This window comes from Daucus carota, chromosome 7 (assembly GCF_001625215.2).
Source record: "Daucus carota subsp. sativus chromosome 7, DH1 v3.0, whole genome shotgun sequence".
NCBI classification, from domain to species: Eukaryota; Viridiplantae; Streptophyta; class Magnoliopsida; order Apiales; family Apiaceae; genus Daucus; species Daucus carota.
Window position 1 is genome coordinate 5,973,463 of NC_030387.2, and position 275,891 is coordinate 6,249,353.

General features: G+C 34.4%; 29 protein-coding genes and 2 long non-coding RNA genes across 46 annotated transcripts; 17 read left to right on the plus strand and 14 right to left on the minus strand.

The window, feature by feature from the left end:
- The first annotated feature begins 4,024 nt into the window (after positions 1 to 4,024).
- Positions 4,025 to 14,747, plus strand: LOC108195904 (PH, RCC1 and FYVE domains-containing protein 1). Its single transcript, XM_017362919.2, has 9 exons — positions 4,025 to 4,554; positions 5,532 to 5,618; positions 7,111 to 7,200; positions 8,888 to 8,968; positions 9,132 to 9,326; positions 9,440 to 11,569; positions 12,514 to 12,660; positions 13,257 to 13,732; positions 14,252 to 14,747. The coding sequence occupies exons 1-9, from the start codon at positions 4,495 to 4,497 to the stop codon at positions 14,379 to 14,381; spliced, it is 3,396 nt and encodes a 1,131-aa protein (XP_017218408.1). The 5' UTR covers positions 4,025 to 4,494; the 3' UTR covers positions 14,382 to 14,747.
- Positions 14,748 to 17,840: 3,093 nt separating this feature from the next.
- On the minus strand, positions 17,841 to 22,204 carry LOC108195905 (phosphate transporter PHO1 homolog 3). Its single transcript, XM_017362920.2, has 12 exons — positions 21,390 to 22,204; positions 20,960 to 21,308; positions 20,801 to 20,849; positions 20,585 to 20,656; positions 20,039 to 20,171; positions 19,758 to 19,878; positions 19,403 to 19,661; positions 19,190 to 19,294; positions 18,901 to 19,095; positions 18,494 to 18,772; positions 18,233 to 18,369; positions 17,841 to 18,148 (listed from the first exon to the last, which is right to left on the minus strand). The coding sequence occupies exons 1-12, from the start codon at positions 22,000 to 22,002 to the stop codon at positions 18,052 to 18,054; spliced, it is 2,409 nt and encodes an 802-aa protein (XP_017218409.1). The 5' UTR covers positions 22,003 to 22,204; the 3' UTR covers positions 17,841 to 18,051.
- Positions 22,205 to 30,719: 8,515 nt separating this feature from the next.
- On the plus strand, positions 30,720 to 38,977 carry LOC108196582 (uncharacterized). 2 transcript variants are annotated; one of them, XM_017363922.2, is made up of 8 exons: positions 30,720 to 31,321; positions 33,131 to 33,222; positions 33,385 to 34,085; positions 35,308 to 35,378; positions 36,319 to 36,408; positions 36,521 to 36,715; positions 37,762 to 37,849; positions 38,410 to 38,977. In XM_017363922.2, the coding sequence occupies exons 1-8, from the start codon at positions 30,932 to 30,934 to the stop codon at positions 38,589 to 38,591; spliced, it is 1,809 nt and encodes a 602-aa protein (XP_017219411.1). In that variant the 5' UTR covers positions 30,720 to 30,931; the 3' UTR covers positions 38,592 to 38,977. The 2 variants fall into 2 exon arrangements, with proteins under 2 accessions (XP_017219411.1, XP_017219413.1); XM_017363924.2 differs by having other exon boundaries at positions 37,762 to 37,819.
- Positions 38,978 to 46,338: 7,361 nt separating this feature from the next.
- On the plus strand, positions 46,339 to 49,899 carry LOC108194487 (CBS domain-containing protein CBSX6). The gene is made up of 2 exons (XM_017361441.2): positions 46,339 to 46,903; positions 48,836 to 49,899. The coding sequence occupies exons 1-2, from the start codon at positions 46,566 to 46,568 to the stop codon at positions 49,734 to 49,736; spliced, it is 1,239 nt and encodes a 412-aa protein (XP_017216930.1). The 5' UTR covers positions 46,339 to 46,565; the 3' UTR covers positions 49,737 to 49,899.
- A 1,344-nt stretch (positions 49,900 to 51,243) lies between these two features.
- LOC108194543 (uncharacterized) lies at positions 51,244 to 62,480 on the plus strand. The gene is made up of 14 exons (XM_064081771.1): positions 51,244 to 51,436; positions 52,141 to 52,197; positions 52,397 to 52,492; positions 53,733 to 53,810; positions 53,887 to 54,005; positions 54,107 to 54,208; positions 55,491 to 55,607; positions 56,733 to 56,801; positions 57,124 to 57,190; positions 60,634 to 60,687; positions 60,825 to 60,911; positions 61,429 to 61,491; positions 61,566 to 61,604; positions 62,169 to 62,480. Exons 1-14 carry the CDS (start codon positions 51,380 to 51,382, stop codon positions 62,289 to 62,291), a joined length of 1,128 nt encoding a protein of 375 aa, XP_063937841.1. The 5' UTR covers positions 51,244 to 51,379; the 3' UTR covers positions 62,292 to 62,480.
- A 1,194-nt stretch (positions 62,481 to 63,674) lies between these two features.
- Positions 63,675 to 70,666, plus strand: LOC108194507 (uncharacterized). The gene is made up of 2 exons (XM_017361473.2): positions 63,675 to 63,924; positions 70,370 to 70,666. The coding sequence occupies exons 1-2, from the start codon at positions 63,766 to 63,768 to the stop codon at positions 70,436 to 70,438; spliced, it is 228 nt and encodes a 75-aa protein (XP_017216962.1). The 5' UTR covers positions 63,675 to 63,765; the 3' UTR covers positions 70,439 to 70,666.
- Positions 63,921 to 66,289, minus strand: LOC108194511 (uncharacterized). Its single transcript, XR_001801421.2, has 3 exons — positions 66,087 to 66,289; positions 65,708 to 65,812; positions 63,921 to 64,074 (listed from the first exon to the last, which is right to left on the minus strand). It is a non-coding gene; the product is annotated as an uncharacterized LOC108194511 (long non-coding RNA).
- A 758-nt stretch (positions 70,667 to 71,424) lies between the features above and the next one.
- Positions 71,425 to 77,627, minus strand: LOC108194494 (GDT1-like protein 4). 2 transcript variants are annotated; one of them, XM_017361454.2, is made up of 9 exons: positions 77,270 to 77,627; positions 77,082 to 77,159; positions 76,339 to 76,476; positions 75,406 to 75,504; positions 75,214 to 75,286; positions 74,046 to 74,134; positions 73,304 to 73,387; positions 73,031 to 73,090; positions 71,425 to 71,784 (listed from the first exon to the last, which is right to left on the minus strand). In XM_017361454.2, the coding sequence occupies exons 1-9, from the start codon at positions 77,351 to 77,353 to the stop codon at positions 71,596 to 71,598; spliced, it is 894 nt and encodes a 297-aa protein (XP_017216943.1). In that variant the 5' UTR covers positions 77,354 to 77,627; the 3' UTR covers positions 71,425 to 71,595. The 2 variants fall into 2 exon arrangements, with proteins under 2 accessions (XP_017216943.1, XP_063937556.1); XM_064081486.1 differs by lacking the exon at positions 73,031 to 73,090 and having other exon boundaries at positions 77,270 to 77,596.
- A 3,402-nt stretch (positions 77,628 to 81,029) lies between these two features.
- LOC108194505 (uncharacterized) lies at positions 81,030 to 81,877 on the minus strand. The gene has a single exon (XM_017361471.2). It carries the CDS (start codon positions 81,702 to 81,704, stop codon positions 81,396 to 81,398), a length of 309 nt encoding a protein of 102 aa, XP_017216960.1. The 5' UTR covers positions 81,705 to 81,877; the 3' UTR covers positions 81,030 to 81,395.
- A 2,114-nt stretch (positions 81,878 to 83,991) lies between these two features.
- On the minus strand, positions 83,992 to 88,780 carry LOC108194544 (WRKY transcription factor SUSIBA2). The gene is made up of 5 exons (XM_017361504.2): positions 88,298 to 88,780; positions 86,592 to 86,762; positions 85,511 to 86,331; positions 85,042 to 85,200; positions 83,992 to 84,884 (listed from the first exon to the last, which is right to left on the minus strand). The coding sequence occupies exons 1-5, from the start codon at positions 88,634 to 88,636 to the stop codon at positions 84,155 to 84,157; spliced, it is 2,220 nt and encodes a 739-aa protein (XP_017216993.1). The 5' UTR covers positions 88,637 to 88,780; the 3' UTR covers positions 83,992 to 84,154.
- Positions 88,781 to 92,836: 4,056 nt separating this feature from the next.
- On the minus strand, positions 92,837 to 97,566 carry LOC108194502 (phosphopantetheine adenylyltransferase). 2 transcript variants are annotated; one of them, XM_017361466.2, is made up of 7 exons: positions 97,385 to 97,566; positions 94,540 to 94,762; positions 94,364 to 94,435; positions 93,881 to 93,940; positions 93,701 to 93,795; positions 93,325 to 93,394; positions 92,837 to 93,203 (listed from the first exon to the last, which is right to left on the minus strand). In XM_017361466.2, exons 2-7 carry the CDS (start codon positions 94,687 to 94,689, stop codon positions 93,096 to 93,098), a joined length of 555 nt encoding a protein of 184 aa, XP_017216955.1. In that variant the 5' UTR covers positions 94,690 to 94,762; positions 97,385 to 97,566; the 3' UTR covers positions 92,837 to 93,095. The 2 variants fall into 2 exon arrangements, with proteins under 2 accessions (XP_017216955.1, XP_017216956.1); XM_017361467.2 differs by having other exon boundaries at positions 97,292 to 97,434.
- A 4,572-nt stretch (positions 97,567 to 102,138) lies between these two features.
- Positions 102,139 to 107,100, plus strand: LOC108194488 (tRNA (carboxymethyluridine(34)-5-O)-methyltransferase). Of its 2 annotated transcripts, none has more exons than XM_017361443.1 (3): positions 102,139 to 102,278; positions 105,394 to 106,443; positions 106,769 to 107,100. In XM_017361443.1, the coding sequence occupies exons 2-3, from the start codon at positions 105,431 to 105,433 to the stop codon at positions 106,851 to 106,853; spliced, it is 1,098 nt and encodes a 365-aa protein (XP_017216932.1). In that variant the 5' UTR covers positions 102,139 to 102,278; positions 105,394 to 105,430; the 3' UTR covers positions 106,854 to 107,100. The 2 variants fall into 2 exon arrangements, with proteins under 2 accessions (XP_017216932.1, XP_017216931.1); XM_017361442.2 differs by having other exon boundaries at positions 102,147 to 102,278; positions 105,363 to 106,443.
- A 3,478-nt stretch (positions 107,101 to 110,578) lies between these two features.
- On the plus strand, positions 110,579 to 112,797 carry LOC108194499 (non-specific lipid transfer protein GPI-anchored 2). Its single transcript, XM_017361464.2, has 3 exons — positions 110,579 to 111,179; positions 112,036 to 112,098; positions 112,459 to 112,797. Exons 1-3 carry the CDS (start codon positions 110,789 to 110,791, stop codon positions 112,584 to 112,586), a joined length of 582 nt encoding a protein of 193 aa, XP_017216953.1. The 5' UTR covers positions 110,579 to 110,788; the 3' UTR covers positions 112,587 to 112,797.
- Positions 112,798 to 117,318: 4,521 nt separating this feature from the next.
- LOC108194474 (protein DGS1, mitochondrial) lies at positions 117,319 to 131,095 on the minus strand. Its single transcript, XM_017361420.2, has 14 exons — positions 130,734 to 131,095; positions 128,922 to 129,036; positions 128,602 to 128,805; positions 127,777 to 127,914; positions 127,421 to 127,582; positions 125,065 to 125,259; positions 124,648 to 124,748; positions 122,652 to 122,741; positions 120,892 to 120,964; positions 120,789 to 120,817; positions 120,564 to 120,687; positions 118,165 to 118,275; positions 117,770 to 117,870; positions 117,319 to 117,687 (listed from the first exon to the last, which is right to left on the minus strand). The coding sequence occupies exons 1-14, from the start codon at positions 130,976 to 130,978 to the stop codon at positions 117,567 to 117,569; spliced, it is 1,809 nt and encodes a 602-aa protein (XP_017216909.1). The 5' UTR covers positions 130,979 to 131,095; the 3' UTR covers positions 117,319 to 117,566.
- A 1,669-nt stretch (positions 131,096 to 132,764) lies between these two features.
- LOC108194545 (probable leucine-rich repeat receptor-like protein kinase At5g49770) lies at positions 132,765 to 136,028 on the minus strand. The gene is made up of 8 exons (XM_017361505.2): positions 135,788 to 136,028; positions 134,965 to 135,537; positions 134,835 to 134,858; positions 134,218 to 134,661; positions 134,018 to 134,133; positions 133,674 to 133,934; positions 133,323 to 133,523; positions 132,765 to 133,036 (listed from the first exon to the last, which is right to left on the minus strand). The coding sequence occupies exons 1-8, from the start codon at positions 135,912 to 135,914 to the stop codon at positions 132,968 to 132,970; spliced, it is 1,815 nt and encodes a 604-aa protein (XP_017216994.1). The 5' UTR covers positions 135,915 to 136,028; the 3' UTR covers positions 132,765 to 132,967.
- A 587-nt stretch (positions 136,029 to 136,615) lies between these two features.
- On the minus strand, positions 136,616 to 137,806 carry LOC108194546 (F-box protein At2g21930-like). The gene has a single exon (XM_017361507.1). It carries the CDS (start codon positions 137,804 to 137,806, stop codon positions 136,616 to 136,618), a length of 1,191 nt encoding a protein of 396 aa, XP_017216996.1.
- Positions 137,807 to 138,423: 617 nt separating this feature from the next.
- LOC108194547 (pectinesterase 1) lies at positions 138,424 to 140,189 on the minus strand. The gene is made up of 3 exons (XM_017361508.2): positions 139,553 to 140,189; positions 138,828 to 139,276; positions 138,424 to 138,745 (listed from the first exon to the last, which is right to left on the minus strand). The coding sequence occupies exons 1-3, from the start codon at positions 140,057 to 140,059 to the stop codon at positions 138,559 to 138,561; spliced, it is 1,143 nt and encodes a 380-aa protein (XP_017216997.1). The 5' UTR covers positions 140,060 to 140,189; the 3' UTR covers positions 138,424 to 138,558.
- A 2,069-nt stretch (positions 140,190 to 142,258) lies between these two features.
- On the plus strand, positions 142,259 to 154,099 carry LOC108194492 (UDP-galactose/UDP-glucose transporter 5B). Of its 2 annotated transcripts, none has more exons than XM_017361449.2 (13): positions 142,259 to 142,485; positions 146,030 to 146,148; positions 147,595 to 147,742; positions 148,499 to 148,612; positions 148,824 to 148,916; positions 149,104 to 149,169; positions 150,590 to 150,688; positions 151,741 to 151,820; positions 152,513 to 152,625; positions 152,911 to 152,999; positions 153,161 to 153,247; positions 153,339 to 153,407; positions 153,531 to 154,099. In XM_017361449.2, the coding sequence occupies exons 3-13, from the start codon at positions 147,632 to 147,634 to the stop codon at positions 153,645 to 153,647; spliced, it is 1,038 nt and encodes a 345-aa protein (XP_017216938.1). In that variant the 5' UTR covers positions 142,259 to 142,485; positions 146,030 to 146,148; positions 147,595 to 147,631; the 3' UTR covers positions 153,648 to 154,099. The 2 variants fall into 2 exon arrangements, with proteins under 2 accessions (XP_017216938.1, XP_017216939.1); XM_017361450.2 differs by having other exon boundaries at positions 142,346 to 142,485; positions 146,030 to 146,144; positions 153,531 to 153,792.
- Positions 154,100 to 155,606: 1,507 nt separating this feature from the next.
- LOC108194500 (thioredoxin F1, chloroplastic) lies at positions 155,607 to 159,575 on the plus strand. Its single transcript, XM_017361465.2, has 3 exons — positions 155,607 to 156,025; positions 159,040 to 159,139; positions 159,268 to 159,575. Exons 1-3 carry the CDS (start codon positions 155,703 to 155,705, stop codon positions 159,400 to 159,402), a joined length of 558 nt encoding a protein of 185 aa, XP_017216954.1. The 5' UTR covers positions 155,607 to 155,702; the 3' UTR covers positions 159,403 to 159,575.
- A 1,633-nt stretch (positions 159,576 to 161,208) lies between these two features.
- On the plus strand, positions 161,209 to 163,413 carry LOC108194485 (alpha-amylase). The gene is made up of 4 exons (XM_017361437.2): positions 161,209 to 161,503; positions 161,715 to 161,853; positions 162,149 to 162,942; positions 163,034 to 163,413. The coding sequence occupies exons 1-4, from the start codon at positions 161,378 to 161,380 to the stop codon at positions 163,283 to 163,285; spliced, it is 1,311 nt and encodes a 436-aa protein (XP_017216926.1). The 5' UTR covers positions 161,209 to 161,377; the 3' UTR covers positions 163,286 to 163,413.
- A 3,224-nt stretch (positions 163,414 to 166,637) lies between these two features.
- On the plus strand, positions 166,638 to 169,029 carry LOC108194508 (uncharacterized). The gene is made up of 3 exons (XR_001801418.2): positions 166,638 to 166,846; positions 168,304 to 168,528; positions 168,622 to 169,029. It is a non-coding gene; the product is annotated as an uncharacterized LOC108194508 (long non-coding RNA).
- A 1,019-nt stretch (positions 169,030 to 170,048) lies between these two features.
- Positions 170,049 to 174,543, minus strand: LOC108194510 (uncharacterized). 4 transcript variants are annotated; one of them, XM_064080815.1, is made up of 6 exons: positions 174,355 to 174,543; positions 173,140 to 173,215; positions 171,530 to 171,746; positions 171,148 to 171,338; positions 170,873 to 170,925; positions 170,049 to 170,561 (listed from the first exon to the last, which is right to left on the minus strand). In XM_064080815.1, the coding sequence occupies exons 3-6, from the start codon at positions 171,560 to 171,562 to the stop codon at positions 170,539 to 170,541; spliced, it is 300 nt and encodes a 99-aa protein (XP_063936885.1). In that variant the 5' UTR covers positions 171,563 to 171,746; positions 173,140 to 173,215; positions 174,355 to 174,543; the 3' UTR covers positions 170,049 to 170,538. The 4 variants fall into 4 exon arrangements, 3 of the variants coding, with proteins under 3 accessions (XP_063936885.1, XP_063936884.1, XP_063936883.1); XM_064080814.1 differs by having other exon boundaries at positions 170,873 to 170,985; XM_064080813.1 differs by having other exon boundaries at positions 170,873 to 170,988.
- Positions 174,544 to 179,085: 4,542 nt separating this feature from the next.
- Positions 179,086 to 183,852, plus strand: LOC108212585 (uncharacterized). Its single transcript, XM_017384310.2, has one exon. The coding sequence runs from the start codon at positions 179,086 to 179,088 to the stop codon at positions 183,850 to 183,852; it is 4,767 nt and encodes a 1,588-aa protein (XP_017239799.2).
- Positions 183,853 to 184,867: 1,015 nt separating this feature from the next.
- On the minus strand, positions 184,868 to 186,563 carry LOC135147741 (uncharacterized). Its single transcript, XM_064081048.1, has 2 exons — positions 185,698 to 186,563; positions 184,868 to 185,614 (listed from the first exon to the last, which is right to left on the minus strand). Exons 1-2 carry the CDS (start codon positions 186,190 to 186,192, stop codon positions 185,006 to 185,008), a joined length of 1,104 nt encoding a protein of 367 aa, XP_063937118.1. The 5' UTR covers positions 186,193 to 186,563; the 3' UTR covers positions 184,868 to 185,005.
- A 5,749-nt stretch (positions 186,564 to 192,312) lies between these two features.
- Positions 192,313 to 194,571, minus strand: LOC108194479 (cytochrome P450 CYP749A22-like). The gene is made up of 5 exons (XM_064082245.1): positions 194,213 to 194,571; positions 193,881 to 194,104; positions 193,533 to 193,765; positions 193,025 to 193,403; positions 192,313 to 192,916 (listed from the first exon to the last, which is right to left on the minus strand). The coding sequence occupies exons 1-5, from the start codon at positions 194,496 to 194,498 to the stop codon at positions 192,488 to 192,490; spliced, it is 1,551 nt and encodes a 516-aa protein (XP_063938315.1). The 5' UTR covers positions 194,499 to 194,571; the 3' UTR covers positions 192,313 to 192,487.
- Positions 194,572 to 206,421: 11,850 nt separating this feature from the next.
- On the plus strand, positions 206,422 to 215,201 carry LOC108194471 (probable methionine--tRNA ligase). The gene is made up of 17 exons (XM_017361418.2): positions 206,422 to 206,730; positions 206,845 to 206,989; positions 208,077 to 208,230; positions 208,377 to 208,532; positions 209,540 to 209,770; positions 209,926 to 210,069; positions 211,020 to 211,110; positions 211,260 to 211,366; positions 211,475 to 211,589; positions 212,305 to 212,423; positions 212,528 to 212,593; positions 212,798 to 212,926; positions 213,014 to 213,157; positions 213,261 to 213,381; positions 213,702 to 213,934; positions 214,064 to 214,165; positions 214,601 to 215,201. The coding sequence occupies exons 1-17, from the start codon at positions 206,499 to 206,501 to the stop codon at positions 214,829 to 214,831; spliced, it is 2,520 nt and encodes an 839-aa protein (XP_017216907.1). The 5' UTR covers positions 206,422 to 206,498; the 3' UTR covers positions 214,832 to 215,201.
- A 1,708-nt stretch (positions 215,202 to 216,909) lies between these two features.
- On the minus strand, positions 216,910 to 221,011 carry LOC108194486 (probable protein phosphatase 2C 33). 3 transcript variants are annotated; one of them, XM_017361440.2, is made up of 6 exons: positions 220,416 to 221,011; positions 219,339 to 219,513; positions 219,124 to 219,248; positions 218,926 to 219,043; positions 217,785 to 218,008; positions 216,910 to 217,684 (listed from the first exon to the last, which is right to left on the minus strand). In XM_017361440.2, exons 1-6 carry the CDS (start codon positions 220,680 to 220,682, stop codon positions 217,418 to 217,420), a joined length of 1,176 nt encoding a protein of 391 aa, XP_017216929.1. In that variant the 5' UTR covers positions 220,683 to 221,011; the 3' UTR covers positions 216,910 to 217,417. The 3 variants fall into 3 exon arrangements, with proteins under 3 accessions (XP_017216929.1, XP_017216928.1, XP_017216927.1); XM_017361439.2 differs by having other exon boundaries at positions 217,274 to 217,684; positions 219,124 to 219,513; positions 220,416 to 220,723; positions 220,860 to 220,997; XM_017361438.2 differs by having other exon boundaries at positions 217,274 to 217,684; positions 219,124 to 219,513; positions 220,416 to 220,723; positions 220,850 to 220,988.
- Positions 221,012 to 222,231: 1,220 nt separating this feature from the next.
- LOC108194506 (protein transport protein Sec61 subunit beta) lies at positions 222,232 to 223,789 on the plus strand. Its single transcript, XM_017361472.2, has 2 exons — positions 222,232 to 222,369; positions 223,364 to 223,789. The coding sequence occupies exon 2, from the start codon at positions 223,366 to 223,368 to the stop codon at positions 223,621 to 223,623; it is 258 nt and encodes an 85-aa protein (XP_017216961.1). The 5' UTR covers positions 222,232 to 222,369; positions 223,364 to 223,365; the 3' UTR covers positions 223,624 to 223,789.
- Positions 223,790 to 227,489: 3,700 nt separating this feature from the next.
- LOC108194484 (RCC1 domain-containing protein RUG3, mitochondrial) lies at positions 227,490 to 232,746 on the plus strand. Its single transcript, XM_017361436.2, has 6 exons — positions 227,490 to 228,124; positions 228,560 to 228,699; positions 229,956 to 230,150; positions 230,431 to 230,559; positions 230,667 to 230,822; positions 231,897 to 232,746. Exons 1-6 carry the CDS (start codon positions 227,613 to 227,615, stop codon positions 232,085 to 232,087), a joined length of 1,323 nt encoding a protein of 440 aa, XP_017216925.1. The 5' UTR covers positions 227,490 to 227,612; the 3' UTR covers positions 232,088 to 232,746.
- Positions 232,747 to 233,098: 352 nt separating this feature from the next.
- Positions 233,099 to 246,470, plus strand: LOC108194481 (uncharacterized). Of its 6 annotated transcripts, none has more exons than XM_017361429.2 (15): positions 233,099 to 233,495; positions 235,052 to 235,092; positions 236,272 to 236,364; positions 237,170 to 237,244; positions 240,131 to 240,180; positions 240,564 to 240,653; positions 241,299 to 241,355; positions 242,121 to 242,190; positions 242,910 to 243,011; positions 243,111 to 243,163; positions 243,768 to 243,918; positions 244,032 to 244,116; positions 244,763 to 244,891; positions 245,022 to 245,248; positions 246,225 to 246,470. In XM_017361429.2, exons 1-14 carry the CDS (start codon positions 233,219 to 233,221, stop codon positions 245,201 to 245,203), a joined length of 1,455 nt encoding a protein of 484 aa, XP_017216918.1. In that variant the 5' UTR covers positions 233,099 to 233,218; the 3' UTR covers positions 245,204 to 245,248; positions 246,225 to 246,470. The 6 variants fall into 6 exon arrangements, with proteins under 6 accessions (XP_017216918.1, XP_017216919.1, XP_017216917.1 ...); XM_017361430.2 differs by having other exon boundaries at positions 246,235 to 246,470; XM_017361432.2 differs by lacking the exon at positions 246,225 to 246,470 and adding an exon at positions 235,925 to 236,018 and having other exon boundaries at positions 233,417 to 233,495; positions 236,282 to 236,364; positions 245,022 to 245,528.
- A 9,529-nt stretch (positions 246,471 to 255,999) lies between these two features.
- Positions 256,000 to 273,374, plus strand: LOC108194466 (myosin-9). Its single transcript, XM_064080857.1, has 36 exons — positions 256,000 to 256,143; positions 256,245 to 256,390; positions 256,479 to 256,635; positions 256,709 to 256,767; positions 256,989 to 257,148; positions 257,233 to 257,382; positions 257,478 to 257,614; positions 257,730 to 257,876; positions 258,471 to 258,572; positions 258,693 to 258,750; positions 258,828 to 258,929; positions 260,569 to 260,606; positions 260,819 to 260,945; positions 261,056 to 261,238; positions 261,429 to 261,560; positions 261,652 to 261,761; positions 261,883 to 261,943; positions 262,218 to 262,395; positions 262,582 to 262,787; positions 262,905 to 263,024; positions 263,599 to 263,697; positions 263,892 to 264,113; positions 268,595 to 268,734; positions 269,585 to 269,696; positions 269,789 to 269,836; positions 269,930 to 270,175; positions 270,284 to 270,439; positions 270,528 to 270,725; positions 270,863 to 271,006; positions 271,238 to 271,308; positions 271,413 to 271,512; positions 271,580 to 271,636; positions 271,706 to 271,762; positions 271,862 to 271,942; positions 272,079 to 272,161; positions 272,842 to 273,374. The coding sequence occupies exons 1-36, from the start codon at positions 256,036 to 256,038 to the stop codon at positions 272,963 to 272,965; spliced, it is 4,419 nt and encodes a 1,472-aa protein (XP_063936927.1). The 5' UTR covers positions 256,000 to 256,035; the 3' UTR covers positions 272,966 to 273,374.
- Positions 273,375 to 275,891: the final 2,517 nt, after the last annotated feature.

Sequence of the window (275,891 nt, forward strand, 5' to 3'; positions counted from 1 at the left end):
TTTTTAAGAATATGATACTTTGTGTTTGTACTATTTTATATTTCAATAAACGTGTGATAAAAACTAAATAATATGGTTGTTAATAATCTAATAAGAAAAGATGAAATATTCCATTTAAGTATTTTTATTTCAAATTTAATAATATAATAATATGGACTAGTATTGTTTCGTAACATATAAAGTGCATAATATTGATTAATAGATGAGATGAGCTCAATCATTTATTTAATGAAAAACATGGTACAAATATTAAATACGCAATATGATTGATGACTGATATTTGATCAGTCTATCCAAAAAGTTGATAAATAATTATATCATTGATGATATGAATTTCAATTGCATTATATATGTTAATCACAAAAATGACTAAAATCACAAATATGTTACATCATATATGTGATTTTGATATTAGTTATTAAACACGAAAAATAGAAAGAAAATAATATATGTTCAACTATATACCATAATATATGGTATATATTATTAATATTATATTATATATATGTAATATATATTTTATATATCAATCAAATTTTCAGTTATTCGGTTCGGTACAGTTCAATACAATTCGGTACAATTCTCGGTACAGTTCTCATGTATAAACCAGAACCATCCCATATTTTAGGATTCGGTACAGTCCAATACAGATATAGTCAAAAGTCAACGGGATTTCAATTTTTCGGAACTCCATATTTTAGCATTCGGTACAGTCCAATACAGATATAGTCAAAAGTCAACGGGATTTCAATTTTTCGGAACTTGCGGTTCGGTTATTTGGTACGGTACGGGAATCCCCGAGACCCGTGTTCAGCCTTACTCGACACTCGTAGGTATAATTTTATACAAGCACAATTATAGATAATCTCATTGGAGCATATACATGTCCCTTTAGCAAAAAAATTACATAATCAATTTGGTCAAGCAATATTGTCAGCCATTATACATATTCCGCTTGGAGATGCTCTTAATGTGAGCCAGGTCACAATCTTCCAAGATCAACGTCTTCAGTTCATGCAAGGGCTGAAGAGAAACTGCATATGCGAAAGCGTATAGATATTCATAAGATATAAAAACCACATATTCGTAGACATGCTGAAGAAGCCGCATGAGAATTGTTGTATATCATTGTTGTATTGTGTCCACAAGCTATGCAATTCAGGTGATACAAGATCGTTAGGATATGAATATTATGAACATCTAGATCTAAATGTAAAAAACTGGTACTATCATTTTCTTCGGAATCAAGCAATAAATAAGATAATTTGAGAGTATCAATCATTAATAGTACCCTGGATTCCCAAATATAAAATGTGACATTGTTGTCCACTGAATCAGCTTCCCGATCGGGATGTACTATTCTTCACTAAACAAGTAACATAAAAAAAGATACGAAATTACCATGTAATTTATTTATACTCAATTTTACACAAGCATATACTTTTGGATGTTTACAAATTCACCATTCTCGAGTTGATCAAGTGCATCCGCCCACCCCATTCCTCAACTTTCAAACATAACAACACATTTTGAAAATCGAAGTTGCTTTTTTAGTTGTAAAAGTTGGAGACCGTATTTTTGTAAATGAAACTTTAAATAATAATTTAGAAAATAAATATTAAAACAATCGTACTTTAAAAGAACTTTTAAAAAGATAGTATCTTGAGTAATTTTGCTATGTATTATTTATTTTAATTATTTTGTATTTGATGATGCATAATATAAAGGAAATTTGCCTGAAGTACTTTTTTCATTCTTTTTTCTATATTTACTATCATATAATTTTTACTTAAATACTGTACTTTTCCTATTTTCATATATACAGTTCAAATGGTATTAAAAATTTAAAAATGCTTCCTTCAAAAAAAAAATATTTAAAAATGCAAATCATAGGCATGGGTCAGCTCTCCTCTAATTATATCCATTTCTTTCTTTCAAATTCAAATCTCATTAGCAACATTCACACTTCTTCTTCTTCTTCTTCCATTAGTTTCGTGCTTCCAATCGGGTGATGTTAGGATTTATGGGTGATAGACAACAATCAATTTAATATTTTTATTTACTTAGATTTTTCTAAGTAGAACATACTGTCACAGTCATCGTATGTATTTGTAGCGTTTTTATTACTGTCATGTAATTAGAATGGTCTTGGAAGAAGTTTATTATATTGTTTATGCCCCAAGACGCACATTGAAATGACAGCAAGAATAAAGGAATGCTACAGTCAGATGGTTGACAACAGTACTAAAAATGACAGACAGTTGCAGGTCACGACAATTAATTTATATTTGATAGCAACATTGGTTGAAACTCCGTGGATAACAAGTTTCCGCACGCAAGACAGTAGGACTTGGATTTTTTGACAAGATCGTACACAGGAAGTCACTGTCATTCCAACCATTGTTTGACAGCAAATACTGGTGTCTCTATATCACTGTCATCGGAGATACGTGATTGGATTTGATTCTTCATCAAGTCAACCTCGTGGCAGATAAAGATGTTCAATTCAAGGATGCTGCAAATAGTTGTTTTTGTAGCACACCTGCAAATTTTACAATTGAAACTCAAGAATACACAAAGTCGTGGATAGTCGCCTGAAAGATGTCAAGTCACTATCCACTGGGATTTGCAAAGCTCAAAATAGAATGTTTCCTAGGTTGTTTTTCATACAATGTAATGTTTGATTAGCATTTTAGGAAAGTCACATGGGCTGCAATCTACAAGTAGCTGCAAAAACAAAATCTACTTGTAGACTTACAGAACCCGTGATGATTGTGATGTGCACACTCCGATAGTCATATAGGAAAACATCACAAAATTAAGAGTAATAATGATAATCTGAGTGCAAACACCTTTGTATTCATTGAGAGAACTAAAACTCGAGAAGCACCTTCATGAGATTGTAGCAAAACAACAAAATAAATAATACATTTATTTTGTGAAGTTAAACCATTGTGTTCATCAAGTTTACAACAAAATTTGCTGATAACTTTAAATCTTATATTTGTTGTTGAATTAAGATATGAAATTATCAGTATTGCATTCAACCCTTCTTCCGCAATACATCCTAGGACCAACAAGTGAGTTAAACCTTTGGAAATCTATGTATTAGAACTTGACATTCATATATATGTTTAGCCCAAAACACGTTGGGTGTGAAAATTTCTAAGATGAGGAAATTTTCCGAGCAGTAAAACCCATATATATGCGTACAACACGTTTTTTCAATCAATCAATATATGTTACTAATAGACTTATATCAAGATCCGGACTCATATAATATTCCTCCCATATATTGAGAACGCGGAATCTGTTTTAAGAATTCTAATCTCATAATCAAAATTAAGCTATTTTTTATATAAATAAAATTTTAATATATCTATTTATACTTACAACAATTTTAAAATGATACTCCATAGCTTAAATTTTGATACTCAATAACTACAATTTTGTATAAACATTCACGTAATACTTTTAAAAATTCTCATGATTTGGTCGTTCCTTTTCCTTGCTCATTATAAGCCCAAGTTAGGGTGCATATATTTACCGAAAAAACATTTTAGGCGTCAAAAATTATATAATGAGATAATTTTCCGTGCTCTAACACCCGAAGCGCATAATTTTTTTTAATTAATTTGACAACACTTCTTCTTCAATAAACATATGCTATTGACGGAACATACATATGTCAAGATCCGACTTATATAATATTCATCCTACATGAAAAACATGCTTTGTGTTTCAAGAATATAAATCTCATAATCAAAATTAAGTTATTTATATTCTTTCATATAAATAAATTTTAATATATCTCTTTACACTTACAACAATTTTGAAATGATAATCCATAATTTAAATTTCGTATAGACATTCATGGAATACTTTCAAAAATTCCGTCGTTCCCTTCCTTTCTCACTGTACGCCCAAGTGTACAGTATTCATGGAGTTAGGCTACACGCGCACACATAATTTAGTTGCAACAGAAAGAAAAATAAATAAAAATCCGATAATAAAAGAATTTGCAGCATTGTGTTATGGCCATAGACAACTACAAGGCAGCTTTTCCTTTTGTATTCCACTTTTTTAACAAGTCCACGATTGTTCTTCATCTCTCTCAATTCTATACATACATCTCTCTGTATCTCTCTCTCCACACACTCTCTCTCTCATACATACATTATTAGATCAGCATATTAGATTCTCACTCAACTTTTTTAGCTGATCTAACACTCTCTCTCTCTCTCTCTCTATCACTTGACTATTCTCTCTCTCTAGTTTTTATTTCAATTAGAGTGACGACGTACAGCACTTTATCGATTAGTTCGTCAATCTGTGATTGTTTTAATCCGTAACCTAGTTGTCAGGATCACACTGTTATATGTATATATGTGCGCTTGTATGTATAGGTTAGTTGTTTGTTTAGTGTGATTTGGGGGATTTGTAGAGTTTTTACTTTTGGTGAATTTATAGAAATTGATGGTTAAATAGGGAGAAATGACTTCAGATGTTAACAGAACTACTGCTGGTGGTCAAGTTGAAAGAGATGTCGAACAGGTATTGATATATACTTGTATATGCTCTCGTAATTAGTTAATTAGTTATATTCGTGTTCGATTGATTGTCAATTGAGTTTTTGAATTGCTACATATATTTGATTTTAGTTTTGTGTTGCAATATATCTAGAATCAGGCTCCTGTTCTTACTTGCTGATTTTATAATTATATCTATATCTATGGTCGACTGATGAGAATACATTGTTCGGTGACTACAGTCGTTAAACTAGAAACTAGACTCCCTTTCTGTTTGAATTTGGTCGTGAGGGAAGTTTTATTATTATCTGTGAGGATCTCTCCCATTTTGTATTTCTCGCTGTATTCATGAATATAAGGTTAGTGATGATTATTAATCTCCTAGAAATATTGTTGCTACAAAAGCAACTTGTAATAGCTATGCAGGTTTGCGAGTAGAGATTAAAGACGTAGCAGCTATTGCTAGAACTGAGAACTCAGATACGAATCTGCATTTATTAGAGAGAGTAACTTAAATCAGATGTGCATTTACCTGCAGATAATTATGCAAGTAGCTAGATATGTGTGTGCTTTGTTTGACCAATGTACAACAATAATGGACCTGAGACAACGAATGGGAGATTGAATTCCTAGAATCTAGAATTAGATTATAGACCTGCAGTGATAACAAAGAATGATTGGTAGTTTCTCTTGCTAGTTATAAAGTGTTGATCACAATTACCGTTTGATGTGTTACAGGATGATGATGTATGTTCTTAGAGGACTACTCAACCCGTGCTTAGTGAAATGTAGCTGTAGATATATAAGCGTGTGTCTGTATTTGTTGAATCTGGCGCTAGACTGCGTGATTTCAAATTCTGACAATTACAAAACACTACAATATGATTCTTTCCCTTCTATTTTTGTACCTGTACAATGTTTAAGAAGTTATGCATTTTTCTATTTAAATTTGTAACTCTGCTTTGGTAATATGTAATTTGGATTAACCGATCTTTACCACAGGCCATTACTGCCCTCAAGAAAGGTGCATATCTGCTTAAATATGGAAGAAGAGGGAAACCCAAGTTTTGCCCGTTTCGGCTGGCCAATGTAAGTTTGGTGCTTTTACATCAAGATCTTCTATGTTAATAAAATTAATCTCCATCCTCAATGTTTCTGTTTGGATAAGTTGAGCATAATTTCTAGTTATCTGAATAGTTTTGTTGTTTGAAATTAAACATCAGTGCCTTTATTCTATTGGAATTTGAATTTGCAAATTAGAATTCAGGGTAGTGTAAGTTTAATAAGTTTGTGCTCACTTGAAGATTGTTACAGGCATATGCAATAAATACACGTAAGTTACAGACATATGCTATAATACATGTAATCTGCATTTTTCTAAATCTTGGAACTGTCGTACTATATATGAATTTAGGGCCTACCTAATGAAATTCTGTATGGGGGTTCTTTTGTATTTATACACGTTTCCTTTCAATTTTTCTATTATTGACACAATTATCGTCTGACCAAGGGAAGATAGAGATATTGAGGGCAAGCATTTTGCTTCACAACATTTTTAGTGCACTATAGTTTGGATCATATAATTAAAATCAGACATTTCCTTTACATGTATAGCAATGCATTCCAATATCTGTAGCATGATGATAGGTTGTTACTTTTTTGGAGTGGGAAGAGTCACTAGCTGTCTTCATATTGATAACATGTAGAATATTGTTGTACTTCCAAAATTAGTAGATACTAGAGATGATTTAAACCTTGACATATCAGTACAGCACATGGAATTGAAATCAAATAGAGACAATCATGACAAATGGGAAGAAGAAAGTTGTACACGAGAGGAAAGCAAATTTTACCAAGTGAATTGATTTATTTTACTGATTTGAGGAAGAAGCAGTATATTTCCTGGGTGGAGGAGAAGATCTAACTAAAATTACTACTACACCCAAGAGAGTAAAACTGACAGGTGCTGACTAGGGTTTTCAAGCAGGTGAGAGAAGAAACTGATAGAACTGTAGGTCCTTTTTAGGTATCAGGAAGAATTTGTGACTTAGTTTGGAGACGAATGCTTAAATATGAGGACAGATCCTGTATTTTGTCGAGGCTGTCTGGTAAAGAGTAAATCGAAGGAATTTTATAGGATTGTTTCTCATTTGAATACTGTTGCAAATGAAGTCGACTGTCAGAATTGAATTCTATATTTTAGTGGTCTCCTTGTGCTGTCTGCCTTTTAATGTAAATAAACTATCTTTTTCTGTTGTTATATCTTACACCCCTTTATGGTCCTCCTGCTTCTGAAACTCATTTCAGACATATCTTCTACTTACAAGTTACTTCCAACCACGAGTGGTTGCTTTATCTCCTAAGATGCAATTAATTGAAGACCGTTTCATCAGCGTAGTTGTGTTTTAATATATGGATGTATGAGAAATTAAAATTTGTGATATCTCCTTCGTGTTTTGGTTCATTAGCTTAACCACAAACTATTTGTTTTTGCATTCTGTGCTTTAGATTCTTTTCTTGTTTATCCTAATGTTTCATTCTTTGTGTTGCTGAAGTAGTCAATAAATTACTTTGCTTTCAGGATGAGTCTGTCTTAATATGGTTCTCGGGTAAAGAGGAGAAACTCCTAAAACTAAGTCACGTGTCCAGAATTATTTCAGGCCAGCGCACTGTAAGTTAAATGCTTTCATCTACTTCTATAACTATGTGCTTGATTTATGATTTGTAATGGACTATGCAGAAGTATTAGAGTTTAGCGTATGTTTGATTCGATTCAGAAGGGACATCATTAGTATACAGTAGCAGTCTTTATATTACCCAGAACAAACATACCCAATATGTTGTTCTGGGAATTAAAGTTAAATGGAGGGTGGGATGTACACAAAGCTTACAAGTACTTGTAGAAGTCGAGACTCGAGAGACTGTTCCCGTGATGAGTTATATAATAATATCATAAATTGCTGTTATAAGGGTTTTGGTTGATTTTAGTAGTTCTTATACTTACAATTGCAAATCTGATGACTACATTAATAATGATATTATATCTTCAGATCCATCCGGGCCTATTAATGTCACACTACTACTATAGAATCTCACACGTAAAACAACAATCTGAAATCTACTAAATCTCTCACACTTGAATGTCAAATTGGGTAGCCTATTTTTTTCGCTAGGTCCCTTGCAACAAAGAATAGTAATAGTCAACATGTGCCTTATTGGGGACGTCAATTTAGCATCAACCTCCTTTGTTAACAAACTAGGTGTTTCCTCTTACTGATAATTATGATATTTCATTCAATACATTTAGTTTGGGATGCTATGGATGAAGACTTGGAAACACAGATTGTTTATACAGCCATCTATGTGGTGGTTTCTAATTATGATATGTCGGGGGGAAACAGACCCTGTTTTGTAAATATGAGTTAACAATTGATGGCTATTTGAGTTTTTTTTTACAAGCATCCTATATTTTCCAGTGCAACATCAGGTGTCAATGTATCGTATATTGCACATAACATGCTAAATTTTCTCAAGGTATATATTATTCTATCCATAGTCCTTTTTCAGTTCCTGTAGGGTAACCCTTGATTCTATTGTCAAAGTTGATTATAGTTTATGGTTCAACTTCAAGTTGCTTGATTGAAAACGAGTGTGCCAGTTCATCATTGTTGTAGTATTAGAATTTAGATATGCTTAACTGACCGAAATGTACGAAAGGAACAGAATACAAGCAAACTAATAAAATGAATTCAATTATGTATCATACTAATATCCAATTTGTAGCTCCTGAACTTGTGTATCTGACATAAACCTTCGTAGCAGTTAACGCATGATATTATTGACCAATGGCTAAATGTATTATTCATTATTTACATAGATCTCCATATATTTCAGTTTATATCCTAATCCTAATCCTATTAATTGATATATGCAGTTAATATATCTCGTTACCTGTTTGATCTCTGATGTAGTTTTGATCTCTATACATTTGAGTTGAGGTGTTCCAGGTTTAATACAAAAATATACCGTCAAATAATTGACTGTTTGAGCCATGATCTGTATACTATGTGCTACATGTAATTTGTGGTTCAAATACATGTATCTAGCTCAATGGATGTTAGCAACAGGGTTAATGTCATCCTACACTCTAGCTTGTGCCAACTGAATAAATCATAGTACATCTAATTTTTATGTTTAGATAACAATTTATGTTCACATAAGGATACTCATTTCTGCACATGGTGCTGGATTGGTATTTTTCTACTCATAAATTGCAGTATACAATTACAATCTTATAAATGTTTAATTTCCCAATACAGACTGATAAAAGGTTAATATATTGTTAATTATTTTTTCAGCCAATATTTCAAAGGTATCCGCGGCCTGAGAAAGAGTACCAGTCATTTTCTTTAATATATAATGATAGATCACTTGATTTGGTAAGTTTTTCTTGTTTTTCATTAGCTTGTACAAGTTTCACTATTTTAAGTTCCTGCTTCAGTGTCTTTAGAGTTATTATCTATCTATTTATGGTCTGTCATTGAGAATGATTGTGGTCCCTCATTATTGCATGAATCCTTTGAATTGTTTCCTTGTTTTTAGATATGCAAGGACAAAGATGAAGCAGAGGTATGGTTCAGTGGTTTAAAGGCATTAATATCTCGTGGTCATCAGCGGAAGTGGCGTTCAGAAGCTAGAAGTGATGGAATCCCGTCTGAGGCTAACAGTCCCAGAACATATACGCAAAGAAGCTCCCCTTTAAATTCTCCATTTGGCAGTGGTAATAGCTCACATAAGGTATTTACGCCTGCAATATTTTATTTATAGTATAAACTCCTCAGACCTAATCCATGTTTACTCCTGACATATACTTATTCATAATTTTCCTTTTAATATGTTGCATGATTTAGGATGGTGGTGATCAGCTTCGCATTCACACTCCATATGAAAGTCCTCCGAAAAATGGCGTGGATAAGACATTTTCAGACATGGTTTTATATACTATGCCTCCTAGAGACTTCTTCCCTACAGATTCGGCTAGTGCTTCTGTCCATTCTATGTCATCAGGAGCCTCAGATAGTTTGCACGGCCAGATGAAGGGGATTGGGATGGATACTTTTAGAATGAGCTTATCCAGTGCTGTTAGTTCATCAAGTCAAGGTTCTGGTCATGATAATGCTGATGCCCTGGGAGATGTTTTTATCTGGGGGGAATACACTGGTGATGGTGTCGTTGGAGGGGGACCTCACAAAGTGGGTAGTAATTGCGCAAAAGTGGATTCCTTGCTGCCAAAAGGTTTGGAATCTGCAGTGGTACTTGATGTTCAAAATATAGCTTGTGGTGGACGACACGCTGCATTGGTGACCAAACAAGGAGAAATGTTCTCCTGGGGCGAGGAATCAGGTGGCAGACTAGGGCATGGAGTAGATTCAGATGTCTTGCATCCAAAACTAATTGATGCCCTCAGCACTACTAACATTGAGCTTGTAGCATGTGGAGAATTTCATACATGTGCTGTAACACTTTCAGGTGATCTATACACATGGGGAGATGGACAATTTGGTCTTCTTGGCCATGGTAACGAAGTGAGTCACTGGGTCCCTAAAAGAGTAAATGGGCCACTAGAGGGTATCCATGTTTCATCCATCTCCTGTGGGACATGGCATACTGCTGTAGTGACCTCTGCTGGACAGTTGTTTACTTTTGGTGATGGAACTTTTGGTGTATTAGGGCATGGTGATAGGAGAAACATTTTGAAACCCAGGGAAGTGGAATCTCTTAAAGGGCTGAGAACTGTACGAGCAGCTTGTGGTGTGTGGCATACTGCTGCGGTTGTAGAAGTTATGGTTGGCAATTCAAGTTCCAGTAATTGTTCATCGGGTAAACTGTTTACATGGGGAGATGGGGATAAGGGGCGACTTGGCCATGGGGATAAGGAAGCTAAACTTGTTCCCACTTGTGTTGCTGCTCTTGTTGAACCCAATTTTTGCCAAGTTGCATGTGGATATAGCCTTACAGTTGCACTTACAACCTCTGGCCATGTCTACACTATGGGAAGTCCTGTTTATGGCCAGCTAGGGAATCCTCAAGCTGATGGCAAGCTCCCGTCTCGTGTTGAAGGAAAACTTTTAAAGAGTTTTGTAGAAGAGATAGCTTGTGGTGCCTATCATGTTGCAGTATTATCTTCAAGAACTGAAGTTTATACATGGGGAAAGGGTGCGAATGGCCGGCTGGGTCATGGAGATATAGATGACAGAAATTCTCCAACTCTGCTTGAAGCTTTAAAAGACAAGCAAGTCAAAAGTATTGCCTGTGGTACTAATTTTACTGCAGCTATCTGCCTTCATAAGTGGGTTTCTGGGGTTGATCAGTCTATGTGTTCAGGTTGTCGGCTACCATTTAATTTTAAAAGAAAGCGTCATAACTGTTATAATTGTGGGCTTGTTTTCTGCCACTCTTGCAGTATCAAGAAGTCTCTTAGGGCATCCATGGCACCGAATCCAAATAAAGCATATCGCGTGTGTGATAACTGTTTCAGTAAACTAAAGAAAGCTATTGAAACTGACACATCATCCCACTCTTCTATAAGTAGAAGAGGAAGTATGAATCAGGGGTTTAACGAACTGCCTGAGAGGGAGGAAAAGTTTGAATCCAGATCTCGTCCTCAGCTTGCAAGATTTGCCTCTATGGAATCATTCAAGCAAACAGATGTCCGCTCTTCCAAGCTAAACAAGAAACTAGACTTTAATAGCAGTCGTGTATCACCTATACCGAACGGAGGTTCTCAATGGGGAGGCCTTAATATCTCTAAATCCTTCAATCCAGTAATTGTCTCCTCCAAAAAGTTTTTCTCAGCATCTGTTCCTGGATCAAGAATTGTTTCTCGAGCAACATCACCTATATCTAGGCGTCCTAGCCCACCACGTTCTACCACGCCAACTCCGACTCTTGGTGGACTTGCTTCACCAAGAATGGTTATGGCTGATGCAAAAAGAACAAATGACGACCTGAACCAAGAAATCACTAAATTAAGAGCACAGGTATCTATTAATGCTCAGTGTTTTTCTTCAGTAGTGTAACTCATAAGTAGCAACATTTTCTTCATATTAATTGCAACAAAGCTTATAAAACCATATGAATGGGATGTTTGCTTAGTATGTATGCTAAAATGTAATCCAACTATTCATCAACAATCTCATGATGGTGTCCTTTCTATCCCTTCATCATTTTTGTAATTAATTGACCTCAAGCATTGCCTCATACAGTCAAATTATTTATTCTCTTTGAGCACCAGTAGTTATGCATTACAATATGGCAACTCTAAAGATTTGCATTCATCTGTTAAATTTTCAAAATTGAGGGATTTGATTGGGTGGGAAATGTGTTTAAAGCATTTCCGGGTGTAAGCGAAAGAAAAACTGAGTTTTCACAAATGTTTTGGTTTACACAGGGAAGTAATTTTTAAGCAATCAAGTATAGTCTTAATTTTGTATTTGATTTTTTTTAATACATTTGATACAAGTATAGACGCTGTGTTTTTCCATAAGAGGGTTGGCACAGGATTATTTGTACTACTTTTTCACTTCCTTAATATTTTATTATTTTAGGGGATTATATAATTTTAAGTTTCTAAAGGATTGCTAAAAACCTATCAAATTGCCATATTTGGGAAGATCATTTGTACAATTTTGGTGGTATAAATTAGTGGCGATTACTGTTAAATCAGTACAGATAACTCGAAGGGCATTCACAATACATTGTCCTTCAAATCATTACAAGGCAGTTTTTGGGTTACAAGCAAAGGTTACAAATGTGCATGCAAATCCACACGATATTATGCAATAGGTGTATAGATGGTAACTATTTCTTGTTACGTAAATTGTACGGCTTCACGTTGATTTCAGTTTTAATGACCAAAGTGCTTCAGTTATGATTTTTTGTGCAATGAGTGTCTACTGTATAAAATGTCATATCCTTGTTTTAGGTTGAAACTTTTACTCGAAAGGCCCAATTCCAAGAGTTGGAGCTTGAAAGAACTACGAAGCAGTTAAAGGAGGCAATAGCAATTGCAGGAGAAGAGACTGCAAAATGCCAAGCCGCGAAAGACGTCATCAAGTCACTCACTGCCCAAGTAAGACATCTTAAAGTCATTAATAACGTGTTAGTGGTATACACCAATATTTTTATGCCCTTAAGATGAAATTCAATGTTAATATGTACTTTGCTCCTATGTTACATTAATAATTAACTGCTTATCTTATATTTATTGCACCATAGATCATTTGAAAGAATCCTCACTTCTCAGTCAGCCACTCTTTAGTTGTGTCTAAAAAATTGTTTGATTTATTTAAAGTTGTAATTCCATCTTTGCTTATAAGTTAATAGGTGGGGCCTATACCATTTACTTACTGGGTTTGACTTTTGAGTATAAATAGGTAATATGGAGTCATTGAAATTTGCAGTCTACTCATTTGCTTCTTTATTTCTTATTTCCTTTCACTTAATTAAATCATTTAGCAGGCGGGCGCTCTTTACTTAGTTTGATAGCCATATCCTTCCATGCTAGTTTAATGAATATGTCTGACTTGATTCTCTGGTGATAAATATAGAGCGAAAGGATTTGATGTGCAACTTTCTCATCAAAAACAAATAACCTAAATACCTAATACTGAAAATTCTTTGAAAATCTGGCCTCTCTTGCTGAGTCTTGCATTTTTTAATTTATAGCTTAAAGACATGGCTGAAAGGCTGCCTGTTGGAGCATCCCGAAATGTAAAATCGACTTTTGCTTCTCTTGGGGTTAACATCGCTTCCAGTGATGTTTCAAATGCATCAAATGATTTAATGAATGGCCAAATTGCAAGCCAAGATCCAGATTCAAATGGATTGAGTGGCCAAATATCATCTAATGGATCAAATCATCAGTTTCTATTAAATGGGTCAAATAACAATCTATTCCCTACTGCATCGAATGCATTGAATAACAACCAGCTTTTACTCAACGGATCAAATGCTGTCAGTGGCCGCCTTTCTGGTCAAAACAAAATGGTGTATTCAGAAGCAACAATAAGAAATGGGAGTAAAACAAAAGAAAGTGATTCTCGTAATGATAGTGAATGGGTTGAGCAAGATGAGCCTGGAGTTTATATCACTCTTACCTCATTATCTGGAGGTGTAAAAGATCTCAAGCGAGTTCGTTTCAGGTATATTTTTATCTTTCATTAAGTTTTATTGCTTCTTTGTGGCCACAATAAATTTCCGGCATATGACATATTGGCCAATGTCCTGCTAAACTAAAATGAATTTCTTAATTATCGATTGTAAGATAAACCAAAGGCGCAAGTTCTATATGCAGTTAACCAAATCTAGCAAGATCTGGCTTCAATGCTTGGCCTACTGCCCAATTTAACTTAGCTACTCTACTTGCAATACTATATGAAAAAGGGTATTGTCTATAAATTTGCAGAAATGTTAAACTTATAGAAAGTATTCCTAATTTTTCAAGCTGACCAATATTATATAACATTATATACCGCCGGACAAAACTAGAACATCAGCTTTTACAAAGGCTGGTAATTTTTTAGGAATAAGTGGGTCCCTTTCTGTCCACCTTAATTTTGCTATAAAGAAATGATATTATTTTCTGTCCACCTTAATTTTCTGCATCTGATTTTCGAAAAGATTATAAACAAATGATTTCGGTGTGTATCTAATAAATGCAGTCGGAAGCGGTTCAGTGAGAAACAAGCTGAACAATGGTGGGCAGAGAACCGAGCACGAGTATATGAAAAGTACAACGTGCGCATGGTCGACAAGTCAACTGTTGGTATCGGGAGTGAGGACTTCACCTAGTGTTATTTGAATCATCATCTTATGTACATGATTGTTTTCCTCTTTTTTTTCCCCTTTCGTTCTTTATAGCAGTCGGAAGGAAAGTTGTTTTGATAGATTAGGATTCAGCTGACATCACTATGAGATTTGAAGCGTGGAACATGAGGAAGAGAGAAGTAGAGGTTTCTTTAATTTTTATCCTCATTATATCCACAATGATTTGCTTTTTCATTATTTTTCCTTGTGCTCTTTGTGTGAGGGAGCAAGATTGAGATTGTAAATTCAGATTAGGTTACTGGATCTTATCAGAAGCCAGTACTATGTAAATTCAGAAGAAAATATAGTCTAAGAAGTGCCATCTGATAATCGCTTCTTTTCTTCTGGCAACTGTAGCATTTTTTTTCCCCAGCCATTACTGGTACTTCTTACCGACACACTTGGGAGAACAGAATGGTTGATTAGAAACGGCATTTTTCTTGATAAACATATAAATTGGTGATATTTCTTTCCAATCTTCCATTCTACTTGTGTGCTTGAAGGTGGACTTGGTGTCATCGGTACTAAAGTATCATCTTTATTACTTTATATTAGTCGAGTGTAATATGATGGTTGTTGCCGCTGTTTCAGTGTGGAATTTGAGTTGTAACTCAGTAATTTTCTTTTCCTGTGAAGGATGACATATTGTAAATTAAAAGTGTGAAATAAAATTAAGAATTAATTAAAATGACATGCAGTAGAATTTCAAGTCTATTTATATATTCATTATTTAATATAATTATAGGTCAAAATAAATGAAAATGAATGAAAACCGTAGTTTGAAGTCTATTTTATAATTTATAATTTGATGGGTGAAATGATATTTTGATCAATAAACTAATAATTCATGAATTTTACTTTTAATTTTAATATAATATTTTAATTTTTTAGGAATATTTTGGTTATTTTGGCAGAAAGGTTGAACCTGATGGAAATATTATATGAAACTCGACGCTAGAAATTGAGACTCGGCAAAAAATGATAGATTTACGACTTATTTGACATGCACTACTAAAATGAATGATGTCGATACTACTAAACTGAGATAAATTTACAAGTGTATTTAAAAGATCGTGAAGCAAGTCATCGACGTTTGGTGAATGATTACTTTTCACTGAAACCTGTATATGATGAGTAAATATTTCGAAGAAGATTTCATATGAAAAACATGTTTTTTTCCGTATTATAAATGTTCTTTCAAATTTTGATCCATAATTTCATTAAAGGGTCGATACAGTGGGAAGAAAAGGTATATCACCTTTATAAAAATGCACTGCGACAATGCGTCTTTGGCTTACAAAGTATTTTCAAAATTGATTATTATGTTTGTATGGAGAGACAACTGCGGTTGAATGCTTAAAAATGTTTGTCTTTAATGTTATTATGATATTTGGAGGTGAATAATTGCGAAAGCCAAAATCAAATGATGTAGAACATTTTTTACAATTAGGTGAGGCTCGTGGCTTTTCTGATATGATGTGTAGTATTGATTGCATGCACCGACAATGAAAAAAATTGTCCTATAGCATGGAAGAGAATGTGCATGAATGGTCACAAAGGATTTGTAACAATTTTACTAGAAGCAGTTGTTTTATCTGATCTATGGATATGTCGTGCGTTTTTGGAGTTGCTAGATCAAATAATGACATAAATGTTTTAAAACGATCACCTGTGTTTGATGAATCGCCACAAGGTCATGCTCTAAAGGTAAATTGTACTATCAATGGAAATAATTATAATACGGGCTACTACTTAACCAATGGAATATACACATTTCTTAAAACAATACCGCGTCCGTAAGGTGAGAAAAGAACATTATTTTCAAAATATTAACAAAGCTAGTGAAAAGACATTGAGCGTTTGGTATGCTACAGTCCTGTTTCGTATCTATACGTGGTTCTTCGCTTTTGGGACAAAGCAGATCTTGAGAGAACTATAAAAGCATGTAACATAATACATAATATGATTGTTGAAGATGAGAGAGACACATACACCACTTAATATGGTCCCCTGCCAACTTATGATGATGATTTAAACAGCTTATCACAACCTAATTTAAGGTAAGAACTTTCGTTCTAGTATGAAACATATATTCAGAAGACTATATTGATGTGATAAACGGACACATCGCTAGCTACAAAATGACTTGATCGAACATATCTCTCGGTTTCATAATAATCGTTAATTTTTCATATCACATGATTTAGTTGCAATAGGACTCATTTGCCTCCCGCTTCTTCGCCAAGAGGACTAGCTCTCCTGCTTAGAGGACTGCTTCTCTTTCTCCTTTTCTTTGGACTTTGCAGCCATGTCTAGAGTTGATGTTCTTCAAGAGTCGGCAGGAGTCCTTCATCTATACCCTCTCCGAATTCTAACTGAAGGGGAGTAACTATGGCGGCCGTAGAGGTTGTGACCTTGGACGACTCATTAGGGTTGAATGGCAATCCGTTATTGGGTGTAGGCATGATTGTTTTGGTGTTTAATTTCTAACATAGTTTGTTTACAGTTCCCACGATGAGGCCAAGTGCTGGAACCAGTTTTCTGTCAAGATGTAAGGATCAGATCGACCGACAAAGAGAGAAATGTGAGGGATGAGTGGGTAGGAACTGCAAATGTTGTGTATGTGTATAATGAATTGTCCCAATCAAACCTGCATTGATAACTTTAATTCACATAATTTTCATTTTCTTCGATTGTGCTGAGAATATCAGAGTGGGGAAGTGGTTCCACAAAACCAGGGATGCGGACGTTCCACAAAACCATGGATGCAGACGTTGAAGTCCAACGTTCCTTTCTAAATACGAGGACGTGGCCTTCGTGTGTTCAAAGTACATATTTTGATCCGCCTGGACTTAGTCCGACTGGATTTCGGCCCATTGTTCCCGTAATTGGGCCTGTTTACACATGCCTCCAAGAAAGATAATAAAGTGATGTCTTTTTTTTTATAATTGAAATTTCTGCCAATTTCAGTTTAGGACTTTGTCCACCACTTCCTACATTTTGGTGTCAGCAAAAATTCAAATATAGTCTTCACACTCTAATTGTCACCATCCTTTCATTGACCTACCATTCTAATTATGAGATCTTAGAAACATAATCAATCTGTAATTGCATTTCAGTTCATTTTTATATAATTTGAAGTCATCAAGCAACAAGTTTCTAATTTCTACCAATTGTTGGAACCAGTATTCTGCCAAGATATAAGGATTGGATTGATCTGCAAAGAGAAAAATGTGAGGGATGATCTGCAAAGATATAAGTTTCTGCTCATTGTTTCCGGTAATTGGGCCTGTTTACATAGACGGGCCTCCAACAGAGAGATACTAAAGTGTTGTTATAATATCTTGTTTTATTTACGATTTTCGCCAATTTCACTTCATGACTCTTCATACTCTGATTGTCACCATCCTTTCATTGACCTACCAGTCTAAAACCTCAGAAACATAATCAATCTGTAATTGCATTTCATTTCATTTTCATACAATTCGAAGTCATCATCAACAAGTTTCTAATTTCTACATGAAATATATGCCGCAAATTTTCCTCAGCACCAACATTTTTAAACAAATGCCAGATACTGATGCATTATATTCACAAAATTGTTATATCTACTTGCTATCTACTCTGTGTTGTTTACACTGTTAGAAGCCTGATTCTAGTCGTCGTCTTCGTCGTCTTCATAGTTGAATGGTAGAGGTACTGACTTAAATGCGCGGTACTTGCCTGCATTGTTCAGCTGTTCATTCTCCAGCCTAACAATTTGTCAAAAACCATATCAGTAACAAAGCCCTACACACATGAGCAAAAATTGCAGTTCATGTCAGTTATTCTTTTACCTGAAGAAATTCCAGACACCACGTCGAATAATTTCCAGAACTGCTATAATTGCTATCATAGTTTGTCTATGTAAAAATGAAACTTTCAAGTCTAGAACCAATTGAATCCAAGAAAATCTCAGCAACACGTTCAAGGCCTGCGTTACAAGTCATAGGCCGAATTAATCTACTGAACTCCAAAAATTTGTAAATTTCAGGTTATTATGATAAGTTAAAAGTAAAAAAGAGGAAAGAATGTTGAATGTAATTTTGTGGACTCACAATGGCTGCGAAGTACACACTTCTGTAGGGGACGAGGAGTTTGTCTCTCAACCAAGGGTTGGTGGATTTTCGGTTGAGAAGCCCCCAGTCGAAAACAATGTCCCAGTATGTAGCAACTACGCCAGCAACTACAGAGGTTACCCAGGCTATTATATACCACTCGGTGCTGTTGTTTTTGCTGTACGCTGTCCTTGTAACGAATGACACAACTATAGAAAAATATTTCAGCGAGTTCCATCCTTGAATTGCATCTTTTTCTTCGAAGAATCGCCTCACACACTAGCCACAACAGACATGAAAGGAAAAATATTAGCTTTTTCCCCCTGTTTTACTAATAACAGCTTAGATATTTCATTTGTCGGTTAGTAAAAAATTCAGGATCACAATTGTGCGTGTTGAATTAGTACCTGAAGCATGCGCCACCAAAATGGAATCGCGGCCAAAATGTAACTGAATGTATTGTAGGCATCATTTTTGTTGCAATTATGCTCTCTATATTTGAAATCACCTGAACTGTAGTAACAGAAGTAGAACTCGATACTTCTGAAAGCTTGAACCTGGCTGGTAAGTTGATCACCTACGAAAAAATCTGAAAGCACAACCTGTGTACAAGTAATTGCATCGCACATTAGTCGTTATTGTATGTCTAAATAATTCAATTCAGATAAATTTGGAACATTCTTTGAGACGACGGACCTTATACAGGGGAGCAAGGAAAACGTGTACTGCACAGGTAAGAAAGAAGTAGCGGCTGGAGCGATATATGATGTTGAATGGGCAGATCAGTACCGCGAATGCTAACTGCAGATAAAAATAAAATAACTAAATAAATAATGATTCGAATAAAGATTAGTAGATTAAAAGCGATGGAATATTAGCATTGTGTCAATAATAATCTAATGAACTTACAATTAACAAAATTAAAGGAACGAGCTCAGTGAGTTGTTTGTAGTCCTTAGTCTTAGGGTCCATTTCCATATCAAGATTTCCATGAATGCTAGCTAATGCCAGCACAGAGAGAGCGAAACTCACTAGGAGCACTTCTCGATAGCCTAATTCGGTTCCAGCCTTGAACCCGAATATGAACTGATAATTTATTTTGTACTTCTTCCAGAAATATATATTCCCAGCATAGAACAGCATGTGCAGCACGATGAACCCGTAGAGGCTGAAATATCAATTTTGGAAATATTTTATTTACTAGGCCTAAATAAGCATTATTTATAAAATATAAGTACTCAGACAAACATACACATGCACGAACCTGTACAGCGGAAACATGGTCTCCATGTACCGGTCAGCACCTTCCTTCTCAAAAAGGTTTCGGGTTCTTATGGTCAGAATGACTGCGAAGACAAGAGCTACTGTACAACCAGCAAAGAAACCTGAATTGATTTACAAGTGAAATAAAATGCATTAGAAATTTTCGTCTATTGGAGTCACATTCAGTACGCGACAATGTTGTATAGGGATTTCATTATACGACGAATGAATTATAGTTTGTCCTTAAGTACAGAGGGAATCATCAGATTAGTACTAGTGTACCTAAAGAAGCAGACACTCTATGTTTTTCTCTCTTGGCTTTTGGTTTGAGTGTGCCAAGCCCTTTCTTGCGATTTGCATTAGCAAAATGCTTAATAAACGTAGCTTCAACTCGGTCCAGGAGCTTCGTAATTACCTGTCATCAGTCATTAGTATACTAATCAGCAAAACTGGATTAGTTTAAATTACTTCAACTAACAAATATTCTTTGCTCAACTTGGCTAAGATCAAAGTAAAGATACAATTAAAGAATGCTTTACAGCTAACAGTTACTTGGTTGATTAATCAGTAAAGAAAGAGTTTAATTAAAATAATGCAGTCTTAATAAATTGGAGTTGAACTGTTTGATCCGTTGAATGAGGATACACATGCTATCAATTGAGTCTCCTCACCGGAGCTTATATTATTGATATCTCCTCCGTAACATATATTACTAATAGAGTAAAGAAGCTGTTAGAATATAATATGATCCTGGTAAGCCCGACTCCTAACACCTTGAAATTTCAGGAGAACTGGTCACTTAACAGAAGGAGAAGGTGAAGCGTTTACCTCATCCGAGCTGCCTATATAGGAGTTATCAACCGTTTTTAGGTAGGACTTGGACGCATTCCTGGAAGTGATCTGTGTATGTTGATCAGATTTCCACATTAATAATAAAAACAAATAATCTTGGTCAAATTTTGGTGATTTGTTTGATTATCATTTTTATCTAACTTAATTTTCACCAGAGAATGACCCTATTAGTTGGGAAAATGAGGCGCGTACCTTGTCGTATTTTTTCATGATCTTGGAGAATGCTAAAATATTCAGGAAGCTGTTCACATTAATCATTAACAAAGAAAAGCTACTTTCAGAACATAAAGTAAAAAAGAAAACTAAAGGCTGAGATATCAAAATCAAATGAGTTGGATTGCACTTCATTACCTGTAGCTTTTGAGAAGTCTAAGCTTGTGGTAGAACTCTGTAAAAGCCCTTTTCAGTTGCTCCTCAATTTTACTCAGATTTTCTGAACTAAATTTCATATCCGTCTGTACAGGGACGTTTAGGACGCCTTTGATAGTTGGGAGAGGCGTATCAGCCGGTCTGTTAATTGTCACACGGTTTAGGATATCAAGTGAAGCTGGTCTCCCAGTTATAGTCACTTCCGGAACAACTTGGTTTATTAATTGTTTTGCTTCTTTGGAATAACGATCACTTGATGTAGATGATTTTGATCTAGTCATTTTAACTGATTTATCCTCGTCTATTTGATCCATGTGCTCTGCAACTCGTTCTGCAATTAGTCACTTTTCATTAGTATCAAATAGAAAGAAAAAATTTAGATTTTTTTTTTTTGATGAATTGTTGTACTTACTGCTGTGCCTCCTCCCAAACGAAGAAATTGAGGCTGATAATTCTTTGTTTGAAGATTCAACAGCCGAAACCAGATGATCCATATTCTCCGAGGTATCAAACCAGGCGTGCTTCGGATTCTCAACTTTAATCCGAAAGGCGATGAGAGCATTCATTTGTCTATTCAACTCATCAGCCTCCTTCATCACTTCATCAACTTTGGCCCTATAGAACATGTTCACTTTATTAAATTCATCGTCGAGTCTCTTGAAGTAAACAAGCTCATACTCTCCTCCATCCTCCGAGGCCCTAAGAAACGTGGTCTGATAGCCAACTTCTCCGTTTGTTTTCTTGACATTGTTCACTAAAATGGCCTGGCTCTCGAGGTCTTCGTGGTGGTGCTGCCTACCGCTGGCACTACGCATGGAAATGCTTCTTTTTAAGGACGTGAGGCCGCTGAAAGCTCTGTAGTGAGTGAGAGCCCGGGGCAGTCCCGGTGGATGAGCTGGCGGAGGCATGGTTTTGTGTCGAAAATGCTGAATATCTTTCAAAAGAGTCTTGAGAAATCCGTAGTCCATGTATGCATCTTGCCATTCCGGCACCATTTGTGACTTGAGTTCTTTTCCAAACTTCATTTCTTCTTACTCGTCGTCGTCCTCCTCTTCTTCTTCGTGTTACTATAATACAGGTTTAGGATGAGTTAGAATGTTGTGTTCAAGAGCACGTTTAGATAGCTCAAGTGGTTAAGAGTTTATTTTCAGTTGTCGAGGTTTTGGGAGAAGCAATAAAGGAAAGATAAGAGGTGTAACGAGGGGAATTTGATCTGCGTGTGAGAGTACTTGGAATGAAGTAATGATCAGAGCTATAAATAAAGGGAGATACGGATATTAAATTATCGAAAAAATAATGTTGATTTGTTGATAGGCAAATAGCAATACGTACGGCTGCCTGGCGAAGTCAAACCAAAGTTTTAATTTTCACTCTTTGTTTAAGAAGCAGTTGTGTCTATTTTTGTGACTGGGGATCTACATGCTGACATTATAACACCTCAATTTTCCCTTTTTAGGTAAGATATTCTCCGAGATTTTGAAATTCTGTTATTTTTAATATTATTTGTGTTTCAAATGACGTGAAATTGATGAAATGCTTATGCGCCTTCATCCTCATAAAAAGTGATTTTAATTTTTCTTGGTATTTTTTTGTAAAAAACAAAAATAATTTAAGAACTTATGGAACAATAAGTGAAAAGTTGAAAAATTAGCGCAAACCACTACACCAAAAGCAACTACCTGTTAGAGATGACTCTATATTACAGTGTGGCAGCCAGCGTGACAGTTCGAGTTAGGGAGATACTTGACACAGAACACCCTACAATAATAATATACTATATTCAAAATGGGTCGCGCTCAAGACAGAACCGATTCTTAAAATAAACCTTAAAACCACTAAAGTTCTGTTGTAATTTTTAAATAAATTTTTAGGATTTGAATTTAAATATATGTTTTTTGCATCGTTGTTTGTGTTAAAAAATAAATTTACATGTTTTTTACATTGTTTTATGTGTTCAAAAATAATTTCAAAATATAATATATAAACACGACATTTTTTTCATATGCAGTTCTGCTGCAGAACCCTAATAAATACTAACAATTAGAGTAAAAGTTCTAAGTGGAACATGACTCAATTTAAAATATCGGGTTTTCTAGTGTGCTCCCATAGGCACATATTAACGACCACTTTTTAGCTAGTTGGTGGATTTTGATTGGCTCTCATCTCATTATTATCTCATTAATAATGATGCCCCCTCCATGCATAAAAATCCCCAACAATCAAAATCTCCCACCAATGTAAAAAGTACTAGTTTTTAGAGCATCTCCAACGCTAAAGATAAAACTGTTAGCTAAAATATCATCAGCTAAAATTTTTTTTGAGCCTGTAAGGATTTTTGCTCCAGCGGGTATTAGCTAAAACCATTAGCTATATTCAAAATATTATTTTAAATGTTAATTATAAATATACAATAAAATAATTTATTTGATTTTATTATGTATTATTGAAAACAAAATAATATATTTAATAAATAATGATTAATTATAATATTTAACATTTTAATATTATTATATTATAATTTTTTAAAAATTAGATTGACAATAAAATAACATTTTCACATAATATTACATAACAATATTATTTATAAAAAACATAAATAGTACAGCTATACTTGCAATCATAATAATAGTACCTTAAATATTTCAATTTAGATATTGTAAAAATGATTTTAGGCAAGAATCAAAGTTAAAGTGAAAGATTTTAGGCTAATTATTTTTTGATAAAAAAGGTTTGAGAGAATCAAAAATAAAAAGTTAATTATTTTTTTATTTAATACAGGTGAAAATAAAAATATAATAATAAAAACATATATACTGATACTATTATAATAATAATAATTGAAAAAACTAATTAACAAAAATTACTTATATTATGTAAAACATTTTCTAATTTTCTTTATTAAGAATTCACAATTGACATTAAATAACTATATAAGTTATTATATTAGTTTTATTATATTATTTTTATTATATTATTTTTTTATTCCAAATATTTTTACACTTAACAATACATAAAATTAAGTTATAAAATTAAAATTTTATATAAATATATATAATAGAATTATAATATTATAACACATATATAATATTATATAAACACCTAGGTTGGAGCAGAGTGAAATCTTCTTTTGAGTTAAATTTTAAAAGAAAATGATGTGGATATTATATAGATGACAGACACTCATTCAACAAATGTAACTGGTTTCTCGGCATCTAAAAATATTGCTAAAAGGTCTCTGCGTTGGAGTGATGTTTTTTTTACATTTTAAGTATATGGGCTGACACGTAGATTTTAAAGCTAACAGATGCCCTGCGTTGGAGATGCTCTTACTGTGTGCCCAGAAAGACCCTTAAAATATAGTTAATCAATAGTGTCAATACTATCGAAACAAAATGTGTTACATGTTCAGCAAATTTACATAATGTCCTATAGCAAGTTCAATTTAGACAATCATTATAACCACCAACCACACCGAAGAAGCTCTTACATGTCCAAATTAACCAACTTCCCTGGAGATATTCTGAATTCTAAGAGTATCTTACACAAGGAATATATGCTTTCCAACTGTGAAATGAATCCTGTCAAAAAAAACTGTGAAATGCAAAAACGTCACTAGTGACGCGCTGTATCACATATGACACACGTACACAAATTGGATTGGAGAATAAAGGTACTCCCTCCGTCTCTTATTACTTTTCCTGTTTGCCTTGGACACGTTTGCCAACACACGTTTTTCATCGTTAATATCTTTAATTTTATATTAATATTAAATTAAAAAACTTTATTGTATTAAAATACTCGTAAATACGAATCCAACAAGATCACTCATGACTATATTTGGTCTTATAAATTTGACGTAAATTAAGCATTTGTCTCATGTTATGAACAGTCCCGACATTTCAAACAAGAAAAGCTTAAAGAAACAGAGGGAGTACTACTTGACTAACCTTTAGCTCTTCTTTTGTTGCTTCATGCACATATTCGATATATTTACATTAAAATATTTTGATAATCTGACACTATTAACGATTTGAATTAGCAAGAGGCAATTAGCGGGAGATGCTCTGGGAAGCTGAGTAGCAATTTCGGAGGTATTACAATAAGAGAATATCCTTTGGCTTAAAGAAGAAAGGTATGCATATGCTTCTTAACGACCAAACTCCACTAAACTACCATTCACTCGGCTCTCTTGATAGGGACAGGAGCTTTTTCTACCATCAACTTTATTCTTCTCCGACTAGTATTATGACCGTTTGGATGAACTTAAAATAAATGCTTCTTGCTTAAAATAAATAAGTAGAATAGAAGTTAGAAGCAAGATAAGACTTATAGGTGATTAAAGTGTTTGGGAAATAAGTAAAAACTCTTAAACAAAAGCTAGCATTCCTAGTTTTTTATAAGTGTTTCTTGATTTTTTACATAAACAGTACAAATAAGTGCTTCTAACTTATAAACCGAGAAACCCGGCTTAAAAGTGGTTGTCAAACACCCACTATACTACTCCTATTATATTCCTCATTAACACTGAGTTACCTTTAATTGACCTCTAAGTCTTTCTCGTTTTTCTTTATTTCTTTGAAAATTGGATTTTTACACCTAACTAACCGCTGTTTTTATTCCTGCTTTTGGTGTTGAATGGATCCCACCTCAATTTCCTTGAGTCATAAACTTGAAATCACTACTATGTCAAACATACACAATACTACTCTGTTTCTCTTTTTCATGCCCTGTGACGGATGGTCAATCCCGTTGGCCAAACCATCTGGAAACATATATTTTTATTCATATGCTGGAATAAAGGTGATGTCATTTTATTGTCACACTGCTCATGTAAGATGCCTTGAGCAAAGAAATCTACTCCCTCCGTCCCAGTCAATAGTATACATTGGGGGACGGGGGCGCGGCACGGACTTTAATGCTTCAATATAGTATAGTTCTGTAAATTATTTCTAAAATTTTCTTTTTCTGTATAAAAGTATAACATTTATACTTTTATACAAAAAAAGAAAATCTTAAAAATAAGTTGTAGAACTATGTTTTATAAGTGCCTTAAAAAGCGTGTCGAGCAGTGAAAAAGAAACGTATACAATTGACTGGGACGGAGGGAGTAACAAACTTAAACAGATGGTCCTTATGCTGGGAACAAAATGTTGCATGTTGCAGCATTATATATTTATTGTAATACAGTACACTAGATTTATGGCTAGAAAAACTCATCTCATTTATATGGAAGAATTTTCCATTTGACGTCAAAAAATAGATTGTGACCACGACGACTTGTCACAATTGCTTCAACAGCCAAGGCCAACACGGTAATAATGAATAGCAAGAAAACTATTCTCCGTGTCATTCGTAAGAGCAAGTCCAATGGTGATACTAAAATATGTGTTTGTGTTATTGCTATAATATAGGCTATATAGCATCCAAGCAAAAATTTTAACTTTACTGGAATGCTAAAATTGAATGTAAAATAGCAAAATGATATATTTGGTGCTAAATATAAAATCAAATATGGATTGTGCTATAATTGCCACATAAGCATGCAAGTGACAAAATGTATTAATAAAATAATAATGACAAATATAATTATGTACTTTAAGCTTATGTAATTAGAATATAATTTTATTTGGATATGTTCAGTGCTATTTTGCATTTAACGTTGGACCATAAATTCTATTTTAGTACCAAAAACGGGTTACAAATTATAAAAACAGCTACATGTATTGTAACATCACCATTGGACTTGCTCTGACAACTGAACAAAATCGCCTATCGAACCAAGGCTTTTGACGTTCATCTTAATATTGCATCACAAATAGCATAAAATACAGACAAAAATGTATCATCTAAATATATAAAGGTAAAATTTATGGAAGATAAAATCCTTATTGTCTAAAAACAGAGTTAATAGAAAAAGCTAACCCATTTCTAGTTAAATTCATTTTATATCGTCTAGTAAGGGAATTACATTTTATATGTGCGCTTGAGAAACATAGAGTTCTCTATTCCATTACAAAAGTGGCTTCATCATCTCATGGAATACTGAGCATTGCGCTCTCAACAATTATACCAAACTGCATATGTATTTCCACTACCAACCAGTACTATTTGAATTAACGAGAATTCCCCTGGCTTTTTTGCTTAATGAGAATGGTGGAATGGAAAGATAAAGAAAATCATTGAGGTTTCGCTCATGTTCAGACCATTCCTTCTTAGTCGCCATAAGCAACAGCAGAACACACCGAAGTTGGGGGAAACAAGAAAACAAAATAGATCAACATGTAGAAAGCAAGGGCAAACAGGCGGTTACACACTTACACTATATTCTTCTTAGACATGCAATTCCAAACTGAAATGATATATGACCGTCATTCGCTGAAGAAGTTAAACTTTTCAAATGTATACATTTTTAACTCAAAGATTATATATAATCAATATACAAGATGCTATAAATCCCATATATCTTAATAAATATAAGGGTCATACAATTTTAATCCTCAAAGTGTAGCAAAAAATACAAACTTCCCAGGTACATCCCAAACCTCTTCCTTTTTTTTCATTATTTTCTTCTAATTTTAGCACCATCTCTACCACTCCCTATCCTGCAATCTTTACAACATCCTCAAATAAAAGGGACGTGTATAAGTATTGTTGCTAACTTTTCACAATAAAACTCCGACAATTGCTAATTTTGAGTAATAAAAAGCTTTAAAAGGATAAACAAAAGAATACTTAACGTAGAACAAAAGCAGCAAACAGGTCCTCTCTAGAACAAGGCTTGTTTACGACTTGAGTAATGCTACGTCACATAATCGGATACAGAAAGATGCACAGAATGACGTGGATTGCACTAATTTCTGTACTCTGTCATTTTGGAGTAACTTAGGAGAGATGGCCCCTGCCATCTAACCTCTACACACCTGGAACGTTGAGCGTCAAAACACACAGTACCCTGAACACTGAACCCGGCACCTAAGATCAAGTGATATTTCAAGTCACAGGCACAGCAAAAAGGTTTTTGGACACGATAATTTCGCCCCCAAATCCAATCCATAAAGGGGCCTCCTCTAACACCTTGAGGTTTTAGAGGGAATGGTTCTCTGCATGGTATCAGAGCCAGGTTTGCAGGAGGTCTCGAGTTCGAGCCCCTGCCACCCCCCAATATTCTCACATTTAAAATGGACACGAAGGCAATTTATGCTCCAAAGATGGGCGCCCGTGATCCACTCTTCAACCCAAATAATGGGATTTCGAGTGAGGGGGAGTGTTGAAATATAAGTATAAGATCCATAAAGGGGCCTCCTCTAATACCTTAAGGTTTTAGAGGGAATGGTTCTCTGCAGTTTTAGCACATCGAACATATAGTTTTTGTAGTTTTCTTCGGCCACAAACATTGGGCCCTTCATCTTCACTTCAGCCTGATCTACAGGGATAAACCCCAAATGTAAAAGCTGCACACGGAATATCAACACTATGCCATGCACCAGATATCGGAGACAGAAAATAAAGGATAAAAAGTTGCTTCAACTCAAGACCTGATGCGTTGATTTACGTGAAGTTTGTTGACCGCGGGCAATAACATGATCAGTATCAATATTTTTAATTCCAGAGTCTACAAAACTAGATCAACATGATATAATACATTGAGGTTCTTGATGGTATGAGGACTGTTTATATTATATATTATAAAATTATTATTATTTTATTAAAACATAGAATTCCTGAATACTCGCGGAGATCCCTGTTCGGGACGGGGATCGGGGAGGAAATGAATCCCTGTTCGTGGCGGGGACCGGAAAGAAAATAAATATTTTTTTTTAATTTTAACTAATAAATATTATAATAATAATATAGATATTTGTATTTTATATAAATATGGATGATTTTGATATTTTATATTCATTTCCGGATAAGTTCGAGTCAAATTCAACAACATTAATTAGAGAAACGGGTCATTTTTGGGTTTGAGTCAAGGTATTATATCATGTCTCTCTCGACATACACTAAATATATTAGAATTATAATATTAAATTGGAATTATAATTTGAAGAAATTGTTATTGATTTGATTGATATTTAAACTCTTATATATATATATATATATATATATATATATATATATATATATATATATAGGGGAGGGTTCTGGTACAACCTTACAAACTTTTTTTGTTCAACACATATATAACTTGAGTTCAACATTTTTTTAACATATTTTGTTGAACATCGATTAAAATAGTGGTGGAGAAGTACGTAAACCAATTTTGAAATGTAAGAACTAAGGTAAACATGTTTTATAACTAATATTTATGTTTCTAGACCCTACCCAAACCCTAGAGGTATATTTTAAACATCTTTTTAGATATATTCAACACAATGATAATTAGTGTTCAACACCCGATGTTGAACCCCAGTTATAAATGTGTTGAAAAAACGATTTATTTATGCGTTATTTTTAAAAATGTGATGTTTTTTTGAAAAATTTTCAACATGGATACTTTATATAACTAAGGATTAACACGATGGGAGAATAAAAAAAAGTTTGTAAGTTTGTAACTTAAAAAAGTTTTTATTTGATCATATATATATATATATATATATATATATATATATATATATATATATAGAGGGGTGGTTTCTGGTACAAACTTACAAACTTACAAACTTTCTGCGTTCAACACATATATAATTTGAGTTCAACATTTTTTTAACATATTTTGTTGAACATCGATTAGAATCGTGTTGGAAAAGTACATAAACTACTTTTTCAATGTAAGAACTAAGTCAAACGTATTATATAACTAATATTTATGATTCTAGATCCTACCCAAACCCCAGAGGTATAGTTTAAGCATCTTTATAGACATATTCAACATAATGATAATTAGTGTTCAACACCCGATGTTGAACCCCAGTTACAAATGTGTTGAATGCGCGATTTATTTACGCGTTTTTTCTAAAAATTGTGATGATTTTTCAAGAATTTTCAACATAGATACATTCTATAACTAAGGATTAACACGATGGGAGAATAAAAAAAAAGTTTGTAAGTTTGTAACTTAAAATTTTTTTTATTTGATCCTATCCCTATATATATATATATATATATATATATATATATATATATATATATATATATAAAAGAAGTAATATATTCAATGTAAAATATAAATTTTTATTTCTCATATATAAATTTTATAATATTAGTCATTAATATAATTTTCAAGTGAAATTATGATTTTTTAAATAAAATGATGGAATTTCATTTTTTTCCCACTCATTATTAAATAACAAGAACATAATGTAATTTTAAATTAATGAAAAAGGTCTGAGATATTTTTACTAAAATAATAGTGTGTGATCCGTTTTTTGTGTGATCTGTTTTTTTTTAATTATAATTTGATATCTCCGTTTCAAATCATTGTCACCGTTTCAGATCATTATCACCCATCACCAACAAACGAGTATATTAATATTATATCACACGTTATATTATTTATTATGCACTAAGCCGGGGTAAAAAATTTGTGGTGGGAAAATCGCAGTTAACCGAAATAAAATATAACTCACGCGCTTCCGTGAGCATTATATTTATTGTATATATATATTCAGTTGTTTTTTCTGAACTCATATATATTAAGTTGTTGATTTTTAATTTAAAAATACGAATCGAGATTGTACGAGTCCACGAGTCAGGTATCCGCGTGAGACGTGACCGTCGTTCGAAGTTTAGTACAGATATACGCTGACAGCTTGTAGCTGCAGCTGCTGCTCCTCCTTTACAAATAGTGGTAGTCATTTTTTAGCATTGTTTATTATTAACACCATACATATACAACTCTGTTTCCTTTTATCATAAGTATACCAAATCCTCTAACGTCTCCTTCTTTCCTTCCCTCACCAAATCCCCAAAAAACACACAAAAAAACTGAGAGAGCGAGAGAGAGAGAGAGAGATGAGTCTTGTTGAATGTCCAGTGAAAAACTCTTTCACATACAACACCACGCTTTGTGCTTGCAATCCAGGTTATATCTACAACACAACCACTAAAGCATGTTCACTATTTCAATCGGATGTCACCGATTGGACGCGAATTGATTCCGGCTTCGACAAGCACGATTTCTACTCTTTCAACATTCCACAAGTGTTCCAGCTGAATGCGATTACTAAGTTTACTCAATCGCAGGCTATTTTGCTCGAAACGACCTTGCTTTTGCTCTTCAGCTGGCTGCTCTTTTGTTTTTTAGCTCGATTCGGGAGTCTCGGTGATGGCAGAACTCCCTGGTTTAAGATTAGGTGGTGGATTAGTCGCTTAGACTTCAGTTTCGCTACTCGCCATTGGCTGGTATAGCTTCTCTTTATTTCATTGACTTCAGTTCAATTTTTTTTTGCTATTTTAGCTACCAATGCTTGTGTAATTAGTTGTGAATTGTGATAAGTATATAGTTTTCCAAATTTTATTTAATTACAGTCTAGCTCGGTCGATGATGAGTATTGCTTAATTACTTCAATACATTCATTTTGCTATGAAAGGAGACAACAGGGTGTGTTTTTCAGGAGTTGTAAAATTTAATTTTTTTTTTACCAATTTAAATACAACTATCCGGAGATAAGGTTGATGTTATAATGTTAAATGAGTTGACACTTTTAAAAGGAAATTATTCAATTTTATTTGGGAATGTCTTCCAGAAGAAAATATTTTGCTTTCCCCAATACTTGCATGAATTTCAAATGATGAAACCTAATGAAACGACACTGTTGATGAACTATCCTGGCGTTCAGCTTTTTTGCTAACAAATCAAGCAGAGGTTTAAAGCTAAACGAAGATTTTTCATTGTGTGACTTTGAGCTGTAGCAAATCAACCTGAGCCTGGTTGAATGACCTTCAGCCAAACTTGTTCATGAATAAGTTCACTTAATAAATATATGAAGTTTTACAAGATTTTTGCTAGCCCGAGCTGAGTTTTGTTAAACAAACTAGTTAACAAATTTTTAAGAGCAACAACCTGAGCCTAAATAAACATATTTTGGTGGTCGAGTTTGAGCTTATTATCAATCAAACTAGTTAATTGAACTCCCGCTTTAGTTCAATTAATCTAAAAATAAAAACATTTTTAACACTTATGCATACACATCAGCGCTTAAGGAAGATAATAGAGATTTTTTATAAAGAAAAACCTGTGAGAATTTCAAACAGGGTTCCTGCTCCTATAGCATCCTGAGGTGATTCCCAATCTCAAAAAACTTTATCCTCAAATAATATAAAATACTGAAAAGTAGTACTTGCATATTATTTTCTGAAAATTGATACAATAAGGTGTAGAAATCCTACTGGAGGCCCTTGACAGACTATCAATATCCCTGGTGGATAGTATCCCTAGTGGATATCTCAGTTTTTTCAATTCTTATCGAAATGTTTATACTCCATGATTAGGTTCTTTTCTCTTATTTTATTTACAGGGGTACCGGTCCCTGGCAATCGATTGCCAGGGACCTTTTGTTACTTGTTAAGTAACAAAAGGTTTTGTGGATTATAATATTTTTTTAACACGTCTAGCTCTTGTCCAGCACTTTTAAGAAAGTGCTGGACAGGGTCATTTTCCCCGTCCAGCAGTTAAAAGCGCTGCACGTATTAAAAATTTGTTATAATCCCGACCGTTGGATATTCATCCAACGGCCACAAATCAATGTGTTATTTAACATGTCCATGACAGTCGGCTGCTAGGGACCGGTACCCTATTTACATTGGGGACAGTCATTGTTGAATAAAGTTGTCTGTTCTAAGGGAAGAGAGAGCGATAGCATCTTTTGTAGCAGCCATATAATGCTAGAAGGTGGTTTATCTAATGATTCTGCTGTCTAATTTAGCAAACTAGGTTAATAATGAACAGAGTTCTTTGGGTTAATTTGCAATGTCTAGATGGAGTAGGAATTGACGTGAATTAGCAGTGGGTTGCTTCGTGTGACAGAAATATAGTTAAGTGGATGGTTTTCTTCTACCTGTGTTTAGTGTCTCCTAAGGTCATTTCCTTGTTTTCGGATCTAGAACGTTGAACATAGTGTTTCCTTTTTCCTTGTTTTTCCATCAGAGTTCCTATCATCATTCAACAGCTTAAAGTAACCTATCTGTATATATGATTTTTCCTTTCTCTAGGATGACCAGAAGGTAGTTGTGAAGCGTAAAACAGAGCTTGGAGGAACCCTCTCAATTGCAAGTTGGATCCTTTTTATTGGTTTATTTGCTACGTAAGTAATTGTTATATACTTATATGCCAAGTTTAGCAATATATGGTGATAGTTTGGTAATATGTATTATTTTGGCATTTGTATCCAAGTTCATACCCATGTCCCTCTTTGTTTGTCCATAAAAATGATGCAGACGTGTGCCTCTGTTTTTATTTTTTGCAGATTGCTCTACCAGTTTCTTTCAAAGAGAAGTATTGAGGTGCATAACTTAAGAGCAACAAATGCCCCTGACTTGGCGTCCTTCAACAATGATATGGAATTTAATATAACAACAATTTCTGGTATGAGTTGTTCACATTTGCGTGGCATTGATAACTTAGTTACTGGGAGTCCAGGCTTTATTGCCCAAAGGGTTGCGCCCTTGTCAACTTTTGCAAACTATTCTTGTCATAACTCAACCATGGGACCAACTATAGTTTTCAAATGCTTCAAGTGTCAACTTATTCAAGATTACACATATATCTCGTGGCATTTCCTTGATCTTCCAAATGACCCCGCAAGTGCTGTTGGATTCCAGTTCAATCTCACCATGACAGATCATGCAAGTAAAAGACGTATGAGTTTAGTCAGTGGAACATTAAAGAATGGCAGCAATATGGATAATAAACCAATCACATACAGAGGAGTTGATCCAAATATATTGAAATTTAATTTGTTTCCGAGGATATACCGTAATTTGCATGATCTAAAACTCATCCAGCCTCTTTTCCATGATTTTATTCCTGGTTCATATATCAGTGAGATAAATCCGCTCAAGGACTCCCTTCAAAGCTCTAGCACTGGAGTAGTTAACGTCACTATTTCAATCAATTTTCTCTCTGCTTATGTAGTGGAGATTGACGATGAAAAAATTTTGGGGCCTGGTGAGCAACTTTGTTCTAGCTATTATCTTTTATTGGTTTGTTAAAATTTAGTTAAATAAAATTCTCTATTTGGTTTATTCTCCTTGTTAATCTGCTAGGCCCTTTTATGGATCATTTTTCTGGCATTAAATTGCCTGATGAAATTGAGGCTAGTGAATCTCCTATCTGATCATTTCATCTTTTGTTAAAATTGATGGCACTTAACTTATGATTGGGAATCAATTGTGAGGGAAGAAGTTTGTGTACTACACTGCACTGGTTAGAATGACTAATTTTAAAAAAAAAAAATTAAAGGTTATTAGGTAGTGAAAAGTTCTTGAAGAGGTAATAATAATCTAGGAGTTGCTTAAGTAGTTATTTTGTGGTTTGGTTGTTTCTAGTATTTTTAAGCTTTCGATGTGATTGTGGATTTGATTTGACATTAATTCTCAGAAAATTAAAATGGAAAGTAGTAGTTGAGTTCGTATTATACGATAATTTCCGGTGATTGAGTTGATATTCCCAGGCTACTTTAGCAACCAAGCTACTGTAAATTAAGTACTGGTGAAAAATCCTTGATTTCTGTGAAAAAACCTTACACAAACACTACAATTGTATTGGCAATTGAATATCCTTATTAGGACAATAATCCTTGTCATTACCTAGAAGACACTTCTCTTTAAAGGTTTGTGATGTCTCCTTCACTTCATAAGCTTGACTATCACTGCTCGTAAGCCGTGTTATTCCATATCATGAGTTATTAACATATATGAGACATATGTAGGTGGCTCTCCTGAGTGAGCAGCTATAATTGTGGTGTTCCAATAAATTATAATATTTGCCTGACATCTGGCGAAGGGTTATGGCGATATGTTAAATTAACGGGCAAGTGCAAAATTTGCCCCTGCGTATTTTATGGCATGGAATATATTTCCCTACTTTAATTGATGTATATATCAATCTGGAATATTCTGCTGACTGATGTACGTGGTCTTCCTGTGGGAAATTATCACATGTCAATTATATAAAGAAGTTATCATAGAGTTAATCGACAAAACATAATTTATCTCCTTAAATGGTCTGGTGGTTTTGAATTTATATTACTAGTCTTTTTGGATAATCCAGATTTTTACTTATTCGTACTTGGCATCGAAGTTCCATAATATTGCTCTAGTTTCGTCCTTTGCAATTACATTCTGACATGAAATGGCTCTAATGTTATCTTCTTTTCTCAAGAATGCAGTGAGCTTCCTTGCAGATCTTGGGGGCCTTTATTGCATTAGTGTCGGCATTTTTTTCTACTTATTGGTGCAAGTATGGTATATCATAATTCATTTTTATGTACAACCGTCCATTCTCCCTTTCGCTTTATTTAAATTGTCACCTCACTAATATCTATTCTTATATTTACGTCTTGAATATGATTGTAATAGTTTATGCACATCTAACATCTCTCTTCTCTATTGCATTCAAGTATTGCCAAAACTATTGTTTTCTCCACTAGCTATACAGTGTTTTTATCATCGATAAGCAGTGCATGTGAATTGTGAGTGATAAATATCTCTGTACTTGAGTTGAGGATCGACGGTTAATAAGAAATTTGTTGTTTTATATTAAATATAACTAGTGTTTAAGGTAAATTTCCTGTAATTATTAAAATTGATACTCAATATATGTATGTTAACTAATTTTTTTGAATCTTAGTACAGAATGATAGTAATGACAGAGAAATTGGAATTATTTGGTGAAAGTTAAAATGAAATTTCTGATCTAGGTTAAACTATTGCAGAAATTTAATACTGTAGGATCTTCACATAACCTTAGTAGTCAACCACAATTAATTAGAGAACTATCAACAGCCAAATCTTGACTTGGATACTGGAGATTAAACACCTAGACTCGTATGAAATTTACCATCATACGCGGCTTAAATTATTAGAATCTGGTTTCTATGTTATATTGTGTTTTGTTGATGATTAGTGTTTTGCTATAAAACAATGATGTAATTCAGTTATCCAAACTGTGTTGTATATTCAATGAGTAACATGGATCTAAGGTTGTTGCATTTTTGTTTTTGCCCCTAGTTAGTTCTTTTGTTTTCTCTGTTTTTTGCTCTATATTTGTGATGAGAATAGAGATATGCTTTTACTGTTTTCTGTGAGTTTTAGACTCTATCCTTGTTAGTTATTAGTGCCTGCTAAATATATTTCTTATGTCCCTGCATTCTCAGATTGGTCCAACTCTTTGTTTGTAGTGTGAATACAGAGTCAAGAAGCTCCGTAACGAGGATAGTGTAATGAGAAATATTAGAAGTCGACAGAAAGCTAAAAAAAATTGGAACAAAGTAAGCTCTCTTATTTAAGACTGCTGCTTACACTCTACTATGTTCAACATGTAACCGTTCTATATTAATTAAGGGTTGAGGAAATGGCTCTTCTTTCTTTTTTGTCATATAGTTGAGGAAATATGTGAAATACACATGGAACTGTAGCTCATTGGATGACAATTATAAAAGTCTTGACACAGACGTGTGTTGCACTGGGATGAAGAAGAACTCTTCACATAAAGAAATATCGTCTCGTAAGCAAAGGCCACCTATCAAAATGGACAAAATTAGCTTCAATAGAAAGGTCACCTTGCCCGATGAAAAGGTATTGATTTGCTATCCATACCGCATCAATTATATGTGCCCAAATGCCAACTAGAATTGAATGTTCTTTTAGAACTATTCGACTATTGTGGTGCTGAGAAACAATGCAAATAAACAATAAAAAGAAAAAAAAAGGGAAACTAATAAAATAAAGGTACATGAATCTTTTATTACAACTATTTACAAGGGCTATTGTAAAGCTATGTTACTCGGACTCGGGTACGGAGTGTTGGACAGTACACTGATCCGAGTGTCCGATTAGGTTATTCTAAAAAATTTGGACACGGGCTAGCCAATAGTTTGAATACGTAAATCATATAAGTGATACATTTATCATGGTCAAATGGTAAACCACATTGAATTCAGTTGAATCTAGATTCTCTATGTGTTGTTGGATTCTCTTCATTTTTGGAATTTGAGGCCTAGGTTTGACTAAATGAGTTTTGAACAGGCTTAGAGGAGGCACATAGTAAATTCAGCATGTGTAAAGTAGCTGTTATAATGTAAATGAAGTAGTCTTAAGTAAATCAGGCATATTAGTTTAATGTGAGTGTCTATTTTTCACATACCAGCACTATAATATTGGTCCCTAGGTGAGGGAACTTGGTTTCAATGCATTCCTATGTCGATATCATTTTTGCGTATTTCAGCACAAGCTTTACCGCATGTGTGTATATCTAACTGTTTACAGCTATCAAAAGTTTTCTTTTGGCATATATTCTGAAATCTTCCACGTGGAAAATCTCAGTATTATATGTTACCTGTATATTTTTCTTTGCAAGTACCTGCTACCTAGTCAAGTTTTCTATTGCAATAATTACCTACACTGAGGTTGGACTCTGAGACCTTACTGAACTATCTTGATGTACCAATTCACCATTTAAGGTAACAAGTGATGGTCTTTTATTAAGTGTTAATATGCTGGCCGTTCATTTTCTATATGTTAATACTTAATCTGTCACGTGCTTCTAGAAGTATTAACATAAAGATAATTTTTTTTTTATTTGAAGGTACATGATTTAATATTTTATTCTCTGTGACCTTCAGGTTCAGAGGAATCAGGTGCATCAGAATGTCAAAGCTGACAAAATTCGTACAGATGGTGGTAATACCCTTCCTCCGCCACCTCCATTAGGTATCTATTAGCTTTCTCAGTTTGAGGGTGCCTCTCTATCAAGTCCTACATGATTTACATTTTTTCTGCATGTCAATTGATACTCGTAGGAAAGCAGAAGAGCAGATATTATGATTGGGGGACTTAATGGCATATTTGCCCCTTGGTGTTTATGCACCCAAAATGCGTAAAACCCTATCATATAAACAAATATGATTAAACCCTAAACATATATTGTCAAAACTATTTTATCCTAAATCATGCCCTTGTTGAGTGACAGTGGGTTTCAATTGTATAATTAAAGTTTGAAGTTTAAATAGTAATTTTCATGTCAGTGTTTTATGTGTGTTCACTTGGGAATATATAGGTCCAAATTGTCATCTAACCTCGGTATAGTTGAATAACATCTTAATTGTGTGTATCGCTCTCCCAATTTCATATTTGAAGTTCTCATATTAAGGCAATTATTCCAAAAGAAAGCTGAATTTGGAATTTCTGCTGGTTGCAACAGTTATTTATTATATTTGGGAAGTTCTAACCTTTTTTCTAAATATCCTTGATGCTCTTTTTTTTTTTGGCAGAATATAAAGCTGTTTCTGACGGAAGCCTAACTGAACTCCAGAAGCATCTTCAAGTTTTGTATGAATACAATGTGAAACTAAGAGAGAATATGGACATTGCACAGTCTATGATCAATGATTTGACATCAAAAAGTTCATCTTCGGATCTGGATAAATCAAGTACGACATTGCATGATTCGTGAGGGTAAAGCTTCGTCAGCTGGAATATATGGTACATGTTGTGCATCGGATAAGTTTTAGAAATTGGTTGCAAGATATGGCTGGAATTTATGATCATCAATTTACCGTAAGGAAATCTAGGCTCGAGGATGGACTTCTGTGACAGCCTATGGTCTTCATTTTACTTGTATAGCTAGTTTTTCCTTTGTACAATGCTTGGAGGGTGTAGTGTGAAGTTTGGGAAATAGGAGGTTTTCACTATACATATTAGTGATAAGGGTTTAGTAGCACGGTGTGTAATATCTATGGACACAATATTTCCATGTGACATATATCTACACAAGCCTGGAGCCGGTAACTATTTGTTGTTTTATTTGAGACTTGAGAATGAAGTCGTCTTTTAATGCGACTTGCTCTAGACTCTAGAGAATGAAATGATTGTAAGGAGCTTGATAGGTAATAGGTATAGCTGGTGGTATTAGTTGCCAAAACCAACCTTGGTTGGCTCCAAGCGTAGTCAGCTTCTGATTGATATTCTTTATTGCCAGGTTTTATTGTCCTAAGCTTGCCAAGTTTAGCTCATGTGCACAGAACTAAACAGAACAAGTTCAGTGAGATTTTCTTAAAAGTCTCAACTCCTAATTAATGATCTAAGAATTGCATCATTGCGAAGAGGATGTCCAAGCACCAAATCAAAGCAACCAAAAAAAAAAAAAAAAAAAACCTACTACATGCTAGTAAGCTAAAGTCAGTCACAAACGAAGTTCAGGTCTATGTCTAAAAGAAGCCTGGAATCAAGGCTCGTGTGACCAAAATACCCAGGAGATACAGTGGATCGTTTCTTATATCTAATAAACCCTAAAGAGGGTAGGCAATTAGAACTTACAACAAAAACAATCATGTTTTAAAAGAAATCTACAATCTATAACTTCTAAACATTTTTCATCAATATCATGCATAACATGAATTATAGATATCATATAAAAATCCTTCTTATTTATCAAAATAAATCATACTATTTAAACAGATTGGCTCACCGGAGTCCCTGATCTCTGCTATGCCCTTTTATGACCTCCCGTCTAACAGGCTCTGCAACCAGGTTGCTCGACAGATATCCACCATCTCTGCTTTAAATGATATAACTTATGATGACAAATAAATAATATTTGTATATGATATCTTATTGATGAACATGTTTTTCTGTTGTAGATTGTAGGAGAAGAGGTTTAGTTTGCCATAAGAAGAATAAGTGTAGAGAAATTTAAGATATATTTCAAGAACTGATAATATTCAATGTTACAATAAGGTCTCTTATATAGAGATCCGGGTTTTGATTACAGCCATACAATACTTTCAATATTACAATAATGATACATGAATTATTTTCTGAGTGCAGTCTTTTCTATCTTTTTTAGATTCCTGATGTCTCACTTTCTTCAAAAGCTTACAGATTTCCTGTCAACTCATATCTTCTCATATCTGCTTTAAGCTTTTCCTGCCACGTTCTCTTATCCGCTACTGATTTTCTTATCTTCTACTGATTTTCTTGTTCCTTTGCCATATCTTCTGCTTCTGCACTAATATCCACCATAATGTCATGCAAGAGCTTCATGGGGAGAAAGCGTCCTTGTTGTGCCTCCTAGCATTCCTTTCCCTCCAAACAGAGTAAGAAAAAATCTGAGCTGCCAAGAGTTTAATACGGCGTCCGGTAGCATTTTGGGTGGCTAGATATCGTCTAGCAGTCGAACCAATGAACCAAGAAAAACAGTCGTCCGGGCCAAGATGGGCTCAAGCAGCATCATTAGAATGTAGCCATAGTATAGACAGTGTAAGAATTGGTGCCTGTGTGACTCCAGTCCCCCAACACAGAGTTAGCGATGGGCATAAAAAGTAACCCTCCATTTGCAGAGTCTGTCCGGGGTGCTTAAACACTCGTGACACAACAATCAATTATGAAATATGGACCTAGGGATTTCCCACTTGAACCAAACTGCATCAAATCATGAAACAAAGTATCCCTTCCATCTGATTGATTCCCGGCCAGCACGCAAAGGGAACTTTGAGCCATCTACAGACATCTCATAAAATCTGATCTTGCTTTGACAAATCAAACCCAGGATTAGTTAACTGGTTCAGTTAGACGTCTAAAAGAGGGATACGACACCTATAAGATGGATTAAACGTTGGCAGGTGCCAAGAGCCTCAGCATATAAGGTCGCCAACAAAGGCACTCGAGCTTGAAATATTATTGTTTCATTCCAAGGGCATTGTTCCATTCCAAGGGGTTAAACAACCCCAGCTCCCTTTCCTCCTTGGATAGACATAAGACATTCCAAGCCACCTTTGCTCCTCCAATAGAGGTTGAATTTTCCTTCCAAAGGAATCTAGCGAAGAGTGATTGAGTTAACCAATGACACTGCCTTGAGGAGAATGAAGTGCCTAGTCCAGAAAGTCATCATAGCATATATGACAGATTTGAGAAGTTCAGAGAAGGACAAGACAATACAAGTCCAGCATTTAATTTTCCTTGTGACTTTTTCAATCTAGAGAACACAATCATCAACACAGAGCTGCTTTGTTATTAGAAGAACACCCAAGAACTTGACTGAAAGAGAGCCATGAGGGACACCATAAGTCAAGTCACACCAGTTCACAATATCATTGCTACAATTATTCAAACAAGCCCTTGGCGCCTGGAATATTATAAGGGACCTTGTTAAGCATGACAGAAAGGACATTTATAGCAACAGAAAACACGTAGGGGGGCATAGAAGCCCGAGGACACGTCATTGATTTTAATTGAGTACGTTGGGGCGCAAATACAAACAGCAACCCGATGAATGAAAGGATGAGTGAAGTTCATGAGCTAAATAGTCAAGAAGAAATTAAAGTCCCCCAGATCAAAAGCCTTATGCAAGTCAATATTCAAAGCACACTTGGCGCCCATATTTCTCTACCATACCCTCGAAAGAGCTCTTGAGCCATGAGAATATTATCAAACATTTGGCGTACTTATTTTTCCTTGAATTCTGCCATGCAAGTGACATGTTGGGAAGAAACAGAAGCCATACATGAAAATTCATTTTTATAATGAGAAAAAGGTCTAGAAAGGAGAAAATGAATTATACTGGAGAAACTACAGATACTCGTGTCTCTTTAGCCTAAAATTACAGTGTACAAAATGCAATAAACTGTACTACTACTATTTATTTATGGTGGTGTGATTCACCGGAAAGTTAGATAAATATCACTATACACAAATACTACTACATGGTAGAGCCGGCCAAACGGGCGGTTTGGCTCGGCACGAACCGGCCCGAACCGTTACGTAACCCGTATTTTAACGTGCCGGGTACGAACCGGCACGAACCGTAAATACCTGCGTGCCGGTTACGGTTCTCGTTTGTTAGATTCGAAACCGCCAGGAACCGGCCCGTTAAAACCGTCAGAAACCGCCTGGACCGCTGAAACCGATGAACCGCCTTGAACCGCTGAACCCGCGACCCGTTAAACCGCTTGAACCGTTTAAGCCCGTTGGAACCGCTTGAACCGTTTAAACCCGTTGGAACCGCTTGAACCGAAACCGTAGGAACCGTTGGAGCCCGTGAAGCCCGTTTAACCGGGAAAAAAACGAGCCGTTGTGCCTGTGTATCCAACGTTCACCTGCAACTCTTTCACCTGCAACTCTGCAACAAGGCTGCTGTGGAGTCCTCTGCTGCCTCTGAGCTTACTGGCACGGGCAAACAAACGGCTACAATGCCGTTGGAGACACCGAAGGAGCCGTTGGAGGCTTCCTTATAAATACCGTCCCAGGCTCCCAGCTCAGTCACCTCACTGTCTTACTCGAGTTACTCCATCTCATTCTAAATTCCACTCTCTCAAGCTTATAAATACTCTTACTTCAAGTCTGAATTCAAGCAAGCTGCTCAAGTTTTTCCGGCCTCAATTCAAGCTTTTCCGGCGTGGTTTTAATATTTTCAGTTAATATTTTCTGTTGTTAATTATGGAAGGTCGAGGTACAATATCCTCTCAAGATTCCACTCAAAGTCCGATCATGGCGCCCCGACGACCTCCACTCGCACCCGGTCAGGCAACCGGCAATGACGGCGGCGAAGGTATGGATGTGATGATGTATGCTTGATTTTATTTTCAATAAAATTATACTTTAATTATGTTTTTTTCCAAATTAAAATTTTACTTTAATTCGTATTTATTTTATTTATATTACAGTTTTTAAATAAACTGTTAGTTTTTAATTTATAAACTGTTAATTCGTATTTATTTATATTACAGTTTTTAATTTATTTTACTTTAATTCGTATTCGTAATAAACTGTTCGTTTCTAATTAATGTTCATTTTTTGTCATTTAGGTGGCAGTGGGGGTGCTACCGGGAGCGGTGCTAGTGGCAGTGGCGCGGCTCGTAAAAAGAATTTAAAGTCACATGTATGGAATTATTTTTCGAGACACCCGACGGATGATCCAACACGAATTAATGTGCATTGTGAAATTTGTATACAACTTGGAAAAAGTCCCGAACCTTTTAGCATGCAAAAAGGAGGTGGCACGGGTACTCTTAATCGGCACTTAGTGGAAAAGCATAATATTACGAAAGCAAGCCACGAAAGTGGAGAAGCACGCGGGGGATCGTCTTCACAACAAACACAAATCGGTAGTTTCATGTCTTCAAATCCCGGTGGAGGTATGCCGTTCCATTATAATAGAGAAAAAATGATTAATGATTTTGCTACTTATGTTACATTAGATGAGTTACCTTTTTCACATGGTGAAAGCCCTAACTTAGAACACATGATGAGAAATTCAATAAATCCGGCTTTTAGGAAAATCCCAAGAAACACCCTTAAACGATACACCCAAAAACAATATTATCTTGCTAGGGGAGAATTAATTGAATTCTTTCGTACTTTTAATGGCATGGTCTCGCTTACTAGTGATTGTTGGACTTCTAGTCAAGGTGAGCCTTATATATGTGTTACCGTTCATTGGATAGATTCTAATTATGTGATAGAAAAAAGAATTATTACTTTCGATGTAATGGACGAGTCACACTCCGGATATAATATTAAACAAAGGATATTAGACACAATTAACGAATTCAATTTGTTTAACAAGGTATTCACAATTTCTTTAGATAATGCTTCTGCTAATAAAAAATGCATAGATTATATTAGGTCCGAGATTCCTTTAGTTTTAGATGGTCAATTCTTACACACCTACACGGTGGAATTCAACGCATAAGTTATTAAATAAAGCGATTAAATATAAGGTTGTCATCACTGAATTATATAATTCGGACCCTAACAACCAATACGAGGATGGTACAATTACCGAATTGGATTGGCGATTGGCTATTACTGTACGTGATATTCTTGATTGCTATGCACATGCTACTAAAGTTTTTTCATATGTTTATGAACCGAATGTGCATCAAGTTATTATTGAATGTGTTAGTATTGTTACCACTTTACGTGAATATGAAGAAGATCGACATTTTAGTAACATTATTTATGATATGAAAGTGAAATGGATTGAATATTTTACAGATTTCCCATATATTTATGGTATTGCATGCCTACTTGATCCCGGTGTTAGACAAGAAGGTTTAGAAAACATGTTAGAACATTATTATAAGGTGTTAGGAGTTTCATATGATCATGTTTTATATGTTACTAATTGTCTCAATTTATTGCATCGTCTTATAGACATGTACCTTCCAAGTACTGAAACCGCTATACCACCAAAGACAAGTTCTTCAAATAGATTTAATAGTAAAATGTTAGGAATAATAACTAAAAAACAAAAGGTTAGAATTTCTACTACGTCTGCTCCTGTAGCTTCGGCTTCTACTACTATGCTTAGAGAATTTTTTTCTTATAACTATGAATTAGACGAAGATTTTGAAATATTAACATGGTGGAGAAGTCATGAGATACAATTTTCAGTTTTAGCTAAAATTGCAAGGGACGTATTAGTAGTCCCTGCCTCTACAATTGCATCGGAGTCGGCTTTTAGTGCAGGTAGAAGAGTTTTGGATGAGAAAAGATCAAGTCTCGCGCCAGATGCGGTAAAGATTTGCGTTTGTAAAAAAGATTGGGACCAAGCTGCTAAAAGACAACAAGGATTTCAAGAAGATGACTCGGACGGTGAAGAAGATCCTTGGATGTTGATGGATACTTCGTCGTCCGAAGGCGCCAATTCGGCAAATGAACAAGAATAAATAAAAAATTTCTTTCGTTATGTATTTTTTTATTTAGTTTGTACAAGCGGTTTGTTCCGTTAATTTTTTTAGAGAGGAGTCCTCTCACATTATTTGTAAAACTTTTTTCTAATTTATAAAATTTACAAGAGGTACCGCCCTCTTTTTACCATTTTACTACAAATTTTTTTATAAGTTTATTATAATTTATTATTTAGTTACATAATAAATAAACTAAAAACAAAAAACAAAACTTAAACTAAATAAAGAAAAAACAAACAAATGACAAGACGTGCACTGCTTGTCTGCTTCTGCCACTCTGCCACTGCCAGTGCCATACTGCCGTCCACTGACCACTTGACAACAAGATAAGGCAACCCGCGAATTCGAACCGCGAACCGTGAACCGGCCCGAACCGCATAACCCGATAAACCCGTATAACCCGTGTAAACCGTGTTATACGGTTACGGTTTTGCTTTTCTTCAGCCCGGACCGGATCGGCCCGGACCGCCATTCTTGGCGTGCCGGTTACGGTTTCACCGGAGACGGTCCGGAAACCGCCTGAACCGGCCCGAACCGCCCCGGCCCGCCCGTTTGGCCGGCTCTACATGACAGTATAGAAACTGAGCAATGCATGATTAATGATGAGAAAGCTCTACGCAACTGTTTGTTAGTTCCTTCCGTATAAATCCATATCCCCTGACCCATATATACCAGGGTCGTAAAAATTGGAACTCGGTCCAACTCGGTTTGGTTCCGGAAAAATGAGTACTCGGAACTCGGGAGAGTACTCGGAATGAGTTATCGGATAACTAATCGGGTATTTTTTAATTAATTTTTTCTCTCATATATAGTTATATACTAATTAATAATAAAATTATCTAATAATATTAATATTTTAATAACACACCTGGAATAATGAAGTTCAAATAAAAATTACTTGTTTGATAGTTTTTGACATAATAATCATTCACAAGTTTTAATGATAAAACACATAAAGTGTCTAATTAATGTCAATACTTTGAAAAAAAAAAGGACAAAACATATATAAATTTACGTTTAGTCTCTTTTGAAATAATTTTCAAATAAAACAATAAAAAAAATGATAAGCCAAACTCGGATTTGACCTCGAGTACTCGGAGTCAAACCGAGTTTTGACCGATTTTTTAATAAATCGGTTTTGAACCCGATTACTCGGAACTCGGATCGGACGAGGGGTAAAAAACGAGTACTCGGAATGAGTACTCGGCCGACTCGGCGATTTTTAGAACACTGATATATACACAATAAAGGCCCAGATGTCACAAATCACGCTAAATTATTCTCAAATACGAGTTACTAGTACCGGATAATCTAACGCTACATGGTGTAGCATTTTGTTGTTTTAACCCCAACAAAGCACTACTGCGTGCTAACGATACATGAAATAGTGTTATGTTTTTTAACTCTATTTTTTCGGATCATGATATTCTGATTAATAATGGATAATGTGACCATGAACACACCCGGACAGGGCACAACTATCAATACACCAATGATTAACTCTATATTATTAACTACGTTTCAAATAATCAAGCCGACTCTTATAGTATTTGTCATTCTCTCCTCTCCTGTCCCTCTCATTTTATTATTTGCTCTCTGGACTACCTCTGCTTTTCCACTCCCAATTCCATCCATACACACATATATTCCTCAACCACAATCATCTCACTCTGCTACTTAATTTATAAATCCATAAATTAATAAAATCTATATTTGAGCATAATTCCGCGGTAGAATTGATGGCGGTGTTTCTGTACCACGTGGTGGGAGATCTCACGGTGGGGAAGCCTGAGCTTGTGGAATTCTCCGACACCGAGACGGTGGAGGCGGCGATTAAGGCCATCGGGGAATCGACCGAGGGAGGAATCGCGGTGTGGAAACAGAAGAAGAGATCGGTCATTGAGAATGCTGATTTGAGGCAGAATCGATTTGTAGGCATACTTAATTCACTTGATATTGTTGCCTTTTTGGCCAGGGAGGAATCTCTGGTTGATCAGGATAGAGCGTTGAAGACTCCTGTTTCTCAGGTTGTGGTTCCCAATAATTCCTTGCTCAAACAGCTCGATCCTGCTACTAGGTAGGTCATCTCACTAGTACAACTGCTTTCGTGTCGTGTCGTCGAGAATTGCGGATTTCTGTAGTTGAGAGTGCTGATTGTTGTGATTGTGATTGATGATTTGTGTTTGTTTTCAAATTTCTGAGTTACTTGTCATTACTGTTACTGCTGTACATATTACTACTTCTCATTTTGAGTGCTGCTTATTTGAGCTTTTGCGTGTAGATGTATGTTATGATCAATTGGATTGTGACTTTAATGTACAACTTGCGATGTGGAATAAGTGTGCAGGTTTTCAATCGATCTAGTGGTAGTCTTTAGGTTGAAAGTTGAATGTATCAGAGATCAAGTTTTCAATGTCAAATTCATGTTTTCTTGTTTGTTGTGGGATGTAATCTGGTGATGTCTCATGGTTGATTGTTGTTTTTGTTTATATATGTTGATACAATTAGTTTGTGTTTGTTCTAATCTGCAGAGGTGTAAGGTAGAATTTATCAGTTGTCAAGGTGAATAGGACATTTTACTCTGTAAATAAGATATATTAGTGATTTCAAGAGCTTTCTAGTGGTGGACTTTCAGTTGGTGTTATCACCAACACAATTACCTTAGTAGCAGTTTAAAAAGATCATCTCCTCTACATTGTGATGTGAATACATTCAAGTTATGTTCCCTACCGATATTATTAAAACACTGCTCAATGACACTAGGCCTGTATTTTGAAAAGAAGGCGAAGCTAATCTTATTCACTACCGGGGTGTTTGGATTGAGGTTGGACATGGGAATGGGGGTGTTTGGATTGAGGTTTGGAATGGGAATCGGGAATGAGAACAGTAGGGTATGGGAATGGGGCTAATGAGAATGGGAATGATATAGAAACTCGGGGGTGGGAAGGGTATGATTTAACCACCTAAAGGGAATGGGGTTCCCATCAACCAAATAACTAATCCAAACACTAATGCACGGGATTGAGGTCCCGATTCCCGTTAACCAGGCTCATTAACCATGAACCAAACACCCCCAACATGTATAACTAATTGATTCTATATTAATATCCTTTCTTCTCAACTTTCATCAATTAGGATTATTTACTCTACCATCAACATAGCTTTCCATAGATGTCCAATTATGACATTTTCCTGGTGTTCCACTTTTGGTTAAGCACTTGCATCGACTTCTTTAGACCAGAATGCTTAAGGGAAATGGTTAACAAAAGGTTAAATTTTTGCGTTAAAGTTGCCGCAAAACATGACTTAAAATTTCCTTGAGCTAAAAGGAGAAAAAAGTGGTTCAAGTAAATGAAACACCAGCATGAGAAGGGGAAGGTATATGTGGCTATCTAGGAATTTCATATCTGTAGGTTTTCTAGATAGCAAGACCCTTTGATTTTACGGTGGTAAATATGGTTAGTGTGACGTTGGACTTCATGCATGTGAGTGTAAAGCATGGCGACAATTTGGAGAATATTTGTGTGTCTAGTTGCTATGTGTTAGATGAATTTATAGATTGATGACAGGAGTAACTTTGAAGCCCTCCTAAACACTCCCCAAGTGAACATTCTCTTCATATCTGATCATTATCTTCTACTTTCTCCTAAATCTTCTATATTTGTATATAATATAGTTATACCAGGTATTGCTCCAGCCTCCAGTAAAGAGCTGAAAACAAGGCTGTTCTTTCTTAAAATTCTTACTTTAATTATTCGTGCTGCTGTATCATATCTGGCCTCATGAGTTGATCTAACCTTTTCTTAAGTGCCACACACATAACAAAACATTCTTCTCGGTTTTGCTTTTGTTGTTATTATTTTATGCTCTGTTCTAGTGTTCTTTATGATTGTTGGATAGTTATGCTTGAAATTATGATAAGAGTTAGACAATTATATACTTTTAATGTACTAACTGCTCTTCCTCATGTCTAGCTCAAATCTAAGCGTTTGTACTTATACTGTGCTAGATTGATAGATGCACTTGAGATGATGAAGCAAGGTGTTCGACGTATCCTTGTTCCTAAAAGTATAGGATGGAGAGGCATGAGCAAACGATTTTCCATTTTATATAATGGCAAGTGGCTGAAAAACACTGACAATTCTGGCAGCAACAGTATCAACTCTCTTGCAAATGCACGCCCATCTACTTCCACAACCATTATTAGAGACAAGTTTTGTTGCCTGTCAAGAGAGGATGTAATTTGTTTTCTTATTGGCTGCCTTGGTGCCCTAGCACCACTTCCTCTCTCCTCCATAGACTCTGTTGGAGCCATAAATCTAAATTATTGTTCCATTGAGGCATCTGTCCAAGCAATTGAAGCCATCAGGAAGGTTCCACATGATCCGAGTGCAGTGGCAGTTGTGGAGTCTACATCAGATGGTCAATATACGATTATCGGAGATATCTCAGCCACAAAACTTTGGAAATGTGATTACTTAGCTGCAGCATGGGCTCTTGCAAATCTCTCTGCCGGACAGTTTGTGATGGGGGTTGAGGATAACGCCTCAAGATTGCTCCCCGATTTTTCTCTTGATCAAATCGCTAAAGATACAAACATTGGTAATAACGGGGGTCCAAAAAAACAGAGGAAATTCAGCAGCAGGAGTATCGGCTTCTTCAGCAATTCAAGCCCCAGTTTTGGGGTTGGCAGGAATATGTATCGAGGAAGAAGTGCGCCATTAACATGTAAAGTTACGAGTTCACTGGCAGCAGTCATGGCGCAAATGTTATCTCACAGAACAACTCATGTGTGGGTGACCGAGGCAGAAAACGAAGATATTTTGGTGGGGGTGGTGAGCTATGGTGACATCTTAGCTGCTGTCACCAAACAACCACCTGCAGCTTTACCTGAAACTCAATTATCCTAATAGAAAACCATAATTTCAACCTCTCAGCGTGTGTTACTTTCATATGATTTTTTGTTCATGATGTTTATACATTTTTAGTATATTTCCCGTTGTAATAAAACAATCTTTGTCGGCTTATTGTATCATATTGGATAATTGGCCGGTAACTTGATGTTTTCTTCTACTTCTTCTAGATCAGTCTCTAAAGTTGGCATTTATAAAATATATAAACCAAATTCTTTTTGATAATATCAAGAGTTATTGCTAAAATTAGCCAATTTTAAACCCAACTAGATTTTGATATTTTAGTATCGAGCGATTTTTATGCTTGACTGATTTTTGGTATCAAAATTAATTAAATTAAAAATGACTTCTGATTAATTTATAGAAATAATAAGCTCTTTTTGAAAAAAATATTTTGTCGAGTATGAAAGAAGGGCATAGGTATCATGGTTTTCAAAATAGGATTTGAAGTACATTAACATTAATACAAAATACATATAATAAAAATATAAAATATAAGATAATTTGTTTGGAAAATAGAATTTAAAATAGTTTTTAAAGTACATTAACATTAATACAAATACATATGAAAAACATAAAAAAATAAGGTAATTTGTTTGAAAAATAGAATTCGAAGCACATTAACATTAATACAAAATACTTATAAAAAACATAAAAAAATGAAAAAAATAATTTGTTTGGATGGAGATATATTTCTATAAGTGGCGATAATAATAACTAAAAAAATAAGAGAGAATGAGCAGAGAAATAGAAAGATAAATGTTTGACTGTGTGCAGGGAAAAATGGTAAAAAGATGAAATATCTGCAGAATGACCGAAACCTTGGGAATCAGGAACAGAGATATGAACGGCGACCCTGGAACGTATAACAATACTGTTTCAGTGGTACGTATTTTTGTGTTTATGTATTATGCATAATAATATAATGCATGCATTGTTATAGAATCAGATTGATTCTTATTATTATACATAGTTACATTTATGTCATCAATATCTATATAATGCATGTTGGTGAATTTGCCATTTCTGTTAGATGTTATTTAATAATTTGGCAGAGATTATGGATTCATATATTCTACTAGGTTTTAGCATTGTAGGTTAGCATATACTCCTTTGATAACAGAGTTTAAAAGTTTGATCATAAGTGGATTAATGTGCATAAGTGAAATAATTTTTTTACTGGTGATTTTTTTGCCAGGAGCCGGTGCTGATTTGTCCGTAAGACCTGAATTAGGGCTTCATATGTAGGATATTAGGAAGTGGTTCGAAGTTTTGAAATTGAGATTAGCTCTTTATTTTTATGCCTCCAGATGATGATTAAAATACTTGAGTTCTGTTTAATGTAAAATAGTAGTTACTAAATAAGCTCATTGTCTTTAAACTAATGTGTAGTGCTTTCATGTCATCTATATATTTAAACGCATTTTCCAATTTTTATTTAATTCAATAACATTGTTCCGTATGCTGAAATGTATCCTCTATAAGTTATGACATACTTACCAAGTTGGTTCAGAATTTTGTGGGATGTGTCTAGAAGGAATCTTGTTATAGCCTTACAATGACTGTTCTTCTAGGTTTCTGTGTCGACAAATCAAATTTATAGGCGATCATGTTTCTGTGCAATCTTTCCTCTGGTGTCAATGCTCGGTCTAATGATTTTCTTGGGGGGTTCTTTTGTGAAGCAAGATGATAACCAGGTAGTCATACTCTGTAAACATCTTTCTATTTTGGCGATCAAAAGCCTTGATCTTGACATTCACAATGTATATTTCTTTTAAACATTACTATGAACAAAGTTAAAGGTAGATATATAGTATCTACTTAACCTCATCCCTTGAAAGAATATCGTTAAGTTTGCCTTAGTGCAGCTTGAGTAAGTATGATTCTGTAGTGTAACTTGTATTGCAGTCTATCTATGTCAGCGAATACTGCAGAATTCCTGTTTCTAAACTGTAGCTTCCTTAGAAATCAGAATTTCCAACAATGTGATTGATAAAGAGCATAGAAACATAAACTAATTTCTTAAAATTACAAATAGATAGGTGTACTGTATGCTGATAATCATATGTACACTTCAAAAGAAACTAGTTAAGATCCAGAAATTTCTTGCCTTGCAACCAAAAGTTAATATTACGTTGAAATTCAATTTTCAGTTTTAATTAGAGTAAAAAATCTGTGTTTGGGACAAGAAGACTAATAATTTTACTAGTAAAAGTGTAACTTACACAATTTGTTATTGTCATTTTCCCGTCAGAGGTTTTTCATAATTGCAATCATAACACTTGTGCAGATATCTATTTAGTATAACACACATCAATATAAGCTTAGAATATTCTCACGATTCTGTAAATCTGACTCACTTTTTGTTACTCTGATATCCATTTTGGGACTACATGTTCAGAACTGGTTAACATGGAGTGTGGCACAAAGTTTCCAAAGTTCAGATAGTATATGTAAGGTTGGTTTCCTACCTCACATAATTACTTCTTGTATGACCTCTTCTCCTCTTAGACTTGCATGACGTTTCCAGTGCTCTTGAAGTGATTTCAAATTAACTGATTCAGGGTATTTCTTTAATGAGTACAGATAAAATTATATCTTAAAATCAAAGTGAATCTAGAATGGCTTTTCACTATTATATACTTTATCTGTTTTAGAATCGATGCAGGCGTCCTGGAAGTGAGACCTTACCTAAAGGTATCGTTACAGAGACCTCCAATTTTGAAAGACGCCCATTATGGGGCTTACCAAAGGTATTGTTCTCTGTAATAATATTTATGTGTTCTTTTTGTACTATATTGCGAGGGAACCTTTAATCTTCTTTCTTCATTCCTTGTTTCATTATGTATAGATAGGCTTTCAGATAACTCGATTAATAAAAAGGATCACTTAAAGAAGAAACTTGAGAGAGTTCGGACTTATTTAGGGATAAATCTTTTGAGTTTGAATAGCTGAGCTATCATAGTTTAGAGGACTCAATTTCTTATAACAGAGCCACTGAGTGAGATAGCTAATTTGTTGTCTGCTGTCCCTGTCCAAAAAATCTCCATTTGTTTGGTTTTTGTTTGCAGATTGGGGCTTAAGGAAAATCTTAATAGTATAGCTGGATCTTGGTTTCAAATATTACCCATATAATAATGTAAATAATCTGTCCAGAAAAATAATACGAAGGAAGTCTTCGGGATATCTATTCCATCTCTTTTATGCCTTCGCTTTCAGAATTAGAGAGATTTAACAAGGTATTAGCTTCCAGCTTGAGCAAATGCTCTGAAATATTGTTTTGGCAAATATTGATAGGAGTCTGTACACCTATACTTGTCTCACGGTGGATTCTCAGTTCCAGAACTTCAGCAACTCTTTATCGGCCATCCACATGATTCCTAATAACATAATTTTCTAGTTCTTTGTTTAATCTATTAATTACTTTGTACGTAAGCACATCCTCCCTAGTTCCTCAAAGATTTTTCAAGGATTAGAGATAGCTCTATTCACTTAACTTAAAAAAATAAAAAAAAAGAAATCCACTCGTGATGGAAGTATTATATGAGCTGAACTCTGATAGATGCAACTCCAAGTTGAACTCAGGGGAGGATATAATGCAGTCATACGGAGAGGATTCTAAGAAGCATTCTCTTTGATGCACATGATAGACGGTGAATCTTTCAAGATAAATAAAAAAGATCAAAATAATGAGTCAGGATGTGGAGAGGTAAAGCAGCACCCATCTTTCTTTGGAGATCACTAATAGTATCAATAATTTACTTGTCCTGATAATACTAAATTGAGCCCGCATATCCAAACATTTATTTATTATATTGTGTATCCTATTTCTCCATGACTTAGCATATGTGAGTTGGTGACACATCTTAATCTGTCTTGGACAATAAATGATACTTCAAAGCACAAGTTTTCTTGATCTTAGTCTATGTTTGATCATATGCATAAAGTTTTCATTTATAACAGATATTAATCTTGCATTTTTTTTTTTGGCAGAACAAACCAGCTAGTAACTTATTTTCAGCAGCTGTTGGAATAAAGCAGAAGGAAATGGTAAATGAAATGGTCCAAAAGGTCAGTCTTACAACTTTCTAGAAATTATTTTCTGAAGGACATAAAGTAAATATAATATGATCCATTCACATTGCAGTTTCTGGCTAGTAATTTTGTAGTCATGCTTTTCCATTACGACGGAGTTGTTGATGAATGGAAGGAGTTTGATTGGAGTAATGATGTAATACATGTGTCAGCAATGAATCAAACCAAATGGTAGGGACAGGTCAGAGCTTATCAAAGGTATTGAAACTATGTGGGGGGATATAGCTCCCTTGTTAATAACTCTCCTTATCATCCCTAGTGATATATTTCAGGTGGTTTGCCAAAAGATTCTTGCATCCAGATGTTGTAGCAGATTACGATTACATATTTCTCTGGGATGAAGACCTTGGAGTCGAAGATTTTAATCCTGAGAGGTAAAAAAAACAAACTTCAGAAAGAATGCAAGTGTGACAATTTGCTTTTAAGAAAAAGATTAATTCATTAGTATCTCTTTATATCTGCTTGATAACTGGTAGCTGTGTTAAATGTAGTTTAGCCTTATGTGAAATTTATTCAAGTTAAAACTATAAGACTCGTGAGTGTGCTTACTCAAGTGATCCCGGAACCGTACTTATGCAAACTTTCCTTGGATATTATACATTATCAAAGGTTCAGAACTAAAAGAAATTACTATTTATGCATAAGATGCTTATAAGATGTATCTTGAATCGATTGATGTCCATGGGTGGCAACAAATATATTGTATAAGAAAGTATATATTCAGACCCTTAGTTTTAGGCAGCAATTGGATCCATTATCTTGTATAATTCTATGAAATAAATTTAATATGGTACTCTCGTGCATAACCTGTGACTGTAATTTTACAGGCTTCCGTTATTCTCTTCGGTATACATCTGTCATAATTCATTAGTGTTTTTCATCACATTTTTCAAGCTTGGTGACTTGGCCAACATAAAACGATTACACATCACTATTCACTTGCATCTCTATCAAAATCTAAATGTCTAATTGTTAGAGTATGAGATCCCACTTCCCATACCAATATTGGCAGCAACATTGTACATACACTATCTTATAGTTCTTAAGAGTCCAAGACTGTAGAAGGACTTGCAGCAGTGCTTTGTGTAAGACGGTTAAATTAAACTAAAGAAGATCTGGGACTACATGATTTCAAGAATATATGACATCTTGAATCCTTGATTAGTTGATCGGGTTGATTGGCATGATATTGTCACCAACCTTGACATTAGGAAACTGCACTGGTGTAGCATGCTCTGTTCTTCGGGGAGTCTAATGATTAATTAAGTGCAGATAATACAGTTTCTACTGTAATTTGATGTCTTGGCAGAGTCCTGTATACAAAACATTAAACTCAATGTTCCTTTCTGTTTAAACTGGGAACGCATGAGTCAAGTGTTATGCATGACTAGGATTTATTTCTTCTATATAAATGTTGAAACTCTTGTATAAACAAATAAGCAAGATAAAAAGGAACTATAGATGGACCCCCCAGCCTTCCGTTCCATGGATATTATGAACTATGAAGTGGTTGTAAATCTGAATCCTGCAATAAGTCTATGTTTCATCATCACAAGTTGATATGCATGGCCTGAACAAAGTACCGATATGGTGGTGTGCTTAATTACATATCTTAGTCTGTTAGATCCTGATATATATGTTCCATAATGTCTGCAGATATGTATCAATTATTACAAAGGAAGGTCTTGAGATTTCACAACCTGCACTCGATCCAAAGAAGTCTGAGGTGCACCATCAGATAACTGCACGTGGATGGAGAACAGATGTCCACAGGTTCTTCTACATCCCTTTATCTTTCTAGTTTTTATGGATGATTGTTTTACATTGCTGTAGCTGTCGTTTAATCAAAAATTGCATAACTTTGTTCACTAATTGTCACAACTCAAACGGAGTATCTCAATTTAGCTAGTCTATGTTGAGCACTTCTTATGATTCATTGTTATAGTGCAAGCACATAATAGGTTTGCCATTGATGTTATAAGTTAAGGCATAAATAAAACTAAAACAATATATTTTATTAGATATATAATATGAATATATTTTCAAAAAATATTTGTACATCATATTGATTATTAAATTGAACATACATTTTTAAAACTATCTGTGCATGGCATTGGTTTTAAGCCAGTATATAAAAGTGGCGCATGTAGCTAAAACTCACTGAACTACCAACAAGAAATTTTAATGTTTTAATTTTAATAATAACTAACTTATAACTCATGCAACACACCACTGATTTTTGATATCTGTTCTTTTATTGTTTATATTTTAATATTTTAGTTGATGTAATTTTGTTCTAAAGATATATTTCTGCTAGAATAGTATGTGTCTTTGAATTTTTTAATTAGCCAATTATTATAGGTCCAAATAAGTATATATATACAGTATATGTGTTTGAATTAATATTTTTTGAAGCATGTTAGAATAAATTATACCTATGTGGCTATGTTCGGCTATTATATTTGAGTATAGATAATATAGATAAGTATAGTATAGATTGATTGGAAGGATAGCCGTAGTAATTATTAGTATGTTCAATATCCTTTATGTCCTTGAACATATGTTTGGTTGTATGTTGACTGATATTTTATCTATTATTTCTCTCGAACCTAACTTAATTATTGTTCCCTAGTTAAACAACTAATTTAACTTTAGGGCAGGGGAAAATTAAGCGAATTTCCGATTAAGTTCTTAGGTTCTCAAATTAATAAGTGATTCATTCTTAAACATTAGACAATATAAGTTTTGCAATTTATGTACGTTCATCAATTTCCTTAGTTTCATCTTCGGTAAAGACATCATTATCAAATAACTTTTTATTCCTCATTTTGTTTTCACGTTTTATGGTGTTTGTTATACCCATGTAACTGATAACTGTATATTTTTTTATGCTTGTAGGAGGATATACAAGCCTGGTGACAATAACTCCAGATGTGATGAGAAAAGTACTAAGCCTCCATGCACCGGGTAAAAGTTTTCGCCAAACTACCCCTACTTGAAATAAAAATGTTATTTTTTATGCTTCTAACTGGATAATAGTTAAAAAGAATTTTTGCACTTATTAGCAATATTTTTTTTGACGTCAAGGATTATCTTAATTTGGCATAATAGGCACACACATGGCCATGTCTGAGTTTAAAGTTTTTTAAACAAACGACAATATAAGGAAGGGACATATATTACGGGCCAATATGTATTTTCTCATGGATAGTCCTGATGACTTTTGCAATTGTGCTCATACCTATGAAAATAATGTGACCTGATAAAGTAACATAGTTTTTGCATTCAGGTGGATTGAAGTGATGGCTCCAGTTTTCTCAACCACTGCTTGGAGATGTGTATGGCATATGATGCAGGTTTGTTACCTCATTTCGAGTTGGCATTATTAAGTAGATTTAACTATCTCGTGTTAGTAAAAATATTTGGAAGCGTAGTTTTTTCGTCTTTACCAAATTTTTATGTTCCTTTTCAACACCTTCAAATATTTTCCTAAGCAAATAATCTCAATAGTCGTTCTTTCTTTGTCTTGATACTCATGAGGGATATGAGTCGGATATTTTGGACACTTTAACTATCCTTTTTTAACAACCAAGCTATAAGCTTACCAATTAGTATATGTGCTAATAGTAATTATTAGGGTGCGTGAGGGCTGAACCTAGGACCTAGAATATTAGAATAACAGAGGACAAGGCTTACCATTTTAGTTTAAAATAAAATATAAGACATTGTGACAGCTTGTTCATGGAGGATAAGGTCGCATGAAAACACTACTTCAATTAATTAAAATCAATATAATAGGCCAAGTAGGGTCTGGGTGGGGCCTATTAAGGGCTCTTAGAGCAGGTCCAATGCGGAGGACCAAGTCACCTGACACATTCTTGCCACATAATTAATAATTGGACTTCACAGGCAGATGGGTGATCTCGTCCAACCCACAGCCCAACTCCTAACTTTTTTATGGACCACACGTGATTAATCTTATGTAACTTTTAATTTGCAATATATTTAACTAATATATATTTTTATACTTATTTTTATTTTTAATGAAAATATTTTAAAAAATCAAAGGATTATTTTTTTTTTAAGAGAGATATTTAAAATTAAAATATTAATTATCGATATTTGCATTTTGGGTAACCGGAAAATAAGGATTCGGAAATGGATACGAAAATTGGGTGTTTGAAGTTTGTGAATTCGGATTTGTATTTTGAGGATTGGAAGATGAATTTTGATGGGGATTCATTTTTTTTTGTATATATATATTTTTGTATAAGATGAGAGAAGTGTGAAAATTAGAAGTGAAATTTCTATATTTATAGTGTCCAAATTTTCGAACGTCAAAAAGTCTTGAACATTAAATTTCTGTAATTTTGCAACGTTCCTTTGCTTTGCTTTTTCAGAATTTGCAACGTTAATATTCACTTTCTTATGGCACATGCACTGCAAAGTTCACAGATATGCAATAGGATATAATAAAATAAGAAAAAGATAGGCAGTTGGTCAGGCCCGGGAAAGTGGACCTGTCTAGTTTTTATTATTCTCGTCCAGTGCATGTGGCCTGACCAGTTCCTTTTCTCTTTCTGCCACATAAGCAGTTGGGTCTCCCGTTGGACCTGCTCTTAGGCCTGTCCAAATCTTGTTGGAAGCCTTGATGAGTCTTCGGTCGACCGGGGTGGATTGAGTGGGCTGGGGGTGATGTCATATAAAGTGGTTCTGTTGGTTCCTATCTAGTTTCTATTTAAGTGATTTATATTTAATATTTTCCTCGATATATATCATTTTAAAACTTGTTTCGGAAACGCATGCTCGAACTTGAAATGACTTTCGATGGATATACTTATTTCAATTTCAAGAGATCAAGTGTGTTGTTCAAAATATAAATGCAGGGTATCGAACTTAAACGAAAACTCACAAAGGATCGTAATCTTTTGGAGATGTTGTCAAGAAGGTCATAATAAGCATACCCCGCAACATCCTCAATAAGATTGCTAGTAATTGTTGAATGTGATGATTGTAATAATTTTATTATGAATTACCAAGTCGTTTTAACGTTTGAGTTTATTTTTAAACCATTTTAAATTGCTTATATAATCAGTTGATATGTACCAGATTACTTACCTAATTATAGTATGCCTTATTTTACTCGTATTATATGAAGAAAAATAATTAATAGGTATTACTCAAATAAATCTAAATATAAAGATAATTAAATTTACCATGTATGGTACTAAATAATAATATATAACATATAACAATAATGAAAAAATTAGGATATATCGGGAAGTTAATCCCCAAATGGGGTAATATCGGAAATGAGTCTAGTCCATCTTGTCCAATATTGCAACCATAGTCCAGGTAATATAACAACCATTAGTCCATTACACATGTCAATTAATTATCATAGTTTATTTTTCTACATTCAGTGACTTTAGAGCATCTCAAGAGGCTATCAAACAAGCTCTTAACTTGATATATAAATAGGACATTTCAAAGTAGAGCTTCAAAGACTCTTAGCGGCTCTTTATAAATTTAAGAGCCCTCCCTCCTCGCTTTTAAATGGCCACTAAGTGCTTTTGGCTTATACTTTATAAACAAAATATCAACTTCCCTGCAAATCCTATGCTACTTTGTCATAGTTGGAGTTAAAAATTTGAATACTGTATTAATAAAAAGAGAGTATAAAGAGCATTGTTGGAGTTGACACATTAACTAATGTATAAAGTTGGAATGAGCCACATTATATATATTATGTTCAAGAGTAAGTTATGAGACTCTTGGAGATGCTCCTAGTCCTTGTTCAACTGTTTCTGAATTACCAAAGGATTTCACTTGACCTGTTTCATTCTAGCATCAAGTGAATCTTTTTGAAGGATCTAGAAAAATGACCTGAATTGATCAATAATACTATAATCTGTGTATACATTTTTTTTATGAGAAGTACACCAAGTTATGAATAGATTAAGAGCTCTTCATCTAATTTTCTTTCTTTAATTTTTTTTGAATCCATTGCAACAAATTCACTTCATGATAGACCGTAACAGGTCAAGAAGGCTACACTGATGACTTGAGAACTTTCACAAGGCTGTAAATACTTGAGAAAGTCCATCACAGAACAATGGACAGAAGAACAGGTGGATTTAATATGTTGTGTTGCGGAAAAGAAAATCAGAACTTAATGCTATTAGCCAAATGGATAGCAATTTAGTATATCGAATCAAGTTGATCTCCAATCACCTTCAATCAAAATATTTGGTTACTTTGGTGGGAGTAATGTGCTCATACTGTACCTACTTATGTAGACTGAAGATTGACCCTAAACCATTGTGACTTGTCGCTATGAATCATATCAAGGCTAGTAAAAAAAATTAGTATACAATTCATAACAAAATTCAAACTTCATCAAGCTAGTTGGATTACATTATCAATATCAGAATCTTATGTACCAACTTTTATACTTACAAGGTACTAGTGAAGTAGGAATCCAGCAAGGTTATTCTTTCAACATTGCGAACTTAGAATATTAGAGTATCTCTAATTAGCTATAAACAGTTAATTCCACTTGGGGGAAATCTGGTTTACTTATGTAACGTATCTTAGAAACTTTATAATTTGCTTCATAGGTCGATGACTTAACCCTGAAATGACAAGTCCAAAGTATTGTTTATTTACTACTTTATCGTTTCTCGTTCAGGGAAAGTTTTTCCTCATCCTTCCTATATAAGGAAAAAGATATCATGCTTATAAAACATAGTGTTACTAGTTATTATTTATTGTGATGCTATTATAATGTACCTTGCAGAATGATTTTGTCCACGCTTGGGGCTTAGACATGCAGCTCGGTTACTGTGCTCAGGTATATCTCCATTTTCTCAATAATTTCTTCTAGTGTAGGTGGTGGATGAGCCACCACCGTGTGGATAATTTGAGCTTCAATAAAAAAATATTACTCATTGTGCATAATATAATTTCATTTACATGATCTGTTTGTAGGGAGATAGAACAAAAAATGTCGGGGTCGTCGATGCTGAATACATTGTTCATCATGGGATCCCCACACTAGGGGTCTCTAAAGACAAGGTGTGTACATAGTTCTGGATGAGCTTCTGGTCAGGAATATCTCACGTGTTAGCATATATACATGAAAATCAAATCTGAAAAAATAAAGAGAGAGTATATGACTGAATCCTATGTAATTTAGTCAGGTAGTAAGTGTCACTTAGATCAAATTTGGATGGTGGGTTAAGAAATCATCGACATATGTGATATGTATAAAAATTGTAAATATATAATATATTTCAAAACCATTATGGTCATCGACTCATCGTAAAAATTAAACAGTACCATCCTATTGCAATTCTATTTTGGTGTCAAGTAACTATACTGATGTCTTATCTCACAACTGCTCGCATAATAAAATAATAAGTATATAATGCCCCCTATAGGTCTCTTGCAACTTTCTGGCATGAGCTTTCCCGCCACTTCAAGAGATTACATTACGCTGCACTGAAAATCATTCAAATGAAAATCTACCTTATATCTGTTAGATACCACATACTATGTGTTGTATATAGTGACAATGTATTTAATGGTGCAGACGGAACTGGATGCAGCTAAAAATGCTTCTGAAATACATGAACTTGCAAGCTTGGGAACAAATGTACATTCTTGAACTAGTAGACATTTTATCATTTAGTAGTGTACAAATGTATCTAATATGTGATTTAAGTGCAGGCGACGTTGAAATCTGGAGCTACTGATTGCAGAATTGATGTGAGAAACCTTTTTCATTCTAATTATCCTTTTTTCCTGTTCAGTTACTAAGATTGAGACATTTTTCGAGAAGGCATTACTGCCATGACAATGGCTTGAATGCACATTTATATCTCCCTAGTATGTTGACTTGGAAAAAAAAAATCAGTCAATGGAAATTCCGACTTAATAAACTTTGTAGTTTAGCTAAAAGTCGTAGATTTTAAGCCTGCACTTGCAAGCCTCATTGGAATAGTATATAAACATAAAACACGTGATTTGTCAAGATTAATTTATTTTATCCCGTTTTTTACATCATTTTTACTGTGGTTTGGAAAATGATATCTTTAATTTGATGCCTATCAACTGGTTAAATCTCCAAATATATATATTTCTGGTATTGCAAGTTGTAATAGCACAAAATATCAGGATGATACTTGTTATCACACACAAACCTTCATATTGTAAGAGCATGTAGATATATCAAAATTATAATGTAAACATGTAAAACTTGCAAAAGGTACTTGGTACGACATGAATCATCTATTCGTTTCCGTTTTATATTCTGGATAAATTAATCTGCAGGTGAGAAGGCAGTCTTATAACGAATACAAGATATTCAGAAGACGGTGGATTAAAGCTGCTGCAGAAGATCAGTGTTGGGTTGATCTATATCCAGGTAGTGAGCTTCCACAATTGCTTTCATGAATATATTTCATCACAAGCAATGAGCAAAAATGTCATTATTTCTTTACGGAAAGTGTGATACTATGTAGAAATTTGTAGCAGAGTCTGATCATTTGATTATTCAACAATGAAATTTCCTTCTTTTTTGGTGGTAGTAATTTTTCCTGAGCATGAGATCACTAGTACGGAAAAGTTCCAATCTAAAGATATGTCCAGTATCCTTAAAAAATAGTTGTTTATCTGTAACTATAACCAAATCTATTATATTATTAAATTTTCGGAAATGTAGCAAATTTTATAAAAATAGAGAACCAACCAAAATTCATAATATTTATCAAATTTTATTCAATTATTATTGTAATTTGTATATCAACATTAATATAAGCGGCCAATTTATCCAACTTCATAAACCAATTTATCATATTAATTTTTTTTTGGCAATCATATGTGTTCATTTGTGTGAGTGAATTATCTTGATCATGGTAAATAATTTTTTAACTTTTTAATTAATGTCTTATTAAAATGGAAATTTTTAACAATTTTAAAATATTAAATATAAAAAAAATTGTATAGTTTGAAATTAAATATTATTTAACACAAAGTAGGAACAACATTCGCGAGTAAATGTTATATCGCAAGACAAATGCATGTACATGTAATGTTTATAATTTTTTTTAAAATAAGAATAATTATATTCTTAATCACTATTTATATATAATATAAATATTATTTTTTAAAATTTTGGAACTAAACTTATATGCGTTGATAATTTTATTTCAAATGATTGACGGTATATTTTAGCAAAATTTATAAAATTAATAATATCTTTTGAAAATGGTAACACAATCTCAACAATCTACGAAAACTAATTCAATTGATGATAATATATGTGCGAATATAAATAATTTTTGAAGATTATAATGATATATATCGCAACAACCCTGACCGAAATATATTGAAGATCCGGAAACGAAATTTGACAGAAATTTGTAACGTTGACCTCTATATAGAATGTTTAGTTGTTTAGCATATACTCCCTCCGTCTCTAAATACTTTTCCTGTTTGTACTTTTCACGTTTGCCAACACACATTTTTGATCGTTAATATCTTTCATTTCGTAGTAGCATTAAATATAAAAACTTCACCGTATTAAAGTACTCGTGAATACGAATCTAACAAGATCACTCATGACTATATTTAGTTTTATAAATTAGATGTAAATTAGTAATTTGTCTCATGTTATGAACAGTACCGACATCCCAAATAAGAAAAGAATAAAGAAACGGAGGGAGTAAATATGATAGAATGTATAAAAAAATTTAGAAGGAAAATAGATGGATTGGATGGATTATTGTAGTTATAGAAAAGTCGCGGTCATAATAAATTAATAAGGGTAAAATGAAGCGGGTTGATTAAAATGGTAGAGTGAGTTATAATTGAGTTATATACAACCGGAGATTGGAAACCGAGTCGAGAATCATCGTTGTTGTGGCAGATGTCTAAGAGAACAATGATGGCCGGTGGTTCCAGAAGAAACGACGAATCCTTCTTAACTCGGATGGTCAACTCAGTATTCTCCTTTCTTCGTTTAGCCGAGTTCGAGATCCTCTTTGTTCTCTTCTTCCTCATCGCTTTCCTCCTCTTCAAAGATCTGGTCTCTCTCTCTCTCTCTCTATCTCTCTCCCTCCCTCCCTCTCCCTCCCTCCCTCTCTCTCCCTTCCTCCCTCTCTCTCTCCCTCTCTCCCTTCCTCTCTCTCTCTCTCTCATTTTGTTGCTTTTGTTGTTGCCATGTGGACCTGCACAACTGCACAAGTACATGTAATTTAGCTAGAAATTCAAAAAAAATATCCACGTTTGTTGAACGTAATTGCCACACACAAATGTCATGAAATATACAATCAGGGGTAGTTGTTAAGATAGACATTGCGAAAAGAGTATGAACCTATGTACACGACATCCAATTTCTTATATGCCAATGTGCTAGGCACCCAATACAAAATACGCAAAGCAATTTAAGGGAGTAAAACATGACTTAGGATTAGTAGAGAATCATTCATCAAGCAAAATGAATAAATTAAGAAGACGAGTGTCTCAATATCAAAACATAGAATTCTCTCATGTTTTCGTGCAGAACATAGCAGAAGTTAGAAGAAACGGTACTTCAGAAGGCATCTTTACTTACGAAATGAAAAGAATTAGTTAATATTAGTGACATGCCGGAAATCTTCTATCCACTGCCATTTTATAGAATATATCAAAGCGCAATATTCGAGAATCATATTAGTTAGAAACTCTACTATTTTCGGTAAACTTGGAAAGTGAAAAATAATTTGCTTAATATTCCTACTTACAGTATTAATAATATATTCCAACATCGATTTGAAATTTCCTGAATACATGATAAGATGGTACAGTATAAATATATAAGTGGATACATCTTCACTTTAAGCACTGCACAATCGATGCTCATGCCAAAGTGCACAATCCTAATGCTACTTTAGGTTAATAATGTGAATTTTCTCTTTGTTCTGTTTCCTTTCAGTCCTCACATTGTGTTACATCTATCGGAAGTAGGAAATGTTCGCTAAATTATTGAGTCCAGTGTGGTTATTCCGATTTCAAACTCAACTGAAAAGAGAATTATTAGGTTCCATAGACCCGTGGAAGGACACATTTTTTAATTTTAACCCGGGTCTTAAAACCTGTTGTTTGGAGAGAATAGAATTCCTGCAGGAAAGATTAATATACTGACCTGATAAACAGGCAACGAGGAAAGAACAGATCAGATAAGTTGTAGCCAACTTGAGATAATTTTGTACAAGACACTCTACGTCTATCGTTTTTCTGAGTTTTTTGTTTGTTTTTTTTTTTCGGGGGGGGGGGGGGGGGGGGGGGGGGGGGGCAACACTTTGTTAACCAACAGACTCCCCAACTAACACTCATGGATTATTCTGGAATGAATCGCAATTGTGTGTTTCTTGTAAATTATATAAATTAGGTCGTATATCTAGATTAAGCTAAATTAATGAAGTCGAAGTGATGCTGAAACTGGTGTTGAGATAGATAGAACTAGTTCTACAATGTCACAACAGAATATGAACATCTATCTGCTGTTGATACGCAACGTAATAATTAATGGTTTCTTCGATGTTGTAACCTTTTTGGTGACTCTGGACTGTTGAAAGCATCAAGTATGTAAAAGTTATAGGAGATGTAGAGTTTAATTTTAAGAATAAGATCTGAAGTGAGAAGTAAAATGACTGGTTAACGAGAAAACCAAAAATTTGGACAGAGTATAGAGGAACATAGGTTTGGATCAATGTTGCTTTGGCACTAAGAAGGCGCACTATTAATTTAAGATGCTAGGGTTAGAGAGAATCTAAAAGGAAGCATGTAGAAAAACCCTAAGGAAGAGAAGTGATACTCAGATGACTTACAGTTCTTAGCCAAAAAAAGCACAGGCAGGAAACGATTAGCTTAGGACTGCACCTCCAAGTGTAGCATCTTCGGATCAAGAACGTTTTTGTTTCATACCTCTTAGCCTGTAATGATTCGAGTTAATTACATGTGCTCTTACCAAGACAGTAGTAAGTTTCCATCCGCAAACCACCCAAGAAGAATGAAGTCATTATTAATATAATATGTGGTGTGCATGTAATATGAATGTGTCTTGTAAAATAATAGTAAAAGTGTGTGGAAGTGTGTGGAAGTATGATGTAATAATTGTGTGTGTGGAAGTGTGTGGAAGTATGTAATGATAATTGTAAGTGGAGAATCTTATCTATTATGATAAGATATCCATACACATGTCATTACCTTATTGGTGTGCTAGATTTCACCCTATCAGGTTGTCCCCTCCAGGACCACTATAAATAGAGATCCATTATAAGTGTTTGGGTCATCCTAGCCTTGCACATTTCCTAAGTAATAAACTTGTGTGCTCTTGTTTGTCTTCCTTTCCATATCCTGTCCATATTCTAGTCTCCTTGTATCTCTCTCCGTGAGTTGTAAACTTGGTATAAGAGGCAGGTCAGCTTAAACCCCCTTCCCTTATTTCTCTTGATGAATTGGCGGTGTTAAGGTAGCCTACTTATAGTCTAAGGAGAGTATGCTTTGTGAGTTGCCCTTATAAGGGATCCTCTCACATCAGAAATCTTGCGACTAGAAACAAATTATAAAATGCTTGTTATAATCTTGAGTTTTGGCCCTATAGGCTGTTATGAGGATGCGGCGCTGGGTATATGCTCAGATTATCACAACTTTTCATGTTTTTTCAGACGCTTCGTGTGTTAGTAGAACACCTTATCACTTATAAGGATTCTTGAGAAATAAGGATTATCATTTTCATGGCTAGTACCAACCAACTATCTCATTCACCCTCGTTTTCTTCTTCTAGAAATTTTGTAAGTTCTTCAAAATCAAAAAATAATGATTTCCTTTATTTTGTAGATTATCACAAGGAAGATAATAAGATTCCCATTACCGAACTTCCTTTGTTAAACCCATATCGAACTTTTAATAAAAAGCATAATCCAGTTTCACGTGTTGTTAGACATGTTCTTTCTTCTCACAAAGGCTTAGAAGCTAAAGATTTAGTCTTAGCTTCAAAGCTAGAACAAGTTCTTATTCCTTCTACTGAAGCAAAAGAAATTATTCCCATCAAGTTGGGAGAATCATTGCCGGAGCAATGGAGGATGCAAGGATTTTCTCTATCTCCATTTTGGAGCTGTTAGAATAGCTCTACTCTACATGGAAGAAAAGGATTATGAGTGGTAGCAAGGATGACACTCCTGAACACGCGTTTTCAGCAATATGCTCATGCATTGCTACTGTTCAGACCACATTAAATGCTGGAACAGTGTTCGTGACACTTTTCCAAATTTCAATTTAAGGGCTGATGACCCTCTCATCTATAACAATCTCAAAGTTTAGCTTCAAATTGTTAGGGCACCTCAATTTGCTAGAACTTATATAGCCACTCTTCACTACCGGATGGCTTATATAGTCCAGAATCACTCATTTGAACTCAGTCTTCCTCGAGATACATATGAGGCATTATTCCTAGAAATTGATGTTCTTCTAGCTCATCATGCATTCATGCGCCATAGCAAATTCCGAAGAACGAGCTAGTCAAACTTCTTCCAGAATCATGGGCAACTCATTATGAGAAGATCCAGAGAGATAATCAACCCATTCATTCTGTGAAATCCTCTTTTTAAGAAAGAAAGATGGTGTTGTAAAAATTGTCTTTAGAAAAGATGATTCTTCAAATACATCTATCTTCTCTTCAGACATCTATCTTTCGATTATGTTGATGTCTGAAGAGAAGATAGATGTATTAGAAGAATCATCTTTTCCAAAGACAATTTCTACAGCACCATCTTTCTCTTTGAAAAAAGAGGATTTCACAGAATGAATGGGTTGATTATCTCTATGGATCTTCTCATAATGAGTTACCCATGATTCTGGAAGAAGTTTGACTAGCTCGTTCTTCGGAATTTGCTTTGGCACATGATGCATGATGAGCTAGACTGAGCATCAATTTCTAGGAATAATGCCTCATCTGTATCTCGGGGACGACTGAGATCAAATGAGTGATTCCGGACTATAATTGAAGAGTGGCTATATAAGTTCTAGCAACTTGAGGTGCCCCAACAATCTGAAACCGAACTTTGAGATTGTTATTGATGAGAGGGTCATCAAGCCTCAAATTGAAATTTGGAAAAAGTGTCACAAACACTGTTCCAGCATTTAACGTGGTCTGAACAGTAGCAATGCATGAGCATATTGTTGAAAACGCGTGTCCAGGAGTGCCATCCTTGCTACCACTCATAATCCTTTTCTTCCATGGAGAGTAGAGCTATTCTAACAGCTCCAAAATGGAGATAGAGAAAATCCTTGCATCCTCCATTGCTCCGGCAATGATTCTCCCAACTGGATGGGAATAATCTGTTTTGCTTCAGTAGAAGGAATAAGAACTTGTTCTAGCTTTGAAGCTAAGACTAGTTCTTTAGCTTCTAAGCCTTTGTGAGAAGAAATAACATGTTTAACAACACGTGAAACTGGATTATGCTTTTTAGTAAAATATCAATATGGGTTTAACAGAGGAAGTTCGGTAATGGGAATCTTATTATCTTCCTTGTGATAATCTACAGAATAAAGGAAATCATTATTTTTTGAAGAACTTACAAAATTTCTAGAAGAAGAAAACGAGGGGGAAGGGGATAATTGGTTGGGACTAGCCATGAAAATGATAATCCTTATAAGTGATAAGGTGTTCTAATAACACACAAAGCGTCTGAACAAACATGAAAAGTTGTGATAATCTGAGCATATATCCAGCGCCGCATCCTCATAGCAGCCTATAGGGCCAAACTCAAGATTATAACAAGCATTTTATAGTTTGTTTCTAGTCGCAAGATTTCTGATGTGAGAGGATCCCTTACAAGGGCAACTCACAGAGCATACTCTCCTTAGACTATAAGTAGGCTACCTTAACACCACCAATTCATCAAGAGAAATAAGGGAAGGGGTTTTAAGCTGACCTGGCTCTTATACCAAGTTTACAACTCACGGAGAGAGGTACAAGGAGACTAGAATATGGAAAGGATATAGAAATGAAGACAAACAAGAGCACACAAGTTTATTACTTAGGAAATGTGCCAAGGCTAGGATGCCCCTAACACTTACAACGGATCCCTATTTATAGTGGTCCTGGAAGGGACAACTTGATAGGGTGAAATCTAGCACACCAATAAGGTAATGACATGTGTATGGATATCTTATCATAATAGATAAGATTCTCCACTTACAATTATCATTACATACTTTCACACTCATACAATTATTACATCATACTTTCACACACTTTTATTCTTATTTTACCAAGACACATTAATATTACATGCACACCCAGATATTATATTAATAATGACTTCATTCTTCTTCTCAGCTAAAACAATTTTATGTAGCTGGTGTACCCTTCAATTGCATTTAGTGATGAGTGTTTGCTGTCTTCCTTACTATCTCCCTTACTTGTTAGTTTGTTTTGGCCTACTTTCCACTTTATTCTAATCAGCTTAAAAAACTCCTAGCTCTTATATTTGCCATCAATCATGTTTAAGTTTAGTGTTAGAAAAATGATGATCTGCAAAGTTTTTTTTTCTTTTGGCGTAATACATTCCTTATGTTCTTCTCTTCTCCTTGGTCCCATTTTATCAATTAAATTTATTTAATCAAAGCAAACAGCTTAAACAACTCTTGGATGATGGCAATGAGTTAATCTGTTGGTGTTTGCCTGCATAGTCTAAAGTTTGAAAGGTCATCTGTGCTATTTTTTCTATGCATTTTTTTTTGTTTTTTTGTCATAAGGTCCAAACCGATTATGTATAGAGGCTTGTAAGCCTACTTAATTATTTGACGATTGCCGTTCTTGTAGTCCCTACCTTGAGCACTCCCACCCCTCCAGTAACAGGTTTATATATGCCTGGCAAGATTTCATCATCTGGCAGAGTTGTTCCTATACACTGCTCTGTTCATCAAATTTATCACTCCTTAATCCTACCTTAGTACCTCACGAAGAACCGAGGAGACAGCACACTGGTCTTTAATAGAAATAATAGGTTGTTCATAGAAGCTATTTGTTGGAGCCCCTTGTGTTAATTAATTAAGTTGTCCAGTTTAATCTCTCTAACCGGTTATATAAATGCCTTAAGGACTGTCAAATTAAGTTACTCCAGTATCATCTATGGTAGCCTAAATGAAGCTCTGGTTGGCTTAATTACTATGCTAGCTGCAGCGTAATTGTCTAATGTGGCTTGTTGCAATGAAAAAACATAGTTTCTGTCGTTTGACAAGACAGACAAGATATTGTGTACTCCCATCTCTTCTTTTCAGATTGTTCAAGACAAAACCGTCATTTCTTTTTCAATTTGTGTTGAATTTTGCTGTTTTTGAAATTGGAGGAAGTTTTTTATATGTCAGATAAAAAAAGTGTTGAATTTTGTGGATGCATGTATTGATTTACTTGAATCTTTTTCATTCCTTACCTGAACTACTGTGAAGATGTGATGGATTGATCTCTAGTTTTCATTTGACAGACTGCAAGACCAGAATACAACCAGATTCTTGTTAAGAAGCCTGGAGCAGCTGAGTGGTGGAACTTTTAGGAAAGTATGAATATATAGTTCATCATATAGACATGTTATATTTTGTAATGATCTGGTTGGGCCTCTATGTTTTTCCCCTATAAATTATATTGCCAAGCCATGTGCGGTTTATCTCAATAGTTTTTGTTAACCATATTTTCCTGCAAAAGTAAGATTAAGAATTGTGCTTAATCTGCATTATATGTTACTTGATATATTCTAGTGATAATTACTGGGTTTTTATCTAAACCAGAAATGTTATTTCCTTTCAGTGTGGTACTAATCATGGCCAAGCGAAACATGCTTGAAAATTCTAACGAGCAAGCCAGAACTATAAATAGAATGGAAAAGCGGTAACAGTTTTAATAACAGGACAGTACATTTTCCTTTCCACTTGATATTAGAGTATGGTATTAAGCCATTGTTTGTGTTTCCTTTTCAAAGGTACGATAAATTACATCTTCTGCTCACTTTTCATTCTATTTTCTCGTATATAACTTTAAGACATGACGTACGGTCTGGGGCTGTTTACTTGAATAGGAAATAATGAACTATTTTACCACCCTTCTCAGCTGTTTAAACGGTATATAATAAAACATTTCAACTTTAGTCTGGTATTCATTTTTACCAAGTTTTAGAACCAACATCTTTTACTTGCTTTTCGACCTCTCTTTTAGTCCAAAAAAAAAAAATCCTCTTTTAGCAGGGTCGCCCTTATTGGATTTTTTTATGCCATTACCTTTTTGGAAAGAAAAGGTTCAACTGTCGGAGTATATTCTTCATGGCACTCTGTGAAGAGCAAACCCCTTGTCAAAACTAAATAAAAATGATAATTATCAACAATAATGTACCAAAAAGACTTGAATAGCAGAACCTGATAAAAAAAATTACATCTTAGCAAAAAAAATCTATTATCTTGTGGTAGATAAAGAATATGACATCTTTCCGTTTAAGCAATGAAACGGGACTCATAAGTGTCCAGTACCCTACTTTCTGGCACATACACATACCAACGATGTCACAGATTACTTCTGCTTTCCACATTAGCTACACTATAATACAAAATAAAAATTTGTATAGCAATGTCATTGCTTCTTCGTGCTTTTTCCAGTTAGAAGACAGATTAATAACATCAAAAAATATGGATAAGTACATATTTGCTAAGTTCAAATACTACGCTATAGGGGAGGATAGAAGTAGGATGTCAAGGAAAACCCGAGAAATAGCAAGCCCCCTACTGTTGCAACTGTGCGCTGAGAAATCTTGGATGCAAGCATACTACCTCCAACCACGGCCACTGATGTACAGATGGTGTGCCCCAAAGAAGCTCCAACAGCAACTCCAAGTGCATTTTTATGAGTAGCTAACTGTTATTCACAATATAATTAAATCTTACAATTCTGAGCAGCATTATATTAAGAGCAACTGAAAACTTACAAAAGATAAAAAAAATGGATCAGGACTGTAAGCCTTTAGATTGCTGAACCATCAAATTCAAAGCATTGTAAAACATTTGGTTTACCATTAAGATACTTAATATAGCATTGAGATACCAATCTATATCATAATATAAAGATATCCAAGTGGATCTGTATCATATATTCATCTTCAATATGATTATAAATCTAAGCCAAAAAAAAAAAAATCACTAGTAGGCACTCTATTTTTCCATCTTAAAGTTAAGACTCCATCAGATCAAACTTCTACCTCTATAATTAATAATAATGATCCGCCTCGACCTTGCAAATCTAATTCATACTCCTTACCTGTTTCTATCAGGCAATCGGCCCAGCAGTAGTAAAGCATGGTTGTAACGACACCAAGTCACCACAGTATTGTTGGGATCACAGGTTCATCCGACAATTTGTCCCAAGTCAACAGGTCTTTGACAATGTATTATATAATTAACAAACACACCCACTTATCTCATATTTAATATATAATAACAACATATACTGTCAGGAACTGATGAAAATTATTCAGTTACATCTTTCTGACATTAACATATAAATTTACAAATACATTACATTCCTATAATTACCAGCTTAAATAATACAAATATATAATCAGCAATTAAAATATTAAAGTTTAGAATCTATAATCAATATATAAACAATTAAACATATATAGGCTGGAAGTAGTTGGTCAATATGTTGTAGCATTAGCATAGACCATAAGGCGAAGAATATCATGGAGCCAGTAGCAACCACAAGGGGATCACCTGAAGGAATAGATGGGTTCTGAACGAATGGAGACTTTCTGCCTCTTTAGCTTGTATAATATCAGGTTATTTACAAAAGGGAGGTCAGATCATTACCAATTTACAAGAATCCAGCGTTTCACCAAGTAAAACATTTATTGTGCAATTGTCGATACCTCAGGTTGGGTAATTTCGGGGTTATGACTTGGGTCATATACTAGGCAAGTTGATGGACAACTTTTAACAAATTACAATCCAACAACAATGCCTTTCTAGCAGCCCTTTTTGTATCAAGAATTATTTGGTGAATGAAGACGGCTCACCAATTCCTCAGTTGAGAACAGTTTCACCAATGTGATTATATAAGATACTAGATATTTCTTTTTAGAGATTCTGAGAAGCTAATATCTTACAGCAATTGTTGCAATCTGGCTACGATCCCCCCATTCAGCTAGAAATGTTAAAATGAATGACTGCAAAAAAAATTCATAATAATCATAAAGCAACAATTATTACAGTATTTTAAGGCAGTGCCTTCAAAATTCTACTAGTCATAATTGCAATAGTTTATATTTTTTTACATGCATGCATACCATTTGTATAGAAATGATAATGAATTTTACTACCAAGATGCTAATAATTATCCAGACAGAAGGAATCATTTTCTTATGCAACACAAAACAAACCTCCAAAAATATTGGTGTACAAAATCTAGAGAAGAAACGGCGGACTGTTGTTTTTCCTTGCCCAGCCTCAAGCTTTTCTTCTACCTGAAAAGATGAAAATAACCAATACTTTGAGTTAGGACTAATTTCGAAGGAATACAAATTTAAAGAAAATACACCTAGAGTGCCATTAGACCGCTACTTATTCACAAAGGGGGTCCATCTAACACAAATAAGTAACAACAAAAATTACAGGTTTCCCTATTAAGTGTAGATACAAGAGATAGCAAAATTTACAATTTCATTACCTAACTTCTGTAATTTTAATTTACATTTAAAACTAAACTTCAGTATTTCAGCAATACCCTTAAAATCTAGATTGGGTGATTTGGCCCAATGATAGCCAGAGAGGAATTTTATTGCTAAACGATATAAAATATGATTGCACATTACAAAACAATTATTAAGATAAAGTAAATATCATGACTTCAAGAAAAGGCAATGTGAATAAATAAGTTCAGATTATAAAAAGTCACTGCTGCAACTTAGCTTATTCTACTTCTAGAAACATCTTGTATTTGTAGCAGTTAAACACTACACAACTGACAGGTATATATCATAAAAAATTATGAAACCATGTCAAATATACCTAATCAACCTCATGAACCTCAATATGCAGAATAGGTTTCAAAAGCAAAACAAAGGTTTAACATAATTATTACTGAAAAATATAGAGGTCAAATTTGAAAATGAAAAAACTTACTTCCTCCATTTCCTTTTTTGAGGATGCTTTTGAGTCGGTTGATCTCCACGCAATATAAAGTAGTCGCAAACCAAAGAAGGCATAAAGAACTGCAGTAATAAAATTGTGGAATGAAAACTATATCAAGAGTAAACTTTTATTTTTTATTGTGATTTGCAGATGAACATCTAGGCAACAAGAGAAATCATTTTAAGATCATGTTTGGCAAATCTTAATATAAATTACTTGTTACTCAAAATCATTTTGCTTGATTATGATATAAAAATAATTATCTTTCTATTATTGAGCATTTAGGGCCATCTTACCTTCAGTTCATATATAATACTTATATAGCATGGAGAGTATAATGAAAATAAGGCGAGGCAACGTAATGCATATTTGTTAGTTTTAACATTATCCGGCGCATTACCCACATATTGGGTTCTCTACTTTTCTAACTTAACCTTAAGGAACCCCAAAAACCCTCTATGTGTATGGATGACATGCAATCATAAAGAAATGTTGATAATTGATATGCTTCAGCTTCAAACTTGGAAGGAAATGTTGATAAGCTTACAGGCATGATGTTACTGCTATGAAGATTCAAATCAGGACAATAGTACAGTGAAAGAAAAAGATACAAGTCTCACTAGTAATTTTCTGTAGGCATTTTGAGATGCAGCAGAATCGTAGAGAAATTAAGGTCATCATAATATGGACAACAAGAAGAATAAAGAAAACAACTCTTATGATAAGAAACCCTTAAATTTCTAATCTTGTTTATTCTTTCAGTGGCTAGGACAAGAAACTTCTGAACAGGAGTGCCATCCTCTCTAGGGGGAAAGAACTTCTAAATGTTGCCCTTGTGACGCTGAAAATTTAACATTACAACATCATAATTTTACTTAAGATCTAGTACCAGGTGAGTCCCTTGCAGCTTCTCTTACTGGTGATAGGGTTTCCACACGATCTCTTGGTGTGGATTAATGATGTCTATGCAATGCACCCTAATAGTTACACACATGTAGACTTCTGTCTAGCATTAACAGATTTCTATCCTACTTCATGAGTTGTCTAACTTAACTTGTTGCTTGGCTACATATATAAGAAAATGAAAAATAGTATGTCCCATAGTGAAGTATACTAAACAAATATGAGCACTAGCCTTGTTATAAAAGTTAATACATGCCTGTTGCAGCACTGTTTGTGTGCTTCCGTGATATCAAGTTGGGGACAATTCTGCCAAGCCCGGTTGAGAGTATCTATTTCATGCAAATATGATATGTAATTTAAAAACCCATATTTATGGCCTGCTAAATCATTATAAAGTAATCACAACAATATCATATGAATAAATAAAAAATCCAATAACTTTCCCTACCGTCATCACATACAAGGCACTTAAAGCACCCGACAAAACAATTGACTTTGGATGACGCATAGCCATAAGCGCTGCAATTATGAACGTCTCATCTCCAATCTACAAGTAAATCAAACCAAAATCTCAAATTAGACCCCGATATATCAATAATAATTGAACACCACATATCGACATTGTTTAAATGCGCCACTAAAATCCAGTCAAAATCTTTATGTACTTCAAAAAACCAGCTGCATTCCCATTGATGTATAAAAGAATTAATATGTAAGATATATGTATGGTAAGCTAGTTCTTACTACTAACAGATTGCTACTTTGCTAGTTGGCATAAGAAGAGTAACAAGTTCATCCATATAAGTATATGATAATAATCAAAATGTAAAAAGAAATAACAAATGTTTCGCAATTGCAATTGCCGGAAAAAAAATAATCATGCAGTTTGCGCTATATTGGAATTAAGCTCACATTTCAATTTTCTAGCATATACTATACAAAGATGTGTATTTTTCAACAATTATGCATGTCGTGGTGTCCTAGCCTGGATATTATTTGAGATTTTATTAGCATGACGTTGCTTTAATTACAAGAATTAGTATATAACACAACTACGTGTATTCATGTTAACAATTTATGCATGTTGTATGTCCCTGCTTGGTTCCATTTTTAAGATTTCATGAGCTTCATATCATGCAGAAATCTCTCAAAATTTGCTTTAATTACAAGAACTAGCATACTTTTTTAAATTGCAAGTTGGGGGAAAGAAATTAGTCACAGAAGCTAAACAACTTAATTTAGGACTTCAGCCAACATTTTAAGTTAGGACGGAAAACAATTTGTAGTATAAATGCCGAGAATCAGATATAACATATAGTCCATTACGCAAAAAATAATTTTCAATCCACCAAAATTCAATAGTCCAAGAACTAGCACAAACCTCACTGACAAGTATCATTGACAAGCTTGCAAAGAATGCATCGAATACACCAAGACCCGTATCCAAGTTGAGATCAGTAACAATTGATTCAAGATCAGTTGTGCCCCTTTTGGTATTACCTCCATTATTTAGAACAATCTGTCCAGAATATTTTACACAAAACATCAGTTCAATTCATGAGATTTGCCGTAGATCTACTAAAGATAACCATGTAAAGCCCATATTAGTTAACAAACTTGTGTGAATAAACATTCTTTTTTGACGAGATTTGGCAGAAATAACCAAACGGTTATACATTTTCCCTAATAAGTATAAGTGTATATAGTGATTAAAAACAGCAGTCTTAGTCATGAACGAGTGAATCCCAAAAACCATATTTCTTTAACCTTTTACAAAGGGTAATATGTTTGAAAGAAACACATCTTCTGTAATGACTAGGCTTGACATTTATTATTGAGCATCCTCGAGGGTTGGGTGGAGAGCAAATGAAAAAAGACCACCAGTAGAAGTCGGAAGCAGTTGGCCTAATGGGCTACCTTTCAATTTCTTCCACATTAATTTTTCGCAAAGGGTGCAGCTAGGTAATTTGGGTAAAATTAAGAGTTGGGTTAAAATAAATTACAACTTATAACTCTAGCTTTAAATTAAGCTCATAACTAGCAGCCTCAATAATCCCAGAAAACGCATTCGATACAAGAAATTAAGATTGACATAGTAAAGTCCTCAAGTGTGTGTTGACTTACTTTGCTTCTCCTGTCAAGCACTTTCTCCTTAACAGAAGCCCAACCCAGATCTTTCACAGAAGCATTCGAATCATCCTCCTGATCCAATACAACAACAGATCCCAATTATACGCATACATTATGTTCTAAATTTTCACAAAAACATTAAATAATAATTATTATTCTTATTGTAATAATTGAAAGAGTACCTGAGCAAGAACACAAGTGATACCCAGAGAAATGAAGAAGAAACAGAGGAGGATCTTGTTGGGGTTCGAATACTCCAACCCCATGATCACACACACTTACAAATGGATGGATGTAAGTATGTAAAATAAAACACGAAGCAAGGAGAGATCTACACAGAGGCAGAGGCGGGTAATGCAATCACATAATCGAGATTCAGATCTATGGGGAATTGGGAATGGGGGTCTCGTCAAATATCGATTAAACTAGAAAAAAAAATGCATACAAGGGAGAGCTTTAGGAGGAGGGCTTCACGGGTAATTTGAGTACGCTTACCGTCTCAGCGAAATAGGGAGGAAATTCACCAATAATAATGATAATATTGCTAAAAAAATAATAATATATTTTAACTAGCTTAGAGCATCTCCAAGAGAGATAGCTATAACTGTTAGCTAAAAGTGTAAATATAAATGATTAGGTAAAAATTTGCTGAACCTGTAAGCTTTTTGCCCAGCGGTGTTAGCTATAATGGTTAACTGTATTTTAAAATTTTGTTATGTTTGTTATTTTCACATTCTAATAATTATATTTTTAAATAATAATTACTTATTGTGAATAAGTTTCTTGAATGACTTTCTTATAAATACAGTTAAATAAATATTTTATATAAATATTATAAATAAATTATTTTCTGAATTTATTCTAATTAATTGAAATGATATTATCATTTAAAAATCTATTATTTGACTATTTTCATATTTTAATAGCTAAATTTCACATAGTAGTTATGTATTGTAAATAAAATTAATAAATAAATTATTTTCTGAATTTAATCAAGTGAAGCTTTTCTACAAGAATATATGTTATTTAATTAATTAAAATTTTATTTTAATTTTATAAATTTAAAAATTAGGTACCAACAAGTGTGTACACGTGGTGTAAATTTTACGCTAATTTTTTTATACAAATATATATTTAATTATGATAATTAAAATAATATTATATGACCGACTTATATGTTTTCACTTTTTATTCTTGTTTTGAAATAAACTTTTTTATTTTTTAGATAAGTTAACATATAAAATTAATTTCATATAAAAAATACATTTTCATATAGCTCAAAATTGATGTAAATTTTAAAAATGAGAAATATATATTGTATCTAAATATATATATATATATATATATATAATATTTTTCTTATAACTTCAAAAAGTTATAATTATATTAATTTTATTAACTTAATAACTAAATTTATTAAAATACACATTTAAATTTAAAATAAAATTTAAATATAAAACTAAACTAGTAATATACTTAATATAATTATTAAATATAAGAATTTATGTATAAGTTTGTGAGGAAGCTGACGTGGATGTAATATAGATGACGCCCCTTCATTCAGCAAATGTAGAGTACTTATTTTGCGGTAGGTAAAAAAAATACCTAACGGATGAGCCCGTTGGAGTGGCCCATTTTTGGAGTTATTAGGTATACAACATGCCAGCTAGATAATATAGCTAACAGATGCACAGGGTTGGAGATGCTCTTATAGGTTATATAGCAAGTGCAATGCAGGAGATCTTTTTAATTATTTTATAAAATTTCATTCTTAATATATTTAAAATGATGAAAAAGTTATATATCAATAATAAATCATAATTTTAAATTAAATAAAAAAAATCATGTATTATTTTCGAAGGTAGAACTATTTGTGCACTACTAACCTCTTGCCTGGTGCTTTTGGTTATATCTTAATTTTGATCTTTGTCTTGGTGCTTATTTAGTAGTATTGTTATGTTATATTGTTGGTGAAATCATGTATTCCGATCAGTTTTTTGTTAATCTTTTATGTATTTTTAAAACATTTTTCATGAAATTGTATGCTCGTTTTTTGTCCCTCTGATATATTCATATTTTGAGGTTAACAAAATTTTACAAAATAATTTTTACAAAGATGAGAGCAGAAATTAGTGAGCCTAAAGTGGAGTGATTTGTGTTCAAGATCTTGGTCAATTATATATTTGAAAGATTTTGGTGTTGTCTCGAATATCGAAGATTCCGCTATGTATAATATTTTTAGTTAATTTGTATTTGTATGGTAGAATTTTGTATGTAATATCAACTTCTATTATAATTTCCTGTCTTTCTCTTAATTTTTTGTTGATATGTATCAGTGTAGTAGGGTTTTATATATGTGACATGAACTTCTATTAGATTATATTTATATATGTATTCTATATTAGGATTATGATATCTAATGTGATTTATTTATCTTTCTAAAAATTTATATGGTTCTAGAATTAAAATTTGTCAACATAATTTGTTTTGAATTAAAAAAAAGAATCATAAACATACGGCATAATTTGTTTTGGATTAAGAAATTTTTTTGGGTTTGTTGCTCACATAAACTCGGCTTGTTAATTTTAATGTTGTATATAATAGTATTTTTGTTTAGTATGTTGTTTGGGAAAATATATTAAATAAAAATAATTTTATGACGGTGCGACTTATATGCTTCTACAATTAAAACTAATAGGAAATATTTATTTTTGCATTAAAAAAAATCATAAACATGTGAAAGGTAAAATTTGTTTTGAAATAAGAAAAGGAATCATAAATATGCAAGTAGATATGAGTTGCCTTACAGAATTGAACATAATTTTATTAAAATCTGACGATACTTATTTGTTCAGTATACAATGAACATAATTTTATTTTTAATTTTTTTGTCGGGATATACAATGAACATAATTGAACACGTGATTCTAATCTTTTTATCTTCAACGGTTAAGTGGACACTTAAGCAAAATTTTAAATGAATCATTAAGTGGATTAATAACAATATAAGGTGTTCCTCTTAGAACCTTTTAGTATTAATAAGAGGCTGCAGGAGAACTGAACATGTAAAAAGTGTCGTGTTAATTTATTATATTTTTAAAAAGAATTTGAACACACACAACGATACAAAAAACATGTACTTAGATTTAGATCCTAAAAATCTATTTAAAATTTAAGATTCTGTCGTAAAGCGTTCTGTGATTCTATTTTAAGGATGGATTCTCTTTTGAGCTCGATCTAATTATATAATATTTAAATATTTAGGCATAACATTATAATATCTAAAATCAAGATTATTTAGTACGGAGTAATAAGATTTTAAACTTTTAATATTCTTGATAAAATATTTGTTTAAATTATTTTAATATAATTATAATCATATTATAAAAAAATTAATATTGTAAAATTAAAAATCAACATGTCAATTTTTTTCAACCACTCATTTTTTCTTCTAATGAATGCTTAATTTTCAAAATTTCTTAAACACCCGTTTAGTACAAAATTCAAGCACTTTAGACATCAATTCCATCTATCACTTAATGCGCTTTTTAGAACCCATGGTGTAGCACAGCTAAATGCGCAAGGGGGTCGATCACAATGTTCAAATGGCAGAAATCTGTATGGACTAGAAACAGATAAATGGCTTTAATCAAGATACTCAGGGATTTGAGCAGAGACATAGTTAGGGTTAGACTGTTAGGGTTCACAAAGTGATTAAAAGAGAAAGGATTCACCAATGTATTTCAACATAGTTTTCGTCCTTAGCCACAACATAACACTCTGGTAAATCAAGAACCTAACTCTATCTGCACTAACATTCATATAGAATTGAACTAATAGCATCCTGTTTCTCAGTTGGAAAACTACTTCAGATGATAACAAGGGAATTAATCTTAAAAGATTGTCAAATGGCTACGCATCGACTCAAACATATTTGACAAGTTTTAATTCGGAAGATACAACAATAAACTAACAATCACGAATCTCATACATATACATCAGCAATAATCCTCCAAAAGAAAAACAGAACATGCCAGCTACATTTAAACGCGCAAATATTACAGACACGACAAGACGACAACTGTACCAAAACATGAAGATGTTATTGTATTTCTAATCTCCTCAACAATCACACAAGTAGATCACCATAACAAGGGCACGAAGAGGTACAATCTTGCAAAGGAGTACCCGTAATTCTATACATATGATCCAAATCCAATAAAAGATGAGCAGATCAACAAAAAGGGTTAGTACAATCTACACGGATCACAAGAGTCAACTCATGACAATTCTAAAAAAGAATACACATCAATCTGAGTACTGAGGATCATTGCGATAGAAGCGGCGTCTAAAATGAACAGAATCAGAATCAGAATCAGAAGAAGACGAATCAGAACGGTTATAAGAATGATACAAATAATAAGAATCAGGAGAAGAGGGAACACAAAAGAAGGACCAAAAGCAAAGAGCAAAACGACCAAGCTGCTCAAGAGGAAAGCACAAGACAAGATCCAGTAAATGTTGATTGTTGATTGTTTCAGGCAAACAAGCTAAGTATTGCCACGCATCAGCGGATGCTTTGGCCACTGAGACTACTAATTTTGTGTTAAATACCATGTCTTAATTTTTGGGTAATGTTTGGATTTTTGATTGAGTGGTTGGTTTCATGACACTATGTTTTCTTCTAGTTTTGTGTCATCTGTCTTGATCGACTCCTTTTTTTAATGGTTTCTGTTGCTTTTGGGTTGGATGGGTTAATCAACAATTGGCACAACTGGAGATTCCAATAATAATAATACACTTGTAGTCTTCTGTGCTTCTTTGTTTATCTTTGAAATACTATATAGTTTCGTGCAATAACGATCATAAATAATTATTTGTGTATTGATGTATTGATAGATTAGATAACTATTAGATAAAATAGTTTCAGATTCCACCTTAGTTTCAGATATCTGTCACTTTTGAAGTCAGAGTATAAAGGCACACGCAATCCATATTATTTATAGAGACCAGACTCTCCGAGACCATTCTGCAACATGCACACAGGAAAATGCAGGTAAAATTTAGTTTTATTAGGTTCTTTTGTTTTGAACAGTAACAGAGATTATACATGAATAAAGGCTAGGTAAAAATGCAGGTGGAAGGAAATCCAAAACAAGTTCGGCCGCTCGCAAAATACATGTCCTTTTGACTTTTCACTAGTCAAATTGACTATATTATGACTGAAATTTATATGTATTATATAATTGAAAAAAAAATTATACCATTGGAAAGTACATCTACTTTATTTTCAAATGTAACTTTCTATTTTCTAAAATAATAAATAAATAAATAAATAAATATAGTCAACGACTGGTCAATTTGACTTATAGAAAATTGAAAGGAACATGTAATTTGGGACAGAGGGAGCGACAAATACTAATTTCAATTTCAAATAAATGGAAATCCATTTATTTGATGGAACATTCAAGTCATCTATCCATCATACCCATGTATCTGTGTCAATCTGTAGCTTTAACCCAGTTGATTATGTTCTTGTATTAGCACTAGACTCACTTGTTAAGTAGTACAACCCCTGATCCGCAGGGAATATTTCTCAACAACACACTTGCAAAGTGGCAGTCAAATATTTTAAAACAATAGAACATGTACATTTATCAAAAATTAACACTATGAACTTCACTCAGGCTACAAACTTCTGTTTGAACAAAGAAGGAGAATTAAACATCTGGTACATGCCAAGCAGTGCAATTTGAAGAAATACATGAAATCTGAAGCTGCTAGGTTTTACGGGTATTAGCTCAAACTACTAAACCACAAGTGTCTATTATGCAACTAACCAGACACTCACAGATGTAGATATTATTACCCAAGCAAGGCAAAGCGGTTTACTATGAGAAAATAATCTGACTGATACTCCACATAATTTAAATTATGGTTATGATAAAATGAGTGATGGAGATCAGTTTTCTTTGTCATTTTAATTGCGGTTTCTGTTTGAAACTAGCCTATAAGCAAAAGCAGTAATCACCGATGCCATTATGCCAGAACCATTCTGCAGAAGTAACACTTCAATTTCCGGTCAACAATTAAAGATTTGGCAGCTTGTCCAAGTTCAAACCTACATAATATTGTATTCTTATGTCATAAAGTTAGTTGGCGAGATCAGTCACACTCTGTATTTGTCGAAAACACAATGCTTGATTTTCACTCAGTTTGGTTCTTAATAAAGTGCAAAAAAATTCTCACAATTTCTCTTGTAAAAATTAAAGTTTTCATCATCAAGATTCCAACTTCTATACATGCCAACAAAAAGCACTTTACTCTATTTTATGGCCTTACTTGCCTTCGACATCATATTTTTACTTCATATGTAAGGGAAATAGTGTGTCCTTTCTTATGAATAATTGTTGACCAATTAACAGGCTCCTTTCTCTTTAAAATTCAAAAAATCAGAATAAAGAGGATGCTACAGTCACAAGCAACATGAGCTCCAACAATTTCATACAAGTCTCAGAACTCTATAAAAGGAATGCCTCCTATAAGTTTATTACTAATCCTAGAAAACAAAAACCGATAGCACTTCTTTCTGGTTTCACTTAAGGCTAATATAAAAACTACTAACCGAAGGAGATCTTTGTCATTTCCAACATGGTACTGAGGCATGACGTAATCCATCTTTATGATCAAACTCTCCAGGATCATTCTTCTTCATCCCATGCACACTGATGAACTGAAGGAAATATAGTGGATTCCTGACAATATTCGGATGAAAGAGGGTAAATATTATTATTAGTAAGTTTTAGTGATTTGAACAGTAGCTGAAAAGTTTGGGGAAAAAAGTAGCTTGGTAACAATGAAAAAGACGGGGAGAAGTATATTTTACCTCTTGAATATAGGGCAGACTGCTGTATAATCCGGACTGGCATTTTTATCAGTTGTACAGAAATAGAGGTTAGATAAATTGCATGGAAGGGAATCAAACTACCAGTCATGCATGACAAGTACGGCTGCTTCAATGTAGCAAAAACACTGATCTCAATTCTTCTTCTCATACTCGAATATGCTCAGGATGGAAATTTTCCATTTATTTGATGGAACATTGAAGAGGATGCTGAATTTGCCTGATCTGAAATAGGCAGGCTGCTTCCATATAGATTATCATCCTTCTCCACTTTAGGCTCGACGAATTTCAAATCATTCTGGTGTAGTTGCCCGTCTAGGAAAGGATGAACTGAATCCATTGATTTTCCATTGCAACTTAAATCTACACCACTTTGATTGATATTTCCTGACCCAGGGATAGTCATTGGTAAAGAAAAGGAATACCCAGGCAATACTGAGGAGACGGAACATGCTGCAGGGGGGTCAGTGTGATCAGGGTTCATAAGATATGAACCAAAAGACATTGAGTTTGGCAGGGGTGGTAATTTAACTTGGTAAAGAGAAGGAGCTCCAAATTTCATATCTGTGCCTAAATTTCCAACAACATAGGGTCTCATAAAATTATTACGTGCTGCAGGATTTCTTTCAAAATGAAGTGCAATATCAGGAACTGGTGGTTCAGGCTTTGGGGCATTAGTGGTTCTAGATAGAGATACTGTAGGCTGAGAATTAGAAACATGATCTAGAGGTAAACTTGCAGCGACTGAATTTGCCTGACTACTGTTTCTGGCAGCAGGAACTTCATGGGTGTGTTTCCCCTCATACGTTGTAATCACAGATTTTAGATTGTGAGATGCTCTTTCCACGTGCTTCCTCACCGGGCATCCTGCACTAGTGCATTTGTAATAGCTCCTGCAAAGGAGGGAACAAATTTCAGGTATGCAGTCCATATCAGCGTCCATTTGAATTGTCTGTCCTACATAGTTTTCACATTTGAACCCACTACATGAATAATTAATAACCACAGAAAAGCACCAACTCTGCATGATAAGAAACTTAATCAACATACCTAGGATTTGGATTTCCTTTGACTACTTTCTGTCCATACTTCCGCCATCTGTATCCATCATCAAGTACGTCTATTTCACTTTCAATCTGGACCACAATTCTTGGTTCACGTGTTGTCCTCGATGACAAATTTGTTTCAATTATGCAGCTGTCTTTCCTTCTGAAATGAGCAGCTAAATTATTGTTTTGCTATGGTGGGTGCCTATATTCATAAACTCCCATCCACATTTCCCTCGAGGGTGGTCCAGCTTTAAATTAGTAGCCAATACATTTATCAAACTCTCTTTTCATCCTCATTATATAATGTCAATTATATTCTACTCCCTAAATTTTTAACTCATCCATTTTCCATTTGACAATAAAAATAAGATGTATAATTTTGTTTTCTTTCCAAGTAGGAGAAAAAAAATTAACTAGTAATATTTATCTTTTTGCAGAGGGAGTTATATGAGGGGACATGGAGGAAGTACCTCCTCTTTGACTCAGATTCCCCGTCCTCAGCATCCTCTTCAAGTGATACGCTTCCCTGTGTGGCACCATCTTCATCATCACCATCATGACTAGCAAATGTGGATGAAAGCTCAGGAGTTCCAGAAGATTCAAATGCTCCCATTGATTTTCCTCGAGTATTTGATAAAATATCAGATATTTCTGTCAGGACAGATGTTGAAGATGTCCTTTCAAGACCATCTGTACCAACTTTCGTATCTTTGAACCCAAGCTGAAAATTTCTCCAAACTGCCCCTCCTTCAACATTGATGCCGCTTGCAGTGCTTTCAATCCCTGAGGTCTCACTGGGTGAAAATTGGCATCCAAGTATTGCTCGACGACTAGGCTGGGGTTTGGGATGATTATGAGCGCCTTTATAGATTATTTCTGTTATCTGCCCATCAAGTGACCGCTCTACCTTTTTCTTCACCTGACAATTTTGTTGTGTACATTTGTAATAACTTCGAGGATACTCACTACCTTTTACTTGTTTCTGGCCGTACTTTCTCCAATTATATCCATCTTCTGAAGTCCTCAGCGTTTCCAAGGGAGGATACGCCTCTTTCTGTTGTCCTTCAAGTAGACGAGAAACCTCTGTGTCAACTCCATTGGAAGTTTCTGAAAATAGAGACATCTGATCACTTTCTGTATTTGTATGGCGTGATCGCTTTAATGCAGTACTTCTGACATTAAAGATGGTATCCTCTGATAAATTGACTGCATAAGCAGTTGAGCCTGTAGCACAGTTATCTGTCGCAGTTTCTCTTAGATACTTTGCTGGGCACTTAAAATCTATAGGTGGCTGCATGGGAGATGACATCTATTAATTACTTTTGGAAATCCTAGGAAATGTTAAAAATGGTTTGGAAACATGTAGTCAAATATAATGTTTAGTATATACATATCAACACATTCATAGATCACAAGTAAGAAAATAGAAGAGAAGCTACCATGCAAATTGCAACCTTTATATCTGTATAAGTTGAAACCAAGATAATACATTTACAACCATTACTTGGTAAATAAGCTGAGACGAAACAATTATAAATACATAAAATTTACCTTATCTGCTAGCTCTGAAACGCATGGCAACCCTGCAAGCTTGTAACTTAAAGAAGAACTAACATCACAATCCCCGTCTGTGTCTGCAGCACCAGCGGCTGACTGCATCATACTTTCATGATTGAATGAGGGTGACTGGTAAGTTCCAGTAGTTGGAGATGAATGTGCAGCCTATGCAAATGTATAACAATTAGGATAAGATATGACAATTTTCTACTTTTTTTAAAAGAAAAACAGGAAATTACTGGGGATTCATTGCAGCAAAGTGGAGGATGCAAACGTCTAAGAAATAATTATAACAAGGCAGAAACAATAATTGACCAACTCGACGGTATTAGCTTGCTAGTTATGAATAAAAAGCTACGTAGTTATCATTCCAACACATAAGGACTTAACAATGAGAGACGGGTTGATATATTGTAGTGATTTAGTTCGTAGTACATAAAACCCCAATATGAACTAAACACTGTGATACATCAGCATTAGGGAATGTCATCAAGTGAATTCTTCTTTTATCCAATTTTCCACAGCCTCATTCAGGCCATTTGCCATATATATTCCTCAGTCACTCTATCTATTTACTGATATTCTGGGACCCCAAACCAAGTGACAAGTAGGATTATACATGGTACACTATAAACCTATGTCGATTCTAGTAAAATCTCATCATAAAAGGAGAGGCTTAAGCAAAGAATTATACTAGTGCATGCCTAAGGGGAGTTCTGTTAAAAAGATAGTGTCAGTAGTATACCAGGCTACTATCATTTTCATTTCGCGTCTAAACTGAAAACAACACAACTGTCAGGGAAAAACTTCATTCCCTTATCGCCCTCTTTCAAAGCTCAAAAGCAGGTATACATAATCCTTATTGATAAAATGCTTTAATTTGATACTAGTTGTAGTTACTAGTTATATTCTTTAATTTGATACTTATTGAGTAAATTACATTGAGCATTTACCGCATAAATTAAAAGATTTCCTTTTATATCCTAAGAATTTGTCTGCAACACAGTATCACTTTGGTGGTACTGCAACTTAAAGTTGTTATTATAGGTAATCTTTTAATTATATACCCTTCTTTTACTATAGGAGGTAGAAATCAATGGTTCACTCTTTGATGAAACATCATTTTAGAACCTAACATCCCTATATTTATAAAGTTGATCTCAACTGATCTCCAGACTCCACTCTCTTCACTAAGTTTTCTCTTAAGTTGAAAACTTAAGTAATAAAAAACCACAATTGAATCCTTTAGGCCAATGGACATATTCTCTGCTCTAATATTTCCGATCCTCAGTGTTCACTGAATATCAATCTACGAACAACAATGAAACTTGAGTTCGGCCCTATGTACACCAACCTCGTGGTTACAGCGTGATTAAAATTCCATATCCTCAAAGTACTAAAATTTTCAGTAAATGTGCAAATTGTAAGGAATATATTTTTGGATTCTGCTTAACTGGTTATACTATGTTTAAATAACGATACATTTAAATGAGTAAAAACAAGACAACATATAGTTAGTTCCTGACCATTTTGATCCATGGACTCTATGATCATAGGATAAACATGCACTTACAAAATTGACTTCATTTGGTGAAGGCGGAAATTTAAATACTCACGCACACGTACCTCCATTGACACTACAAAATTGATTGATATTATAGCAAGACAAAGAAACAAAGTGCCTCACTAAAGCACATTACCTGAGAATTGAGAAGCATGACAGGAGAATCAAGCAATGCAGTAGGACTTATACCAGCCGGTATAGTAAGATAAGGAGACCGACCACTCGGAGAAGAGACAGGACTTCCTACACCCCTAAACCGAACCACATCAATCTTGGGAGCATCAAACCCTGCCCTCCTCTCCGCAATACTCCCCATAATCGGCTTGGCCTCGTCCTCCTCATTCACTTCCTCCACCTTGACACCACTCTCATTCTTCACAACCACTATTTCATCGCTCATGCCCTCACACATTCCACTAAACTCATCAAACTTCCAACATTCATCAAATTTGTCACCATGCATGTCGATCTCCATCGTAAAAATGAGCTCAAAACATGGTCAGTGATCAAGAACAGGATTGATACTGTGTTTGTGACAAAGAATCACACAAAGACACAGTATCAATCAAAAGAACAAGTGATGAGCTACAGGGGATTGGAAACAGAGGTGAAAAACAGAGGAAACAGAGGAGTGTAAAAGCAGAGCATTTTTAAAAGCTGATTAGATGTAAAGGAAAGAAGATCCTCTCATGAGAGAGAGGAGAGATGGAGTGGATAGAAGAGAGAGAGAGAGAGAGAGATTAAGGGTTAAGTGTGGAGAGAAAGGATGAGTGGGAGAGGTTTATTTAGAAAGAATCTGGTGAGTTCAGTTAGCGTGGAATTTGCAACGTAATGGCTTCCCGAGAAGTATTAAGCGGATGTTTAGTTGCATGGATCTTCATCAGTTTTAGGCCACTTTTAGGCACTGTTTGTTTTCGCTTGTTATAACCAACATTGCAAAAATCGAGAATCAGAAATCGAAAATAATCTGTTTATCGATTTAGGATTTATCATAAAATTTCCAACAAATTGAGAATTTTTAGTCAAATCAGAATATTAGAATTTCCGATAAATTGAGAATCTTTGGTTAAATCAGAGTGTAAACGGTAAATTAGAAAAAAAAAGAATTTTAGAATACTAATTATAACTAACTAGTAATTTAAAAGAATTTGAACTGATTTTTATTGGAATCTCTGGATTCTTACTTTCTCCTTGTCATCTCTAATCCAAGCTTAGAAACCATTTATCACTAAATATTTAATAACATAATACCGAAAAATCAATTTAAATGCATAGATATATTCATGATTTGATGTTCACATCAATTTAAATGGCAGTAAGATGTGTTGATGATTCAGTCCAGTATTGGATTGACCTAGGCATTCTTCGCCAGAACTCCGCGAAACATTACAGGCCTTGAGTTAACAGAAGGCGTCGGAGTTAGAAGTGCTCTTAATAAGGGAAAGAAGGACATCTGCAATATAGCATAGAGGATGATTGTCTTGCAATGGATATATACACACAAAAATAAACTTTGCAGCCTCATTATAACGAAGTTCTGCAGTTCGCTTTTGCAATAAGGTGACTTTCCACCAGACAAGCATTAAGTTTTGGCCCCGCTACCTACAAACTCCTGTAATCTTTCACAGTGGCTTCATAATCTGGTGTATCGAGATCTTGGTAACTGCAATATTGGGGACCAGACAGCAAATTTATACCTAGCTGGCTTCAAATAGGGAAGGATCTCCCTGCCTCGATACATTGTGTACTGCCGCTTCAGGAGAGTAGCAGGAACAAAAGGTCTGACTGCGCTGAACACACAACCAAACATATTAAGTCTCCCTTCAAAACAATCAATATTAACAGACACTTGGCTAGACTGCCCTACATTAAACAAAGTACTGGAACCAGCTGAACTTATCACGCACCTGGAACTGGCATCAAAACTGCAGGTGGGGGTATATCTGAATAAAAAGGGCCAAATTCATCCCTGTTCGAAGTATCAAACATTGCCTAACCAGGATTCTTACAGCTTGAACCCTGTTGTTGAATGAAAGTCAACTGCCTGATGGTTTCCAGCCCTATCACATCTCCCACCGTCATTGGAACGGTTATAGCGTTCTCTATAGCCTTGCCATCTTTCATTTGGTTATCTAGACCAAGCCTATGTGATCAGGACTTCTACAAAAAAAAAAAAAAAAAAAGAGAAGAGAAGAGATGACAGATATTTAAAATTAAATGACTTCAGAATGGAAATACAGAAATACTGATCCATATCCAAGCTCTGGTCTAAAATTAAATGACTTCAGAATGGAAATACAGAAAATCCATATCCAAGCTCATGCACTAATATTATCATGACCTTAAGAAAAGTAGTATCTTAATACATTATGTATAACTAATACTACTGGTGTAACCCAAATTTTTCATGGATGCCACACAACCTGATTATTTCTTAGAGACAGGCCAATGAATTGCATTTTTTTAGGGGGTCCTAGTATTTACATCCATTTCACTTTTTACCCAAGGACTTGCAGTTCAGTGGTAGACTGGTAGGCAAAACTTCTGTAGTTGAGATATTATTTGCAAGTCTATTGTGTTCTCCTACAGCAGTACTCACTCTATATAAATGCTGTGATGTGCCTATTGGTTAATCATACGAAGTGACATCACTCCGACTCATGATAAGTGTCAATCATACGAAGTGAAATCACTCCGACTCATGATAAGTGTCACTTTCCGAGTCAATTTCAATCATTTTGAACCGGTTAAAGATAATATAACTGGCTGAAAATCTAAAGATATTAACTAGAACTAAAAGTAAGCACTTCATCAGAATATTTTCATGCAAATATGGTGGAGAAAGAAAGATAAAATAGATGGATGCCATCAATAACTTTATTGCAGATGATAAACACAATAGTAATATACCAAATTTTGTACAATCAAATTCAGATAAAAATGGATGAAATTCCTTTAATGAACTAAAGAAAATTTAGAATTACATTGGAAGAAAAAAATATGCAAACACTGGACATGGAATTTTAAGCAAAATGATTACATTTCTAAACCATAGAAGATTATAAACACACTACACTGAGTATATCTAAACATGTGCAGGCAGACACTAAACCTCCAAGCACAAAAACAAGTCTGGATTATAATACAAAATTCATGTCATACTGATAAAAATTGCTGCATATTAGACTTCCAACCAGGTAAAGTTATCGCTGCATAGTTTCAGACCACATGATAAAAAGTTGTTTCATATCTAGAAAGATGTACATATACACATAAACAATAACACAAGAAATACATCAGAGAGATCAACAATAATTTTTAGAAAGATCAACTTAACTCACATAGAATTGAAAATATAAATCCTACTGCACCTTAAAAGTTATATTTAAAAATCTTACTGCACCTTAAAATCATTTTGCGCTTTGGGCTTTAGCATTAAGCGCTCATGAAGTGGGGCTTTTGTATTTGCTCTGTGCTTCGGAAAAGTGAAGCTCAATACATGCGCTTCCTTATGTGCTGCGCTTAAGCGGCACTTTTGACAACCACGGATAGGGATATAAAGGTCAACAGCAGCTGCAGCCATGACTTCTCAAGGGACCTGAGCCTTCAACTTCTCTCGCCAGATCAATCTGGTTTCTTTTCCTACTCAACCCCATTACTGATTACATCCGAACTTTTGTCTTTAAATCTAATATGACAGAGACCTCTAGCTTCAGTAGTTACAATTATTTCATAATAATCCAATCATGAACTGGCCAGAGAAATAGGTAATAAGTGTATCAGTAAGTAGTAACTCAGACCTCAGTCCCCTCACAATGTCAATCAGGTAGGATCCTTTATGAACATATTTTTAACCGTAAAAAGAACAAAATAATAACACCACAGCTACATGTCAACAAAGAACATTCTATATACTACAATACATAGTCGAATCAGCATTTGTTACTTGTAAAAAGTACAAGTATTCATGTTGTTTATAAATCAACCGCAAAAGATTGTCCTCCCTAGTCACTAGTAAATAGTTCACATAGGTAAAAAAGTTTGATTTGATTGCCAAATTCAGAAATTACATTTTAAATTAAAATATATGCAAGTCAAAATAGAAAATCTGCATAGTAGGTCTAATAAAAAGCTTTAAGAAAAATTATAATGTAGACAAGAGATATTTATCATTGGATGAGACTTTTACCCGACATCAAGCAACGCATGGCAGATAGCAATAGCAATTAAAGTGTTATAATTAATGGAAGCCATCCCCTTGCCGTTGTATCTGAATTCTCTCAGTAAATACTTGTGAATGCTCAGGCTTTCTCCACTTTAAATGCGTCAACACAAAAAAACATTCACACATGGTACTATGAATTTTTTGGGCATCCAAAGCAGAAGCTTTTGCTGCTTCTCAAATCATTTATTCAATCACATTAATTCATAAGCACAACAATCCAACACAACAACATGTATAAATATGATAGGGAAAGATTGACGGACCTTGTAGAGGTGATTGATAGTGTAGGTCCGTAGGACAGGATGTCAGAGACGCATTGTAAAATTCTACTTTAAAGTTGATTAACTCCACGTTTGGAACTTGTTGTTCTCATTTAATAGATATAATAATTTACGCAGCGGCACAAAATGACACCCTATCACTCAAGAGTGGAAGTACTAGCAACATATATGCAAAAAGAAAAAAAAAATGAATTACTATGATATAGTGTCATCAGTGTCAAGATACAGAATATTGGTAATATAAACTTGACATGTGCATTTAAGATAATTGTTCAAACTATTACATAACAGCTTTGAAAGATGTACGTGGTAGAAATGCTAAAATTTCAATTTCTCAAAACGTGTAAAACAGTAACTTTAGGGGAGAATAAACATGAGTTCCCCAATTGAGCTTCAAGTATGCTGTTCGAACATATTTGATATCTCCGTTATTCTTGTGGAGGTTTCTTAGCTTTCTCAGCATCAAGCCTCCTCAGTGTAGTAGAACTTAACTTGTCTCCACCAAATTTATCAGAAATTAGATCTACAACTTCAACCTGTGAAGATCTCATGAGTCTATTACTTGCAACTAATTTAATTGTTTGAAAGCAGTGTTTATTCCATAACCTTTTATATATGATAAATTTCTACATTTATATTAGAATTAAGATCCTGTACCTTCAATTCTAAGAGATTCCTCTCAACTCTCTTTTTATTAACTGATAACCCACCAGGTAATGTCTCTTTGCTGTAGGAAAAACAATTCCAAAACAAGATTTACAACCAGTCAAAAAATCATTTTCAACTAAGGTGCAGGATTTCAACAATCATAATAACAAATAAAATTCTGAAGGTCTACCATAAAGATTAAAACAACTGTAAGAGCATAGTTTAACTACATATCTAAGAACCTAAGCACGATTACGTTAAAAACCGAAAATATCAACACATTTCCTATGCAAAAAATGTATTGAAATAAATTGGGTTCTAGATCATTTAATGAAGGTGACATCAAATTCAACATAAAAGTGTGATTTTTTGGCAATGAGCGTACCTAACAACAATTGCATCCAAATTCTCGTCAACAATTGAAGGGCCGTATGGATCTGTTATAGGTTCAACTTGAACTACGAGCTCTGGCTTGACAGACTGTAACTCAAAGAATAACATGAGTGAGTTAGAATTTGACCACTGCGAAAAATATGTAACAAGATAATTTCAAAGGACTTCGTACCTTAATGAAATCTTTCACATTTTGCATACGTTTGCCAATAGGCTCAATTAGATTAGAATACTGCAAAGAAGGATACAAACATCATCATTGCTAGTTTAAAGTTAACAATACAAAAAGAACCCCACTTCGAAACACCTGCAGTTCCCTCCTGCGGGAAATTAATAAGGAATCCGCTCAACCAGATTCAACTTTTATATAGATAAGAAATGGAATATTTTCATTTTTAAAATATGACTATATCATATTAATACATAATAATTTTCGAAATTTAACAATGTGAATTCCCTAACATGAATTGGCCACCCCATTACTAAAACCATCAAGAATCAATAAATTGAAAATGTTGTTTCCAGATATAGGCAACAATAAGGTTTTACCTAATAAGATTGTCCAACCTTTGAAAATTTGTTGAGTATAATAATATTATTAATAAGACAAGAAAAGGAGAGAGAGAGAGAGAGACGCTTTGGGTATAAAAGAGACCTGTTTATTGGTCAACATAGGGCCATCACAAACTCCAACAACGATGCGATCCCTTGCCAGACGGGCTGCCGACTGAAAGACCCAAAAGCCATTAATTTAGCAAGAGTAAAAATCGAAAGAGTTGATGTATCATACACATATGTACAAGAACATGTTATATATATGATAATAATGACCTTGAGAAAGAGGCGGTGACCGTCGTGTAAGCGATCAAAGGTGCCACCAAGAACAACAGCTCCATATGAATTTGCTGGCGAAACAACACCACTTGATTTTAAATCGACACAATGTGTTTCTGTGCTTGTATCTTCATCTGTTTTCGCCATCCCCAGAATTCTTTTCAAGAGAGAGTAGCTCAGTATTTGGCGTGTGTGTGCAAGATTGATCCAGTTCAATAAGCTGCAAAATTCAAAGTGCGACTTGTATATGTTAAACAAGATATCTAAATTAAGTGCAGGCAAAAGGCCCTACTTTGGTATTAATATTAAGTGTTATTAAAGCACACATGCTGATTATTTTGGTATTTAGAAGAGATACAGGTAAAAGTTAATAGATTTTAAATCAGGAAAAGTTGCATATGCGTCCGGTTATACCCAAACAAATAAGTAATTTGAACCGATAACAAATAAGCAGAGTACAGCCTACACAGTCAGAAACATACTTAGATATGGAATAAGCAGAGTTTGGTTTAGACACTCAAAAATACCTAAACATTACAATAGCCCAAACATATTATTCAAGCACCTATAATTGGTAATTACTGTTATCATGGTAATATAAATTGCAGGAGAATAAATATGAGTGATATTTTGTCACAGACTTGTATGTATGCTCAAAAATTAGCTTCAATTCTTTGCAGATGTTGGTGAAATTATATGCAGATTTTAATGCTCCAATTTCTGCAGAATTCATGCAGCAGGGTAGCAGGATTACAGGGAATATGAGGGTTTTGCTGCAGATTTTTTTACAACAATTTTCAGTCCAATATGCAGGATCTGGGGAATTTCTGCAGATTTTGTTGCAGTACTTTTAATTTATTGCAGTTTTTCTTCCAGGAGTTCACACTGGTGATGTTGGCATTTCCATGTAACCAACCTTCCTAACTTTCATATGTGTGGTTTGAATAATATAGTATAGCTAGATAGGTTTACACGTGTGAAACAAAGCATATAACTTGTAATCCGCTTGAGATCAAATCAATACCACGTCTTTTATTATTATTATTAGTAGCTAACACGGTAAAAATTTGATTATGATTTTTGCATGTAGAAATTACCGGTAATAGTAAGCCTAAAAGTTTATCTCACAAAAGTGGTGGAGCATGTATTTGGTTGTTTGACATTGATGCTTCCACTCCAGTGGTCTCACATATTAAGCATACATCACTAGTTCTAAACATACAAAGAAAGTATTATTATATTTTATTTTGACATAATTAGTTATAAAAAAAGATGATATATTCCACATTAGATTTTATTAAAGTTATATAAAATAATCATAAAAAAATAAACAAATATATATTTATATATATGAAATATAAAATAAATTAAAAAAGACCCATGCATCACATAGGTTGTAAGCTAGTATAAGTATATAAGTATATCATATAATGGGTAATGTTAAACTTTTTCATGTATTAGGCAGTGATTCTCAAGCTCAGCCTACTGCAGCAAATGCACTCCCAGCATACTAAAACCAGCCTAAAGACACTTTACGATAGTCTAGTCTTGTGATACTATGTATATAGCCTAGTCTTGTGATACTATATATACAAATACACTAGTATAACTATGTCCTATAATGGATAATGTAAAACTTTTTCATGTAATATGCAGTGGTACTTAAGCTCAGCCTCCTGCAGCGAATGCACTTCTAGCGTACAGCAACCAGCCTAGAGACACTCTACGATAGCCTACTCTTGTGATATTATGTATACATATAAAATCTCAGTGTATCCTAGTGTGGTTGTTTACTATGAAGAACAATTAATGTGCACACAAAATAAAAGGCTAATAGAAGCTAAACTTATGCATAAATATAACCATCAAATAAGAAAGAGATTACATACAACTGAATATATAATTTGAGCAAGTTGTCTAAAACCAATAATCAAACATACAAAAAGTGGGCATTAGCTAAAGAATACTTGCTACTATATAAACGGTTTTAAATATCAAAAAAATATATTGTTATATTTAATTTTATATACTCTCAAGAATTATAAAACGTAGATATAAAAATTATTAAGTATTAAATAAGTCTAGTGCATTACACAACATGAATTTGTAATTACATATACTCATGTAACTGCCAAGGACAGAAGGACGGAGGTACAGGTGGCTGGCCGCCACCCAAACTCCGGATTTTACATAAAATTAGTTATAAAAATTATAATTTTTGTTTAAAATTTAGTACAAATAATAATTGAATCGAATACTTTAACTTCTCCCCCTCAAAAATACCTACTTTTATGAATATATTATGAAAAAGTGTTGATGGTTTTTTTCAACTTTATGAATTTTACTATAAAAATCAGAATATATTCATTTTTTACAGTTTTTAAGTTTATTAACTAATAAATTTACATAAAATTATTCATAAAACTTATATATCTTTAACATGAAAGTAGCCAAAAAGAATTCTTTCCCTGGGAACTCAAGAGCTGGCTCCATCCCTGTACACTACAGTATCCACTTATTAATTTTTATGAGTTCAAATGTTCAATTACTACTTGTTTATCTCATTGAATTTATGAACAACACAAGTCTTACAGGCCATGACCTCCTAATAAAGAAAACATAAAATTTACAACCATCCAAGCAACAATACTGTGTGCAAAGATCACAGGCAACACAAGGTGTGATATTATCTTTAAGAATCAAGTTAAATTTGAAAATCATGATAAGAGATTAAGAGATGCATACATACATATGAATGGGTTGTGCTGCAGTATTGAAATTACAAACATGTAGGTGAAGTTTTATTTGGGACAATTACACAAACACATAGCATGAGTCATACCTTGGGTGAATAACTGGAGTTGGTAGCAAACAGAGGTAGGTAGAGGAGAAGATGAGATGGGTGACCAAGACTTGTATCGCAGACCTGAAAACGTGCCAAATAACCAAATTTGGGGTGAAAATGCCCCAAATATCAAAATACCGAAAAATGGCCCTCAATGACAAATAGAGACGCTGCTGACAAAAACGCTACACCGTGTAGCGTTTAGCTCATTTTTTTTAATTTTGAAACTGGAAAACGGTACTTCTCTTTGTTTTAGTTTAGCAAGAGACGTTGTTTCATCTATCGTTTCTATTTGTTTATTATTAAATTTACACTAAAATGTCACTTCGTTCAGCGTTTTCAAAACTTTTCTCAAACTTGTACAAACTTTCGTTCAACATCAAAAACATTACTTGGTCTCATGTTTTTATTAGACTAGTTACTCCAATTAATTAGGGTTTAGGCTCGACTGTTTAGAGCCAATTTAATTTATAGTACAAATTAATCATTCTGCAACCCAAAACTAAACCCTAAAAGTTAATGATCGTAAATTAATTTATTCCGCCGGCGTCTCGGCTTCAAGGCCTTCGGCCCTTCAGCCTCGCTTAATTAGGGTTTAGGCTCGAGGGAGTAGGGCCGCCGGCCCTACACCCTCAATCCTAAACCCTAACCGTCGGCCAATTTAATATACAGTACCAATTAATCTTTCTAAAACCCAAAACCAAACCTAAACCCTAAATGTTAACGGTTGTAAATTAATTTATTCTGCCGGCGTCTCGGCTTCAGGGCCTTCGGCCCTTCAGCCTCGCTTAATTAGGGTTTAGGCTCGAGGGAGTAGGGCCGCCGGCCCTACACCCTCAATCTTAAACCCTAACCGTCGGCCAATTTAATATACAGTACCGATTAATCTTTCTAAAACCCAAAACCAAACCTAAACCCTAAGGGACCGTTTGGTTCGACTCAGGGAAACGGAATAGAATCCAGAAAGGGAAATGAAAAGAAAGGAAAAGAATGATGCTGAATTGTATTACCTGTTTCGTTTTGATCCAGAAACGGAATGAAAAATTACATGATTATCCTTATATTTGATTTTCAAATATTTTAATATCAAAAATTTCAAATATATTTACATATATAATAATATAGTTCATTTATATTTCATAATTTGATATATTTAATTATTTAAAAATATTATTAATTTTATATTAAAATTATTTTTAATATATAAAAATTAAATTAAAATTTATTTTTGATTTTCAAAAATATTTTACATATTACTTTTGATGTTAATGATATCTGAAATAAATTATAAATAATAATAAAATAAGAATCGGGAAAGGGAAAAGAAATACCTAGGGGAGGGTGGGGAATAGATAACGAGGGATTTGGGGTAAACCTAAAACTAAAAGAAGGGAAAGGGAATGATGATTTTTGTAAAACAAACAACAACAAAGGGAATGAAACTGGTTGTTTCCCTTTCCCTTTGTTAACTACCCCCAACCAAACGGCCCCTAAATGTTAACGGTTGTAAATTTATTTATTCCGCCGGTGTCTCGGCTTCAGGGCCTTCGGCCCTTCAGTCTCGCTTAATTAGGGTTTAGGCTCGAGGGAGTAGGGCCGCCGGCCCTACACGCTCAATCCTAAACCCTAACCGTCAGCCAATTTAATATACAGTACGAATTAATCTTTCTAAAACCCAAAACCAAACCTAAACCCTAAATATTAACGGTTGTAACCCTTTTACCGTCAACCAATTTAATAAACTGTACGAATTAATCATTCTAAAATCCAAATATAAACCCTAAATGTTAACGATTGTTAATTTATTTTATTAAATTTAACTAATATTTTTATATATTTTTAAAAAAACATGTAAAAGGGTCAAATATATATTTTATAATTAATTTGAAGGGGAGCACAAGTATTCTGTGTGTTTTTACAAGCAAAAAGAAAGATTTGCAAGCAAAAAAGAAAGATTAGACAGTGGGGAAAACTTTAAAACGCTAAATGCAGCAACGTGTTCCCTCTTTTGTAAGACGCTATCTGCCAAGCGTCTCTACTGGTCATTTGGGGCCACTTTTATAAAATCGGTTATTTAGGGCATTAAACTCCAAAATCGTGTTATTTAGGCCCATTTTTCCACGGATGTGTGTTTGATCCGGTTAAAAGACCGGCTTTTTACTTTTTAACGGATTAAGAGCATCCCAAACGGTTTTGTCTATAATCGTTCGCTAAATTGAAACTGTAACAATTTATGTACGGAACCGGAAGACATTGTACTTCAATGGGCAAGTAAAGCCCTTAGCTAAAAGTCTAGTTGACTTACCATAATTAAAAATTATAGTCAATGTCCACAAAAAACGCACTCCAACCATATGAACCTCTTGTCTATAATTATAATCATCCTCTTTTGGATGACTATATTTGTCGAACCACTACAAATCTGTAGTGAATTCCACGTCATCTCCCGCAATTTATTTTCATCCTTCCCACTGATTACAAATTATTTATTACCATATTAAACTGATGTATTCTATTTATAACAATCTGAATATTAATAACATACTATTTTTAAATTATAGCCAACCAATATAGCCAATACCATTAAAGCACAATGTCTTACAGATTCAACAAATTTTACATAATGTCTTACAGGTCCAATATAGCCAACGATTATAGCCAACGCCATTGGAGATGCTCTAAAATTTAAAAATAGAACGTTATTAATATTTTAGTTTGTTAAAATAGAATATATCAGTTTAATATGGTAATAAATGATGTGCAATCATCCTATTGATTTCTTACAAACCTGTAGAGATTCGACAAATATAGCCATCCATAAGAGGTTGGTTAAAATTATAGACAACAGGTTCACGTGGTTGGAGTATGGTTTTTTCAAGAGATTGGCTAATTTTTTTATATTTGGAATGCCAACTCACTTTTTAGCTAAGGGGTTTATATGGTTGGAGATGCTCTGGGTGATGAAAAATATGAGTGTTGTTCTAGAAAATGAGACACCTAGCATCATTTTGAAAAATGGCCCCAATTCTCACAAATTCCGGAAATAACATCAGGAATAACATAGTTGGAAAAAATGCCCCTCATAACGCGCAATAATCTAACGTTTTAAATTTAAGAAAAAAAACGCTAGATTGTGTAGCGTTTTGGTGTTTTCACCCTAGCAAAACGCTACACGTTAACCTAACAGAACGCTACATAACCTAGTGTTCTGTTCTTTTAATCCTAACAAAACGCTAGACGATATAGCGTTTTGTATGAATATCCAAAATGATACACGATGTAGCGTTAATAATTTGTATTGAGGGCCATTTTTCAAGATCCTAATATTTAGAGCATAAATCATGTATATAGTGATAGTGAGGGCCAACACCCTATCATTTTAAAGCTGAAAGGAGAAATGTCGTTAAAATTTATTATTTTAAGATAAATAAGTCTTAGTGTCATATTTTTGGAAAAATGACTTCGACTGCCATTTCAAAGACCGTTGATCCTGAGTGTCACCGGAGAGATTAGGACCTTATATGTTGGTCGTGAGTGTCATTTATGGAGAGATGAGGACCACAATGTCACGATCGCGGAAGATGACCTTGAGTCTCACATCAAAATGCAAGTTCAGTTGCGTTACTAAAATGCTAATTCGATTGTTGTTTCATAATAAAATAAAATTATACTCAAATGAACTTCAAATTTTGTTTTGATGATCAAAACGTGTTAAAGACCAAAACACAAGTGCCTTCATCTTTTGTTCAGCTAAATATTTCAAATTCTCTTTAATTAACAATACTCCAAACGCAATTTAAAGTTATGTTCTACATCTAAAAACACAACTTCTAACCATGTTTCAGCAACCAAAACGTAAGTTTGTATTGTCTTTAACCTTTTTTCAAAATTAAAAATCTCAAAAGTGACTTCATGCTGCAAGTTAATTGGAAATTGAAAAACGCAATTTTAAGTTGTGTTTTAAAGGATAGTGGGGTCTTCTTTTATGTAGTGACAAATGGGACATTATGTATCAAAATAATGACATTCGGGGCCTTTTCTCACTTCAAAATGTAACCTCGTGTTACTGTTTTGATTTTCTCATGAAACCACAACTAAAAGTTGCGTTTTTAGTTGAAATCACAAATTAAAGTTGAAATCACAAGCTAAAATTGCGTTTTTGTTAAAAAATTAAGAAACCGTGTGACATTTTAAACTATTTTTGCAAAATTTGATTATAGAAGTTTTTTCCAGTTAAATAGTGACATTTAGGGGCGACAAGCCGACAACCCAATTCAAAATGTTAGTGTAGCATTTTTTTTCTGAATTTTTATATAACTTAAAATTTTAAATCGTAAATAATATTCCATGTAACATTTTGGAAATAAAACTTTGAATTATATCATAATGATATATTATTTCGATTTAAACACAATACGAACTATCATTTCCTTTTAAAAATTTAAAAACTGAATTATTCAATATTAAAAAAAATGATATTTTGCTCCATTTAATTCTATGACTTTAAATATTATTTGAAATTCTTATGACATCTAATATATTTTTTCAAAATATTAAATATCTAAATGTGTATTAAATATTCCAAAAATTTAAAATTAAGATTATTTTACGTAAAATTTTAAAAATGACGCATTATAATGTATTAAAATGTTTAAATAAAAATATTTAAAATGTTTAAATAAAAAAATTTAAAGTTTATAATGTATTATAAAATATTTAATGTTTAAATATCTAAACGTAAATTTGACGAATTTGAGTTTTTACATAAGTTTGCGAACGCCAATGAATGCTCTGGCAGTTGCAATTAATCGAAGTCAGCCCTAGTAATCTGAATCAAGGTTGTTTGTTGCTGCTTCATCTCCCATTTCACTCGGCGCTTTCTTCTCTTGAGGTAAGAAATGCCCCCCTTTTGTTTTTCAGCATTGCTTTATTTTTTGCTATTGATGCTTCTTTGTTGTCCAACACAACCATACTTATTTGTCTGTTAGATTCACCGTGCGGATGAATCTATAGTGTTTTCTTGCCCACTTTATATTCACAAATCGATTTTAAGGTTGTTTTGATTATCCAATTGTTAATGATGCTAACTGTTTGATAAAAGTCCTCTGTGAGTTTGGTGTTTAGGTAACCAGTACTTAACTAGACATATTTTACATTTCTAACTCTAACTTGTATTACCACATGAAAGGGTCACTTTAGAATCATATATATGGAAGAGTCAAATATCGTGTTTTAATTTCCGAGTTGTAATTTTGTTAGTTGACTGGATAATAGCAAAGTTTGATAAAATGGGCTGCAACACATTCGAGCCTACTATGGTTTACTTGTCAGAGCCAGAATCAAGCATTGAGAATCTCTAATTCCCCCTGCTTAGAATTATATGTAAGATTGCATTTTTTGGCAATGTTCTCGGTGAACTTGATACGCCCACAAAGTCACAATTTCACCTCCACAAGAGTTGCATTTAAGTAAATGCGGCCAGATCACTATGTGCAGATGATCTCCAACATAAATTTTCCAATAGAAACTTCTATTAGCTTAGGAAAATGTTATTCAACTGTTAATTTCATATGCTCTTCTTCTAAATACCTGTAATCTCATCATATTATGTCGAGTGTTAGTTCACCCCATTGTGCAATCACATTCCAGTGTACTCCCAATACAAGTAACTATTAAAATATGCACAAAAGTATTCTTCAAGCTAGAAACTCATAAGAGCTTGTCAAAGTACTTTCTGTGAAAAACGTCTATATGCTGCAAAAAGTATTTTATCTTCTCTCCCATAAATTTCTGAAACATACATCAGAAAGCTCCCTCTATAAAGATAATCTAACTTTATTAACCTTTTTGTAATATTCTAGTTATTTACCTTATAAAGTATGTCTTATATTAATTATAAATTTATAATATAAAATACATGCTCTCAAGATGTTCATGATGACCATGGAAAATTTACCTCTCAAAAATTAACATCTTGGAACACGTAATTCCTTGACTGTGAATAGATCTGTTTTTTGTAAATAACAAACAACTTTGACCTAGTGCCACACAAATGAGAGGTTACTGGTTCAATTTGCTGACCGTTGATGTTTACTTTACGTCCCAACCTAGGTTATCTCACCCAAGGTGTCTTGGAATACCTAGAAATCTAAGTAAAGGTTGCCATCCCATCCAATTTAATTGGTTAAGAACATGTTGAAATCTGGCCTCTGGGATATAACAGGTTATGGTGATGATAATGTGGAGTTAAGTATTAAGGAAGGCAAGCTTGTTCAATTGATTGGGTTAAAAGATAATGTGAATTAAGTTTTAGAAAATGCCAACAGGCCGTTCTTTTTCTTTATTGTAGGAGGGGCTTCCCTTCTACTCGTCATTTATTCACTTATTTAATCTGGTTTGTATCTTGCTGCACATGCCTTTTGGTTTCTTATTAAAGCCCTAGAGATTGTAGAATATAATACGAAGGATGTCTTCGACGTTATAATTAATTGCCCACTTGTTATCCGCAAGTTTGAACCCTTAAAGCTGTTTATTTTGAAAACAAAGATAAGACTACGTAAGATGCAATGACTACGCCTAAGACTATAGCACATAGCAATATAGCATATGAAAAAATGGTAACAAAATATATTACCAGAGTGGGTGATCGCAGAAAAACGATGTATCTTCTTGTTGCACTGGCTTTTGCTTGGTTCAGCTTCTTCTGCACTGCTTACTTTATATAACACACCTTAGTTCTACCAATGAAAAATCCAACTTTTACTAGAAACAAATGGAAAAGAACATTTTACACAATTAAATTAATAATTTTACACATGCCCCATGAAAAATTGGTTAATGATAAGAAATGACTGAGAGAATAGTGCAAGACAAAGAAAGTGATTGATCAGGGGTGATTTGCAGTTGTATTGGAAGTTATGTTAATTCTGAAATGCATGACACTTCAATTGGTGCCTATCAATTAAATGTTTTAGTATTATTTAGATAAACCTTAAACAAAATGTAATCAAATGTCTGGTGTTCTTTTTCCATTTTAGTTAAAACAAAAAATTGAATATTCCTCAAAGGTTTATTTTTATAAGCTGATATATAAGTTAAAAAAATGAAATAGATGAATTCAAGCTTTGGATTTTCATATCTATCTACTGGTGTGTACAAACAAATTTAAAACTTAAGCAATAATGCAGACCTCCTAGCACAAAATTGGTGGTAATTTACCAAAGTTTCATAGCTTCAAGACAAGTCCCACTAGCTACTTTGTTTCTGGATGCTCTTACTTCTCTCTTCAGGGAAAAAAACAACTGCAGTGGCCTGCTGAACCGAGTTATTGAAGACACATGCATGATACATATATTTGTACTAGATTATGCATATATGTCAAAATGAATGGTTCCTTGATTGTTCAATCTGAAGTGTGTTAGGATGGTAAAGTATTAGGTTGAGTTATGATATTTGATACCATGTGTTTGGTTGAATGGTGTGATGAATATATTTAATTTAAAATATTTTTAATTAATAAATTTATTTAATTTAAATATTAATTAATAGTTATAAATATTTTTTGAGTCATTGTTTTATTTTTGTATCAACCATTTGCATGTAATTGTGTAAATAGAGATGAAAATATAAAATAAAATGTGATTCATGATGCCCATCCTTCATACATCATACCAAACACCCCCTGGAGTATAAAAAAATCATACCTTGGGTTTGCGGTACAGATTTATAAAGAAAATCACAATCAGACACCAGATATGATAATGCATAACCTAATACCAAAATAGCGCGAATCACACGAACCTGAAAGTCGTCAATTTTCTGGTTTACCGATATCGAATTATCATCCATATCATATGTGGATGTTGTAATGGGAATTGCTAGTTTGCCTATTCTGTCTGTATTATCATTGCTTTTTAGTTTGTAAGTTGTTATCATGGCACCAACGGACTGCAAGTATATCTGTTATGACTTACAGGGATGGTCATTGGTGTTGTATATCTCAACAGGTGGTTGAAAGGTGCTTCAAGTCCAAATAAAATAGTTATGAGTGGTTTCAGAACATGTGGTTCCTCTAAGTTGGGTACATCTGTTATTGGTGGTGAATATGATGCTCGGGATGAACAGTCTGCATCATTGAGCCCTGACATCAAAGAATGTTTAGCCTCAAGTGTACAATGCACTCCAGAAATTGAAAAGAAATACGTGCATCGTGTCTATGATGCGATTGCTCCACATTTCAGTTCTACCCGCTTCGCCAAATGGCCAAAAGTGGCTACTTTTTTGAATTCACTGGCTCCGGGGTCTCTCGTACTGGATGCGGGATGTGGAAACGGGAAGTATTTGGGCTTTACTCCGGATAGTTTCTTTATAGGCTGTGACATCAGTGCTCCACTTGTTGGTATATGTGCAGATAGAGGGCATGAAGTGGTGGTTGCAGATGCTGTAAATCTTCCTTATCGAACTGGTTATGGCGACGCAGCAATCTCTATTGCTGTTTTACATCATCTGAGTACAGAGATTAGGAGGAAAAAAGCAATAGACGAACTAGTCCGAGTTGTCAAATGTGGCGGCCTTGTTCTAATTACAGTTTGGGCTGTGGAGCAAGAGGACAAAACACTTCTTAACAAATGGACACCGCTAACAGATAAGTATGTTGATGAGTGGATAGGACCCGGCAGTCCACGGACCCGCAGTTCTTCGCCCTTCGCTGTTAGCAGTCCTTCATCCTCCACTCTTGAAAGCATTCCAGAGGCTGAGGAAAATGGTTCAAAAGAGAAGTTAAATAAGTTCAGGGATTCGTCTTCTGTCATGGAGGGTTCAGAAAACGGGCAAGTGGCCTCTGAAGCAAAAGATCACTTCATGGATTTTGAAGCCGGAGAAAAGAGTGAAAGCCATCAGGAATATTTTGTTCCTTGGCACTTGCCTTATCATCGAGCTGAAGTGAGTGGAGCTTCTGTAGGTGCTGTTGCAAATGGTCTGGCCAAGAAAGATGATAAGAAGGGTGCTATAGTGTACAACAGATACTACCATGTATTTAGTCAAGGAGAGCTTGAAAGGTAATGCATGATGATATCATAGATGGTACTTAATGAAGTTGGTTTTTTGTCTTCAGTATCAGAAAGGAATATAGCAAAACCAAGTATCCAAAAGCACAGCGAAAATTTTGTTTTAAAATTTAATATTCTTAGACTTGCTATTCCCTGAAATAGGATTTATCTGTCATTTTATCCTTTGACAAGAGTTCACCTTTTATGGATAGTAGTACAGTATATATGAGTTTTTCAGCTCTATAAGGAATGCACTATACATTTTTCTTTTCACTGCTTGAAGCTACTTTTCAATCCTAGTAACATCATCATCATTTTTGGTCCCCTTTTGCAGGTTAGTCTCTGGTATGAAAAATGCAGTCGTTGTTGATCGTTTTTATGACAAATCAAATTGGTGCATTATCCTTAGGAGGACGTAGTGACCATGCTGTAATGTGCAAGTATTTCATGTGAATGGATTTGCACAAAGTAAGCACTTTTTACTTTTACACATATAATTTCAATACCTTGTGCTTAGGTTCTTTGGTTAGGAATTCCTTCGCACTTGTGGGATTGCGTTGCGAGCTCTGTAGGTTGGAACATTTTTGGTTATATGTTCAACTGGATCAAATGAATACTATTTTATTTCTGATATTTTCTGTTGATTATGCTCTCTTTTATTCCCGATATGTTCTGTTGATTCAGTGCCATTTTTGTGTTCTTACTCTATACAGATTCCCATGAAATATCATTGGCATTTTGAGGGTCAGTTTTAGTTTCATTGTGCATCAACTTTGCAGAGTCTTTCCAGTTTCCTCTGCATCATACTTTACTGATTTTTTACACTGCATTACTTTGCATGTCAAAAAGCTTGTCTGAGAGAGAGACTAAGACTACCGTTTCTGAGTTTTGAATGCATATTGATCTGCTTTTGAAGTTTAAATATTGAACACGATCAAATATGTGACTGTGTCAGCTTATTTTTACCTTCTGTGTATTCTCTTATTACCCCTCCCTTATCTCAGACTCACTACTAAGTGAAATGACACATTTCAAACCTCAAAATAAATGTCATTGTGATAGACCTCCAATTTGCACACTTATGTGAGGTGCAAAGTCAGTGGGATTAAACGTCAGAAGTCTGTCCATAGTGGGGTGGAATTGTTTGTGTTGACACACTAAATTCTTGAGAATTAGTACAACATAGTTAACTAGTTCTCAGACTCAGCAGTGCAGACCGGGAGAATTCAGTTGCAGAACTTGCTTTTACTTGCTAAATTCAAAATTATAATTAAAATCCACAAAGTCTGAAATCTTACAAATTCACCAATAAAACGAATCATATTAAATGCTGAAGGATATCCAGCAAGGCAGCAACTACAATTAGAAATGCAGATCAAGTTAGCTACATGTGTAATGTGTTTATGTCGTCACATGTTTTTGTCTATTCATTACCCAGAACATTACTCCCTCCGTCCCTATTTATCTGTCCACTTTGGAAGTAAAAATTTGTCCATATTTATCTGTCCGTTTATACTTTCAAAACTAATTTAATGATAGTTTTTCAAATATATCTCCATAATTTCAATTTTCAAGGCTTGACTTATTTAAAACTTGGTTGAATTCATGTTTTCAAGACATAAAGTATGGGTATTCCACCATTTTCAAGATATTAATTAGAGGTATTTAATGAAAAAGTTTATACAATCAATTATTCCTTGGTATGTGTTTTTTTTCCAAAATGGACAGATAAAAAGGGACGGAGGGAGTAGTTGCAAATTTGTGCAATGGTTCTTGATATCACATGAGTGTCTATTGGCATTTGGCAGATAACAAGCACAATTATGTTTGTTTCTTACTGGAGATCAAACTCGATTAACTTAACTCGTATCGGTTCACGACTTAACTAATTTGACAAGTTTAACTCAATTTGGTTCACAAAAAAGTCAAATTCAAATTTGAACAATGACAAGTTTGTTGAGCGAACCCGATTCGAGTTAATTTGAGTCCCGAAATTCAAACTCGACTTGATAATTTATATAATGTACATGAATTATTTTTACTTTAAAAATGATAATTAGTAAGATTTTTTGATTTGGGCCATTTTATTTGTAAATAATATCATCTTGATGATGTTGGAAATTAAAGAAACAACACAAGAATGGACTTTTTTTTTTTAAGGAAATGGGCAGTTATATATATTGATTTAACAAGAACAAGAAAAACAAATCATGAAGGTCATAATAAAATATAAATCCTGAGACCCTTACAAAAAATATACATATAAATCAGAGACCGAAAAATTAACAAGAAAATAATAAAATCTTATCTGTTCAATATTGTAAAAGAATCAAATAGTAGCTGAGTCGTCAAACCCATCGATAAATTCTTCGAGGAAGACTTGAATGTGCTATTACTGATAAGTTTCTTGCAATTTCGTTTCTAAGATAAAACAGTCCAGATTAATGCGTTCACAAATAAGCAATGATCAACGACGACTACTGTGAACACGCAATGAACAACGACCATTAAAATAAATTAAGACGGTAATTTATTTAACTAGCCATTTATCTTTTTGGTTGATTGTGTAGTCTGTTGATAAAAGTGAGATTCGTATTTCGATCATAATCACGTGTCATTATGTGTGGCTCAGGAGCGTAGGCTAAAAACAGCAGAATGCGTATGTTGCGTTGGATTTGTGCTAACACCATGACAAATTATATACGAAATGTTACTTTTCGACGTTTTTTAAGTCTATCTCTAAGAAAATAAGGGAGGGATGTTTACGTTGGTATGGACGTGTCAGGCGCAAATGTAACTTAGCACTGGTTAGGAGAATCGAACACATATCGGTTCGGGACAAGAGAAAGAGAGGTCGGCCCCGTCAGAGATGGGCCAAGCAGTTAAGTTTGGACATGGAAGCCTTGAATCTCACCGGTGATATGACATTAGATAAGAATGATCGAAGATGGCGTATTATAGTAGTTGAGACTTGGTCTCGTAACTTATAGAGATGATGAGTGTTTTATCGTCATGCTTTATGAGAAAGATTCAGCTCAGTAATGCATTAGCGACAAAAGATTTTGAATATTATGGTGAGTTCCATGTGTCACACAATACTACTTTGTATTACACTAAGCGGGTGGTCTTTACACAAACAGCCTCCCTACTCTTCAGAGTGAGACATGATCTGCGTACATTCCTCCTCACACCCTGTTCTATGTTTGGTTTGATCTTTGTTTCTTCTTCTTAACCATATGTAGATTTTAGTAGAAAGACGTCCTGTGTCAATGTTTTTCGCTTCATACATATAGGAGTACCGGGGAAGAAGATGTGAAACTTAAAAAAGAAAAAGAAGTCCGAAAAAAAGAAGAAGCAGTACACGAATACGTAAATTGTTAGATTGTAACGGAGTTAACTCTGAATCGACTAGACTCGACTCGACTCGACTTGACTCAGGACTAAAAATCTGGATTTTAGATATCTATCATTTTTTATATTGAGTCATTTATGTTTGATTTATATGATTTTTGCATTTCATAGAATAATATACTCCGTATAAGTTACTCAACCAAGGAAAAAAAAATAAAAATACACGGATCATGTAATCGAAGAGTATAAGATTCTAACTACTTGATAGTTGTATTTGGAAAGCTAAAATGAAATGCGCAATACATGTGAACTAATGAATGTGAAACAAGAGACCTCACAGAGAGAGAATTCAAGGCCGTCAAATAATTGAGTCCTGAGTGTTAGTAATATTGGCAAAAAAGAGACGGTGTTTATAAAGGGGCGTGACGGAATGTTGCAGTTGGAGTGTGAGTGCAAGTGGGAAAGAAAGATAAAAAAGAGAATTTGTTGTTTGAAGAGCTCGCATATATCCAGGATGTCAAAATTTATGAGGGTCTGGTAGTAGTTGGAACAAGGGCATCATTTATTCTGGCCTGCCTAAAGTTTCGGAATTACCTTTAATTTTCCCACCCCATGTTACAGATGTCATCGACCCGTCACATACGTCCGATGATTGTTGCAACATATTTAATACCGATCATACAAATATATTACTCTATATTTTTGTGATTTTGTCTTTCAACGCGTGTTTTGATGTCTATTTTAGTTTCTGACGATTAAAACAATATTGTTGTGATTTTCTCTTTTTATGATTAATAAGCGCGGAAAGTATGTCAGAGACGTGTCTCGACGAAACTGATCCCTTACATGTATGCAGACAGTGCTGACCTAAAAACATCACAACACCTCATTCTCATAAATATCATCAACTGCATCTCCATCCTCTATTACAAATTTAATACTCCTCTGTAACCCTTTGGCAACTAAACCACTGTAGTTATTCCAAAGCTTATTTTCAAGTGCAATGGCTTCAGCAGCAATGCTATTCTTAACAATGATGGTGATATGTTACTACTCCGCGAATGCACAGGCACCTGCTGGAATGCCTGTGCAGTCGCCTATGGCAGTGACTGGCGTGGCACCGGCAGCAGGACCTGTTGGAGAAACAGATTGCACAACAGCATTGTTTGGGATGTCGGATTGTTTAGGATACGTGCAGCAAGGAAGCAATGCAACCAAGCCTGATCCGGCTTGCTGTCCAGAGCTTTCCGGGCTGTTGAAAAACCAACCAACATGTTTGTGCTTGTTGCTTGGTGATACTTCTTCCACTTTCGGCATTCAAATTGATCTCAGCAGGGCAATTGATCTGCCAAAGACCTGTGGTCTTCAACTTCCTGATCTTTCCGCGTGCCCAGGTTAGTACTCTCTAGTCTCTAGTACCTTGTTTGTAACACAATTTCACGCTTAACCTTGTTAAATCAAATATTCTCGGGACCAGAGAAATTTATCCAGTTGTCAAGTTTAAGAAAATAATACTATTCATTTATATATAAAAAATTCTAGTGTGATAGATTTCAAATAACACAATTTCACGCTTAACCTTGTTAAATCAAATATTCTCAGGACCAGAGAAATTTATCCAGTTGTCAAGTTTAGGAAAATACTATTCATTAATTTATATATGTTGAGATCGGGGAAAATATTCATTTATATATCAAAAATGCTAGTGTGATATACTACTGAGTTGCTGCTAAACTTGGGTAGAGGTAAATATTGAGTCCTGCTTTCACAAAACCTTTATCACTCAGTTTTCGACTTTTCGGAAATATATTAGCTGATGAATTAGTAGTTGTTGTTCTTGTTTCTTTAGTACCTTTAGTGGTTCCTATACCTGTCATGTTCCTTGGATTATTTACAAGTGGTATTCAAGCTCTGATTTTTGCAACTTTAGCCGCGGCTTATATAGGGGAATCCATGGAGGGTCATCATTGACTATTTTTTGAAATATTATTTTTGAGTTTATCCCAAGGCAACATATGCGCGTCTCAAAAAATTTTAATCTAATTAGGAAATCTAAATATATAACTCACTATATACAGAGTAATAGCAAAAGACAGTAGAGTAGAGAATTTAAAAATAAAAAAAGGGTGATTCGGATCGGAGAGGGAGGTTTATTAGAATTGGCACAAAATATTGGTAAACGACGAGGCATGATCCTTAAGAATGATATCTGACATTATGAACTCATTATCGGAATTTTTGCCCTTTCAGCTGCTCCAAGTCCAAGTGCAGGAGAAGCTCCAGCATCAAGTGGAGTACCTGCATATTCTCCAGGTACATGATACTTTACTCTTGTGCTATTCTCTTTTCGAAAAGCAAAATACTTCATATGTTCCCACTAGAAATTGTTTCAATTCAGAAAAAATCAGTGTTTATCAAATTACAGTGTGAATAGAGTATACATTTTAATTCTTGCATTCTATATAAACCACAAAGGCCTGTTTGGAACATCGGCACATGGAGAAAGGCCTCCAAGCCTGTTATAAATTTTGATATGAACACAAAATGATATCAGATCCTTAATCATTTTCTTCATTAGTATCGTTATCAATTGAGAGACTATATATCAGAATCACCGCTTAATTAGCAAGTTTCTCTTTCCCTAACTTAAGCAATTCATAATTTATACTGTAGGTGGCGTGACACTTGGCCCAGGTGTTGCAGCCAGTCCCGAATCTGCCAACAATGGGAATGGAGCTCCGACTATCGGCCCCTTTGGCCTTGCCTCATTTCTTGCTGTTGCAGTTTCTTTGTCACTTTGATTTTCTTACCAGTTCATTTTTGTTCCACAATCAAATCTGCAAAATTTGTAAGCTTAACATGTTCTTGAAGCGACCCTATTACATTGTTTATTTATTTCATATTATATACAATTTACACGTTATATTGTCGTCTCGAGTTGTAAACTACAGATTCTTACCGTTTAATAAACGTAGTTCAACTTAGAATACAACTGCATTCTGTTTCCTCTTATTGCAGATTCTCAATATCCATAATATATGTTTCATTTTATGGCATGTGTGAATTCAACACTGTGTCTTTGTGTGCTTTTTCAACTCAATTTTCTGTGAGGCTATAAATCACAAAGCAAGTGAATGATATTTGTCTTTAAGATCGATTACACTTTTATTTCTAGCTGATTGTCTACGTATGTATATTGTCTTGTGATTAGGAATTAGATATAGATCTTACAAGACTAAATTTGCAAAACGCGTCTCTCAACTTTCATTTATATCCAAATTTTAGTTGATTGCATATTCCAACTCTTTACATGTCTGAACTTTCATTTATATCTAAATTTTAGTTGATTGCATATTCCAACTCTTTATATGTCTGGACGGTGCATGTCAGAAACTGTTAGACCAACTCCCGTCCATCTTCATCATCATCATCGTTAGTGTTAAAAATTAAATGGCAGAATAGACTTATACCTTCTAAAATATAAATAGTTATCACTTTTTAATTAAAAACCCTAATCTCATGCTTCACAACTAAGCTTCATCTCAAAACTTTACTTTCATACTCGCTATCCAACACAAATTGTGTGTTGAAATAAGTAAAAAAAATGTGAAAGTGTCCTCTTTGGTGGGCATGACCAACTGAAGGGCATGACCAACTGAACAGACATATCTTTCAAAGTAATATTTATCAGTTTTGTAACATTCATATTTATATCAGTTATAGTCGTAGGTTATAAATAGCTTGTATATTTTATTTCATTTGTATTGTCCATCTTTTTTTTATCTCACTCTCTTTAAATTTTTTCTTTCAACAATTTTTCTATTCTGAAATTATGAATCCTAATAATTCTCAACCTCCAAATTCACAAAATTCAAATTCCAATTTTCCATTCCACTATCCAAATCCCTATTTTCCATTTGTTCAAAATGCTCATATGGAAAATACATACTTTGCAACGCAACAAAAACAAAATTTTAAATCTTAAACTCCCAATGTTTCATTTCCATTTCCAAATAATTTGTTTCCATTTACCCAAAATTCATAAATGTATCTTTTTCCATATGGTCATAACTTTCCAACACCACTTCACTAATTTGGAAACAACCCGACACCAAGAAATGATCAAAAATCTCCACTTTCACAATTTTCTAATTTTGATAGTAGAGATGTCACAGATTTAAATGAAAATAGCATTTAAGTTGAAGATATACAAGAAAATAGTGTTTTAGTGGAGATGGGATGAAGATAAGCTTATTTCTTTTTTTTTTTTAACCAGAAGAAGAAGATAAGCTTTTGATTAGTGCTTGGTTATATGTCACGATTGATCACTGATTGGTACTGATCAAAAGGGCGAATTTTTTGGGAACAAATTCATCAATATTGTGAAGAAAGTAATCTCGGTCTTATTAAAAGAGGCGTCGTGGCTATAAGAAACTCATTCGTCATCAACTTATAATGAAACACCATATCACAATAAAGTTGTGAAATCTCTAGTTCGTCCTAAAGGTACAAAAACAGCCAAAAGGAAAGGAAAAGGAAAGAAAACTGTCATAGATGTGGATGCTGAACGTAATGAAGATATGACAGTTGTTCAATGTAGGAAACTGTCTTTATCTGAAGAATTTAACAAGAACCATGTGAATCAGATGGATTTAAAGATCATTATGACAGGCACAAGTAAAATGACTGAAGCTCAGCGTGAAGTTCATGCATCGTTGGTCGAAGAAATAAGGAGGAAATAGTTTAGTTTCTCTAATTATGTTTTTTTATATTGTGTTGGAATTTCTTTGATTGTAATGTTTGGTTTGTTGTGTTGGGATTGTAGTGTCTAGTTTGTTGTGTTTGAATTGTACTGTTTGGCTTGTGGTGCTTGGATTGTGTTGCTTGGATTATACTGTTTGACTTGTAGTATTTGGATTGTCTCTGTTGTGAGCTAGTCATAATAAATCCGTTTAAAGTTTTATATAAGACTATCAGCTACTCATATCTATCACACATCTTGTTAACAGCAAACAACAAACACCAAACATGACCAATATTTTCAATATATACAAAGATTTTGCTTAGCAGATGTTCAAGTATGATGATGATAAATATGAGAAATATAGGCTGCATCTCTTTAACAAATTTCAAAGGGAAGGATCTTTATCAACATCTTGGGAAACAATATACAGAGACTATGAAGCAGGTTATGAACATCTAATGAAAGATTATTTTGCAGAAAATCCGGTCTATACTCCATAAACATTTCGTAAAAGGTTCCGAATGGGAAGACATGTATATCTTCGTATTGTGGATGCGCTTTCAAATTTCGATCCTTATTTTCAACAAAGGGTTGATGCACCAGGAAGAAAGGACTTATCACCTCTATAAAAATGCACTTGAGCCATGTGTATGTTGGCATATGAAGTGTCTGTTGATGTTGTTGATGAATGATGATTATGTATGAATTGAGGAGTCAACTGTAATTGAATGCTTAAAAAAAATCACTTATGTTATTTTATTATTTGAAAAAGAATATCCGTGAAAGCCAAATTCAAATGATGTTCGACGTTTATTAAAGATGAGAGAGGCCTGTGCTTTCCTGGTATGATGGGTAGTATAGGCTGTATGCATTGGCAATGGAAGAATTGTCCTAAAGTGTGGAAAGGGATGTTTTTGAGTGGTCAAAAATCAAAATGGGGTTCAAACACTCTTACTTAAGTGGTAGCCTCATTCGATCTGTGGATATGGCATGCATTTTATGGAGTTGCTAGATCTAACAATGACACAAGTGTGTTAGATCGGTCACCATTATTTGATGAAGTGCTAGAAGGTCGTTCCTCGGAAATAAATTATACGTTGAATGGTAACAACTATAATTTATGGTACTATTTAGTTGATGGAACATATCTAGACGATTTCACGTCCGTAAGGTGAGAAGATAAAATTATTTTCTAAATATTAGGAGGATCAACGAAAAGATGTTGAACAAGCGGTGTATTGAAGTCTTGTTTAATTATACGCGTCCTGCACAATTTTGGGATAAAGGAGACCTCGCTAGAATAATGATGGCATGCATTATACTCCCTCAGTCCCCTTTTATATGTCCATTTTGACTTTTGACTAGTCAAATTGATTATATTTTGACTGAAAAAAATAATAAAAATTATATCATTAGAAAGTATATTCTGTCTATTTTAATATGTAATTTTCGGATTTTAAAAAATAATGAATAGATAATTTGTAATATTTAGTCAAAAATTAGTCAATTTGACTCATCGAAAACCAAAATGGACATGTAAAAGACGATTGAGGTTTAGAATAACCTAGTTATAAATTACATATTAAATAAACAGATTAAGCTGGTATTAAGGGGACAATTTTTATTATCTATTCATTATTTTTAAAATCCGAAAATTATAAAACTTTCTCATAGACCACTTCCCTCCGTCAACCCATCACCTTCTCCGCCGACGACGCCTCCCTCAACCGCGGCTTTCTGATCTCCACTCCCCAAAAGTCAACTCGCAACCCGATCAATTTTGACTCCTCTGTCGGCAATTCTATTCTCGATCGTACGCTCGATATTTTGAGTATTGTTAGTACTCTGCTTTTCGGCGTTGGTTGTAGTGCTCTCACTGCCGCCTTCGTATATTTGGTTTGGTATATTTGCTCGCCCAGGACTTTTGATTTCGGTCCTAATGAATCTGATGAGGAGGATGACGATGATGTTACAGCTGCCAAGAAGAAATTGGGTTATGTCGCTGTTGCGGTTGATGCTCCTGCTCCCGTTAAACAAGTTGAGTAGGGTGGTCATCGTCCTCTTCACGATCGTGTGCGGGAGATAACGTAGCAGTTGTAGCTGAGGTGGCCGAGGGTTGTGGTGACGGTTTCAGAAAGGAAAGAGTTAATTACGCCTTAATTGAGGGCGTAAATTGTGCCTCATAATTGAGGGCGTAAATTGCGCCTTATTTATGGGTGTTAATTGTGCCTCCTAATTGAGGGCGTAAATTGTGCCTTATTTGTGGCCTTAATTGTGTCTTAATTAAGGGCTTTAATATTTTATTAATTGTGCCTTAATTAAGAGTTTAATTGTCTTAATTATGATAACTCATAATTATGTGAGTATTTTGATGAGCACATGCATATACACGTGATTTTATTAATAATTAATTATTGATATATTTTTTATTTTTATAATATATAATATATATAAACTGTTATATGCATCGAATTATGTTTTTCTTGTTTCCCGTGTTTTATTTTCAGGATTCTTGGAAGAAGACAGGTTTTTCTTTTCGGACATTAAAGTTTTATTGTCTAAATTTCCCCGGTCATCTTGCATGTCCGACGGTTAGATAATAAGCTTTCTTGAATGAAAGAATTATCACGGTTAAATGCTGATTCATATCTGTGAGATTTATTCTCAATTTCAAAGAACAAAAAAAAATTCCGAAAATTACATATTAAAATAGACAGGTTAAGCTGGTATTAAGGAATGATGCCTTATTGCCTTATATCAATCTTTTGTGATTAGCACTTGCAATACTGTTGGAGAAAAGGAATCTATTCATGCAATGCAATGAATAGATTATTTTATATATTCCATTGCATGAATGCAACCAGTACATGGATTGACAGCCATTTGTTACAATGGACTTGATTCTAATACGATTTGTAAGATTACATTCCCATAAACATGGGATGTGTTGTGGATTTAAAAGGTCTATCCAGTTCCAGTTCTTGCACTACTGAGACCCCAACTACATGAAACATTTCAGGAAATTCTCGATTTGTAATCAATAGCGTTTCAGTGAAGGGAGCAAGCAATCATATACCCGATCCATTCGTGAAGTTATAGCGAGCTTATATGCAGTCTGGAGCCCTGGTCTACCCAAGTCAGTAATATCTTGCCTCAAACTGTTACATAGGTTATCTGTTAGCACACATACAAACACAGGTATAGGAATATGGATTAACAGTCCAAAGAAGAAAAACTGACCATTGCCATTCTCCAGTTGCCTTTGCATGACTCTCAACAGCTCGATATAGGCGATCTAGACTATACAAAAGCAATCCATAAGTACATTGAGCATCTTCATCCTGAAAAGATAAGGTTGAGCAATAAGAGTGCAGAAGAGATGAATAAAAAGGCACTAGTCTAGAAACACAAGGGCGAAAATAATCTAAGCAGCAAGGTGCATTAGTAAAAATAGCAATAACATTGTGATGATATCATACATTTTAGGACAAACATAAATTGCAGAAGGAAAGAGAAATATGAAGTGCCACAAATAAGTTGCAACTAATCATAAAATGTCCAAGAGAGTAATAAATGGTAAACTTACTGCTGCAGTTGTAACATGCATATATTAACAGTACATGTGGTTTTCTTACCTGTCCTTTATCAATGCAAGTTTGGAAATCCATAATCCTTTTCTCAACCTCTACTATTAGGAGCCTCCTTTGGAGTCGAGCGATTCTACCCCTGCCTTCTGCCCTAGTATCCTGACAATATTGGATTATGGTAAATACGACAATAAGTTGAGTCGAATCACGAAAGTCAGGCTAGCCAACTAGTTGTTGACGATAAATTATATATAACTAATACATATTACACATATATATAATATATCTCATGAAGTTTCAGCCATCTGCAATACCTAAAGGGGCAAGACACTAAAGTGAGTTAAAAACTTTGGCCACTCCTTTATTACAATGAAAATTTTGCCTTACAGAACAGTTTAAAATTGTTAATCATAAGCGTCAGTGTTGTACAAAACAAGCTTTACAGAATATACAATTATAACAGTATATCAAAGTGAAAAGTTCATTAAATCAGGTGACTCGTTATCTTCGAATAGAGGGAAAAAAAGTATATATGTGAAAAAGGTCACCTATCCAGTCTGAGTCTTTTCAATTTAGACATCACTACTTTCAGCATTGCAAATACTTGCAATATGAACTCAGTTTAGTTTTAGTGGGCTAGGCCTAGTATGTTCATACTTCAACCTTACTGCTGAGCACTGGAGTTGGGACTTGGACTTGACATAATTTATGGGTCACAGTACCCACTGACTAGGAATTTAAAATTGCAGTATGTATACTAAATGATAACTTGCCTTTTCCTGCAGCTGGCTAGTCATTCATATACTTATATGCACAGCTTTCATGTGACACTGACTTTCTATGCACTTAAAGTTTTAAAGACATAAACTCTTGAAATTATCCAGCTCTTGCAAAGTTTTCAACTTTTAGTTCTGAATAGCCAAAAGCTGTAGATAATACCTAATAATAGTCTTTTTTAGCTAGTTCAACCAAAAGCTAGAAGTCATTTTGGAACAAACCGAGTAAAACAAGAAATCAAAGTCCTTTGGGCTTCAACTTGTTACCTTCTAAATCTCCATATTAATTGCAATTGCTCTCCTTTAAATATTACTAAATACCAAATCTTTACAAAAATTATTATAACTTCTAATCCAATCATGCTCGTTTTTTTTTAATAGTCAGATACTATCCCCACATATATGTTACCTTTTACTTTCGTCTATTACTTCGCCAATTTTTTTTTTTTGTAAATATGCATAATTCTATCCATGTAAGCATGTCTTTCATTCATACAGGTTTCAGACGCTAGACTGACTTATATGTCGCAAAACTCTTAAACAACAAATTCTGACTGTTACTACAAGTAAAACCATACTAATCTTTATAAGGAAATTATGAGATGGATAACAGTAATCATCTTTATAATTGCCATTACTGATACAAGGTAAAATACTATCAATCAACTTGCAATATTTCAAATTTCAAGAGGTTATAGCTCACTGTGATAACTATTATACTCTCTGATGCTGTTCACCAGGCTCTGGCATCGTATATCAAATCTTGAAAACATAACATTTTAATGTCCTAGCACATTAAACTAGGGGTAAGCAAAGAAACCCGGAACTAAAAAAAGAAACAGATTTTTCCATTTTCATTTTAAGTTGTCTTGTTAACGAAGACCAAGAATTCTATAACATACTATTATAACTGAACATAAGTATAATTTGTAGCTTGGTTATCCCTGACAATGGCAGTCGGATCTTCTTGCTTGAATAGATAACAACCATTAGATATTATACCAAAGAATATTCCATATTTGACAAATTAAGATACTATTAATGGGTTTGAGTTCAAATCCCGTCAATGTCATTATTAAAATATAATTTTATATTATTGTTTTCCATAAACAATTATATAGGATTCTGCAGTGAACCACAGCCTCACACTATAATATTAGCACCAAACACGCAATTACACAATAGTTTACTGATAATACTGAAAGGTAGACTGAATTTAAAGATAAGTGCCACACTTCGAGAAGCGACGAACTCCCACAAATCCTAAGCGTTTGATTACAAAACATTTGATAAAATCCTCCCCCCATACTCACACCCTTATCTAAACGCTTCTACATTATTCTTTAATTAGTATATTACTATTCTGCCCTTCATCCCCACATTCTATGGTTGTATTTAACTAATCTTCTTGTTGGATTTCGGACTACACCTCCTGCTGTATGTTATGGGGTGGTCTCTTGTTGGATTTGGGCCTACACCTGGTTTATGTTGTGGGCTGGTCTCTTGCAGATTCAAATATCATTAATCACATACGTATTTAATTTTATATAATGGCCAGTGCATCGCAGGATTTTTAAGCTGGTACATACTAATATACTAAAACTATTCATTTACATTCTAATGCTTAAAGTATTGACTTGATTCATTCTTGAACAAAAAATAGGTATTTACCTGTTTAAGCCATGCACGGATCAGAGCAAGGATAGCTAGGGAGAGAAGAAAAGCTGGTAAAGCAGCTAGAACTGCAAAGTTTATCTCATTAGCCCTAAGTATCTGGTCCAATTCTAGCAACGCCCTGTTCAGTATGTGAATATTTTACACAAAGGATGCATAGCTTAAACATCAATCACAAAACTGATCTTACCAATGAGAAATAAGAATAACAGAGGTACTTACGTTTCAATATCAAGTTTTAGCTTTTGAATCTGTCAAGGCAAAAGATATTGTCAGATGCAAGTACTACCACTAGTTAGAGACCAAAATCCAATACCATTCAAACCTGGATAAGTATAGCACGAACAAGCTCCCCTTTTAGAAGATTCTGAATGGGATGCATAAGCTCCTTTTCATATCTAAGTAAAAAAAACCATTTACACAGGAAAAAGAAACGACATATGACCACTTATTCAACAAAAACACAGCCACAGTGGAAATACAAATCATTTAATATAAAAAGAAAAATACAAGGAAAAAACAATTAACAAAAATGATGAGAGAAATACTCGACTATCGAAGAGAGAAACATATACTAGGAGAAAACGCTGCAATACATTTTTCGTGGAACCAGATAAGAGAAGAGTCATTTTGAATTGTGTGTTCATAAATTGCTAATTTTTAAAACTTTACTTGATAAATGCTCCACTTGAAATATTTTTGGTCAACTGTGGAGTAATTTCCATATACGTGATTATTACTACGACCAAAACTCAATGAAGAATCTTTATAGAACTTACTATGGATTGAGCACATGTTTTAGAAATGCTACAACAATTAGCAAAGGCTTTTGGCTAAAAGTAGTAAATTATAATATATAATTTATAACATTAAAAGAGCATGATAAGAGTGACAACAGACAGTAATCACATTTTAAGAGTGGATGAAATATTTTGTAAATAGTCAGCAAAATAAAAAAAAAAAAGAATAAAACTTTATAGAGATTCAAAAGCTAAAAAATTAAGACAAAGTTGTTTACGAACTAACCGATATACAATTAACAAGGCACAATTTCATCATTTACTACTCATATCCATGAAAGACCAATAAAAAATAGACATTCTCATAATTGGGCACTTAATGATTAGGTAATATTGTTATTTCACACTTTACATGCACCAGGAACTGCAGTTTTCACTTGAAACCAACTTCAGCAACAGTCAGCAACATTGATAGGGACTACTTACATGAACTATTAATAGAAAATGTTGCTGACTCTTGCGGAAGTTGATGATGCTGATGCTTATATCACCACAGCGGTGACACCACAACTCTTCTATGAGGCATTAATATCAAGGGAAGTCAGACCCTTTGTCAAGTTTTTCTGCTCATGACAGGTTCGGGTGTTAAATACTCCCTCCGGTCCATTTTATAAGTCATTTGACTTTTGTTCATATATTTTCACGAGCCTTGACTCGATAGTTAAAATTAATATTCTTTAATTTTGTTTTTCTGAATAAAAGTTTAATACGTAAATTATGATTGAGAAAAAGAAAATTTAAAAATATTTTTTTTTTCTATAGATTCAAAGCTTGTGGAAATACGTGACAAAGTAAAACAGACTTATAAAAGAGACCAGAGGGAGTATGTTATTACAATCTCCCTTTTCACTTAATTATAATTCCTATAGCTTCAAGTTCATATTATTGTTATTATGTAAATTCAAGTCAAAAGTGAGTTTTATTCTAATCCAAAATTCAGCAAGGTTTCAAAAATAAATCATGCATAACATATAGGTACAACACAAGATAAAATGACAAACCAAAGTAAGAAATGAATACAACACAAACTAAAATAAATGAAGTAACACATTTTAGACTACAAGAAAATATCTAGAGAAGATAAACTAAATAGATATATACAGTACACTCAAACCGTGTTCTTATAATTAATACCACCAAAGGTAGCACGTGAATGAAGATGATTAAACCACAACCAAAAGTGACATGAGAAAGTAAATTCAGTGTTAACAAATTCCCAAGCTTATGCACACCAATATATCTATAAATTAAATTACGTAGCAACATCTCAGAAAAGGTTTATCACCTAGCCATCATGATTTCCAGCAATTCTTGATCAGAAGCATTATCTGGAAACTTTTGACCTTGAGTCTGCTCGCTGAAAGCCAGCAACATTCTGCAAACAGGCCATGCATATACGTCAAGGTCCTAATTACTTGAATAAGTGCATGCACTGTTGCAGGACTATGGATTGACATTGTGCGCAAAGCATTGTAAAAAAAAACAAGCTTTTCTTGCTCTTGGCTCAAGTACACTGTTAGAGCAAGCTTTCTATTCCCAGGCATATGACTTTGGCCAAGGAAGGAAAAATTAACAAAATGACATGTTAATGTGAACATTAAAATGTTTTGAAAGATGACTCCATATGCATTTTGCAATACATAGTGACCAATTTAGACAAAACATATTCATATTAAAAAGCTGTTCTTAGCTATTTGGTATGTGGGAGATTACAATATTTGCATAGATAATAAGAATAAACCTAGCTTGGAAAGCATAACAGCTAAATTCTGTTGCCTAGCATCAGTTTGAGTATTCTTTACAATGAACACACTTTTCATTACTCTTTGCATCTGAATTGGCGTTCTTAAAGAAGAGAAAAAAAAAATATTTGTTCCCCTTTGTTCATATACATGGTTCTCACATAATCCTATTTACAGTATCGAGACTTTGTTTTCTCCACAAGAAGAAAATGACGAGGAACACAAATAAATGTCGGAAAAAATTATTTTATCATTTTTATTATTAGGTTTCTGTTTACTTGCAAGATAAAATTTATGTTTTGCAATTGTGAGGAGTCAGGAAAGTTAGGTTTATATTGATTTTTGCATTCTTATTCATAAATATTATACGTTGTGTTTATTTATTTTACTTTCAGAGCTCAGTTACATTTAATTTCCAAATAAGTATCTCAATTCCCCACATATAGAAATGAAGCTGATAAAAACAAAGTTATTCGGACTTAGTTTTCTTCAGTTCGGTCAAGGGACTGGTCAACAATACCTGACCGGTCCTGAACCAGTCCTCAAAAGACAGGTCCTTCAATCAGTCCTAAACCAGTCCTCACTAGTCATTAACTAGTCTTTTGAATATTTATGTTTATATATAATCAAACAATTGTCATTTACAGAACTTTATACAATCTCGCACACTTGCTTAATCATGATTCTAATAGGCCAAGGGTGGACTCGAACAATAGGAAGCTGCTTAGTCTTATCCGACAGTCTAATCTCCTTGTACAGCAGCATGCTTTGATTATAAGAAAACAATAAAGGGGTTCGATTTAGACTCTTCCCTTCCTATTGCATAGCTGTGCGCTAACAGGTACTAAAGCCCTGTCCCAAACTAGCAAACTCTCATTTGTTCTTTGACGGAGGGTTGAACCCTCGACTTTAAGTTACATGTTTAAGATTAAAGACAGATACAAGAAAGATCTGTTCCACATCGGTTATTCTAAAGATTCACAGAATGGCTCATGACCGGTTATTCCTCCTTTTTGTTCATCTCAGAACTGTTGCTAGTACTTTTGAGATGTGGGTAGTTTTAGAAGAAGATAAGATTTGAGATGTGGGATTATTATAAAAGATGGGTCTTACGTTTATGTATGCTTATAGTAAGTTTAATTTGACTTTAACTATTTTATCATCATTATTACTAACACATTCTATATTTATTGCCACTCCATTGCTTTAAATTTGAGAAATTAGTGTAAGCATAGCATAATTTATTAAATCCAGTTTCGTGTAGGTGCAACTAATTGATGGTACAGGCATAGGCAAAGGATATCCAACTCTGTTTGAAACTCATCCAGATGCATGATCCATTACAACATACAAAGTAAGGAGTCGTGGAGACATAAAATTAATATGCTGCCAATTTTTTTTAAAACATGATGGCATTTTGCATTCTGCAGTGACACGATCTTGTTTTTTATGTGGACAATGAATCAGGGAGAAAAAACTAAATATTATATTTATAAAAAAAAAAAAAAGAGGAGGTGCCCCCTCAAAAACATAACCTACCTGTGCAAAGAGTTAGTAGTTAGCTTCACCTCCTCAAGCTCCATAACACCTTTGTGTCTCTTTCTAAATGTGTCAAAAAGCTCATCTCGTATGGAAAGAAGCTGGTAAAGAAGCACCATTAGAGTAAATTCTATGACTATTTATCATCAACTTATTTTAGTGTGCCTTGTATATAGTTAAGCATGCATGTGACGACATCTGAGCGCGGGGGGGGGGGGGGGGGGCTTTTATGTACTTAAAGTAAATTTTGAATTTTCCCCTACATATATATAGCACCATCCAGAATACATTCTATAATAACATATTATAATTGACATTCCTGGTGGAGAACAGAAAATCAAATTCGAGCATACTCATGAGTCATGACTATACGCAGAAACAGCTAAATATCATAATAAAAAAGTTGACAGATCTAACCGGCTTTTCAACATGGTCACTAAAAAAGCTAACAGTTGAATCCTTGGCCTCACGAATCCAATGCTCAATATCATGACTCCCCGTCAATTTGCTATGTCGTAGAAGCCAAGCGGAACAGACTGAGATGCCTAAAATGCCACATGCATATCTCATCCAGTACAGTGTTACTTTTCTCGGTTTTTGATGTTCTGACACCTAAACATAGGTGACAGTAGATAGTCAATAATTCAATGAAGAGATGCACAGAACTGGAGTGACCAAAAACTGGGCAAGATATTCACAAACTGTAGTTTGAAATGAATTATTCAATGAGAAGTAGCCATGTCACTATATCTCTAAAAAAGGCAAGTTAGCATATACAAAACTTTAGTGCAAATGGAAGTCAAATGTCTAAAACTCATTAACTTTAGCAGCCGAAATCAAACAGATAGGGCCACATAGAAATTAAATGTCTCTGTCACTGTATCTCTGTGTGAGAAAGAAAGACTAGATAAGAGTGGGAACTCGAGAATCCCGAGAAGGCTTAGTTTCATCAAGACAACCCATAACTTTGGTGAAAAGTTTGTGCATTCCTAAATTAGCAACTTCACAAATTAACTATTCAGTGTAAAGTTCAACTACTAAACATTACTTTCATACTTCATTCAAATCAAACAGGATTTCGCATTCATAATGTATGCCCATAAATCACTGTTGGAAAATCGTTGATCCATGACCAAGAATGTGACGATCTTTTTCCAACTAGTAACAGCCCGCACGTAAGTTGAAATCGGAAAGACCATCAGTGAAGTGTGTCAATGAGTCACAGTTTAAGTACACAATGCAAATTTGAAAGCACAAAAGTCACACCCTCCTGCTTGACTTTACAGCCAAGAATGTAATGACAAATATGAGCAAAACAGCATTTCATTTTAGTGTTAATATGGTAAGGGTTTGTCTAGTGTGTGCCCAAGGGCACATGCTAAGCACTAACATTTATAAAATTGGAGGGATTTGATTGGTGTGGTTGTTGTAAATGCAAGGGGGGCCATCATTATTAAAGAGTGTAAGCCAATCAAAATCTCCCAAATTTATAAGTTTTAGTGCTTAGTGTGTGCCCTTGGGCACACCATAGAAAAACCGATATGGTAAATAGAAGATTAAACAGCATGTTATTCAGAGTGTATTCAGTTATCTTGCTAACATAATACACTAAACTTTAACACAAATTCTTTCGAACTGTTTAAAGTAAGCTTCTATTAAATCTGCATGAGCATACACCGACAGGATATGATACAAACTACCATTAAAGTGAAAAGAACGGAGAAGAAAAGTTGCATTCTAAATTTAGAGGAAATAAAGAATATGTGAAATTTAAAAGCTAGAATAAATAGAACCATGTAGTTTTTGATAGAATGTGAAATTTAAAAAGTAAACAGGGTTACATAAGCACTGGAAGTGGTCCTTGATAGATCAGGGGTAAGGTTGTGTACATTGGGACCTTCACCAGACCTACTGATGTGGTTTGCTGCACTGGGTACGAAATTCTTTTCACAAGTACACAAGGAGAAAGATAGAATTCTGTCCACATTCCAATTAAAAGTGTAGAAAACAATTATAATTTCCAAATTTGGCATATGCATGCAGTAAAATCTTCCCATTACATTGACGTTCAAACAGGAACAGAGGTGGCTATGGTTTGAGCATATATTTTCTCACAAGACAACCAGAGAAGAAAGAACAACATAGTTTGTACTCCATTTTTAAATTTAGCCTCCTAATATATAGGGACAAACTTTAAACTTTCTCTAACATATATTTTTTTATTGTGTCAGCATGTCCAGTTGACAATACATGTGGATGTATAAACTGTGAGTTTTATGCTATAAATATTATGTCAGATTCAATCTGTTGATTGTCATATCTAAATTACAGCATAGACTTGAAATGCTCACTAAATCATGACTAATGAAATGAATTGCTTGTCTATATCCGTATCCCCAGATTTTAGAATTTAACAAATTTTACTTTTAAGTACCAGCACCAATTCACATACAAGTTCATGACACAGATTATAAATGGTAATATATTGTATCCGTGTGCATGTAAATGTAAATGTAGAAAGCAAGTAACATGCTATCTTGACATGTTTGTTTACAAAAATTGTCAAAACTTATTATTCAGAGGACAATGCTTGCAGTGATGCAGTAAGCTATGCCACCGGCCTTTACATTCTATAATATCCTTATCAAATAGATTTTTGTACCAGGTTCCAGATACTAGAATACTGAGATGCACTTCAAGCAAACTTATTTATATAACAAAAAGAAACAGTCCTGGTGCCAACAAACTTAAAAGGCTGAGATAGAGCTCTTACAAGCACCGATAAGTATGAGTCCAATTTGTGTAGGTTCTGATAGATCAATTCGACGGCATCTTTTATCTCACTGCCAGTCCACTGAGATCCTTCCTGCATTACTTCCGACAGTTTCTCAAACCTTAGGGGAACCGAACAACTTCCATCAACAGAAGACCCATTCTGCAGAAACCAATTGTATGTAACGAAGTTTGTTAATCTTATATAAACGATACTATCGACTGTTTTAACCACTTAATGCATCATTTGATGTTTCACGTTCTTTAGAATTTAGACTACAAAGGTAATCATGTACAAAACTGGGAAAAACAATATTGAATGTAATATGAAAAAATAGCATATCATATGTTCACTACCTGTGGTGGAGCATAAAGATGAGCTATTGAAGCCTCTAATTTTGAAAATAAACCATCCACGGTTAACAATAACAAAGGTCCAGACTTTTCTGCATCCTTTGCTAACTCATCCCCAAATTTGTCAATTTCTATGTAAATCTGCACAACGTAAGGACCGTAATTTAAAATAATCCAAAAATGATTACTTAATTAGATATCCCAAAAACACAGATTAAAGAATAGTCAAATCTCTATACTACCACTCATTAAGGGCAGATAGTTCTGACACCTTGACAATCTAATTTAGAAAAACGAATTTCTAAACACATAATGAGAAACCAATATTTTACATGATTTTTCCCTGATTCTGTTAGATATAATATCTTGTGTAGTCTTTTCAATAAGAAATTGCAAACTCAAAAGAACATAGGAGTTAAATCACACAGACACACATATATGCCTTGCCACTCCATGAGTGACCCTCAATTTTCACGGACAGGCTGAAAATATAATGTTATAAAAAATAGTCTGCAGCTTGCAAAATCATCTGTATGCATTTATATGTAGCTTCTTTTTTGTTAGACCTAATAGATACAAAACATGCCGATGGACCAACCTATTAAATTTACTTCAACCCTATGTTATTGCTTTTGTGCAGAGCCGTAACTCATAATCCTAATGGATTGAGAAAATCCATGAAACTGAGATTGTCTGCAGAAGTTTAGGGACTACATAACAAACGATTAAAAGCAAATCAATATAACCTCGGAAACCAGAAACTAGTTTTATTAGAGCTAATTAATAGCAGATATAAGTGAAAATATAATACAGCAAAAGAAACTAAACCTGCGCCAAAAATGTTGCAAGGGCAAATCTTAAGCTTGTTAAGATATCTATCCTGTCGTATATATGACTAGTGGCAGAATAGTAGAGATTCTGCATACCAGAACCCTCTGAAACACAATCCCGTATCAACTGAATAATGCCATCAACAAATGCACGGGGTCCTCTCTCACAAATCATGAAATATACTTTCTGTCCACGTGATCCCTAAGAAAAATATAGAAAAGCACACTGCATATCATATATTCACATACTATATTTTATTAGAAACTCAATTTGTCCTTGGGTCACTTCCTGCAATTAGGAGGAAAAGCTTAACTCACCTCTGCTTTAGATTGCCAAAATTGTAAGTTCTTTTGGATGCTATGCATGTTTACAAAGATATACTCCAAAATGTCCTCCAAAACATCAAAAATTCCAGACCCCTCGAAGAACTTCCTGCATGTCATGTGGTAATCTTAATGAGGAAAGTTGTACTTGTGGCTACTTATAACTCACGAAGCAAATATTGCATTCCATTATGAAGTCATTCTCACATTAAAAAAAAAAAGTCATATATAGTACTACACTGACATATTAGTATGTTGTGAAAGGTCATGTTTACTATTTCCAAAAATGGGGCTCATAAGAATCATCCATGATCCATGTTAGACAAAAATGCAGAGTGAACATATTGATGTCATTAAATTAGTAACTTTAGAATTTAAATAAAGCATTAAATTGTTCTGGAAACTTACTACTGGGAGGTTTTTTTTTTGTCAGGGTTTACTACTGGGAAGTTGATATCTATTTACAGTATTATGTGTAATTAGCTTTTTACTTGACAAAAACTCCTAGGGCCTAGACAAAGTACTCACAGTCTGTTTTAGGAGTTGACAATCATGCATAGATGAAAACTTTGTGCTTTCTTTAAGACTTCCTTTAGATCAATGCTCTGGATGATTACTTAAGTAAACAAAATTTTGCACCTCATAAGTTAAGGTTCGTTCTAGAAAACTAACACAACATGATATCTAACTTTTGACACATTTCACCCCCTCCTGCATGTCTTTTTATTAAAAAATGACAATTTAACTTCTGCAGCAGTATTATAGTCGAGTAATTTTCTCAACAGAACACAACATTATTTTTCGACGTATAAATAAATTCCAATCCTCTATGTGTATACGCATAATCATGATGGTGAATTGATGATCCATCTAAAAGGCAAATGAACCAAAACAAACGAGGAGATTTGGGAGTTGGGACAATTATTATGGTAACAATGTCTTGCACAGACCATCAGCCAATTTTACTTAAATATAGATTGCTGAGGTGAGAAAGTAGTGGAAGAATTTAGCAGAATTTATGTCCTCATTGTCCAAAAGACGATGGATTTCTCAGCTCGAACAATTATATTACATAATGGCACAACAAGAACCAGAGCAACAACAGAAAAATACTTTAAAACCAGATTATTTCCCTCAGCATAATTTAGACTCGAAGAGGATTTGCAGACTAAAGGAGATGAGTTTATGGAATGGTCCATTCATGAGATTGAAGGAGCGTGATCTAGCTGTATTGTACGTTAAAGTTCAAAAAGCGGACAAAAGGAATTATTCAGACAAATAGATGGCAAAAGCACCCACAGTTTGCAGAGAAAATTGAGCTGAAGACGTAGCTTTAACTTAGTAAAGACCAAAGAAACCAACTGATCATTAAATTTTGACGCTGCAGTTTCGCTTGGAAGGTGAGCAACTCGGTGCCTATCGCATTTTACTTTCAAAAGCTTACAATTGTGATACCATTGCCATACTACAACAAAATGCAAAATGTAGCAATCCAGGAGGGGGGGGGGGGAATCAAAGATATGTAGTTTCAGCATATGCTTGCAACAATTAAAAAGTTCGAGAATGTTTTTAGGGCTCTTCGGTTATACACAAAAGTAGCTGCCACTGTGCCACATTCTAAACTACACGAAAGGAAGTCCTCTCTTACTCCGCTAATTAACTAACTAGTATCAATTCAAAAAGTGTGCTTGTAAACACCAAATTTACATTACATACATCAAGACCTAACAAAAACAATTAATTCGAGAATAAAAGAAATCACAGGAATTTCGAAACACGTAAATTGAAAAGAAGGGAGATGCGTACAAGCGATAGTCAGTGGTGTAAACAGAAGGCAGAGGAAGAGGAAGATAAGTCTTTCTTCTTCTTCTCCTTCGTCTTCCAGTAGTTGAAGCAGCTAGTTTGTATAAATTGGATATCTTCTCCTTGAATTTATTATTATCATTCTGTTCATCAGAGATTGTGAGTTTTTCAAGCATATTGTTCCAGAGCGATCTAGGGTTCCACACAGCCATCGCTCTTTCCTTCCCGGGACTTGAAGATCTCTCCATTGCACTACCGACTGGGATTTTGGGTTTAAAGGACCAACACCTAGGAGCTTGGGTTCGGCCAAAAATATATATACTGCATATCAGGGTCCAGGTTCCTCAAACATGTACCCGGTATTAAAAGTTTGTTTTAATATTCATCCGGCTGCCCACAGATCTCTTGAGTTTTTGGCACACACTCATTTGACCGCTTAATTAAAACTATTATTTTTAAAATTTTCATTTTCCAAATTATAATATTAATCATGTACTATTATTAAAAAAAAAAATTTAAAAATAACGATTTTAACTATGCGGTCAAAGGACTTAAAAATGTGTGCCAAAAAGTCAAACGACTTATATTTCAAAACAGAGGGAGTATGTTATTTAACCGGTCTCCATACATATACTAGGGAACATACATATATTAGCGAACTGGAACCATATGATATATCAATGATTATTTTTATATATTTATATTGAAATATCACTGATCAAAAATGTCGTTATTCATTTTGAAAATGAGTAATTTAATATATTTTTATTTGATGTATATAATTTTTTTACAGAAATAACTTTTTTTTTTTGGTAGGATGGGTTAAGACAATAAATTAATTAAGATAACCTGCATCACTTTTCAACATTAAGAAACACGTCATGGGAAGTTGAAATTCAGTAAAAAAGACAATTATAAAAAACTTTCATCAGAAGTTGATATTTAGTCCAAAAAAAGACAATTATAAAAGTTTTTCTTAAGCAATCCAGTGAGTTGCACGGTTACAAAAACGAGACACATGAGATAAGCATATATTCGAAATATACGCTATAAATCTGGAATTTTCTATAATAGCAGCAGCTGAGTCCTAAAGAGATGCAGTATACCGCAAGAGTTGAGCGGTATGAGGAAGATATTGTCAAGTACACCATCACAATTCTACCTCATCGATAATGCATACTACCTCATCGATAATGCATGGTGAGAGATTTACGGCGATGAATAATTGATGACATAGTTTGGAGACTCCAAACACGAGGAATTTAACAATGATAAATATTCAGATTAAGCTTAAGAGGCTGATTTAATAATTAAGAAAAGACAAATCCAAATTGACTAGGCAATGAAAGAAAATCCAGATATGAGATATAAATTCTCTTTAGGGGTAGTAACAACAATGAGAGAGTTAACCATTGCAGATTTGCTGCAGGACATACCTGGCAAAGAAGAAATAAGAGTTAAAAAAACTCGAGAATTAAACTACTCTCATCTAGTCACACTCAAAATCCACGTGCTCTACAGATTCAATGTTATCATGACAAATTAAACGGTTTGAGGATGATGAGCAGTTACAAATTTTCTTTTGTTGCTAAAACATTAACCAAAAGCTTCCACATAATTTTTTTAATTTAGGTTGTGCTCAAAGAGACCTAATAAGATTTCAAAATGATTTGATATGCGTAGAAGAAGCTGAAGTTTGTTGAGAATCATGAGGTTGGACTAAATTCAAGTCAACACGATAGCCAGATTTTCTTTACGATTTTAAAAAGTAGGTACACAAAATTCAAAAAATTTCTAGGATATCAAAAACTCGAGGGCCGGTTCCGGATGTATTATGCACCATGTATCTCGAAAAATGTTCTTTCATATAATTATTTAAAAAGGTCGATAAATATGTAATTTTTCAAAAAGTTTAGAACTTTTAATATTAATAGATGAACGAATAAAGTGATGGATATAAATTGTTACTACGTCTTGTGTGAGTATGAGATTGATTAGCACCCAAAAGCAACTTGCTAGAGTTGCTGGTGTTGGTTTAATAACTTCTCACGGAAAAAATCCTGATATAGATGACTCGTTTGTAAATGTAAATAAATGAAATTGATACAAGCACGGTCCATTTCCTCTTATCAACTTAATAAACACATACATGCAATCGATCACTCACATGTCACAACTATATGCACTCTAACACAATGCGTAGTTCTAATTCAAGAACATCACGATATCAGTGCAGCTTAAACCGGCATCACGTCCAGTGATCTCGACAGGGAAGTTGCTGATGCGCTCAGATCCATCTTTGATCTCTGTAATCAATGTTCAACAATTTCAAATTTTATATGCAATTGTACAATTTTTCCACTATTACAAGTTTTCATTTTAAATAGTACAATAGTAATAGTCTGTTTGGAAACTTATATTTCATTTGAAATCCTGAATTTAATCAAATATCCTTTTTGGGAATTTGGATTTGGATTTCATTTGAAATCCAGAAATTCAGATATTAGTATAAATCTGAATGGCAATTCAAATCATGTCATTTGAAATGAAATTCATATTTCGAGACAGTTTTTAAAAGTCGGACGAATTTACCTTTTCTGCGATAGTGTTTTTCCAGGCTTTATCCATTTCATCAAAAACGACATCGATTGTAGGTCGGCCTTTGCTTGATCTAGCAACACACAGTACCGCGACTTGTAAAATTGATTCGTAGTCCACACTGTTGAGATTTCCCTGTAGCCTCGGGTCTTTGATCTCAGATAATGGCCGTTTCCCCATACTCACATCCTTCGCCTGCACAAACATTTGAATTAACGGATAACAAATAGACACTTGGCCCGAACGATCTTCTAATCAAATGCTTAAGCATTTACAACAGTGTTTTATGTTTTCTATGAACAATGATCAAAAAAATTCATATTAACATGGATTAAGGTAGGCTACCTTTCGTGTAAGCTGGTCTCTTGCATCAAGATCAAGCTCGATGACTTTTTGTCCAGAAAGAAGTTGGAGGGCTACGATGCCGAAACTATAGATATCACTGGCACAAGTTAACTTGGCGTTGCTCATGTACTCAGGATCCATATATCCTATGGTTCCTCTGACATCAGTGAATACCTTGCTCTCCTCAATGCCCAACATTTTTGCCAACCCGAAATCAGAGAGTTTAGGTTCCAAGTTCTCAGTCAATAGGATGTTTGTCAGCTGTAAACAATCAGTGGCATTCTTCAGATTTTTAATAATAATAAAAAAAAATTCTAGAACAAATGAATGATCTCTCTATATACCTTGATATCTCTATGAACAATGCATCCGTCGATGTAATGATGAAGATATCTTAGTCCAAGTGAACAATCCCTCAATATTTTTACCCTTCTTTCCCATGTAAGAAATGTATCTTTCCCTGAATATTTAAGATTTAATCAGTAAGCACGCGAATTTAATAGCAAGACAGCAATTCATCGCGTAAGCAGAATAGGTGACTTACTAAGAAGGTGTTGAGCCAGGTTTCCGTTTGAGCAATATTCATAAACCAGGTACTGTTCTCCATCCTCAGTGCAGCAGCCAAAAAGACAAACAAGATTTGGATGTCGAACTCTTGAAAGACCTTCTACTTCACGCGTAAATGTGTCTGAATTGTTGCTCTTGTATATATGCTTGATGGCCACAACTTGTCCACTTGGTAAAATCCCCTTGTAAACAGTTCCAGCACTTCCGCGACCTAGGCATTTCTTTTCATTGCCAAAGTTAATTGCATTCTCAATCTCTGCCTTGGAAAATCTGTAGAGTCCAGACCATGTTGCAATCTCCTTGGCTTTCACATGTTTGTAATCCTTTTTATTGTTCTTGATTACGTGTTTTATCAGAACGATGACCAAGATAAGAACAATGGCCGCTATGACAAGAGCCAAGAGAGCTTTCACCAGAGAAACTGAGACATACATAAAATCCATCGACAAATGTGCTGATCAATAACTAAACATGCCATATAAACGTGTTAAACTGCGGTCTGTGAACAAACTTATACAAGATTTAGTAAATAATCTGTGACTTTAAACTGAAGGATCTTATATGATAAACATGTACAGACAGAGTTGGACTTACATTTGAGTTTGATATAACCTGGATCTGTAAGAAGACAAATTAAAATTGAGTCAATAAATATTGCAAGCTTATAAAAACTTGATTCAAAATTCTATGGCTTGAGAGATTAAATTTGTTCAAGTGGTCTTACCATATATATTTAGAGCAGATGCACATCTAAATAGATCACTGACATACAAGGGATCACTTATTCTCTGTGCTGCAAGGGAAATTAATATCGCCACACCACATGTAGCTCCCTCTGTATCATTTCCAGATTTTTGATACTTACTTAACAAGTGAGCTTTGGCACGTGTTATAGCATCCGTGCACGTGCTGCAATCTCTGTCGAATGAATATCCAAACTGAGAACAACTTACTGAAGCATTGTGAAAGAAATCATCGCTTATCATGTCAGAATATGACATTGCAGAACATTTAGTACTGTTGAAGTATAGATTTTTGAAGCCACAAGAAGGTATAGAGACAGAGGATTGTCTCAAGAATGGACCGCTACAGTTCTCCCACTTGTCATTTTGAAGGAAGAGAGAGTCTGCATTTTTACCGAGGTTCGCTCTTAAGGCCAATGCCTTCACAAAAACTGCCAATGCATTTCTGCAACAAATGGATGTAGTCACGCTGTTCCATGCATTGATCTCCTTTGGTGTGTTTATACATTCACCCTCTGGCTGGTAAGGAAATGGGGTCAAATTTAGCTCACATGCTGCATTTGGCCATCAGACATGCAATTATGTTAGCAAGAAAACCTTGTGTGATGTAAACTGTAGTTAAATCAAGAACTAGGTAGGATCCATAATAAGCAACTCCAACCCTTCAAATCCTTAGCTAAAAAATGAGTTCGCATGCCAAAAATAAAAAATATACATAAAACTAATATGTTAATCCTTAGCTAAACATAAAACTGAAAAAGAAAGATAAAAATCCGTCGAAGGGCCAAGAGAGATATGATTTACCTTTGTCTTCAGGAGAAGGGGGTAAAGGGGCTGTAGAGTCAGCTACACAACAAATGAAGCAGGCTGCAACAGCAAAGAGTTTTAGCATCCCATGGCACAAAAACAAGTTCTGGTACCTTCTTCTCATCTTCTTCTGATAGCTAATAGGTCATCTGTACTAGTTTAGTCTCATGCATCGTCTTCGATCTAGCTAACTAATTAAGGGATCAATCAGTAACCTCCAATTTATTTTAAGGAAGTTACTTCATGCAGTGGATGTCTAAACTTATACCAAGATGACTACCTCTTTTCCACCGATAAAAAGATTATACAAATTCGGATATTCTTGTTCTGGTGCTAGATTTCTTAGTGACAGTACACTTTCGTACCTAGTAATAATCAATTTGCTCAATAGTATCTATAATCTTCTGTTTCCTTCTGTATAATATATGTATAGTTTAACTTATGTTCATTGCAGCATCTCCTGTTGTTTATTCAAAACAAGAATAATATGACAAAGAACTGGAGATGTATTTAGCTTCGATAGTTCCCAAGGTTTTTCGCGTACCATTGGTTACTTATAGATAACATTAAAAAAGAAATCTGTGGGCTAGTAGAAATTATAAAACAATGGTGGTACAATGACATGCTCAGGACCTGCAGATATAAAGTGCTCACTCGAATCGCCTTCTTCAGTTATGCAGTGAATGCTAAACTTTATTTGTTTCTGAAACCATAGATCATCTGACATGAACTTCGAAAAAAAAGGATTGTATCAAAAGTAATTATATGAACACTGAAGAAAAAGGCAGATACAACAATAATAATAAACAGTTTTTTGTCTCAAAACTAATTATCATCTTCTTTAGCAGTCCACTCAACCTGCTTGGATCCTTGAATTGAAACTAGGCTCTCCGTGTACTTGAAAATTTTAAAGGGATAAATTTCAGGAATATTTTGTGCCTCTGTTCCGTCTGAATCATATAAGAACAAGTGATTAGCGGTTCTTACCAGGATGTGATCAAACCTGTTTAAGTAGCCACAAACCTTATCTATTCCAGATGATTCAAAACTTAACATCAGAGTCCATGATCCCTTAATTCTATCAGGAAGGCATGCATCTCCCACGGTCCACAAGCGGATTGTGCCATGATAAACATTGCTGTCATTCTCACTATAGGTAATCACAGCAATAAAATCTTTGAACTCCGTGACACGAGCAGTAAAATATGTTGGTTCCTCATCAGCAAAATTTTGCACATTGTCAGGGTAGTAGATATCATAATCAAACACTTCATTATTCAGATCAAACGTCATTAAGCCACTCGACCATGTGCAGTAAATAAATCCATTCAGGCAGAGATCAAAAGTGTCATATGTTGGGAATTTCATGGTGTTAGGCTCAAGCTCTCGCCAAGCATTGGTGTTTGTAGAATATACCTCTGCACCAATGAAGTGTTCCAGGTGTACCATTCTGACAACCTTAAAATCATTTGAAATTGGATCAAAACCAAGCCCGAAGCACAATGAGCGAAGACACTTGGTTGCTCGTATGTTGTGTTGCACAAGGAGCTTGGATTGCCTAGTTGCAGGGTTCCAAAGATAGGTATCATTGTTTTGGTAGATAGGAGAGCCCCTGTCAGACTCCGGAGGGAAATCTGAGACGAGACAAATAATGCCATTACAAGAACCAGCAACGAACAACTTAGGAACAAAGCGGAAGTGAAGCTGAGAGTAAGGACGCTGGATACCAACATCCATTTGAAAAGGATAGAGGTGGAGCAGAAAAATGGAGTCATCATTTCTGTTGAAGCAGTTGATGACGAAAGAGTCTTTGTTTTCAAGGCTTGTGATGGCACGACGGTGGTGCAAGTCGATGAAATTAGCATTTGTGATCACAGAAAGCCAAGTCTTGGACACTGTCCTGAGTTGGAGTAAACATTTCACTGCAAGCCTTGATAGAATGTCCATGAGTACATCCTCTGGTAAACTGTCACCAGTGAAAGTCACCGGGAAAACGCCTTCTTCTGGATTTGCCATTGTGGAATCTAAAAAGTCGATTTGATCCAATCTATGAGAAATCAGAATAAGGGTCAGATTTATCTCCCACAGAAATTTGATTAAAATTTGACAACAGGGCCTAGTTGTTCTTTTTACTTCTTAAAAAACATAATGTCAACGAATTGTCCATGTTCTACAGCTATGTCCAGAAACTTATACTCTCAGATGTGATTTCATTAAAGAAAACGTGTCATCGATTTGAAAGAATCTCAACGCTAAAACAACTTGGATTAATCATTCATAATTTTCGCTGCCACTAGAGTTTTGAGGCACATTGACAACGAAATATCATATTTCTTGCACAGAACTGATTATTAAGAAAGCCAAATGACAACTGTGCTTTCTGAAGTTCAACAGATCAAATGATGGCATCTCTACAACAAAAAAAGAGTATATAGTTGGGTTAATTTTCCCTAGATCTACGCCGTCCAGAACTGCTGCATTCAAGAAAGTCACAGGCCTCAGAAGAATTCCTTATAATTAATATAGAAGGATTCCTTCCATATCAAGAAGAAATGACGCGATCAATTTACACCTCCTTAATCATAAATAAGGATACTTTGAAGTCTATCATTAGTGACTATGAGCTGGTAATTTACTAGTAGCACGTCGAAAACCTTGATCAGACTAACCAAAATCTTTCAATAGTTGCACTTGTACATTTGGAGTATTGCAAATAGAAAAACAAAGTTCGATACAAATGCAACACTAACACTAGTTGAGTACAAATCTTATGAACATGTATCATCCACAATTCCTTCCAGTACAGGTGGAGGAAGAAGCCAGGTAGATGCATTAATATGCGCAAGGGTTATGAATTGTTTAGCAACAGCACCAGATAATCTCTTCACAAAACCGGGCCGCTGGTCTGGCGTGGCTCCAGGCCCTCTGTTCTCAAATTCCGCAAAGTATGCAGTTCTGCATTCAATAACACACAAATATACTATCTGTCCTGAACAATATTTACCAAAAAAAAAAAAGAGAAGAAGAAACAACTTACTTAGCATACTGTGGTCTGCCTAGGGATGACCAGCCTCGAGGATGAACAACATCCCCCATCTCAGTATACGAAAAAATCACCTTAGGATGTGACCTCCAAGTCCTCCCCAAGTAGGTCTTCATCGTGTTCCCTGTCACAGAACAATGCACAAACGAGTATCCCAGGTCAGCATTCGGATCATCATTCGCGTGTGCAGTTATCACATCTCCTGGCATCGCCCCCTCCAATACGTGTAGTTCTGTACTCAAATACAAAGATTTGGCATTGCCAAATATAAAATCCACCGTTCCTTCAATGTGACAATCCTTGAAAAAATGGTACCCCTTATCGTCACATAAGGTGTCCTGATATCCGTGCATCTTCACGTTGTAGTACGCTGCCTTATTGCCACTCACTCTCATTGCCAATGCTTGAGCCAGGAGTCGCCCATCCGGCCTTGGCGTCGTGTTCTGCCCGATCCATACCACAAATTAACAAACAAATTATTCAGTTGCATTACACACGGGTCACGTTTTATGGAGAACACGTTTTAGTGTCAAAATACTGAGAACACTATTGCATAACAATACAATATTAAAAAAATAAAATAATTGCAAAACAGTTGTTCTGCCCTTTTTGAAAAGTGAAGAACAACTGTTCTTATTATTCTCACAATCAAACTGTTCTCACTTGAATCACAGCCCGTTACATATAGTATAAATATATAAAAATTCAGTTTAACTTACGACGATTCTGAGATTAACAGCCATGAAATAATCAGCTGTAGTTTCAACCGTCAATGTGCCACTATTAGTAGTTCCATAAGTCCTAGCACTCCCATTATACCATATAACCGGAACATCACTCGGATCTCCATAAAGCGTCACAAACGTTTGGTAATGATCAACTTTCAGTTTCTCAAAATAATGTCCTCCACCAATAAAAATAATAACACGATACTTATTACATCTCGGAACACTCCTGATAGCTCCACTGATTGTCTCAAAATCCCCACTTCCGTCTTGCCTGACAGAGATGATTCTTGGCGGCTTTGATTCCGCCCTGGCTAAGGCCGGATCCAGCCCCTCACGCCCACTGGCCGGGGCAACATTTCTGTCAAACCAAGCTGAAACTTGGGATTTATCTGAAGGGATTGGATCTGCATCATCACTTACAACTTTCGGAACCAGTAGCACAAGAATGGTGACCAGAACTGCATCAAATGTGACACGGCTAGCCCTGTTTTTACACATTTGTTTGTTCTTGTGCAGAGGTTTAGCATATGACTAGTGTTTGGACTGCATGGAGTAGAGTTATTTACGTGTGTCTAGTGTTGTTGAGAAAGATAAGTGAAAACTGGAGAGATTATTTCAAATGGAGAGCTTATCGGCCATTCTGTTGAAATTAGTTAAATTCAAACTAAACAGCTTGGAGTTGTAGACATGGATGTGACTTGGACTCTTACAAATATTACATCTTTTATTTGTTTTTCAATAATTTTAAAAATGTAACATAAAGTTTTTGTTGAAAATTTACATATTTATTTATACTTTTAGATATCGATATGAATTGATCAATAGATTCATAGATATTTATGACATAAAAATTAGAGAAATTAAGAAATAAACTCTTAGTTTTGGTTTTAATGTTCACATTTTTTGTGTAGTTTCAATATTAACAATTTAATTACCTAAAAACGTATTTTTCAAAATTAATAAATTATAATTTTTAATTAGTATATTAACTTTTATCAAAGATTGCATCCGAGTGTTAAAGTTGATTATTTTAATAAAAAAAATATGATTTTCATTAGAAAATTGTTCTCATGTGAGAGTGTCGGTATTTGAGGTTTCCCTGTTTAAAAAAAAAGAAATAATGACAAATGCATGTAATAAGTCATTTATAAGAAAAACATGCATTTCTTAAGTTATGTGATTGTTAAAAAAATATATAAACTTCTTAATTAAATATATAACTAGTTAAAAAAATATTTAAAAATAAATTAATAAGTGTTTGCTATTAACATATATCGGAGCATGATGTATAAAAAAAATAAAAAAACTTTATACATATTATAGGTGAATTTTTCAATGGTTCAATCAATCTGAATGTGCACCCAACAAAAAAGAAGAACACAATAATAAAGAACAAACACAATAACGACACATGTTTAACTCCTAATTATCGATTGGCACAACTAATTTTATCAGTATATATATATACTGTATGCTTTACATATGATTGAAAAAAGGGTGAGTGCCTTTTATAATCACTTTTCACAAAACACTGCCCAAAATGACCATGTGCAGGAACAATGCCCAAAATAACCACTGAAACACGCATTCACCATATGCGTGTGTAGTGAACAAAGAAAAAGCAAAGAATACGCATTCTCCATATGCGTATATGTTGTTGACTCAGCACATTCACGCATGTGGAGAATGCGTATACCACCACTGTGCATAGTGCATGCGCATTCTCCACATGCGTGTTCTTTATATATTTTTTTTAAAAACGCACACGCATATGTGAGATGCGTGTTTGAGTGAGTAAAATGGGCACCTTTCCCGCAGACGGTCATTTTGGGCACTTGACCCCTGAAAAAGTGTTAATTTTGGCATTTTCTCTTGAAAAAATCATTTTGTGATTCATAAAACTAAAACATATATTCATTCCTTTCAAAAAAAAAAACATATATTCATTCATCTTTTCTTTCTTAGAATTAGAATTTTTTAATTTTCAAATTCTAAACACTATTTGAGTAGCATTTCGCATTAAATCGTCACATAACATTATATTTTGTAGAAATTTTCAGAACTAAAACATATACATACATGAAATAGAGTAGCATTTTACACTAAATTAACTAATAACGTTATACTCTTGCAAGAAACAGACGTGTATTTTTTTTTATTTCTTAACCAAATATTGCACACATGAAATTAACGAGGGTGTATTCGATTGGGATTTTAATGGATTGTTTTTAGTCTACGGATTTTAATGGATTGTGTGTGATTTTGATTTTGTGCGGATTCTTAATAAAATGTCGCAGAGTTTATAGGATTTAAGCACAATGCTTCAAAATCCCATTGATTTTGGTGGGATTTCAAAAAACTTAAAATACACTGAAGAATACTACAAAATCCATCATTTTATGAAATGCAAAAAAATCCATCAGCATTTGAATACCATCAGATTTTAATGGATTTTAAAGAATCCCAATTGAATACCATCGGATTTTAAAACATAATTTAAAATCCCAATTGAATACCACCGGATTTTGTAGCATAATTTAAAATCCAAATTGAATACCTCAAGATTTTAATGGATTTCAAACAATCCCAATCGAATACCCTCGGATTTCATGAATGCAAAAAAATGCTTTAAAATCCCAATCCAATACACCCCTCTAAAAAGTGATTAAAAAGTGATATATCGGACAATTTCTCGCCAATGTTGTGTATTTTGTGGGGGCCTTTTGTCGCTAGTTAACTGAGTTCTAAATATTTCCTCCGCTCAGCTCAGGGCTCAGCCTTGTTCTCTCTCAGTCCCCATCGCGTTGTGCTCAGTCTGTGCCGTACACCGTATATCTGTCTTCTCCGCCGCGCTATGCCCTAATCGCTCGCTTCCCAATCCCGTATTTGATCGCCCTGCTTTCTGATTTTCTCCGATCCTCCAGGTAATTAATGTCTCTGATTCGGTCTACTTCTCTTTGATTTTTATTCCCTGTGCTTTGGTTGATCAATGTAGTTTCCGTTTATGATTCTATAACTGGATATATCTTAATATCTGGCCTGACAATAACATCATCAATTCGTAATATTGTTTTATTTACTATATACGATTAGGCCTTTATTTGTTGCGCACCCTGATGGTGGCATAGAGGATTCTAGTATGATTACCTGCTTTATAATTGACTTTGTTGAACCCTATATTTGCCGTTGATAAAATCGTTCTCTGGTTGAGGCGCGGCCTAAATGTGCGCAAGAAAATTCGTTACAAACGTTTTCCATGTACTAATGAAGACCATCTTGTGAGGGCCAGAGCACAGGAGAATCAAATATATATAGTTAAATGAAGCAAGTAGAGAGTAAGTAGATATATATGCGTCAACTAATGAAAGCTCATATCCCTCCAAAAGATTCTGATTATCACTAATTTTGGTACATTCGCTATGATAATTACAAGTGTGAAAACAGTTATAGAAGGGGGGGGGGGGGGGGACAATTAAAACAAGAGAACAAAAGATTAAGAGTTCCCTTGCTGCAAATCTGAAATACAGAGTCAGTTAATTACCAAGGTATTGGTTGTCAACTTTGGTATTTGGTTCAATTCCCTAAAGGAAGTTCAGTTGAATATCTTCTTGAATTATTTGTACAATGTCGTTCATTTGGTCATTGTAGATCAAGTGCTGCTTGGAATCTATCAATGTTGTTATAAAAGAGACGAACATCCAATTATAATCATCTAATCATATATAGTACATAATGGAAAAATGAAGGAACAAACCTAAACATGACACCTTTAGTAGGGGAAATTTAAATGATAACATATTGATCGTCATTCTTGTCTCTGTTGTACTAGGCGCAAAAGCCAAAAACTCACCATTGCCAGCAAAAGTTCTAAAACTTGATCAAAGGCGATGCATCATCTTTACAAACTTCAATAACCAATTCCTTTTTAATGTACCTGCATAATATAATAGAATTTCAAAAAGCAAATAAAACTAGGGTTTTAACGAGAGCAATGTCAGCAAATAGTTAATTAAGATATGGTTCATTTTTATATTTCATTATCACCACTAACTTCCAGGCGGATTATAGTGTTTTAATGAGTGTTAAGATGTCAAGTGAGGATGTTCCATTCTTTAATAGTAGAGGTTTGATGCCTTATTATTAGGAAATGGGAGTATTACTGACATTCTGCTCTGTTATAGACATATTTTACGCAAATCCAAATAATATAGAAAAATTATGTAAAGTAGTACACACATAGCATCCTCTGGACCTTATAAAATGTAAATTAAATCCATCAACTATATAATATATAATTCAGGGCAAGGCATTGACAGGTTAAAAGCAAGTTATTGAGCCCATTTGGGTGGGCCTAAAAAATGGCTTACGGCGGCTTATAGTGACTTTGTTGGAGATAAAACACGAGATTCAATCTTCTAATACAAAGCAGACACACAACAATATATTTGACGTGGAAAACCCACGTCCCAACTTGTATTATTAATCAAAACCATTATCAATAATAGAATCAACCAAACTTGGATACTCAAACCTACTACTCAAGTATCCGCCCGTAAGCGATACCTAAGTCTACATCTTGAGCACACTTATCAAACACAATATGACTATGTATATATAGCCATCTCAAACTAGACAAATCAGAATCTAATTCTAAAACAGCTACACATAGTCCTAATCCAATTCTGATTTTCAACTCAAATCAGAATCCAATTCCAACTAGGTATTCTATCTTTGCGACCAAGACATATCTTATAATAATTGTCTAAACATACAATTATTATCCTTATATATTTTGGATCACCAAAGTCCATGTTACCTTGTAATGGGCTGATACCTAACAATCCTCCCCTTCAGCCCAATACAATCAACAATCACGATGAAGACACCGGCGTCCATCCGCCAATGCCTCCCCTCGAACAAGAATCTCCGCTTCTCGTTCTTCCAAACTTTGAGGATCACCAAATTTCACTTTAATGAACTCCCAACCACCGCTCTTTATCAAAACGGTATATCCATCTACAAAATCACGTGCATCAACCCCGAGTGCTCTTCCATCCATGAGTCACCCGATCCTTGCTTTCACAATCCTCCGGCCTCTAGAAGAACCATCCAATCTTCTTCCATATTGAGTCCATCATGATTGATCCACGGTGCAAGTCAACCGTCATACCGCACGTAATTTTGTCTCTTTCCACTTTCGCAGCTTCTTGCTAGCAAAACCTACATCGTACTTTACATTTTCCATTGAATCCCGAATTTTTCTCCAACCTCGTCTCATGATCCTAACCTGGCTCTTGATACCACTTGTTGGAGATAAAACACGAGATTCAATCTTCTAATACAAAGCAGACACACAACAATATATTTGACGTGGAAAACCCACGTCCCAACTTGTATTATTAATCAAAACCATTATCAATAATAGAATCAACCAAACTTGGATACTCAAACCTACTACTCAAGTATCCGCCCGTAAGCGATACCTAAGTCTACATCTTGAGCACACTTATCAAACACAATATGACTATGTATATATAGCCATCTCAAACTAGACAAATCAGAATCTAATTCTAAAACAGCTACACATAGTCCTAATCCAATTCTGATTTTCAACTCAAATCAGAATCCAATTCCAACTAGGTATTCTATCTTTGCGACCAAGACATATCTTATAATAATTGTCTAAACATACAATTATTATCCTTATATATTTTGGATCACCAAAGTCCATGTTACCTTGTAATGGGCTGATACCTAACAGACTTAATGTTAGAATTGCTCAGCTTAAATCATCAGTTCGGGTAATTTTTATATTATATGGGACTTATAAATTGTTGAAAATATAATAATAAAAATAAATATGATAGGTTATTCATTTTTGTGTTGATTTTTTTTATAATTAAAATCATAATAATAAAATAAGTAATTGAGAAAAGTACATCTTACCATTTCTTGTCTTTAAGTCGGTTTGTAGCTTATTTTTAAGCTTTAGCTAGCTTCTGGCTTGTTACACAAGTTTGATATTTTTCAGTCTAAAATGATTTTAAGCCCGCATTTAAAGTCTAGGGAAACAGAATCATTGTCTGGTTGCTCACTTGCATATTGATCTTTGCTCAATAATTTCGAGACAAGGATCAGAGACTTTTTAGCACAAGGAAAGCCTACTCTGGCTAAATATGTTGCAAATGTAATAACTCTTGTGCCCTCCGGTTATGATGCTCTTGTATTTTGTTATATTGCTGACTTATTAATGTAGACTCGTGGAAGAAATTTAAGAGGGAGAAGACATAATACATTATATTTTAGTTTAAAGTCAATTCATATGTATACGTGTACATTTGTGCTGGTTGAGCTTTGAATGCCATTACCTTGTATTTTCATCGATGTAAAATTATACAAAACAAATAGCAACATCTTCATGCCATGTGATTTGGTTATATTGGAAGCGGCTTTATATTTACTCTACAGGAAGCGGTTGCCAAAGATTTTGCTATACCGGTTAAGTCTCAACGTTTCTGGTACTGCGCAAAGAGAACCATACATACTGCCCAAATCGACATTTGACACCTCGGGACGAATTGTGGTTGGTAAAATACTTGCACTCTTTCTTGTATTTATTTGTTGCACATCCGTCTACTGTTCTTTCAATTGACATATTTGGTTAAGAAATGTTGTTGCATTTTCCCACAGTTTTCAAGACATATATGCTATGCCTGCTTTCTATACTTCTTTTGGTTGCCGTAGTTACTGTGAAACTAACTTGTGCCATGATATTACATTCTGTGCCAAACTATAATTTTGTAACTATTCTATCCAATATTAGGTAGAAACCAAGAAACTCGGTTAGTAACTATTTACATGTGCATGTTCAAGCTGACACAGGCCTGCAAAGGCACAAATTACAAGTGGTGTCCTGTTTTTGTTACTCAGGGTTTGTCAGCTATTTACAATCAGTGAGACACAGAATATGTATTACCATATTGATGAGTTTGTAATAAGGTCCGTCTGCGATTGAAGACGACATGCATTGCAAGTCAGAGCCCACACTTAGGAGGATATCATAGTTAGCTTTTCTAATTACTTCATTAGGCTGGAAAAGAGAAAACACGCATTAGGTGCCCATGTGAGTAAAGAACAAGCATCTTAATACGACTAAAATAAATGGACATGTCATAAGCCAAGGTATTGATGAATTATTACTTGCACTCTTTCTTGTATTTGTTTGGTGCAATTCTCTGTAGTGTTCTTTTGATTGACATATTTGGTTCAGAAATTTTGTTGGATTTTCCACAGTTTTGAAGTCTTTGTAAAGGACATCTATGTTATGCCTGCTTTCTATACTTCTTTTATTGCGCATAGTTAGTGTGAAAATGACTGGTGGCATGAGACTATATTCTGCACCAAAATAATTGTCATAAAATTTGATTGTATGTATTTTGAAGAGACTTTGAAATCATTCTCCGTATCGGTAGGTAAATTCGTATTTGGGGGTGATTATTGGATATTTGCGGTGCTCCGAAGCTTGGTTTCAAGAAACTTTTTGCTTTTTGTAGTATCGATTATAATGACGAAGGGGTTATGAATTTATGATTTTTGGAACCTCCATAAATATCATTGCATTCTTCTTTTCTGTTGTATTTTTATCGTATCTTCCAATTTTGTGGAGAGATGTAGAAGTGATTGTAATTGTGTGCAAGAGATTTGGAGATATTGAAATTGTTTACAATTGACTTATATGTTAAAATATGTTAAACTATTTGAAAGGGAGCCCTTCGTTGTTTCTAAATCTACCCGTGTCCTGTGAAACTCAAATATTAATTTGTTGCTTGATTGAACTTAAGTAGGATTGAAGTTCACAACGATGTAATGTGTTTTGAAAACAACGTCTGTTTATTGTTCGGCACGCATTGTACGTTACGCATTTGTTTATGTGAAGACTCTTGAAATCTCCTCTCTCTTTTAACCTTTTGGTGTCCGGACTCCTGAGCCAACTTTACTGTTTTTGTTGTTGATCTGTGAATTATATATCCCAGTGATTTCATCATTTGGCGGCGGTGGAGTTTGTGTGATATGGCGGAACCACCGGTGTCACTTTCTGCCGGAAAAGACCGGATTCTCTTGAAAGGAGCTTTTGCTGTCACAGGAATCATGTCCACTCTTGTTATTTATGGTCTTTTACAGGTGTTCTCTCTCCCCCCCTCTCCCCCCCTCTCCCCAACCCTCCCTCCATCGCTATCTGATTTTAACTATGCAATTTTGTTGTTGTTGTTGTTGTTGTTGTTGTTTTTTTTTTGTTTTTTTTTTGTTTTTTTTTGTCATATGCAATTTTGTTGTTGTTAATTGTGCATTATTTTGGTGTTTTTAGTGCTAAATAACTGTATTCCAATTGTTTTATGTAATGAAGTACGCAACTTATGAGCAGAAAAATTTACATTGGTGAAGCAGGTGCAATTTACTTTGTTCAGTTGTTTCAAAATACGTATATTTATCAACATTATGGATTTGCATTTCTTATTATCTGTTTTCCCAGAAAGGGGGGGGGGGGGGGGTATATGAGATAATTCTGGAACGTGAATTTGTAATTTATTAGTTGAATAATGTATCAGGATTGGGTCTAGTAGTTGATTAGTTTAAATGTTTTACTAGATTGATTGTTAGGTAATGTAGTTTTGTTGTGATGGATCGTTATGTTAATGTTGTACATATGTTGTCGTGCATACTTATTATCTTAAAATGTGTTCGATGGTCTATTCAGTAGGTGGTGTATCATAATGTATCCTGTTCAGTCCATACATAACTACCGCTAATACCTGATTATCTTTTAACCTCTCTTAATATGTTCTTAAAGATTTAATTGGAGATAAAGTTGTAGAATGATGAAGTATGGTCATTTTTGAATTCCTAAAAAAAATATTGCTTTTAATTTTTTTATTTTAGGAGAAGATCATGAGAGTTCCATATGGACCCGAGAAAGAGTATTTTAAGTACTCATTATTTCTTGTCTTCTGCAATCGTGTTGTGACATCTGCGGTGTCTGCTGTCACTTTATTGGTAAGTAGTTACTAATTTATGCATTTTCAGATGGCAGAATATATGATTGCTTCTAGTCCATATGCATATCAAACATGGCACTTCAGTATGTTTCCATGCTATCTCCCATTTCACAAAGTAGACTGATCTTTCCTTTCTATACTGTACTAATCAGACATTATTGGAAGGTTTCAACATCTTTGTAACTGATTCTATTGGCTGTTATTTTTAGGCGAGTAACAAGACCTTGGACCCTGTTGCACCAGTATATACATATTGTGTTGTGTCAGTATCCAACATATTAACGACAACATGTCAGTATGAGGTATACTATTATCAGTTCCAGAACTTTTACTTATCATCACCATTGTAAAATATATTTGATTTTCAAATGTAGTTCATTGGAATCAGATTTGATACTATTATGTGTTATATTAATGAATTATTATAAATGCTATTTATAAAGCTACAATTATCTGTTTACCTTGACATTTTCACTAATCCTTGTACAGGCTCTCAAATATGTCAGCTTTCCTGTCCAGACGTTGGCCAAGTGTGCTAAAATGATACCCGTAATGGTAGGTTACAATGGGTTTTCTTGGTCATAATCACTGTTAGACCTGTCTAAATATCTCATTGTAAGATAGTTGGTTTATTATCTATGCTATTCTCTCAAAATATTTCTTTGTTATTATTAGTTTTTTTTACATGGTATAAAATCTATCTTATGTCCAAGTAATATGTTACTCATGCGCCTCTGACATCGGCTATGCTTTTCCTAGGCTGAGAAGTAAAACTTTAATAAAGCCAGTTTTTTTAATTATAGTATTGCCCCATTTGATCTACAAATCTATAGTATCCTAATTGGCACTGGGTACGGAACCTTAGTTTCCTGTTATTTGTGCTTTCTTGGCAACCTTCACAATCATGTTTACTAACCAAATTGGGAATGTATCTCCCTGGAGCTACATATTAGATATGCTGATTGCTGATGGCAGTGCACATGTGGAATGCTATTGTGGCTACTAGTACATACATATCTACCAGCTCTTTTAGGGACAAAACTAAAACCTTGACGGCATTTGTGTGCTCGGAAAGGAGTGAAATTTTTAAACTCTTCATTAGCTCACTAAAAGCATTATGGATAATTTTTTTTACCTTTTTTTTTTAAAATCCGGAACTTTTTGGCTGTGAATCAATATTCTATCAGCCCTGCTGAAAATATTCTTTTTTCACTATACGCAAATAGTTAAATCTGGCACTTTTTGGTTGTGATATCAATATTCTATCAGCTCTGCTGAAAATATACTTTTTAACTGTACTTAAATATTGCACTCATCTTTCAACCTACCGTTTTCACATTATTCTGTGCTATTTTCTTGTTTATTGAGGTTGTTTTATGTTGCACCTTGGATTAACTGCAATAAGAAGTTTGAAGGTAAATCATATGTTTTAGAGGAGCTTGACATGCATAGACAAAAGAACCATTAATGTGTTGAAACAATCCTACATCCTAATTGGCAATGTGTTGAACCATCAGGTCATCTCTTGAATGAAGTGATATGCTCTTTTTACAGCTATCACCTTAACTGTATAATTTTAAAAGTGTAAATATTTTATTCGTACTGAAAAGAGAAAACGTAAATATGTAGCGGAGATTTTTGAGAAAATAGGAACACATAGCGAAGAAGCACAGTATGGCGATAGCCGATACCATAACCATCTAGTTCAGGACTCTGATAAACAGTGCATTGGAGGAGACGTTGTTGCAACTATTCATATTTTAGCATGCTTGCCTCTATATAAATAGAGGAGAAATGTCTTTGTATTCTGCAATGTTTGATAGCTAGCTGCCCTATTGTTGGCTGTCATGCAAGAGGAATACTTACCTATACTCTTTTTATGTTATCTCTAGGGTTTCTTAGAACCTTTGTTGAACTAATCTATATTTAAAGTTTACATATTTTTTTCTCAACTCATGTTTTTGATTTTATCCAGGTTTGGAGCACTGTCATTATGCAAAAGAAATACAAAGGACAAGAATATTTTTTTGCATTACTAGTTACTCTTGGGTGTGCATTATTCATTTTATATCCGGTAATACTTTATTTGCCATTATATTGCAATAATATCATTTGTATCCTTTTGGTGTCTATTCGTCTATGCATTGTAATAAGTTGCAACACATAGTTGTGAACTAAGGTGCAATACTGAATGTCAACCTGATAATGTTTATATACGTTCAGCGTTGTAACTTGACCTAATATTGTTAAAACCTGTGTTCTCTAATCTCTATTAAGCAAATAACCTAATTATAATATTTAAGGATGATTTGGTTCTTTACTGTGAAAATAATTGGCATGATTAGCAGGGAGATAGCCCTTCATTGGCCGTTGCAGTTTTATTTGATGAGTCACAAACTTAGGCTTAACCAAACTGGAAGAATCAAATTTTTGGATTTAAAATTAATTAAATGATAGTTTCAACTAAATAATTACCACCATTTAATAAATACAACTGTTATAGAAACTTTATTGTGGAACACTTGATATTTAGGTTTCTCTTGAATTGGGATTTCCTGGATATGGATTTTTACTTCTTACCAACCTTGAGCATTTTCTCCTACTAATCTATTTATTTCTTCCCTCTCTTGAATCTTCTACCTTCTGTGTGGTATTGCTTTTCGGTCAGCTTAGCATCTTTGAATTTTATATATTTCTGAATTGAGTTAAAAGTTTATGGTTCATTGAGGTTCCTAGATTACTTTAACAGGTACTCCCTCCGTCCCTTCCATTTCTTTACACTTTCCTTTTTGGGGTGTCCCATCCAATTCTTTACATTTCAAAACTTACCAAATATGGTCAATGGGTCCCACCACTTTTCCACTTTTCTTTCCTTTTCACACTACTTTTACTCCACTATCTCCCTTTTATACATTAAAAATCAGCGGGTCCCACCACTTCACCCACTTTTCTTTCTCTTTTCAACTACTGTATTCATATTTCTTAACCTCCGTGCCCAACCCATTCGATAAGAAATGGGAGGGACGGAGGGAGTATATATTAGTTGAATGATTTATGCTTTAATTCATGTTAATGGTCTTTAATAGCTTGTACATAATCTGATGATTTAAAGTGACATCCTTGTAGTCATCTGGTGATATTAGCCCTTACAGCAGGGGAAGAGAAAGCACAGTTTGGGGAGTTTCTTTGATGGTCGGTTATCTTGGGTATACATCAAAAGCTCTTCTACTATGTTATGTATGCCTATATTCTAATTTATTATACTTTTGAAAAATTTATAGAATTATAGTTAGTCTAACTAATCCCGGCCAGAGTACAAAAGGGTCTTCTCAAACTTGAATTTTGGATAAGCATAGGCTTAGAAAATGTACGCTTCAGTATTCATTTAGAATAATTTAATGCTGAATGTGCTCAACTGTCTGGATAAGGTCAACCTGCTGGTTCTCATGACCCTTTAAGAAAACCGTAGCGCTCTATCTTTCCATTTGAAGTTTGTAAGCATTAATTTGTGAGGCCTCTAGTAAAAAAGATCAATGTGAATTTTTACTACTCATGGTGAACTAACAAGTGGAACCTATTGCGATTCAAAATAGTTATACAACTCCATGTTTTAAGTATTATATATAATTACTTGGTACTTCTGCATTTCCTTGTAAGGCCCTAAATTTACTTCACTGTTGTTGTCAGTAAGTATTGCAATAGCATATACGTGTGTTAAACTGGAATCTGGATCTTTAGAAATGTCAAATGCGAAGATATAGAAGTTTGATGCTGCTGAATCCTACCAAAAATGTATTTGTGTTTCTTACCCTAAAAATCACAAGCTTGATGGCTTTAGTATGACATTCCGGGATGCTGGTCCATTGCCTTAACTTTTTCCTTATCTTCAATTGTTCAGGCTTGATGGGTTTACTAGCACGTTCCAAGATAAACTATTCAAGGGCTATGATATGGAAATACACAATCAGATATTCTATACAACACTATGTTCTTGCATACTGAGTTTCATAGGTTTGTCTACCTGTATTTTAATGTTATTAAGTTTCAAATGTATCTCTAACAATAAGTCTCATGACTTTTATTATAAAAAGGGCATATGCCATTTGAGATACGTCTACTTGACTTGTACCCTTTATTTTGGTCTTAATATATCAAGTTATTTCATGTAGTTGCTCCTTTATTATGTTCCCTATGGAGAATTTCATTAGGCTCCCTGTCCTGTTATTGCTTACAGACATCATGATGCACTTGTGAACATGAAATGATTACTAATCTATTTTTTCTGGTTGTTTGTAGGTCTTATCGTACAAAATCATCTTCTAATGGCAGTTGATTTTATATACCGTCACAATGATTGTTTACTGGACATTGCGTTTTTGTCAACTGTAAGTTATCCCTAAAGCTAATCTGTAGGGAGCTATAACTGTTGCAAAAACCTAATATACTAACTTTCTTTTCCATTTTTGATCCCATAATATATGACAAGAGTATGTAACTGCATTTATACTATTTGTAAAGGAACAACCTAATGTAAAGCTTTTTGCAGGTAGCAACAGCCAGTCAATTCTTCATATCCTATACAATCCGCACATTCGGTGCACTTACATTTGCTACCATTATGACTACAAGACAGGTAATGTGATTAGTCACCAAGAGTCTTGTTTTTTAGCTTTGTAGATCATGATTCTAATTATGTTGCTCTTTAATATTCTTATCTCTTTTAGTTGGTTAGCATTTTGCTATCATGTCTGTGGTTTGGTCACCCGTTAAGCTGGGAGCAGTTTATTGGTGCTGTAAGTGAATCAATCCCAGTTCCTTTGTCAGTAGTATATATAGATGGTATTGTTCATAACTGCTTGTATTGGACAGTATCAAATAATGTGACTCATACCCACTTCTCTTCATTTATTCAATAGGTTATCGTCTTTACTGCCCTTTATGCAAGAGCGTTTTTGAGAGATAAGCCTAGAACGCCTTTACCCTTAAAAGACGAGGAAAGTGCAGAATCTGTTCCTTTAAAGGTGAATTCATAGGCAACATACCCTTGTCGGGTAAGTTGTGGTTCCTTTTCATATATATGTTGCTTGGGCTAGTTTTTCCTGTGAGCAGTGACATTCTTGCAAGGTTGTGAGAGAGGTGGTTTTATTATTACTCCTTGAAAAGCAACAATTGCTTCATACTCCGTTTATAATTTATCTGACCAGTCTTTCACGCTATTTATTTCCCGGAGGAAAGATGAAAGTATAACCAGTAACCACAAAGCTGTTTTGTTTTTTTTGTTATGTTCCTACTTCGATTAAATTTTCCATCTACTAGGTAAATGTAGATTAGTGTAGTCCTAGTTATAGAACTTTACCAAGATTTTGTAATGACCACTAATATAATTTGTCATTACCAACATTAGCAAGATTTTGTAATGGCGGAAGGCTAATCTTTTATATCAGTAATTGTATTACATGATTAACATAAACTTGGTGATGTTTCAGCTTATTTTATCCCAGCATATATATGGCATACAAAGATTATTCTTACTAAAAATTGCTCTCTACTTTTGTTGCCATTCGAAATGAGTAGCATGCCTGTAGTGGTAGTAATAGCAGAGACCGTGTGCCCTCATTTCCGAGGCCTGTGATATAGACCACCATGTGAAATTAGAGAAAAAGTTCTCATTTTCGTGTTTTTGGTTTCTGCCAACTATGAACAGCTGAAATATTGTTGATTCAGAAGTTCTTTTGTAGCAGAATTTTAGAACTATTATACTGATCTGAATCAGAGATTATTAGGGCAAAAAAGAGTTTGTTTGAAGTTTACTACAATTATAATATAATTCTAAATACTTGTTCAGTAAATCAGTAGCCGGTTTCTTAGGATTATGCCAGATTCGTCTTGAGCAATACTCCCTCCGTCCCCTTTTACATGTCCACTTTGAAAAAAAAATTTGTCCCAAATTACTTGTCCATTTCTCTTTTCAAGGCAACTTTTTGTATGTTTTTTCAAAAATAACAATTTCCAATGTTTGACTAGCATATATATATACACAACTCTATCTAATTTATTACATTTATTAGGGATATATATGAAAACAAGATATCCAACTAACATTTTCTTAAGATGCGTTATTTTTTCAAAAGGGACAAGTAAAAAGGGACGGAGGGAGTACTTTTCGTATTATGAATGACTGATGAGTAGAAACGATTTGCCTCTTCTTCTTTCATTAATTTGTGTGCATCGAGTTTTGAAACACGGGCATTAGATGTGAAGGCTAATAATGTCAAATTGATACTGTATCATGGTGGATCCAAAATAAACTTTCATTTTGCTCAAGTTTATAGGATGATTGTGGTTCTCGAGTGGGAGTTATTAGCATTGCTTGTGAACTGTTTCCAAGGCAATTGGTGCAGTTATGTTGTGTTTGGTTGGGATGGATGAACCTGGAAGGAATGAAATGAAATTTGAACGATGATGTTCCAAGATCTCATAAAATCTCATGGATTATGGAGATTTAGGAACATAAAATATAAGAAACAATCCAAGAAATCTATCATATTATGAAATTTCAAGAAATCCATCAGCATTTTTCTAACATCATATTTTAATAACTTTTAAATAATTTCAATTGAATTTAACCTTATTTTTAGGAATAAAAAAAAACCCTGATAAGATATCACAAGATTTTTAAAAATAATTTAGAATCTGAATTATAAACCCCAAGATTCTATCTATATTTTTTCAAAATCCAAAATATATAGACTTGAATTTCAAACAAAAACAAAAACAAATTATTTAAAACCCGAATTCAACACAAGTCTGGTAATCATTCAGTTGTGACAATCCCAGCTCTGCCACAAAAATTATCGAAAACTGAAATAACCATCACACCCAATAATTAAATATTCGCACAAAACCGAGGATACCCAGGGGCAAAACCGTCCAACCAGTTTGCAAACCAACAAACAAACAATCTATCTCTAGCCTTTCTGTTTCACTTTCCCATACTGGTCCACAAATTATACTCCACACAATATACAGATATATATGTAATAAAGACACATTTATCAACTGAATTTCAACTACTAGTGCAATCTGAAATGGCTTCACAGCTGCAAATCTCCTCAAGGTTCCAACAAAATGGGATGATGGGTCTGAGTTCCACTTGTTTATCATCATGTTTGTCATCAAAGAAGAGTGAGGTTTGCTTCATGATCCCAAAAGAAAGGAAAGAGAATAGTCTGATGATGAAGAAGAGCCACAAGGGTAATGTTGGTAATGACAACAAGGGGTTGTTGTGTTCTAAGTTGGAGACAGTTGAGGCAGCTGTGGGTGTAGTTACTGAGGTTGGTAAGGACACTTTTTGGCCTCTTGTTAAGGCTGCTGCTGATAAGATTGTGGTTCTTGACATGTACACCCAATGGTATCTTTCTTTCTTTCACATTTTGACTTTAGTATGAATTTTCCATATTTTTTTATATGTGATTGATCGACACTTCGACAGGATTTAAATTGAAATTAGTAGGATCTTATGTTATATCTTGAGTGACACTTGGGATATCCTTAAAAACAGGCTCTTCTGTTGTTGCTGGAGCCTTGTGCTTTGGTTCTGTTGTACTTTGGAAAATGGGGTTTTAGGGGTTGTGTGTTTTTGGGTTTCTGATGATGGTGAAATGGTGTTAGAATTTTAGTCATCTAGTGGTGTACTCTTTTTTATTGAGTATAATAAGCTCCCTCTTGCGTGTTTATGTGTCCTGAGAATTGGGAACTATTAACTGTGAATGGTTAGCCTTCAGTAAAGATTAGGGTAAATTTGGTTACTGGAGTTGTTTATGAATTGGTAATTCTGGTTGATTGATAGAGGAAGAAAGGGAGAAGGATATCTGTAGAGTGTAGAGGGATGCTTCGTGAAATCATATACACGGATATATGGCTCTTGGTCCACTAGAACGACTTGTCTATAGTCTATAATTACATAGAGATCAGCAATCAATACTTGCTATCAGCAGTCCACGATAGAGTCATGGTCTACTAGGCCAAGCAGTTAATGTGCCCCCATGCCATGTAAGGAAGATTCTTCCCAGGTTTGTTGGGGTGAGTAATTAGGATATTACGCTTCCTTTTTAAATAGAGAGATGAAGTGAGTATTCCCCTTTCATTGTGGCAAATTAATGGTATTATGGTCCTTGTTATATAGAAAGATAATTGGAGTATTCCCTTCCCTTGTGATAAATTATCACATAAAAATCTTATTCTAAGCTTCGTAGTTTGGTTCAGCTTATTGAATGTCTAAGTTAGCTGAACTGGACTGACTTACTTTGGTCACTCAATAACTCCATGATCCATTTATACACATTCAACACCAAATGTACAAGTACAGAGTGTAATTTTCACCATTCTTAAAAGAGAACTAGCTAAACACCACCCGAAAAGGGTTTGGATGCTACCAGAAATGACTACCTTCATATCATTATATTTATCATGCTAAAGTTCTCTGGCTTGCTTGTTGCAATTTCTATCTGAACAGCAAGCTGGTAGTCATACTAATTTGCAATTTAATAGCATGTACACAGTTTAAATGTCATCATTGCATATCCTGGCGAAAGCCATATTAAGCAACAACTGAAAGATGGAGTAAATATCATTTAAGTTTAAACTTTTTGGTAATAGATCAAAACATTTAGTATCATAATGGAGCTCATTTGATTTGAACTCCTTTATTCTTAAGCTTTGAAAAAGTTATCATGGCGTGGTTTATATAACAAGAGTCTTGCTGAACTCAAAAGTTAAAAGAGTATAATCAGATGTTCTCTTAAAAAATTATCCTCTCTGTTCCTATCTTTCCCTCGTTAATAGGAGTCCTTAATGCGGAACAGCATGTTAAAGTTAAAAAATCGTATTACTTTGATACCATACTAACACTTTTTATGGAAAAAGTCTGTGAAGATAAATAATTTCTGTCTTCTGTGAAATAGAGATAATTTGAGGAAGCGATATAGAATATGAGGGAAGTTATATCTCTTTGTTAAAGCATTTAATAACAGCTCATCTAAGAAATTTAGGTGATGGTCTAGAGTTGCATATATCATGTAGATACGCAATGCTATTTTGCGCTTCAAATCTGATTGGCTAAACCTATCAGACCCAAAAAAGAAAACTGTAGATGATCAGAAGATAGAGTTTGACTGTCACTGTGAGTTAAGCTTAATATGTTATGTGCCATCCAGATCTGAATGACTAAAATATCAGTCCCAAAATAACATGTAGTATGTAGAAAATCAGGAACAAAGTTTAACTATCCCTGTGAATTCAATATTCTCTTATGTGCCATAGTCAGATAGATATACCACATTTTGGTCTTTGTTGCAAAATGTAAAAAAAAGGCAAAATAGAACTATAGTTCTTGAATATATTATTGATATCTTCTAGTAGTTTGGGCGATGTGCAAATTTGTGTTAAACCAGTAGTGCATTATACAAGGGTGATATGGCCTTAGATCATTATAAGAATGATGTTTATTCCTGTTTTAAGCTTTTAAGTTATAATTGGGTAAGAGAGCTGTATTTGGAATAACTATGCCATTTACTAGAAGTTTTGTGTTCAAACCTTAATAATATCACTTTACCAAATATTCTTGAATTATGTTAGACTGTGTACCTTTTTAGCACGTTGTTTGACATGTATAAAATATGTCTTCCCAGTATTCTATAAAATAGTATGCTTATACAATTAAAGGCTCCGCTTGTTTGCTGTAAAATAACTTCTGGGCAAACTTTTCTTATGAAAAAACTTTCTGAGAAATGTTTTTTCTTAGAAAACAATTTGCTGGAACGAAAAATACCTAAAATTTTAAGTGATACAATTTTGTAAGTAGTAGGCAACAAGTGATTATAGCAAATTAGATGATTATAGTACCTGTCTCAAGTAAGATACCTTAGCCTTTACATAAAGTTCATGTTCAACATGCTGTTTTTTAAATCCAAAAATCAAAACAAGGCTATACTCTGGAAAAAGGAAAGGAATTCTTATGCCCTTATTACTATGTTATGGAAGCTATTATAGATGGAAGAGTGTGGGTCAAGTTCGATGGACTCTAACCGGAAAATGTAGGCAGCTGCATGCAGATCCTATAATGCGAAACCATGCAGCATACACTCCAAATTCAGATATCTGTGCAGAATTAGCTGAATAAGAAATGAGGGTTGGTAACACAGGAAAAAGTAAAAGCTAACTTAGATGAGTGTAAAAAAGTTCATCTCAGAGTAACAGACTCGAATATCTCCTAGTTGGTATAGAATTAAGCTAACTACGCAGATTAACCATAGAGTTTTTTAAAATTCTAAGACACTCTTACGAACTTTCCTAAGTTGTAATATCAATTTACAATTTATTGAGCCATACGGTCATCCTAATCTTAAATTTTTTACAAAATTGCAGGTGCGGTCCTTGCAAAATTATAGCTCCCAAATTGGCGGAACTGGCTCAGGAGTATTCTGATGTTGTCTTTTTAAAGATGGACTGCAACCAGGACAACAAGGTTGGTTGTCGTTACCCTTGATAACTTAACCTCCCACTTTCTATAAACTAGTTATTTCTCTATTTCTGATATGTTCGTATTCGATCATGTATCTTATGGTGCATCTTTTCTTATTTGTCAATTGCCAGCCTCTGGCGAAGGAGCTAGGAATAAAGGTGGTTCCGACTTTTAAGATAATTAAAAATGGTGAGATTGTTAAGGAAGTAACTGGTGCCAAATTGGATAGAATAGTATCTGCGATTGAGGAAGTTCGATCCAGTTAAGAATATTATCTTGCTTCCAGAACATAATCGTCACCATGTAAAGTTCTTCTATTGTCATTGCTAGCCTGTTTATTCGATCTCCAGATGATTTTCATTGTATTTTATGTCCTTGATGCTCGTACTCGTGTATGTAATTCATCTTCTAGAAAGGAGGTTGATGCTCTTTGATTTGACCTGGTCTACCACATCATCTACTTTATCCAGGGGCATACTGTTTTGAAATTTAAAAAATTGGTACTGACAAATACATACTGTGCCCAGTAAGATAAATGTGTAATACAAGTTGATCCAGATTTATATTTATATTGTGAAGTTTCAAATTCTAGTAGTGACAAATCTATACATCTTAATTTATGTTCTACGGCTAGTAAGAACACTTTTCTGGTGAAAAAGCTTAGGGCAGCTTCGAGGTTTGCTTTCGAGCTTGCTTAAATTGACTGAATCCGAATGAGAGACCGAATGATGCAAGTGTTTTCAGATATAGTGACTGGTTTCACTTAACCGAGACAAGTAGAGAATTGTTTCAGAATTCAACAGAAAGTCTGCTTTTTTTAAATCTCTGTTTCAAGAAACAGACCTTGTTCCTTGAGTTTTAAAGTTTACAGTAACTTCAACCAGTGATTACATATCTTTCAACAAGAATAACTTTTAAGTGGATCCTGCATACGTACAAGAACCATTGCGGAATTTATGAAAGTACTTGCACATTAAGCTCATTGCCAACTTCAACTGTCTGATAATTTAATCAACAATCACACTGCTGCATCCTCTACTTGGTTTCCACACATCGGTTGTGTCCTTTATCAGAGAGGTGAAAGCAGGATGCATGTGTTATAATCTATGATGAAGGGTCCTGCACTATAGACTGTGCGTAGAAATGAAAGGAGGAGGTGGTGTAACAATTGAAGTGGTCATTTCTGTTTTCAAACCATTAACATGCCGAATTTGAATTTAACCCTTTATGTTTTCTGGATAATTAAGTTTCCTGCAAGTTTAAGTAACTATAAATTTAGTAAACTAAATTTTACCTAGGAATTGCTCTTGGAGGATGAAAAGTTTGTTATGACTTGGTCCTGACATGAATGAGCATTATGCTTTTCTGGCTTAGCAGGACAAAGTTGAACTTTTCTACAGTCAATATTGAATACAAGTCTGTGGTACTTTTTGTTTTTGCTAAGAAAACTACATAGACAAATGTTTGTTTCCCATTTGTTCTCCTACATAAGAATAAGTTTCCTGAGCTCATTTATCTTTTATGAGACCAAATATACATTGAACTCCATGGCTACTGCAGTCTGGGATCTTGTATTGTATCCTGTTCACTTGCACTCGATACACGTTATGAACAAGATTCATGCACTGATTTGATGCTTCATAGACGACGCGTTTAATAAAAACATATTTGTCACTTCAACTATTGGAATAAAGAGTGTAGGCTCTGCAGTAACCAATGCCTTAGTCAAGTACTGAAATACAAAAGTCTGCAACCTTATCCTCACATTGCTCATATGAATTCCCCCACTGTCACAACTATACTAGAACTCTCCTGAAATAAAATTAAGTTGAATCTGAAATATAACTACTGCATTCTTTTGATGCTCCTAAATACGTACTCTAGTAAGTATAACGGATGCTCTCCCGCTGTTAAACAAACAACTTGGTATAAAATGATAATATGAAACAAATTGAAATTCGTAAATAAATTAGCAAAAAAAAAAGCAAAATAATTGCTGCTTGATGATTTTGTTTATTAGATTTTATTAAATTCGCAAAGTATATATTCCATGATGCCAGAATTTACTAGTGAATGGCTCTGCGGTCTGGATCCTGGTATGAATTTTCTAGGTTGGAGATGTTATTTTCCAGACTTCCAGTGCAGGATGGCCAACTTTTTCCAGACTTCCAGTCAATCCTGTAAGCTGCAAACAAACTTTTTCCATCTATAAATTTGTAATCTTCTGCATTGAGGTTTACTATGAGCTCTCTCTTGAGCAAAGCAACACTAATCATGCCAACTTTCGCCACTGTTTCATATTTCCTATGTCTTTTTCTGTTAGTCCTACCCACGTTTGCAGCAGCAGCTCATACGTTGTTGTTTCAGGTACATAAAGTCAGCAATTCCTTAGTTCTGACAATTTGCCTATTTCATTAGTAGTATATAGGAGTTTGCATGTCTCTGATATGCAATGGCAGAAATATTAAATTCTTGGGTAATCTTGAAATATCAGTGATAATTTTAGTACTAGGCATTTCAGGACTTCAGAATTCTGGCTGATATACCATGTGTAACATTTGTTAATTTGTCATGAAAGGGATACAACTGGGCGTCATGCGATAAGCCAGGAGGGCTGTACAATTCATTAATCAACTCTGTTGCTGATCTGGCTGCTGCTGGGATTACCCATGTTTGGCTCCCTCCACCTTCTCAATCTCAAGAAGGCCATCCTCAAGGTTCATCTCTTTCTCCGGGTTTTTCCTTACATTTCAGTCGATTACAGAAGTTTAAATATACGTGTTTGAAGCGTTCTAGACGTGACCATTTCAACATGGCCATTCTGAAGTAGCTAGAATGACTTTAACACGTGAAAGTTTTTAGCTTTGCTTCTACAATTGCATGGACCATATTTTTAGGTTCCTCTAAAATCTTCGAAAAATCTCCATTCTCATGCGACGAGCATGCATTTAATGCTATTTCTCATGCCACTGCATTCTTGTCATATTGCTTGTTTTCTTCTCCTTTGTTCAGGATATATACCAGGAAGGCTCTATGATCTCGACGGGTCTAAATATGGCAACAAGGAGGAACTAAAAGCACTGATTAAAGCTTTCAGTGACAAGGGAGTTAAATGCATTGCTGACATAGTAATAAACCACAGAAGCTTGGAGAAACAAGATTCCTGCACTTTTGAGGGAGGAACTCCTGATGATCACCTTGACTGGGGCCCTTCTTCCATTTGCAACAACGACGAACAATATCCTTGTGGCACGGGGAATCCAGATACTGGAACGCAGTTCAATTTAGCTCCAGATATAGACCATCTCAACCCGAGGGTACAAAGAGAATTGTCAGATTGGATGAACTGGCTCAAAACTGAAATAGGATTTGTTGGCTGGAGATTTGATTTTGCCAGAGGGTATGCTCTGAGTATTACCAAGGTCTATATGGAAAACACAAAACCTGATTTTGCTGTTGGTGAGTGGTGGGATGATCTTGCTTACTGGAAAGACAGGGAACTAGACAATAACCAAGACAAGCATCGCAATGATATAGCTCAGTGGATTCAGGCTAGTGGTGGCGTTGTCACAGCGTTTGATTTCACAACTAAAGGGATCCTTCAAAAAGCTGTCAAGGATAATGAGCTGTGGAGAATGAAGGACTCCAAGGGAAATCCTCCAGGTTTGATAGGAATTTCACCTGGAAATGCTGTGACCTTCATCGATAATCATGATACTTTGTCTCAGCAGGTCTGGCCATGGCCATCTGACAAAGTAATGCTGGGATACGTATACATCCTAACTCATCCTGGAATTCCATCAATAGTAAGTTGTACATAATTATACTAATCATTCTGCAAATCTTTAATTTGCTGCTGTATATGAACTGATAAGAGTTGCTTAACACTATTTGCAGTTTTATGACCACTTCTTTGAATGGGGATTGAAGCCGGAACTCTCTAATTTAACATCAATCAGAATAAGGAACGGAATCAGTGCAACAAGCACTGTGCAGATTGTGGCTTCTGAAGCTGACCTTTATGTAGCAAAAGTCGACGACAAAATATATGTAAAGATTGGATCAAGGTTTGCTGTGGGAGACCTCGTTCCGCCTAATTATAAAGTGTCTACCAAAGGAAAGGACTATGCTGTCTGGGAGAAAAATTAAGTCCAGTACTCTTGTATGTCTAATAAAGTTTAAGGCTTCAGCCTTTAAGTAGTGAGTTTTCTGGCCTTTGCACTGGTGCAGCTGCTCTATTGTTCTTCAGCAAAGGAATTGAATAAAATTTTACTGCAGTAACTTCTATTACTTTTTTACATGTAGTGAAAAAAGGAATGGCTTATAAATAAGATTATAATCATGAATGAGCTAGAAGCAAAATAAGTTAAACAATGTAAAGATCATTATAACAAGGAATGCAGTTCCCCAGTCATATCCTTCTCCTTGATAGAACATCCCAAGCAAAACCATGAACATCACAATGAACAATATAAAGCCATATCCAAAATTTCCATGATCTGCATCTCTGTCATATCCGTAGTCATCGTCATCATCATATATTCGTCTCCCACTACCATTACCGAACATTCCAGTACTAAACACATAGATAAGTATAATCAAAATAAGGGGACCAAGGAGTGTAGTGGAAACCATGTACACCACAAGAATCAACATCAATGGTACTATAATCGACTGAGTAGTGAAGACGAGTAGGAGGAGGACTAGAATGGGTATGATCACGAGGAAATCAAGACTCATTTTCTCAAACTCAGAGACTGATGAGACACTGCTTATGACAGAGTTTCCATAGATGATGTACCATAAGGCGACTACCATCAGAAATGGAATTACTGGAGATGGTCCGACGTCCACCATTTTGCTTCTGATCGTCGCAGTGTTCTCTGATATCTAGGATGAATCAGCAGACTTATAATCATATGCAAGTAGTTTGATGGAATTAGGATGAGGGTAGTTTTGAATAAGGTGTAGCTATTTGAGAACATTGTTGGTGAATATGAGTACGTGTTTTGTGCATGAATTTTAGTCCCTACTTCTCCTGGTTTAAGTGAGAAGATAGATGACAACAAGGTTTGGCTTTAAAGCATCAACAAAAATAAGATGTAACATAATACAAGCAAAGAGATACTAGTTCTAAACAAATTTAAGTGCACAACATAAGATTTCTCCAAGATAGAAAAGGCCCGTAATCATGTTCCAGCAAGTTTCGACCTTTTACATGTATTAATTTCAACTCTTGAATATTTTTCATCGACTCAATAGACCATGAAGCTGTGATTCGCTTTCCATGACAATTGCACAACAAAATCAGAAAGGACCATACATTGTGAGAGGGAGAGTAATGTATACTGAATATCAACATTATCACACTGAAAAAACTCAAAGCAATATATACTGAGAATCTAACTGTACAAAACATCAACCCTCCATACACCAGAGAGAGAGGACTGACTTCTGGACAAACATTAGTGACCCTACAACCCATCTAATGGTTACATCCTCCCTGATTAAATACCAACAGGATCCTTTTTAGTGGCCACTGGCTACACACTTTTGCATCATCTTCTCTGGGGGTTAGTTTACAGAGGCAGAATATAAATTGTTTGAGTGTGAGTCAAATTAATATTGGTTAGTTTTTGGAAACTATAATTTTGATTATGATTAGTTATAAAATATTTTGAGTTCAATTTTAATTAATCAAATATTTATCTTTAACAACCTAATACAACACCTATATTTTATAACAATTAATTATATATTTGAAAATTATTTAAATAGCTTAATGAACCACTAGTTTACTTTTATATATTAAATGATAAATGATAGTTAAGTATAAGATGAATTAAAAAAAAGTGCCGAAATGTGACCAAAAATAAGTACCAAAAGATTAACGGTGTGCATGAGACTATGAGAGTAAGATTGCCAGGAAGGAAGGAGGGGTTATGCAATTTTGATTCTTACCAAAAGTGCAGTTGAAAGAAGTGATATTCGAGGGGACATAGATTTAAGTGTATATATATATCATATATATAATATTTAAATATTAAATAAAATTTATAGATGCAATATTGAAATCAAATAGAATTAGATTTTATAAATTAAATATGTTCTCTACTCTTTACATGCTCTAAACAATATAGAAGAAGATTTTATAAAATTTAAATAGAAATAGATTTTGTAATCAAAATATGATTTTTTTTAATGTTTAGAAAATACTAATCATGATATGTTATAATTTGATATACAAATATATATTATAAAAATAAATATTCATAAGTAATTAAGATATATTTATATTTTAGATTGATTTATATTTGAACACTTGTCTATAAATACACACACACATATAATATTTAAATATTAAATAAAATTTATATTTTTAATTTTTGAAGTCAAATAGAATTAAGTTTTCACAAATTTAATATGTTACTCTTTACATGTTCTAAAAAAGATTTTATAAAAATTAACTATGAATAGATTTTGTAATTAAAATATGACTTTTATTTTTTAAATATTACGGAATAAATACAAATCGAGATATCTTATTATTTATACAAATATATATATTTTTAAAAAATATACACAAATTATTAAAATAAATTAATATATTAGAAAACATTCATATGTCATAAGCTAATACATATTTTAATATATATATATATATATATATATATATATATATATATATATATATATATATATATATATATATATATATATATATATATATATATATATATATATATATATATAGTTACTCTTCTTAAAATGAGAACCGGGAGAACTTCCTTAATTTATCATATTTTGACTAATCTAAACATCAAACTAGTGGGTACCCAATATAAAAAATGTATATAAAACTAGTCTCTTCCTAGCTAGTCAAAAAAAAATTCAAAAAAAAAAATCCACTGCCACGTCATCAGTGTTTTTTTTTTTTGTTTTTTTTTTCGGCTAGCTTAATGATATACATTTTTTGTGAAGGTGCCCCTAGCGGGGCCCTTCAAATGAATGAGATTTTGATAAATTAAAAAAGTTCTCACGGTTCTCATTTTAAGAAATTTCTCATTTGAGCAAGTGCCTATATATATATAATGATCTTGACGTTTCTTCAGCAACAGAAGCGTGTATCATGCAATTATGAAAAAATATTATGTACAATCTTATTGCACATAGTAATATTCTGATTGATTATGTGTAATTCTATATTCCTAAACTACCCCTTATCAACTAGATTTAATTGCTTATTTTATAAATTACTGATTATATCATGATTATAAGATCAACGGTAGATAGACGGGTTCCTCAGTTTTCTTGATAAGCTGGGTTTTCTTAGGATCTTCCCCATATATATATATATAGGCTTTTATTCTATGGAGACTCATTTTATATGGAGTCCAATGGAGAACCACCTCCATTGATCTTGACCATCAAATCAGAATTACATCTAACGGTTACTATAACAGATAATAAAAATTAAGATATTATTACATATAATTTGTTACATCTGTTATTTTTTCCTCTCTCTTCTCTCTCTCTTCTCTATCTCGCTAGCGGCTCTTTCATCTCTGTCGCGTGTTATCTCCCTGGAGGCCGTTGTTCTCATCTCTCTTTAGTTTAAACCACTATGACATGGCGTCTTCAACAAATGAAGCTCATTCATCCACTATCAAGCTCAGATTTGTGATAATGTCGATTTAACTAATTTATCAGGTTCATTATCTCTCTCCCTTGATTTCGATTTTGTTACACTTACAATTATCTCTCTACATCTCTGTTGATTTTGATTTTGATTTTGATTTGTTATATGTTAAATTTTAAGTTTTATTATTTCTCAGATATGTTTTAGTTTCGATTGATATTAATTTTGCCTGGTTCCGTTGTAGAATCAAATCAATTCGTTTTACTTTTAAGGTTTTAGTTGTATTGTTCCTTATTGCTCTCGCTCTCTGTTGATTTTGATTTGTTAAATGTTGAATATCAAGTTTAATTATTCATCTGATATGTTTTAGTTTAAGTTTGTATTATTATTTCCTGATCTTGTTCTAGAATCAATCAGTTTGTTTTAATTATTTAGTTTTTAGCAGTAATGTTGCTTTGGTTCTACTGGGGAATCTTTTTTGTAAATAATAAAGTTTGTTGGTTCTATGGTAGAGTCAAAATAATAATTTTCCTAAATATCTACTTTTGTTATAGTTTAGATTCCACTGTAGAACCAAATAATGTTTTACGAATCAGTTCCAAAGGTAGAAGTTTTGCTTACAAACTATGTATTCTTTTAGATTATATTTTTTTACTTGCTTGCAAATATACTGCCATGTCGAGTTCAGTAGACACTTGAGTTTTAATTTACACGATTCCACTGTTAGCTCTCTGTTCTGAGCGGACTTTTGTCAAGAGGTGTCATAAACTAGAGCTGATTAAGTCAGGGGCTGAAATATTATTAGCAATTTGTTCTTTGTAGATATCATCAGATCCCTTCTCTTTTGCATTATATTGAAGGCTTCCCTATTTCATGTAAAGGATTCTATTTACATTCTTTGGTTTTTCTTCTAGTTAGGATTTTGTTATACTCCGTATGTTTTATATGTTTTTTACATTTTTCTTGATAAGCTGCATTTATAGATGTTACAAATGTAAAGTTTTAAAACTCCAAGCTGGCACTTGGAAAAGTAATTCATTTTTCAGAACTATATACTCTTGAATAGTTACTGATAAATGATAATTTATGTATAGAACTGGTGCGAATAGATAGTTTACTCGAATCTTTTGCTCATATATTTCTGAATAGACGTTCTTTATTCTTCTGATATTTTTATTTGGAATTTGTAGCCACTTACAAGATGCTTGATGTTTATGTATCACGTGTTTAAACTAGGTTTGTTTCAAGCTTTTACATTTTTTTTTATTCTCCCCACAAATCACATAATTCATTCTCATATGTACTTTGATAATTTACTTGTATTACTTTTATGATCAGCACATGTCCAACATTGACTGAAGTTTTTTGTTTCTTTATTTTATTCCAGATATATGCTCGTATACTTTTCTATCTTGCATCTTCGTTATCATGCTGGTCTCGTCACCGATGAAATGCTTTCTTTGCCAAAAACACCAGATATTATTGAAGTATATCTTTGTGATTGTTGCAGTTTCTGATGCTATTGCAGATCTTTTTGAGAGTGTTAGAATGATATTTGCAGCTGGGGAGAAGGAGAGGACTGAAGGTTCTGCAGGATTCATATTGGTTACATCCTTTACAATGTCAAAAGTACACTCTTTTCTGGTCTCTGAGGGTGTAAGCCCAACTGATTTTGATGCTTACATCTGTAATAGTGGTGCAGATCTCTATTATTCATCTCCTCAATCAGAAGAGAATCCATTGTTGTTGATTTGTAAGTATTTATGTTTCTCTTGTTATCTAAGAAGCATCTCAAATATATTTTTCTTTCAATCAAATGCTCATCTGTTGTTGGTAACTCTTTCAGAGTGCCGGGGCGTCTATGTGTGCGGAGCTTGAGGCAACTATTTTTCCAAAGGGTGGGAAAGTGATTGGTACTACTACAAACACATCCCGGAAGAGCTCTGTAGCTGGGAACAGTCCTGGAGTTCGACTAATTTTAATAAGAAGATAGATGAGGCTATTATCATTGGTCACTTGCATAGGCTGAATGAGAAGAATATATCAGCTTAGAACATGAAAATATAAGTTTACTCAAATATAAGATTGTGCTATTTTTTCATGCTTGATGTAATTATGTATATCATATTTTCCCTGTATATCTATGTCCGTGGAGACATTAGACATGGTTTTCGCAATTGCTTTTTGTCGCAAAAGACCAGTGGATTCATTAAGGCTTTGGATTTGTTAAATGTTAAATTTTTAGTTTTTTATACATCTGATATATTTTAGTTTATATTTGTATTATATTTTGTTGGTCTTGTTTTAGAATCAAATCAGTTTATTTAAAATTTTGATTTTTAGCTGTACGGTAGCTTTGGTTCTACTATGAAATCTTCTTTTTTGTAAATAATGTAGTTCGAAATTATTTCTTGAATTTAGATTCTATTGTAGAATCAAGATAGTGAATTTATTAAAATTTTAAATTTTTTTCATAGTTCTGTATTGTAGGCTTTGTTCTACAATGGAATCCTTTTTAACAGGTCCTAATTAAGAAAATACAGCATGTATATTTATGATGTTGTTTTAGAATCAAGACATTATCCTTGATTAATATTAATTAATATTGTAAGTTTAATTTATAATTTTTATTTATAATTTTTATGTTTGATTTTACTATAGATGCAAAACAACGGTCATTATTTTCAATAAAGTAAATTAACAGTCGTTAATATTTAGGGTTTATATTTGGATTTTATAATGATTAATTTATAACATTTATACTTGAAATTAAATCGGCTAATGGTTAGGGTTTAGAAAAATATGGGACAATATTTTTTTAATTTTTTATTTCATAAAAACATAAAGAATTTTTAATTTTTATTACTAGTTGGAAACTAATAATATAGGAAGACTTATCTTGATTCTAATGTACAAGCAAAATAACAAACAATCATTTGTAATTGTCAAGTTATTTTAACAAGTTTGAAACTATCATGGAATCAATTTAATTTAATTGTATGGATACGTGCTACTACAGAATGATAATTTACAGTTTAAAATATATTATTATTTCAAGAATTGATTCTAGCGTAGAATCAAACTAATCCATTCTATAATAATTTTTTTAATTTACATGAAAATTCTATAGAAATTTGCAAGAAAATCTTTTCAAATTATATTAAAAGAATTATAAATAAGCTTGAAAATTTTTATGATTAAAATATGAAGACTGTTAGTCTTCATAAAGATGCAAGAAAATTTTATTATTAACGTCTCATATTCACTGCTGTATATATCATGACTACACATAAAGTCAACTTCACAACTTTACATAAAGACAATTTTGAGTTATACTCTTATTAACTCCTGATGAGCTATTTAACTGTTATTGAGCTCCTGATGATCCTGATGAGCTCATCAGGAACTAATATACTACCAAACTCCGAATGATGCTAAAATACTAAAACTCCTGATGTACAATAGCGCCAACATTCTGCAAGTGAGGAACCGCCGCCATGATCTGATCCTCTTCTACTGGCTTTAGGTAGATGATGCTCGACTAATGGTGACCCTGAGAGGCTCTCAATCACATATTGATCAAACAATGCATCCTGAATTCGATCTAAGAAACTGCTAACATGAAACGATGAAGCTAGAACCTTAACAAACAGTGTCTTTACAAACCATATCAAAGTCCCCACCATGAAACAAACCCAAGCTTTAGTCACGTAACTTAAGGCCTTACCATGATCAACCAACACGAATCTCCAAAAAATCAAAATCAAAGCCAACCAAATACAATTCCTGACAGCATGCCTTAAGTCATAAACAAAATAACGTACACGTTTCCACAACATACAATTAAGCTCAACAAAAAATACCACACCCGAATGACCCAACCTGCAGCCAGTCTCATTTCCAAATCAATCCAAATCCATAATTAATAATCCAAAACCAACAATATTCATATCCAGGTCTAATCGTAGTCATACCAAAGCATATCCTCATAAAACTTTTAAGAGACCAAAAGTCTCATGCTTTACACAAGCCAGTTATATAATTATATGCACTTATATTAGTAATTTTACATGAACATGTAATCAAATGAGGCAAACCTGGAGGGCCTTCAAAAAGAACAGCTCGGGGTCTGTTTGTCTCAAACTTGCACCTGGTTCCACGAGCAATATCATCATACACTTCGGGACTGTGTATGGCAATAATATGGTATCTTCTATTTCCCCGTGTAAAAAGTAAAAACAGATAAAATGAGAAGTCTCAGTTGACTTTTTCTTTGAAAACCAATTGACAAGTATATGTGTAAACAATTCATTACATAGCAAGCTCTATAGTATACACGCCAGTATGCCATCAACCATAATATGATGCATACCTTTTCTGCTGACTATAACCAGCTATATTTTCCCATGAAATTTCACTTTTTGACTCCCCCATATTAGGTTCGTCTACTCCATAGATTTTAATCCCCATGGCCTCAAGACTAGAAATAGACTTTCCTTTGGATGGCATTTGTCCTGGACTTCCCCTTCGCCTTTGTTCCAGGAATTTGTTTTGCGCTGCCAACTGCAATAAAGACACGAAAGCATCAAGCTCCTCAGGACTAAAACTTTCATCCTTCATGAACTCAATTTCCTGTATCAATTTGTACAAACAATAACTAAAAAAAAATCAGTATTGTTCTCTTTTCCTCCGAAAGATAGCATATTAAATTAAAGAAATTCTGTTTTATTTAATGGACTGAGGTGAAAATTTACTGCTTTATCAGAGCTGATGAGTGAACGGAACATGAGAATGCATATATTTTCATCTTCCTCTTCCTCTGACCATAGAGATCTGAACTTCTAGGAATTTCAGACCATGAAGAGCGCTGAGCAGCAGGTCAGTCAAACAGAAAGTGAGGATCTCAGCCTTTATTCCAGTTGTTAACATAATTTTGTTGATCATTTAAACTGAATTTGACAGCCTCCGAAACTGCAAGAGTTGAACAATAATTTTGTTATTAGTTCCCTGGAAAGTCAATACCAAATAGGAGGATTGGATCAATCAAGTCAAGATATGGACAAGTTTATCCAAAGAAGCTGCAAAAATGAGCCTCCATTCTCCTCTGATATAATAGCAAGAGAAAGAAAGAAATGCAAATTGATACACATAATATATAAGCTCTTCTAATATTACACCAAGTACTCATTTCGATGTATTTCGTATAGTACTCATCAAATACGAGATTTTTTGCTAGCTGGCTGATATCATAATAAAGAATAATGAGTGTCATATTTGTGACACCAAGTTCTTGTAGACGGCATACAAGCCAAGTAATTTTTACAAGCAGCTGAATCCAAAGCATGACATTTGGCCTCAAAAGTGGACTAGATACAATGTTTTGCTTCTTAAATATTTACAAAATCTGAGAATTAGCAAACAACATGAGGAAGCCAATTAATAATATTCTAGTATCAGGGAAATAAGCTCACTCTGTATCTTGCTTGCAAAGTTAGAGTATCTGTAGCTTTGAAAATAATGTCGTGACACGCTGTGTGACTAAATATCGGAGAGTATGAGCTAGTGAGATACTCTAACTAATAATAGTTCAAGCTGAATTTTCGACGATGACGCTAAACATACAATATCAAGAGGGAAATCAAATCTGTTACTAAGCCATGTTCGATCAGTTGCATCTGGCCAAACTAATCAAACTTATGAAAATCTGAAAAATCAAGACTCGGATATAATGAAACCCAAAAGATCATTTTAGACCTATGAATTCCAGTGGCTATCCCACAGCAAAATACCAAAATATAAAATACAAAAATTAAATAGTAATTTTTTTCTGAAATTTAAAAATTCTTGGGGTTTAGGGACATACTTAACAACATAAGAAATAATGCTTCCACTGTAGAACACAAAAAACATACACGAAATCAAGTTTATTCTATTATAGAATCATTGAATTTAGCACCTTACAAAATCACAGTTCTACAAAATTTGGTTATATTACAGAATCATAATTTATCTACAGCTCCATAAATATTGGTTCGTATAGAATCTTAATTTCATAACACCTCTCACTATAGAATCACAATTTCTATAAAATTTTGTAAACTCCATAAGTTCTGGTTCTATTACAGAATCTTTGTTTTAAAACGCCTTGTACTATACAACCACAATTCAATTAAAATTTGTTCTGTTACAGAATCATAATTTATCTACTGCTCCATAAATTTTGCTTCCATTACAAAATCTTAATTCCACAAAGCAAGAGGTTAAATATGAAGAGAAATTCCACTATACATGTCTGAACTAAACAAGGAGAAAAAACAATTAGCAGACCTGATTCAAATGAAATCAGAATGGACAAGATATGTACCTTGACTGATCGCTAGTGAAAATTTGGCCAACGAACGGTATCCAAGTCACCACTGCCGGTGATCGTGCCCATGCACCTACGTGATGCATAAAAGAACATGTCAAGAAGAAACAGTTAACAGATGCTTTCAATTTTTATAAGAGGACGCAACACTTAATTTAGGAGGGTATTTAGGCACCGAAAGAATTAAATCTACTACTCCCTCCGTCCCTTTTTATTTGTCACATTTGGTTTTGTGTCGCTCAAATTGACTAAAGTTTGAATGAAATTTATTAATATTCTATCAATTGACAAAATAAAAAAAATATGTCACCGGAAATAAATTTTAATCTACTTTAAGATGTAATTTTCAATTTTTTAAAATAATGTGCGAGTGACTTATAATCTTTGGTCAAAACTTAGTCAATTTGACCAACAAAAATAGAAATGTGACAACTAAAAAGGGACGGAAAGAGTAGCACTTAAAATTTTTGTACGATCCATAGTCCATACCTACAGACACTTGATTCTTCAGCTATAATCACAATTATACAAAATTTGTAGAATCTTTGTTTTAAAACACCTTGTACTATATAACCAAAATTCTACAAAATTTGGTTCTATTAAAGAATCATAATTTATCTACTCTTCCATAAATTTTGTTTCTATTTCAAAATCTTAATTTTAAAACACATCTTACTACAAAATCACAATTCTACAAAATTTGGTTCTATTACAGAATCTTAATTTTAAAAAACCTCCGACTACAGAATCACAATTCTACAAAATTTGATTCTATTACAGAATCATAATTTATATCTTCAATTCATTCACGCAACTTCAACCGGTTAATAAAGACATGATATACATGCTTCTACTATAGAAGCACAACTTCACAAATTTTGATTCCATTATAGAACATTAATTTTAATACAAAAACAAGCATTAACTAAATTCAGACAAAAACTAATTTCACAGAACTACATTAATGCTTCTACTCTAGAATCAGAATTTTACAAAATATGGTTCAAACCCTAAACTTTTATAAAACACACATAAAAATCAAATTAATTAGCTTATTTGTATATAGAATCAGAACTATGAAATTAATTCAGTCTTACAAACACATATGCATGTAGAATCATACCTAACCTACAAAAAAACATACACGTTTGTATCTTGCTACAATTTTTCATAAAAACAAGTCGAAATCAAAGAATTGACGATAACTAGTACCTCTTCCCCAACATGTCCTACTCGATGCTCATGATAATTCACAGAAACAAGTTCAAATCTGAGAAAATATGCTTACGATAACCTCCCTGTTTCGTTTTCTTCTTTCCTCTCTCGCGCTCTTTCTCTCGCTCTCTCCGTGTGTAATCGTGGGCAAGTGTGTGTAAGTGTGTAACTCTGGTTGTGTTTCAACTGTTTATATTTTTGTTTTAACTATTTTATTTAATCAAATCACAGCCGTTCCTTCAGATTAAGGGTTAGATTAGGGGTCTCCACGGTACTCCATATAAAATGGGTCTCCATAGAGTGGGACTCTATATATATATATATATATATATATATATATATATATATATATATATATATATATATATATATATATATATATATATAGATAGAGAGAGAGAGAGAGAGTTAAGTTCTATGGAGTACATAAAAACATTGGAGTATTGGAGTACAAATCATAATTTTTTAGTTTGATCCTATATAATATCTTTGATTATCTAAATTTTGATATAATCTATCATTTATAAGTTGTCTTGCACATAATTGTCAATTAATCATTAATATCTTTAAACTTTAACAAGTTTTAAGATTATTGTTCTGCTTATTAGTTATATTGCAGAACATAGAGTCCTATGATTTATAAAAGTAATTATTCTAGCATTTGATCACGATATTTATGTTGCAGAACATGATGTGCAGGTTGTCAAATATTTACAAATATTATTGGACAAAAAAAATTGAAATTTAGATGACTAGATTACATTTTATCAAACTTTGTACTCCAATACTCCAATTTTTTTTGTACTCCATATATATATATATATATATATGGGTCCTGTTCCCTGACAATTGATTGTCAGGGAAGATTTATCCAACATACTATTTCCCAGCCGTTGGATCGACGATCCAACGGCTGGGACAAAAGATTTTTTTTTTTTTAGTATCTGCGCTTTTTTTCCGCGGATACTGTTCTTTCCGCGAGATTGTAACGCGGACACTTCGGGGGTATCCGCGCATATTAACCGCGGATAACACAGAACACTGCGGTTGATCTGAAATCTTGCTCGCCTGTAGTTCTTGATTGGTGTTTTGGTGGAGATTTATGCTTTGTTAGAGATACGCAGCCTAGTCAGAGTAAAAAGGTAAATTTGTAGTGATTTTGAGATTAGTCTCTCTCTCCCCCCTCTCTTTGCGTGTGTATCAGTGTATATGTGTTTGGGGAAGGGGGTTGGGGTTTGGCACATTATTTGGTTTTTTTTTTCTGAACAAGATTGGATGGGTTTATGGGTTAATGTGTTTTTTCTGCTGTGTTAAATTTTCAGTTTGTATTATGAAATTCTTTTACTTGCTGAAAGTGGGGTGGTTATTTGACTTTTGATTATTTAAGTAGGTATTGTTGGAGAAGTGTTGGACTTTGTATAAATTTATTGTCATGTACTGAAGCAAGCCCACTGCTATGTGTTATCCGCGGTTAATATGCGCGGATACTTCTGAAGTGTCCGCGTTACAATCTCGCGGAAGGCACAGTATCCGCGGAAAAAAAGCGCGGATAGTAAAAAAAAAAATCTTTTGTCCCAGCCGTTGGATCGTTGATCCAACGATCCAACGGCTGGGAAACAGTATGTTGGATAAATGTTCCCTGACAATTATCAATTGTCAGGGAACAGGACCCCCAGATATAATAGCTATTATTATCATAAATTTTTAGTTGGGGCAAATGACTTGATTGTTCATTGAGAGATCAAATTAAGTTGACCAACAAGGATACTATTCGCCACATAAAATATTTATATATCAAATAACTTTTTATATTTTTAATAATAAAAAGTTACATTGTATTCAATTATTCAATTATCATTAATTTAGTAAGAGAAAATATACTATTTCTAATTTAGAGTATAGGGCTGTCAAATGTATAATGCCAATGTAAAAATCTGATCCGTATTTGAATTTATATCTAATATTTTTAAAATATTAATCCAATTTTTGTTATCTCCCTGTACAAGAACACAAATGATCGGCTCAAAATAGATGGATACTTGGAGATCAAAAGGCCCATTTCTACTAAAAAGCACAGCTTGAATGAATCCTTGACACTGTTTTGGACCGAATAAGGGGAAACCATTAATCATTTTTTATATTTTGGCAAGTGAGCGGTGAGCCCATTTATACTCAAAAGCTGAGAAAGAGTGATAATCACGAATTTTAAGCACTGATTGTTAGTCATGGAAAAGCAAGATACCCTAAACGAATCAATAATTGATTTAACAAAAGTAAATCGAATAATAATATTGATATTATTATAAAGCAAGACCCAACACTCAAAGTCTCTTGAATTATGTCTAAAATGGTGAAGTCAGTGCTAGCTTTAATGCAAAACACAATGGAACTGGAAAAAAATGAAGAGAATATCAAAGACTATGTTTTTGAAAAGCTGAAAGAAGTGGTGGTTTTCTTGCAGTACTGGTGGGAAGAAGTGATCCACTGGTCTGACAAGGTTTTTCCACCAGATTCAAGAGCAGACACACTTAGCCACTGGGTTCATGTTGCTACACCTTTTTTGATAACAGGGCTTGATAGGGTATAACCCGGCTAAGCAACACCCGGGTCCTTTAGAGGAGCCCCACCCCGGGTAGCCACCAACACCACAGGGCATCCCCAGCCTTGACAGGTGATACAACCCGGATATGATTGCTTACAAGGGTACATGAAACTTACTACTCACCCGGATACACATGTACCAGCCGACACCTGCTGCACAAAGCACAGACTGACACAATAAAGACAAACATAACGGTCAACTACTGGCGATAGGGACAAGCCAGGGAACATTCCAAAATACTACTTCTACGCTGACACCTGGACACGTGTAGGGGACCAAACCCCTACACGTGTAGGACCAGGATCCAGGTACGCACCCTTGAACCCTAATCCTTGGCCTATAAATAGACCAAGGATCAAGAGTTTAAGGGTTAACTCTCTCTTCACACTCATTTTACTCACACACTTGCACTCAGCACATATTCAAACACTCCAAGCCACCAACCACCAGCAACCACCACACACCACCTTCACCCACCACATATAGATAACACACTTTCTCTAATCTTTATCCTTCCGAAACCTACGCTTACTCTCACGCCGGAGGCGCCGCGGGGTCAAAACCCCCCTCCGGTGTTGTTTTGTAGGCTCCCATCCAGCAGCTACACCGCGGAATCACCAGCCACGGCGGAGGAAGGACCGGGATCGGAGATTGGCGTTATCATTTGGCGCTAGAAGGAGGGGAAGGTGTCCTCTGTCCTGTCGTCACGGTGCCACTGGACTCATCTCCTACAACAAGCCCCCGAAACGGGGGTCCGAAATCACACCTGTAAGCTCTCACCAAACACCCAGCTTCTCAAAACCCTCAGCCATGGCTTTTCTTGATATGTGCATGATAGAAAACCTTACCTGAACAAAACCCTAAATTTGTCTGTAGTAGAGCATGTTAGCAAACCCTGTCTGAGCAAAACCCTAATCTTGTCTGTAGCACATAAAATCTTTTGTCTCACACCTGCACACATTTTGTCACTTAACTATTTGTGATACTTCTGAAAATAGTAAGTTGACTACCTGTACACACTACTTCTGTCATCCTGTCACTATCTATACTATTTGTGGCACTACCACCAAAACAGCAACCATATACCCTGTGTGAGTTCTTGAAACCATGACAAAAAGGACACGCTCCCACCTGGGTCTTCCTCAGAACCCGGATAACCCTCAGACAGACCAGGACAACCCGAACCAGGATCATGCCTCAGGACCCCTTTTCACCCATGTGAACCCGGACGAGAACCAAGCAATCAACCCCAATGATGCACGGGTCACGATCGAAGCAAACCAGTACAAGTACACCGATGTCCCGGTCACCACCCTCCACCTGTCCCAGCTCACCAATGTAGAGTTGGCCGAAGCCATCCGGCAGTACCATGATCGTCGGGAAAGCAACCGCAGACTTGAGGACATCGGCGAATCCGAGGACTCCGGGAACAGCCGCCAATCCCGGGGTTCCGTCTTCGACCGGATCGGAGACAAAGCAAAGAAAAAGAAACAAAAAGAAAGTGAGGAAACCCGGCTAAAAATCTTGGCTGAAAGGAAAGAACAGATCCGAAAAGAGGAAGAGGAAAAACTTGAGCAAAAAATCGCCCTCCGGATCCAACTCGAAGAGGAGAAGTTGACAAAAGGGTCCCGGTCCAAGCGATACCGGAAGGAAACAACACCCGAACTCATCTCTGATGACGAGGATGAAAGACCAGGGCAAACCAACCTCAGAGACATGATCAATGAGCTCAACAGGAAAATTGGGAATGATGCCGGACTCGAAATTGGAGGAACCCTGACTCCGTTCAGCCACTCCTTGGAATCCATTCCTCGGCAAAAGGGCATGAAACACTACAACTTCGAATCCTTCAATGGACTAGGTGACCCGGAAGAACACCTGCACTATTTTGAACAGATAGCCCTGATCTACTACTACAATGATCTGACCAAGTGTCGTTTCTTCGCATCCACATTCAAGGGGGGGCCCAGAGATGGTTCAGCCGGATCCCCTCCCGGAGCATCGGGTCCTGGAAAGACTTCAGGGAAGCCTTCCTCAGAAGGTTCCGAGCAAACAAGACACATGAACTTCATATGTGTCACCTGGAAACGGTTCGTCAGTATGACAATGAGGCACTCTCAGATTACATGAAACGTTTCCAGGAAGCAATCAACAAAATCTCCAACCTGGATGAGCGTGAGGCTTTAAGCATTTTCAGAAGAAACCTAGACCCGGAACAAAATGAGAGATATGTGGTCGAGTTAATCAACAAAGAACCCCAAAGCCTGGCGGCTGCCTATGCCATGGCTGCAAAATTCATCAAAGAGACCGACGTACTCCAAGCCATGAGAATGACCAGACAGGGAAGCTCAAGAGGGAAACAGGTCGAGGATAGACCCAGAAAAGAATATCACCAGGACAAGAAATTCAAGCCAGATAGACAAACCAACTTCATCCAGCATTCAGGTTCTAAGAGAACCAGCCAACCAGGATCCGGGTCCAGAAGTGACCCCGGACCAAACAAAGCAACCAGAGAGCCAAAACCAGAACCCGATTGGACTCCGTTAAACAGATCCCGGGAGGATATACTCAAAGAAATCAGAGACAAACCCTTTTACTACCCACCAAAACCTATGCAGACTCCTCCAGAGAGCAGACCTGCTAACCGACATTGTGACTATCATGGCACCCACGGTCACAAAACGGAAAACTGCATATCCCTCAAATATTTCATTGAAGAGCAAATCAGCAAAGGCAACATGGGGCAATACATAGCCCGGAACACAGCAAACAAGGGAGAGGGTTCGGGGAAACAAAAGAACATTGTCAACGTAGTACTGGGCGGATCCTGTTCCCCTCCTCCCGGCCCGGACTCCTGTCAAGAAGTCATGTCCATCCAAGCCTTCCCTGAACAAGTCATTTCCTTCAGCAGCAAGGACTTCGAGGGTGTCACCCGGGGTCACGATCAGGCCCTGGTGGTAACCTTGGACATAGCCGAGAATGAGGTCAGACGGATCCTAGTCGACAACGGCTCTTCAGCAAACATCTTGTTTAAACATACCATGGACCGAATGCAACTAGGGAACATCCGGATGAACGACTACAGGGAGGACCCCTTATACGGATTCGGGAACAGCATTGTCCCGGTCCTAGGAACTCTTTACCTCCCGGTTCGTTTTGGAACAGCCCCAACCCAGGTCGTCCATATGATCAAAATCTGTGTTACAGACACTCCTTCCTCTTACAATGTGATCATTGGCCGCCCGGGTCTAAACAAAATCGAAGCCATCACTTCTGTCACGCACCTGAAGTTCAAATTCCCAACTTCTTTCGGGGTAGGCGAAGTCAAAGGAGATTCGGAAACAGCCGGGGTGTGTTACAGCCAAGCCTTGGTTATGGCGGAGACCCATATGGACAACAAGAGAAATGCTACCGTCTTCCAAAAACAGAGAAGTAACAAAAAACATCGACCCTACCCAAGAACAAACCCTAAGGGTGAAGTCCAGGTCATCGACCTAGACCCGGGCAGTCATAGCCCGGGAGCAGCCAATCCTGGTCCTGGACAAAGCAACCGGAAAGCAACCATGAGCTCAGCTCAAGATTTTGTGGAAAAGAACACTGACGCCCGGATCCAGCAAATGATCTCGGCACAAGAACTAACCAAGGTCGAAGCTGCGGTCGAGACCGAGTCGGTCCTGATCGAAAAAGACAACCCGACAAGGAAAGTCAAAATTGGAAAAGGCCTGGATACCGTTTTTAAAGAAGAACTCATCCAACTACTTCGAAGCTACGCAGATGTTTTCGCCTGGAGCCCGGACGACATGCCCGGGTTGGATGAGTCACTAGCAATGCACAGCCTGGATGTGGACCCCAAGAAGAAACCGGTCAAACAAAAACGAAGAAATTTTGCACCGGAAAGGCAGAAGGCAATAGATGAGGAAGTCGGCAAATTAATGAAGGCAGATATCATCTGCGAGATCAAATACCCGGAGTGGCTAGCTAACGTAGTCATGGTAAAGAAAGCAAACGGGAAATGGAGGATGTGTGTTGACTACACGGATCTGAATGCAGCATGCCCCAAGGACCCTTATCCTCTACCAAGCATAGACCAGCTTATTGATGCCACGTCAGGACACCTGATGTTAAGCTTTATGGATGCGTTCTCCGGGTACAACCAAGTTAAGATGAACCCAGCAGACATAGAAAAAACAGCCTTCATAACCCACAGGGCGGTCTATGCCTACAAACTAATGCCTTTCGGGTTAAGGAACGCCGGGTCTACATACCAGAAGGCAATGAATGAAATTTTCAAAGACCAACTTGGAAGAAATTTGGAATGCTATGTCGACGACATCATCTCTAAGTCAACATCAGTCCCGGGTCACATTTCAGATCTCAGAGAATGTTTTGAAAACATGAGAAGGACTAAGCTAAAACTCAACCCGGACAAATGCACCTTTGGGGTAGAAGCTGGAAAATTTTTGGGCTTTATGGTAAGCAACCGGGGTATCGAAACCAACCCGGAGAAGATTAAAGCAGTACAAGAGATGCAACCACCTCGGACTCAGAGAGAAGTCCAAAAGCTAGCAGGGTCCTTAGCAGCACTTCGAAGGTTTGTCTCCAAACTCGCTGAAAGATGTCTACCGTTCTTTGAATTGTTAAAAGGGGCAAAAAATCAGAAATTAGTAGAATGGAGCCCGGATTGCCAAAGAGCCCTTGATGAAATCAAAGCATATCTGTCCAAACCCCCAATCCTGACAAAATCCTTACCCGGAGAACCTCTCTACCTATACCTGTCTGCCGGTCCCTTGGCCGTCGGGGCAGCCTTGATCCGGGAGGAAGCCGGGCAACAGAAGCCTGTCTACTATGTCAGCCAAGTCCTCAAAGATGCGGAGACCAGATACCCCAACTTAGAAAAATTTGCATTCGCACTGATCACCGCATCCAGGAAACTCAGACACTACTTTCAAGGAAGAGAGATCAGGATTGTCACAGACCAACCGTTAAGGAAAATCATCCACAAGCCAGACATCTCCGGGAGGCTGGTGAACTGGGCAATCGAACTTAGCCAGTTCAGCCTAACATTCCTACCCCGGACAGCAATCAAAGTCCAGGTCCTGGCAGACTTCGTGGTGGAATGCAACTTCCCTGAAAACCAGACAACTCCCATGGAAACTGAACCAGAAGCCCCGGTACAATCTAACCCGGGGTCTTGGATGCTCCATGTCGACGGTTCCTCAACAACCGAAAGGTCAGGAGCCGGGCTAATCCTGAAGAGCCCGGATGGGTTCACCATCAAAACAGCAATCTCCTTCGGTTTCGCAGCAACCAACAACCAAGCGGAATACGAAGCCCTTCTAGCAGGGTTAAAATTAGTCCGGACCCTGTCTATCCGAAATCTCACCATCTACAGTGATTCCCAGATCGTGGTCAGGCAGACCAATGGAGAATACCTTGCCAAAGACCCGATCTTGACCAAGTATCAAGCCTTGGTAAAAAGCTATCTCACTCTGATCCCCGGGTGCAAGATCTTGCAAGTCAACAGGGAAGAAAATGCTGAAGCGGACAACCTCTCCAGGTTAGTCCAAAATTCAGCAGACCTGGATAGCTCAGTCTATTTCGAAGAATTGCACAAGCCAACAATAGAACATGAAGAAATTTTCGAAATCAACAACAACCCTACCTGGATGACTCCCCTGATCAACTACATAGAGAAGGGAGAGTTACCCGAAGACAAGGGGAAAGCACAACGGCTGAAAGCTAAGGCGGCCAATTTTTTTGTCGAAGAAGGAACACTCTTTCGCCGGACCTACTCATCCCCAATCCTGAAATGCATAGGTCCGGAGGAGGCCGAATACTGTCTAAGAGAAGTTCACGAAGGGATCTGTGGAGATCACATGTCGGCAAAAGGCCTGGCATATAAAATCATCCGGCAAGGCTACTACTGGCCAACTATACACCAAGACGCTATGGAATTTGTGAAAAGATGCAAGAACTGTCAGCTGTTCAGCAACGTGCCCCGGGTGAGCCCTGTCCTACCTTCCTCAGTTTTATCCCCGATCCCCTTTGCTGTATGGGGAATAGACATCATGGGACCCTTTCCCCGGGCTAAAGGAGACCTCAGATACTTGCTTGTCTCCATTGATTATATGACCAAGTGGGTTGAAGCCAAGGCAATGCGGACGATCAATCAGCAAGATGTCATCCGGTTCATGGACAACATCCGGATGAGATTCGGGCTACCAAGAGTCCTGGTCTCAGATAATGGACCCCAGTTCATAGGGTCGGACTTTGAAAGCTACCTGGCTGAAAGAGGCATCAAGCACAAGAAGTCCTCAGTCGCCTATCCTCAAGGAAATGGCCAGGTAGAGGTCACCAACCGGTACCTCCTGAGAGGAATTGAAAAAAGGCTAGAAGAAAGCAAGAGCAAGTGGCCAGAAGAACTACCTCATGTCCTCTGGTCATACCGAACTAGTCCTCGGACAAGCACCGGAGAAACCCCCTTCAAATTGGCCTATGGAACGGAGGCAATGCTCCCAATCGAAGTCGGGTCACCTTCACACAGAGCGATCAACTTTGATGAAATTGCAAATGAAGAAGGACTCCGGGTCAACCTGGACTTGGTAGATGAGGTCCGAGACCAGGCAATCGCAAGAATGGAAAAGTACAAAGAGAAGACCCGGGATCATTTCAGCAAAAAATCCCGGGTTAGGAATTTTCAAACAGGAGACCTGGTCCTACGAGACACCGAAGCCTCTGATCCAACCAACACTGGCAAGCTGATGCCTAAGTGGGAAGGCCCTTACAAAGTCAAAGAAGTCCTAAGGCCGGGCACCTACAAATTGGAGCATATGGACGGGTCAGAAGTATCCAACACCTGGCATGGTCTTAGGTTGAGGAAGTTCTATCAGTAAAATCAACGAGAAGGAAGGATCCTAGAAGACAGCCATATATCCCTAAAAAGCAATCATGTACTTTTGATCATTATCAAAGCTGTGTAATCGTCTGAATATCAATGAAGTCTTTTGCTACTAATGAATCTATATTGTTATTTACTTAGAAAATTTCTAAGGCAACCAAAAACATATTAAAGCAATCACCCCGGGAAAGATCTACCCGGGTCCATCCATTTCATTTACTTGGAAAAAATTCTAAGTCCAACATATTAAAGCAATCAACCCGGGTAAGCATTGCCCGGGCCCATCTATTTTATTTACTTAGAAAAATTTTCTAAGTGCAAACACATATAAAGCAATCAACCCGGGTAAGCATTGCCCGGGCCCATCTATTTTATTTACTTGGAAAAATTTCTAAGTGCAAACATGTATAAAGCAAACCAACCCGGGTAAACATTGCCCGGGTCCACCTATCTTATTTGCTTGGAAAAATTTCTAAGTACAAACATGTATAAAGCAATCAACCCGGGTAAGCATTGCCCGGGCCCATCTATTTTATTTCCTTAGAAAAATTTCTGAGTGCAAACATGTATAAAGCAATCCAACCCGGGTAAGCATTGCCCGGGCCCATCTATTTTATTTTTTTAGACCCGGGTAATCATTGCCCGGGTCCATCTATTTTATTTACTTAGAAAAATATTCCAAGTGCAAACACATATAAAGCAATCAACCCGGGTCAGCATTGCCCGGGCCCAACTATTTTATTTACTTAGAAAAATATTCTAAGTGCAAACACATATAAAGCAATCAACCCGGGTAAGCATTGCCCGGGTCCATCTATTTTATTTACTTCGAAAAATTTCTAAGTGCAAACACATATAAAGCAATCAACCCGGGTAAGCATTGCCCGGGCCCATCTATCTTATTTACTTAGAAAAATATTCTAAGTGCAAAATTATTCTCAAGCAGTCAACCTGGGCAAGAAATACGCTAAGCAAACAAAAACAATCGCGAATAAAAGATACAAGGAGATATCTGACGAAAGGCAACAAAAATATCCATAAACCCGGATCTACATAGACCCCGGGCAAACATCTAAATCCAAGAACAAGCAAGTTTAGAATTACAGAAGATTGTTTCTCAAGTGATCAAAAGACTAAGGATAAAACAACTAAGTAGCAGGGGGAAGGTTATTTGTCTGGAGAGCCGCATCAACGGGAGCAACCGGGTTAGCTGGAGCGATGAAGCTCGGAGAAGGACCCTCAAAGGGCTCGGGTTCACCCTTGCCGGCAGAAGCATCATCCCTAGCCTGGATATAAAGATTGATGAAGCTGTTCAAATCGGCCACCGGGTCCGTTTTAATGTGCCTCTCGGCAACATTCCAGCATCGGACAACCTCCGCAGCGGCAGCATTGGCCAGGGCACCCTTATACTCTTCAGACTCCTTGAAATCAGCAATCACAACTTCTGGTTCCTTTCGGTCCTCGAGTTGTTTCTTCAGCTTCCCCACATCCTCCTCGAGTCCGGCCACCCTCTTCTCAGAATCACCCGCCCGGGTCTCAGCCTCCTCCAGTTTCCGCTTCCACTCAGCTTCCAGTCGGGTTTCGGCCTCCTTCACCCGCTTCTCCAACTCGGACTCCAACTTCTCCTTAGCCGACCTCTCCAGGGCCAAGTCCGACTCAGCTTTCCGGGCTCTCGTCCCAAAAGTCTCAGCAGTGTCCCTTTCCGACTTTATCAAGTTGAAAGCAATGGTATTAAACCCGGCTAGACGAGACCCCAGCTGCAAACACCGGATTCACAGGATCAGAAACATACATAAGAAAGAGCATACAAAAGACAACACAAAAGTGAAGACATACTCACCTGACCCCAAAGACTCCCTAGTTCCTTGAAAGTGCTCACCATCCCGGAATCATCCATCCTAACCCAGTCTTCCTCGGTCGGAATCTCCGACATTATCTTAATTATTTCCCGGGCAGAGTACTTCCCGGCACCAAGGGGAACCCGGGAACCTTCCCCGTCATCATCTTCATCATCAGAATCCGAGTCAGAATCCAGCAAAACCCCTTTTCCCCGGCCAACTTTGGGAACTTTAGCAGGGGCCTTCTGCGCCGAGACCTGTTTCCTCTTCCTCCCCCGGGTCACCAACTCTTGGCTACCGGCTTCCACCACCTCCTCAGTCCCTCCCAAAGCAACTTTCTCCATTGCAGCGCTTGATTCACCGCCGGTTGCCTCTTGCCTAGAGGACCCGGATTCATCATTCTTCCCAGCTCCGGTCTTAGGCTTAGGAGTAGGCTTGGGGATCGAATGAATTCCCCCCAGGTTCCTCAAAGCAGCAGCAAAATGTTCGTTAGCCATACTCTTCCACAGATTTTTATCAAAATATGGCAAACCTGCAGACAGACAATGACCGGGTTAGAAAGCATAGCAGATAAGGTAACACATATACATAAGCAACAGACAACCTGAGTTACTTAACAGTTCCGAAAAGCGAAAAAGGGCAAGAAAAATACAAGTACACAAAGCATATGAAGACGACCCGAGTAAGAGGATTACCCGAGCTACTTAACAATCCTAGGAAACAAAAGAAGAAAACAAGTATGGAGGGACTCTAACTAAACAGTCTGGATTGTACTTACATCCCCATTCGTGCAATTTATCAAATTGCATGAAAGTATCCCGGGTCAACTGCTGCCCGAGACACCCACAGAACTCCCTAAGCTGATCCCGGAACTTCCCGGATGCACCCGGGGCGTCGGAATTAGTCCTGACTAATTAATCATCCGTAACAAGATATGGCATATAGTGGATATCCAAACCTTTCAACATTAACACTTCACGATTCCAATTCTTCAAAGAAGACTGGTGCATCACCGGTTTCAGGAACCCGGGTCCAAAACCGCATTCTTTAGACCGGAAACGAAGCTCATACAGTGGTTTCTCCCCGGACTTCTTGAACTGGAAGAGAATGTGGAAAAGTTTGAACGTAGGTTGATACCCCATCTTGTTACAAGCACACAAAAACCAGGTCATCAACTTAATGGCGTTCGGAGTGATCTGCATCGGGGAACATTTATACTCGTACTTACAGAGGTGCCTGAAAAATAAGTGCCACCTCGGGTTCCACCCGGACCTCAAATGCTCCATCCACACCGGGATGAATCCATCGGCGGGACGGTGGAAAATCTTCTCCCCGGGCTCAGGGAACCTCCACTCAACCGCGTCCGGGAGCTGGAAGGCAACCCGGATCAACCGATCCTGAGCTTCCCACGGCAACTCCCTAAAGGAACTCTTCACGGCATAAGGAGGCCGGGAAACAGCATACTCCTTAAACCGCTCGTCAAACTCCTCCTTTTTATAAGGGCCTAGAGGACCATCCGGGTGCTTAAACTTGTAAAAAGAAGCTATGCCCCGGTAGAATTCCCTCTCATCGGCCAGTGGCGCTTTGGCAATAAAATAAGACTTTGTGTCCATCCACATACCCTCCGGGGTCATGATCACTTGCTTCCCCTCGGCCTTGGCCACCTTTTGAAACTCCGACACGACCCTGGATGCAGCTATCTCCCTCTCGGCCATCTTTTCACGAGCACGATCTGCTAGTGATTGACGCTCGTCCGTGTCACTATCACTTGAATACTGTCCGGGCACACCGGAAAAGGCAATAATATCTCTCTTGGCCCTCTTATGGATCCGGACCATAGACCTAAAGGAAAACGAGAGCCCGGGTCAGTTCAAAATTCAACCAATTTTATTACAAATTTTATATAGGTCCGGATCCTGCCTAAGTCTACGTGAAAAGCAACAAGTCAAAGAACTACTAGAATACAACCACAGCCACCCGGACTCACCAAGAGAACCTACCCGGGTCCCGTTCTCATATCTACAAGGAGAGAAGACTCCTAGTCACTGAAACGCTACCCGAGTCCCGAGCCTACAACCGCACTATCATGGAAAAGTTTACAAGTACCAAGAAACAACAAGACCTCTACCCGGGTACTCCCCCCCATCCACATAAAAACCTTCATGCCACCTACCCAACCCGGGCAAGAAATCCCTACCCGGGTTCAGTCAAAACCCCAAGAATCCCAACAGCCGCAAACAGTTTCTAAATCATTTCAAACCAAAATCATAGATCAAACTTCAAACCCTAACCGCTATACACATATACATACATATATCCCGCCAAGAACACAAAACCAAAATCCAGAAGCTAAGAACTCCAAAAACCAAGCCCAAGTTCACAGCAACACCCAAACTCGAACCACAAAACCCAAGAGACACCATAAAACCCCAAAATCAAACCACCCACCAAGCGTGTGATCTAATCTACCGAAAAAAACGAAACACCAAAACGAAGAATGCAAAGAAGCACGGCAAGTGTAAGCACGAAATCAACGAAGTACGGACGAAGAAAACACGAGAGTACATACAACAGCTCCGAAATGCAAAAAAAAGTAGAGAAGGGAAAAGAGAGCGGAAAGGGGACTTACCGTGATAACCAGCGACGGAGCAAAAACTGCGATGACAATGATCTCTGAAACTCCAGCGAAGCTCTTCGAAAAACAAACACACGAATGGTGGCAAAAGCACAAAGAAGAACTATGAAGAAAAAGAAAGGGAACTCAAAGTAAAAATGAAAAAAAGAAGAGTAAGGGGTTAGACCCCTATATATAGCAGTCACTTCACTATCCACGTGGCACCCCTCTATTGGACGAGCAACAGTTATTACAACAGTAATTATTATCGCCCCTCAAAAGGCGCGATAACACGATTTTCGAAAAGGGACAACTGTGAAGTCCCTTCGAATTACAAAGGACTCCAAACGGTTCAAATGCTGCGGACCCGGGCACCTCTTGTCTAATCGGACCCGGGCAGGAAAGCAAAAGCGAAACAACCTCACTTCTCACCCGGACTCACTCGGGCAGGAAAGTAAAAGCAAACAATACCACATCTCACCACCCTTACCCGGGTAGGGCCGCAGAAATCAACCAACCTCTTACCTGATCCTACTCGGGCAGATGAGCAATAGCAAACAATCTCACCCCTACCCAAAGAGTTACCCGAGCAGGGGGGCAGAAGTGAAAGACCCAAACCCCTACCCGGGTCGCCCTGGACTGGGAAAGACGAAAATTTTCACTTGATATCCGGATCAAACGGAATACTATACTCCCTCACATAGAAAATCTATATAAGGGAGTGGGGGGCAAATGATAGGGTATAACCCGGCTAAGCAACACCCGGGTCCTTTAGAGGAGCCCCACCCCGGGTAGCCACCAACACCACAGGGCATCCCCAGCCTTGACAGGTGATACAACCCGGATATGATTGCTTACTCGGGTACATGAAACTTACTACTCACCCGGATACACATGTACCAGCCGACACCTGCTGCACAAAGCACAGACTGACACAATAAAGACAAACATAACGGTCAACTACTGGCGATAGGGACAAGCCAGGGAACATTCCAAAATACTACTTCTACGCTGACACCTGGACACGTGTAGGGGACCAAACCCCAACACGTGTAGGACCAGGATCCAGGTACGCACCCTTGAACCCTAATCCTTGGCCTATAAATAGACCAATGATCAAGAGTTTAAGGGTTAACTCTCTCTTCACACTCATTTTACTCACACACTTGCACTCAGCACATATTCAAACACTCCAAGCCACCAACCACCAGCAACCACCACACACCACCTTCACCCACCACATATAGATAACACACTTTCTCTAATCTTTATCCTTCCGAAACCTACGCTTACTCTCACGCCGGAGGCGCCGCGGGGTCAAAACCCCCCTCCGGTGTTGTTTTGTAGGCTCCCATCCAGCAGCTACACCGCGGAATCACCAGCCACGGCGGAGGAAGGACCGGGATCGGAGATTGGCGTTATCAGGGCTGGTGATTTTGATGCTGATATGTTGTGTTAAACGTTGCTGTTGTGGTGGAGGAAGAGCTGTGAGGATGATGAAGGCTCCTGGAAGGAACATTAGAATGCCAAGAAATGTGTTTGAGAGGAACCCGGCAGGTTATTTTCAGAATCTGCGTTCCGGGAACTCTGTTGGTAATCTTTGCTAGGTTATGGATCTGAGGATGAATCTTTTGTGTTGGTGTTCTTTCTTGTTTGAATAAATGTTGTGTTTCTAAATCATCTTTGTAAGATATATGATATGAACCAATGGTTGCTCAATTACTGGTTTCAACGTAAACCGTCTCTCTGCTCTTTTGGCTTTAGTTCGGAGTAGAATTTCTTGTATACTCTTGCTTAGATTTTATTGTTTTGAGCTAATTGTACATACAAAGTTCAGAAACAAAGTCCTTAATGTCAATTTAGTACACTCTCAATTCCGAAGGACCAAAACACATGAAAAAAGGAAAGTCAGAAAATCAAATCACCGATCAAAATAAGAACTCCCTTCGGAAAATATAAAACCTAATGTTGTTGCTGTGGAGGAAGAGCTGCGAGGATGATGTTCTTTCTTAGAATGCCAAGAAATCTGTTTAGGAACCCTCTAAGCACTAGGCTACTTTCGGAATGTGGGTTCTGGGAATTCTGTTGATAATCTTTACTAAGTTATGAATAAGATGGAGTTTTTTTGTGACAGATAAAACTTTATGTTCAGATCACTGGTAATTATTAAGACCTCCACTTTCCAGTGTTCTATAATTCTCTTGTTCTTAATCATAAGGCTTAAAATTGGCCGGATTAAACCATCCTTTTTAGAAGCTTTCATCACTGCAACTAAAGGGTTCATAGCATAAACAAGTCAAATTACTCCTAAGCTATTTGAGTTCAGCTCATAAAATATTCGATTCGGTAGCTTGAGCTATTTGAATACTTTATCAAGCAAAACTCGAGTTTCATATTACTCTGTGATCAAGCCTTTATTTTTCTCGTAATCTTATATACAGGGCCTCCCTCATTGTATATCCATTCCAATTTTATAAAAGTCAAATGACCGATTTTTGACTAAAATTTAAAAAATATTCATTTATTATTTTAATAATCAGAAAGTTAAGTTTTAATATATATATATATATATATATATATATAAATAAAATATATACTCCCTCCATCCCACCCATTTCTTATCAAATGGGTTGGGCACGGAGGTCAAGAAATATGTATAAAGTGGTGGAAAAGAGAAAGAAAAGTGGGTGAAGTGGTGGGGCCCATTGATTTTTAATGTATAAAAAGAAGATAGAGGAGTAAAATTAGTGTGAAAAGGGAAGAAAAGCGGAGAAGTGGTGGGACCCGTTGACTATTTTTGGTAAGTTTTGAAATGTAAAGAATTGGATGGAACACCCCAAAAAGGAAAGTGTAAAGAAATGGGTGGACGGAGGGAATATAAAATTAAGGGACGAAAGGGAATACATGTCTAATCGAGTTGAACTCTAACCTAACAATTACACGTTTTCTGACCATCCTTAGAGCATCTCCAACCATCTAAAGCCCTTGGCTAAAAAGTGTGGTGGCATACCTAAAATAAAAAAATTTAGCCAACAGCTCCAAAAACCCAACTCCAACCATGCTCAGCTGTTGTCTATAAATTTAGCCAACCTCATATGGATGGCTAAATTTGTCGAATCTCTACAGGTCTATAAGAAAATCGGTAGGAAGATTGTACATCATTTATTACCATATTGAACTGATATATTCTATTTTAACAATTTAAAATATTAATAACATACTATTTTTAAATTATAACCAACCAATATAGCCAATACCATTGAAGCAAAATGTCTTACAGGTTCAGCAAATTTTACATAATGTCTTACAGGTCCAATTTAGCCAACGATTATAGCCAACGCCGTTGGAGATGCTCTTACACATTTTCCCAAATATAAGGATGTCGTGAATCTGACGCAAGAATAAATTCCATAATTTTCCACCAAGAAAAGCCACCATTAATACTCCGAATCACAGAAAAGCAAGTACAGTAGGTGATAAAGTATAATGATAAAGTAAACCTCTAATCTATATCTAGTCATTGACTCAAGTCTTTACTCTTGTCTGTACCTCTGTCTCTAAGCTACAGAGACAATAAAATGGTGGAACAAATGGTGAAAGATTATGAAACTAGAGTGATCCAATGGGTTGACAAAGTGTTTCCTCCAGGAACAAGAGCAGATGCATTGAAGCACTGGGCTCAAGTTGGTGCGCCTTTCTTGGTTGCATGGTTGGTGCTATTTTTGTTAATGTTTTGCTGTAAACGTTGTGGAAGAGGGAGATCAGAGAGGACCATGAAAGCTCCTGGTAGAGACTATAGGATGCCGAGAAGCGAGTTTGAGGAGAACCCTGGATCTTATTTCCGGGGTCTTCGAAAGCGAAACCATTGATGGATTTTGCTAGGGTGTGAAGCTTTTGTGTTTGATCTTGTTGTATTATGGAACAGCAGTGTTCTTTTCATGTTTGTCGGAAAACCGGATATGTTTGGTTTGGTTCGAGTCGGTTTGTAATGCTATTTATCGAATATGTTGAATTTAGTTCTTTTTCTTATTTAAGATTTCTTAACTAGTTTTCATCATCAATTGTAGAGTTTTGGCTCAAAACAATTGATACATTACATAATTAACTATAAACTTAAACATCACTGCAAGAAGAAATTTAACAGCAAAACACTGATAAACCTGAATTTATTCTGCACTTCAGAGAGGAAGAAGAATGATCTGAACACCATGTTGAGGTCGAACCATGAAAGTCTGAATCGGGGAATGAACATAGGTAGGCGATAATGTGAAAGCATAGCGTTGAAGTATCATTGCAAGCGCTATCTTTGCTTCGACAATAGCAAAATTTAATCCCACACAAGTACGAGGGCCAAACCCGAATGGCAGAAATGCTGCTGCTGTATTCTTGGTAGCGTTAGCAACTCCTTTTGCAAATCTATCTGGTTTGAAGATATGAACATCTTCTCCCCATATTTGAGGATCGTGATGGAGTGCTAGTGGTGAAATATATAGCTCCAGATGAGGCGGAAGCTTTAAGTTTCCTAGTTGAACTTGTCTTTCAACCTTTCTTTTGATCACAGGCACTGGAGGGTATAGCCTTAGTGATTCTTCAATGATCATGTTCATCTACATCAAAATGAACCGCAATAACATTTTTTCAAATGTTGGTTGTAAATAATAAGGATTGATCAAGTAAATTATGAGACGAATTGGTTGGAGTTTTGGATTGCATACATTTTTGAGCTTGGGAATGCCATCTGAAGTAGGATTTGCTTGGCCAAACAGTTCAACAACCTCATTTCTAGCCTTTTCTTGCCATTGTTTGTTGGTACTAAGAAGAAGAATAGTCCATCCAAGCAGCGATGTCGTCGTTTCATGACCAGCAAAATAGAAAGTTTTGCACTCGTCTACCATATCTTGCATGAGTAGCCTCTTGCTCGCATCTCTGTTGTTGTTAGCCTCCAACAGACTGCCAAGAAAATCACCACTTCCATTACTCTCCATCACGCCAGAACTTTCTTTTTCTCTGTTATTTATCATCTTCGAAATGCAATCATGAATTCCTTGCTCAAGCTTCTCTGACTCTTTATCGTCTTTAGTTTTTATTATTTTACTGCAGAGGATGAGGATACAATAAACATGGTTGAGCCGAAAATAAAAAACTTAAGGTAACCTCAGATTCTACTATCACCTAACAGGTAAAAAGGACTAAAAAAAACAGTTTGCTTATGCCGGAAATCACCTTATGAGAGGAAACCTAACTACATGAAGATTTCTGGAAACTATCAAGGTCAACTTCATCAACATCCTAAACATATCTTCACCCTCTAAATAACTGCTGCCAAACGCTGTCTTGGAAATGACTTCTGATGTCAAGATCCTGAATTCTTCAAACACTTCAATCTCTCTGTTTTCATGCTCTTTCCATCTTTCCAGCATCATTCCGACACTTGTGACCATTGTTGGAATCATGTTCTGCATACATTCTTATTTATATTTAGGTGACTAAATTATCTTACAGCTCCAAATCTGATACTTTAACTTGATTTGTTGTATATTAATCAAATAACGATAAATTTGAATAACTTACTTTTAAGTTCTCTGCATGGAATACATGATTTGACAGTTTCCGAAGCTTAAGCCACTTTTCACCAGTGCTTGATGACAGCCCATCTCCTAACAGCTTCTTTGCATAGCCTTCAAGCTCTATTTTCGGAAAAGAATTGTCCTTGTTGTTCAGTATCTCTTTGACTAGCTCCACTTCTGTCACCACCAGTTGGGCTTGAGGACCATACCAGTTCAGAAAGTTTGCACCTTGAAGAAAGTATTGATCTTATCACATTATACTTCTAACAGATCACTAAATAACTATCAAAATATGGAAACAACACATTATAAAAAGTTCTCTAATTGATCAGTTACCATGGTTGTTCATCCATGAGTGTACATGAGGTAGAATCCTGGGGAATATATGGTGCGACAGATCATCCATAGGTTTTTCCATTGAACTTCTTCTCATTACTAAGATTTCTTTGGTATTCCCATAAAGAAATTTGTAAGAAGGACCTGTTATGCCCTGGAGTTTCATCTTGTACTGTACGCGGAGGGGATTCCACCATACTTTGCCAGCAAATCTAACAACAGCCAAAAGAACGTACAAGGTCATAAAACCTGAAACAAAGATGATCAGATATGCTATCAAACCCATAATATTTCCTGAATCAAACTTTGCTAAACCTTAAAGCTCTGCATGCATATTAGAATCCCTTTTACTATTACAATTTATAAAAATCCAGTCTCCAGATATCTTAATCAGAGTTGGACATTTTTTTAACATTTTAGATATCATGTCATAGTCGAAAGATATTGTATGCATTTAAATTTCCAGAGGATGGTCCTCAATAAATAGAAAATCTTTATTGAAGGACAATTATTGTATTAAGAAAACTATTTGTCTTTCATAGTATATTGCATGTAAAAGTAGCTCTCATCTTACATCAGATATAGTGGTCCATAATCTTACATCATTGATCATTGTGTTGAATCCAAGAGGAGCTGCAGGCAATTTTTTGTTACAGATGCAAGGTCCAATTGAAATTGAATTTAGTTGTGATTAATTGATGTAATGGTCCCCTTTTAAGGAAGAGGCTGCCAAACTAGTGTTCCGATTCAAGTCATCTTTCCAAGGGTTTAACAATCACATTATTTGATCATATCATGTTGACTCCTGCACATCTCAAAAACAGATTCATAAATTCATACTCTTATAATACTGGGATAGTCACATTATTTTCTTCAAATTTAAGAGATTATAATCCAATGAAACTTTGTTGCAATCACTTTTTTGATTCATGTTTATGGATTATAATACATTCTTTTACAAGATATTATAATCACGGGGATGAACTAAAACAATGAATGGGATATGAAATCATGGGATTATAATCCTTTATTTTGTGATATAATCCAGAAATTATAATCTTTTCAAACAAACATGGTCGACTGTGATGGGTTAAGATAGTTCGGCAACAATAAAGAACTTGTACCTTTGCAGGGACTCCTTATATGGAGTTACATAGTGCGCCACTATAAATCATCAATTTTATTATAAATTCTGTTATAGAATACATATAAAACGTGATTCTAATATAAAATACTATAAAATATATCTATTTTAAGTAATTTAACACTTAAAATTTGATGAAAAAAAGTTTATTTTCGAAACTGATTCTACAACAGAATAATTCTGGATGATTATTATTCTGCTATGGAATCATGTTGAGATATTGCATAATTTTAGATGATCTTTGGAATAAAAAAATTGTATAACTTCGTTTTCGGTTTAATAATTAAAATTGACAATTATATTTCATAAAAAATATAATAGAATATATAGGCAAACATTCCAGAGAGGGACTTCTTATATGGAGTTACATAGTGCGCCACTATAAATCATCAATTTTATTATAAATTCTATTATAAAATACATATAAAACGTGATTCTAATTTAGAATACTATAAAATATATCTATTTTAAGTAATTTAACACTTAAAATTTGATGGAAAAAGGTATATTTTCGAAACTAATTCTACAACAGAATAATTCTGGATGATTATTATTCTGTTATAGAATCATGTTGAGATATTGCATAATTTTAGATGATCTTTGGAATAAAAAAATTGTATAACTTCGTTTTCGGTTTAATAATCAAAATTTGTAATTATATTTCATAAAAAATACAATAAAATATATATTATGTGTATATTTATAATGATGTACTACGTAACTTCATATAAGAGGGTATGCTATAGCACTCAGAATATATATTATGTGTATATTTATAATGGTGTGCTACGTAACTCCATATAAGAGGGTATGCTATGGAGTGCTACCCTATATATATATATATATACTAGCCTTTAACCCGTGCGAAGCACGGGCGGGTATGTACTTCGTAATTTATTATTTATAATTTAAATTTTAACATCATTTTATTAGTATTTTAATATTAATGGATTGAATTTTGATTAAATTATACTATTCAATTGACTATATTTTCTCCCGATTACTTGAAAATAATATATATATATATATATATATATATATATATATATATATATATATATATATATATATAGGGTCCTACTCTGATACAAACCATCTTAACGTACAAACTACAAACTAAAATTAAAAAGTCTCTAAATCAAATCGAAATATAGCACATATGGTATGGAAATTGATCGTTGCGAGATGAACAAAAATACAGTGAAGTCGGATTTCAAAAAAAGTTCACCGATTAACGGGAAAATTCAAATTAAAAACGGAGGGGAATCTGCGGATCATGTGTGACAGGGTGTATATTAACTGGTGTGTGGTTGCCCCTGCGGGGCCATTGGATTAGATTCATCCAAGGCTTATATTGAGTTTGTAGTTTGTACACTAACTTAGTTTGTATTTGAGCACTTCCCTATATATATATATATATATATATAGGCTCATGATCAAATAGAAACCACTTTTAAAATAAAAACTAGAAACCAATACAAACTAGTGATATTCGCAGTACAATTTAGTGATATTCTCTTTAGGATTTAGTGATCAGTGTTGCAAGAATTAGTGAAAACTTGCAGAAACAGCCCAGAATCTCCATATATGTTACAAAAACTACTCAAATCTCCAGATCTGTTCATGTTTTCGATTCAGATGGTGGTGACGGTGGTGGAGATGGTGGAGGTGAAGGTGGAGATGGAGGAAGAATGATTGTAGCGAAGGTGTGGGTGGCTTGAAGTAGGGGGTTGGAGCGTTGCCGGAATAGTGGCGGCTCCGCCGTGTTTTGAAGTTGAGCCGAGGTGGAGAAAGAAGTATGAACGGGGCTGAAGAAGGTTGAAGCAACGACCAAGATGGGGGTGGTGAAGATGGAGGTGGAGATTGTGTTGTTAGAGAAATAATGGAGGTGAAGATGGAGGGAGCGGGCGGCATAGAGGTGGTGGTGGTTATGGAGGAAGTGAGACGGAGGTGGTGGCAGTGGCGGATGTGGAGGTGGGGTTGGTGAAGATGGAGGTGTGGTTGGTGAAGATGGAGGTGGAGATGGGGTTGTTTAAGAATTTAGTGGTATTTGCTTTAGGATTTAGTGATATTTCAGCTTGGTTTTTAGTTTCTAGACTAAGGAGGTTTCTATTGGAGTATATATATATATATATATATATATATATATATATATATATATATATATATATATATATATATATATAGGAGTAAGATCCTAAGAGAACTTTTTTATCGAGAGAACCGAGGGAACTAGTCTATCTACCGTAGATCAGTCATTTTAATCCAATGGCTAATATAATTAGAAGATTTAGTGAATATATATATATAAATGATTCAGTAAAGGGCATAATCGGATATCAATAAAAAATATTTTATGGGCAAATTTTCATTTATGACCAATGATTTGATTAACATAAATAATAAGATATGTAATCAATTGATTTCCTTATTTATATTCTCCATATCTTAATCAATCAACCAGAGAATTTAATGTATATTAACTTTGAATTTCAAATTTCAAATTTTCAAAAGATTGACCATGATGAAAATATTTATTCATCAGATATTCTTCAAATATTGTGTAAATATCACGTTTAATAAATCAGTACTTTATTATCCATTAAATATTTCTTTTCAATATTGTATAAATATTTAGTTTTCTAATAAAGATTCTTCAAAATATTGTAAAAGTATTTAGTTACAGAATTAACTTGCGAAATCTATTATAGCAAACTTATATGTTTTTTTGTTAGGAATTCTATAAAGTGCTCTTTAAATATAAATTAAGTTAGTATTATTTTTCAATAATAAAATTTTGAGATTCTTTAATAAAACTTAAATATAGTTCACCGTGTTAATATTCTTTCAATTACTTAAAATAGACGTTTTATGTCAATTTTATAAATAAATATTTAAAAATTATACTATATCCATTCTTCAATATTTGAGCGTACATTTTAAAGAATCTCAGAACATTTTAAACAATCTCAATTTTCATTTATGACCAATGATTTGATTAACATAAATAATAAGATATGTAATCAATTGATTTCCTTATTTATATTCGCCATATCTTAATCAATCAACCAGAGAATTTAATGTATATTAACTTTGAATTTCAAATTTCAAATTTTCAAAAGATTGATGATGATGAAAATATTTATTCATCAGAGATACTTTCAAATATTGTGTAAGTATCACGTTTAAGGAATCAGTTGTTTATTATCCATGAAATATTTCTTTTTCAATATTGTTTAAAAAATTGTGTTTTCTAATAAAGATTCTTCAAAATATTGTAAAAGTATTTAGTTAAAGAATTAATTTGCGAAATCTATTATAGCAAATTTATATGTTTTCTTGTTAGGAATTCTATAAAGTGCTCTTTAAATATAAATTAAGTTAGTATTATTTTTCAATTATAAAATTTTGAGATTCTTTAAAAAAACTTAAATATAGTTCACCGTCTTAATATTCTTTCAATTACTTAAAATAGATATTTTATGTCCATTTTATAAATAAATATTTAAAAATTCTACTATATCCATTCTTCGATATTTGAGCGTACATTTTAAAGAATCTCATAACATTTTAAAGAATCTCAATTTAATTTGAATTATACTTTATTATATATACTAGAATTTATTATTAAATTTTCTTTTTATAGGGTCGGAGAGAGGACCAATGCTTAAATTTTTAGGGTTTAAATCTAAATACATGTTTTTTCGCATAATTGTGTGTGTTCAAAAGTAATTTCAAAATTTAATACACAAATGAGAATTTTTTTCATGTGAAGTTCTAAACCCAAACTAATATATAAATATATAATTTTTACAAGAATCTTTAAGTGTACATATATAGAATCTTAGTATATTATAATATGTAGTAATTCAACTAAATATTGAATTAAATAAAAATATTAATTTATTATTTTATATTTTAATAATGAGAAATTACTTAGTAATTAGATCCCACAACTTTTCTTTTACTGATAAAAAATATAAATATGACGGTAATTAATAGATTCCGTAAGAAAATATAATTTTATTAAAATTCAATTATTTAGAAAGATAAATATGAATTGAATTAGTAGATTTTTTTGAAGGAATATAGTTATGGTAAAATTCAATTATTTGAAGCAATTTAGACAATATATTTGTGTATTCAAATAAAATACAAAGTATTTATTATAAAAATATTATTTGTTGGGAGATTCTCTTAAGTGTTTTAAATAAATGAAAATTGTAATTTATTATATTCTATTTTAATAATGGGAAACTAGTTAGTAATTAGATTCCACAACTTTTCTTTTACAGATAAAACGATAAATATGATGGAAATTAGTATATTCTTTAGGAGAATATAATTATATTAATATTTAATTTTAAAAATATAGATATGACAGTAATTAGAAGAATCTATAAAAGAAATATAACTGTAGTAAAATTAAATTATTTAAAACATTTGAGAGAATATATTTGTGTATTAAAATAAATACACAAATATTTGTTTGAGAAATATTATTTGTCGGGAGATTCTTTTAAGTGTTTTAAATAAATGAAAATCTTAATTTATTATATTTCATTTTAGTAATGAGAAATTAGTTAGTAATTTGTTTCCACAACTTTTCTTTTATAGATAAAAATTATAAGTACGGTGGTAATCAAGTAGACTCCTTAAGAGAATATAATTGATATTAAAATTCAACTAAGTTCTCTAAAATCCTTAGTAAAAAAAAAGTTCTCTAAAATAATCTTTAATGTAATTTAAAATTCTCTTTAAGTGTGCTATGAAAACACATAATTGAATCTTATCAAAGATATTGCATACTATTACTAGAGTAATAATATTTAAACAGTTAAAATATTTTTAAATATATATAAAAATTCACTTGACTTTTGTAAGAATAGTTAAAAGAATCACATTTAAATGCTCACTCATATGGAATAATTACATTCTATTTACACAAATCATCTTTAATCTAATAAAACATATAATGGAATCTTGATAAAAAAAGTCTACAATCTATACTAAAAATTGAAGTCTTTTACAGAGGAACACTAATGTCTTTTAAAAATGCATAAAGGAATCTTTTTTAATATATTTTTATTAGAATAGTTAAATGAATCATGGTTAAATCATCCTTAATATTGATTAAATATATACTCTTAACACAAATATTCTTCAATATAATATATAATAAAACACAAAATGAAATCATGACATTCAACTTTGTGTCTAAAAATACACATAGTGAAATATTAACGAAATATTCATAAATTATTAATAGAATATTATTTTAATATGTAGATTATTTCAAAATGTATATCAGAACATCTTGTAGAATTTTAGGAAATTTTATTTTCGAATAATTAAAAATATATTAATAAAATAGTAAGAACATCTAGCAGAACCTTGATATTATTTTGACTAAAATAATGGTTGTAATTGGTTGGGGTTTTGTGTGTGACAAATATGGCTTATTAGATAACAGAACACCTATTAGATTAATATTCTATAATATAAATTTTAGTATTTTAAATTTTATTATAATTAAAATATTGTTGAAGTTGTTTGTGAGAACTTCAGAACTGTATCATAGGCAAGTAACATTTGTAAAACAGATTTCTTAGAAAATGTCATTAAGAACAAGTTCTACCATTTTCATCGTGTACAAAGTACAATGACATTATCATTCTTATAATTTTCTTGAGTCCGGTGAACAGCCAATTCAAATCCTCTAACTATTCTTTTGGCTTGGTTTAGCAGCATGAGTTCCGTGATTGCCCGGCATAATAGCAATTTTCTTCTCCTTTCCAGCAATAAATCAAGACTTTGAATTTTCTTTCCATCATATAAGTTGTTGCCGCCCATAGGGAATCAAGATATGAACATGTTGGCATGCTGTTGTTGCTTCAGTTATATCAACTTTGAATTCTTGCAATGATCCACTAATACAAAACTAAACAAACTCAGACTCATAAACTTGCAAAGGAATGCAAAGACAGCTATGACTTGGTACGCAGGACACAAAATCGAACCCCAACTCGGAAAAACGACTCGGCATCAGTACTGAAAAAAATCAAAAGAAAACGCATTGCTCAAACAACTCGGTAACCATCGAACGAAAATTGACAGAAAACAGGGGACGGGGTTGTCTTTGGTGTGGGTTTAGAAATCAAGCAGGGTGATGATTCTTTAAAGAATCTAGATCAATGATGTTCACATGCTGTTGTTTCTTGTGCACCAGCACATCGATCGTCTTCACTTAACCACGAAGTTCATCACATGATAAGGGTATTCCTTCAAATTAAACACAACCACCGAATTAAACACTGTCTGCGTAATCCGTTCTTTTTGGTCATTTGACAAACCCGAAATACATCACATAACGAAATCAGTTTACACTGCAGCATAAAAACAAAAAATCGTAGTTAGTGCTAAATTCATTGTTTGCCAAGAGATTAGTTAACAGAATCGATTAAAACACCCACTAAACATTAATAAGATAGAATACAAACCTTGTAATTTTCTCGCTGTTCTCCATCATAGAATTCTGCAACTAAGTTGTTCTACGTCTGTGATTGTAGAAGATAAGATTATGTTTTGTATTATATGTGTTTCTATATATCTAAATAATGAGTATATTGCATAATCTTTCCTTTTAAAATTTTATTGTGATTGATTTGTATGCAATTAAATGTGATACAAATTTCCATGTTTAAAAGATTCTTTGCTGATCATGTCCAAAATAGAAAGCCATTTACCCAGCATATACATGATTATTACAATAATGCCATTAAATTTATGGGTTTTAAATCATTATAATATTAGGATATATCTACGGTTGTTATTAGATCTCTCAGTTCTCTTGATAGTAAGGTTCTCCCTCGAACCTTACTCTATATATATATATATATATATATATATATATATATATATATATATATATATATATATATATATATATATATATATATATATATATATATATATAGAGTAGCACTCCATAGCATACCCTCTTATATGGAGTTACGTAGCACACCATTATAAATATATACATATTATATATTCTATTATATTTTTTATGAAATATAATTGCAAATTTTGATTATTAAACCGAAAACGAAGTTATACAATTTTTTTTATTCAAAAGATCATCTAAAATTATGCAATATCTCAACATGATTCTATAACAGAATAATAATCATCCAGAATTATTCTGTTGTAGAATCAGTTTAGAATATATACTTACTTTAATCAAATTTTAAGTGTTAAATTACTTAAAATAGATATATTTTATAGTAATCTATATTAGAATCACGTTTTATATGTATTCTATAACATAATTTATAATAAAATTGATGATTTATAGTGGCGCACTATGTAACTCCATATAAGGAGTCCCTCTCTGGAATGTTGGCATATATATATATATATATATATATATATATATATATATAGAGAGAGAGTTAAGTTCTATGGAGTACATAAAATATTGGACTATTGGAGTACAAATCATAATTTTTTAGTTTGATCCTATATAATATCTTTGATTATCCAAATTTTGATATAATCTATCATTTATAAGTTGTCTTTCACATAATTGTCAATTAATCATTAATATCTTTCAACTTTAACAAGTATTAAGATTATTGTTCTGCTTATTAGTTATATTGCAGAACATAGAGTCCTATGATTTATAAAAGTAATTATTCTACCATTTGATCACGATGTTTATGTTGCAGAACATAATGTGCAGGTTGTCAAATATTTACAAATATTATTGAACAAAAAAAATTGAAATTTAGATGATTAGATTACATTTTATCAAACTTTGTACTCCAATACTCCAATTTTTTTTGTACTCCATTGAACTTAACTATATATATATATATATATATATATATAGGGGAGTTCTGTGGGACACTATAGTTTTGGAAATATTGGAGTCCCTAAGATCCACCATTCAATTTTAAAAAAATCCAAAGGCTGAGATTTAAGGACTAAAAAAAACGGCTGACAGTTACTAATCGTTTTTGAAAGCTTTTACGCGCACGACTCTGCAAGTTTCATCCCGCATCATCCGGTGAAGGACACAGCAACGCTATCAACAATCCCCCTCTTTCACGGTGTTCCTCACTATTTGTAGTGCGATCTATACCGAATCAAAATAGCGGAGATTACTGTGCAGAACAAGGCAAAGTTGGGCAAAAATGAGGTCTGGTATGTCATCGAACTCCTCATTATGTCCTTCAATTGAGATGCATGTCGATTTTAGGGACACTTACAAGTCTGGGTTTATGAATTTCGGGGACTAATTGCTGTGGGTGTCCTGCATTCGCAATCGCTTAGGGTTTTGCTAGTGGGGGAGTTTTTTAAATATGAGGGTTTTGTGAAGAACATGTTTTTGTGTGTGTTTCACTTGGGAAATTTGGGTCTTTTGTTGTCTACTAAATGTGGGTATTTGTAAATTTAGTATGCTCTATAGTTCTGCACTGTTTTGGTGTTGTGATCAGGCATTTGGAACTTATGTTTTCCTCCTTTTTGGGTATGTTGCTTGGGGGCTTTGTGGGGAAGGTGTCCTGCAAATAGGATTATGGGTTGTCCTGTAGTTCATGACCTATGGTTTTTTTTTCTTGGCTTACTTGCTAATATAAATTGTTTGTGCTTTTGTTTCCTCACATTGCTTGATTACCCTTGCCTTATTGCCCCCTGAACTATGTATTTTACAAAGATTGCGGTGACTTATTGTTTATATACTGCACATCCCCCAAATAACTGGTGGAGTGTCCAATGGATTAGTATGACATTATTAATTGGAAGCTGAAATGTTATCATATAGCTGTATGACGACATTGTATGCTTGTATATCCTATGGAGAGCCAGTATTTCTGAATTTGTGTCAATTTTATTCATCCTGTCACTTACTCGGAAGCATTTTATAGTCTTGTATTAGTTAAATTAGATTGTAAGATAGATATATTTTGATTGTAGGTTTATGTGTTTCAAAAGGTTAAGCTTACTGAGTTAATTTCTGTACTATTAGCTTCTACCTCTGTGCTCAGTTTATGGATAATGGCTCTATTTCGCGGTCTGACATGTTTCTGAATTGAGGTATTAACTAATAAAGATATAGTGACTTAAAAACTACTTCGTCACCATTTTATACAGTTGTTAGTCCAAGTGATCTTAATCAAATTCTAGTTATCATGATTCATGGGTCCATAGGTGCTAAATTAGCAAAATTAGCACAATTGTTAGTCCCTTTGCAGTGACTTGTTTTTTATATACTGCACATCCCCCAAATAACTTGTGGACTTTCCAATGAATGTGTCTTGCAATTATGCGTTACGGGTTGCCCTGTAATTGGGTGATGAACTTGTTCTTTTTTTTTGCTGGCTTATCTGCAACTATACATTTCTGTGTTGCTTGATTGAGGGATTATATTTTTAAAAATGTGTGAACTGATGCATAACTCTATCACTCATTTACATGAAGTTTGTTGTTGAGAATATGCACAGTGATGTACAGACATTTTTTTGTGTTGTTACGTAATGATCTTGTCTGTGATGCTGCAGAGCATATCAGCTTTGGCTGAATGCTCTGCCTTGTTTGAAGAATGCTCAAGTTTATTGTATGTCCTGCTTTGGTTGTTTTAAATGAGTCTTGCACTGGTTATAATACGATATTTTGCCTCATGTGATTAGGTCGAAGGAGAAGCGGGAGACTAATTGCTAGCCCGTGGTTATACAATTGGACGAAGAAGAAACCGGAATACGTCTCTATTGATCTCCTCTTCAACATCCTCATCACTTTCAGAATTTTCAGAATCGGAATCTCTGTATGAATGTTCTGAATCTGAACTCTCGATATGGGGGACACCTTGAGCACCTATCCATGAAAAAAAAAGATTTCATTACACCTTACAACAGCAGCATAGAAGCACATGAGCAAAACTTAAAATGCGAAATCAACATTATAACGCAGCACATAATCACATGTGCAGAACACAGTGAATGACAGCCAAGAACATGTGCAGGACGAAAAACCCACCATTACTTTGTATATATGCTACGCCAGAAGACAAATACATTACCCATAGAAGCGTCCTGCATGTATATGCTGTGCACAAAAGACGATGCAGAACAAGACTTCAAATGAACACAAGATGCAGTAAAAATCCTACAAATACTTACTTGCTTCGGCCTTGTTATTAGACATTATACACTTTACACAGATTGATCACAGTATTAAACCTATTCCCTCCTGAGTTTAAAAGAACAAAAACTCAGAAAATGAAAAAGAAAAATGTTTCGTAGGTGCAAGACACTTCATCTGTTACATCTCCTACAAACACTCTGCGGCAGTTGCAACTTCCTGATAACGTACGCACGCAACATCTGTTCACAAGCGCACAGGTGGTTTTCAAAAAAAATAAAAAACTGAGAAATAAAAGATTAATCCAGAAAATATAACAACCATTGGATGAAACACAAGATGGAAGGCTCAGATTGGGACTCCAAGGACTCCAAAAAATATAGGACTCCATATATATATATATCAGGATTTTAGTACATTTAAATATTCAAATTTTTTCCAAACATAGACGCTCGTGTAATACCTTTGAAAGATTCAGTAATCTAATCAATCGAATTTCAGATTAAAATTAGAAAGGGTTATGTATTGGTTCGTGTTTATATTGAAATAGAACACGTTAAATTTAAAAAAAGTTATATAAAGGTTCTTGTTAAAAAAAGATATTCAAAATTGTATATTTATAATTTTATTTATAACATCATTATAATTTTTTTAATGAAATATTATATGATAATATATTGTTATGAGAGTTTTTAGTATTTGAAACTGTTTAACAATGTAAAACTAATAGATAGACTCCACATTTGTAGACTTGTAGTACCAAAAGGGGAGTACCAAACCAAAAAATATAACTAAAATCTTGGACTACAAATTATACCCATGTTGGCTTATTATAGTATAGTAAGTATAGTATAGCATAGATGCTTGCAATTGAAATGCCGAGAAGAGTGGATTTTATTCTTTTTTCAAACCATTAAAATACACTAGGTAGCATAATTTATTTCAGTGGATTCGATTCCACTTCCACTTAAATTAACAAATGCCGAAAGCAACCGAACCCAAATGATTTCATTTCTACGCACTGATATTCTCACTAAACTCACCTCTCACTCTCACAAACTAACAAAACTCAGTTACATTACTTTTAAAACCCTAATTAAACCCCAAATGGCCGACCTCGCCGCCGGCGATCGGAAAACAATTAAACTCCCAATCCCCGGTCAGCGCAACATCCTCATCACCAGCGCCTTGCCGTACGTCAACAACGTCCCTCATCTCGGCAACATCATAGGATGTAATCCCCGATTTTTCTACCCGATTTTTTGGCTACATATTGATTTTATATGTGTGTGTTCTAGCTGTTTTTTTTATTGGGTAATTGTGTTGATTTTGTGGTTGTGAATGGTAGGTGTTTTGAGTGCGGATGTATTTGCAAGGTACTGCCGGCTACGAGGATACAATGCGATTTACGTGTGCGGGACGGATGAGTATGGGACGGCTACGGAGACGAAAGCGATGGAGGAGAATTGTACGCCGAAGGAAATTTGTGACAAGTATGTGGACATGTAGTGTGTACATTGTTTGGTGAACTGTTTGATTTGTCGGTGATACCTTTTTTCGGGTTTTTTTGATTTAGTGGAGTAATTTGTGGATTGTGTCATTGTCGATTTAGGATGTTTGTGAAATTAAGTATTATAAGTGTGAGGTTGGAAAGATACATGTGTAAGTTTAGCAGGAAAAATTGTGAAATAATTACTGTTTTTTAGCGATTTTGCAAGTTTAGAAATCGGAAATTGACAGCTATATGTATTATAATGTACTACCTATTTTTAAAATTTCCTCCAATACATTTCTCTAAAATGACTAATTATGTTCTAACTATATATATTTTGTAGTAGAGATGTAAGTTACACAAGTTTATCCTATAGATCTACACATTTTTCACCCAGTTGAAGAGAATCAGAATTTTATACTTTTGTGTTAGTGTTTATTTGGGGATATATTTATGTGTTGAAATGGGAACCTTATCACTTTTTATCAGGGTAAATCATTTCTTAGTCAACCAATAATCAATAAATCATTTCCATGACCATTAACAGATTAACTATCCTAATTCTTAAGTGCCCCTTAGTTGGTACCCGATACTGGTTAAAGGTTTTGAAAGATACTCCCTCCGTCTTTGAATACTTTTCCTGTTTGCCTTTATTATGCTTGCTAACACACACTTTTGATTGTTAATATCTTTAATTTCGTATTAGTATTAAATAGAAAAACTTCACCGTATTAAAGTACTCATGATTGGTTTTCTTTATATTAAAACTTACTTGTTCTCCAAGTATTAGGATATCTATGTAAACAATTGTAACTATCATCAATTCAGGGTTTAATTATATGAATCGATTAGTATTTTGTAATAAATTATGGAGATAGGCTTAAATTTCTTGTTTTAACCATTTTACGATTGTTGTCCTTCATGCGTAAAAAGCACGAAATCTACTGTTAAATAAAGACCCGAATTAATTATAACTTACTATGATTTATTACATTCTTTTTACTTGAGAAAGAGTTGTCCTTAGCAAACAACCGAAAAAAGAGACATTAACTGAGTTGCTTACTTGTGTTGTTCTATTGGCTTTGTAGATATCATGCTATTCATAAGGAGGTGTATGAATGGTTTAATATAAAATTTGATGAATTTGGACGCACTTCAACCCCACAGCAGACTGAGGTTTGCCAAGCAATTTTCAGTAAACTAATGGAGAATCACTGGCTTTCAGAAAACACAATGCAGCAGGTTTAATGTCACTTGTTATTTGTTATTGATCTCACTTTACTGACATTTAGCGGTTTTAGATTTTTTGTACCATGTGCATCGTATAGTATCAGTGTGTCTTTGTCTTAGTATCAAATGTATACCAATCTTCTTCCCTGTATGTGCAGCTTTATTGTGATACATGCAAAAGATTTTTGGCCGATAGACTTGTGGAAGGTACTTGCCCTACACAAGGTTGTAACTATGACTCTGCAAGAGGAGATCAATGCGAAAATTGTGGCAAACTCTTAAACCCTACAGAATTAATAGACCCAAAATGCAAGGTAAATGCGACCCATAAGTCTTCATATTTGGCCCTGTTTGGAAGTTGGGGGTTTTGTAAAAAAATGGAGGTTTGATCACGTGAATATGCTAATATTAGTGTTTCATAGTTGCCGGGTTGAAATAGCTTTTTATACTCAAAAAACTAATTTTCAAAAAACTACTTGGAGGAGTTTTTTGGTAAAGAGAATTGCACGTGGCTAGTTAAAAATACAAAAAACTAGTCAAACAACTATTTATCAAACAGTTTCACACGAAACGACTAATTCAATCAACTAGTCAAAACAAGTGAAAACATCTAATTCAATTCTCTAACAGCTAACTGCTAATTGCCAAACAGGGTCTTTTTCTTATATGATGTTGGAGGGTTTTAAAAAGCAATCTTATTATATCAATTCTGCATATAATAAACACAAAATTTTGTTGTTTGGCAACTCCGTTTAAGTTCATAAATTACCTTAAGGGGTTGTTTGGTCCGAGGTCTTCAGGGCTCAGGTATGGTTTTTCTTCATTCCAAACTCATACCTGGTGTTTGGTTAAGAAAAAGATAGCCTCAAACCCTTACCTTAACCCTACAAGTATAAGCTTTTCACACCCAAATAGGGAGGTGGGTTTCATGCATGGGTACGAGGAATCTAAATATTTTTCTTTTCTTTTCATCTATATTTATATATTTACATATATATTTTTTTATACAAGACTAAACAACAACTAAAAAATATATAAAAATATCAATTAAAATAATATTTTAAATTAATTAAAATTAATTATTTAAAACTATTTTAAATCAAAGATATTCATTCCATCATTTAACCAAACACATGATATCAGAAATGATACCACAACCCCATATCACGCTGACCCTATTCTTAATTCCAACCCCATACTACTTCTCCAACTAAACGACCCCTAAAGGAAACTTCTTTTTTCTAGTAAAGCAATTGTAGCAACAGACTAGAGGCTGAACTTGCTATGCGGTTATATATCTCGAATGGTACTTTTTGAACAGGTTTGTCAGAACACCCCACACATACGTGATACAAATCACTTGTTTCTCGAGCTCCCTTTGCTGAAGGATAAACTAGTAGAGTACATCAACAGCATGTCAGTAACTGGATCATGGACGCAAAATGCTATTCAAGCTACAAATGCATGGCTTAAGGAAGGTCTAAGGCAACGGTGTATAACTAGGGATCTGAAGTGGGGGGTTCCTGTTCCACATGAGAAATTTAAGGACAAGGTCGGATATAAGTGTTGCTTATAATGATTTTATCACCCCAAAAACTCTATTTTGTATCCAGTTGGTTTCCTAGAATTTGTCAAATATCAAAGCATGTAAAATTTTCTCTTATATTCTTTAATATTTTATCTTTATGTCAACTATATGATGATCAGGTATTTTACGTCTGGTTTGATGCTCCAATTGGATATGTTTCTATCACTTCATGTTACACGTCAGAGTGGGAGAAGTGGTGGAAGAACCCTGAGAATGTAGAGTTATATCAGTTTATGGGCAAGGATAATGTGCCTTTTCATACCGTAAGTATATTTTTCTTGTCATTTTCTTCTGAACCAATAACAACAAGTATCTACCATTCTATAATGTCAAAAACTGGTCACGTCTTGAGATGTTGCAACCTTGTTTTCTTGTCATGAGGAGTATGTACCCTTCTATACTATTATAAAACAATTGTATCTCAAGATGTTGCATACTTGCATTTTTGTTTTCTTGTCATATGATGTGTGTTGATCTACTTAGCTTTGATTTGTTTTATAGACAATTCACAACCTTTTGTCATCTAAGTTTCTCTTTGTCAAGTGTAGTGCACCATCACTCTACTTTATCATGCACGTCAGTCTCAGTTATAGTAAAAGTAAGATGGAAGGATTAGCGGCGATCGGTAGCTGATCATTAGTAGCGAAATCAATCTAATATCATTGATATATTTGGTGACATCAACCACATTAAAGAGAATAAGAGATACAATTACGTGAATATACAATAAATTAAGGATCACTCAGATAGTCCATTTAGCTACATATTTACGCCATACATGTATTTAGATGTAATGGTAACAATTCTGATAACTGATCGATCTAATAGTAGTGATGCATATCTGGAGATATGTATAGATGCTTGTCTGTGTGTCTATGTGTTGTGTATGGTGTGATATTCATGCTCCACAGTCCACACTGCCTCATGAGTTGACTGTATGGAATATCCTTTAGTACTAAACATCTAGAACTTTGAACCATGATGTTGCACAATATTATCTATTTGTTGTGCTTGTTTATGTTTATATTTGCATTTTCTTTCCTACCATGTAATGTCTTTTCAGTTTGCTATGGTCTTCCTGTTTATAGGGCTGATTCAGGCCTCAATGTTGAAGTTTCGTAATCTAAGCAGTACTCTTTCAGTCAACGGGCTTTTAACACTATAAGATTGCTGACAGTATAAAATATGCTATTTATTGTGTTGATATGTTCAGGTGATGTTTCCATCAACGCTTCTTGGAACTGGTGAAAATTGGACTCTAATGAAAACCATCAGTGTTACAGAGTACTTGAACTATGAAGCAGGTAAGTTAGTAATCAAAGTATCTAGATTATAACAGATAAAAGGACACGATCAGTCGATGACTACTATTGGTATACAATTGAAAATTTTACTTTCTAACCAATTGGTTTGGCACTTAATAAGCTTGATATGTTTGTGATGGATTTTGCAGGGAAGTTCTCAAAGAGTAAGGGTGTAGGAGTTTTTGGAAATGATGCGAAAGATACTAAGATTCCAGTAGAAGTGTGGAGGTATTACTTGCTAACCAATAGACCAGAGGTAGGCTCTAAAAAATTTAGCTTGATATTTTTGTGTTTTAGTACTTATCTATAGAATAAGATATACATAGGATTTTATCATTTTAACTGCTTTTTTTGATATTTTTAGGTATCAGACACATTATTTACATGGGTGGACTTGCAAGCAAAGCTAAATACTGAATTATTAAATAATCTTGGAAATTTCATCAATCGTGTCTTAAGCTTTATTGCCAAAGATCAAGGTTAGTCATCTGCTTTTTGGAAGCAAAAATTGTGAAATACAAGCAGATTGAGGGTAATGGACTGTTACAAAAAAATTATTGGCTAATTTTTGACTTGTCTACATTAGGAATATTAGTATTGTATCACAAAGAAATGAGTATGAATTAAATGTCAGGGGTAACATGTCATGAATTTACTTGCATGAGTCCATCACATCCACGAACAATGTTTAGATGCTTTGTTCATGTCATTTTTTTGTATTGTCCTGTGACACTCCTTAATTATGCAAACAAAAACTGTTTGAACAGTTTGTCTTTAAGATTTTGAGTATATATTCTTTTGTTGGAATACACGATGTTAACACGGATGCCTTTCTTAAAGGCAACATGTGAATAATCTTCTGGTAACTATACTGCATTTAGCTAGACAGTAACTAGGAATTATCATATGTACTAGGAATAATGAACTTATTTATACGACTATTTAGTTTAATGCAAATGTAATATTGAAATATATATTCATTATATAAATTTCCGATGTTTTAATATTTGCCGACCCCCCCACCCCCACCCCACCCCACGTCAGAATCCCCAAAAATTTGTATTCACCGAATTTCTTTATCTCTGTACTGCACAACCGCAGTCATGCTTCCTAGGCTGATACTTCTTATTTGTATTAAAGTAATTGCATCCATTGTGAAATTCTGTGACTTTGATGGACAATTTGCATTGACAGCTTCGGGCTATGGCTTCATCATCCCTGATGCGCCAGGTGCAGAGTCTCACATTCTAACAAAAAAATTGGGTGATAAAGTTGGTAACTATGTGGAACAATATATAGAAGCTATGGAGAAGGTTTTTACTGTCCCAGCTCTGTTTGTCTTTCCATGATACTTACATCTTGTAGATTGCCCTTTGTCAGCATTGTAATAACATTTTATGTTTCTAATATGACATAGGTTAAGCTAAAGCAGGGGCTAAAGCTTGCAATGAGCATTTCTGGCGAGGGAAATGCATATCTTCAAGTAAGAAAATAATATAATCTAAGAGCACTCTGTTTTTTTTTTTTTGTTTTTTTCACAATAATCATCATTTACCAGTCACCACAATGGCATTGCATACAACTTTTGCCATTAATGGAACTCTGCTATATTACTAGTCATGAAATCAGCCCTATGGATGTCTTTTAGTAACTGCTGATAATCATGTTTTATGTAAATTTTATGCAGGAAACCCAGTTCTGGAAGCTTTACAAGGAAGACAAGGCTTCTTGTTCTATAGTTATGAAAACTTCCGCAGGACTAGTCTATCTGCTTGCTTGTCTGCTAGAACCTTTTATGCCATCTTTCTCTGTTGAGGTGTGTTAGGTGATGTAAACTTGTGCATTGTATTTCCTGAAAGTGATAAGTTTGTCCATGAGGTAATGTTATGTGTCTCATTGGCAGGTACTTAAACAGCTCAACATGCCTCCTGAGACGCAAATTTCACTTGCAGATGAAAAAGGAGACATTGACAGGTCTAAAAGACCTTGGGAGTTTTTACCTGCTGGTCACAAAATTGGAACACCTGTTCCATTGTTCAAGGAACTGGTACATACTCTGTTTCTGTTTGTTTTTTTAATGAATCTCAAGCTGGTTGAATTTGGACACAAATTTGCTTGAAATTCTTGTTTGGTGGTTTATATTTGTTCAGTCAGACAAGGATGTGGAGTTTTTTAGGCAAAAATTTGCTGGAAGCCAAGCCGATAGGATTGTGAAGGCAGAGGCTGAAGCTAAGCAAATTGCTGAGCAACTAAAAAGGGCAAAAGTATCAGGTTAAAATTTTAAAGATGAACCAAGTTTGATGATTCTTTTAAAAGAAAATGTATATTATCGCATTTATTTCATGTTTTTTCCAAATTGAAATATCTTCTAAATGCAATGCTTGCATGCATTTTCTCCAATAATTTACAATCTTCAAAGCACCTGCCATTATTAAGTATAGTTTTTATGTGAGCTATAGTTTTCTTGGTCACTCAGATTAGACCTTTGTACTATTATTAGTATTAGATCACACTGACTCACAACTACCCACCCACCCACAAAATATATATACACGTTGTGACGACTCCTTTTATCTTATTTGTTTTAACAGATGGAAATGTAAAAAAAGAGCGATCAAAAAAATCATCTGAAAATAAACCCAAGAGCACAGCTGAACAAGAAATATCCATAAGTAGACTTGATATCCGTGTTGGCCTCATCACAAAGGTTCAGAAGCATCCTGATGCTGATTCTTTATATGTGGAAGAAATTGATGTGGGTGAGGGTCAACCTCGGATAGTCGTGAGCGGTCTTGTCAAGTATATTCCTCTTGAAGAAATGCAGGTTTAATCTCCCGCATGCCTGATCCCATACATCTGATTTTCGAACAAACGACAGACACATTAATCCCTGTCATCTATCGTACTAATTTGTCTTCAAATCTTACTTGAGATGACTTCTTTTTTTTCCCAGAATCGGAAGGTCTGTGTTCTTTGCAACTTGAAACCTGTAACCATGCGGGGAATAAAATCATATGCAATGGTGCTTGCTGTTTCGAATGATGATCACACTAAGGTGATTTTGGTCTAAAATTTAGGATTAATTTATGAGAAGAAATGACTTGTCTTCCTTTGCATCATTTACCCGCGAATCTCCTGTATTTAGTTTGATTTTACATATTCACCAGAGTTTCCCACTTTTAGGCAACCTTACAGGGGGATGGTCTTTAAATAGAGGAATTTCATTTTTTTTACATCAATTCTTACAGAAAATATTATAATATGGAACAATCATGGATGCCGAATATGTGAGAATTTAGTAAAAAGAATCTTTGTAACATTGGAGTATAATTCTTTTTAGCCAAATATTTTCAACTTGTTAGTAACAACTTCGACTTTCCACACCATTACTATCGTCCCTAGTATGATGATATGTCAAAATAGTACTATGTTACACCTATTGTGCATTACTATTGCTTGACATTTTTGGCATTAAAATTTTATTGTCCAGGTTGAATTGGTTGATCCACCACAATCAGCTCCCGTTGGGGAGAGAGTGACGTTCTCTGGCTTTGAAGGCAGTCCCGATGATGTGCTTAACCCTAAGAAAAAGGTCTGGGAAACCATTCAGCCAGAGTTGCACACTAGCAATGAACTGATAGCCTGCTACAAAGATATGCCTTTCAGTACGTCAGTCGGACTTTGCAAAGTCAAATCAATTTCTGACGGATCAATTCGATAGACCGATCTTTTCAGAAAACTGGAGCTTCTGGGCCTGAAAACTGTTGATAAGGTTATACAATTCAGTGATTTACTGAACTGGAGCTTCTAGGCCTGCAAATTTTTGTGCTTGTCAAATGTTACGCAGATAAAAGGACTATAAGTAGCTGGATTTTATTATGCATTGGATAGTCAAATCTAGTCCTGTCAGAAACAACTATCTGATTGTTTTGATCTTCAGCTGACTGTGATGGTGGTTCATTAGATTACACCATCAGAAAATGTGTAATTTTCTTACAAATTTACAGATTTGTTACAGTTCTGTAGAGGTGGTTCGAAAAATATACCAACACCAGGATGCTATTTATATTTATATATACAGTTCTGTAGTACTTTTTGTTTTTGCCAAGAAAACTACATAGACAAATGTTTGTTTCCCATTTGTTCTCCTACATAAGAATAAGTTTCCTGAGCTCATTTATCTTTTATGAGATCAAATATACATTGAACTCCATGGCTACTGCAGTCTGGGATCTTGTATTGTATCCTGTTCACTTGCACTCAATACACGTTATGAACAAGATGCATGCACTGATTTAAAATATATTAGAAAAAGCAAAATAATTGCTCTCGCACAGTTGAACAAACAACTTGGTATAAAATGATAATATGAAACAAATTTCAAGTTCGTAAATAAATTAGAAAAAGCAAAATAATTGCTGCTTGATGATTTTGTTTATTAGATTTAAATAAATTCGCATAGCATATATTCCATGATGCCAGAATTTACTAATGAATGGTCTGTGGTCTGAATTTTCTAGATTGGAGACTTTATTTTCCAGATTTCCAGTGCAGGATGGCCAACTTCTAGTCAATCCTGTAAGCTGCAAACAAACTTTTTCCTTCTATAAATTTGTAGCCTTCTGCACTGAGATTTACTATGAGCTCTCTCTTAAGCAAAGCAACACTAATCATGCCAACTTTCGCCACTGTTTTTTCTTTCCTATGTCTTTTTCTGTTAGTCCTACCCACGTTTGCAGCAGCAGCTCATAAATTATTGTTTCAGGTACAATAATGCGATAAGCCAGGAGGGCTGTACAATTCATTAATCAACTCTGTTTCTGATCTGGCTGCTGCTGGGGTTACCCATGTTTGGCTCCCTCCACCTTCTCAATCTCAAGAAGGCCATCCTCAAGGTTGATCTCTTTCTCCGGGTTTTTTCTTGCATTTCAGTCAATTATAGAAATTTAAATATACGTGTTTCAAGCGTTCTAGACGTGACCTTTTTAGCATGGTCATTCTGAAGTAGCTAGAATGACTTTGACAAGTGAAAGTTTTTGGCTTTCCTTCTACAATTGCATGGACGGTATTTTTAGGTTCCTCTAAAATCTTAGAAAAATCTCTATTCTCATGCGACGAGCATGTATTTAATGCTATTTCTCATGCCACTGCATCCTTGTCATATTTCTCGATTCTTCTCCTTTGTTCAGGATATATACCAGGAAGGCTCTATGATCTCGAGGGGTCTAAATATGGCAACAAGGAGGAACTAAAAGCACTGATTAAATGGAATTACAGGAGATGGTCCAACGTCCACCATTTTGCTTCTGATCGTCGCCCTGTTCTGATATCTAGGACGAATCAGCAGACTTGTAATCATATGCAAGTAGTTTGATGGAATTAGAATGAGGGTAGTTCCGAATAAGGTGTAGCTATTTGAGAACACTGTTGGTGAATTTGAGTACGTGTTTTGTGCATGAATTTTAGTCCCTACTTCTCCTGGTTTAAGTGAGAAGATAGATGACAACAAGGTTTGGCTTTAAAGCATCAACAGAAATAAGATGTGACATAATACAAGCAAAGAGATACTAGTCCTAAACAAATTTAAGTGCACAACATAAGATTTCTCAAGATAAAACTTCAGTAATGGCCCCCAATCATGTTCCAACAAGTTTTTCAACCTTTTACATGTATTCATTTCAACTCTTGAATATTTTTCATCGACTCAATAGACCATAACCATAAACAGACCATGAAGCTGCGATTCGCTTTCCATGACAATTGCACAACAAAATCGGAAAGGACCATACATTGTGAGAGGGAGAGTAATGTATACTGAATATCAACATTATCACACTGAAAAAACTCAAAACAATTTATACTGAGAATCTAACTGTACAAAACATCAACTCTACATACACCGGAGGACACTCTAATATATAGCCAGTTCCACCTCTCATGTCCAGAACAAACATTAGTGACCCTACAACCCATCTAATGGTTATATTCTCCATGATTGAATATGTTATACCCAGAATCAAAAACGATGAAGAAAGAGATAGATGAGACCAAAGGAAAAAAATGAAGAGTTGCTAACCAAAGAAAAATCTTTTTGGTGTTCATACGAGTTTTAACCCCTCTAAAGACCTTTTTATCTGTATTTCAATTGCGCAAATTTGGAGTATGTTCTAACAAGGAACCCCTTCCATGAGTACTCTGCCTTGAGTCGCATATGATACTCATCTTCACTGTTTTCATGCAGGGCATCTTACATGTATTCCACTCGAAATGTATCTTCAACACTTGCAACAGTACCAGATAGTTAACTTTAGATGGTACCAACGGGATCCTTTTTAGTGCCACTAGCTACACACTTTTGCATCATCTTCTCTGGTGATAAGGTAGCAGAGGCAGAATATAAATTGTTTGAGTTGAAAAAGAGGCAGACCACTGCACAATCATCAACTTTTGAAGTAGGATACTTGTCCTTCCAGGCATGAACAGCTGACTCAACAAGTGCCTGAGCAGCTTGACTGTGCAGTGGAACTGAAGCTACAATATCTACAACTTCATCGTTAGAAAGCACATCCCAAACCTGTGAAAGGAAAAAAAAAGGATTTTAAATGAAAAATTGATAGTTCATGCAATATAAAGTAAGATGGAATAAAACAATCTAAAGTTAAAAGATTCCATACCCCATCTGTAGCCAGGACTACAAACTCGTCTTTCCTTGTCAAGCGCCGATAAAACATTTCGGGCACAGATATTAGACCAAAAGTCTTAAGGCAGAAATCCCCCAATGCACGAGACATTGCAAGGCCAGGGAAATCATTGTTAGGTAGCCAAACTCTGAGCACCTCCGGTTCATCTGGACGAGCAAAAACTCGACCTTTACACCCCTGAATCCTTTTTGCTTCCTCTGTGAGCATTTTACAACAAATGGTTAAGGAGCAAGTAGTTTCAAAATTCTCTACGTGTATGGTCTAGCCCAGCCTGATTGAGACCAAGACAAAGTTTTAAAACGGAAGTAATTCTAAGCAGCTGATATGTGGAAAGTGAATATAAAGTTCTAGAACATTAAACCTTGTAAGTACAATACAAACATCATTATTATCTTGAAAAGCACAAAAAAATATGTTCTTAACACGATTTGCACCTATTACGACAGCTCCTTCCGCGACAATGCTCAGCTATATAATAAAAATATTTCTCATATTAATATAATATAGTGATGTGAATAATGCTACATTCAGTAATCTTGAATATAAAGGCTTACTGCTTCAGCTAGATAACAGATATGAGCAGTACAAGTAGGGACTTTAGAAAGAAAGTAGCACGAAGAAAATACATCGTAACATTTGAAATTATAGACTTAGGTACATAAAAATCAGACTGTCTAATACACTAAGCTTATGCATTATTATCATTTACTGGACAGGTACAACATGAGTGGAACAAGTGATCTATTTATGTTTCAAAACTTGGGAAAAACAAGGTGTTTTTAGTAATGCCACAAATTACTTGGGGAGTGGGATGCATATTAGTAAATCTGAATTATCAATTTTTTTCAAAATCACTAAGCCAGATTCCAGAAGATGATAATTGGGACGTCAATCAAAATATAGGTGATGATAAAAGGTTCTTCCATGGCAAACGATTTTCTAATTGTATGACAATTTTTCGTTATCCTTATATTTTGTAGATTCAGTACCAACGTTTTCTTCATTTCACAAAAAAGATGCTACAAGTATGCTTACATAAATTATGTTGTTATATCTTGAGCCTTGAATTATGTTCCACAAGAAGAGGGACACACACAAACATAGTGAGAGATACCTTGAAGATTTGGCTTCAGATCCACTGTCAGCTGTATTGCAGTGATAGAATTATCTTCGGCTCTTGTCCCCATTATAGCTCTTGAGTCACCAACATTCCCAATTACAAGATTTTGTCCCTGTAAAGAATCAAATCATAATTCGCAATTTTAACAATCATAATCACTTGCTATTTGGAGTACGAATGCAGCCAACTGACCTGCTTAACAAGGGTGACTGCTGTTGTTCCACTACAGAAGCAATCAATGTTTGTGTACATCTTAAGCTCCCTATCCATGGCTTCATAAGACTTCATAAAGGAGTCCTTCAGGGTCTGGACAAAGTCTGATTGCTTGTCAGTTTCATCAATATGAACAGATTCCCTTGCTAGTTCATCAGCAATTAAAAATGAGGTACTTTTACATTTCATGCTACCTGAGGTATTAAGGTTGATCCCTCTGAGATCATTATTTTTCTTTGTATCAACTTCCCACTGTGTACTTATTTTTACGGGCAGAGAATCTCTTACACTCTTAGCAACCAAGTGACCACTAGGTCCATGGCCGTCAAAAATACCACAAAAGACCGCGTCCGATTTCAAACCAAAGTTCTGAAAGGAACAGTGTATAAGTTAGTATGTCAAGTCAAACAAACTAAGACTGAGGAATTGACTATTATGAATGAAAATCTGCTGAAAGAAAAGGTTACTATGGTGCACCATAGATGTGAATCAAAATAAGCTTAAGTATAATTATAAAGATATATTTGGAAGCAAATTTATTAGCTGATAAATACAATAGCGGAAATTATTGAACCTGAATAGCGTGCTTAAAGAAAAAGCTATTTTAGTGAGGAAGTAAAACAGAGACAATATACTCCCAAGCAAGAATATATTGTATAATATGCTTACCAGATTCATTGGACACCTTTCAAGGTAAATTTGACTACATTCTACATTTAAATAGTGGCATCATTATTTTCGGTCCTTAAAAGATGATACAACTTACAGCAATACTTAAAAGTAAGGCAAATTATAAACTTTGGAACAATTAGTTGTCTACTTAACAATACCGTAGACGTGAACAATTTATATCAGCTGTAATTAGCAAGCAAATTATAAGGCCGAACTTCCTCATGAACTAACAAAAATGGGATGGTTTGACACCTGATGTCGGCACTTTGCTTCATGATAAACATCTTCCCAATGAACCTTGTAGTATGTTCCAAGCATTAAAATGTGCGCACATAAGAGTGGCATATCCAAATATGTAGCCGGAATCACATCAATTCATAACGTGCATACGTTGAAATCTCAATTATTTACTGTCTATAATCTTAATTACCATGAGAAATCCGGAGTAATGACATTTATCAACATGATATATGTATATAGCTCTAAAGTTACTAATTTGCATCCAAATGAGGCGCTTCGACTTGTCATGAATAAACGAATACATAACAACATTCGCGGAAACATAAAGAATGGAGAGCAAGGAAGCGAAGCTAGCAAACCTCCCAAACAATCATGGCATCTTGATTAGTTCCTTTGTTGCCTTGGCGACTAAAGAGTGAAGCACATTGAGTAGAGCCGTTCAGAAACATCCGGTCTCGAATCCGATGAAGCTGCTGCTGCTGCTGCTGCATATTTCCTTGATTCCTACCATCTACAACTGAATTTGGAGATCCTGGACTAGTTTTCTTATAGACAATACTCTCTATATCAGGAGGCATCGCAAGTGATTCTTCACTAGTGCTCTGACTTGAAAAGCAGGACCCCATTTTTCTCAGCGTCCTCAAATTTCAAAGCAATTCAAGAAAACCTAAACAAATCAGTTGCTATCAATTATGATCATTGATCAACTTGAAAACATACAATAATTCATAACAGCTTCGATTTGATATATGTATAGGTGTGTGTGTAATGAATAGTGGTGACATAAACTTGCCAAGTTCTACCCCAAATTTCTTCTATAGCGAGTGCTGTTTCTCTGGATTCAGATTATAGGAGATTTTATCGGAGAAATTAGAGTGAATATTGGGGCGGGGTCAACCCATTTGTAGGAGTATATTGGACTCGATTTTGATTAATACTGTATGATTCAGGTACCCAAAGTCAATTCAGTGCCAAACTATGAGTATATTAGTCTCTGCAGATTTGCAGATCCAAATATAGTTTCACTTATTATTTTAATTTTTTTAATAATTAAAGTTTACAATTTGTATTTTTATTCATAAATTTGAAAAATTATTAGTGAAAATATATTTTTTAATCATCTTAAATTACCTGTAAAAACAGTGATCTAAAAATCGGCGATTAATCGGGATTAATCGCCGATTAATCGATATTCGGTCGGCCACCGTCTCGATTAAGCGTTAATCGGTGAAAAATCGTTTTTTCTGAAAATCGGTCAAAAGTCGAGATTAATCGGAAAAATCGGTTAAAATTCAGTGAATTTAAAAAATTTAAAAAAAAAGTGAAAAAAATTCAAAATTTTAAATAAAACAAAAGGCATGGAAATGACAAAACACAGATATTAAATTTATTTTTATTATCTTCCACTCTTTCAATATTAACTCCTAAACTTTAATTACATAAACTTGCAATATCTTCCTTCGCAAATTCAATCAAATTCAAGTTTATATATGAGATGACTGGACTTGTATATGTATATAAAGGCATGTTTTGTGTTATAAGAAGTCATTAATCTTTTGATTTTATATTACTATAAATTTATACTATATAGTTATATTGATATATAGATAATTTAAAAATAATATTAAATTGATTACGATTAGTGATCCGATTAATCACTTCGATTAATCTCCAATTATCTGATTAATCGCTGGACGGTGCTTTCACCGACTAAGTCCGATTCCCGCTTTTTACAACACTGGTAAAAAGTCAAAATAACAATTAAAAATAAATAAAAAATCTAACTATACAACTAAAATTTTGTTCACGTGAAAGATATTTTGTTTTACTAAAATTTTCACATCATAAGAGAAATTAGCAAATATTCTTTGCATTTCAAATAATAGTTGCTTTAGTTAAAAAAAATGTATTTTTAGATATTAATTTTTAATTTTTTTAAATAAAAATATAAACGTTAAATTTGTATTGAATTTTTTTTTTTGAAAATAATATGTAAAAATATATTTTTTGCAACTCAAATTACATGCACAAAATTAAAACGACTATTATTTCAGAATGAGGGAATATTTAGGATGTAATATTATGATAATAAAAATAATTAATAAATTCCATGGTCTTTAAACGAAAAGTTATTTGTGAAAAAGAAAAACAAATGACAAGTAGATAATGACGTGGCAGAGCGCCATTGGGCAGAACATGTGGCATCCTTGATATAATAACGCGCAGGCAGGGCTCCTAATTTCACAAGTATTTTTCATTGTTCACTTCGTAAAACTAATCGGATCTGAGCCCAGCACCACCGCAACAATTAAGGTCACCTCTCTCTCTCTCTCTCTCTCTCTCTCTCTCTCTCTCTCTCTCTCTCTCTCTCTCTCTCTCTCTCGTCTTTCTTTGTTTTGTTTGTATGCAAGTGTATTTGTTTGTATATATCACAACTCAATTCTCAATTGTGTGTTTGATTATTCTTTCTTTCAGTTTTGTTGCGATTCAAGTTTCAATTGTATTCAGATCTGAAATTTATTCATTTAAGTACTACTACTCTACACTTTTGTTCGATTTTTATATTTAATTTGAATGTTTTGGTGATGGTGAGCATGAATCTGGGAAGAAATTAATTTAACTTAATGATAAAACTGAAATTGAATTGCAAACTGATTTAATTTTTTGGAATTGGCGTAGATCTATGATCAGGATTGATAAGTATTGTTTTTACGAGATTTCTGTTTCACTAGGCTGTGTCAGTTGTAAAACTTGATTTTAGCTTGGTCAATGAGGTTGGGTGTTTTGATGCTTAGCTTGGTTTATTAAGTTGCGTGTTTGATTTAATTTTTATGAGTTTGCATGTTTTTGCTTGCGGAAGTTTTGGAGTCTATAGATTAGAGGATCCAGGGACGGTGGAGAATTGATGTATTGATAGCAATATTAAGATGTATTGATGTAATACCATGAGTCAGATGGCCCCTTAATTAGAGAGATCTGCTGAGAGATGCTAATGTGGGAGAGTATTACAAGGAGTCGTTGATATACTTTTTGCTTTGTTGATCCGAGTGAGAATTAAGATATCAACTAATGCTTATCATGTAAGATATAACTAAGTCTATAAATTTGGGGTAGATAATTTGCTTAATTTTGTGAAATTCGTGAAAAGGATAATTTGTTGAACATAATGGTATGTTTTAATTTACACAGAAATTGTTCCAGCCTAATATTATGTATTTATGTCCACCTTTAGACAGCCGGCTCCAATTTCACATATGTGGGATGATAGTATAGGTTACAGAACTAAAAGTTGTAATGTTTGATACAGAAATGGCTTTGAATGGAGGAGCTCCCCCAAGAGGAAGTGCCGCAGCATCTGCTGCCAACCTGCGTAGGAGAAGGACCGCAAGCGCCGGAGGAGCTTCTGCTGGAGGAACTAGTGGCAACATGCTTCAGTTCTACACTGATGATGCCCCTGGACTAAAAATCTCACCCAATGTTGTTCTTGTTATGAGCATTGGTTTCATAGCTTTTGTTGCTGTTCTTCATGTCATGGGTAAGCTTTACTTGAATCGCAGAGAGGCTTAATGATTCTGCCAATTTAAGGTGTAGACAGTGGTGTTTAGGTTATTCGTCTGAGTTTGTACTTTCCGATTGGCTAATGTTGAAAGCCTTTTCTTTTCTTGTTTAAAAGCGACTAGTGGGTACACTTTTGTTTTAATTTAACAACTATACAAATACCGGATTCTTATCATATGTTTCGTGTTTGGTACATTGTAAGTAGTTATAGTTTATCTTTCCAACATTTTGATATGGTAAAAGCTTTGCAAGCTTGTAATTTTAAGCTGCATGGGATCGGGATTCCAATTTCTTGCCATTGATCTGAGTATAGGGGATGTTTGGTTCATGGTCTGAAGCCGGTTAACAAGAATTGAAACCTTAATATCATGTGCCAGTGTTTGGATGAGCACTTTGATTCTTGTGTCCCTGTATTATTGTACCAGTCATTATTCCCATATCCAAATGCCTCCTGGTTCTTTATTCTGAATGACAGAAAGAAGAATCAGAACATAGTTATGTTGCCAACATTTTGATTTGGTAAAAGTGTTGCATGCCTGTAATGTTAAACTGCATTGTTTGTGGATTCCAGTTCCTTATGATTAGTCCGAGTGTTAGGGGGATGTTTGGTTCATGGAAACTCAACTCGTTAAGAAGAGTCTGAATGTGTTTATGTGTGTTTGGATGAGCATTTGATTCTTGTCTACCCTCGTTAGTCATTATGGTACCCTTGATTTTTATTCCCATATATTTCTCCCCTGGTTCTTTTAGTCTGGGTAGCAAGAATAAGAAATCAAATTAGAATCGAAATTTAGCACGAATTTTTGTAAACAACAATTCGGTGTGGTGCAGTTTGATTGCTTACATTCGATTAAAGCACTTGTGAATGTTTCCTGTAAATATGCAGTATGAACCCAAGCAAGCTTATTTTATATTTTGAAATTTGTCACAATGTCAAGTTAAATGGTTCTGAAGACACTTGCAAAATGAATTCTATGATTGTGTATACGCCAGAAACACGTTGTATTTTTGCTTACATACTAGAGAGACTGTGAACTTTGAGTTGTCCCCGATAACGCCTCTGGTATAGGTTATTTTTGCCAGATGCGGCCATTTTTTAATCTTATTAGAGCATCTCCAAGAGCCTCCTTGTTGGCTCTTAAATATAATATAAAAAATGTGGCTCTTAGCAATTTAAGACAAAGTTAAGAGTGTAAACTCCAACAATACTCTTTACATCTCTTCTCTATTTCATATTTTATTCATATATTGGGCTCCACTATAACAAAAGAGATGGAAAGATGGAGGTGAATTGGAGGGAAGGATTTTTTTATTGTGAAAAAATTAGTTAGGAGCAATGTGGTGGCTCTTAACTTTGAGGAGAGAGGAGAGAGAAACAAGAGACTCTTAGTGATTTAAGAGCCACTTAAGAGTCTCTTGGAGCAACATTTTTACTCTTCCTCCTCAAATCTCAAGTTAGGAGCCTAAATGAAGAGTCTCTTGGAGATGCTCTTAGTTCAGTTGTTATTGACAAATTAGTCTGAAACGACTTTTATGGCTCATGGCGATAGGGGAGTAACCACCTGGACTGTAACAAGGTATACTGCAGAAGCAACAATATTAAACACGGAGTCGGATCCAATCTTTTTTTCTTCTTTTTATTTTTTGACATGAAGGGTTGGAGAGACACACCCAGAGAAATCAACATCACTCATCAAGATCAAGGACGACTCGCTCGAAACTCAGTCTAGGGTAAGACAATAATAAAAAGCTTTCTTAGCAATCCAATCAGTTTCACGATTACAAGAGTATTTGAAACCCAGTCCAGAATAAGACAAGTATGAAAAACTTTCTCAGCAATCCAATCAGCTTACGATTACAAGAGTGAGGCACATGATAGAAGGATATATGTGTTACAGATGCCATAAATCTAAGGAGGCTAAAATCTAAGGAGCTTAGTATCAGAGTGAGGCACATAGGAGTGAGACACATAATAGAAGGGTATATGTACATATGTCATAAATCTGATAGTCTCTCTACAGCAACATCAGAGTCCCAAAAAGGCTTAGTATTAGATTGTAAGAGCTGAACGACAACCTTGCAAATCAAATTCGACAATATTATGAGAAATAATTGTTGAATAATTATCGTGCACGATTCGCGATCCGCAAGAAGTTCTGATTGAAAAGAAGATATAGCATTAACTCTACAACCTAAACCATCAATGACACTTCCATTAAATTTAAGAGTAAATTTTATTAATTTTTTTTTAAAATTAAGTCACTCAAAAAAATAGCTCCAACTAACTTTTGAATGGTCAGTTTCCGGCTTAAAAGAGTTTAAATTGATTTTTGATTTATTGCACAAATATATATTTTTCAGTTCAAAGTCGAAAATGGCTTAAAATTTAAAATTTAAGCCTAGAAAAACAGGCTCCAAGTAACCTGACTAGCGATGAAAATTAATATTAGAAAGATGTTACAGATTTTGTTTCATGCACATTTTAAAGCTTATTTAATGTGAATTCCCCAAGATCATGACACTTGTTTACCTTTGAAGTTATGATCCAAGGTATAAGTTCATGGTGTTAAATCTGTAGTTGGTTTTTAGTTTTGTTTCCTTACATTATAGCTTTTTGTCTAGATGTTAAGTTACAAATCAAAGAGCACAAGAAAGTGTAAGAATTCTGTAGAGAAAAAGAATATCTTTGGGAATTCGACTAATAAATTTACTTTTCCTCTTTCTTTATTGACACCTAATAATAATGATATGCTCAGTTTTTTCATTTTTGTGTTTATAATTTCTTGATCAAGTATAGCATATAATCAAATTAAGACTAATTTCTATCTAATGCAATTATATCAAACCAAACACATGCAAGGTTTGAAAACTTGAATGATAGTAATTCCAATTTCTCAATTATACGTATACTTTTATGTCTAATTCTCTTTGTGTTATATTTTAGTCCAATAATGTCCCGATCTGTTTTTGTTATATTTAACTATTGAAATGTCCATTTCGATCTAAAGTTATACGAACATGAGTAATGTTGATAGACAATCATCAAATGAAGTTTTTGTTACTAGAACTCCGCTGTCTAACATAATTAAGACAACATAATTAAGAAAAGAAACACAAATTTGATATATATTGGATCTTTTAAAATTAATCTTTAAAATACAACAAAAAACATGCTTAATGACAGTTTTGATCATCAAGGAAGAGGAAGAAATACTTGTAAGATGATGAGATAGGTGTATTACTACATATGTTGAATGTAGATAATGTTATTTTGAGATTTTGTTATTTTAAGAATGTTTAACTCTTTAACAATCCATGTTTTCTAGTGAATCATACCATGATTATTTATGCGGTTAGTATGTCATAAAAATTCTACTTTATGATTGTTACACATTGTTGCTATTAGATATTATTTTTACATATTCATGTCTATTTTTCTCATGAAATTCTAGTACCGATGAAGACTACAATATTCTTGATTATTTTTACTAGAAGCCATCTATTACATATATGTTATTTTAATTTTCTATAATCCAAATTTTTAAATTTTGTAATAATAATTTTGTTTTTTTGAGTAGATAATAATTTTGTTTTTAATAATCGAAACCAAATTATCCGAATTATTTTGTTTTGTTATATGAAGTCCAAAATATTTGTATACCATCAGATTTTAATGAAATTTGAATAATGTCAATTGAATACATCAAATTTAAGTATAATTTAGAATTCTAACTAAATTAGTTTAAAAAAAAATTCTAACTAAATATCATCATATTTTATAAGAAAATTTAAAATCATAGTTAAATATTTTTATAATTTCTTAAATCCGAGACAAATACACGAATAAAAAATCCTTTAAAACACCCTTCAAACGGTGCAGTGTACTTTGATAGAGGTTGAAGAAGAACGAAACATCCTGCAAGGCTGATTTCAAGCTTCCCCTCCCCCCACACGAAAAAACAGTGTAATCTCCGACACACCAACAGTGAAATACAGAAATGATGAAGAGATACTCTCGCTTCCCATTTCGCCTGAGTTCCAAAACCCCATCTCTCTCCCACTTTTACTCTTCTTCTTCTTCACCCAAAACCCCAGATCAAGAAAATGCTAAAACCCTCCAGCTCTTCTCATGGGGGCGAGGCAGCTCCGGCCAACTCGGCTGCGGCACTTCCACCTCCGACCAAATCAAACTCTACCCTTCTCCTATCCCTACCCTTTCTCTCCCCCCTTCTTCCCGTCTCTCCTCCTCCATTTCCGGCCGTTTACTCCGCTCCGGCGCCGGCGCCGGTCTGCCGGAGGTGGGAATTTCATGTGGGTTGTTCCATTCGGCGGTTACGGTGGAGGGTCAGTGTTGGATTTGGGGGAAAGGGGATGGTGGAAGATTAGGACTTGGTCATGAGGATTGCGTTTATGTTCCTACTCTTAATCCTCATCTGTGTGATGTTAAGTGTGTTGCTCTTGGTGGCCTTCATTCTGTTTGCCTTGATTCTTCGGGTCAGCTCTTTACTTGGTTAGTTTCTTGTTTCATCCGATTATTCGTCTTCATTTGGCTTTTAGGAGTTTAATTTATTAAATTTGTTATCAAAATTAGTATTATGATGTTTATAACCAACTTTTAAGTAGACATTGTCGAATGTTCTTGTGATGCCGGTAAATCAGTGTCAGGTGTTCTCAGGATCATGTTTTTTGGTCTATTTTTTGATATTTGTGATTACATCAAAGAAACTAGCTTTTGGCCTACTTATGTTTTGAAATTTGTTTATGGACATGATTGCTTTTTTGTGCGACCATTTTAACTTATAATGGACAAAAGACAATGTTATCCTTGTATCTTTCTGTTCGGGTGATATATGGCAAAACCGACAGTTGCACTATTGATGTCTGACAGGTTGTACATTTGTTTTTATGATTTGTACTACATAATTTGGTGCCATTAAATCTTCAGGGGTTATGGTGGTTTTGGAGCTCTTGGTCACTCTGTTTATACCAGAGAACTGTATCCTAGATTGGTTGAAGGCCCTTGGGACAAACCTATATGTCATGTTTCAACCAGTGGAACACATACTGCTGCTGTCACTGAATCTGGTAGGTAGTTTATCATTTTAGATGCTTAAAAATCATTTATTTGAACATGATTATACTATTACTTTTCTAATTCAAGCCACTATTAGTCAGAGCTTCCCAAATGTATAACTTTAAGATGTTTTGCTTACTCTAATCATTCTAGTTCTAACCTCTTATGAATAATATAACTTTCTATAATTGCATCAGGTAAACTACTAATAAGAAAAGTAAACTACTTATAAGAAAATAGTTGGACCTTGAAAGAGAACTAGGCTGATGAGGCTATATCTACTTGCTGCATTAGGACTTCGTTATTGTTGGGGTGGGAGTATGAAATGAATTCTAATCTTACTAATACTTTATATTCTTTAGGCACACACATTTGTGCTGGAAAATATACATCGTTGTATTTGTATTGCATGCGAAGTAGATGAGAATTTTTCTCTGGTACAGATTATTTATATTTGGTTGTTAAGTTTTAAGGTTTCATTTAGTATGTAAAAATGGGTAAATCTTTTGAATGTATATGGAAAACAAAATTGTAGCAAGCCATAGCTAATCTGCAGTCCTCTACTATACCAATCTATTAGTAAGGTTAAGAACTATTTTAAAAGTCCAACTGTGTACGTATAGAAAGCTGAGATAATTTTTCAAGTTGGATAATTTTCCAAGATTACTACTCGTTATAGTTATCTGAAGTGTTTTAGTAGGTTGATGTAGGGTTGATATACAGTAGTAAAAACAAAGGATAGTTATAACTTATAGGTAGTTGTCTCATTTTAAATTATTTTTCAGTAAATATGTTGTCAGTGATGTATATGACTTCTACAGTTTTTACATGGAATATAGTCATTAGTAGTGTGTTTCTTGTAATTATATCTAATTATGTTTCAATGATGTAATGGGCTTGCTTCGCATGTCTGCTATTCTGTTAATTTTATGCATGTTGGGAAGGAACATATTACTTTGTTATTACATGCTTCTTCTGTTATTACAAGGTCTCTATAAGGTAATTATATACATTGAAATTCTAGTTCTCTCAATTATGCTAATAGTTTAAAAAATAATAGTCATTTAGTCAAGCTGAGAGATCAAAAGGGGAACGGATGCAGAAACACAGTGGCAAAACAAATCCGCTCTTGCTATATATATGTGTGTGTGCCTGTGTACATGTTTGTGATTATTATTTATTCTTGTTTTTGCTGGACTTCTTCTAGGGGATGATGGTCTTTTGCTGTACTATTGCCTTACTTTTCGCCTCTACTCTATTTATCTAGGTGAACTTTACACATGGGGTCGAGATGAAGGAGAAGGTAGACTGGGTCTTGGTCCCAATCGAGGACCAGATCAAGCAGGTGGACTTCCTATCCCGTCCAAAGTGAAAGCTTTACCAGTGCCTCTGGCTGCGGTTTCTTGTGGTGGATTTTTCACTATGGGGTTGACTGAAGAGGGAGAAATTTGGAACTGGGGAGGTAAATTGCTAAATATTGTCACATCAATTTATGATTGAGCCAAATGTTTAATAAGTGATAACATATAATGAATTATAGATATATGGATATTAGATCATCTCCAACCCAACTTGAAAACTGTACTTTGAGTCTTTGACACTATTTAGGATATACCTAAGATACTGAATAAACTAAATTATTTACCTAATAGAGGGGCAGAAACATAAAACATTTGTAATTAGAGGGGTTTGTATGTATTGATCTTATATCTGATGGACAATTACCTGCATGTGGCGCACAGCAAATCGTAATTATGAGCTTGGGAGAGGTGACTCGATTGGGGGCTGGAAACCGCAACCAATTGCTAGCCTCAAAGATATTCGTATCATTCAGATAGCAAGTGGGGGTTATCACTCTCTTGCCTTAAGTGGTATGGAGACTGCATAACCTTATCAACTTTTCCCAGTTAAGTTCATGTTTTGTGTAATCACTCTGCATGGAATTTTAAATATATATATAATTTTAATGAGATTACAGATGAAGGTAAGGTTTTCTCCTGGGGTCATGGTGGACATGGTCAATTGGGACACTCTTCTAAACAAAATCAGAAAATTCCTCTAGCCATTGAATTAATAGCTGATCAGAGAGTTGTGTATATTGCTTGCGGAGGTTCATCATCAGCTGCTGTAACAGGTAAGATTAGTCATCACATATTTAGCAAGACATGACTTTTCATGACCTGTTTCTTTGCATCTCTCGTTGTATCGTAGATTTCGATTTTGTAACTTGCTTTACCTGTGAAATGTATTAAGATCACACTTCCCGCATGGTGCTTTAGTCCTTTCTTGTAACTATTATGACGAGATGGAATACAACTGTTGGAATGAATCAAACTATTGTATCAGCCCTTATAGAATTCAACCAATTTCTTTTGCGCTGTGATTATAAGAGTATTTGCTTCAGTTTTTGCCGCCTTAGAATTCTTTTTACTGTCATCTTCACTTCTTATTTCACAGTGCAAAAAGAATTAGGCTGAATTTTGGAAGGGCAAATAAATTTATTCCTTCTAACAGCTGTTTTCTATCTTGTTGTTCTACATGTTATAAGAAAGACAATGCAGGAAGTAGGACACTAATCCGGAAAATATTTGCTTAAAAGATTCTGTTGTAGGACTTGAATAACTGAATTGAAATTGAGGTATTAATATATGAGTCACAAGTTTATCGGAATTCAGTAATGTTTTGGATATTCTGTTTTTATTGAACATTGTGCAAAATATGAATTATGGGAGTGGTATAGTTTGTATTGATACACTTATGCTATTTTGTTATGTATATAATTTTTAGTAAATAAATTAATATTAATGTATTCTCCGTATTGACACCTATACTCGATTCGAGGGTCCTCATTAAATGATTCCTTAGAACTGAGGTACCATATAAGTGAACGACTTGCAAAACATGCACACTGGTTTATCGATCATATATATATTACACATGTTGGACAATAGTGACTGCAATATTTTTGCGAAAAATACTCCGTCTGGAGTCCGAAGAAACTGTCTGTAGCATCCATGTTTTTTTTTCCTGCTCGTGTTTCTTTTATTGCCAAAAGTCTATACATCTGCATACCTAAACACATACTTATTTATTTATTAGTGTTCACCATGTGGTAAGCATGGCGTGGATGTCGTCTCTGTTTTGTGTAATTATCTTTGTAATACTAGAAAACTAATTAAGAAAAAAAACTCTTTTTGGTAATAAACAGATACAGGGAAATTATACATGTGGGGGAATTCGAAGGATCAGCAGTTGGGGGTTCCCGGGCTTAGAGATGTACAAACATCCCCCGTGGAAGTCAAGTTTCTTTCAGAGGATGATGAATTAGGGAATTACAAAGTACTCGCAGTGGCTATAGGTGCTTCCCATGCCATGAGTGTAGTATCACGGTCAGCTTAACTGTATACATCTGGCTTAGGAGACCATGTTGGTAGCAGAAAGCATGGTAGATGATTCTAACAGCGGAGCAATTATAGTGTAGATTGTTCATTATGGCCATCACCACCTTTACCTAGTGCAACAGCGTCTACCGTGGTTACCTTCTGTACAATACGAGGTCGCCCTCAGAATTTCAAGCTGTCCTATCTACTGAGTATGTAGAAATTTCAGATTTCTACAAACAAGAAAGCGAGGCACTGGTGCCGGTGGGCATCATAATGAACACATAAATGGCTGGTCAGTATTTGAGTTGTGAACTTTGGAGGGTATCATAATTCAGTTGAGCTACTTTTTGGGGGTAAGTTTTGGGAATGCCCCCCTCAAAAATTATAAAGCAGCATTTTTGTCATGGCAGTCTCTGTTACATGGCTCAAAGCCTCAGGTAATTAAAATGTGCTCATTACTCAATATAAAAGATACATCCATAATGGAGAGACTTGCAAAATGTAGAGTGTATAACAAAGACTATTGTCCTTTGATTATTCTCCGGGAGCTCTTTGGGAAGATTGCAGGAGCACGTCCGGTGATTGAAGTGATTTTCGATCTTAAAATGGAAAATGTCAATAAATTTGTTTGTTTAACAAGTTAGAAGTGGGTATTGAAAAATTGTTTTATTTTCATGATTTTAGATCATAAATTTTTTATTCCATCAGTGAATAATATATCAAATTCATTCTTATTATTACCTTTTTAATAATTTATAATATAAAATTGTTCAAAGATATTACTTGAAAATTTTACGATTTACCCGGAATTGGTTTATATCCGAATAAAATGATCCCGGACCGTAATATGGACAAGCAAAAAATAATTTGATCTGATAATATGGCCCTATCAATACATGCTGACATAATACTTGTCCGTAATATACACCTAATTCAGAAGTAAAAACAAGATAAGAAGTAAAAACAAGATAAATCCTGCTATCTATTGAGTAGCTGATAATAAAACACGTGCACACCCGCGTCTTTCTAGTTTAGGACTTGAAACTTAAAAACGAGTACTAGATGGTTTCTGTGAGACCACAAAGTAGAAACCAAAAAACGAAGTAGAAGCAGCTACAACATATCATATACACATCCACCCACACTGATGGCTTCCATGGCTTGTTATTCTTGGTCATCTTGTGCCAACCACAGAATGCCACACACACTTCTCATGAAGAACAAGTTGTCATTTTCTACCAGGCAACACATTGTTTCTTCTTTCACTACAAGTGGAGGTCAAGCCAGATTTATATGGCTCAATGGGTGCTCATCCACCTCAAAATTCATGGCTTTTAAATGCTTTTCTGCTAAACAAGATCAAGATGACATGGATTACAGACTCTTTTCTAACCTCAATCAGTCCACTTTCACAAGGGACCCTGGTACTTAAATTTCATCTTTATATATACATTTTTTTTTTTGAAAGAAATCTTTATATATACATAATACTTTGATTTTGTTTTGCACCTTATACTTCTCCTCTCCATGTATTAGTTTAGTTTTCAGTTCTTGATGGGAATTGGCAAGGAACACTAAAGTTTGATTCATTTTGAAACAAGAGATATTTTGCTTATTACTCCCAATTTGACCTTAAGTCTCCTTTTGGCTGGATGACCCCATTTGCTAGACTTATGTTTCACTCTTGCATGTCCTTAATCTTTTCAATTTTTCGAGGGTAAAAAATTTCACAATGCACTAATTAAACTTTTCGGATTTTCTTGTTCTAGTTTGTGAACAAAAAACTGGGTCTCTTATGGGTTTGTGTCCTTCCGTCAAGATATGACAAATGTATATTAGTTTTTGCTTATGTGGTGGTCTAACATGGCGGATGAAGCCGAACCGGTGTTAGACGTGGCATTTGAGGTACATAAACCAATAATAATGACTATACCCTTTTTTTAAGGGTGAAATACTAGGGTTCATGTGAGTAAATATTGGGTTTAATTTGTATCATAAACACAAAACCAACCCATCATATTCAATCAGCAAATATTTGAAGAAAAAAACATTCAAATAAATATTACTCCCTCCGTCTCAATTTATAGGTCCAGTTTGGAAAAAAAATTTGTCCCAAAACACTTGTCCCTCTCTTCTTTCAATACAAATTTATCTACATATTAATTGTGATTTTTTTGAAACTCAACATTATTCTCATTTTTCAATGCACTACATCCCTATATTTATTGTGATTTTTTTGAAACTCAACAATATTCTCACTTATCAATGCACTAATTAATGATACATGAGATAAGATTCCATCTAACCAACTTTTTTCTTAATATGTGTGTTTATTCCAAAATGGACCTATAAATTGAGACGGAGGGAGTAATTCAATTTGACACACATGATACTTATACATACACACTAGTAATAAATACCCCATCACACAGACGTTACAGAAAGAAATGCAAATATCAGAACTGTTGTTGATCTAATAACTTAATCCAAATGGCTTAACTTCCCTTATTTTTACATCGGAATAAATTAATTTTCTTACTAGCTATTAAAAGATTTATCTTCTCTGATCGAACATGGTTAGTTAATTTCTCTGTTTAGGATGCAAGTTAAACCCGTTTTCCCATGAACCCTAGCTTTTTACTTAAAATCTGGCACGAACCCTAATCATTAATTTTTGATTTCCACCAGTATTGTCATTAATGCGTATAAGTATTGTGACTGAATTATCATGTTTTGGAATTTAAGCCCCTCACCGACACACTAGAGTGCCACGTAAGTTAAAACTAACGTATGCGGTTGGATCTTGAAGGAAGGACGAAACCTGGAAAATGAAAAGTTTAATGACGTAGAAGAGCGTGTTTTTTTACAGCCTACAGGGGAACCTTCCAGATACTTTAGTGACATATGAATTGATTTTAACATATTTCAAGCTGACGTATTAGTATACAGACTCAGAAATGATTTTTTAACTGCTACACAGGTAGCATTACAGGATCAACTCTTCTTGTTGCTGGCACCACGGTATGTTCTATTATACTCTTTAATTTTTAATTGTACAACTAAAAATTTGCTTTTTTCAGTTTTATATTAAATATTCACCCCAGCAATATATATGGCTTCACCGATAAGTTTATCATATTTTCAAAGATTAAAGAGCACACTCTACAGATGAATGCTATTAGCATGGACAAATACAGCAAGTTTTGAATTTTGATCTTGCAGGTCAAACCTTCTCTAAGACTTGACTTGCTGCCAGGGTTCTAACTCTATAATATATATTCTTATTTGTTGAAGCAAAGTCTTGTCATGAGCGAACAATAATCTCTAATTTTTTTTTCTTATAACTGAATTTTAAAAATTGAAATTTTGTCTTGCCAGTTGTAGAAGCTTAAGGACTCACAATTTCAAGTGTTGTCTCTCACAAAACAGAATTTTAGTTTCGATGCTTCATCCATGTATGCAAGTCTAAATTTTTCATTAAAAGAGAGTGGACTATATGATTTTATCAAAATATGTCTTTTCTTGATTCGCAAGATTGGTGATTTAATTGAGTTATTTGCTTTGGTTTGTATCACAACTTATATGAGATATCACAAATGCCAAGTATGACATCGCCTACAGGTTGGGGTTTTTGATATTAAACTGAAAGTCTTCTGTTCTCTCAAGAAATAACTTTCAATTCGCTCACACTCAGACGCTTCATAGACTATATATGTTTTGTTATATATTTACCGCCAGTGTTTGAAATTCAAATGTCAAATATTATCGCTTTGTTTTCTTAGATTCGTGACATTGGATAAATTTAGGTGAACAATTTTGACAGACCTTATCTTCATTTTGGTTTAATTATTAGTCGGACATAGACAATAGTCCATATTGCTGTTCAAGTTTTGGGAAGCATTTCAGTGTAAAATAGGGAAATTCTTCAATTGTTCTCTTGAGTTAAGGTCAGTCATATCACTTTTAATGATTCTGTTTTGTACAAAGGAAATTGGAATGATGAAAAATATGTATAACGACTTGTTAGGGATTCTTTTTTTTTTTTCTTTGAGTCTTTAAGAGAAAATATGATATTTTTCTCTTACAGAACTTGGGACTTAGGGAAAATATTTCAAAGCATAGTTGCAAAGTTCATAAATATAATTTTCTTAATGTTTTTATAAATTTAACTTCATGAATGCGACTTAATTATACAGATAGATCGGTGCAGGTATCTTGGCAATTCCTGCAGTAACTCAGGATTCTGGATTTTTGGCCTCTGCATTTACGTGCATTCTTTGCTGGATGTATATGGTAATAATTCTCATTCAGGCATCAGAATATCACATGAATTATTAAAGGAAAAGTAATTATTTTGTCCTGCAATTACACGGATCAATTTAAATCGGCTCCACTAAAAAGTAGTTAGTATTTATTCTTAAACTCTATAATTTTTTATAGTTAAAAAAACTTTGTAACAACTTCAGTTTTAAGGTTATGTGCAATAATATATTAAAGAAAACGTGCAGGAATCCAGTGCCTTACTTGCATGGACAGAAACAAATATAAAGTATTTTGTTAGTATATAGGGAAAGGGATGCACTATTACTAGACCGAATAGTCCTGTAATTATAATCATTTCACTGTAATTCTCCAAATTCATTAGTTACAAATTCCCTATATTGATGGAGAACTGAATCATTGATTAAAAAAGTATCAACCAACGCACATTGCTGAGATGAAGTCACAGAATAGGGACAAGCCAAGGAAAAAAATTACATTAGTGATTGCTCCTTTAAAGAAAAAACAGGAACTAAGAATTGTGCAAATCTTTGATGTTTGTTGACGAAGTTAATTAAAAACCTGGAAAGAACAGTCTAGAGTGATATTAGGAAACAAAATTTAGTTTAAGGACACAAGTACAAAAGTTGACAAAGATTGATGACCATCTTCATTATCTTGTGAGGCACACACACACAGGCTGCACACACGCGAGCAGGCACACGCGCACATGCACACACACAAACACATACAAACAGAAATATGCATATTCTAGCTGCATAAAATTGCTATCTTCTCTAGTATTCATAAAAATCTGAAATCAGTTCAAAAATTGCAGGTTGTAACAGGATTACTGATTGCAGAAGTAAATGTGAAAACAATGTCTGAACTAGGCACTGGTGGTGTGTCACTGGTAATATAATAATATGCTTATCAGTCTGTTCCTGGACTACATTGTAACATTCTTATGGTTCATTAATTAAAAAAACCAATTTTTTCCTGGTCTATGTCAACCATACAGGTCTAGGAATAAAACAAAAGTGTTGTGGCTGCCTATTTAGAAAACATTCTAAAGTTTCTTACTATTTTAGATTGTCTTTCTAGCCAGGGCCTGGTGTATGCAGTGCACACATGTACTAAATATATATATAGGATAGTGGTCAAATGGAAACCAATACTTAAAAACAAACTAGAAACCTCCTATTTTACACTACCCACCCACCGTTCTTTCATCTCACTGCCATTGTCGCCCCGCTCCTTCCCCTCACCAGATCTCTCTGATGACCTCTCCCTCTCTCTTCCCCATCTCTTTCTACACGTAGTAATGACTATGAATTTGGATGCTCTTCTCGTGAATTCCGTCACGGCCCCATCTTCCTCAATTTTGATGGGGTGAGTAAAGGTTAATGAATAAATTAGCAATTTTGATGATAGGAAGTAATAATTGGAGTTAGTGGTTTTTGTTTGAGATTATGGATTTTGCATATGATGGCAACGGTGGTGATCAGAATATATTGGAGGTAGATTGAAGGTGATGATGGTGGTATAATGGTGTATATTTATGTATAACTCTGTATCATTTTTTAGTGATTTCTACGATATAAATTGGTGATTTTTATAGCACATATTAGTGATTTTTGTAACATAAATTGATAAATTGGCGAGGTGATGATGCTAGATCTGAGATATCGATGATCTTGGATGGTTGCAATGTTAGTCGAAGGTGGCAGGTTTAGTAGGATGAAGTCTATGATTTTGTATTGTATAATTTAATACTGGATGATTGTGATGATATATACTGAGTGTATGTTAAGATATGCTTGTATATATTTAAATGGGGTAGGTTAGTTTCTTGTTTTAATTTTAATTTGGATTCTACTCTAGGACAACTTGTACAATATGTACGTCTTACTTTATATACTACATTTACAAGACTAAGAACGGTTGTCAATTAAAGACTATTTCACAACTTTGCTTGGCCAAAAAAATTGTTATAGTCACTAGCTTAGTATGGTCACCAGACACTAGTACCCAAGAATCACAATCAGCGAGTCTACTACTTTATCAGGTTTACAGACATCATCCAAAAGTATATCCAGAACAAATAAAGCAGATATAGTTTCTTCTATGCTTATGAACACTACCTGTAACGTTCTCGAGGAAATGAACTGTGAGGGTCTTACTCGAACTACTGTTAATTACACAAGCACTCTTGAGGTGAAAGATAGATCACATATAGATATAAGCACTCTGTCTTCATGTGTCTGGTTCTGGTATACTATATACAAGGTTAATCAACCCTATCTAAAGTATAAATTGCTTTTGAAGCCTACTACTTACAGAATATGGACCAGACTTTTAGGAAAAATTATCTGTATTATATATGAATATTTTTATACAATGACCAGATGCCTTTTTTGATTTTGCCTAAGAGAAAAATTCATCTAGCTTTTTGGCCTTCATCAATTTTTTATGTTCACTAAAGAATGAGGGAGTTGTCAACCCAATCTAAGATGAAGCTGTGATCTGCAACAGGAATTTTGGTTTACATAATAATACATTTATTAGAATCATGAGAACCTTCAGTCCAAAAAGTAATAATCATACAATATCCAAATTGTTTCAACTTCAGCAAAATAACTGCTCACTATCACATGCATGTTCATGGCCTTGTTGCAGCCAAGTACATGGTCATGACCACTGAAAAAATAACTTTGCTTTAAATGCTATGATAAGACTTGACATCTTTCGTTTTGCCTGCACCTGTTAGTATAAGTGGTTGGTAGCTTGAGATTTTCCTCAGAGATCTACTGATTAAACCCCATTTGAGGTTGTTCCCCTTGTTGCGAATCCTATCCCCGTTTACCAAGAAAAATTATAGTTTGTCTAAAGAGACAACTGCAGGCCATATATAACTATCTACTTTAATGTAGTTGTTAACTTACTAACTCTACTAAAAGGTTTTAGGAGGACTACGAGGACTACTTAATAGGATGTAATACATCTGTAACACTTGCCCTCACTCAAAATTCCATTTCTGGGTCGAGAGTGGATCATTATACGATCATCTTTGGAGCAAAATATTACCTTAGTGTCTAAATTGAATAGTTGAGGATATTGGGGGTAGGAGGGAAGTGAACTCGGCTATGATACTGTGTTAAGTCACCGGCTCTCCTAAAACTTAAGAGGACTTAATAGCACCATATTACTTCTTCAACAGTACTTGTCGATAATAATTCTACGTGATTTGGAGTGAAGTTGATGAATTTTTATAGGTTCTGTACTTCCTAGCCTCCAAACTATGTGTCCTGCGACAACTCACCTAGGCAGCATGACATATATAGAGTTTAAATATCCTACAAGTTGCCAGCACCTAGTCACACCTGATGGGTTTTCCTTGTATTGCATTATGTATGGATTGGATTTATGTAATTTTTAGATCCTTTACTGAGTATGATATCTTACTTCTATCTTCTGGCTTTCTCCTCTTGCATTCGAACCGAATCACTATGAGATTATCTGGTATCTTATGCAATGCAGCTCACAGGCTATATAGCTTAAACTAGGTTTTCTGATAGATGTCATCTTGAATGATAATTGTTCGTCTATTCTGTATTAAAAAGCATATATAGAATTTTTTTGGGCAGGTGCCCATATAGTGCATTGCAAGAATGTTGTCGTTTCAACGATAATAGCTCAATAAAATGATCAAATCGTGTAAAATTATATGGTTAAGAAGAATAATGCTTACTAGAATCCTTCTTTCTACAGCCATCAACTCTCTTCTTGCCAATTTCAGGTATCAATGGCCAAGAGAACTCTTGGAGTTGCCGGAGTTCAAATTACTTGGTAACGACATAATAGTGTTGATAGTTAATAGTGGATATATATACTCTATCTATGGTGAAGTATTACTATTAATGTGTTTGTAGCTAATTCTCTTATGTTATGTTCAGTTATATTAATTTATTTCTTAATCCCTGAATATTCCCAATAAGGTTTCAATACATATTGTGGACATATTCTTTGGGTTAGATAATCATATTTACATATTACTCTGCGGCATATTGCTTTTAAGTTCATAGTACTACCATTTGTAATAAAAAAGAGCGCACCAACATCTAAAAGACAGCATCTCTAAATAGAGAAGTGTTTTCTGTTGCATATTTAGAAACTTTATTTGAATGTTCTCATCTTTATTATTATCTAATGATATTCCTTCTGTATTTCAGCTGGTGTTATATATTTATTCATTACGCCCTTCTCGTTGCCTATGTCGCTCGTTCCTCAGACATCTTAACGCATTTCATCGGCATCCCTATGTATGTGATATAGACATATAGTTATCTTATTTTCATCTTTAAAAAAAAGTTTTTTTGCAGCATCAGCAGTAATTACTGCTTTAAACATTTTTGAATTTTATAATTTGATCAGAGGATCACATTACTCTAGTTATTCTTTGTGAAATTGATATCTGTGATACATACACTAAGTACAGTAGTAAAGGAAAAATTCAATAATGTATGAGATCATTAAATTATTCTGACAACATACCCTTTTTATTCTCGAGGTACATATTGATAATGATGAGACTCCTGTAATGAGATGCTGTTTTTCTGTAATATCAATTTCCATCAACGTATCCATAATAATACATACTGAGATGCTGTTTTTCTGTAATATCAATTTCCATCAACGTATCCATAACAATACATACTGATATATTATCTGCCATCTTTTTGAACTTGTAGAATCCAGTGAAACTTAGTTCAAGATTTAACGCATAAATCTTGATTGCTAAATTCTGTTAAGCATGTTGGCTTCCATCGTCACATGCATTATAGTAACATGTATACCATCTGAAACATCAAAAATTAAAATTATGAAGTTTTTAATCAGCATTAGCGCGAGCTGTATCATCAATATTTCATATTTTAAAGGTTTTAATAGTAGCTTTATAATTGCAGATGGGAAAGTGCAACCCTTTTCTCAATGCTTTTTGGTGGCATTTGTTACTTTGGAAGGTTTGGTGTTATTTTAAAAGAAAATCTATTGTTTCCTAAGCATGTGTGTGAAATTGTTTTGGTATTAAAAGTTGCAAGTCTGTTTCGAAGGAACAATTCCTCTGTTTCCTTCCTATGTTCTGTCTTCAGTACAAGGATATAAGAATTGAGAAGTGCTTACTTTGATTGGACATTTTCAAAAAACTTGTGATCTGTTGTATGTTTTGTGGGATTTCAATGAATCATCGGCAATTAAGCCAATTACAGAACTTTATCAGTTATCACCTTCCTCTTCATATCAGGATATAAGGCATTGTTGATTTGAAAAGTTTGCCTTTATGTTGGATTTTACCTTTTTAAGTTTGATGAAGTCACCGCATTTTAGTATGTTTCGTTCGGTCAGGCTCAAACAGAAGGGTGGATATCTTTTACCTCATTTCTTTTATTATCTAAGTGACTCGACCTTCAATATATTAGATCAGGGTTATATCGTATGAGCCCTTTTAGTTGCCCTCGCATATTTTTCAGGAACGCAGAAGGCTTTTTGTAGGTTGGGTACTAAAGGGTTTTGGTAAATACCTATATTAGTCACCTATTCATGTCCTCTTAAACACTTAAAAGTCTTAATTAGATATTAACAGGTGACTAGTTCCGTTTCAATATATCAATTATTTCCTGTAAAGCTATTGCACGGTGCCAAGGATTTCGTAGAATGTTAATTAAGCATTGTTATATGGCTTAAGGTACTAGTTGAACTCATCTTATCTTATCATGTTTCCAATGTAGTCAGCAGGTTATCGAAGCGGTTAATGGAGCTTTAGTATTTGGTATCCTCACTTCTTTTACATCTCTTGTGGTAATTTTCGGTGTTCATGAACTATATTATTTGGGTATATTCCAAGTTTGAATTTCAGCAGTTCCTTAAATTGACGGTGTCCTGTCTGGTCACTTACTAAAATACTGTTGCCATGTGGATTTTTCATGTTGGTGATCGAATATATAACTGGTTTTACGATATTTGATACTAACCATAGCAAACAGAAATTTTATATGAGAAGCATAAATGTACTTTGTTGCTTATAGTAATGGCAAAAATATGTAAAAGGCAGGGTGTAGTTTGCATGCCCTGGGATTTGAAATATACAATTTTACACAATTACAAAGGTCATGTGACTGAGTTATTATTTACGGAAAAGTTAAGCTCTTTTGAGAGGGATGGCATGGGCTAAACTCCCCCAGTGGCAAACTTTCTTTTTTATCCGTAGTGTACCCTAAAATCAGATATATTTCTCATGTCTATGCAAATACAAAGCTGAGCTTGTCAACTTGGTTCAACGCACTTGTTTCCCGAGACAAGTCTTGGGTTCAACTACCTGCCCTGTGATACGCCTTTCCTCTTAGTAATAAGAGGTCATCTTTGTGGAGTGGGTGTGCGTGAATAATTAAAGGCCTGTGATCGACCATAACGAAAGAAAAAATTCCTTTTTTGGAGAGTATTTTGGAGTACTTTGTTATAATTTCCTGCCTCCGCTACAGCTGATAACCTAAAGAAAGTAAAATGTCATTATTGTTTAGGTAGCTGCAAGTGGAGACTTGCACTGGGAGGCTCTTTTGAAAACTAACCTGGAGGCCATTCCAAGAAGTATACCAATAATTGCTTTATCATTTGTCTATCAGGTACCGTTGCCATGCTTTAATAAATGAGCAATTTTGAATTGTTATATTTGACAAGGTAAACTTCCCGCTATTGCCTATTAAATGGCTTCTCTTGCACAGAATGTAGTGCCTGTTGTTTGTACAAATCTTGAAGGCGATCTGAAAAAAGTAAGGTAACTAACATTATCCTGTAGCACAATGTAGTTAATCAAGCAATTTCTCTTATCCCTGCATTGTATATATGACACCCACAATCCCACATAAAACACTATTTTTAGGGTAGGTATTATAATACCTTGAAAATGAATCAAAAAAGTTATTGCAATACAATCTCGTGGGATTATAATCTCTTAACATAGTTATCCTATAATCCTTCCAAACAAACATGACCATGTAAATTTTAGCAGCAAGATGCATTTTACTTGATTATTTGAAAATGCATCTTTTCTAAGAACAATTCTTGCAATAAGAATAAGAACTTTTGTGAATTTAATGGCATATAAGTTGTTATGAAATAGTTGATACATTATACGGTAAAGAGGGGAACTTTCCTCACATATTATTGCTTTGCTTTGTGTGCTTAAGCAGGATATAGAAGAATATACTAAATATATTAATAAACAAACGACTGACTGAATAATATTACAGTCAGATTCCACGGGCGGGTATATCTGGTTGACTTTAAAGTTACATTGCTTTTTAAATGTTGTGTTGTTATTACACTTTTGTGCAAGTCAAAGGCAAATTGCCCAGTACTAAAACTCTATAATCATGCAGGACTTCGATTGTTCTTGGCACTGCTATTCCCCTTTCTCTGTTTCTTGTATGGAATGCTGTCATTTTGGGTACAATTACAGGTCTTGAAACAAACTCAGACAAAATTACTGATCCATTGCAGCTACTACGATCTACAAATGGAACTGTTGGGGTTAGTTAACATTTATGATAATTATTGATATTCTTCTTTTTCATCTGTGTAAAGCCTCTGTCATGATGGAGTTTAAGGTTTATCAATGACAGTTCTTGTGATAACTTTCTTAGACGATAGTAGAGGTGTTCTCGCTTCTTGCAATCGGAACTTCATACATTGGATTTGTTTTGGGCCTCTCTGACTTCCTTACAGACTGTGAGTAAAATCTCTTAATGTGTACTATAAAAGTAGTCTATCATCTAGTGTAGTTTTAGGTGCCATTCTGCAGTACTGGTTTACATAAACATATAGTAAATTAATAGCCATTCAGCAAACAAAATGCGAAAACTAATAACTCTCTGTAAATTTTTAATTCCTTATTACAGTTTGACCTTCTAAGCTCAAATTAAGATAAGATATTATGTCATTAATAGTACAACTATACAAATAGGCTCTGTGAACAAATATTTCCAGTGACCATCAAATAAACACTAAAATCAAATTTGACTATACAGTGTTTTCAATGAGCTTTTTATGCTGACTGTCCACACAGTTGGACGGAGACTTCCTTGTTTTGTAGTATATGAAATGTTTTAATATTATCCAGTGCATTAGACTACTCCAGTATGTTGGGGTCGGACACATGAACTTTGGCCATGAGGGAGTGGAGGGAAGGAGCCTTGGCTATTAACGAAGTATTGCATACACGTTCTTAACAGTCGACTGATGCATAAACAATATATATTAAAATTTTGGAAACACAAACCTAATGGATTACCTTAGTTCTATATATCTTTTTTGTTATCAGTACTTATTATATATTGTCATATTGAGCTCTGTTTCTGTTTTTAAAAACTTTCAGTGTTGAAGCTTCCATCAGGCCAGAATAGAGCCTTGCCTTTCGTTCTCACTTTAACTCCGCCACTGATACTATCATTGCTGGACCCTGATATTTTCTTTCGAGCATTGGATTTTGCTGGAACGTATGGAGGTATTGTTTAACTATTATTCAATTAACTGCAAGACTTATTCTAATTGATGGGATGACTAATCTTGATTCTTATCATAAACATGATATTAACTGCATCATGACTAAATTGCCATCATTCATCATAATGTAGTTTTAGTGCTCTTTGGAATTCTTCCTGCTGCAATGTCCTGGTCAGACAGATCAACAAATTCGTCTATTTCCCAAAATCTTCCAATACTAGTACCTGGTGGAAAATTCACCCTTTCTCTTGTGATTGCGGCTTCTGGATTCGTCATTCTTTCTGAAATTTTGGAGAACTTCGTACACTTGTGATGATGGAACACATGCAAGAGGTTGATGAAAAACGCAAAGAGATCGGTAATATATTCTTTGCTATCATGCAGTTTCTTCTACCATCTGACAGCTTGACAAACGCAACGGGTAATTTATAAATTACGCAGAACTGAGACAAGGACAATATTTAGTCTACATAATACGAAAATGTTCTATTTGTGATTAGATGGTTGAACTGCAAATTAACATTGCACTCCACCACCTACATAGTATTGAATTCTATTGTTTTACTTTAGCGCATTCTCTTGTTATACGATAAGTTATATCTTGTTATATAACTGAATTGAATCATTATTTTTCTTAATATTCTTGTGTATTATTGTCAAATCTAAAGAAGAGTTGCAGAGATGAGAAATGTTGAAGAAGAAGATAACTAACTGCTTACATTCTATTTCTGAATTTGTTACAAAATGGAATAATAAGCCACAATGACTCTACGGCCTACTCTTTATTTTAGTATTACAAATTAGCATTGTGCCAACTTATTATAGTGTATATGATATAAATGATGTTTTTTTTTTGAAAGGAGATATAAATGATGTTATTAAATGTTAAAAGTATTAGTCAAATTTCCCCAAAAATTAGGCATTTTGAGCGTAATGAACTGAGCCTTTGATTAGTTTTATGTAATCAAACTGGTAAGAATTTTTATTTTTTTTAAACATATAACCGGTCATAAATAGTAACCAATACTCCCTCTCATTTCTTTACGTTACTTTTTGGCACGCTTGTTAAGATTCATTTAAAGTATACTTCTATAATATATTTGTAAAACTTTTTTTTTGAATAGAAGTTTGATATTTAAACTTTTATTCAAAAAAAGAAAATTTTAAAAAAAAGCTGTGGAACTCTACTTTATATCAGCCTCAAAATGCCTGCAAACAGTAAACAACCTAGAGGGACGAAGAGAGTATATAATTAGTTTAAGAGTATTGATTTTGTTGTATTTAATTTTAGGGTTTTAATAGTGTATGCATACTAACAACTAATTTTTGTTTAGTTGAATGCAGGGTTGGCTCTAGGCAAGACAATCAAGACGGACATCTAGGCACTCGTTATTTTACGGGCACCAAAAAATGTATGTAGTATATAATGATAAATTTATGTATTTATATATTTATGTGTATTTGATTTGATTGTATAATTAATATTAAAGCAATGTTTTGATTATGTCATTATATTATGTGAATGTATGTAAATTATTTACTTAGGATCTTGAAAATTAGAGATACTATTTCATTTGTAACATTCAAATCTCTAGGACGGGTCCTGAATGGATGAATTGTATTGATGGAGATTTTCGTACTTATAGTGGATCATCATTATTAATTAAATTGCAATCAATAAAAATTCACAAACTATTCATGAGCATAAAGTAGAAAATCGTTAATTTTATATGTCAAAGGGATAAATAAGTGCAACGCAATTTCCAAAACAATGAAGAGCATGTTGTGGATTGTTTTTACGTTTGAGTTTATGTTGCGGATTCAGCGATGATTTGAAAATGGTTAAGACGGATCTTTGCAATTAGGATGAGCGAAGGAACCACCAACTTACGGGATGCAAAGAAATTGTCAAATGATGTTTATATACTCGTTCAAGTTAAGTGTAAACATGATGCAACGAAAATGTCGCCACATGTACCCTTGAGCTGACTCGTTCTGCTACTACGCAGATACTATTATTTGAAACTTCCAGGTTTTTGCCCATCATTTTTGTTTATGCTAAAAAACGTTGTGACATTTTCTTTGTATTTTCAACTAGAAATAACTCAATTTGAAAACTTAAAATATTTTATATTAAACATATTTTAGTTTAATGTTTTTGTTAAATTTAAATTGTAAGAAAATTATTGATTAAAAAATTATTTTATTATATAAAAACAGGAAGTTTAATTCATGTCTACAGAATCTGAACCCTATTTGTTAACTGAAATAATTAAAACAATTGATTCTGCTCCTGTAAGTAAAGAACTCAATTAACTACCAGCAGGTTGAGGCTCTTGTTTATCAGATAATATTTTTAGATTAGTTTTTTTCGATTTTGCGACATCAGTTGAATCCTGAAATTTTTCTAGAAATGTTTTTTCCTATGTAATTTAAACTTTGTGGAAAACATGATTTTCAGTATAGCTTTGTATAAAATTTTTTGATAAAATGTTATTAATTTTCTTGTATAAAAATAAGAATTTTATACACTTGACATTACTAAAACACAAACAATACTCACGTCTTGATATTCCGTGAATTCAGAAAGAAATTATATATCTACCTGGTCATAAACAATTAGTACAACAAAAGGCATATAGAAATAGAAGGCAGCTACCTGGACTTGGCTTTTAGACATGATTAAAATAATAATAAGATTCAAAGTGGCGTGTTGGTTGATTTTTTGCTTAAAATTCCTTGTCAAACTTCTAACCGCGGCTTCCTGGTCAACTTCTCACCATCTACTCCACATAAACCCATCTACTTATTTATTATACCTATACACAAACAATATATATACGCACATAACTACCCTATATATCCATCATCAAACCTTAATTCTTACAAGCTTCAACACTTAACATCTCAATCTTACACAATACTATATATTCCACGTCCAGATTGTCATAAAGATCGAACTTGTGCAGATATACACAAAAAAAATGTCCAACAACATGCAAGTGATTAAGATGGTGAGCATGCTACTTTTGGTATTGGCTAGTCTTGTTCAAATTCAAGCAACGAGGCCGCTGGAGAGATATGATGACAAGATCTTCATTCAATCTCTACCACGCGGGCCGGTGAAACGCTCGGCCCAAAATCCATGCACTCACATTCCGGGAACCAAGAACAGCCGCAGATGCACGTTAGCTACTCAACATACATTCACAAGGTCCTGATCATCTTTTTAATCTTGTAGATCATTGTGACGTGCTTCACAAGTTTCTCAAGTTAGCCTTCATTATTTCACCTCGAAAACTGTACTCCCTCCGTTCTACCAGATTCTTTACCGTTTCCTTATTTGACTGTCCCACCCATTTCTTTACATCACAAAACTTTCCTTTCCTAAACTGTACTGTAGATCATTGTGACGTGCTTCACAAGTTTCTGAAGTTAGCCTTCATTATTTCACCTGCAAAACTGTACTCCCTCCGTCCTACCGGATTCTTTACCCTTTCCTTATTTGGCTGTCCCACATATTTCTTTACATCACAAAACTTTTTTAAAATAGTTAATGGGTCCCACCACTTCACCCATTTTTCCTTCTCTTTTCCACTATTTTATACATATTTCTTAACCTCTGTGTCCAAAGAATTGGGTGGGACGGATGGAGTACAATAAAACACACGTAGCCTTCAAAGTAGACGTACTAACTGTAGCCCAGGTTATCCTTCATTCACTCATTTAATTCAATTGTAATTTATTTCTGCTCGATTTGTTTATTCGTTTACCCTGTCAATATACTGGATATTTTATTTCAACAATACGTGCCACTGTACTGCAAAGCTACAATAGTATTCAAGTTCACTGTAATTTTGCAAGTTGGATTGAGGAATACATTTCCTCATCACTCTTTTATTAGATGGACACCGTATTATAAAAACGGGAATACATGTTAGTTGAGACTGTTCACCGATTAATCACATAATCAGGATTAATTCGATTATTAGTCGTGATCAATTTAATATTATTATTTAATTATACATATATACATATATTAAATTTTATAATTTTGTATCATCAAATTAACAAATATTGGAACATATGTCGTGTGTAAAAAGACCCATATCGTATTTTGATGTAAAAGTATCGATCGAACTAGTGAATTTATAATTGTACCAAAAAAAATTGACACCATGATTAGTTACTCTTTTAATTTTCAAACCAACTATATAGCGTACCTCATTGATTTATATTTTCGATTGTTAATTTAAAATATTAGAGGTCAATATTTTAATATAGTATATTATATTATCGACTCGTTATAAATTTTCAATCATTATTAGTTTTATGAACTTGATGTGACTCGTACAATAGGTCTTTAACGTCACAAATTAGGTTTTTTGGCATAGGTATTACAACATGGTATATGAACGCAACACTAAGGTTGGTCTTTTTTGCGTCGGATAAAGAGCTGACCCTTAAAAGTCTATAATAAGTCAGTTAAAGGGCGACACAAAAGAACAGTTAGTCAACGTTTAAAGTTGTATGTTTGCGTTGTGTAGTCTAAGAGCCAACGCTAAAAGGGGGTGTCATATGATCATTAAACTTATATATTTGCGTTGTGTAGTCCAATAACCAACACTAAAGGGTGTGTTTATAGTGTGGTCAAAATGTCGTTTCTTAAAAAAATATTTATTGCGTCGCCCAGTCAAACAAGCTACGCTAAAGAGTTTGTTTATAGCGTCGTGGCCAAAGTGCTGTTGCTTAAAGTTGGACTTATTGTATAAGATCTTGGGCACTTGAAAAAAAGCGTGACGTAAAATATAGGATCTCGGTCACCTGGAAACGTGTGACGTAAAGTATAAGATTCCGGTTACTTGAAAAAGTATGGTATAAAGAATAAAAATCTGGTCACTCGAGAAAGTGTGACATAAAGAATTAGATCCCAGTCACTTTAAAAAGTGTGGCTTAAAACATAAGATGTCGGTCACTGACATAATGTAACATAAGGTGTGGTCAAAGATTGTGGGAATAAAAAAAAGGATACAGTGCTAAGATTTATTTATTGATCAAGAATTTTGACTTTGTAGGTTATATTTATTTAATCATGTAGATCTATCTGATAATTGTTATGGGATATATGTCGTGTGCATCTTTATTCAAATTATCATCGAGCATGATGTGTGATTTTTCGTGATAAAGATTATGTATTACATGTTTAAGTTGTGTTTTTGGAAATGATTAAAATATTGTTTTGAATCGTTGGATGATAGTTACTTGCTTGACTTCGCCGTTGATTCGTTTAAATTTTAAGATTTATTTTATGAGCAAGTTGATATGCATTGGAATTTATGAATAATAGATTTGAGAAAATTTGACACAGGGATTAGGAGGATCGCGCATAAGAGAGAACCAGTTTTTAAAATAGAACCATAGAACCACCCATGTTCGACTGTAGAACCCTAAATTTTAAATAGATTTTTAGGATCTAAATCTAAATAAATGTTTTTTTCATCGTTGTGTGTGTTCAAAAATAATTTTAAAATATAATACATAGATATAGACATTTTTTGCATGTGAAGTTCTTAAACAGAACCCAACTAATACTAGAAATAGAGTAAGGGTTCGATGGGTTCTTTGTCTAATGGTTCTTTTTTGAATATGACCCGGGATTAGGATTATAGATGTTAGTTGCGCATTTTTTTATGGATATCGTTGTAATAGAATTATGGATTAATAAATTGAATTGTATTTTAGTTTTAAACTTAGTATTAATATTCCGAGAAATCGGGATGTTACAGAAAGCATATTACAACCCATAATTCTTTTATAAGTACGTATCAATATCAAAAAAGTTTAATGATGTAAGAGTAAAAAACATATGCTGTGTTGTGGACTTGTAGTTACAAACGCAGAGTTTTTGATGTTGAATTATTTCTTTTTTTTTTCTTTTTCAATTAATAATAATTCAGAGATGAGCAAAAAACATGACCAAAAAAATGTAAATAATTTTTTTTTGGACTACGAACCCATATTTGCTTATTATAGTATAAATATCTAATTTTTTTTTTAATATTAACATCATTCTATTATTTTGTATATGAAAAATTATATAATAATGTAATGAAATTTGATTAAATATTATTTACAAATTGATTATGGGATCTTTTAGAGATTTAGTTTTTACAGTATTTATTTATATAATGTGAATGAGTAGTAGAATCTTTATAAGTACTTCTTTAATATTAATATATGTTATTGATAGTATTTTTTATTTTTTTAAACTAATTATAAATTATTGTTTTCATAATTTTTGTTTCTTCATTTATAAGAAAACGAATATTATTTATCTTGTATCAATTAGATGATAATTTCATATTTGTCTTTAAGCAGAAACCATTAGAACTAAGAAAGTTCCCGATTATTTATATAAATTTCTTATTGATTTCCAATCTGTCCTGAAGTAGAATGCACCTATTTATGAATAATTTTTAATATTAATATATATTATTGATGCTATTTTTATTTTTTAACTAATTATAAATTATTTATTTCATATTTCTTATTTCTTCATTTATAAGAAAAAAATTATTATTTATCTCTTTAAAAGGATAATGATGAGTTTTTGTGTTGTAGCATATTACCCGTATTGTTATTATTTGAAATTGTTTGATGATGTAAGAGTTGAAATTGTTTAATGATGTAAGAGTAAGAGAGCTCTACGTTTTGTAGACTTGTGGTTATAAAAGGAGAGTTTTTTAATATTGGATTTTTCTTCTTCTTTTTGAAGTAATGATAGTTTAGGAATATCAAAAATAAATGACAAAAAAGCATAACCAAATTTTTGTATTACAAATTACACCTATGTTTTCTTATTGTCGTATAGCATAGTAGAGTCAAGTTGAATATAAAAAAAATGTGAGAAAAAAGGGCACGTATATTATAATTTTCACAAATAATGTCTAAAATATCATATTTGTGAAAAATGACCCGAAATATCACTAATTAACGTTGGATAATCCAGTATTTTGATTCTTAGAGGAAAACGCTATATCATCTTGCGTTTAGTTCTGAAAATCACTACAAAACATAATATGATGTTTTATTTTAAAGTGAAACATTACATATAACGTTCAAGGCTCCAAAACGCTATACGATTTGGCTTTAAAAGTGAAAGGAATGAATGTTATACGATCTAGTGTTTTAGACGCAAAGTCTGGGAGCCATTTTTATCTGTATTTGGGCTTATCCGTAAAAAATGTGGGTTGCTAGTTCAATGGATCACTTCCCAAATATCACAGTCGAAGAAGATGACATTAAAAATCACCAATTCAAAATGTCAAATCGTGTCGCGTTCATCCATCTTTCCCTTCTTATTCCATATCGTTTTGTGTTTTGAAGCCATTAACGCTATTTCATGTAAGGTTTCACACAAAAATATCATATAGTGTTACGTTTTATAGGGATTTCCAAACCTAAACGTAACATAATAAACGTAACATAATATTGCCTATTCTTCTAAAATCTAAAATAAAAAATTATCCAATACTAAATTAGTGATTTTTTAACATTTCTAAAATTCTAATATTCTGAAAATTGCCTAGAAAAATTGTGACAAAGTAGTCGCTCTATAAAAAAATTGTGATACATCGGCGTATCATCCAAAATGTGAAAGCATGATTAAAAATTTTCCGTCCCGGCTAAAACATATGCAAAGTTTAGAGAGACTGAGAGAGATAGAAGCCACAAAATCTCCTACAAATTGGTTTATGAGAGAGAGAGGAGGATCCGAATTCACAGCTTGCTCTGCTTTGAACAATGTCTGTACCAACATTTACCAAAAGAAGAAAGAGAAAAAGAAAAAGAAAAAGAAAACAAAAAACTCATCGCACTTGATACAAGTTATGCAAATTCATCCTGCAAAAAGATTAAAGATTTTGATTTCAAGAAACCCTTTTGTTTTCAGATAGGCAAAATCTCATATCTCGGTCTCCACTGATCTGTTAAAATGGTACGTGGGCTTATCTTTATTTCTGCTCGAATTTATTTTCTCGTTCTGTGTTTATCGTGTACAATATAAATGCATGCATAAGGTGTTTAAATTTAGGCTGTACCAACTTTGTTTTTAGTGTTAATCAAATTTGAGCAAAACTAGTTTTCTTTTGATTAATGCAGAAGTGGATACTGTGAACTACTTGATCAAGTGCAAGTTTATTAAATTAAGAATTAGGGTAATACTCACCAGGATTTTTATTTTTAATTTTTTTTGTGCAAAATTACTGGGAACAAAGTGAAATAGGTCTGTTCTTGCTTGAGCGGTGGAGTATAACTGACTGTACAGTGCTCGTTGCTCTCTCGTAAAGTTGACTTGATAATACTTGTGATTTGATTTTTATTTTTCGGAAAATCTGATAAGACCAAGTTCATGGTATTGTATGTTATCTTAGTCATGAGTTAAGTTTAATTGTACTTATAATAGTGATGGTGCTCTCTGTGAAAGTAGCGAAGCCATCTAAATAACAGTCTTAGTTACTACACCGATGTTGTTACTTACCATGAGCCCCCGAGATAGAATAATGTCCATTTATTTGTTCTCGGGTACCTGTTTCTTGGTCCATATTATGGCATTAGCTTTTAATATGCTCTATTCAAAGCTAGTATATGGTAACTCCAATTAAGAATATATTAGAAGATAATCCACAACAAATCACGCAAAGTTTTTCATAACAGGTCTTACTCTGTATAAATTTTCTGTGGATAGGGTTTAAAAAAATGTATGGTATAATCCTTATGTATTCTGTCAACGAATTTCTAAGAATCTATTCAAGAATTTGTAATTCTTTCTCAAGGCCCTTCAAATTTTGATTGTTCTATAAATGCTATGTGATTTTTAGATAACTTTCTCTCTAATGACCCTGAAAATTTTAAAACCCTCAATTCGTTTATTGTGGTCGTAATCATGTCACTTCTTAAGCTATAGTATGAGATCCTTATTACTTACAAACAGCTAGTGTCTATATCTAGGGAAAATGACTTGTGCAAGATAAGAGCAAACTGTAATAGAAGTTTGACACATGTATCACTAACCAAAATTATCTTAAAGGATTAAGTTATATATTTTCACTAAAACATGATTTAGTTGCTGACTTGCTGGATTCTCCTAGTGATATTCTTCCAGGAAAGTAACGGTGACAATAGTAAGATAGTACTTGAAAGTATGATAAAAAAAAAAAAAAATTAAAAGACCAGGAAATGAATTTGCAGGGATCAAAACTTAGCAAAAGAAAAGAAGTTGTGTTTTTTAAAAACTTTTTTATTCACATATAGTTTATCAAATTTTCTACTTCTATGCGCATTTTAGCAACAATATAATATGGCTGTGTATGATAAATGCTACAGGGCACGGTGGTGAACATTATTGTTGGGACGCATGTTTGGGTTGAAGACCAAATAGAAGCATGGACTGATGGACAGGTAACAAAAATTAATGGGGATCAAGCTGAGATCCTGGATGCTAATGGGAAGAAGGTAAGGTGCTATTAGACATGTTTCATTTTATCTTCATGGTCAATATATGGCAATTTTGTGTGAGCATCAATGTTTTTCAAGAAATGTGATATATCGAATGATAAAACTATATTTTGATTAACAATAATATTGTACATATAGTCTGCATTTGCAGAGGTAATCTTTATCTATAAATTTAGCTGTTCTACATCCAAGAGAATGGATCCCGCTTCCTTCTTCAGTTTCTTGATTATTTCTGCATTTCTGATTCTTAAAGGTGGGCCTCAGATGTGTAGACTATGTATCAGTAATTCCCTAATTCTTACTTACCGTATTTTAGGGTATCCTTTGGGTACTTGTTATCTCTTCACTGTCCATATGTACCCTTATATAAACCAAACATATATACGATATCCTTTAAATGTCTTTATATGGAATGAAAACATCTATTTAACACTGAAGATTTTGTATAGTCCTTAAATCAATTAGTTAGTCCCTGTGAGATGTTTTTTTTTAACAATGTATCTTCTGAGGTGTTTGGTAGTTACCAAGTTCAATAATGCAGGCAAATATTATTTTTGGGGTACATTATGGTTTCTCCTAGTGAGATTAACCTTGTTGATTTTATGTATTGCTGTGATAACAATGTCACCATACTGATGATTCTATTTGAAATCATTGTTTTTATATTATCCTCCACAATACATTACCCATGTTGTGGAGATTCTAATTTTACAAGATTTCCATTCTTTGTAACCGGAATCCTCAACAAGTAAAATTTTTACCATGGTAGATAAGATATTTAAACTTTTCATATATACTCACTTTAAAAAATCCTCCGATTAATATGCTGACTTAAACTTTAAACGAGGATACAAAAGCTAAGTTACAGTCTTATTGAAACTGGATTTTCTAGTAGTACTGTTCCTTCTAGACTGAATATTTCAAGAAAGCTGGAATCTTGTAAAGAAAAGGTAATATTAATAAGGTAAGTTAGTTGTGTACCAACTATGAACATATAACGTTATTCCCTCTGTTCTAATATACATACCAGCCCTAACTATCAACATGAAATTGACTCGCTATAAGTTTCCATTTGATTTGTTTTGTAAGAAATTCTACCTTTCTGAATTGTGTAATTGGCGCATGTATCATTTATATAATAAAATGTGTTCATAAGTAGAATCAGTTGAAAATATATTAGAACTCGCTTTAAAAATGTTTTAAGTTAACTTTCAACTGTTAAAATAGGACATCTGTTATATAATATTGTTTAAAAGTTAGTCGCTGCCATGAAACATTGAACTTTAAAAACGGCTCTATGCAAGGACACTCGAATTTTATCTATTGTCAAATACATAATTTACTGTAAAAGTGTTTAGTAACGAGCCAGTCTTATAACTATAGCTTCACAATCTTAAGCTCAAATTAGAACCAACACTTGAATGTAATATGCCGATACAATAACACTAGCTTCTAAATTTTAGCAATCGTAATCAGGTGTAGTGACCACAATTATCAACTGAGAATGAAGGACCTTATAAAGTTAACTATAAATGCAACTTATACTTGAAATAAGCAGCATCCTGCCTCACTGATCTTGCTTATTTTTGTTAGATTGTTGCCAAGTTATCAACACTATATCCAAAGGATATGGAAGCACCTGCTGGTGGTGTGGATGACATGACAAAACTCTCATATTTGCATGAACCTGGAGTCCTGCAAAATCTGAGAATTAGATATGAGCTGAATGAAATATACGTAAGCATTTCAGCATACGTACATTGTGACACATATATCTGTAGTTTATATACCCCGAGATTGCAGTAATATGTATCTCTTAATTTTTTTATTAATGACAGACTTACACTGGAAATATTTTGATTGCAATTAATCCATTTCAAAGATTGCCTCATATCTATGATGCACACATGATGGAACAATACAAGGGAGCACCATTTGGTGAACTAAATCCTCATGTTTTTGCAGTTGCTGATGTGGCATACAGGTTATCTACATGCCAATACAGATATTGGTACTCTCAGAAATTTGTTATGTTTTGTCTGAATACTGATTAAGATCTGCTTATAAAATAGGGCAATGATTAATGAGAAAAAGAGCAACTCAATTCTAGTCAGTGGTGAAAGTGGTGCAGGAAAAACTGAGACTACAAAAATGCTTATGCGGTTCCTTGCCTATTTGGGTGGGCGGGCGGCTACTGAAGGACGTACAGTTGAACAACAAGTCCTTGAAGTATGATTTGATCCTCTGAGAGTTACGTATATTCAAGTGTTTTGAAAAATAATACTAATCAATTTTAATGCAGTCTAATCCGGTTCTTGAAGCATTTGGCAATGCTAAGACTGTCAGAAATAACAACTCCAGGTGCAATATGATTAGTTGTTGACATAAAAAACCGTCTAGTTTCTCATGTATTTCCCCACATTTCTCGCCAACCAAGTTATTTGTTATTATAATGAAAGAATGGACAAGTAATAATTATTAGTAGACCAAATTCAATCTAATGTATGGGATTTTTCTACTTTAATCACAGTATCCTGCTATCAATTTATGTCTTTCATGTTTAATATTGTACTATGCTGCAGTCGCTTTGGTAAATTTGTTGAGATCCAGTTTGATACATATGGTAGAATATCTGGAGCAGCCATCAGGACTTACCTTTTGGAGAGGTCCCGTGTTTGCCAAATCAGCGATCCAGAACGCAACTACCACTGCTTTTACCTTCTTTGTGCTGCACCGCAGGAGGTTGATTCCTGCTGCTTTGACCTGCTTTCAAATGCGTGTGAATTGATCAATGCAGTTTTCTTATATGATGCTACTAATATGTAGGAAATTGATAAATATAAGCTGGGACACCCCAAAACGTTTCACTATCTTAATCAGTCGAAATGCTATGAGTTGGTTGGTGTAAGTGATGCCCGTGACTATCTAGCCACTAGAAGAGCAATGGATATTGTTGGAATAGGTGAAAAGGATCAGGTACAACCTTTTAATTTCCATTATTTTACTTTCTCAAAACTTAATTATGGATTTATCTGGGGGAAATGTCTTCTTCTCTGCTTCACTGTGTTCAGGAAGCAATTTTTAGGGTTGTTGCTGCAATTCTTCATCTTGGTAACATTGACTTTTCCAAGGGAAAGGAAGCTGATTCATCAGTCCTTAAAGATGACAAATCGAAATTTCATTTGAAAATGACTGCAGAACTTCTAATGTACGTGCAAGGGTGAAATCACCTATTTTATTATCATGATGTCATCAACATCATCACCATAAGATAAGCACCATTATATTTATCCTTTGTCCATGGACATGTTATGATATTTTAGGTGTGAAGCTGAGGGATTAGAAGATGCATTATGTAAACGAGTGATGATCACTCCTGAAGAAGTTATAAAGCGAAGTCTTGATCCACTTAGTGCAGCTGTCAGCAGAGATGGCTTAGCTAAGACACTATATTCTCGATTGTTTGACTGGTAACTCCCTTTCTTAATTGTTCAGTAACCACAAAGAATTTTTGCATTTCACTTGATAAAATTTGATTGTGGTCTTACAACAGTGCATACTATCATCATCTGAATCAGGTGCAGGACCATATGATTCTCGTTCTCTTCAGTATATAAGTTCATAATTGTTAGTACTTAGTATTGCTCTTTACAGAAAAAAAAAATAGCTTTGGAGTGAAAGGTATCTAGTAAACAGAAAGAGTAGCACAATTTAAATGGATGTCAAATACTTGTTATGCTGACATTATTCTAGATCTAGGCAAGCACAGATAAAATGTTTGGTTGTGCACAATAATCAGCCTTATATAATTTTTAGCACAAGTTTTGAAGAAGATAGCTGATCATGTACTTTAGGATTAGATAAACCGGAAATGGACAACTATTTTTATCCAGTCTTGGTAAGTATAAATTAAGTAGCAAACAAATGTAAACCTGGCCCAAAGGCCATATATGCTGGTTCTTCTTTCTGTCATGTTCTCTTTTATACTTTTCTGTGCTTCAGAATCTGATACTTTCTGTTTTCTGTCGTTGTTTCATCTGGGACACTACTTCTAATACTCCTAGGTTGGTAGATAAGATTAATCACTCAATCGGACAAGATTCTGCATCAATTTCATTGATAGGGGTGCTTGACATTTATGGGTTCGAAAGCTTCAAGAATAACAGGTCAGAAACTAAGACTGGTGATGAAAAATATGAAGAATATATAGTTTGATGTATATAACATATCAAGACAGATATTTAATGTGGGTTTAATTGTCTCCTATGACATTATATGGTTTTCAGCTTTGAACAATTTTGCATTAACTTCACAAATGAGAAGCTGCAGCAACACTTTAACCAGGTAGCTTAATATATTTTGACAATTTAAGTGTGATCGGCTGTTTCCATGATAATTAATTATCGCATGTAAACATACAGCATGTATTCAAGATGGAGCAAGAAGAATATACGAAGGAGGCAATAGATTGGAGCTACATTGAATTTGTTGATAACCAAGATGTCTTGGATCTCATTGAAAAGGTTAATAGTATTCTTTGTTTATTCTTCTTCTTAGAATTTAGTCCTGTCCTAATGTATGTGATAAGTAATTTAACCTTGGAGCGAGTCACTATAAAGAAAAACATTATATTCTGCCTAAAAGTTATGTACTAATTTAGAGGATTTCTTAGTTCCAGGCTTAAATGAATTTAACCAGCTCATGATTTTGACGTGATATGTTCACAAACATCATTGTCGTTTTTACAAATGAGAGTACTACTTTTTACACTATAAGCATCTCAGGCTTGTTTGGTGGAAGCTACCAGTGATGATGCTACACAAACTTGTGTATTACTCCCAATTTGTAAAGTAATTCCGTATTTAATCTTAAGTTAGTGTCTAGTATTTTTATTTGAAATAATTATTGATGTAGTAGCATATATAGGTTCTGCATATTGTTGTATCGACATGAATTTGCTGTAGCAACCTATTTGTTGTCACTTATACTACATATTAGCATATACATGTGAAACAGAGCCATTATTTGAATTTAATTATTTGTCACTAAGTTCTTAATATTCAAATATCAGCAACAATGGCTTGCTGGTATCAAGAAATTGGTTGTGCAGTAGTGTTTTGTCCATATGTGCTTAGAACTTTATAACTCTGATTAGGGCCTCAGTGATGTATTCTCAGATTAACGATTACTGTATATTAATATGTACATGTAATTAGTAATTTGAATGTTCTAATCAACAAAGAATGGATACTACTTCTACTTCAAAAAAAAAAAGCTTGGCTGGTTTTACTGATAGTTGTTTGCTCATCATTCTCAACTCCCTCAAGCTATTTTATTTAGTACTGTGAATCAACCACTTTGTATTTATGCATATCTTGCTATATAATATTTGAAATATTCAAAAAAAAATACCTGTCATTTACAAATGGGTGTTTGTGTATGGGATTTAATAATCTGAATATACTTGTTGGTACCTAGGGGAAATCTGAATAAAAAGAAGGGAAAAAAGGGTTTAACATTTCTGATTGCTAGCTAGCTAATAATATGATCAAATAGCTTTTACCATTTATTGATTCAAAATCAAAAATTTAATATCTATTTATCCCTTCAATTAACCATACAAAGATTCATTGTTTTAGTCATCGTTTTCAGAGTTCGAAATGTATTTCTGCAGCACTCCTAAAGAGGGGTGTTATTTTCATAGTTTATGGTGAAAAGTCCAAAATGAAGTGTACAACACTGAAGGAGTTGATGACTTATTATGTATGAAATTGTCTGAAAATATTGGACTATTGAAATTATTATTAGAATTGTTGAAGTTCTAGTAGAGAAGTCTTAAACTTTGATCGGTAATTTCTTTACATTTCAGATAATTCATCTCCGAAAGACAATTGAGAGTAACCACATTTAACTATCTAGCTACATGAGGTTTTGGGTATTTCGAGGAATGAGCAAATATTAAAATAAGAAAAAATGCTTCCTCAAAGTGTATACTGGTTTTTACAATGTAATGAAGCTAAATGTTTTTTTTTATCTTGTTGTGTAATACCGCTGAGGAGTATACCATACTTGTTCTATTATTGAGTAATAATTTTTCATAATCAGTGTTAAAAGAAATGTTGCCATTAGTTAAGTGTTCCCCTTTACCATTTTCTCTGGCAGAAACCTGGAGGTATCATAGCTCTTCTTGATGAAGCCTGGTATAGTACTTCCATCCCGTTTACTGATTCTATTGGATTTCTATTATAAATGGGTGCACGGCTTTTTAGAATGCTGTTGAGATCTTCTACTACAGTATTCCTGTTCTAGTGAAATGTCATCTACTCCCTTGCTCATTTTTGACTCTGAGATTCTTGCGTCGAGTGTACTAATGCTCACTTGAAGATCATTTACTTGTTTTTTCTGCTTCCAGTATGTTCCCCAAGTCAACTCATGAAACATTTTCTAACAAGCTCTATACAACTTTTAAGAATAACAAGCGTTTTGTCAAGCCAAAATTGTCTCGCACAGATTTCTCAATTGCGCATTATGCTGGAGAGGTATGTTTATTGCCAAAACATTCTGTATGTCTATTTTAGATTTCATTAAGCTTCATCAATATATTTCAAATCTTTAAGATCTATATAGCTTCATCTATAGTTTTGCTCAGGTACAATACCAATCGGAGCAGTTTCTTGACAAAAATAAAGATTATGTGGTTCCTGAACATCAAGATCTCTTGAGTGCCTCCAAATGTTATTTTGTACAAGGGCTTTTCCCTCCAGTACCTGAAGAGAACACCAAATCTTCCAATAAGTCTGCCAAATTTTCTTCAATTGGTTCACGTTTTAAGGTATATGTTATATTGAGGATTGTACTAAAACAGTTTAGTAACTTTAAACTGGTATATAACTAATGTGATAGGCAATACTTTTACATACATATCAAATTTGAAAGAAAATAATATGTGCTCATGCAGAAATTCAAAAATCTGACAACCATACCAGGTTCTTAGCTTATGTCATTATTATCCAACTTTACAGCTACAACTGCATCAATTGATGGAGACATTAAATGCTACAGAGCCTCACTACATTAGATGCGTAAAGCCAAATAATCTTCTTAAACCCGGTGCATTTGAAAACGCTAATATCATGCAGCAATTGCGTTGTGGCGTAAGTACATTTTAATAGCAGCTCTCTCTCTCTCTCTCTCTCTGTGTGTGTGTGTGTGTGTGTGTTGTGTTGCTAATTGCTGTCCTTTTAGGGTGTTTTAGAGGCAATAAGAATAAGTTGTGCTGGATACCCTACTCGTCGACCTTTCTTTGAGTTCATAAACAGATTTGGAATTCTTGCACCTGAGTTCTTGGTAGGAAAGTAAGTGGCTCAATCTAATTTCTGATGGAGGTCAAAGTTTTACACATTGTTAACTTAACTTTGTGGTCAAACCAATATGTGATCATTCTGAAGTTTTCCGGAACAAATGTATTTGTTGCAGTTATGATGAAAAGGTTGCATGCAGAAAGATCCTAGAAAAGAAGGGACTCAAAGGCTTCCAGGTAATGACATTAATATATTCATTTCCATAGGTTATCAATATTTTTAGGCACTGAAAAAAGACTACAGCTGACCACTGCCACTAATATAAGACACGAGATGCTGTAGCTACTTTTAGCATATTTGAAATTGGGAGGATTTTGTGAATGTAGTACATCTTAGCTTACATACAAAAATACTGGTTTTGTGCCGGAACTAATCATTAATATAAGGTGCAACTTAAAACAACAAATAGCTACATTTGTCAACTTTACTGAACATAAAATGTCTTTACAGATAGGTAAAACAAAGGTATTTTTAAGAGCTGGTCAGATGGCCGAGTTAGATGCCAGAAGAGCAGAGGTACTTAGTGATGCAGCAAATACTATACAAAGGAGAGCAAGAACACATATTGCCCGGAAGCACTTTCTAGCATTGCGAGATGCTTCCATTTGCTTACAGTCATTTTGTAGAGGTGATACATCTGGACTGTTTTACTGCTACATGTTGGATTTTTTAAAATTAAAACTTTGGTACTATTTAGTATCAAGTCACTATCAACTGTTCCTATAGTTAGAATATTATCTGGTGTTTTTGATTGTATGTGCAAGTTCTATATATCAGTAATCTGAACATCTGATTGTTTTGCACTGAATGCTAGGTAAATTGGCTTGCAAACAATATGGGGAGATAAAATTAGAGGCAGCTTCCACAAAGGTTCAGAAGACTGTTCGCAAGCATCAGAAGTGGAAAGCCTTTAACGAACTCCGTGTCTCTGTGCTTGTTCTGCAGACAGGTTTACGCGCCATGGATGCTCGCAAGAAATTCAGAAACAAGAAGCAAGCTAAAGCTGCTACTATAATTCAGGTTCAACGGTTCATGCAGTTATACAGTCTAGACACACACACACACACACACACACACACACACTATGTCTTGTTAAAATTGAATTTAAGATCTGAAACAAGCAATTTGGCTACCTAGGCTCGGTGGCGTCGTTATGAAGCTTCGTCACGTTATAAAAAACTCAAGAGAGGATTAATAACTACTCAATGCAGATGGAGGGGGATACTTGCCAAAAGACAGCTTCGGAAGCTTAAAATGGTAGAGCATGGATACTCTTGTGCATTCATGAAATATAATCACATTCAGATATAGACTACAACCTTACTAAAGTACGAGTGAAATTGTTTGTTGCATTCGTTAACTGGGTAAATGTTTAGAGTGCCTGTTGATTAAAGAAACTTTAGTATTCTAGTTTTGCAAGGTCTTGAGTCCCAATTATGTCCGACAGATTGCACCTAGCTACCAAGAATATAAGTTGTTTCTTTGTTCAGCTGGTATATCGTTCCCCCGTACTTATTGTAGCTGTATTTGTGCATGTGTTTGCTCCATAATTTGATGCATGAAACTTCAATGTAGAGATAATTATAACATATAATATTAAGTCCATTTTCCGCCAGCAGAAGTTTATACATCACATATCTTCATACCCATATAATGTTTTTCCTTATATTAAACATCCTTATCAATCACGTGTACTGAAGATAATGAATTTTTTTCTAACTCCAGTACATAATATCTGGACGTAAGTTTATTTTTTCTTTTTGATATTTTAGTATACTTTCACATCCATGTCTTTTCTGTGACAATCAATATGATTTTTGCCTATTTGAAGGCAGCAAGGGACACAGGTTTACTAAAGGAGGCAAAGGATAAGCTTGAAAAACAATTGGAGGAACTCACATGGCGTCTTCAGCTGGAAAAACGTTTGAGGGTAAATTATCTGGCGACAAATTAATTACTGGTGGTACAATCTTATAAATAAATCATGATTTAATATCGAATTGACAAGTACTTCATATTATTATGTGTCAGTTGTTTTTTAATTTAGTGTTTTGGTCCTGACAGTGGAGAATATAAATATCCTTGTTTTATTCCTATTTTTAAAATGTAATATAATGTTTGCAGACCGACTTGGAAGAAGCAAAACAACAAGAAACAGCAAAGTTGCAGAATATTGTTGAAACTTTGCGGAAACAAGTTGATGAAACAAATGCATTGCTTGTCAAGGAAAAAGAAGCTGCTCGAAAGGCAATTGAAGAAGCTCCTCCCGTAATCAAGGAAAAAGAAGTTTTTGTTCAAGATACCAAGCAGATTGAATCTTTAACTTCAGAAGTCGATAATTTAAAGGTAAGCCTGTATATAATGTGAAATTGTTTCAATTACAGAAGATAACATATTCACAAATATCATGAAAAATGAAGGGTATGATTCTTTGTCCATGATGAGGTGGAATGCTGAGTTTTAAAATTGACACTAATGTTAAATATTGCTTCCAAAGATGGCTGTTATTGATCCACTCTAAAAATGGGCTTTCGATGGAAAAGGGTAGTGCTTAAAAATCAAATATAGATGATTGAGTCAAATCTTCCTCCAAACACCTTATGGGTTTAGGAGATGCGTAATATTTAGCAACGCCTCCATTACTGAACCCACTGGTCATAATGCAGTCCCCAACTTCAACTTAATCCCCAGCATCCTTTAGTTACTCCTGGTTTATTTGTTGACCTTTACAGTTTGTCGTTCTGTAAAACTATGTAGTCACTTAAATTAAACTTTGGCCCCAAAGCCAAGTGAATAGTAATTTATCAGCTTTCTCCGTCGGTGTAAAATCCTATATGTAGATGTCGGGGCTAAAGGCAACCCTATCTCATGGCAAAGATCACGGGTTCATGTCCTCGTCTTCTCCTTTGCGCATATAAAACTTTGGTTACATGGATTTTTTTGCGATGCATGATTAACTTATAATATTTAAAATTTAGTAACATAGTACTGATTGTAATATTTAATATTGTTTTAGAAGTGAATTTCTATAATAAATCTTAATAAATAAGTTTATTAATAGGTTCATTAAATGATTTTTTAAATTTTCAATCCTTTAACATATATAAAAACTCCCTTGTCCCCCTAGGTTCTTTACCTTGGGACGGGAGCTTGACACTCGTTTTAAAGTTCCTATAAAGTATAGTTTCACAAATTATTTTAATTTTTTTTCTCTTCTGAATAAAAATTTAATATTTACATATTCATATAGAAGAAGAAAAAAATTTTAAAAAAAATTATATGCACCTTAAAATGCGTGTCAATCAATGCAATAAAACTGTAAAAAAAATAAGAGGGGCGGAGGGATTATAAATAGGCCCGAGTGATACGTATAATTATAATGTTTCAATATTTTTTATTAGTTAATATAGATTAGACTTGTTATTCTATATTTTAAAATAAGAGGGTTTTTAATCGGCCATATACCGACCGACTGACCGATCAAAACTTTTAATGTATCGCCTGTAATTGTATAGATACGGGGAAAATTAATTCATTCATCCCTGAACTACAGGCCGTTTATGGTTTAGGTCCCCGAACTAAAATATCCAATTTTTTGATGCCTAAACTTTAAAAAATCTGATTCAAGTCCCTCCGTCAAAATTTGACTAACGGCTGTTAGTCAATGTTGAGGTGGAAATTGATAAAATAAAAGAAAAAAATACGAAAAATCAAACTCCGCGGATTGAAGTGAAATCTTGATATGTAAATCTACGAGTGATTTTAAAACACGGGTGGTTAAATTTTTTTATTTCGAGTTCACTAACGTATAGAAATCTGCACTTTAAGCTCAAGAACACAAAAACACGAAGGAACAAAAACTTACTAAGATGCAGATTTTTATACGTCCTCGAAATCGGAAATTTTCACCACCTGTGTTCTTGAAATCTTTCGTAGATTAACATATCAAAAATTTTATTTATATCAGTGAAGTTTTGATTTTGAATGTTTTTAATTATTATTTTCTTTTATGTTTTTAATTTCCACGTCAGCATTGACTAACGGCCATTAGTCGAATTTTGACTGAGGGTATTGAATCAGATTTTTTAAAATTTAGATATCAAAAATTTGGATTTTTAGTTCAGGGACCTAAACCATAACTGGCCTATAGTTCATGAACAAATGAATTAATTTTCCCAATAGATATATATAGGGGCTTACTCCCCTAGAAACCAAAGTAGTCTAGAAACTAGCCTCTGGCTAATTTTTGATCATTGTTATAACTGTAAAAGTCACTTTTTTGTACATCTCAAATCACTATTTTTATACAATAAATCTCACAAATATAGATATATAAATATATGTATATATAACGTATATCATCATCATCTTCACTCATACTACAATGATGAACCTCTTGGCATCATTATCAACCCCTTCCACTGCTACCCGCCGTCACCTACAACCACGATTGGCCTATTGCCGCTTGCCACCATAACTTGCCTGACTATTAGCCACCAGCCACCATCACACACCTCATTTCATCGCTTGCTACCATGATGGACCTCCTACAACTATAATTGATCATCATTATTGACCACCAATAGCAAACATAAATAAATTTTCTCAATATTGAAAAATAAAATTGATAATTTTACTACATTAAATGGAGTAACAAATATATAAATATAGGAACAAAGTAGCATGTAGGATGTCTCAGTTTGCAATGCACAACTGTGATAGCCTTGTGGAGGTTTTTGTACCACCTCCATAAGTTCAAGAATTGCTAGACATGGACGTGGGGCTTGTCCCTCACTGAGATATGTTTGATGCACTACCGAACGAGGGTCATGGAAAGGTGTTGCAAGTGCGGAAGCCTTCACTAACAAAATCAGTCATCGTGGAAGAATCGTTGTTCCAAAGGCTGTTGGATAGAGCCTTCGCTATATGGATATAGGAATTGGAAGCTGATGTTAAAGAAATCGAAAACGATCTCCCTAGAAGAAGCTCGAGGAGAATAGGATAGGGAGCATCCCTCAAGAGTTCACTTTCCAGAGCCCTCAAATGGCCCTAACATGCAAAATGGGGTTAATGATGAAGGCAAGAGAAAGATAGTGGAGGAAGTTTCTTATGAGTTGCAGCGAGCAGAACCGTAAGCAAAGGTGCCCAAATTAGATTTGGGTAGTACTTCTCACAAAGATTAGTCTTGAAATCATAAAGAATATGTCCTAACAGAATCAAGAATCGTAGTTCAAGTAGAATTATGGCCTAAATGATATTCTTCTTTATGTTATTCCTAGTTCGTTCATTAGTTGTTAGTCGATGAATCTTCTTTGAAGTGTTAGTTAGGCTCTACGTTTGTATCCGTGATTCGAAGTTTTAATATAATCTTATGCTTGCCTATGAAAAAAAGTAATTTCACTTAACTTTGAAATAGTTTGTAAAATAAGAATCATCTATATAAAACTTTATGTGTATCACTATCACATATGAAATTTTATGATCATTGAATCAGACATACTGATAATATGACTCAAAAAATATATATTTACTATAATCCAAATAATCTCAAGGTATTTTAAATAATTAAAATAAAACAAACATGCCATCTTATTAATCACCTTAACTTCCTATTCAAGTGGAATCTCAATTACTTTAAAAATCTATATAAATGATACGATATCAAATATTAAATATATATATTCCGTGCATTACACGGGAGATCGATTTTCTTCTTATTTTCAGTACTTCATCTTATAATTACTCTTCTGTCCCATCCATTTCGTTACACTTTCCTTTCTGGATATACCTTTCAATTCATTACATATCAAAACTTACCAAATATAGTAAAATTTTACTATATAAATATTGACTACATCCACTATTTCCCTACATTATACTTACTTTATACATTTTGATATCAATCGGTCCCACCACTTTATCCATTTTTCTTTCTCTTTCCTACTACTTTATATATATTTTTGTAATGTCTATGCCCAATCCATTTGTATACAACTGGGAGGGACGGAGGGACGGAGGGAGGGAGTAATATTTAAAAATAGAAAAATGTTTGATAACTTATAAAATAGTAATTACTTTTTAGATATTTAATACAAATGTAATAATGAACATACCATCTTAATATTCTCCTAAATTTTCTATTCAAGACAATTGTTTAAACTAACAAAAAAATCTTAACATCATTTATCACACAATCTTAGAGTCTTATTATGTTATAAATCTACGCAAGTGATAAAATAACAAAACACATCCTTTAACATATTTTGACAGAAAGAGTTGATTGCAAAATGCATCTCTTTGGTTCGGACCAATTGCACTTTGTCACCTAAACTTTAGATAATTGCACATTGCATCCTTTAACATGTTTTTTGATGCCACATTTTGAACCCTTTTGGCCTATTTATGTCTATTTGACCTATCAGCGTGTAAATTAAAAGGGTGAAATAGACTTAAGAATTAACTAAAATGACATTTTTTAGGTTCTTAAGTGTATTTTACCCGTTTAATTTAATTTGACACGGTGATAGGTCAATATAGCCGAAAATCAGCCAAAAGGGTTCAAAATGTGGCTAAAAGACGTTAGGGGATACATAGTGCAATTACCTAAAATATAGGTAGTAAAGTGCAGATAGTCCAAACTAAAGGGACACGTTTTTCTATTAACTCAAAACAGAAATCATACATGTGACTGTTTATAAGATTAACCTAATGAATATATAGTTTGGCAATTATTTGAGCATAGAAGGCTTCCATGCTACATATGTTCTTTTAACCTAGTATACCACATAATAGTCAGGCTAATTTCATATCCATTGTTTGAAAATTAGGCCTTGTTGCAGTCAGAGAAGCAAAATTCTGAAGATTTAGGACGGAAATATACTGAATCTGAAGAACGCAGCGAAGAGAGGCGCAAATTATTAGAAGAAACAGACAAGAAAGTTGATCAACTCCAGGAATCATTAAGAGGGTAATGAAGTAATTAGCATAAATATTTTGACTACGCTTTTACTAAAATTTGGATCAAGATATATTAGTATTACCGGCTTCTCTGTGATATTTGTTTCCATACAGTCAGGTATCTTCACCCCCGCCCTTCATATCTTTTATGTTATAAAGAAGGTTTAAAAAAAATTATAGCTCGGATAAGAGACTTGCCTCGGGACACAAAATTAATCTCATTTGTCAGGATCATAATTTTATAAATAAACTAATAAACTTGTGGGAATTGTAAAAATCATATTAAATATCTCTGAGTTGATCATAAATAAATTCTTGGACAAATAAAACTGGTACACTAATGTACAACTTGGGAGCACCAAGATGATAACATATGATATTGGCTGATGCACGATGTCAGACCATTAGTTCGTTTGGTCCCATTTCCCCAATATGTATATGTACTATGGAACCTAAATCAGAAGCAACAGACAAACATAGTCAGCTAAAGTGGAGAGTTAACATGAAAGTCAGTTGGATCTGGTGACTAACAGGTATTCCTGTTCATCAAAATATCCATTTGTAAACAGTGATTTTTAGATTCCTATTTGCACGTGATTTCAGTTTCACAGTAACCTTGGCTTTCAACATATTCTTACGTATTTATGGTCATTGGTATGTATAAAATGATTGCTGGGCGGTGTCGGACTCCCATATTTATATTTTAAGAATAAAGTTGATAGTTGGCCAGCATATTTTTGTAAAGAGCTGTCCAATGAAAAGCTTGTACCAAGAAGTACCTACATCTTAAAGATTTGGAAACTGTCAATAATGACTCTTAATTTGTCAGATAAAGATTGTTGAATATTCTTTGCAACCAGGTTAGAAGAGAAGCTCAACAATTTAGAGTCGGAGAACAAAGTTCTTCGTCAACAGGCTGTTTCCATTGCACCCAACAAGCTCCTCTCTGGACGCTCAAAATCTATACTTCAGGTATCCTTGGATAAAAATCCAATGTATCAAAACATTATGTATTCAATCTCTGGGAAATTTAGTTAGGTGTCTCTTCTCTATGTGTTTCACAGCGGGGTGGTGAAAGTGGTCATCTGAATATGGATCCAAGGATTTCTGTGGTAACTCAACTTTTATCTCCATGTCTTGTAGCATATATATGATAGTGTACCCTTCATAACTCTTGATTGTTGCTCACTTAAAAAACAAAGTAGAATATGCGTAGCTCATCAATGATGCAAAGAGATTTGGATGACAAACCACAAAAGTCACTCAATGAGAAACAACAGGAGAATCAGGAGTTGCTTCTCCAATGTATTGCAAAACCATTGGGCTTTTCAGGGAGTAGACCAGTTGTGGCCTGTTTAATATACAAGTGCCTGGTGCAATGGAGATCTTTCGAAGTTGAGCGGACTAGTATTTTTGACCGTATCATCCAAACCATTGGTCACTCCATTGAGGTACTTGAAAGCATCCTAAATAGTAATGCTGTTGAAGCTATCTAAACTCATTGTCTTTGATTTAAAAAGTTTGGTTAAAAAATTGTGCTCGGCCGTGTTGGCATAAAGACACAGGAAAGCAATGATGTCCTTGCCTACTGGTTGTCCAATGCCTCAACCCTTTTGCTGCTCCTTCAGCGCTCATTAAAAGCAAGTGGTGCAGCTGCAATGCCTCCATTGCGTCGTCGATCCTCATCAGCTGCTTTGTTTGGAAGAATGACTTCGGTAAGTCAGCTTAAGTTCAAACTAGAATTCATTTGCAGGAATCCATTGTTCTTTCAGCTCAGGTGTTTCTTGATCTATTGTTCCCCAGAGTTTCCGGGGAACACCTCCTGGAGCTAATTACTACGTGAATGGTAGCGGTGGAGTAGATACTTTGCATCAAGTAGAAGCCAAGTATCCAGCTTTGCTTTTCAAGCAGCAACTTACAGCTTATGTTGAAAAATTTTATGGAATGATTAGAGACAATCTAAAGAAAGAGATCTCTCCCTTGCTAGGATTGTGTATTCAGGTAATTTCATTAGACCATCTTTTGACACTTAGTTATAGTCTACTACACGCCCTTCTAAATTTCAGCAATTTCGGCATTTTTTTATATTTTTCTGGTACTGAGCTGCTTGCATTAAACTTTTGCTGACATGACATAAGGCGCCAAGGACCTCCAGAGCAAGTTTGGTTAAGGGGTCATCACGATCAATTGCAACTTCTTCTGCCCAACTAGCTTTGATTGCACACTGGCAAGGGATCGTGAAGAGCCTTGGGAATTTCTTAAGAACTCTGCAAGAAAATCATGTTAGCGGCACTTTTTTTCCTTTTTTTCCTTTCAACTTGTTCCTAATAAGTTACTGACCTCATTACCTTGCATACTAGATTTTTGGATATTTGCATTTTATAGTATTGCTTCCAAATTTCACATTGGCATTCAGACTTTTGTCCACACACTTGCATCATCTAGGATCATTTTTTATAATTTTTGACTTTCACCACCAAATGACTAGTTCTTGCTTTTCTTTATTTTTTCAGGTGCCCCCATTTCTAGTTCGTAAAGTGTTCACACAAATATTTTCTTTCATCAATGTTCAACTTTTTAATAGGTTGTGACCCTTTGCTGACTATACGTGCATCTTTCAATGTTTGATAAAGTAGACAGATGTGTCATCTACTTGTTTCATATTTTCTATTAACTTATTTGCTGCAGCCTTCTGTTAAGAAGAGAATGTTGTTCATTCAGTAACGGTGAATATGTGAAAGCGGGATTGGCTGAATTGGAACATTGGTGTTTCAAGGCCACTGAGGAGGTATATTACATAATTTTTGCTTTATTTGGTGCCAAATCATTTAATTGAATACAAAAATAAAATGCAGTACTCAGGTTCATCTTGGGATGAGCTGAAACATATCAGACAGGCGATAGGATTTCTGGTAAGTCACATGCTCTCTACATATCTTTGTTTAGTCATATGGAATCTTTATGATTTTACTTCAATGCAGGTTGTCCATCAGAAGCCAAAGAAAACATTGGATGAATTAAGTCGTAACTTGTGCCCAGTAAGTGATATATATATATTGGCTTAAATTGACGGCGATCAATTTTTTCTAACTTCAGATCATCCTTAGATCTCAACCAGCCTTTGCTTTGTTGCACAGGTTCTCAGTATACAACAATTATATCGGATCAGTACAATGTACTGGGATGACAAGTACGGCACGCACAGTGTATCGCAGGAGGTAAGGTTTAATCCTCTATGTGCCTTTTTCTTTCACAATTTCAACTCTCTGAATTCAAAGTTACTTTATACACTCGGAGAACAATTTTGTTATTGAACATACATCCGTACCAATACCTACTGAAGCAAACTTTCAGGTAATATCGAGCATGAGGGTATTGATGACTGAAGATGCAAACAATGCAGTGAGCAATTCCTTTTTGTTGGATGATGATTCAAGGTTTATATCTAGATCTTTTTTATCAATACTTGTCATCTCCTTTTTTTGATTCGTTGCTTCTAGGTTTGTGATCTAGATCAGTATGCTATGAGCCAACCTGCTTCACAATTTTACATTGTTAAAACTAAATTGAGAAAAGGGCCCTTTTAATACAGTTTGGAGTTAAAATTCCCCAAATGGCTTGACTTAGAAAAAAGGTCCTTTGAGGCGCATAAAAACTTTGTAATGATTTGCGTTTCTTCGATCCAGAGAATGAAGCACATGGTCTGTCAGTGTAGATGCTCATTTTGTTTTTTAATTGAAGGTCTGCTCACTGTAACTCTGAAGTACCGAGCATAAATAGGAGCAGAACGTGGGTTGGCTCAGAGCTGAACATGCTGCAAATAAATTGGAAAACCCAAAATCCGTTTGCATTTCATTACTAACGCATCTAAAGGATGAGTTATTTAAAAAAAAAATATTGAAAAAAGAAAAGAAAAATGCAATGTATATACACGTTTTCTAAAAACGCAAGTTTTTCTTGTGTTTTTCTGTGGTAAAGAGGGCCATTTTTATGGACTGTGCTGTTTTGGACCATTTAACTTCAAATTGTACTGAATAGGACCAGTGCCACCAATGAAATCCCATACTGATGCTTCCTAATCGTTCATACTGATGTTTCCTAATCGTTCATGATGCAGCATTCCATTCTCGGTCGATGATATATCAAAGTCAATGGAACACATAGAAATTGCGGATATTGATCCTCCAGCTTTTCTGCGTGACAATGCAAGCTTTAGTTTTCTACTTCCACGGCCAGACTAAGTACTACTCCCTGGAGTAATATTTGCTTACAAATCTCTGAGTATATTCCGAGGTTAGTATCCAGCTAATCACTGTAACTCACATGTTTCATAATTCATATGAATGTCCTAGGGCTGGCAGTGGGTGAACCGGGATATTTGTAGAATGACAGAGTTTATATCTAGGTCCAGGAGGAGTCTGTTGCAGAAGATGTGTGATAAATCAATCATTTAGTATTTATAATATGGTGTTGTACAACTAGCTAATATAATGTTTTGGTATGTAAATAGGGTCATTAGCAGTTTTAATCATGTAATTACTATTTAAGTATTCTCAGTTGTAGTTTTTGAAATCAAAACATAACGAGGTGATCATTGTTACAGTAGAACATTTGTAAAACAAACGATATAACCAAATCTAATACAGCAATCTTCCCTTCCTATAAGTTATTAGCAAATGTTAATCTGATGATTTGAACTTGTTAGTTTGTACTTTGAAACTGCAAAAACAAGTTCTTTGAGGCTGCATGATGCTTTACAATACAAGAGTCAGGACTACATAAAAAGGATAGCACTGATATGGATGTACAAATGGAATGAAAAGAATGAAGCATACTGTTAGATCTGGTTCATGAGTTGCTTATCCTGCTCACTGCGACTAGTCTGTAAATGAGGTCGAGCCAAATTATCCAACTCGAGCATAGTTGCATAGCATGCCATGATTTGTTCTTATATTTCACAAACAGATCCACAGTCAGAGTTGCATCCATGTAACCAGTCCTCATTGACACAAGTAACAAACTCAGAAAGGACCTAATATATAAGGGCAGAACTGGGAAACTAATGTCCAATTTTGAGCATGAACAAATTTTACAGAAGATTGCTTGCATCTAAACATTCATATTTGTGCTCTGTCGAAGTAAGGAACCATGATATATATGTTTGGAATAGATTTCATTCCGAGAGAGTTGAAAAAGCACTGTCTGGTTGAAAAGTTCTATACATCTGCTTGATTGACATAGATTTTAAAAAGAGCGGCAAAAAAATACGGACTAGATGTAATTGTTACATTTGTTGCTATACGATATAAAATTTTCAAATTAAGTAATTAACAATTCAAATTTAATTTTAATATATGGAAAAAGAAATAATAAGGAGACTAAAATTTTGACTAGTTGAATACTAAATTTTCACCTCATGTTATTTTATGATATTCAAATTTTAATATATCACAAAAATTATTGTATATGATTGGATTATATAAAAATAACTTGCAAAGAATTAAGATGATATTCATGCACCATAAAATGATCCTAAGTTTAATAGATAAGGAGATTAAAATCATTGTGTTCTACATTTGATGTCCAAATAGCAACTTGATTTTTTAATTTGTATTAATTTTATATTTCATATTATAAAGTACAAGCTCTTGGCTGTTCATGACCATGGACGCTGATCTGCTGGGGACACATGCTCAGGTGGACAGGGGACGTCGACAGATCGGAGTCAGGTGAAGCAATACCTATTACAAGAAAGCTGAAAAAACAAGAATCTACATGGCTTATGGACACTTGACAAAGGTCAAGACTACGTAAAACTACAACAATGATATGAGCAGGATAGCCCAGCGGTGGGTCTATCCTCTGTTGTCCCGGGACACCCGGCATTGTCAAAAAAAAACTACAACAATGATATAAGAAAATGTGATTTCCCAGAAGCAATTTTGTACCCTTCGGATTTTCTTCCCTTTCCACTAGAAACTTTATACTTCATTTAGTACATTTCTACCGTTTTACTTGCCACCCTACACCAATACATAAGTAAGTTTATCCGAAAATTGATTAATGCACCCTAAAAACAATTAGACAGGTTTTTCTTCATATGAAATCACTTATCTCAGCATTTTTTGTTAGGCAACATAATAAACACAGTAGATATCTAATCAGTTACAAAACTTAATAGTAACTGTTTGTGCATCAGTTGCTGATTTGAAAGGGAGGATTTAGTGGAAACAACGATATTTCAGCTTTAATTTAAGGGATTATGAGTAGATGTTGGGGTTATAAAAAAAAGCAGGGAAGTATGTTTGAGGCAATAATTAGAGGTTAATGTGTGTGATCTCTCGAATATCACCTAGTTGTGTGTGTGGAGAAAGAGAGAGATCTGTCATGTGTATATCAATAAAAGAAATGTTCTTGTTTGTGAAGTCTTGAGACAGCTTAAAAATATATATAATAACATACATATTATAAATGTATAGTAGGCCTGGAGCCCTAGACAGGTCCTAAAATTGGCATCAAAGCATCTCCGTTCTTAAGGCAATGGAAAAGGAGGAACAGGATGAAAATCGAGTCAACTACCTGGAGAAGAAAGTGGAAGCAATGTAAGCACATATTGAGGGACCAGGGTCAAAATTTCTGAGGCTGAATTTGAAAAGTTTTAATCAGACATCATCCCTTTTTTTAAAAAAAATATGATTCTCGTACTTTGAAAAATTACTGCCTCAAGAAACTATATGAAACTAGTACACCCTTCCACAACTATTTTTGGGATTTTGCACCCTCTAGCAAACTCTGATAGTGGCAGAAACAAAAAACAACTATTCAAATATCTGATGGATTGTCACCATATTATAATTGTTTTACAGGGTCTGAAAGACGAGCTCATAGACTGCAAAATGAGTTACTCTATAGAATCAAGATCAAGCTTGCCAGAGTCTTACCGTGATGAAAGAGACAAACAAAAGAAATTGGAAGTCATGAAAGATTCGCAGTTTCACAAAATTCTGGCAATCAAGCCGCATAATGTTTGCAACACACTAATAAAGGTTATGGTAGAAACTTATGATTGTGCCACTAAGAGTTTCAGGTTAGGAAATACTCAGGGCCAAATATTTGAAGAAGATGTCGCATATCTTCTTGGAATAAAGCACATAGGCGTTGTTCACA

Coding starts and splice junctions, on each gene's coding strand:
- LOC108195904 (XM_017362919.2), top strand. CDS start 4,495: ATGACTTCAGATGTTAACAGAACTACTGCTGGTGGTCAAGTTGAAAGA. Junction 8,969..9,131: donor ATGATAGATCACTTGATTTG/GTAAGTTTTTCT, acceptor CCTTGTTTTTAG/ATATGCAAGGACAAAGATGA. Junction 12,661..13,256: donor TCAAGTCACTCACTGCCCAA/GTAAGACATCTT, acceptor TTTAATTTATAG/CTTAAAGACATGGCTGAAAG.
- LOC108195905 (XM_017362920.2), bottom strand. CDS start 22,002: ATGAAGTTTGGAAAAGAACTCAAGTCACAAATGGTGCCGGAATGGCAA. Junction 20,657..20,800: donor TCATGAAAAAATACGACAAG/GTACGCGCCTCA, acceptor CAACATACACAG/ATCACTTCCAGGAATGCGTC. Junction 19,879..20,038: donor TAGAGTGTCTGCTTCTTTAG/GTACACTAGTAC, acceptor AAATCAATTCAG/GTTTCTTTGCTGGTTGTACA.
- LOC108196582 (XM_017363922.2), top strand. CDS start 30,932: ATGAGTCTTGTTGAATGTCCAGTGAAAAACTCTTTCACATACAACACC. Junction 35,379..36,318: donor TTTTCTACTTATTGGTGCAA/GTATGGTATATC, acceptor CTTTGTTTGTAG/TGTGAATACAGAGTCAAGAA. Junction 37,850..38,409: donor TCCTCCGCCACCTCCATTAG/GTATCTATTAGC, acceptor TTTTTTTGGCAG/AATATAAAGCTGTTTCTGAC.
- LOC108194487 (XM_017361441.2), top strand. CDS start 46,566: ATGGCGGTGTTTCTGTACCACGTGGTGGGAGATCTCACGGTGGGGAAG. Junction 46,904..48,835: donor CAGCTCGATCCTGCTACTAG/GTAGGTCATCTC, acceptor ATACTGTGCTAG/ATTGATAGATGCACTTGAGA.
- LOC108194543 (XM_064081771.1), top strand. CDS start 51,380: ATGCTCGGTCTAATGATTTTCTTGGGGGGTTCTTTTGTGAAGCAAGAT. Junction 60,688..60,824: donor AGCTCGGTTACTGTGCTCAG/GTATATCTCCAT, acceptor ATCTGTTTGTAG/GGAGATAGAACAAAAAATGT. Junction 60,912..61,428: donor TAGGGGTCTCTAAAGACAAG/GTGTGTACATAG, acceptor TTAATGGTGCAG/ACGGAACTGGATGCAGCTAA.
- LOC108194507 (XM_017361473.2), top strand. CDS start 63,766: ATGTCTAAGAGAACAATGATGGCCGGTGGTTCCAGAAGAAACGACGAA. Junction 63,925..70,369: donor TCCTCCTCTTCAAAGATCTG/GTCTCTCTCTCT, acceptor TTCATTTGACAG/ACTGCAAGACCAGAATACAA.
- LOC108194494 (XM_017361454.2), bottom strand. CDS start 77,353: ATGGGGTTGGAGTATTCGAACCCCAACAAGATCCTCCTCTGTTTCTTC. Junction 77,160..77,269: donor TCACTTGTGTTCTTGCTCAG/GTACTCTTTCAA, acceptor GTATTGGATCAG/GAGGATGATTCGAATGCTTC. Junction 74,135..75,213: donor CACAAACAGTGCTGCAACAG/GCATGTATTAAC, acceptor TTATTACTGCAG/TTCTTTATGCCTTCTTTGGT.
- LOC108194505 (XM_017361471.2), bottom strand. CDS start 81,704: ATGGTATTTAACACAAAATTAGTAGTCTCAGTGGCCAAAGCATCCGCT.
- LOC108194544 (XM_017361504.2), bottom strand. CDS start 88,636: ATGGAGATCGACATGCATGGTGACAAATTTGATGAATGTTGGAAGTTT. Junction 86,763..88,297: donor TCATGCTTCTCAATTCTCAG/GTAATGTGCTTT, acceptor ACATTTGCATAG/GCTGCACATTCATCTCCAAC. Junction 84,885..85,041: donor AAAGGAAATCCAAATCCTAG/GTATGTTGATTA, acceptor CCTCCTTTGCAG/GAGCTATTACAAATGCACTA.
- LOC108194502 (XM_017361466.2), bottom strand. CDS start 94,689: ATGGCGAAAACAGATGAAGATACAAGCACAGAAACACATTGTGTCGAT. Junction 93,941..94,363: donor CTATGTTGACCAATAAACAG/GTCTCTTTTATA, acceptor CCTTCTTTGCAG/TATTCTAATCTAATTGAGCC. Junction 93,796..93,880: donor ATGTGAAAGATTTCATTAAG/GTACGAAGTCCT, acceptor TTTGAGTTACAG/TCTGTCAAGCCAGAGCTCGT.
- LOC108194488 (XM_017361442.2), top strand. CDS start 105,365: ATGGTCATTGGTGTTGTATATCTCAACAGGTGGTTGAAAGGTGCTTCA. Junction 106,444..106,768: donor AGTCAAGGAGAGCTTGAAAG/GTAATGCATGAT, acceptor CCCCTTTTGCAG/GTTAGTCTCTGGTATGAAAA.
- LOC108194499 (XM_017361464.2), top strand. CDS start 110,789: ATGGCTTCAGCAGCAATGCTATTCTTAACAATGATGGTGATATGTTAC. Junction 111,180..112,035: donor TGATCTTTCCGCGTGCCCAG/GTTAGTACTCTC, acceptor TTGCCCTTTCAG/CTGCTCCAAGTCCAAGTGCA. Junction 112,099..112,458: donor AGTACCTGCATATTCTCCAG/GTACATGATACT, acceptor TTTATACTGTAG/GTGGCGTGACACTTGGCCCA.
- LOC108194474 (XM_017361420.2), bottom strand. CDS start 130,978: ATGGAGAGATCTTCAAGTCCCGGGAAGGAAAGAGCGATGGCTGTGTGG. Junction 127,915..128,601: donor TTGCAACATTTTTGGCGCAG/GTTTAGTTTCTT, acceptor TACGTTGTGCAG/ATTTACATAGAAATTGACAA. Junction 125,260..127,420: donor ACTCATACTTATCGGTGCTT/GTAAGAGCTCTA, acceptor ACCTATGTTTAG/GTGTCAGAACATCAAAAACC.
- LOC108194545 (XM_017361505.2), bottom strand. CDS start 135,914: ATGAGAAGAAGGTACCAGAACTTGTTTTTGTGCCATGGGATGCTAAAA. Junction 134,859..134,964: donor ATCTGCTCTAAATATATATG/GTAAGACCACTT, acceptor GTCTTCTTACAG/ATCCAGGTTATATCAAACTC. Junction 133,524..133,673: donor GAGACCAGCTTACACGAAAG/GTAGCCTACCTT, acceptor ATGTTTGTGCAG/GCGAAGGATGTGAGTATGGG.
- LOC108194546 (XM_017361507.1), bottom strand. CDS start 137,806: ATGGCAAATCCAGAAGAAGGCGTTTTCCCGGTGACTTTCACTGGTGAC.
- LOC108194547 (XM_017361508.2), bottom strand. CDS start 140,059: ATGTGTAAAAACAGGGCTAGCCGTGTCACATTTGATGCAGTTCTGGTC. Junction 139,277..139,552: donor CTGTTAATCTCAGAATCGTC/GTAAGTTAAACT, acceptor TGGATCGGGCAG/AACACGACGCCAAGGCCGGA. Junction 138,746..138,827: donor GGCAGACCACAGTATGCTAA/GTAAGTTGTTTC, acceptor TATTGAATGCAG/AACTGCATACTTTGCGGAAT.
- LOC108194492 (XM_017361449.2), top strand. CDS start 147,632: ATGGCGGAACCACCGGTGTCACTTTCTGCCGGAAAAGACCGGATTCTC. Junction 148,613..148,823: donor TGTCTGCTGTCACTTTATTG/GTAAGTAGTTAC, acceptor TGTTATTTTTAG/GCGAGTAACAAGACCTTGGA. Junction 151,821..152,512: donor TTGATGGTCGGTTATCTTGG/GTATACATCAAA, acceptor TCAATTGTTCAG/GCTTGATGGGTTTACTAGCA.
- LOC108194500 (XM_017361465.2), top strand. CDS start 155,703: ATGGCTTCACAGCTGCAAATCTCCTCAAGGTTCCAACAAAATGGGATG. Junction 156,026..159,039: donor CTTGACATGTACACCCAATG/GTATCTTTCTTT, acceptor ACAAAATTGCAG/GTGCGGTCCTTGCAAAATTA. Junction 159,140..159,267: donor ACTGCAACCAGGACAACAAG/GTTGGTTGTCGT, acceptor GTCAATTGCCAG/CCTCTGGCGAAGGAGCTAGG.
- LOC108194485 (XM_017361437.2), top strand. CDS start 161,378: ATGAGCTCTCTCTTGAGCAAAGCAACACTAATCATGCCAACTTTCGCC. Junction 161,854..162,148: donor TCAAGAAGGCCATCCTCAAG/GTTCATCTCTTT, acceptor TCCTTTGTTCAG/GATATATACCAGGAAGGCTC. Junction 162,943..163,033: donor ATCCTGGAATTCCATCAATA/GTAAGTTGTACA, acceptor CACTATTTGCAG/TTTTATGACCACTTCTTTGA.
- LOC108194510 (XM_064080813.1), bottom strand. CDS start 171,562: ATGTTCCGTTCACTCATCAGCTCTGATAAAGCA. Junction 171,339..171,529: donor TCATCAGCTCTGATAAAGCA/GTAAATTTTCAC, acceptor TCTTTATTGCAG/TTGGCAGCGCAAAACAAATT. Junction 170,989..171,147: donor GGTTATAGTCAGCAGAAAAG/GTATGCATCATA, acceptor ACGGGGAAATAG/AAGATACCATATTATTGCCA.
- LOC108212585 (XM_017384310.2), top strand. CDS start 179,086: ATGAAACGTTTCCAGGAAGCAATCAACAAAATCTCCAACCTGGATGAG.
- LOC135147741 (XM_064081048.1), bottom strand. CDS start 186,192: ATGGCTAACGAACATTTTGCTGCTGCTTTGAGGAACCTGGGGGGAATT. Junction 185,615..185,697: donor TAGGGAGTCTTTGGGGTCAG/GTGAGTATGTCT, acceptor CGGTGTTTGCAG/CTGGGGTCTCGTCTAGCCGG.
- LOC108194479 (XM_064082245.1), bottom strand. CDS start 194,498: ATGGGTTTGATAGCATATCTGATCATCTTTGTTTCAGGTTTTATGACC. Junction 194,105..194,212: donor CTCATGGATGAACAACCATG/GTAACTGATCAA, acceptor ACTTTCTTCAAG/GTGCAAACTTTCTGAACTGG. Junction 192,917..193,024: donor GCATTCCCAAGCTCAAAAAT/GTATGCAATCCA, acceptor ATTTTGATGTAG/ATGAACATGATCATTGAAGA.
- LOC108194471 (XM_017361418.2), top strand. CDS start 206,499: ATGATTTCATTTCTACGCACTGATATTCTCACTAAACTCACCTCTCAC. Junction 208,533..209,539: donor TAATAGACCCAAAATGCAAG/GTAAATGCGACC, acceptor CTTTTTGAACAG/GTTTGTCAGAACACCCCACA. Junction 214,166..214,600: donor CGAATGATGATCACACTAAG/GTGATTTTGGTC, acceptor TTTATTGTCCAG/GTTGAATTGGTTGATCCACC.
- LOC108194486 (XM_017361439.2), bottom strand. CDS start 220,682: ATGGGGTCCTGCTTTTCAAGTCAGAGCACTAGTGAAGAATCACTTGCG. Junction 219,514..220,415: donor ATGCCATGATTGTTTGGGAG/GTTTGCTAGCTT, acceptor TGTTCCTTTCAG/AACTTTGGTTTGAAATCGGA. Junction 217,685..217,784: donor TAGTCCTGGCTACAGATGGG/GTATGGAATCTT, acceptor TTCCTTTCACAG/GTTTGGGATGTGCTTTCTAA.
- LOC108194506 (XM_017361472.2), top strand. CDS start 223,366: ATGGCTTTGAATGGAGGAGCTCCCCCAAGAGGAAGTGCCGCAGCATCT.
- LOC108194484 (XM_017361436.2), top strand. CDS start 227,613: ATGATGAAGAGATACTCTCGCTTCCCATTTCGCCTGAGTTCCAAAACC. Junction 228,700..229,955: donor TGCTGCTGTCACTGAATCTG/GTAGGTAGTTTA, acceptor CTATTTATCTAG/GTGAACTTTACACATGGGGT. Junction 230,560..230,666: donor TCACTCTCTTGCCTTAAGTG/GTATGGAGACTG, acceptor ATGAGATTACAG/ATGAAGGTAAGGTTTTCTCC.
- LOC108194481 (XM_017361429.2), top strand. CDS start 233,219: ATGGCTTCCATGGCTTGTTATTCTTGGTCATCTTGTGCCAACCACAGA. Junction 235,093..236,271: donor TTCTTGTTGCTGGCACCACG/GTATGTTCTATT, acceptor TTATACAGATAG/ATCGGTGCAGGTATCTTGGC. Junction 243,919..244,031: donor CTACAAATGGAACTGTTGGG/GTTAGTTAACAT, acceptor TAACTTTCTTAG/ACGATAGTAGAGGTGTTCTC.
- LOC108194466 (XM_064080857.1), top strand. CDS start 256,036: ATGGAAGCACCTGCTGGTGGTGTGGATGACATGACAAAACTCTCATAT. Junction 256,636..256,708: donor TTGAACAACAAGTCCTTGAA/GTATGATTTGAT, acceptor ATTTTAATGCAG/TCTAATCCGGTTCTTGAAGC. Junction 269,697..269,788: donor GCTCAAAATCTATACTTCAG/GTATCCTTGGAT, acceptor TGTGTTTCACAG/CGGGGTGGTGAAAGTGGTCA.